The 262317-nt window shown below is 34.4% G+C and overlaps 2 protein-coding genes across 2 annotated transcripts; one reads left to right on the top strand and one right to left on the bottom strand.

Moving 5' to 3' along the window:
* Positions 1-4494: 4494 nt before the first annotated feature.
* LOC129232125 (glutaminyl-peptide cyclotransferase-like) lies at positions 4495-28334 on the top strand (the record flags this gene model as incomplete). The annotated part of the gene is given in 5 exon segments (XM_054866364.1): positions 4495-4757; positions 11032-11223; positions 17310-17409; positions 22761-22883; positions 27189-28334. Coding segments are annotated over 5 exon segments (843 nt in total). The 3' UTR covers positions 27362-28334.
* Positions 28335-30305: 1971 nt separating this feature from the next.
* LOC129232194 (spectrin beta chain, non-erythrocytic 5-like) lies at positions 30306-168847 on the bottom strand. The gene is made up of 78 exons (XM_054866435.1): positions 168709-168847; positions 166674-166841; positions 166119-166235; positions 165937-166013; positions 164342-164538; positions 163041-163153; positions 162071-162258; positions 160113-160338; positions 158299-158430; positions 158141-158223; positions 155789-155927; positions 154829-155037; positions 153347-153524; positions 151558-151758; positions 150334-150429; positions 149153-149269; positions 148871-149062; positions 147149-147368; positions 146248-146348; positions 140002-140088; positions 138918-138980; positions 137641-137771; positions 135320-135379; positions 134951-135077; positions 130714-130778; positions 129198-129279; positions 128999-129076; positions 128026-128153; positions 126588-126825; positions 125052-125191; positions 124166-124289; positions 121092-121238; positions 118071-118334; positions 112659-112789; positions 112343-112529; positions 110944-111144; positions 109711-109827; positions 108499-108612; positions 108200-108382; positions 105940-106085; positions 102930-103155; positions 100519-100698; positions 97744-97947; positions 97467-97616; positions 96513-96617; positions 95967-96061; positions 94002-94092; positions 91380-91538; positions 90699-90890; positions 89702-89785; positions 88204-88322; positions 84928-85042; positions 82421-82534; positions 81093-81214; positions 78733-78793; positions 76908-77009; positions 75908-76096; positions 74553-74630; positions 73287-73550; positions 69562-69846; positions 62151-62276; positions 61943-62073; positions 61450-61636; positions 60309-60509; positions 56769-56864; positions 55559-55693; positions 54614-54796; positions 53600-53791; positions 52746-52901; positions 49873-50090; positions 45031-45319; positions 41673-41855; positions 40078-40200; positions 37828-38980; positions 35824-35934; positions 34159-34296; positions 33307-33365; positions 30306-32229 (listed from the first exon to the last, which is right to left on the bottom strand). Exons 1-78 carry the CDS (start codon positions 168826-168828, stop codon positions 32017-32019), a joined length of 12516 nt encoding a protein of 4171 aa, XP_054722410.1. The 5' UTR covers positions 168829-168847; the 3' UTR covers positions 30306-32016.
* Between the last annotated feature and the right edge of the window lie 93470 nt (positions 168848-262317).

Raw genomic sequence — 262317 nt, forward strand, 5'->3', positions numbered from 1 at the left:
AAACCATGTGACTGGTGGATATCCTAGTAACAGCGGGCGTTGATCGTGGCAGACGATCAACGCCCGCAAGAAATAAAAAAAATAGAATTGATGGAACATGGAAGAATAATCATTTATGGAGTCCGATATGTAAATTTGTTATTCTAAGTTGTAAATATTTTGTTAATAGAGTGAGTTTTTCATTTAGATATTATTGAGCATTTTCTTTAGTCAATTTCAATAACTCTCGAAGCAATTAAAGATGCAAGCGCCCAAAAAAATTGGCAAACGGAAAGATTTTTACCTACAATTTCAATTTAAGATACCGATATGTATAATGTGACCAGATTTTTCAAGCTAAAAATCAGGACACATGACAGGGGGGGGGGTAGAGTAGTTTTTTCCCACAGGCTTAATATTTTACGTAACGGAAAAATGCCAAGAAATAACTCAAATGTACCAATTAAGAACTCAAGTTAAAAATAATTTACTAGTATTGATGTAAAGAATATTGCATCACACAACAAATTTATTAATCAAAATAATTATTTTCAGTTGTACTTGCTGTTAGAAGCAATTTTAAGAAGCAAATTCTTGTTGCCTTTCAGAAAATCAAGGAATTCCTTGCATGAATAAGAAAAGTTAATTTTAGTTAAAAGAAGACTTTTTAAAGTGGCAACTGATAATTGCGTTTTTTCAGAAGTCCAAATTTTATTCACTAAGGAAAACGTTCTTTCAACAACTGCTAATGTGCCTGGCAAACTGAAACCAAACTCAACAATCTTTGTCAAGCAGTTGACTTCAATCGCCTGAGTGCGAAAATAAGTAAATATCATTACATGGCGTTCTTACGTTTACTGACAGGAAAAAATCGAAAAAGCATTTAAAAAATCTAGATTGTATGTTATATTTCTTGTGTGATGGAATTTAAACAAAAAAAAGAGGGACTTTTTCGACAAAGCGGGACACTTTGGCGGGACATTCCCGCAGAGGGACAGTGAAACAAAAAGCGGGACTGTCCTGCCAAAAGCGGGACGTCTGGTCACTTTAGATATGTACATTTTTGTGTTAACGCAAAACGTTTACGCTAACGCTGACGTAGCAGTTCCGAATGAAATAAAAGTTACTGAAAACTGTGATCAAAAACTAATTACTAATGTCAAAATAATGCATAACTAAAAGAAAAACAGTTCAATCTCTGCACCTGGAAAAAAATTATAATGAAAACACATTACGTCTTAAAATGCATGTCGAGTGCCATACTATAGATAATGTTGCCATCTAGCAACCATGCTGCCAAAGTTTTCGCCAAGCCTTCCACTAGTCACATGATGTATCCATGAACCAGTTTTTCCATCACCAAGTCTGGGAAAGCTCGGTCTACTCTTATTATTAGTCTATGCCTTTAACCATCTTCTCCCTGAAAGGGAAGGGCCATAGTTATCCTGTTCAGTAATTGAGTGTCTTCTTAAAACTGTTCACCCTTAAATGGCAGATTGGATTCAGGTATCCATTGCAGTCAGGGTTGCTATTTTGTCCACTTTTTTGTAAAAAGTCCGGGACGCCGGAAGAAACTGAACAAAATGGACGAAATGAAAAATAAACTGATTATATATACATAAATTTATTGTTATGGTCTAATAATATTAGTATATTATTCTAATACATTTTTTCTATTATGAATTAATCATTTAATTAAAATAGAATTATTGGCTTTAGAATTTCATAAATCTAAAAAAAAAATTAATTACACATTAGTACAGTAAATTTTAGATCATAATTTGCTTAAAAGTAATAAAATATAACAATGAATAAAAGCTATTGGGCATGATTAGACTATTATATTCTATCAGTTATTTTATTTATGTGTGAATATTTTTCATTTAAGTAGAAACTTTTTCAGTGGCATCATCCCTTGTCGAGGTTACAAGACCATGAGCTCCGAGGGCTGACTACATTTTCAGATTACAATGATTTCAATCATACTTTGGACAACATATTGATCCCCAGAGTCCCGGGAACGGAAGGACACGAAAAAGTTCGAAAGGTAACCACTTTCATCAGCTAAACTCTGTTTTGCTCTTTGTAGAGGAATAATCCTTTTATTATTGCTGGTTTTTCAAGGATGTCTTATTTCTTTTTTGAAAGTCTTAATTCTTGGAGGGATAGGCTCCTCCAACCATTAAGTAAAGCAATCTGAATTAGTAGATTGTCATGCAGTTTACTATTAAAAACAATATTTTTTCTAAATATTTCAAAAATTTTAAGTTTTAGAAATACGAGGCATGTTTTTAAAGTAAGTACCGTTTTGATATAAAAAAAGAACGAGTACAGATAGAGCAAAGAAATTAATTGCACAAAAATCTACCATCCTTACGCTATTTTTTGACATTGCTCCCGTGATTTTCCAAGCATTTGTCATAGCGTGGTACAGGTTTTTGTATACCTATTCATAGAAAATTGCCGCCTGTGTAGTCAGCCATGGGATAACATGTTCTCTGAGCTCATTATTGCTGTTGTGCCACAGACCACCTACGAAAGACTTTAGATGCCGAAACAAATGAAAGATGCTGCGAGCGAGGTGAGGGCAGACCAGAGGATGTTCTAAAAACGCCCCAGCCAAAGCCCTGTAAGAGTCCTCATGGTTGACTAAACGGGCGGTAACTTTTTACGAATAGGTATACAAAAACCTGCACCACGCTATGACAAATGTTTGGAAAATCACGGGAGCAATGTCGAAAAATAGCGTAAGGGTGGTAGATTTTTGTGCACTAAATTACTTAACTCTATCTACTCGTTCTTTTTTTATATAAAAACGGAACTTACTTTAAAAACACGCCTCGTATCTTATAAATTGTGGTCTGTTACATGTAGCAGTTTTGTTTTAAATATTCTGTTTTAAAAATTAAAATTTCACTTTCTTGACAAAAAGTATCATGTATGTTTTCAACAGTGAATCTTATGTTGATATTATAATTTTTTATTTGCCATATTGGTGAGTTAAAAACTGCAATTTTTACTTTGCTCTTCATTCCATTTCTGAAGGATTAACAGTAATACTGTCAGATTCTAAAAAAAAACTGATTAGTTTTAAAGTGTTAAAGTCACACAGACAGAGGGTCAGTGAGAGACCTATAGCTAATTGCAGAAACTGCAATTGAAAACAACATATTTTGTAGTTAGAATAACAGGTTCTGAAACTGCAAAGTTATTTTTAAAAAATATTTCAATTATTGAAATAAAAAAAGAAAAAGAAATCACTTGATTTAAAGCAACAAACCCTGTTTCCAAGCCAGCCTATAATCTCATGCTGGTTTACTGAATGAATTCAGATATAGCAGATGGTTGTGATTTAAAAAGGTAATGACATTCCAGCAGAAAGTAAAAATCAACTTTGCTAGCAAAATGGAAGATAAAAATGGTCTAAATGTTTTGACACAGAATTAAGCAGAACCTCAGACTACCGAGACTCGGATTTTCAGGACCCTAAGCATGTATAAAAAATATTATAAACCAAAGTCAAGTGGTTGTGCCCCTGATCAAGAACATAAAGCAAAAGTACAATTAATAAGCCTTAAAAATGACTCTGAAACAAAATAAATAAAACTAGACCAAATGTCGATCCAGACACAAATCAGGACCATTGGCTTTTCCTCAAAGTTCTGTGAAATGTCCCCTTCATAACATTTTGCTTCTTAAATCAGAAAATTGTTTTTCGTAAACCTATCTTTCATAACTTTTCACTCTCAGCTAGCCTCCAAGTTATTCCGGGATGTCTTTTGGGTCAAAGAGATTTCAGCTTAAAATTATGATAGCTAAAAATTCTCTTTATGATTTCTTCCAATAAAAAATGAATGTTTTAAGGGGGGAAAAAAAAAGAGGTGAACGTACCCTTTTTTTCCCTACCAAAATAGTCCAAAAAAATTTTTTTTTATTCGAAATTTCGGGCCACGAAGTTAATAATAATGTAGATTGACCTTTGCAGATGCTATGATGATGTCCGAAATAAGTTTTCTTGGTATTAATGCAATTTCTAAAATGTCTGTAAATCACTTTTTTTTCAAAAAAATAATGGACCGTAAAATGGAATTAGTACTGCATATGTAGGATAATCCTGGGTAGTATTCATATATGTTTTATGTAGAAAAAGAAAGGATAAGACTTAAGAAATGTGTTTATGTATGAAATACTCTTGTTCTTAATACTCAGCACAGTTAATACTTCTCTTGCACTGGGGATGTGTTGTGACGTCCATTGTTGGTTAGAGGGGCATGTTTGCCTTCAAGTAAATTAAGTTGCTTTGTAGCTGGGAAAAAATGGATTTTTTTTTTTTTAAACTTGATAAAATATATTTCATTTAATTTTTTTTCTCAAAATTCAACTAAAAGTAGTTGGGGGTACAGTGCACCCCCTGTCACCCCTTTAAATCCACCTTTGGATGATACATAAGTATTAATGCTCTCCATTCAAGAAAATCAAGCCGTTGATAATGAAAGAACATTTTTCAGTACATTTCGACTTCAATGAAAGCTCTGGATTGGACTGTCGAAGAGGATTCTTTCACGGACCGCACCCCCTACGGGAAGAAGCCTTTCAGCAACATCGTTGCCACGCTCAATCCCCACGCTTGCCGATTCCTGACTGTCGCCTGCCACTATGACTCCTTGCACAATCGGGAGTTCACTTTCCTGGGTGCCATCGATTCCGCCGTCCCTTGCGCCATGATGATCAACATGGCCAGAGTGCTGGACACTGCTCTTAAAGAGCAAAAGAACAAAGTAAATGACTATTCCATTTCTTCCTTTTCATCCTAGATCATTCCAAGTTTTCCTGTGAAGGGTCTAACCTGCCTGTATGGAAGACCTGTATCTCTTATTTATCAACAGTGATCAACGAATTTTGAGTGCCAAGTTGCAATGGCGTCGTGATTTTCAGTCTTGGCACGTAAAATCTTGTAAATGAAATATTTTGTATGTGGCAGTAGCCTCAACTTAGAATAGATGTGAAGCATATTTTCATGCTCCTGTTATTTTCAATACTGTAGACCCTAGTTTTATGCAGGTTTATTTTACACGGTTTAAGATTTGACACCTTTATTTTATTTTACGCGGATGAGTTTTGGTTTTACGCGGATACGGCTCTGCAAACAGATAACATTTTCCCCTCTTTCAAAATCCAAACTCCTAAAGATTGTAGATTACACTTAATAAACTGCATTTTGTCCTGCTAATAATCAAGCCTGGGACATTTGAGACATTTAATGTGATTGGTTCCAGAGCTCTTTCCTGAAGTAAAGTTATTAAACTCACACAGTTCAGAATTTACTGGAAGAAGAGCTTTTAAAAGTGACGAAGGATGAGAAAACCAACGAGGATACTGACATCGGTGACACACAACCAAAAACATTCACATTGAAAAATTTGAGCCATTCCTAGACAATAGAATTGATCTTTCTGATATGTTAGTGAAGGAAGATTCTATCATGGAAATGACGCAAGTGATCATGGATGCCAAGTGATCATGGATGCGTTAATACTCTGCAAAGAACTAAGAGAAAAATTCTTAATGACTGCCGAAGGCTATCATAGCCAGCTCCTTTTTTATAAACAGGACACGGAATTAATTTGTTTTCTTTATGCATGTTGTGCATAGAAATCGATATAAGTACACATTAAACTTATTATGTAATTAGTCATCATTAAAATGAAGTATTTTTTTTTTATCTACCGAACCTAATTCCTATTTTAACACTAATATTAGGTCTCAGTTTATGCGGTTTTGATTTACGCGGCATTTTCGTGGAACGTAACCCTCACGTAAAACGAGGGTCTACTGTATTAGTTTTCAATAAAATGTTATAATTTTTCATCATGTCCTTCAATAATTGTACTTATTATTCAATGTTATTATTTAATTGTTGCCTGAACAGTTACTTTCAATTTTTTAGTTGTCTGAAAAAAATTACTTTGAAATTTAATAGCGTTTTGAAAAATGATGTCTAGAAATTAGTGAATAATATTGAAGTTAAAAATCATAATTGGCACCTTACATTTTTTGATTGACTCCTGGATTTTAAGAGAAGTTGGCAACAATTGTTTATCTATAATTGAGTAGAAAAATGTTTTTATATTTTCTTATTGTGCAAAATACAATTTCATTCCCTTTTGTTGCTTTTTGCAATGTTTGAGGTTTATGCATATTAGGCACATTTTTGTGTATTTTCCACATCCATTAATCATCTCAAGCAGTAATTTAAACAATTTGCAGACATTCAACTGTATAATAAAGCAAATTTGTCTGTTTTTGTTTCATGCAATGAGGGTTTGTAGACCCTCAAATCTGCTGAAAATCCTGAAAAAATCTTGGGAATTCCGTTGTTTCTTCAACCAGCCCTTTAAAAACTTTAACTAATTCATTTCAACTAAAAAATCATTATATCATCTTTGTTATCAGCATCGTAACAGAGGGACAATAGAACCCGCAAATCAAGCGATGGTGAAGTTAAAAGCTTTGAAGGACTAAGAAAAAAGTCCTGGTATTTTATGAAAGTCTGAAAAAAAATCTGGAGTTTTTTTAAAAATATTTTTTGATTTTTCATGCTTTTCTTCCAAATATTCAATGTTAATTTTGCTGAAATAACTATTGAATTAAAAGGGATGCTGAGTTTTAGTTTAAACTAAATAAAAGTTTTTATACTATTTTTTTTCTTCCACATTTTGTCACCATTTTCAAAATTCATTTTTTTTTGAACCCTTCCAAAAATCCTGGCAAATAGATTGCTTGTGTTAGTGTACTTTACTTCCTATCTACTCGTAAAACCCTTATACCATTTTACTTGTCAGAGTACTAAACCTGACGGGTTTAACAAAAAGAAATAGAAACATTATGTCATAATATAAAGAATTCTTTTACAGTAGAGCGCCGATTATCCGAACACGTCGGGACCGACCCTAGTTCGGATAAGCAAAAGTTCGGATAATTGGACAGACAATTTAAAGGATATCCCTATCTATACAAAAACCTTCACACTTTATCCAGGCTTAGGACTGGCAACACTGTTAGTGCTGGCGTGTTTAAAAATGTTTTTTTTTTTGTCTTTTTTTCATTTTTTAAACTTTTTTTTGTCTTTTTTTCATTTTTTAAACTTTTTTTGTCTTTTTTTTAAAAAGATTATAATTTAAGTAAAAAAGCTTTTGATTTTTTCTTGCTTCAAAGAAGACATTCTTTTCAATGCTGCCATATCTCTAATGCTTCTTAAATGCATTGCTTGAATAGGATCAGCGTCTTTCTGCCTTTCGAGCCATTTCATAGCTTTTTCAAAGCATTCAAAGGCTTCGCTATGTGATGGACCTGGGTCATTTTCAGAGCATTCATTTTCAATTTCATTTTTATTTTCTTCATTTTCGCCTTCAATCTCAGACACAATCTCATTGTCATTTAAAATCTGATATCCAGGGTCTTGCATGTCACAATTTAGCCACTCATTAATTTCTTTTTCCTCATAATTTAGGATTCTTCCCATCTCGTTTATAGTTTTACACTCCTCATTTTCCTTATCAGATGCTTCTGCTCCAGTATCAATTTTTTCCCTGTTTAAAATTTTATTCCAGGCATTTTTTAACGTTGATGATTTTACAAGCTTCCAGGAATCGGCAGCCATAATGCAACAATCTTTTAAATTAATGTTTTTGGCATTCTGGGAATCAGGCTCTTCAGTGTCTTCTGATAGAAGCATCTTTCTCAACATTTGCTTTCTATAAAAGCGCTTAAATGTCTCTATTACACTCTGATCCATGGGTTGTATCAGTGATGTAACATTAGGTGGCAAAAACTTTACTCGGAACTTCCCATTTTCCCGTTCAAGGGTATCTGCACACGGATGTGAAGGTGCATTATCAAGAAGTAGGAGTACTCTGCCCTCTTTCTTCATATCTTCTTGATGTGTCTTAACTTTAGGAATGAATGTGTGATCATACCAATCAATGAAACCTTCTGATGTCATCCAAGCCTTCCTTTGAGAAGTGTAAATTACTGGCAGATTTTTCCAATTATTAAAACATCGAGGCTTCTTTGAATGTCCTATCATGAACAATGGTATTCGATGGTTACCGGTTGCATTTGCGCAATTAAGAACTGTGATTCTTTCTTTGTTTAATTTAGTTCCAGAAGCACTTTTTTCGAACCCAGATGCTAATGTTTTTCGGGGTAAAGATCTCCAAAACAGGCCGGTCTCATCTGCATTGTAAATAAATTCTTCTTCGTATTTTTCTGATTTTACAAATTCAATAAATTCTTTTACGAATTTCGTAGCAGACTCTGTAGCTGCAGATAATTTTTCACCATGCAATCCGATTTCGCGTATACCATGCCGTAGCTTAAAATTTCTAAGCCACCCAGAGCTTGCTTGAAATGTATTAGTATTTTCTCCATTCAACTTTTCGTTGAAAAATAGTGCCTTCTCACATAATAAGGGTCCAGAAATGGGATGACCAGATGAGCGTTTCTGCAAAAACCAAATGTGCAAAGCTTTATCTACTTTATCATCAAAGGATTTTTTCATCGATTTTCTATCTAAGCTTCCTTGCTCACTTTCAAGTCCCGTTAAATACTTCATAATTGATTCTTCATTCTTTTTTATATCTGATATTGTAGACTTTCCTACACCAAACTCCGCTGCTAATTTTGAAGCGGCTTCATTATTTTTCAGCCTCTTCAATATCTTTCCTTTGTCTCCTAGCGAAAGAACAACTCTTTTTCGCTTTCCAGACATCTTTTCACCTTCGTTGCAGAAAAAGAAATGAGCTAGATCGCTGGTGCAATCAACAACCGCTATCAAGAAACCTTTAGTAACAACCACTAACAACTCTATTAACAACAAGAATTAACAGCGGCTAGCAACTGATATCGACGATAACAAACTCTAAAAAAAGCAGAGCACATGATTCTGAGCAACTCACTTTGTCAACGTAGATACGTCACACAAACCAGTTTTTCCCCACGTGTCCACAGCGAGGGTGGGGGGAGAAGAATGCAAACAGGAATTTTGTGCTTTGACCTTGGTTTCTCAACCCCTTTCTTCAAACCTTTTGTGTTCTCTCTTCCCACTAACAAAACTCCCCAAAAATACCTTGCAGTTTCCGGATTAAAATTTGTATGCCAAGAAAGAAAAGAAAAAAGATAGATAACAGGGTGAAAAAAAAGAGTACGAAAGCTTGGTTGGAAGGGACAGAAAAAAAAAATTAGGAGGTTTTGGATGAAAAATATGCCGTTCGCATAAAGTTCGGAAAAAAATTTTGAAAGGCGAAATACACGGTTCGGATAATTGGAAGTTCGGTTAAAAAATTTTAAAAGGCGAAAAACACGGTGCGGATAATTGGAAGTTCGGTTAATTGGAGTTCGGATAATCGGCGCTCTACTGTATTTGAGTTTGGCATTTTAGTTTTATTTCCTCCAATTTTTTGAAATTCTTCTTTTTTTTCAGTTATTTATGTTTTAACTAATATTTTTGGGTGTATTTTTCTTAAGAAAACTAGAAAATCGCCCGTCAAGGTATGACGGGCGAAAATTGCTTCTACCCTTGAATGAAGCCATTGCCTGTTTGGTGATATTTTGATAGTTGAAATGGTAACCCTAACTCCAGTGGATTAAACATGAGGATTAACTAAATTTGATTTAACTGAAATTAATGGAACTTCATTATTTAAAAAAGTCTTGATAAATTTCTATAAATTAAAATAAGAAAAATCTCTTTCTTGTTAGACTTCACAAAAATAAACTCTTTTGAGTTGTTCCTGTTGACGTTTTAACTCCTTAAAAAAGACGACATTGATTTTTGGGGAGGATGTGTTTTGATTTATAAAAATAATATATAACTATAAAAAATATTTAAAGAAAATGACAAAACGAGAGAAGTTGATCTTTAGTGCAAAATGTAAAATAAAAAGCTCCATTAAAAGCACAAAATAGCTTTTTCTTTTCAAGTAATTAATGTATGAGCTTATGGAATCAAAATACATCTGATTGCTTTTCATGTGTTTATATTTTATACGGTGGTTGTGCTTATATATGAATCACGTTTGTTCTCAGCAGTTTTGATTCCATTAAGTGACTGATTCAATAAAGCTTTATTTCGTTCTGTTTTTGACGATTTGATTCATTACTGTGGTTGATTCAGTTAACCAGCGTCCACTGTATCAAAAAAAGTTATAAGCTCATTTCTTCTATTTTTTGAACAATCACGATTGCTTATTGCTTTCATTTGACTGTTTTTGGCATCCTATCATTTTATTTTCCCGCCAGCACCCTCTGCAGCATCACCGTCGACCGGCTCCTCACGATGCTGCTCCTATAGCGAAAACCGTCTCCAGGTTGCATCCATGTTTTACACACACACGCATACATAGACAACTACACACACACACATACACAAACACACACACAGAAACATACACGCATACATACAGACACATACAAAAACATACACACAACTACCCACACATTCATGCCTGCACACAGACACAAACACATATGCCTACACACACATACTCATACCCCCGCCCCCACATTCATACACACAACTACCCACACACTCATGTCAGCACACAGACACAAACACACGTGCCTACATACACATACCCCCTACACACAAACACACATACCCCCCCACACACAAACACACAGTGGCGTAGCTAGTCCCGACTTTCGGGGGGGGGGGGTTACTTCTTATATATATATATATATATATATGTATAATCGCTTGGAATTTTTCCCTTTTCTTCTTTTTTTTTCTTTTTCTTCTCTCTTCTTTTTCTCTCTTTTTTTTTGAGACTAACTTTTCGGGGGGGGGGGGGGGGGTTGTCCCCAAAACCCCCCCCTTAGCTACGCCCCTGCAAACACACACGCCTACATACACACACTCGTGATTGCGAAAAACGTAATTTGAATTCACGATGTTAAAATTCAAATCAATTTTTTACAATTTTTTAAAAATTAAGTTAGTCAGTTTGAACGGAGGGCTGTTTCCTTGGTGCTGAATGCGTTCTTCCATTTCAGAACAATGAACTGAGCTTGCAGTTTATCTTCTTCGACGGAGAGGAGGCTTTCAAGAGGTGGGGTCCCAACGACTCCCTCTACGGTTCCAGGCACCTTGCCGCCAAGTGGGACAGGATGAAACCCTTTCCCAGTGGCCTGAGCGACGGACGCCACTGTACTTCCAGGGAGTATGCATCGTACTTGGACAGAATGGTGAGTGGTGCAGAATTAATTCTATTAACCCCTTCACGCTCACTCTCGTGTCTATGCCATGCTGGGGTTTCGACCTCCATTTCTCGCTCCCATGATAGCGCCGTGCTGGGGTGTGCAATATTAAAGCGACGAAACTATTAAAATCGATTCATTTATTTTGCCCGGAATACATTTTATTTCTCTCTTTATACACTAGATGGCAGCACCAGTCCATTTTAAAAGTAATTGCAGATTTTGAATGTAATTGCAGAGATAAAGAAAGGAAATTTGGTTCTAACTTACCAGATTGTGACGTTGGCCTCTGTATCTCAAGCTTTGAAATTTACCACACAAGAAAAATTTACTTATATTACACAAAATATTAATAAGATTCTTTTTTAATGTGTAAAAGACATATTTATTAAATTTTCGCTGCTTGCTTGGGCTTGCTTGTTGACTTTTCATAAAATTTTAAATTTTTTTAAAATTTCAATCTAAAAGATATTGAAAATGAAAAAATGAATACACATGTTGTTCATACACTTATTTTTATATCATTTTCTTAAATAAAAAAGACACTTTTATGACCGTTTTCTTGAAAATTATCCGATTGTTAAGGGGTTAAAGGGGTATTCTAGTCTAGAGACTCGATTTTGAAGCAATTTTGCGGGTGTAGTAAAAAATTTTAACCATTTTTTGTATAATTTTTTATCAGTTTTTTTATTGATACTTTAGAAGTATAAAAATGCGTAATAGTGGGGGAAAAAATTCAAAATTGAAATCAGTAGAGGCCAGCAAAGTAGGATCTCAGAAAAAAAAAAAAAGGTGTCTACTGGTTGACAAGATTCCAACCCTCCTGGTGATCTGAAACATGAAATTAAGGTTGATTCTTATTAAACAGGGATGTAGAATTGTCTAGATGTAGCCGATTTGGGGGAAAAAATATTACCATAAAATGGCTTCTTTTTGCAAAAAAAAGGGCCATTTTTGCCTCATTTTTTCAACTTTAGTAATTCTTTAAAAATAGTAAAAAAACAAAATACAGAAAACCCTTCTGGGAGACAAAATTGATAGTATTCAGGGGTCATTCCGTGTCAAATCAACACACTTTTAATTAAAATTTTACCTCACCCCCCTCAGATTTTGATAAAATTTGGCACACATATAGTGGGCACTAGGAATAACAAAAATACAAAATTTCAAATTTTTATCTTGAATAGTTTTTTGTGTACGGCCTTGTAAAGTTTTCAAAAAATCGTGAAAAAACTACAAACAAGCAATTTTCAAATTGCTCTAAAAGCTGTCGAAATTGAGTTAGAGAGGTGGGACTCGTGTTATTTTGTAGCTTTTTTAATGCTCTTTTAAGAGATATGCAACATGTCCTATGTAGTAGTAAAAAAAGTTTTTTTTGGTGCAAATCAAATTTTTGATTTTGATTTTCTTCAAAAAGTACCACTTTTAAAATTTTCAAAAAAATTCTATAAATAGACAGTACTTTCATAAACTGCCATGCAAAGTTTTATGATGGGATGGTAATGGGAACTATGTCAAAAAAAATTACTACTGACTCCTATTTTTCATAAATATCAGATTTTGACATATTAATTATTTTATTGTAGCAAAATATTTTGTAGTAAATGCTTTCATGACAAATATGAATGCATTGTACTTTAAATTCTTCTTATAAAAATATTTGTAAAAATTAAGGCAAATAAAACACCAAAATTTAAATAAAATTATATCAATTTATGCTGTATGAAAAGTTGATAAATTTACAATAAATATTGTTGTGGCTAAATAGTTTGATAAGCAAGTATTATTTAAAAAAAAACTTTTCCCTTCCATTCACTTGATCCAGTATCTGCAGATCTAGCAAGTTGGTACCTTTCTGTGCAAGTTAAAACAAACACCAGTCTGCCACGTGGCCCCCCATGTGGCAGTCTGGTATTTCTTCTAACTTGCTCAAGCCAGACTCTCCACAAGCATTCATTCAGTGACTAGAGACCTTGCTAACAAGTAGTGTTTTAAATTTTATTACTGTTTTAAGTTATCCATTCCATAATGTAAAATAGTTGTGATACCTCACATAAAAGAATTATTACTTTGAACTTCAGTATTTCTCATGTGTTAGCGAATTTAATCTATGATTAAAACTTGTAGTTAAAAGGCAAGTTTTAAGAATTTTTTAGAAAATATGGAAACTAGTGAAAAATGCAGTACTGTGGTAAGAGTTCAGTGTTGTAATCCATTGAAGAAAACAAATCGTGTTCGAGATAGAAAAAAAACTGAGAAATGTCACATCTTGGATGACAGTTTCATTTCCACAAATACTTGATGGCTCCATGATTTGTGATCAGTGTAGAAAAGACCTAACTAAGTTAAAAAGTACAGTGCCCATTAGTGAAAAAAATTCTGAAAATGAAGATTCTCCTGAGTTGGAGGTGAATGTTCCAGACGAAGATCCAGACTTTGCAACAAGTTCAGTGATTGTTCAGACACTAAATACTTCACTTCAAGAATTAGGTGTGTCCGCGATTGATAAGAAGAAAATAACTTCTAAGCAGTATGCTTCGACTAAAGTAAAAAAAATCTCCTCATCTATGAAATGTAAACTCTTTGTTGCTGCTGAAAATTCTTCATCAGATAATGATATTGAAATTGACCAATCGGTTCTTCAAAATCTGAAAACCAACTTTTTGAATTGTACAAATAGATCAAAAAAAAATTATGATTCTCGCATGTTTACCCGAGAAATGGAGTGTTAGGAAGATAATGCGTGAGTTTAATGCTCCAAACTACTTAGTTCGACAGTCAAAACAAATTTTGAAAGAAAAAGGGTTTATGGAAGGTCCTAATCCAAAGCCAGGGAAGTGTTTATCAACAGAAACAGTCGAAACTGTGCATTCTTTTTACGAAAACGATGAAATTAGCCGGGCGATGCCAGGAATGAAAGATTGTGTAAGTTACTCTGCCAGATGGAGGCAAGAAAAAATGTCAAAAAGACTTATTTTGTGTAATCTAAAAGAAGCTTATCATTTCAAAGATAAGCACCCAAATATAAAAATTGGTTTTTCTAAATTCGCGGAATTAAAACCAAAACACTGTATATTAGCTGGGCAGAGCGGCACACACTCTGTATGTGTGTGCACAACTCATCAAAACATTAAGTTGATGATGGAAAATGCTAAGCTAAATTCACTTACAGATGGTAACTTGAAAACCTACAAGGATTGTATTGCAAAGATGCTTTGTAACCCATCAACAATAGATTGCAACATGGGGAACTGTGAGTATATATAGGGTATATATAGTTTTATGTCAAACCTCTCTTATGGTGTGTCAAACGTCCCTCAAGTGGGGAGGTTTGACCCAGTTTGAACACTCTTGAAAAATCTTTAACAAAGAAAATAATTTTTAACTTAAATAAATAACAGCAATGTAAAAAAGTTGCTTGCATGTATTTCCTTTCGAAAAAAGTCAACCAAGAATTTTTTTTATTCAAACTTTTTAAAAAAAAATATACCTTAGTAAAAAGTGGGTCAAACCTCCCAGTTTCCCCTACTCTAGTGATTTTTCATAAAATCTTATATCACTACATTAAAATTATTATTATTTGGTCAAAACTGTTTTTATGAAAATTTTATTGTAAATATTTATTGTATTTGTATTTCATACAGCATAAATTGATATAATTTTAAATTTTGGTATTTTATTTGCCTTAATTTTTACTAATATTTTTATAAGAAGAATTTAAAGTACAATACATTCATATCTGTCATGAAAGCATTTACTACAATATATTTTACTGTAATAAAATAATTATTATTTGGTCAAAATCTGGTATTTAAGAAAAATAGGGGTCAGTAATATTTTTTTTTGGCATAGATCCCATTACCATCCCATCATAAAACTTTGCATGGCAGTTTATGAAAGTACTGTCTATTTATAGAATTTTTTTGAAATTTTTAAAAGTGGTACTTTTTGAAAAAAATCAAAATCAAAAATTTGATTTGCACCAAAAAAAACTTTTTTTACTACTACATAGGACATGTTGCATATCTCTTAAAAGAGCATTAAAAAAGCTACAAAATAACACCGGTCCCACCTCTCTAACTCAATTTTGACAGCTTTTAGAGTAATTTGAAAATTGCTTGTTTGTAGTTTTTTCACGATTTTTTGAAAACTTTACAAAGCCGTACACAAAAAACTATTCAAGATAAAAATTTGAAATTTTGTATTTTTGTTATTCTTAGTGCCCACTATATGTGTGCCAAATTTTATCAAAATCTGAGGGGGTGAGGTAAAATGGGTGTGTTGAGTTGACATGGAATGACCCTCAGAAAGTCTGTACCAAATTTCAAATAAACCGGTGTATTAGAACTTGAGATTTCTCGTCAACCGTATTGAAAAAAGTAGTTTCGAAAAAACTCGTTTTAAGTTTGCAGTCACATTTTGGGCAGTCTGAGTGGTTTAATGGTATGCTATACTTATATTTTTTTAAACAACCATCCCTACCTTGTACATTTTTTCTTTCTAAACCTCAAAAGCTATATTTTTGGAAGATCTTTTAGCCATAAGAGCAGTTCTGCCTTCTTTTGGAGCTTCAGAAGCTCGTGCCTCGAAGCGTTAGTCACTCTATTGATCTCGTTTGCTGGCTTTTTCTGAGGCGATGGAAAAAAGTTCCTTTTCATTTTTTTTCCTGAAAAAATTGATTTTTTCACACATTAATGCAGTTTTTTAACCACTTTGCAGTTCTTGACGAGATATCTCATCCATTTAACATGCCATTTCGGGGCTGTCGAACCGCAAGGTGGTTAATAGCTATATTACTTAGAAAATGAAACGTTAAAAATTTAAGAATATATGCATTCTCATATTATTTTTTTCTTCATCAGAAATATATCTATAACTTTTAATATTCAAAAAAAAGAAAGGAAAAAATGATCATTGCATTTCATGCAGTAAGTTAAAATTTTTACCCCATCAAAAGATTGCTACCAAATCTCAATCATTATCAATGGAAAAGGAAGTGTGTAAGACCTCCTGTAGCATTTCTAAAAAATTATCTTTAGTGAAGTGGCATATTATTTTTCAGTTCATACAAAATGAAAAAAAAAGTTGTCATTTTTCTTGTTATTAAGTTTAAACAGTTCAAAAGTTTTAAGCAGCAAGTTATGGCCTGTAAGTCATTGCTAAGGCCATGCAAATTATTGACAGCCCTGCTGTTATATCCAGAGGTTTCAGTGAGTCCTTGTTATAGACTCATTAATCTGGGATAGTCCAGTGCTGAAACTTCAGATTTTTCACAGCTGCGGCAAAAATTTTAAAACGTCACCCTTACTTATCTTTCTCCATGTTTTTGTATTGATATTCAGCAAAAAAGACACAGAAATAAGGTGAATTTTCCACCCTTAAAAGTTGCCGCTTGGGACAAGGGCTCCAACTTGTTCCTCCCCAAATCTAACTTGGTTAGTGACTATTTCAAACTGATGAGTTCACAACAAAGATGAAACTGCTGTCTCTAGATGTCATAATTGTGCTGTTTTGGTATTTTGCATGTAGTTAAAAGGTCTGTTAAAAGAATAACATCTACTAATTTTAAAGGTTCTTCAATAGTGGATCCAAACATTTTTCAGTAATCATTTTTATGCCTTCAACCATTTAATCATTCAAACAAATAAAGACTTAAGTCCTTGATAATACAAAAAGAGTAAAGTTTTTATTTTCATTATGAAAGAACCATTAATATGCAACTGAAGATTGGGTGAAATTTAAACTTTCTTTATAGAGGTGATTTTGTAAGTACAGTACAACTTAGAGTTAACGATTTCCTCAATTTAATGATCAATTTCACTGGTACGGATTTGACTGCATTAAGTGTCTAATCTCCTTGATTTAACAATAACTTTTCCCAGTCCCTTGGCAACCGTTAAATCGAGGTTATACTATAATTTATGTCAAATAAACGTAACTGTGAATTCCAAATGATATAAAACAGATAAAATCGTAGGATATGATATAGTGTTATATAATTTTTTGAAAAATAACTACATTTCCCAGCACAGAAAACAGTCTTGAGAGTGACTTCTTTCTTTGTTTTGATGTAGGATGTGATGATGCTGCTGGACTTGATCGGAACTGCCAATCCAAAGTTTTATAGCTATTTCCCTGACACATTCGGGCTCTATTCTCATTTGGTAGATGTGGGTGAGTTTCATCATCATCACTTGAATTACGTTTATTAATTTTTTTTTGCTGTACTCACTTTTTAGTATATTTTTTTATTAATTTATTGTTTTAAATGTGTATTATCTGTTTGAAACTGGATAGTAAAAATCTGCATTGGGCAGATAAAGGGCATTAATTGCACATTTTTCAATTTTTTTTTTTTGCATTTTTGTCATGTATTGTGTGTTAGCTGTATTGTTCGAGTTTGCTTATTTGGTGCTAGGCCAAATAACACATTTATTAATTAACATATACAGTCGGATCCCGCTACAACGCGATCCGACTTATGCAAAATGGCTATAACGCGAGTTTTTCATGAGTAATGAATTTTTTAGTGCGGACACAAATTACTCGCCTGCAACATGAAATTTTTCAGAAAAGAGCAGCGTAGAGTTAGAATGAGCTTCGTTGACACTAAATATTGGTTTGTGAATGGACTTTCATCCCTTTAGCATCACTGAAAGCGGACATTCACCCACTGTATTAGTCTAAACAACGCTTTGCTTTAGTTTATACAAATAACCGCTCTGATTCTTAACTCTTTTTTTTTTCATTTTACATATAAACGTTAATAAAGTACATTCTGATAACGTTCTGATCACGCTGCATAAACCTTCTTCATTTTTTAAATTATAAATATATTTACTATATCTATACTGTTAAGTGCTATAATAATGCTGTAGTGTACATACTGTAAGTACCATACTGCTTTATTTTAAGTTTCTCTCCCCCATTAATCATTGATTTTGTGCTAAATTACAGAATTTTATGTCAAATAATAACACTTTTTCTAAAATACAGAAAAAGTCGGTTCTTTGTAAAAGATACTGCAGTGTATAGTTAATAAATGGTTTGAAACAATATGAGGGGTGTTTACAAACGTCTGAAACAATTGGGTATGCTTATAAAATATTACTAAGCATACCTTGTTCCACAACGCGAAATTCCGACTTACGCGAGGTGTCTTGAAACGCATCTCTCGCATAAGTCGGGACTCGACTGTATATATATTTTTTTTTGCATTTTTGTCATCTATTGTGTGTTAGCTGTACTGTACGAGTTTGGTGCTAGAATAAACTTTTATTCTCTTCTCTTAAAGATCCTATTCACCCTCTTAATTGTTGTGGAATTTATAGAATTAATTGTAGTTGTAAACTTGCCTATATTGGACAGACTCGGCGTGCTTTAAAAATTCGCTTGAAAGAGCATCAAAATTATGTGAAAAAACAACAATTAAATAAGTCTAGTATTGCTCAACATTGTTGGGATTCGAATCACTCTTTTGATTTTAACTCTTATCAGATTATCCAAAAATGCCCCCAATTCATCAGATCTTGACTTTAGGGAATCTTTTCATATTTTGAGGAACATTTCTAACTTAGTTAATGATCTTAAAGCAGTTCCATATTTTTCCAACATTTGGCTCCCATATCTTTAATACTGTCCTTTCTCCATCCCCCCTTTTTCCCATTCATTTTTTTCTATCTTCCTTTGTTTATTTTTACCTTTTTTGTCTTGTTGACATCCCCTCCCCCATTTTCTTCTATTTATCTCTATTTTTTCCTTTTTTCGAATATTTTGTTTTTTATTTCGTGGTGTCTTTTTACAAATACAAAAGTGACGACCAGCAACAGGCTCTGGGCCCAGCTAGACTGGTCCTAGTCAATTTACAATCCCCAGTGAAGATCAATGGCCCTCTTAAAACTGTCTACTCCTTTGCTCGTTACCACCTCTTCCGGTAAGCTGTTCCAAGGTTCCACTACCCTGCTAAAATAATAATTTTTCCTAATATCCATGTTAGCCTGAGATTTAAATAGCTTAAAACAATGACCCCTTGTCCTGTTTTCAGTGCTAAACTTCAGCCCTGTAACATCTTTCGTTTTAATAAATTTAAACAGCTGAATCATGTCCCCTCGGTCTCTTCTTTGCTCAAGACTGTACGTTTTAAGCCTTCTAAGCCTGGAATCATAATCTAAGTGGGAAAGTCCACTTATTAGCCTTGTAGCCCGCCTTTGAACCCTTTCCAATACATTAATGTCTTTCTTAAGATAAGGAGACCAAAACTGAACAGCATACTCCAAATGGGGGTCTTACCAAACTTCTATATAAGGGCAGAAGAACTTCTTTAGATTTATTTGAAATAGATCTATTGATAAACCCAAGCATCTTATTGGCTTTGTTGCTAGCAATGCTGCACTGTTGGCTAAACTTTAAATCCTGACTTATTAGGACCCCCAGATCAGTAACTTTGTCTGCCTGACTAATGACTGAACCTTGCAAATAATAACTTGTACACTTATTTCCATGCCCTAAATGTAGCACTTGACATTTCCCAACATTAACAGCCATACCCCATTTATCAGCCCACTCCGTAATATGATCTAGATCCTCTTGCAGCTGATTTGCTTGTTCTTCATTTTCTACAGTCCCCATAACTTTGACATCATCAGCAAAACAATTCATGTTCCCAGAAATATTTTTGTGAATATCGTTCATAAAGACAATGAACAAAACAGGCCCTAACACTGATCCTTGAGGAACCCCGCTTAAGACCTCACTCCAATTAGAATAATTTCCCCTTACAACTACTCTTTGTTTCCTTCCGGTCAGCCAATTTTTTACCCCAATGAAAGTTTTCCCTCCTATTCCTATATCAGCTAATTTGCTAAGTAGAGCAACATGCGGTACCTTATCGAAAGCTTTTTGAAAATCAATGTAAACAACATCTACAGGCTTCTTATTGTCCAAAGCCATGGTAACTTTGTCATAGAAATGTAATAAATTAGTTGCACAAGATTTACCTTTCCTAAAACCGTACTGAAAACTAGTCAATAGATTATTAGTCTCTAGAAAATTTACTATCTTAATTTTCATCAATGTTTCAAAAATTTTGCAAACCACCGAAGTTAGACTCACAGGTCTATAATTTCCCGCACTCCCTTTAGACCCTTTCTTGAAGAGCGGTGTAATGTTAGCCAGCTTCCAGTCCTCTGGCACTGTCCCCGAATTATAAGAAGCATTGAAAATGTTTGCGATTACATCTGCTAATTCCTCTGCACATTCAACTAACATTTTCGGATAAATATTATCTGGCCCCGGAGCCTTAGTCTCTTTAATTTTTTTCAAATGAAGTAAAACGTCATCCCTGGAAAATACTAAGTCCTCAAGCTGTACTATAGCTTGTGTCTTGTTGGTGTCAACTGTTGAGATACAGTTATCGTTAAAAACACTCGAAAAAAAGTTATTAAGAACATTAGCAATATCACTATCGTCCCGAATTAAAATTCCGTGCTCATCAACCAGTGGCCCAATATGACTATTTCGAACTTTCCCCGAATTAGCGTATGCAAAAAACCTCTTGGGATTCCTGTTTATGTTATGTGCCAGCCTTTGCTCCAACTCTCTTTTCTGAATCCGTACCAAATACTTAAATTTACGCCTTGCCTTACAATATTGGAGCCTATCTGCACTGTGACCTGTTTCTCTAAACCTATGAAAAGCAGCTTGCTTGTAATTTAGAGCGTCTTTAGTTTCCCTGGAGAACCACATTGGCCAAATTTTAGTGTTGACACCCTTTCTCCTAAAAGGAACATGATCCCCAACCGTATTCGCTAGATTTTCCTTAAACTCTGCTCACTGAAGATTCACATCGCTATTGTCCAATCCAGAAGAAAAAACTGCTTTCAAACTCTGCCTAAGTGCCCACAAAGTCAGTATTTCTGAAATTGGGCACAAACCTAAAATTCTCTACTTTGTGCGTATCAAATTTAATCCCAAACCTAATACTGTTGTGGTCACTATCTCCAATGTGTTCCCCTACACATAACCCCTGAACAGAGCCTTCCATGTCGCAGAAAACTAGATCCAAAATCGCGTCCTGTCGAGTACCCTGAGTTACAATTTGATCTAAGAACCAGTCACCAGTTACTTTCAAAAATTCCTCTTCTCTGCTGTTACTATGGTAAAAATTATTCCAATCAATTCCTGGAAAATTAAAATCTCCCATTATGATGACTGACCCCTTGCTAGAAATGTCACTAATAATACTAAACATCTGTTCGTCTTGACCCTGGCTTAAGTTGGATGGCCTATAAATATTCCCCAAACGTAGTTTATTGCCCTCATTACAGCACTCATCAGCCCGGCATAGGAAAGTGACTGAGCTGGACATGGAAAACCTCTTAAGGAAGCCAAGAATGCGAAACAAACTGGTAGCGAAGGTTGGTGGTTTCTTCCATTCAGCTTTTCCTTTCTTGCGGTGGTTCACGGTTATCGGTGGTTCACGGTTATCGACATTTTCTTTTTCTTTTAGCTTCGGCTTAATCTTTGGTCCAATTGAATTCTTTCTTTCTGGGTTTCTGTACCTAAGAGAAAGCTCCTGGCCTTTGCTTGCATTCCTATTGGTTCCTGATCGGTTTATAATTTTCTCATTGGTGTTTGGCTAACCCGCTATTTTTATCTTTTAAAGCTGCATGCTTATCTGCTCTTGGCTTTTCTCGGATGTCTTTTCATCCATAAGCTCATTGCTTTTTGCATTGAAAAAGGCGTTCCCTGTAACGCCGAAACACGTGTCTGCTGTAATTGGCAAATTTGTGCTATTTTTAACGTTGTTTTTCTTACTTCAATATGTAAATTTCCTAGGTGGCGTAGTTGTTTTTCTACGGATATAAGCATGAACTCTAGAGTTGGAAAGGTGCTCAATTGATTTAATGGTTTGTTAGTCTAATTGACGCAAGGCCGGGTCAAATGTATAATTTAGCTTTATTTATCAGCTCAGTGAGCATTTTTTATTTTTGAATGTAACATAAACCAATAAATGGTTTTTAACTTAATGTCTCTTGCTTTGCTACTCTGAACCACGTATCTTGACCTTGAGGAAAAAAGATGCACAAATATGCGGCACAGTATAATCGAACCTCATTAATTTTACTTTTTTAAAACAAATAATTGGCGGAAAATTCGTAGGGAATCTAAGTACTTCATTTTGAAGGGGAAAAAAATAAATTTTTTTTTCTTTATTTAATCTTATTTTCCCTGAATTTTTGTTATTTTTTCAAAATTCCCTGATTTTTCCCTGAGTGATAAAGTTCCCTGATCTTTCGCCACCCTGTTCCTATGCCGGACTGATGAGTGCTAATAAGCACGAAACTGCAGTCCTTGGCTGGAATTGACGGAGCTGGCGGTGTATTTCATGTAGGACCAACTTAGCTTATACTAAAATATAAAATGCTATATCCCATTTCTTTAAAACATAGAAATTTCTGTAGATACATTAAATGTTGATAGCCTTAAATGAACAATATTTTAATGATTACAAAATTTGTTTCCAGAACAACGTCTGAACAGCTTGAAACTTGTGGAAGCTGCCCCACCGGAAAGTATGACATATTACTTTGACAGAAGGTCCACATTAGCATTTGTAGAAGATGATCACGTTCCATTTATGAAAAGAGGTAACCAAGTCTTTTTTTTTTTTTCGGGGGGGGGGGGGGGACATCCCTAATTGTATTGTGTTATTTATTTATTTTTTGTTTGCTGCTCTTCAAAACTATATTTCAATTATTCTAATTGGCTGAATGTTCTGAATTTGCTTTTTCAATTTTTTTTATGATGAGAATTAATACATTCAAAAATATTTAGTCAAGTGAGCTTGAAGTCATTTCCAAATGTAGATCAAGTTAGCAAGCACAAGAGATTCTTCAAAAACAACCACCTTCAACTTAATTTGTTTTAATAGCTTTTAGATCTTTGAACTAATCTTGCAAATGTTAAGTTAAAATAATTTTTAAAATCAAGCATTACATAAATCACGACAAACTTCCTGTCAATAATTCATTGTAGTATTCTATTCCATTTAAGTATTCTATATTTAATTTCAAAAACCTTTCAATCATTTTAAGCTTATAATTTTAACCTGTTACTGAACTTAATTTACAAGGAAAATAAAATGCTTAGAATATTCTTTGCAAACTTTAACAGAACATGATCTAATACCAACACTAGCAATTCTGAAAAGCGGATGTCATACTTGCAACCTCTTTCCAAAAATGCAGAAAAAAAAGGAAGATCTTGTGTGACATTATTTTGTATTAATTCTATAAAATCAGTCCTTGAACCTCTAAAGTTAATTGAAAGGTTACTTTTCCCTGAATTTGCCACCACAGTGGAGGCTCATGCCATGAAAAAGTGAGGGGGCCAGATCATGTGTGCACTCCCAGCCCCCCACAGTTTTAAAAAATAAAAAAATATTCTTTTTAATATTTGATCTTCCTTAAAGTAATTATTTGTGTATAAATAAAATTAAATTCATTTTAAACATAGGACAAGTTACAAAATACTTTTAACTACTAAATAAATCACGAAAGATATTAATCTCATGTTTATGCTGGCAGGGTAGTGCACTCCCCCCCCCCCTCCATCCCCCTGACTTTCAAAAATAAAATTTAATTAATCAGATAGGGAAAAGCTAGAAAATGTATCACGAAGATTATTAATCTTGGGTTTATATCCAGTACGCTTTCTAGCGCTGCAGTACGCTTTCCTTGCAGGTTAGGGCTGCAAGGGGGGGTACTTTCGCCACACCTCATCAATTTTACTTTTCTAATGGATAAACCGCAGATTATATGCAGGAAATACGGTACAATCCATTTTTTATTTCAAGCACGTATGCACAAAAAATAAAACGTTATAAATTATTATCTGAAAAAAAGTGAGCCGCCATTAGGTTAGGGAAGAGCTCACTATGTCACAGAGAGGCTTTCTTTTGACATGATGTCAAGTCTTCAAAACAAACATAAACTGGCATGGCTTTTCAAACCATCGAAATTACGTGATACAGTTGTTTTAAAGTGTGAGGGAGAAATGCGTAAGATTTGGTCATTCATATGGGAGATGGTTAAAATGCATAGTGTCTGCTGTATAACATGCTCTTATCAGGGGCGCCCCAAACATATTTTTTTGGGAGGGCGGAAAATTTCAATTTTTTGAATTAAACTCCAAATTTCACTGAATGATGGTAATTTTGCCAAATAGAACTCCCAATTTTACCGAATGATTATAATTTTCTGCCAAATCATCGGACAAAATTTGCCAAATAAGGGAATTTTTGGATGACCACGGTTACCTCCCATCAGGGTGCCCTTGGTTCTTATAACAGTAGTCTGCATGCTTTGCATTTGTGTGATCAACTGACTTGAGTAAGCTATATTCAATGCATGTGTACGGTGTCAATAGCTTCTTGAACAAACGAAAAATCTAGAATCTCAGTCATGCTACCTATAGGCGAAACTGGTTAACAAATCATTGCAGATGTTAACACAAACCATGAGGTCTGGATTCAGTTGTGTAAGAAATCAAAAGTAAGTTACTAATAAGGTGAGTAACTTAATTTAAATAAAGTACATTCAATTTGAATTGTTCACTATAGGTTAATAAAAATTTTTTCTTTTAATATTATCATGCTAGGATTGTGCAGCATTTGTAACGAATGTTTCCGTGAAAGACTGAAATCTGGTACATGTCAACATTAGCCAGTGAGTATTAAGATTCACATACTAAAGACATTTTCAAAGGACTGGATATTTCGAGTAAAAATTGACATACTCCAATTTCAAACTTTCATGGTAACATTGAAGCATCGTTTTTGAAAGGACTGTATGAAGAAATGGTATAAATGAAAAAATATACAGGGTGTTCCGTTTTAAACTGCAAGACCTTTATTTTCGCAACCGTTAGTCCTAGATGTATACTTCCAATTGCAAAAATGTTCAAAATCAGATGCAGAGTTAAGATGTTGAAAGTTTGAAGCAAAAATAAAAATGAGTCAAAAAATACGAAATTTAACTTTTTATACAGGCCCTAGGTCCCCTAACTAATATTCAGAGAAATAATCTCCATTGAAAATTATTATTAACACAAAAAACTTGACACTTGCACGACCAAAACTCAAGGAGATATTCCAGTTTTAAGGGGCCATACAGAAGATGAGATTGGAACTTATTGCTCTTTTTGAAGAATGACAGGTAATCAAAGAAAGGAAAACAAGGGTTTATATTTTTGATTGCTCAAAAATAAATGCAAATGTTATGCCGTGATCAGGGTTGGCTTTCTGCCGGCAGAAACTAGTTTTTGCCGTGTCAGTGGCAGAAACTGGTTATAACCGGTAAAAACCGGCAGAAACTGGCAAAAACTTAAAAGTGTCTTTAATCACTTTAACGTTACTTAACTTTTAAAGTAATTACTAAATGATATTCGTTTAAATAAACTGATATATCAAACTTCATTTTATCATTGTAAAAAATAAAATCCTATGCTAATTCCCTTGATTTAGTTTAGAAAAGGAACTTTTCAATTGCAGATGCTCATAATATTTGCATTAGTCTAACAAAGGACAAAAATCATATGGGTTCTTAGGCAAGAGGAGTGACATACAGAACTAAACAGGCATTACTGATTGTAATTTGCTCGCTTTATATGCTTCATCTAAATTGCTTGTGATTGAAATTATCATGTGCTTCAAGAAGAAAGTGTCAGAATTTTACTTGCCAATATTAACCTAGATTTTGTATGTACCTAATGTCACAGCTTTGCAAAACAAATTGGCCCCATTTCTCGAAACTTATTTTTCCAGTCAAATTTTTACCACTTTCCCTGTTACTAGATGGTGGATCAGTTTGAAAAAATATACAACAGATGAAAGTTTCACGAATATTGCTTGTTCTTTGATGCATAGCCTGCTAGCTCTTATGTTGCAAGAATATTCTTAAGTTCCTCATTTGTGCACATTATATTGAAAAAACTGTTTGGATTTTTGAAACCACCTTTTCTAAGAGGCAACCGCAGGGTCCAAACAATGTAAGATTTGTTGCAATGCAAGAATTGATTGTGCTTTAGTTAACAATTATTTTTTTCATGTATTTTCAACTGTGTGTCAATAATTATTTTTTGTCATTTTGTGAGTTTTTGCCAGTTTCTGCCGCAAATGTGGCAGAAACTGCTTTTTGCCATGCCGGTTTTAACCGGTTTCTACCAGTGGTTTTAACCGCCTTGGCAGAAACTTGCCAACCCTGGCTGTGATACACAAAAGCACATTACAAAACCTTGAATAATTTGAAAAATGACACTCTATGCACATTTGTCAACCACTATATTTTTCCCCTAAAGGTGTTCTTGATGGTTAGTGAAAAGCGGTGTAAGTCACAAAACGCTGCATATCATATCTCTATGAATATTGGTCATTCTGATTTCAAACTTTTTGTGTTGGAATTATTTTTTAATGGAGATTATTTCCCTAAATATAACTTAGGGGACCTGGTGGCCGTATAAAAAGTTAAATTTTGTATTTTTTGACTCGTATTTATTTTTGCTTTAAACTTTCAATATCTTAACTCTGCATCTGATTTTGAACATTTTTGCAACTGGAAGTATACATCTGGGACTAACGGTTGCAAAAATACAGGTTTTTGCAGGTTAAAACGGAACACCCTGTATAACAGGTAATGTTAATATCTATTAGACTCTGCAGGGAACAACTTAAAAGACGCAGAAAAGAGAAACGCATAAAGGGTGCTTCACTGCGTACACAAAAAACCTACTTTCATTCACAATTACACAATGAGTTTTGTAAAATTGGAAGAATGAAATAAAGGCAAAAAACTTGCCTATTTTAGCAACACCAGCCGTGAAAACAACTGTTGGTCGTAGATTGCATAGGCTATTGTTTGTGTCGTACCTTATTTCAAAGACAAACTTATTTGCAGGTGTTCCAATCCTTCATCTGATTCCGACCCCTTTCCCGCACGTGTGGCACAGAGAAAGTGACAATTGGCAGAGCCTGCACCAACCCACCATCGACAATCTGAACAAAATTTTGCGTGTTTTCGTCGCTCAGTATCTGCACCTGGACAACCCTAACCTCGACATCATGAAATAAAACATTTTTATTGTCTTTCAATCAAAGCAGATCTTGTTAAAATTTTTTAATACTCTTGGTGTGTCTGGGGTACAAACTTGATTGGAACATTTAATATTTTACCGAGAAAACTATATTTTTTTGTTGATTAAATTTTTAAAAAAGTGTACTACTTTTATGTATGAAAGTCTTCCAAAATTTAAATTCATAGGTTATAATTGTATAGAATGTAATTTAGTTTTTTTTACAATTGTTATGTTTAAATAATTTTTATAATACTCGAACAATTTTGAACGTATCAAAGTCTACATGTATGACTCTTATCGATTTCAAGTAGCTCTGTGAGTGTATGTGATAAAAAGGTATTTACAGGAATAGCATTGATATCTTGAAAAAGGTGGTCTAAGATTGCATTCATGGTAGATGTAGTTGAATGGATTATAGTTTTAAACTTTTCACGATTGCTGAAATATGTAATACATATTGAGCTGGCAAAATTAGGTATTGAATTCTTCAATGTCCATAAAGTCTTAAATTCTTCATGCTGAAATGTAGAAAAAGAATTTTTCGTCGATTTTGATTTATTCAACATTTTAAAGTTGCTTGTATAACCATCTAGAACAATCAATACCCAAAGCTATCAGTTATTATTAGGTATGAAATATCTGCTCTGAAAATAGGCGCCATCTCAAGTTTCCACATTGCTGTGAAATACTTGATGTGCTAATCAAAAGGCAAAATGGTCAATTCTTGACCAAATATTTATTTATTTTTTCTCAAGAAAACACTAGTGGTGCCAACTTTTTATTGTTAAAAATCGCATTTTTTAAAAACTTTTGAAAATTCTATGCATTTTTTTAAAAAAAACTTTAGTACTTTTATGATATATAATTTTTTTAAAATGAAGTATAATTGAATGAAAATTATTCTAAAGCTTTCAAAATTTATTATTTTGTATTTTACAATAACTATTGCTAAAAGAAATTAAATTGTATTTAAGTTCAGGGTTCGTACGGGTCATGGAAATCCTGGAAAGTCATGGAAAAAAAATAACAAAATTTCAGACCTGGAAAAGTCATGGAAAATTGAAATTTTCATTGAAAGTCATGGAAATTTATTTCAAGTCATGGAAAAATTTCCTGGACAAAGAGAAAGGAACAGTAGCTAAAGGAGCATTAGAAATTTTGAGTGATTTAACAGTATAGCACAAAAAAGCTATTAAAAGTGGAAAATCAGGGGTCAATCCAGGATTTTTTTCTCGCTACCTATAGTTGTGAAAGTATTGCATCATTCTATTTTTGGGAATTTTTTTTTTATCAGCATTGTTTTTTTTTTTTTTTGGAAATTTTAGAGGCATCCTAATTTTTGTAAAAGAGAAGTAGAACAAGTGAAATTTTAGTTTGAAAAGTAAATGTCATCTAGTATTATTTTAAACAGATTTCGTTTTTTAGGGAAGGGGGGGGGGAGGAGCTAAAAACCTAAGAAGTACGAAAAATATCAGCGTAATTTCAGCTTAATGGGCTATGCACTGTGTACAAAATAGGAAATTATGAGAAAAACGGTTTCCCAAAGCAGATGTTGAAAGATTGCAATAATATTGCATAAAAATTAGTTAAAATACTACAAAAAGTTTTCTATTTAAGCGATTGTTCATATAAACCTGCTTAGAATTTTATTTTATGAGTAAATTTTGTTTTAAACAGAGAAACAAATTTTATATTTTAAAATGCGAATTTTTGTGAAGCCACTGATTTTATAATTTGATTTTTGTGAAAGTACCGATTTCAAAACAAGATTTTTGTGAAGGTACCGAAAAACGGTAGCAAAATCAGCTTGTATTGGGCCCTGAAAATTGAACGATCCAAAAATCAAATCTGAATTTTGAAATCTCATTGCATCTACTTCTGTCGCAGCCCCTTGCCATTTTTTGCGATGTGATTTTCCTGCCTGGACATCACTTATTTTGAATTTTCTGTTATTTTCAACACTTCTTATGTTTCATATTCTGTAGTAGCAAAATTTCATGTTCTTATTTTGCCACGCCCACTCAAAAAAAAGCAGTTCAATTGTATGCAAGTTCGATTCCATCACTCGTAAGGACTTTATTATTATATTTATTAGAGTTTATCTTAATTTGTTAAATGTTTTAGAAAATAAAGATCTTACGTCAGGCGATAGAATACAGAAAAAGAGGCATTCTAATGCTCAAAACCAGTAGTGCTCAATATACGGCACGCAAAACTAATCCATGCAACCCACTGCTATGTTCAATGTCGGGAATTAAACGTGTTCCTGAATTTCTGAACCTATTAATTTATATAGATTTGAAAGTATGCAAATTTGAAAACAAAACAAATATACTTTTGAATCAGAAGATTGATTCATTACTGAATGGTTTTTTTTAAAAAGATCTGGTTTAGAAACATAAAGAACTAAACTATGTGGCTTTACTTCAAAGAACCAAAATACTGTCAAGTTACGTGGATGATTTAAGGCACTGTTGATACCAAAAGGTAACTTTTGAAGGAAATTTATTGAAACTTAGTGATGACTCAGTCAACCTTGTCCCATTCAATATCATTCTGTCTGTTTAAAAAAAATATCAGACATTTTAGCATCATCATATTCGCTTCACTGCATTTTTGATTTACTTAAATTTATATGATGAAGATAAATAAGAATAGTTTAGTTTTTTAAGTGTGCACTTATATTTTTTAAATTACGAGTAAGTGCTTCAATGAGGCTGTGGCATTCATATAGATGTTTTGCTAATGCTCATTTCCAAATATTGCCAAGTTTGAGATTAAATAGCGCTCATCCTGTTCGTGTAACAAGGTCATAAAAATTTTCATTGAAGTCATGAAAAAGTCTTGGAAAAGTCATGGAATTTTTTCATCCAAATAGAGTATGAACCCTGAAGTTCCATGCTAATAATATCTAAAATGAAGTATATATATATAAAAAAAGCAGATTTACAGATTAACTTATAACGTTTGGCCATCATATTTGGCCTATAAACTTATCCACTAAAAATAAATTAATGTATAATTTTTAATATAAAACCTTACTTATATTAATTTATTTTTTGTTTGAATGTCAAAATTTAAACAATTATGAAATAACGTTTAGTATTGCAAATTGTACTCCTGTAAAAATTAACATAGGTATTAAAATTAAAGTTGTAAATATATATACATTTTTTTGCTTAATTTATATGGTACTTTAATTAAAAATGTTAAATAGCACTATGAAAATATTTTAATAAACTATGGGATTGAAAGTTTGAAAAGAACTGATGAAGACTGCTAATTCTTCAACTCTAATAATCGTTGCTGAATTACAAATAAATTTCTCTGAATGCAATTTCGATATAAATTTTATAATCTTTTGAACTGACGTTCTTATGCACATTATGATTTATATGCGTCGACACTGTTGAAGATAACTGCACAAATATTGTGTACAAAATAATTTTGCATACTTAATTTTTGTTTTACTTCTGTTTTTGAAGTTTTCCAGGTTTGTATATCTTACCTACGAAAAATGCAGGACATTTTTTAAAAGTTGGTCTTTTACAAGAATATATATTTCTATGTTGTTTTACTTGAAAAAGCATTCCATATAAATGTGATGTTTCATTGTATTCGGGTGATAAATTTGTGTGTACAAATAAATATTTTTAATTGACTGCATGTGTATGAGGCTGACTTGTTTCACTATAAATAAACAACTCTTTCAAAACATGCTTAATTTTAATAGCGGATGTGACTTTACATACATTTATTGCACACATATTAAGAAAAATAGTTGCATGAAGAACAGCTTTGGAAAAAATATAAAACATTTCACAATAGTTTTTTAAATTTTATATAACAACTTTATTTTACAAAACAATATAAAAATGCAACAAAGCATACTGCTCCTTTTTTCAAGTTATTTAATATAAAAGCTTTAAAAAATGCATTGGTCGATCCAAACACAAATTGGGTCCGTTTTACGATTGCTTCACAAAATCGTATTCCTTAAAATTCGTCCTTTCGCATTTCATTTGTAAGGACAGCTCTTTCTAACTTGTAAGCTCGATGAGCTAACCTGAAAACGGGACATATTTAAAAAAAAAAAAAAAAAAAACCTTTCAAGTCATTTTCTAGCACAGTATTTAAGGTCAAAGCGGTTTCTCATTAGAACTGTGATTGCTAAAAATTCCTTTTATGATATGAAATTTTACAATAATTTTTTTTAATCCGAAAATGCAGACCTAAAAAAAAAAAATCCTGGATCGACCCCTAAAACAATTCAAAAAGCGGCAAGAAATTGCATTCAACGAAACGCAGGATATGTTTGTGAGAGTGTCACACTCTACTGTTTATGAAAACCCAAGCACAGTTTCGATCGACAATGTTCAAATGATTCAGTCGTCCCGTGCCGAGATCGGGAAATGATGATTTAAGATGACCTGCAATTCTATTCGATAATCCATTTTGAAATAAAATTCGACACAAATTTAAAACTTTGAAACCCTTCTAAAAAAAATCTAACAAATTCATATTTTATATACAAATACTCAAATATCTCTCCAGGTAAGACAAAACCAGCTGTCGTGTCCGTCTATATACAAAATATATAATCTCTTTAGAAATTTACAACAATTTGAAATATATATATATATGAATACGTCATTTCTTTTTGAGGAAACCGAACATTCCTCCCTTTTTCTTCTCTTTGATTTTCCGGTCGTTGCTGACGATCTCTCCTTCGGAGGACCCCTCGGAAGAGGTGGTTCGGGATCTTATGTCGAGGGTGGAGAAGGGCCTATTGCCGGGGAGGGGCTGCACTTTGTGGGGGAGGGACATGTGCCTGGCGTGAGAAGAATCCATGGAGTCGTAAGACTGGAATAAAAAGGAAATGAATTAATATTATGTCTCAAAAATGAAGTTTTAACTTTTCCTAACTCCTAATTGGGTTGTTTCCTTCAGTCAAAAGTAGTACACTTTTTGCCACTGAAATTGATAGAATAAGCAAAAAAAAAAAAAAACATGGACCCAGAAAATATTTTCATTTTTTCAACAATTATTTTTTAATGAATTTTTTTAAATGTCCGGGCCAATTTGGCAAAACCCGAAACTTTAGCTGGTAACAGGGTTGCCAGGCGTAGTATTTTTGATACTACGGTAGTATTTTTTCGCCCCAAATTAGGGGCGTAGTATTTTTTGTAGTATTTCGCTAAAAAAAGGTTTATATGTGATTTTTTTTATTTCGAAAAAAAAAGAGAGACAAAACAAATTACAAAGTTGAAATTTTTAAAAACAAAGCAGAAATGTTGCCAATTTGAAGAAAAAAAGCGGTAAATCAGGTAAAAATGAAGTGGAACAAGAAAAATGAAACAAATAAATATATATATCTATCAGTGTTAAGATTCATATACATATATGTATTTGGTAATATTGTAGTTTTATAAAATGTAATGTAGATGGCTCCAAATGTAGTATTTTGTAGTATTTTTTCAGAGGAGGTGTAGTATTTTTCTGTTTCTAAAATCTGGCAACCCTGGCTGGTAATGCTAGCTTTGCAACAATGAAAAATCTGATCAAAAATGGCTAAACTTAAGCTGATGCGTCGGCCTGTATATATAGTGGCTCAAGTCCTAACTACAGCCATGCTAGTGGCAAAAACTGGTTCAGTTTAAACTGGCAACAAGTAGCATGTTTTGAAAAAGAATTAAAAATCAGTTGTTGATAAACACAATTCAGAGTGATTTTTTAGGGGCACAGCCCTCCTACCTCCCTCCCAGTTTTAAAGCAACTTAATACATTTTAGAAGAAATGTTTTGTGTGCACTTCCCTATCCCTTGCACAAAAATAGCTTTGAATGTAGAAAAGTAAACTCTTGTCCCCCAGTTATTACAAAATTTCACACGAATAAACAAGCAATGATATTCTTGTGCTGACAGGCAAAATTAATCTTACCTGCCTATACTGCATAAACTCCGAATTCTGCGGTTTCAGTTCCGGTCTTCGGTACATCGCTAAAAGTAATGATTCAATATTTTACATTTGTATCTCATAACAGATGAAAGACAATAATGATGCATTACAGAAAAAAAAAGTTTAAATCCAGTAGGATAGTTAAAAAAATAGTACATCACAAAAGTTTAAAGCAAAATTTAAATTGATGAGAGACTCGACTTTCAACAACTCAAAGTTCAAATAACTAAGTTCTGTGGAAGAAGAATTTTAAAAGAAGTATGAGTTACAGTTAAGTAAAGCTATTTATAATATTAAATATTTTCGTAAGAACTCCGTTTTTTGGCGCAGAAATGACTTTCTAAGATTTTTCACATCAAAACTTAAAGGACGTCACACAAATGAAGTAAATCAAACCAAATTAAGTTTTCTTGTAAATTGAATGCTTTCAGAGCCCTCATAGCTCCTATTTGATTTTGGAGAAAATTATTTTTTTGCATCTATCGTGGAGTAGAAAATATCAACTCTTCATTGGTTCTCTAGAACAAAAAAAAAAAAAAAAAAAAACACAGCTTTGGTAGTATAGAAAAGAGCGCCATCTATTGAGAAGAAAGTGAAACTTTATTATGATTGACTGAAAAAACTGCAAAAACAGGAGAAAATCATAAAAAATGGGAAATCGGAAGATGGAAGCAAAAAACGGGAGTCTCTCGTTAAAAACAGTCGAGTTGGCAAGTATGTAAACGCATAACTGATAAATCAAGCCAATAATGCGTGCCAAGTCTCTAATAGAAAAGTATTCAAAAACATCTAACAGTAAGGCAAAAAGATGGTGTTAACATCGATGATACTTACCATGTTTATCCATTTCACTGTCTGACATGGGATGCCAGTCATCATCCGAGTCGGGGATGACTGCGTTACGCAGAGCGGTAGGTGGGGGTTTCTGGGGGAGGGGAGGGGGTGCAGTGCTTATGGGTAAACTAGAGTGATCTAAGAAAGGAAAACATACATCAGTACTAAAAAAAAAAGCATAAACAAAAGCTATGAAAACATTTAGATAGGCTGGGGTGATTGTGACCCAAGTTCAAAAGATCTGGAAGTAGCCGCGGTACAATATTAACATTGTTACCCACATAATTAATGTAATATCTTTCCTAGCACCCGATTAAAAAGAAACTCGCTATTACTGGCTCACCTACACTCTTCCTAAAAACCATTTGATAAGCAAACTAAATTGCACTAAACATACTATATACATGAAAAGAAAAAAAATTATCAAACATGCTTTTAAAACAAAGAAATATGAACACCCATCATGCTTCATTATATTTATTGTACAAAAAACTTTGCTAGTTTAATTAGTATTTCTTATCAACATATTTTCCCCTAAGAAAAGATGAATTTCAAACATGAGTGGTCAGACCGATTTGCAAAGGATCATGGATATTCTGAATCCACAGATGGCGACTGCACAAAATTCCAGATTTTCCCCTAAGCACAATCACCTCAACCTTTTTTAAACTAAAAAATGGGGGGAAATTAAAGCCGTGCATGAATGACAATATTTTAGCATGCTTTCCAAAACAAAATGAAATAGATCAAACATGCTTTTAAAACAAAGGAATATATACATCTATCATGCTACATAATATTTATTACACAAAATACTTAGCTAGTTTAATAAGCATTTCTTGCCTACTAAGTTTTCTTTTGAGAGAAGGCCAAGATAAGATATGTAAACTTAATACTGAAGACAAATTCTGAATGAGCATGAATTAAAAGATAAATGCATTAATTGATATTTATAATTTTTTATAAAGAGCAGTGTTTGCAGAAATGAGTTTGAGATAATTGAAGAAACGCGTTGTGAGTGCAATATTGACAATAGAGAAATATTGCAATTTTTTTTCGCACTTTTTTTACAGAAACTTAATAAACGAGCTTCTACAATACTGTCATGGACAGATGGCAGTAACTGCATTTTTTTTTTTTTTTTTTTTTTTGCATTTTTGTCATTTATTGTACGTTAGCTTTCTTGTACAAGCTTTCTTATTTGGTTTCCACTGAAAAAAAGAGCGAGAATAGCGTCTAATTCGAACATTTGACTATCGCTAGTATTGAATCTAAGACACATTTCTTCAAATATCTCGAAAACTCATTTCTACAGATACCTGCCCACAGCAGAATAGAGCTAACATATAATGGATGACAAAAATGAAAAAGTTGGAGTTACTGTCCTAAACCGGCCTATAGCAGTGCATACTAATGATTAACAACAACATCCCGTTAAAACGAATTCCCCATAGTTGCCCAGATATTGAACAGACCACCAGCTATTCTAATATTTTGCTTACAAGTTGGATAAGATAAATATACACTAAAAAATTACTACTTTTATCAAGTAAATGTAGAAGATTAACTTTTCTCGGGAATAGAAATGATAAAGCTGTCATAGAAGTAACAATAGGAAAAAGTCTACAAGTGACTAAAAATATTTCACATTAGATCTCAACTTACCATTTTCATTATAAGAACCAGAATTCATATCCATGCTGTGATGGAAATCTCGCACGGAGTGGACAGAATTTCGATTATTGATGATGGCTGTACCATTGTGATGGTTTTGAACTGGAAACAAAATTGATACTTATGAAACTTATAGTATGCAAACATTCATAATTAATAATTTTGTTCTTTTTGAACTAAAAATGTCAATAATTAAGTACATGTCCCTACACATTAATAAGGATCAACCCAATACATAAAGAAGGAAGAAAACTCAAATTGACATTGTAAATAAACTGTCTAGGCAAAGTCTTAAAATATTGAAAGTATATATTAATTACTTGGTAAAAAGTTATCAACAAGAATTAATACTTATTGCAAAAATACTTTTCTCTGCTGAAAATTGCTCAAAATTACGAGTGTCACTTGCTGATTTAGAACTAACATTAACTTGTAAAAAGAGTTTTTTCTTGGCATGAAATATAATTTCTAAAACATACTCACAAATATTATTCTTAATTACTTAATATTTAAAAATGAAGTGACATCATAGTGGACATCGATTTAGAAGAAAGCAATTAGTAACATTTTTTGAGAATGACCTGTATGTATGGATTTAAACATTTGTGTGTTCAATCCATTCAAACAAATCTAAGGTTCTTCTGCATTTATATAGGAGTTTAGTAAGACCCCATTTGGAGTATGCTGTGCAGTTTTAGTCACCTTATCTGAGGAAAGATATTTGTGTATTGGAAAGGGTTCAAAGAAGGGTAACTAGATTAGTAAGGGAACTTTCAAATTTAGATTATGATACCAGACTTAATATGTATAGCCTGGAGCAAAGGAGGATCAGAGGGGACATGATTCAGTTGTTTAAATTTATCAAAATGAAAGATGTTAATGGGTTAAATTTTTGCACCAAAAGCAGGAAGATTGGTCATTGTTTTAAGCTATTTAAATCTCAGGCTGACTTGGAAATAAGGAAAAACTACTACTTTAGTAGGGTCGTGGGCACTTGGAACAGCTTCCCGGAAGAGATGGTAATGAGGGTGGATAGCTTTAAGAGGGCCATTGATCTTTATTTGGAACTAATAAATTAACTAGGATCACCCTAGCTGGGCCAAGAGCCTGTTGCTGGTCGTCACATTTGTATTTGTATGTGTGTGTTTTGTTGTTGTTTTTAATGCTTCTTGGACTAGCTCTAGGCTAAGCCAGGTCTATGAGACCAGAAGCCCTCAGAATATCAAACACAAGAAGAGTTAAAAGTCCTTCTTATCAAGATCCAAAACAAGCCAGTATATGACTATGGGAAATCTGCTCAATGTTACATTTAGTGCAAATGCAAAACACTTTGCCACCCAGTTCATTTCTGTCCCAGTTCATTTCAGGTGGCCAGTGACAAGACTGGAGAAGATGGTAGTCCTCCTTTTCAAAGGTAAGAGCACCACAAAGGTGGTCTCTGCTTCACCAATCATGTACAGAAGAACAGTCCTGAACCTCGAAGTCAGACAAACTTGAAGTCATATTATCACTATTTTACAGGAGAGGGTGAAAATGTTAGTCTGATGCATACAAGGGTTGGGATTTGCACAAGACTGGTAAAAAATTACAAAGGATTTTTTTTTTTATAACTACGTTCTTACGACTTAATATGGAAAAGGATTCTACAGTAATAACCTGAAAAATCATCATTTTGGATTTGCATTAGTCCTGCACTAAGATACATATATTAGAATATTTAATACATTAAAGGGCTTTATTGTCATTCAACAAACATCCAGTATTCTTCAGCTTGCCAAATACAAACTGCTTAAAGGTTCCTGCTCTTTAATGGGATGAAGGTTGCGCCATCTACATCAATTTGGAGTATTTAATTTTCCATTTGCGGTAAAAATGGAGAATAATAGGCGCATATTTGGTGACTTGTTTGCTTTCTTTCTTTGCAAACACATTATTGTTCACGTTGCTACATTAAGATAAGAAAATGATCTGAATGCAACAAACTTAGGAACTTACCAGCTGGGTAAGCCATCCTGGGAGCAACTGGGGGAGGACTGGAATTTTGCTGGTTCTGGAACATCTCTATGCGGCTCTTCACCGATATCGAAGATTCTTGCTTTGCCAATCTGCTGGATGGATCTGACAGGGGTCTGGAAGGGACATTTCTGGGGGGAACAGGGGGCTTGGGCTTCTCACGTAGCAGGGCTTCGTCGTAGGGGGGAGGGTGTGGCCTCCTCTCGGACTGTGCAGCCGTGTGAGTGGCTATGGCTCTCCGAAGTTCAGGAGTGGACGCCTGGCTGGATGTCGCCGACGTGGTGTCGTGGTGATCGCCGACGTTATTACCGATCATGCCATCTCCGGAGGCCTTGACGCTGGAACCGACACTGTCGGAACTGTTGCTCTTCTGGGTTTCGTACCGCATGAGCTGCATGCTGGGGGGCAGGGCAGCATGGAAGGAGATTTTATTCATCCAATCATGCATGATCTTCTCGCTGTGGGCCATGAACAGGAACTCTGCGCCATCCGCCAGCTGCAACCTGAAAACATGTTTCTTTTTGGTATAGTCAGAAGCTTTTGAGCACTTTGCCTGGAGCAGGCTCACCGGGGGAGCTGCAGCACTGTTGTCCACGAATGCCTCTTTGTCTTTGAAAAAGCACAACAACTGACCGCATACGACCGTGTAGTATGTCTTCCACGACCTGATGGTCGCCCTCTTTCCTCCACTCTGCAGTTCCTGTTTCCTGTCCAGGAATCCTTCGATCTCGACCGGAGGAAGATCTGCAGGCGTCCTCTGCCTACGGAAGCTCTGGGTGCGCCTACGGGTGGTGAAGCTTGGTGTACGCTTGGGCTTCTTCTGCCTCTCGTCCAGCCTCATGCTCTCGGATCTCTTCATGTGTGCCGGAGACTCTGCGGCCTTCCAGGGACTCAAGCCTTCCACCCTCATGCTCTCCCCTCGCTTGACGGACAACTTGTCGCCATCCAGACTCTTCTGACTGGAGGCCCGCAAAAGGCCCGGAGGATGGCGGATTTCAGGAACATTTTTAGGAGAGGAGGGCAAGGGCGATGTCTCGCCCTTGCCGTCGATTTCGTATTCGATCGGTCTCTCGTCGCCTGGCTTTTTGAGGACGATTTCTTGGGTACGCCTTCTTTCGTCTTCCCTTCGTCTCTCCTGATAGAAAAAAATAAATAAAATTTTCATTTGAACTGCCAAACCTTTCAATCAAAAATAGTTTTGTTGTAACAAGATGCCAATCAAAGATCAAAATTAAGAAATTATGACAAGAATTAAAATACAGTAGAACCTTGATTATCTGAGCTAATTGGGACTGCTAGTGAGTGCCTCAGATGTCAGAAATCTTGGTTTATAGAAACATTGTGTAAAAACTTGTCGGGATCGAAAATTTTTAAGGTCTTTTAAGATCTATTAATTAAAAATACAACAGAATTTCTTTTAAAGAAAAAAAAATATATAAACTAATATTTTGCAGTTAAAAGGCTGAAATAGAAAAATAACTTGTAGTAAGTTTTAAAAAGTCAATTGAATCTTTTTACAATGCCAAGTTAAATATTGAAAGATGCATTTAAAAACACAAATATCCGGAGAATATTTTTATTTTGAAATTAAAAACTCATTTTATTAAATTTCATTATTTTTTTAAACGTCTTACCTTTCTTTGTACCTACAAATAAATAAAAATAAAAAATATTTTATTATCGGCTTGGTTAACAGAAACCTTGATTAATTGAAGCTTGGTTAATCAAGGGTCTACTGTGATAGTTATAAATATAAGTCAAGGTGTAAGAACCTAATATTTGGGCATATAATTCAATTTCATTGACAGTATTTCTTACATTTAACTCACAGTTCTAGAGCTTGAATATGCTACCTTGTGGTGATTTAAGAAAGGAGCCAAAGAGGTAAAGCATTCCATTCCTCCTTTGGGGCAAAACTTTGGCATCGAACACACACAGTTTAAATATAATTTCAAAAGAATACGACGAAAAAACCCATAAACACAAAGCCATAAACTCATTCAGCTTAAAAAGCAGGTTATAAATAACTGGATTTGCTTGTTTTACCTCTTTCAGAAGCCATCAGAAAGAGACTACAGCACTTCTTTTTTTTTTTTAAATTGAGAATGGAAATAAATCACCATGCAAAAATAATTAAGAATTTTATTTTGAAATTTAATGCTTTAAAAGGCCCTTTGGTGATATTATGCACTTTGAAGGACCCATGATGAAGCTATGTTTTGTAACACCTACCTCCAGAATTCTTTTCTGTTCTTTGCGTTTGATGGCATCCAATCTTTCTTGTTCCTTGCGTTGAATTTCTGCTTTTCGGTTGCGCTCCTCTTCTTCTTTTTGTTTGGAAAATGCTTCCTCCAGCTGCAATATTTACAGATAAATTTGAGAACATTTGTCCTCTAAAATATAAAATTCATTACATTACAAGGGCGCCCATATAGGGGAGGGGTCTCGAGCCCTCCCCCTCCTTTGAAATTAAAACATCCTTGCTTTTGGTACTTTTTTCTTTGCAAAAATGTAAAAACATTTATTCTCCAGCCATAGTTATTAAAAATGAAATGTTTTAATGACTCTAATCTGTACTGAAATCGGTTTCCATGGAGAAAATACCCTCCTAACCCATGGGGAAAATATCTGAGCCCTCCCTTACAATTTTGCATATGGGCGCCCTTGTTACATTATTAAATATATGCCTGTTGAGTTTATTGATGGAACTTACATACATTCTTCGATCAGATAAAAAATACTCATCAATAGTTAATGCTAAGAAATTTAAATTAAGGTTTAAAACAGAAAATTTTCAGTTTATGAGAAGGGGATGTAAAGGATTTTAGATACTTTTCTGCAAAAGTGTTGTTGGTGGGTGATTTGGGGACCAAGATTGGTTTTTTAGTCATAAAAATTTTGCAATTAAAGACAATTGACAGTACAAAACAGGTACATTTTCAAAACTTTAAACCTATTTGATGTTTTTACATCAGGAGATTAAAAACTGAAAATAACCAATTGAATTAAATTCAGAAAGTAGAACTTCCCTGTTACATAGATAGCAAATGATGATGATTCTTTGGATTTTAAAAACGATACATATGACATTTGGAGCTGTTTTTGTGGTGGTTTATTTATTCAGTGTCAGAGCCTTCGTTGGTTTGCTTTGGCTCTTTAGAGGAGATAATTTTCTTTATAACCTTTGGCTTGGGCTACAACCTTTCTCTATCGGAAAAATGTGTTCAAGATATTTAAAAATAAATTAACATGTTGTCAAAGGTAAAGCTGAAGAAAGAACACAAATTTGCCAATATGAGGGGAATAAATGTGGTATAATTTTAATGGGAAAGCTCCAGATTTTTCAACAAACAGTTTTGTTCAGAAGATTGGGTGAACGTTTATTTAAAAACAATTTCTGTAATCCAAGAAATAAAGTTCACAACATTCATTGCTTAAACTTATTAATAGCTTCAACTTTTCTTGAATCATACAAGTTTTAACCACATACAAAAAAATTTACGTAAATATATCGCAGGCAAATTATAAGTGGCTTTGTCCACTTATATTCACTTTTAACAGATATTTATGAAATTTTAAAATTTTATTTTAAACAGGCAGACCTGAAATGCATTGTTTCTAAACTGTGAACATATTTTTCAGATTTCCATTATGAATGTTTAATTGAAAACTCAGACATCATTTATTGTTTTCTACGAAGGATTTCTGTAGATGTTTTAACTATTAGGGTGCCAAACATTTTAGACATAGGAGAGAATTACACCACTCATTTGATTTAGATTCAACCACAGTGTAAAACTCTTGAAAAGATAAAAGAAAAAACTGACCTTAGTTATTCTCTTGAGAGAAAAGAATTTTTCTTCCTGTGCCTCAATCGTCTTCTCAAAGTCCTCATGCTTCTTGATGAGTTCTTCAACAGCCAGAATCGAGTCCCCACACTGCTTGTCGAACAGGATCGGCTCTCGACTCTGCAGCCAAGCTTCCAACAGTTCAGCGTCCCTCTTGAAAATCTAGAATAGAATACCAAAAATTATTCCTATGTTTAAATACAGATGACTCTCGATATCTCGAAGTACAAGGGACCAAGAAAAATATTCGACATAGCCGAAAATCGAGACACCGAAAACTAACTTTTACTTCCCTTTTGAGACAATTGTAACAGTAATTAAACAAAAACACACACAAATACTCAGATAAGAGAGAAAACTTGTATTATCATATCAAAAAAAATTAAAAAAAAAAAAAATACAAAAGGGATATTAGTTGTAAAACTTAAAGTACATAAGCAAAGCTAGTATTACTAATGAAAAATTATGTTTCTTACTTCACTTTTACTAAATATTGCTCTATGCTTGCTTGTGTTTTTTTTTTTTTTTTGAATGAATATTTCTTTTATGTATGAAATCATTAGTTTTAGACATGGCATTGAATATATCCTTCGGAACATTTCCCCAACTTTCAATGGAACAATGAATAATTGATAGCTCGTTACTAACATCTGCATTTGTTGGCAAATTATTGTGCTCAGAAATTTCAATTCAGGCCGAGTCCTTTTTCTTAACAGTAGGGTTATTCTCTACATCTATAATTAAATCGACTTTTTCTTCAATAGTTAAAATTCTTTGCTTTCTCTTACTCATTTTTCAAAAAGTTGAGCATGCAAGCATTCACTAAATGCTGGGAGTGCTAAAAATCAGAGATCAGCAGAGCTTCTTCAAGTGAGGAGTTCAACTAAGGACCCTAAGAGAAGAGGTCCTGGTCCTGAGTTCCAACTGATGGGTCACTAACTGGTTTAACCCTCTCCGAGGGGGTATTTTACAGTCAAGTTGGTTTCGCTACTAAAAATCAAGGCAATAAGCATGGTAAGAGATGGCTGTCTGGAAATTCGAAATAAGCGGAGTGGACTTTGAGTTAAAGAAAAAAAATCAATTGTAGAACATTTACACAAGTTTGGAACCATTCAAAAACTTTGACACAAGCAGAAATTCGAGTTAAGCAAAGTCGAGATATCGAGAGTCAACTGTACGTACTTTGCAAACTTTTTGCCTTAGGGTAAACTTTTGACAAAGGCAAAGTTCCACAGTATTGATATATTTTCACACATCATATTGATATTTTATTTTTAGAATATTTTTTTTGAAAATCAATATATTTATTGGGCGACTTATTTCTGACTGCAGTAAAGGGCCGAAAAATTGTGCAATCAAAAATCCGCTCATCTATCTTTTTTTTTAGCATTAGGAGATAAACATTTAGCATTTTAAAAGAATAAAAAATGTGTTACTGAGTGTAACTTAACAATTGTGTATAATAATAATAACAATGAAACTTAAGAAAAAAACTTAAATTAGATTTTCAAACTTAAGTTTTCAAAATGATTACAAATTGATCAGAAAAATTGAAAATTTCAGAAATAATTTCTTAGTTTTTACTGGACAAACTTTCCACATTCAGTATTTTTTGCCATAAAGAAAATGGTTGTTCATTTTGCTTGCATTAGTATTCTGCTGTAATAAATCAAAACAATGATCATTATTTTTTGGCCCCAAAATCTGCCAAAGCCTGTATCCACACAAATTCTAGTCCCAAGCTGTATTGAATTTTGACACTTTGCTGCACTTATTTCAAATCAAATAAAATTACATAAATTAAATGTGTAATTAATAAACAAAAAGTAAATTTAACACACAAAGTTATTCAAAATAGCCACTCTAAAGACACATTCCAGCCCCTGAAAATTTTATATTTTTACAACTAGCTGCTTAAAATGTTCTACTCATTACCAAGGCATCTAAATTCTGGACATAAATACAAACACTGGATGTCAGTGTTAGCTATTTATAATTGCATCTCATTACCTAAGCACCCAAATTCTGATCGTAAAATAAGTACACAAGATTTCAGTGCTCAACTATTTAAAATGTTGACTCATTCACTACCTGTGCATCTAAATTCTGATCATAAAATAAGTACACCAGATTTCAGTGCTCAACTATTTAAAATTAATTTAAATGTTGACTCATTCATTAACAGTGCATCTAAATTCTTATCATAAAATAAGTACACCAGATTTCAGTGCTCAACTATTTAAAATGTGGACTCATTCACTACCTGTGCATCTAAATTCTGATCATAAAAATAAGTACACCAGATTTCAGTGCTCAACTAGCTATTTAAAATGCTGACTCATTCATTTGTGAGAGGAAATCATTCTAATTGGAGTGATGTTTTGAGTGGGGTTCCTCAGGGATCAGTGTTAGGGCCTCTTTTGTTTATTATATTTATGAATGACATCAATGAAAATATTTCTGGAAGCATGAATTGTTTTGCTGACGATGTAAAAGTTATGGGGATTGTCGAGAATGAAGAACAAGTAAAACAGCTGCAAGAGGATTTAGATCATATTACTAAGTGGGCAGATAAATGGGGGATGGCAGTTAATGTACGGAAATGTCAAGTGCTACACTTAGGTCATGGAAATAAACGTATGAGATATCGTTTACAGGGTTCAGTCATAAATCAGGCAGAAAATGTTATGGATCTGGGTATCTTTATTAATCAGGACTTCAAGTTTAGTCAACAGTGCAGTATTGCTAGTAACAAAGCCAACAAAATGCTTGGGTTCATCAATAGATCTATTTCAAACAAATCTAAGAAAGTTCTTCTGCCTTTATATAGGAGTTTAGTAAGACCTCATTTGGAGTATGCTGTTCAGTTTTGGTCCCCTTATCTGAAGAAAGATATTTTCGTATTGGAAAGGGTTCAAAGAAGGGTAACTAAATTAGTAAGGGGACTCTCAGATTCAGATTATGATACCAGACTTAATAGGCTTAGCATGTATAGCCTGGAGCAAAGGAGAGTCAGAGGGGACATGATTCAGTTATTTAAATTTATCAAAATGAAAGATGCAAATGGATTAAATTTTTGCGGGGAAAGCAGGACAAGGGGTCATTGTTTTAAGCTATTTAAATCTCAGGCTAACTTGGAAATCAGGAAAAACTACTACTTTAGCAGGGTCGTGGGCACTTGGAATAGCTTACCGGAAGAGGCGGTAATGAGCAAGGGAGTGGATAGCTTTAAGAGGGCCATTGATCTTCATTGGGGACTAATTAATTGACTAGGACCAGCCTAGCTGGGCCCAGAGCCTGTTGCTGGTCGTCACATTTGTATTTGTATTTGTATTACCTGTGCATCCAAATTCTGATCATAAATAACATTCCTCTTCTCCCAGGTGGTCTGGAGCTGGCCATAAGCTCCCTTCAGCCTGAGGATCTTGTCTTTGATCTCGTCAGCCATGAAGTGGCCCGAATCTATGATGTGCTCGCCAGTCTCATAGAACTTGTTGAAATTTTCCGCTCTGGTGTCCACTTCCGATTTGTACTCCTTGTGGCGAATCAGCAGAGCTTCTGCACCGGTCACGTCTTTGGGCAATTCGTGGGAGGTTATCAGGGCCATCATTTCGCTCAGCCACGCCCTGAGAAAAGCAAATAAATTAGTCGTCTCATATAAGAGAAAATTGTTCATGAAGGAGTTTTCTTCAAAACTTTACAAGTCAAATATCAGTTTAGGAAGGAGGATAAACGCAAATCAACATGGAACTGACACTCAGGGGAACTAGCTTTCTTTTGTGCTAAAAAGATTGTGTCACACAGAGCATGTAGGGAAGGGGGGGGGGATACCTTGCCTCTTGAAGTATTAAAATTTTGCTTGATTTCGTGATTAAAAGTATATTTCTGGGTACAAACCATGAAAGTCGAAATACTTTCTTTAGCATGGGTATTTGTTAAACTAATATTGTCTTTTCAAAAGAATGCATAAACCAGGGGGTGCCCATCGAGGGAAGGGGGGGGGGGTATTGCACAGACTGCACCATTGACATATTTAGCAGGGGGTGTTTTGAGGGGTAGTTCTCTTTTCAGGGGGCGGGGCTCTCACTTTTGGAGGGCAGACCCCGAAGAGTTCCTATTTTTCCTACTTTTTAGAGCTCTCTCCTTATTTTCCTACTTTTTCCTTTTTTTTCCTACTTTTTCTTTCTTTAGTATAGCACTTCTAATTGTGCAGTGATTCTTATTTTTACAATGCCGCACCGATAATTTTCTGCATGTTTTGATTTTGAAAAGTAAAAGGAACAAAAGGATCTTTAGCTTTTCATTGAATGACTACAGTAATTTCTGGAAGGAACGCCGCGGCGTTTGTGTGTTTAAAAGTTAAATTTTTGTAAGTGACTTTTTTTGCCGTGGCGGCGTTTATGATCGCGACTTTTCAATTTATCGCCCTGACTTCAGTCCTACTGTATTAACGAAACTAAAAAAAAAATAGATACTGGCACATTCTGATGCAATCATATATTATTTACCCATCAATTAGAAGCTTTAAGTAAAGTAAACCGCCGACTGTTCAAAAAATGCAGGAAAAACCGAATTTCCTATTCGCCAATTTTTTGTACGATTACAAGTGAAATGGATCTCAATTTAAACAAAAAGGCAATGTAAAACCTTAAAAGGAGCATAAGGAAGCAAAAAATGAAAAACTTGTACACTATACATATTTTATACAACATAAAAGCGACAGATAACAGAAATTCGCAAAAACCGACTACTTCAAAAATAATCGCGGAAACTTTTTGCGTACATAAGTATGATTATTGTTCATTCTAAATCGTGAACATGATTATAAAATTTATAAAATTTTATTTTCTTTCCTTGCAAAGAGTGTATTTGCAAAAAAAAAAAAAAAAGAAAAAAAAAAAAAAAACGTAGCAAAACCTGGATGGGCAAAACGTTCCCGATTTTTGGAGAAAAATCGGAAATCAATTTAAATGCAATGTTTTGTTTTTATTTCTTCATATTTTTAAAAGTTGGGGGATAGAGCTACTAACTAATATGTTTTTTTTTCTTTTTAATGGGTATTTTCTACTCTGATATATCATCTATCGAAGAGTTGCACATCATTTTTATGTGCTGTGTTTATGGCAACTTCTTTTGCAACATTTCTGAGCATTTGAAATTTTTTTGGCAGACTCTTACCCTTTTCGGGTTGTGGCAATTATACCGATGCGGCGTATCTACTGTAAGTTAATTTTACTTAGTGCGCCTGATCGAAGGGATGGAGTGAGAAAGTGATATATGCAGGCATTTGATGTCAGGTGCTCCCCCCTCACTCTTAATTTCGAGAACAATTTCCGAATGAATATTTTTATTGTATGGTTGAGGATTGAGATAAACTACATGCCTTCCCTTTTTTGCACAGAGAAACGTTAGTAACTGATCTTTGTCTTTGATAAAAATGTTATGTTTACCATGCATGGATGTTTCCTTTTATTTTCGTGACAAAAATTTTGGAACAAGAAGGAAGTAAAAATCAGCAAACCATTAAAACAATATTCGTTTTTATTGCTTGATTAAAATTAGAACTGACTCCATCACTTTTGATCCCCCCCCCCCTGGAGGTGGCTAGCGAAGGATGTATACTGAATGCAAATTTTATCTGCAAACAACAAAAACCGCACAAGCATTAATTTTCCAAAGCCAGGGAGGGGAGAAATTGACCCCCATAAATGACGTGCCTGAAACAAAAATGTATGTTGAATGCTAAAAATACATAACATAGTACAAACTATTTAGTTGACTTATTTCGTTATTTATTTAGTTTAATTATCTATATATGTAAAAATGAATGTTTGTCTGTATGTCATCCATAAACTCAAACTACCTGGCAGATTTGGCTGAAACTTTCACCGTTTGTTATTTTTGGTACTGGGAATGTTTATAGACCAGTTCGAAAAAAATCCGATCGATAGTTCCTTTTTTATTCCAATTTAAGTCACAATCCATTGGATAAATACGAATAAAATTATCGGCTGCAGAAATTAATTCGCGTGAAAGATCTCATTGATAAGAAGTTAGCTGTTGCCATTTTTCTTGAGTTTGAACAAATAAATTCTTTCTTTATTGTTTTATGGCTTTTCATGCAACGGGGGGATTTAAAACTTTTTCTATTTGATATTTCTAGCGATTGATTGATCTTGCAAACTGCGTGAGTACAAAATTTGAGTATAGTCACGGCTTCACTTGATACCTGGACCGATTATTATGAAAATTGCTATATATATGTATTTTTCCACGGAGAAGGTGCATAATATGCTCATTGAAGCCACTCGCCACCAGGTGGCACTGCAGAGTAGCAACTTCTGCCCCGCTCAATCGATTGTCATGAAAATCAGTATAATGATGTATTTTTTTGTTGGCGTAGCAAGGCACGTCGGGTACAGCTAGTTTTATTATAAATTTTATGTCCCATATTTAAGAACACATTTTATTTTAGTTCTGCATTTTCAGTCGTTTTCCTTTTTTTTGAGCAATCACGATTGCTTATTGTTCTCACTTGACTGTTTTGATGTCCTTTGATTTTATTTTCCCGCCAGCACCCTCCGCGCCATCACCGTCGACCGGCTCCTCACGATGCTGCTCCTATAGCGAAAGCCGTCTCCAGGTTGCATCCATGTCCTACACACATGCTCATACATACACAACAACACAAACACCTACACATACACCTACACACTTACACACAACTACCCACACATTCATGCCTGCACACAGACACAAACACATATGCCTGCACACACATACCCCCGCACACACATTCTTACACACAACTACCCACACACTTATGCCAGCACACAGACACAAACACACATGCCTACACACATACACATACCCCCTACACACAAACACACATACCACCCCCACACACAAATACACTCGTGATTGCGAAAAGTATAATTTGAATTCAAGGTGTCAAAATTCAAATTAATTTTTTTTTTCAAATTCAAACATCTGCCTCTGTTAATGCAAGAATGCATGTCAGCTGCTGATTATTTTTAACTAAAACTAATTTAATATTTGCTTTGCTTTTGTATCATAGTTTATGAGGTGAAATTGATAGTATTTTTAAATGATAAATGGATGCTCTCGAAGGAATGTTTTCGTTTTTGACAAAACAAATCTCTAACAAAAATGGTTTTATTGAACCAAAATAGGAGTTTTATTATTATTATTTTGCGATTGCTATATTGCATTTTATTCTTTCACACTTAAAAATTTTATTACTGTATTGGTGAAAGGTGTTTCTTTGTTTAGATTTCATTTTCATATTTTTGTAATTAGTATCTTTGTTTCCACCAGTTTATTTTTCATCCTAATGATTGTCAGTCATCTTAACGTGTGTGTAGTCCTATCTCTTCCTATTTTTTTAAGTGATTTTTTTCCTACTTTTTTAAGTGATTTTTTTCCTACTTTTCCTACTTTTTTAATTTTTGATTCCTTATTTCCTACTTTTTCCCCTCAAAAAACCACTTCGGGGTCTGAGAGGGGGGAAACCCCTGCACGAACAATTGTATAAGATTTCTGTAGTGAAATTTGCATTGCAAAAATGAAATAATAGAAGAGTTCTAGTTTAATTTTTACCCTCAATCTCATGCATGAAAGCTAGAATAGCGTTACATCTACGTAACTTAGAAAAAAAAAAAAAAAAACAATAATAATAATGCCTTACAATCAATAAACAAATTTCAAACACAAAAATAATAAAAATGCATAAAAGCATGCTTTTTTTTACAGTGTAGTAAACAAACTATTATATGCATGTAAAAATCATAAACACAACAAAATTGCAAATAATAATAAGTAATATAGATATGTGTTTAGGGGTTTAAAAGGAATCTTTTTTACTGCAAAATATTTTTTTTAAAAAAAAGGGTCATAAATGAAAAAATGCATTTGAGTTTTTTTTTTTGGCAGATGTCTGCAGTTATTATTGCTATTTGAGCAATTTTAATATTTTTTTAACGATATTTTACATATCACATAAAGGTAAGCTCTCTTCAATAATATGTAAGTTATTGAAAAAAACTTGATAATCACAAAAATTGGGGTTATTATAGGGTGGAAGATGCAACAACTTTTTTTTAAGGTAGGAAACAACTGCACTAGTACCTAAACGAAAACTATTGATAAGTAGTCTTACATTAATTCCCTGTAATCATCAAAATAAGCTTGAAGTTGTTCAGCCTGCTGAAGCTTATCTTTCCGTTCTGCCGATTTTTCCAGCAGCTGATTCCACGCTTCGGCGACATCCTCGTGCTTCACGTCTATGTGGTCTTTGGCGTCGGGGAACTGAGAGGCCAGTCGACGAGCCTCTTCCACTAGCGCCACCACTTGCTCTTTCACAGCCGCCAGATCCCTCTGAAAATTAACACGCATATTAATAGGGAATCTCTTAAGGGGTCTAAGGACCTTTAAACTTCAAAATTTTCGATTTTCTGGAAAAAATACATGTTATGCACAGTTTAATTCTGAACAATTTGGTACCTTATTTATTACTATACGCCAAAAACTTTTCGAGTTATTGTAAAAATGCCTAAACTTTCCCCATAGAGATTTTTGTTAACAGTAGCTGTTTAAGCCTCTTTTTCTCAGGTGCCGGTTTCTTCGGTTTTCTCGCTTTCCGCGATTGATATCTCGGAAAGTTTCCTATATATGTCCGTAAAACTTTTAATATATGTTTATCTGGTTTATATTTATGACCTGAACCTAAATTTATTTCTTTTTTTTTTAATTATTTATTTATTTTTTTGAAATTTGGTAAGTTAATATCGAAATTTTCCAAAATTTTGAGTAAAAAAATATTTATTTTTAAATATTAACTTTAATTTTTTAGTTGAAATTTAGGTTCAGATCGTTAGGATGTATCAGACAAACATGCATTAAAAGTTTGACGGAAATATATAAAAAACTTTCTGAAATATCATGCACGCAAAACGAGAAAACCGAAGAAATCGGCACCTGAGAAAAAGAGGCTTAAACAACTGCTGTTAACATAAATCTCTACGGGGATAGTTTACGCATTTTTACAATAACTCGAGAAGTTTTTGGCATATGGTAATAAATAAGGTACCAAATTGTTCAGAATAAAATTATGCATAACATATATTTTTTCCAGGAAATCGAAAATTCTGCAGATTCAAGGTCCTTAGACCCCTTAATGTATCCCTCCAAATATTCATCTAAAAATTAGTACTATTCATCAACAAGGGGAAAAAGAAAATTCCTTCAGTTTTTATTTCTTTAAATTGGCTAAAAAATATTGTGATTTACTTTTTGATTACCTGGTTGAAAAACAGCTTGTAGATTTACGTAATACACATTACACATTGTCCGTTGTTGCACGACCATCCTATTTTATATCATATTGTCAAATGTTCATTGTTTTCCCAAAGTATTGAGATTTTCATCTTTACAGCAGGATATTCAAGAGCAAGAACCACATTATATTGCATAGAAATTTTGAAATTATAAATTGCAAAAATAAAAATAACATAATAAAAAAGGAGAGGAACAAAAAGTAATAAAGGGTAAAACTGATCTAGGTCGCACTGAAAGTGTTACAGGCATGTAAATAAGGAAAACAAAGGTGCATACCAAAAAAATAAGTTTAAAAAAAAACAGCATCCAATCCTTGGCATTTATTTGATTTCAATGTCTTGAAGAAATGCCATATTTATGAACACAATTTGCAAATTTAGAAGCATATTACAGGGTTCATACACTTGTGGTTAAAAAAAAAATTCCCTGACTTTTCCAGGTTTTCCAGGTTGTTTTTTAGAAAATTCTAGGTTACTCGCTTCATTCAAAATTTAAGTTTAAATAGCAATATTTTTAAAATTATCAAAATTGTTTACAGTAGCAGGGCCGGATTTGCAAGTGTGGAGGCCCCGGGGCAATGAAGGAGTGGAGACCCCTAATCAGGGTTCGAAAAAAATCATATTTTTCGAAAATATCCGATACTTTGATATAATATCCAAATATTTTGATATTTTTTGACCCGTGAAAGTTAGGATATTTTGTAAAAATTTTATTGTGGGGGCCCCTTTATTGTGGAGGCCCCGGGGCAGTAGCCCCGCCTGCCCTCCCCTAAATCCGGCCCTGTAAAGTAGCAATGCAGAAGAACTGAAACTTTGGCATGAAGACAATTAAAAAATGAATCTTTATGAAACCACAATTCAGTTGAAAAGTTTTTATCACATTTGCGTCCAAGGCAATGAGGATAAATAAGTTTTAAGAACAAAATTTTTCATTTCTCAAGAAAATTATTTATAATAATAATAATAATAAAACAATTTGCAGACCATTTTATGTTATTTTCATTAGTTTGCAATTAAAGAAAACGTCCAACTCTGCTTTGTTTTTGGAAACTTAGCCCCCCCCCCCCCCCCCAGTGGATTGTTTCTACTTCCATCTTGTGAATGACCAAAAATGACGACTATGGTTCACACGTAGCTGAAATGACTTTCCGATCAAAAAAACGACTTCCCCCATCGACCCTCCCATCTTCAGGTTGTGCTTCCGAAGCAGTAAATTGTCTTCTTCCCTGTTGAGTCGGTGCATAATTCCTGTTCACCCGAGGAATTTTTTCCTTGGGAACTATTGAGGGTCAAAAATGGCGGCTGCGGAAGTTTTTTTGGATTGTCACTTTTTTTTATAGCCAGCGTCATTTTGCCTCAAAATTTTTACAATTTTTGTAAAGAAACATCGATGAAAATGAAGATTAGATCTCATAGAACAAAATTCCATGTGAAACAATTGAGGAAAAAAAAAAAAATTTGGGGCACATTTGGAAAATTCCCCAACTTTTTCCTGACATTTTTGACAATGTCATTTTGCCTGACAATTCCAGGTTTTCCCGGAGTGTACGAACCCTTACATTATCAAAAAAAAAAAGATAAGAGCACCCTGTCTCCCTGCTAGATCAAGTTATTTCAATATCAATATACATGTACTGTGTGCAATAAACAGTACTTTTTTGAAATGGTTACAGAGGTAACTTTTATCCCTTCTAACCTCAAATCCTTCATGACGCCTGATGAGAGTTTGAATAGTCTCCAGATCGTGTCCAAAATCTTCACTCGACAGCACAGTATCCTTTTCGTGAATCCAACTGATGGTCTCATCCGCACTTCTGTCAAAAGTGTGAACTTGTTTAGCTCCAGCTAAAGCCTGAAAATACAAAAAGGTTCTAATAAATATGCTTGAACAAAAAAAAAAAAAAAATAATAATTTGGAGCAGTTTTCGTACAAGTAGTCAAATTTTTAGTTAAAAATATCTAAATATATTTTTTTTATTATGCTTAAAATTTTTCTTTCCTACTGTTTGGGGGCTGATGTTATTTTTGAATGAATTAAATTCAAGCTCTTTGGCAAAAGTAAGAAATCATAACAAATGCACAGTATGTTGTGAGAGGCTACTAAAAACTTCAATGTTATAATGGACAAAACATGGTTGTTTCTTTCTTTGAAACACTGTGATATTTGTTATCATTGCCTCATGACCTCAACCGATAAATTAGCATGTTAAAAACAATATGGAACTTCATGGACTGTTAATGGTCAAAATACAATCAAATTTGGAATACAGGTAACTTCGAATTCATTTTAGGGTTTCAAAAATAGGGCATTGCAGTTAGAATTTTGAACAGAGTTTCTATTTTAAACTGAATATGGCTCTTTACCGAAATTTTATTTCAACAACTTCAAAGAATACTTTAAACAACGTCAACTGATATCTTACTTGTATCCCCAGCGAGCATTATGGTTTAGTAATTAGGGATCATTTATTTTTTCTCCCGAAACCCATAATCTGCAACAATTTTAAAAGGTGATCAAAATCGAAACCACAGTATATAAGAAAAAAATACCTCTTGTCGGGATTGAGCACATTCCTTCAGTTCTTCCCACATGTGGGCAATTTCAGCACTTTTGGCAGCAATTTTGGTGGACTCCGGATGGTTTTCTTTCAGCAGGGTGGCCGTGGCATTTTCCAAATTCGATACACGGTCATCATTGGAGTGAATGATGGTGAGAAATCCTTCAAACTTTTGAATCAAGATCTGAACAAAAAAAAAAGCAAAATAATTAAAACCAGAGCAGTGACAGGTTTGAAATACCTCGTTTGTAACCCAAATAACATAATTATTTCAGACATAAATTATTTAAACAGACACATAACATTTCCCTTCCTTGACTTAGTATGGATTTTTGAGGGTAAATTGTAGCTCATAAATTGCAAACAATGTTATATAGAGTTAGTTAAATGCACATAAAACAAAATTAGGCATAAAAATTACTGATTGAGGCGAACAGGTGTTTATGCCTAAAGAATCTCTTTCTAAGTACTGAATCAAAGCAGCAGGTACAAAACCACGACTCGATGATCTGATGAAACAGGTCAAAATTCAAATCCTGAATGCCACCAACACTTTTTCTAAAAAGTAGGTTCTGAAGTTTGGGGTGGGGGTCTTATTCATAACGGCAGACTTATGTAATATATTATCATATTGTACATATTATTCAAACTTCTCATCGGTTAGGCAACAGTGATGCCATCACTCGGTTTCGACAAGTTCTGTATCTCCCCAACTCTACTGAATTGCTGAATGGGGAGAAGGGGCTTTCCCTAAAAAAATAATGGTGAACAGGATTTTGAGTGAAATGGCAGGTGGTGTACTGTGTGAAAGATGAAGTGATGAATATTGGTCGCCAATAATGATGATTAATTGGAATTAGAATGAGTGTTGTGGGTCATTAGAAGATATTTCTCAAGCATTATTCAAGCAAGGAACAAGCAACAACCAGGATAAAACATTTTTACAAACAAAAACACAGGAATGGAGATCAACTACTTTTAATGATTCTTTTATCATGAAACCCACCTCTACATGCTCGACATCTTTGCCGTAATCCTCCGAACTGGCGATGAGCATCTGGTCCTGAATCCAGGCTGCCACTTCGTCTGCATCTCTCATGAAGCCGAAGAACCTCCTGCTCTCCTGCAGCCTGTAGCCTCTCTCCTCTGCCAACTGCTTCAGCTCAGAGTAACTGGACTCCACTTGATGCTAGGGGAAAAGAATGTGTTGAGTACAGGCGTCCCTCCTATAACACAGTACTTGTGCAATACGGTTTCGATACCACACAATGCAAAATTTGCTCTCGTTATAACATGGGTTCAACACAGTATAAAAATAGAATGAAATATTACACGGTTTTGATATAACGCAATTTTTAAAAATTGAATTTCATTTTTGCTTCAACTCACTGTCGAAAAACACATAGAAAATAACAGTAAGCAAAATTTGGCAAAAGATAAATAGAAAACTAGCAATATAAATATTCAATTAATTTGATTTTATACATATTCAGAGCAAAAGTAAAATATCTTACTGTTGCTTTGACGTGATGATAGAGAGCCCCCCCCCCCCCACACTCTCCTGCACTGAGCTTTTATAACAGCAGTCTGCAACAGGTGGACTGCAGTTTGGGTTCGAATTGCAGAAGATCAAAAACTGGACTGCCCAAAATGTTTTAAAATTCTAAATTACACAATTAAATTATTTAAAAATAATTTATGCAGGCTAGAATATCTTTAGGTGTCATTTTTGTTATTTTTTCTCCTATTTTTGAAGTAATCACTGCACTGATTTAAGTTTTTAACGGTCAGTGTAGAATATGAGAGTTTTGTCTGCATCTCAATAACAAATTTTCACAAGTTTTTCCCCCAACTAAAATTACTTGTTGGCCCCTGGTTTAGAGCTTGAGACAAGTTACATTCAAGAAGACTTTTAGAACACAATTTTTTACTTAAAAAAAATGCAACTCACTTGCTTTTCTGTAATATTCTCGCTGTCAAAATGTCCTCTCTCGACGAGCCCTTGACTTAACTTTGCTAACTTGATAACATTATTGTTGAAATTGTGAATGTCTCTTTCCAATCCATCAAGTTTTTTCATCAAGGACTAAATAAAAAATATCATTTCAGTTTTTTATGACCAACTTTTCACCACACGAAACAATTTCAGTTCCAACAAATATTTCTGATAATATGTCTTAAATTGAAATGTAGCATAAGGAGCAATGATAAGCAATTAAAAATGATTCGAAACAGTAAATAAAAAAAGTGATACAGGCAGTTATGAACAACACAATGATAAGAAAATCTATCGAATATTATAAATATTAATGATGACATTCCAAGCTTGATGTGTAACAAAATTCTAAGAAGTTTATTCAGAGACTGTCACTTGACACTTGACACCCTCAGAGACCACCCACACCTACCAATTACTTGGTTTATCGGTTTTAAATGCTCAGATAAATCTGAGCAAGTGGGTCTCTGAGGAACTTTATTTAAATACATAAAAATACAGAAAAAATACATTGTTATCTGTAACAATCTTGATTTGCTTTTGACAAAAATTTTGGTAATTTGACATTAATATATGTAATAAAGTAGCCAAAACCAATGCATAAAGGCTTTACAATCATACAATTAAACATAAACGACATTAGAGAGTTGTTGCTTTATAGAAGATAACGTGTTAAAGTGTAGAAAAAACCCCAAATTTAAACGGTATTAACTATTGAAGAAAGAAAAATTGTGTGTATTGGTCAACGCCTTGAAACATAAAGCCTTCATTAGCCAATAGACTGAAAATTGAGTTAAGTCTGATGCAGGTATGATGTTGTGAAAAGGCAATTAATATGTTTTTGTTGAGTGAAAGACTATGATTATTCAGAGACTGTCATATGAATGCTGCAAACTGTTGATGGGCTCTGTTCCAATTTTGTGGAACAAAAATCAAAGCTCAAATCAGTCACAGCAAAGTAAATGCATTTGAACAAAACAGAATAGTTTACATTTTTTGAATTAAAAAAATATGTATACTTCACAAAAACTTTTATGATAGATTCTGCACTTTGTTCACTTGAATTTTGCAAGTAATGAAATTCAAAATGAATGGTAGACTTTCAGATTTTTTTGAGCAACAAAGAACATTCTCATGCACAAGAAATAAATACACAAAACAATACCTGGACAGAATCTTCATCCTTTCCTAGGTCTGGGCTAAGCAAAAGGGGCTTCCTTTCTCGGATCCAAGATTCTGCTTCAGTAGCTTCAGAATAAAACTAAACAAATGAAGTATAATACAAAATAAACATTGAGTGAAAACATGTGTATGAGACAGCAAAATGAAGAACAAGTAAAACAGCTGCAAGAGGATTTAGATCATATTACTAAGTGGGCAGATAAATGGGGTATGGCAGTTAATGTAGGGAAATGTCAAGTGCTACACTTAGGTCATGGAAATAAGCGTATGAGATATCGTTTGCAGGGTTCAGTCATAAATCAGGCAGAAAATGTTATGGATCTGGGTGTCTTTATAAACCAGGACTTCAAGTTTAGTCAACAGTGCAGTATTGCTAGTAACAAAGCCAACAAAATGCTTGGGTTCATCAATAGATCTATTTCAAACAAATCTAAGAAAGTTCTTCTGCCTTTATATAGGAGTTTAGTAAGACCTCATTTGGAGTATGCTGTTCAGTTTTGGTCGCCTTACCTGAAGAAAGATATTTTTGTATTGGAAAGGGTTCAAAGAAGGGTAACTAAATTAGTAAGGGGACTCTCAGAGTTAGATTATGATACCAGACTTAATAGGCTTAACATGTATAGCCTGGAGCAAAGGAGAGTCAGAGGGGACATGATTCAGTTATTTAAATTTATCAAAATGAAAGATGTAAATGGATTAAATTTTTGCGGGGAAAGCAGGACAAGGGGTCATTGTTTTAAGCTATTTAAATCTCAGGCTAACTTGGAAATCAGGAAAAACTACTACTTTAGCAGGGTCGTGGGCACTTGGAATAGCTTACCGGAAGAGGCGGTAATGAGCAAGGGAGTGGCTAGCTTTAAGAGGGCCATTGATCTTCATTGGGGACTAATTAATTGACTAGGACCAGCCTAGCTGGGCCCAGAGCCTGTTGCTGGTCGTCACATTTGTAGTTGTATTTGTAAAAGAAACAAGCTGTTTTCATGGCTTTAATTATTACTTTTTTTAAAAATCAAAATGAAATAATACATAAATGAATGATCATATAAGATAATCTCAGCAGTGCTTTTTACATCTTTTTAAATAATAATAAAAATATTTATCCTAAAAATGAAATGAGACTCTTTAGAATTATTTTCATTTGACAATTGAATGGTTTATGAATGAAAATACAGTGAAACCTCCCTTAACGGACACTCCCGAATAACGGACACCTCTAATTAACGGACATTTTTGCAAGTCCCAGTCCCTCAATATAGGCCATTCCATGTAATTCACTCTGAATAACGGACACTCCGAATAACGGACAGTTATTTCACAAAAAATTTTCCTTGCAATCGTACCGTTTTTTTTTTCTTTTCACAGAATATCTTAGTAACTGATTGCCTTACAAAGCTTTTCATCCTCCACAACTGATATCCCCCCCCCCCCCCCCCCGTCATTTCCTTATCACTGTTTCTTGGAATTAAAAGGGTGGTAACGGGCAGAGGCAGCGATTGGGGCTTAAAAGTTGGTTGCAGAAAAAAAAAAGAACTAAAAGGCATGGTACTTTTTGTGGGCAGCAAAAAATGAAAAAGAAAAAAAGTCATAATTTTGTAACGGCTAGTTTTGAGAGTATTGAAGCAGATAAGTGAAAACTGATGTCAGTCTAACAATTAACATATGTTTTTCTTAAGATTTTAATGAATTTTGTACACTAACTATTCAAAAGTAAAGATAAAAAAGAGGAAACTGGGCGCTTTTTCTAACTGGGGCTCTCGGGAGATGCAATTGAGCAGACCGGCGCCGGTGGTAGTCGGCTTTATGGCGCCATGGTTTCGTTGGGTTGTTTAATTTTTAGATATGAAAAAGATTTGCCCATATTCAAGGTCATATTGCCAACTGTCAATCATGCAATACTGATACTCGATATAAAATAAATAAATTAACCATAAAAAGTGTGTGGGGGGGGGGAGGTGGGTTGCTTCGCCGAATCGCCGCCGTTGGTAATGCAAAAAAGAGATGTCAAACTGTTTTAACTGATTACTTTAATTGATTAAATGCTTTTTAAGACGAGTGTGTGCGGTCAGTATACCTTTATTAAGAAAAAACAGATTAATTACACTTGACGTAAAATGTAGAAAACCTTTCGCAATTGTTTCGATTATGTTCTACAAAGGGAACAACAGTCCATTTTGAAAAAGGTAAATTAAGTAGTTCCTCCTAATAGCGGACACCTCCCAATAACGGACAAAACTTCTAGTCCCTTGACTGTCCGCTACTCGGAGGTTTCACTGTAATCAGTGATCAAAAATGTTGAATGAAATCAATTTCAAAAAATCATACTTTTGAAACTACTGTACATGTTACAATAAGTGATACATGAATTTAAAAAGAAATGTACTAAGTTTTGTTTTTCCAATAAAGTTCAATCATGCAAATGTGCTATGTGTAAGCACGTCGTGCAAAATGTTCAATTTCAAATGCCCAATGTTGAAGCACTAGTTACATGACAACATCCAGTTCGTTTCACACATTTTGGAATGTCACACTATCAGTTGTTCTGAAGTAGAGAATGCGTTTTTGAAGTTTTTGCACTGTGTTTGGCATTGATAGTTGATAAACGGTGTCTTTGATGCAACTTTAATAAAAGAAATCATGCGTGTGGAACTGAATTACAGGTCAGACGTTTGCCATGTAACAAGAGGCTCACGTACTGAACCCCATTTGTGATTGAAACATAAAACTTAGTACATTTCTTCTGGAAGCCATTAATGAAAAGTAAACAAAGTCTCACAACCGCTTCAATTACCATACAAATTTGAAACATGAATAGTAAGCCTGGACTTAGGAACAATTCTGAGCACCCTTAAACTTCGGAATCACAAATAAAATTACAAAAAGCCCGAAAATCTGGATTTCCTTCTGAGATTAGATCCATCAAATTTAAGAGATACAGAAATACAGTTAAAATGAACGCGCGCGCGCCAAAACTATACGATTGATAAAATGCTCAAAAAGAAAAGAAGGAACTTTTGTATTTGAATTATTCAATCAAACAATTTAAAAGAATTTTTACCTTCAGGGAGAGAAAAAATAAAAAGGTAAGTACTTTCTGTACAGCAAAATTCCTAGCAGCTTCCATTGTAAAACTAGCAGGTGGAAATTAAAGAATCAAGTAAATAAATACAATTATTTTCCAAAAAATGACAAAAGAGTTTTGAGTATAACAACTCTAATAATTATCATAATGCAATTTACAGCTTACAGCATAATACCCTCCTTCTCCACAAGAAAAAGGGTGCCTCCCCAAGATTGAGAGCGCCATCCCACGGAAAAAAGAGCAAAATACCCCTAAAAACACCCCTCCGCTAAAAAATTTCAATAGCGTAGTCTGCGCCATGACCCCCTTCTAGGTGAGGCACCCAACAATGCATCCAAACAAATAAGTAAGAATCAAACATCATGCATCTCAAATATTAATAACAATGCTTATGACAATAATACAAATATTTAAATAGGTTTGGTTATAAAAAAAAAAACTCACCATCTGAGACTCCACGGCATCGAGCAGCCGCAATTTCCGAATGCTCGACAGATCCTTCAGCTGCTGAAGAGAGGACTGAAGTTGGTTCAGTTTCTCTTCCACGCTGACAGCAGCAAAATGCCCGATCCTGATCATCTGCTTCCCCTTGCTGATGACTACGGCAATGAGGGGCTCGTGGGCATGAATCTCAGCTTCAAGAGCCTGGAGGGGGACAAATTCATCTTTGAAAATGCGATGGAAACTATTTATTTAATTAATGGCTAAGGAGTTTCAAAATTTACTGCTAAGCTTTAAAAAAAAATGCAATTAAGCACCATACTATCCATAGTATACTAAAATGGATTCGCACAGGAAAAAGCGATTTCGTCACACACCTTCCAACATTGCAAGAAAAAATCCAGTAGATGATAAGCATACACTATAATATGGAATTGTTTATTGTCATTTAGGGAAAAATAGGAATATTTTTGGTATCCCTCAAAGTACTGTCAACCTTGTTAACGTGAACTTGATGGGGACATCAAAAATGCTCGCGTTAAACTAATTTCACATTAACCAATTTCCACATTTACTAGATAAGAAGATATACACACACGTTTGTTTCTATCACACAGAAAATATACGAGCCAAAGTACACTTATTCAGAATTGCACACACAAGCACTGATATGTATCACAGTTCACGTTGACAGGATTCGACTGTATCCTCAAATGTACTAAATTCCACATACGTAAAATGATTGATTTAAACCAAAGAATAAAAGTTAAATCAATACTAAATACATAATTAAATCTTATTTTAGGAAAAATAAGAATTGTAGATAAAATGAGGGACAATCTTTTCAAACATGGATTTTCAAGGACTCTTATTTCTTTTTTCAAAAACCCCCAGTTAAAGGAATTTTTTCCAAGTTCTATAAAAATGGAAAAATTGGGAGAAATGTTCAAAATTGAGGAAATGCTTTAAACTTTTTAAAATTTCATATACTCTCCTATGTGAATCCCTGGCATCAAAGTACCTCTCTGCCAAATTTGACAACGGTCTGACGTAAACTGGGTTTGTTCCAGGAACATACCTAAACATAGTCTTTTACCTAAACAAATAGTTCTTAGCAGTTTGAAGATTGCAAGTTAAAACTAACCTGGTGCTTCTTTTGAAGATTTTGCACCGTCACCAAATTGTTGCCCAAATCCGTTGAAGCTGCTAAAGGCTCTTTCTCACTCATCCAGGACAACTCATCTTCTACATCCCTGTTGAACTGATGCAGAAGGAGAGAGTCTTCTAAGTTTTCTCTCCTGATTTGCACTGGATCATGCAGAGATTGATATCTAGAGAAAAAGTATCATTGAATTCTGAACAGGTTTAGTAAAGAAAGCAATTTACAACACCTGTCTATTACAAACAACTTTGCAACCCTACTTCATAAGAGGCGATAGGGGAAGAAAACCTAAGAAATTGCTGTCATATCCTCGAGGCAATTTATGCTTTCTATTACAATTAAATTCACACTAAATAACCATAAGTATCTCCAGATGCTATTTGTGCAATTTTAACCTTGTTATTATAACCTATCACAAAGGTACACATTCAATTTGCAAATGAAGCACCATTTTAAATATTCAAGAGAATTTTACCTGTTGACCGTAGCTAAGGCTTTTTCTTCAATTTCCTCTTTCAAAAAGTGGTTGCTGTTCTGAAAGCTCGTATTAAGGTCTTTGATTTGTTCTATGTTCTCCGCATGGTTGTTGATGTCTGTCTCCAGATGCTGTGAGAAAGGTTGCAATTAAGAAAGAGCACGCATACGACATTATTTTCAACTTTTCGAAAAGAAAGAGTGCTTACCTGATGCTTTTTCAGCAAGTTTTGTACAGAGGTGAGATCTTTGCCATGATCTTCCGATTGCAACTGAACTTCTATTTCATCCATCCACATATCCAAATCATCCAGCATGCGGTTGAATTGAAGAGCCTGTTGTATGCAGGTTTTGGTAAACATTAAAAATATCAATAAATATTGATAAACACTATATAATACTACACATATTTAATAATAAATACAATCATTTTTATCAGTGTAAGATGATACTAATGGAAAGAATGTTTTAAAGTTTTTAAAATGTAGCTAAATTCATGGTTCACAGATTTAAAGATGTACTACAAACTTAAAATATGAAAGTTATTATTATACCAAACATGTTATGAACACAAAGTTCAACACATAGAGCACTTTTAACACTTACAGCCAAATTTGCATTTATAAATCCATGCAATGAATCTAATAGCACAAAGTAAATAATAAGATAGCGTGCTAATGCATATCACATTTTTTACCCATTTATATTTTTCCCATGTTTTCGGTCATTTTAATCGTTTTCTTCCCCCATTTTGTTGTTTTTTTATTTTCTTGTGCATTCCACGTTTTCCCCGCGTTCCCCGTTAAATTTCGCGCACTTTACGATGTCAAATATGCGACTTATTCACTTTTCCTAGTGTTCCCGCTAGGCCGTTTTCGAAGGGCGCAGCGCCCTGTCCTTTTGCATATCAGCAGAATGCGCCCTGCCCTTTTTTTAGATCGCGAAATGCGCCCCCGCCCTTTTCAAAAATAAGAAATTGCACTTTGTATTTTTAAAAAGATGCCTCAACCATCGTTTCGACCTGCCGCGATATCGGGGCAATTTTATTTGTCCAGCGATCGTCTGCAAAAACGCCTATGTCTTATCCTTGTTCCCAGAATTTCACCTTGAAAACGGCCCCATAAACAAAAGGGGAAGCAAATACCTAGCAAAGACCAAGAGGAGATGAGATTCTCAGAATTCAAACACGCTTATCAGTAGGAAAGAAAGGCATGTTCTTCCTTCTACTGAGGGTGGGTTTTTGAAAATTTGTGGGAAGGAGTAGGGTCCTCTGGAAAGGGAGAGATCTTTGTTTCATTCCTTCTCATCCTTGATCTTCTGAGAATCAACAATGAGAGAGGGAATAGGACATTTTCCTAACATTTCAGCCCTTTGTGTCCGTTTTTCGTTTGCACGTGGAAATTAGGCTTAGCTAATTTTAGCGCATTGCTAGTGATTGTGTAGCAATCTTTTTACATCTGTTTCTGGAAAGTTAACTTTCTGATAGTTTCCTAAGAAGAACATAGTACAAAGCTTACTGGGCTAAAATGCAAGGGTATTTTTTTAATATCTTGGATTTTTAACCCCCATCCCCAGCCCCCCCCCTAAAAAACCATTTAAAATGGAAACATATCGCATTGACAGGGCATTCATTCAATTCTTTCCTTTTTGCTAAGTATTTTTATTATCTTTGTATATGTGTGTTGTGTGATTCATATAACAGTTTATTTAAAACACTTATTGACATAATAAAAAGCATACTTTTGACATACTCGTGCTTTTTTCTAGCTAAAATGATCTTGCACTGTTTCTTTTTCTTCTATAAATATTATACAATTGATTTTTAAAAAAATCACAAAATTAAAATGCTGATACATTAAATTTTCACAAAAATTGTCCGAGATAAAAATCTTAGCTTGGTCCAAGCTGCTTATGCATTGCATTTAGGAGCGCATACATCTGCCAACACATTTGTGTTATGAATTTGAACAACTCCAAGACTAGGAAATAGAGCTCAAATGAAGTCTTTTTAGTTTTGCAACTTGCTACCACTGCATTTTTGAAGCACTGCATACAGTATTTTAAGTTAATTATTCTATTTGAAGTGTAATATATTTAAAAAAGGAAAATTTACACTCATCACAATTTTGATGTCTACTAAAATACTTAATGGCACAATGCACATTACTAGGCAGTTTCTTTGGTAGGAAAGGGAGATCAGTAATTAAATACTCTTCTTCTTAAATTAAAATTGAAAGGGTTTTGAAATGCCTAGAATTTTTTTTTACTCTTATAGGTAGTTAAAATTATGGCCTGAAAAGTGTTGAAAAATACCCAAAGTCAAGTTTCAGCATTAGCTAAATGTTCCTTTAAAGTGGAAAATGTGCTTACCTTAGTGGTCATTTGTGTGTGTGGGGGGGGGGGGGTGAGTTAACACCTATTCTGAAGACAAGTGCGTTTTCTGGATGAAATCATATTTAATACTAAAGTCAGTGGTGAGGGCAATCGAAGGGGGGGAGGTCATGGTGTAGAATAGACTGAATTTTTGCAAGGTGTTTTAAGTGTTATTTCTCCTCTTAATGCATCATTGGTCTTGGGTGGGGGGGGGGGGGACACTGCGTTGGAAATAGTGCCCTTTTTTAAAAAAGTGCCCCTTTCAAAGGCCAGCACCCTGCCCTTTTTTTTCCTAGAGTGAACACTACTTTTCCCATTGTTTGGCTTTTTGACAATTTTTCAAGCGTCGATCCGATTTTTTGCATCTTCTTGTTGGCCATTAAAATGGTGTAGCGTCCCCTTCCCTTCGTTGTTTGGGCGCCAAACGCACTCATTGGTTCCCGCGCATCGCCGCGTACCCGGATCCGATCGCTCATTTGCCGATTCTTTTTTCCACCCCACTACACTCTGCTTGCTGCTTCCAGTGCAACCGGACGTGCTTCTCGAGGCTCCGTTTTCTCTCCGATGATGGCGAAAGAGATGGGATTGTGCACGGTGTCATGGGACGGCGCGATATGATTAAGACCTCAAAATGAGGTGAAATTTTTTTTATATTTGTGTTACGTAATCATGATAATCAAGATCGTTATACTTCGTCGCAGCCGAAGATGAGAGCATAGGAAATCTGTTAGGCATAAATGCCTGTTAATAACAACAGTAAATAATCCTATCTCATCACCTCACAACACCAATAGTAAAAGAATGTTTTTCCTTACTTATAATGTATTACCAATCATTCTGCATGACTGGGGTAAAAGAATCTTATCAGCACTCATTCACATTGGTCGAATCGACCGAATGTTTGTTTCACTTTCGTTCACCCTTGGCGGGAACTCCGTTGTGGATGACGTCATAGAAAGCTTCTAGAAGAAATCTGAAGGCACGTGTGCTTAACGATAGCAGTGATGTGTCCGTTCACGTGACTCGGATATGCTAATGACCCGGGGGGATATTTAAACTGCTCGCGGCTTTAGTTCGCTCTCTCTTTGATCATCTCTTGTCGTGGTAGGCGGTCGCTCGTTCGGCATTCGAACTTGCTTGTTCGTGCTGTTCGCACTTTATTAGAAATGATTAGCTGGACTTAGCTTATTTCTCAATGGGTCTACTTCATCAAAGTTTTTAGTCAATAGTCATGCAGTTTGCGTTGCACTGTTAGTTATATCATGCAGAAGTAGCATGTAAAGAGATTATGTTGTTAGTATTTTATTTTTATCATTTACAGCGTGTTTTTATCTATTTACATTATCGTTTAAATAAACTTCATGAAAGTTAGAAATAGTTTGTCAAGTCTTATTTCCGAACTCACTCTGCTAGTATCAAAGAAACATTGGGGATATATTATTAGATTAGAAATTCTCCCCAACAAAATCCATCACCTGTGTGTGTGATGGCGTCCGATGGCGGCACGCCGAATGCACCGGAATCGAGCCCTTAATTAACTACCCTTTTGATGATCAACATGGCATGAGGTGACGACATGGATCCGCAATTACCCTGAATCATTTTTAATCGTGTGATGATCTCAACATTGTCACCATGGAGATTACCAGCCAGCGCCATTTTTTTTTTTTTTTCAACGTACACTACCTGCAACTGACATCTTTGATCATGATCCATCCCTGAATTACGCCCCACCATCTTCATAGTGAACTATCCGTCCTCCGTCCATTTTAAATTGAATATTTCACCACCATCCGAATGAACTCCCCGTTTTTTTGATCTTTAACGAACTTTGCAAACCCCAGCTCCACTTTTTTTGAACTCTTAAGTCTGTATTCCTCGCATTTGTTTTTTTTTACTAAGTGAGAAATGTTCTGGTGATCACCATGCAAAATCCCTGTCTTCGTGTCTGCTCTGAAGTTTAACATAAAATAAAGAATGTATGGTAATGAATTTTGTGCTTACTATCGTCTACAAACACACAACCCCCGGGTAAGTCTCTTTTAAATTTTGTTCTTTGGCATTCAAGGCAGTCGTTGGTCTGAGGTTATGCGCGGCTGCGATGCTTCCACTTCCACGGCCTAAAATCGTTATCTTTTTGGTTTTCGAATAACTTTGCAAAATTAATCGCGCGCATCACGACAGATAGCATAAACAGAAAAAATGCAAATTTAATAGCATTCTGGAAAGAATTGTTATCGAAAATAAATCCAAATGGCTAAATGAGAGACTCTCCAAGAACAAAGGACAAAATTGGTCTAACAAGGAGGGAAAGTATAAAGACAACTTGAAAACATAATGCGTAAGTAACAACATATTTCTGAAGAAAGCACAATAGAATGATGAAAACAACCGTCTGTCATCTTCAGCCAAAAGTAGTTTGTAACTAAATGAAGGAGTGGGTTTTGTGAGGTGATATTCACATAAAATATGGGACTACACACTACTAAACAGTTCGAGTCTTGATTTTTAGTTATCGCTTATTCAAAAGAACAGAAAAACTACAAACTTTGAAAAATATGAAATGTTGTGTGGCTTAAAACTTGCAATTAAAATTGCATTGCATGTGCTTCAGAATTACAATGAAGCTTAATGAACTGTTAAAAAAATGAAAATGACGGCTGAATGTAGGCTGGAAAGAATAAGTCAACTTTTATTACTTTCTCATTCAAGCTTGGCATTCACTTTAGAAGTTCATACATTTCATTCTGTGTTTTATAGGATTTACTTTGTCACCGCACAACATTTTCATACTGTTTTGAAGAACATTATTTTACACATCTAAAAGCTCCATTTTCTAGAAAAGAATGTTTCCTTGCAACTCAGAAAAATATCGATGGAGGTTACAAATTAATGTATAGTGCAAGTCTGAAGAACCGAAAAATGTACTGATAAACTAATCCTTAATTTTTTTTAAAAAAGCAAATAAATATCTACAAGAAGAAGTTTTTCAAGAAGCAATACAAAAAAAAAAAAAAAAAAAAATTAATCATTGTACAGTAGAACCTCCTTAATCAGGTCTAATAGGGGATCAAGGAAAGTAGTGATTAAACATTACAACATATAAATTGAGTTGAGGTATATAAACTACTGTACAAAGTTAAAATAGTATTTGGAATTCAGGAGAATAAAATATAAAACTACACAAAAGAAAACTACAGACATGCAAACTCACAGCCTGCTAAAATACTGTTACAATTTCTGTAAATAGTAATTATTATTGTGATGAATTTATTGTAATCTGGCTAAATTTGGCGTTTATTCCATTATTTTTCATCTAAAATTATCTTAGTAACGTAACCTGTAAATAGTTTCTTGTAATGTACATACAACCCTGAACATTCGACTGAAGTATACGGTCCCCTATTTCTGATAAGATTCGCGAATGAATAAAAAGAAAATATGAGAAATTGGTAGAAAGTTGCAGAATTTTGTCGAAACTTCTCTAGATTTATAAATAGCCGGGTGTCTTGTGAATGAGGAAGAGAGTCAGTTTTGCTTTCTAACTGTGGAGTCTCGTTTTCAGCCATTGGGCTGTAAAATGTATTAGCGTTTGTGCTGTGTTTTTGCGTATTTTGATGTAAATACAAGTGTTACCGTTGAGTCTACAGAGTTAATTGATATTTGCCTAATTGCTATGGTTAATTTAGCAGCTGTTAACGATGTTTCTTGAACGTAGTTGTAAATAAACCTCCTGCGTTTTCTCAAGAAATGTGTCGCCATTTAAAGAAAGTTTGAAGTTGCATCGAATACGTAACAATACATATTTGAGCTAACTCACCTTTTTTTAATACAGTATGTACATATATGAATGTCTGTCTGAAAAAAGCAAAGTCCAGTTCAATAATAAGCTGGTCCAGATTAATAAGAGTTCAATTGTCAAGTAGCAAAGTAACAGAAAAGATAGCACATTAACTGAAATTGGTTCTTGTTTGTTTTTTCTATGGCACTACTACCGTAATTTCGGGTAGATAAGCCGCGGCTTATACGTGTTTTGAAGTTGAAATTTAACATCTGCGGCCTATCTGCCAGGGCGGCGTATCTGAAGAAATTTCCCCCCCACCATTCTTTCTTAGTGCTTTTCATGTTCGCCCAATCGAGTGGCAATGTTAAAATTCATTAAAAAACGCTAGTAGAACTCTCAAATTGCACCATGAAACAGGTTTTTCATTAAATTTAATTTCTCACACCCTTAAACCTGCGTTAGTTTGCGCCGATTTTACCGCTGTTCGCTGTTGTTGTTCTTTCCAGTGTTGCCAGATTCGTGATGATAATATACGTTTCACTGGGCTGAAAAATGGAGGAATCGCTAGCTTGTGTGAGTTAGAGTCCCTATAGTCTGAGTAATGTTTTTTTTTTAAATGTCTCGATGATAAATTTAAAAAAAAAAAGAATCAATTGATAAAGGGTAAACATTTTTTTGATGAACTGCTAAGTATAACAATGATTTGAAAACTTTTCATCCAACCAATTGTAGATGTCATCTGGCAACACTGGTTTTTTTTTTTGTGTAACCGTAGCATTTTCTGATTTTTTTTTTTACACGAAGTTTATTCCATTTTTATCTGTTAACAAATGCAGGTTGGGCCGTGGTAGCCTGATCGGTAGGGCATTGGACTCGGGGCCGGAGGGACTCGGGTTCGATCCCCGCTGGTCGAAGACCCACCGTCGTCATTAAAGGGGACTGGGCGACGTTAAATATGCTCGTGGTCTCAATGTCCTCCAAGTGAAACGATACCTCTGGGGGTGCTAGTACCAGGTAGCTATTAGCTCTTGGACTAGTTCTAAATTCTCATTAACTGTTCGATCCGGTGATGGTGCTGCCATCTATCGGTATATAAAATAATGGAGGCAAGGCACTAGTATGCAGTCCTCGACATAAATACAGTTGAAGTCAGTTGTGACTCTTGAATAGAATAGAATAGAAATAACAAATGCAGTTGCTTGTTACAGTTTTGTTCTAACTAAAATAAATAATCGCATCCGTACATATGTATATATAGAGGGGGTTGGGGCGTCATGTTTTGATACGCTCTTCTGCGGCGTATACGATAGGGCGGCTTATCCGATGAACTTTTGTTTTTAGTTAGTAAATTATTGCATGTGCGGCGTATACGATATGGCGGCTTATCTACCCGAAATTACGGTACATAAATTTCTTAAAATGATGAAATTTAACTGGTACTTCACATCAATCTCATCACCTACCTGATATGCATCTTGAAGTCGTTCTTTCTTCAGCGCAGTTTGGTCCAGCAATTGCCTCCAATGCATTTCCAGCTCTTGGAGGAGATTCTGTATCTCGTACGAAGCGTAGTGTCCGCTGCTCATGAGCTTCTCTCCCTCGCTCATCACCGCATCCACACGACCTTTGTTGGCCGCAAGTTCGGCCTCGAAGGCGGCCTGCTTCTGAATTTTGCTGAGGAGGTTGGTGGGGTCCCTGTAAGATTCGTCCGATGCAACTTGCAGTTTTTCGTTTATCCAGCCGACAACCTGGAAGCACAGAGCACTATTAATTTCTAAAACACAGAAGAGTAGAAGACGACATTGCATCGTATTTATCTTCAATAAAAGACAGAAATGTTAGGAGGAACATAGAACTTGCATTAAAAGTACTAAAAAACTAGAGACGTACCGAGTAGCACTTTGGCCGAGTAGCCGAGTTACCGAGTACTCGGCCTTTCACGACTCGGCCGAGTTACCAAGTACCAATTATGTTTTAACAAGAACCACCGACACACATGTGATGAATTTTGAACTTATTGGAATAGTAGTATAGACCTCCTTGTCCATATAATAGTTTTTAAAACTAAATTCCTGCGGAAATTTAATTACGCATTATATAAACAATTTTGTTTGTCAAAAATTTTACCAAAAAATGATTTTTAAAATTAAAAATAAATAAATAAAAGGTATGATTAATCAAGTTGGAATTAAAACAAATTACAGTAAAATCCCTCTAATGCGGACACTAACAGGACAATTTTTTTTTGTCCGCAATAGAGAGGTGTTCGCAGGACAGGGGTTTAATAATGTTATTTGCATTGGAACTGGGGAATTAAAAATTGTCCGCAAAAGAGGGGTGTCCGTTAGGAGGGGTTTCACTGTATATCAATCAATTATAGTTCTAGTCTGCCAAACATAAATATTTTTTTGAAGCAGATAAAACAAATGTGCAAGAACACTGCATACACATGTTTCCACCCCCTCCCCCTTACAAGGAATGTCTTTTTCAGTGCATAACATGTGAGCTAGAGAAGGTAAAGACATTCAACAAAAAAATCCAACTTTTGTCGGATGCCTTTAAATCCACGAGTTCCCATTTTGTGCATAGAAAAAGGAATTCCTTGTAACTTCCAAAACACGTATCTGCAGTGTTCCTACACTGTGCTTTTAACATTGTTTTATTTCCTTTAATTTTTTAAGCAAAGGTATTTTTATATTTTTTATAACTAATTTTTGTTTGTATCAAATATCCATTTTTAATATAAAAATTCCATATTTTCTATACTCGCCTTTTTTTGCATAATTTTTAATAAACAAGTTTAATAAACTTTGGGGACATTAAAAGAAAGATTTATACCATTGAAGCATAACAAACTTCATTATTCTCAAAATTTAAATTTGACTTATAAATTTTAATTGTAAATTATTGCAGAATATAATGCTTGCTTTTTTTTAAATAAAAATTTTGGTATCTGTCTTGGACAATATTCAATTTTTTGCAACTACTCGGTATTGGCCGAGTATCTGATCAGAATTTGGCCGAGTACCGAGTACTCGGCAAATTGGCCGAGTATGCCGAGTACCGAGTAATTACCGAGTACTCGGTACGTCTCTATAAAAAACAATAAGTGAACAACATAAGTTTATAAAATGAATTTTAAAATACAGTGCGTGTTGAGAGCTAATGCAATATAATCTATAAGTTTGGTGTAACGAAATCAAATGTAAACTAAAAAGAAACAATTTATAAAATAAATAAATAAATAAAAATAATGAAATAAATAAATAAAAATGAAATAAATAAATAAAAATAATAAACTAAATAAATAAAAATGACAAGATAAATAAGCAAAATAAATGGCAGTACAGGAAATAAAAAGCATGAACACTTTAAATACACATGCTGATGGTGCTGTAGGCTATGGGCTTGGTAAAGCTAAAGAATTAACAGATGCCATTGCAAAAGGGGTAGCAGCAGGCAAGCGTAATCTCATCGAAGTTCCTATTTTACGTGAGACTATTCCGCACGATGCGGTTGGTAAATATGGTGGGGGAAATGAGTTGCTTAAAGTTTTGATCTCCTTACCTCAGGAAAGATATTTCTGCATTGGAAAGGGTTTCAAAGAAGGGTTACTAGGCTAGTAAGAGGACTTTCCGATTTAGACTATGATAACAGACTTGATATGTATAGCCTGGAGCAAAGGAGGATCTGAAGGAACAATGATTCAGTTGTTTAAATCAGGGTGTCTACTCAAAAAAAAAAAAAAAAAAAAAAAAAAAAAAAAAAAAAAAAAAAAATCAGCTTCCCTGACTTTTCCAGGTTTTCCATACCCCAAACAAATTTTTTCCAGGTGCTTTTTTAAAGGTTAGTTTAGCTACTTTTGCTATTTTTTTAATGGCTGGTAGTGCTTATGTGACATTTTATAAACGTTATGTTTATATCACTGTTTAATGTAAATTCCAAACTAATACATCCATCCATCCATCCATCTGTAAAACAGACTTTGTTTTTTGGGAAACTTTTAAGTTTATTTTTAGGGGAACTTTGAGAACTTTTAAGAAATTGCTTCATTAAATTGTTAAGCATCAAGTATATCCAGGGCCCGACTAACTAAAAGTGAGGCCCTAGGCCCACAATAATTTGGAGGCCCCCTGAAGACCCTATAGCGGGATACGGTGGTTACAGGTTTGGTCCCCGTCTGAATTCATTTTTGGGGCCTCTGTTTATCCCAGAATTATATAAATCATTAACCATGTGCATTTATGAATCCCTTCAGGGCTCCTCATAGCTGTGACATGGTAAATTCGCTAATAGCAGAATGAATAAAAATTCTTTTTTAAGGAAGCTTTTTGCGATTAATAAGTTATTATTATTATTTTAATTATTATGCATAATTCTTTAGGAAATTTGAGGCCCCTTAGGAAGATGGGGCCGCAGGCCCAGGCCTAGTTGGCCTGTGCTATAATCAGGCCCTGAGTATATATATCTCTTTGCACAGGAAAGGGGCCATTGGTTTACTAGCCTGGAATCTTATTAAAAAAAAATTGCCAAAATAATGAAACCCAACTTTGCTCATCCAAAAGTCTACTGTACTTTAACATAGATTTCACTGTGCTGTCATAGGTATTTGTATTCGGTTCAACTGGTTTAAGGAAAGAAATATTTTTTTTTTTAGTAATTTCAAGTTGCATCAATTTCTGACCCGATTTATTTTACTAAACTGCAAAAAAAGAAAACAAATATTTTGAAACCGGTTATAATAATAATAATAACAAAAAAAAATCCAGGTTTTCTGCATACAAAAGTCAATTTCCCTGACATTTCCAGTACAAAAAATTTCCCCGACATTTCCAGGTTTTAAATGTTTTCCAGGTGGGTAGACACTCTGTTTAAATTTATCAAAATGTAAGACGTCAATGGATTAAATTTTTGCACCGAAAGCAGGAAGAGGGGTCATTGTTTTAAGTGATTCAAATCTCAGGCTAACCTGGAAATGAGGAAAAACTACTACTTTAGTAGGGTTGTGGGCACTTGGAACACCTTACCCGAAGAGGTGGTAACGAACAAGGGGGTGGATAGCTTTAAGAGGGGACTTATAAACTGACTAGCTGGGCCCAGAGCCTGTTGCTTGTCGCCACATTTATATTTGTTGTATAATATTGTTTTACTCCCAATACAGTTTCAGAGTAAAATATGCAGTAAATACCTCATAGATATTGCGTAGAAATTTCTGCAGCTCTCTGGACTCCTGGAGCTTTTTCCTCCTAACAAGAGCACATTCTTTCAATTTATCCCTCCTGCTACAGACTGCCTGGCACTTACTCTGGATTGCCGAATTGTCGTAGTGCTTCGCCGCAACCAGTTCTGTGGCAAACGTTTCCAGTTCATCAATTTTGTTGCTCTGAGCACTCATAGTCTTTTCAAAATTGTCATGCTTTCGAATCAAAGCTTCTACACTTGACATTGAATCCTGTTGGAAAATAAGCATTATAATTCCTGAGGAGTAAAAAATGATAAAATGATGCATCAAGATATGTTTATCAAAAGAATTAGTCACCCAAAAAATTGCTATAAGTTTTTTTCTAAACAATTGTAAAAGAGCTAAAGCATAACTACATGCAATATACTGAAAGTCCAGTCACAACATACAGAGAATGCAGTTTTATCCTTGTTGAGGACTCAATCTGTTGTAGTCTGGAGGCAGATGTCATCTCATTGAAGCTGAGAGTGCCAATAAACTGGTAGCTAAAGTAAATTTAGCTCACCAGCGAGAGTTAGCAGTCATGGTGTAGATCAACACGTAAAGAGAAGTATGATTAACAAGCATGAGAATGTGTTTAGCCCCTAATTAAAGTTTAGTTGATATGAAAGCGTAGAAAAAAAAATATGCCTCTATACATTTAAAATATATTGGATGCAGCTTTTTATAAATCCCATTGAAAAATGATAGTATTAATATACTTCAAACATGATTGAAAATGCAAAATATTTTCAAATTTTGAGCATTTTACCTTATTAGGGCTATTCCACGGAAAACTTTCATTTTGTCCCGCAAGTGATGCTACATATATGTCATTAAAAATAAGATTTTAAAACATTGCTGAACAAAATTTTTTCTGTTAAACAAATTGCAAACTTTGATATTTTAAGCAAAAAATTTCGTCATAACCCTCTAAGATTATTAATTTTTAATGAAATACAGTCAACTCTCGATAACTCAAAGTCCCAGGGGACCGGCTAAAAAGTTCAAGCTGTTGGTAGTTCGAATTATGGGAAGTTTTCACAATAGTTTCAAGAGTTTGGTACCCAATAAAACCTTCGAGATAATGGTACAATTGAGTCATAAACTTTGAGTTATCGAGATCCGACTGCATATAAACTGTCACGTGTGGGACAAGCGGTTAATTTTTTCGTGGAATTTCCCATTACAAGGTTTGGGGGAGGTATAAAGAATACATAATCCATTACTTACACCTAAATCTTCATTATTAAGGAAAGCTTCTTTGGCAGAAAGCCATGATTCGGCAGCTTCAATTTGTTCTTTGAATACCTGCAAATGAAAATGTAAGCCTCATAAATTATGACAAAATCTACAGTTCATTTCCAGAGGACAAAAATATTAAGGCATTGAACTAAATAAGTCTCATTTTGAAAATGAGTATTACAAAGTTCTCAGATTGAGAGATTAATTAAGCAACTAACAAATCATACAAAACACATTCATAACTCAAATTTGCAACTGATGGTTCTAATGATTTAGAGCTCTTTCTTTTCTCCAGTCAAAAAAGAAAAAAAAAGTGTTGACAGAGGCTGTAAATGAGCTAACAGTGATTCTGCAAAATTAAAACAAAGACAACTAATTTCAATCATTCAATTAACAATTCATACAAAAAATACTTTTAATGAGTTTTGTTCCAAAACATTAACTCAAATTATGCAGACATATTTTAAGATTTCTTCAATATTAAGAGCTTACAGACTTCTGAACTAAGTTAGAAGGGCAAACAAGTAATAAAATTAGATCATTAAGAATGAGCAGTAGTGTAAAAATCATGATATATAATATTTAGAAATCAAATGTCACAGAATTGTGAGAAATGCTGCATAATATTTTCATTACAGGAATGACACATAGGTAGGGGACTTTAGATAATTTGAGACGTCTATTATTTGAAACGGTAGTACAAAATTGAAGGTTTTAGATAATTAACTAAAAATAAAAATTTAAAAAAAAAAAAAAAAAAAAAAACGACTGGGTTGCAAATGCAGAATCAAGAGGGAATATTGAAAATCCTTTTAAAAGCCTTGTACTATTAAAAATCAATTACAAGTATTTTATTTGTAAACAAATAGAAACTGGCAGTAGAAATTTTCAATTATTGCTTCTGATTTGATTGTCGGCTAATGAATTCGGTCACCCATTGCATGAAAAAAAGGCTTAGCCTTATTTAAAATCTGCTTTAAAACACCATTATAATTCAAATTCTATATAACATGGAAGTTCTAAACTCATTCTATCAGACGCAGAAAAAATGATCCTTTATTTTGGTATTAAATTTTAAAAAAATTAAATATATTTTCACTGCAGAAATCGTGAAAAACCTTTTAGAGGTTTTTAATTAATATCTTCGTTAATTAATGTCATCCGAAGACGCAACCTAGCTAAGAACACTCTCGATTAACTCTCTTTTAAAAAAAGGTTTTTTTTTTTCAAAATCGGTGCATCCGTTTAGGCTCTAGAGTGCTGCAGATACACCGACAGGTCAAACTTATAACCCCCTTCCTTCGTGTGTCGGGGGTTAAAAATGCATCAAGTAGAAACCTTACCTGCAGATCTCTACACTGAGTCAGCATGTGTCTCCTTTCTTCCCAGACCTGAGTCAGATTCCTCCTCAGTTCCTCCAAACGCTGTAGTTTGGATTCAATAACATCCTTGGCAGAATGTTTCTGTTGCAGCAAGCGATGACCAAACTCCTTCAAGCCCTTGAAGGCTTCTTGCCGGCCATTTATTTCCGCCTGTCGGAGAGGAAAATCAAGAATAAGTGTCATTAAGCAATCAAGTGTAATTCACCGTTTTCAGGTTTTTATTTAGTTAAATTGAAATGTATATGCACTATGGGACCCCAATTTTGGAATCCCAAAAGCTGGAAAACCAGAAGCCTCGGAACCTTTTCAGTGGAATTGAAAAAAAAAAAAAAAAAACCTTAGTTTTTTTTTGTTGTTGTTTATGTTTGTTATGTTTCTTTGATGTCACATGTCATGCTCAATTTTCGTTTTGCAGTCATCATGCAGCAATCTGTTCGCATCCGCTTTCTGTTCATGATGCTTCTGTTTATTTTCTCATTAGTACACAACACAAAACATATTGAGCAAAAATACAAAGCTATTTTTCATTATAAATATGATTTATTCATTGTATTGATTGGCAGATTGAGAAATGCACAATAACAAAAGAACAACATTTGCCTATGTCAATTATCTGCGACTTTTTTTCTAAGCCTACCAAAAGATGCTTTTATTGAGATTCATAAAGGAAAAAGAAAATTTGGCGCTTACATTACCGAAATTTAGAAAAACTTCCCAAATATCACCCAATACGATAGTTTTTGCTATTTTTTGAGTCAGAAAAAAATCGAAATCTGGAAAGGTAGCAGTCTCAAGTGTTTTAGACTTGAGGTTCCATACAGTACAGTAAAAACTCGATATAACAATATTTAGGGCACTCAAATGTCAAAACATTAGCACAATTAAACAACAAGCATGAAATGTAAATCACCTAAGAAAAATATTTTAGTGACTAAAATTTTAATCTAAATCCATTTCTTACTTTTCGTTCTTGATGGAGCTGTAGCATATTCTGGGCTTCAGAATTATTTGTAGCCAATTCATCAGATGTCATCCTGTTGGTAATATCATTCACCCATGATTCCTAGAAAATATTATTATTATAAATGTTTTAAAAACTATTCCATTCCATGTGATGAAGAAAAAAAAGTATTAAAAATATATCAAGGTTGAATTCAAACAATGAAATAAAATATGAATTATAGCTCAAGCAAGTTTAAATTTCCTTTTTAAAATTCAATGAATATATTAGACAGGTAACATTTAGGGTAAAAAACAAATTTCATTTAATTCCTTCAAGTTCAGATCATTTTTAAAAATAAATTTATATAATAGTTTTGATTTTATTTGAAAATTTTTAAGGTTAATACATACATTAATAATAATGATTATTTATAAATGCTTGATTCATCTTTTTAAAGAGAGAATTTAAAAAATTGAAACTCTTCTACATAAACTATGTAAAATAAAAAAGGAGGGGATGGAGGGAAATATTTCTTTTTTTCCCACAATTGCAATTTCAAGTTGTTGCAATTGGAAAAAAATATAAATCCATTAAAGCGATAAATTACAATAAGTAATGCATCGATCTTACAGTTTTCAAAACCAGAATTATTCTTTTGCAGAAATTACATGTATATTTGAAAACACTTGAAAACTTTCAACAAGTTCAAAATAAATGAAATAATAATTTACCAAGGAACGTGAAGTTATTACTTACAATTGACGATTTGTAAAATTATCCCTTTTTATAAAATTGTTTTAAAAATCCTACCATGGCAAAAATAATGTGACCAGATTTTTTAAGCTAAAAATCAGGACACATGACGGGGGGGGGAGAGTAGTTTTTTTCCCCACAGGCTTAATATTTTACGTAACAGAAAAATGCCAAGAAATAACTCAAATGTACCAATAAAGAACAGCTCCTCCTCTTCAATCCAAATCACGGTGGAGGTAGTTCAGCGTATTAAACATCAAAGAATAACATTTTACATGGCGTTCTTACGTTTACCGACAGCAAAAAATCGAAAAAGCGTTTTAAAAAAATCTAGATTGTATGTTATATTTCTTGTGTGACGGAATTTAAACAAAAAAAGCGGGACTTTTTCGACGAAGCGGGACACTTTGGCGGGACAGTAAGACAAAAAGCGGGATGTCTGGTCACATTAGGTAAAAACTGAATGAACATATTTATTTTTGCTTTCGAAAATAAGCACAAATTGTACAAAAAATTCTAAGCCCTATCAAGCGAAATAGAGATTCAGAGTTTAACGATACTGTTCTGTGATCAATTCTTAGGCACATTTTAAAATCAGGTACTAAAAGCAAAGGGATTTAAGCAACGACTCTGTTATGGTTTTGAGTAACACAAGTTCAAAGCACAAATCCATAGGCAGGATTTCATTAAATCATGCTATTTATCATGATTAGCATCTACCAGGGCTATTATCATTACCACCTTGTCACAAAACAGATAAACGTTTCTATGTACTAGTGATCTCTAAATTTTAATTTTTGTCTCACTTACACCAGTTTACTTCTACAGGCTTCAAACCAACTTCAGAATTGCCAGTCTTCATAAAATGACAAATTAATAAAAATTACAACTGTCCTCAAAGACTTAAAAAAAAAAAATTGCATTAAATTAATTCTTTTAGTTCTCATTTACTTTTCTTATAAATGCTTCTTTGCACATAATCCTCACTAATTGTCGGCAATTGTGAGAAAACACATATTAGTCTTTTCCAAAAATTCAAGATTTGTATAAATCTATATTAAGTCAAGAGATTTGTAGAAATATTACTTACCAGCTCAGAGAAATCAGAAATAAACTTATGGAGAGTATATGCTGATGAAAGTGTCTGCTTCCTGATGAAATAAATTGTCATTCAAAAGTATGCTCAACAATTAAAATCATACCAATTGTAAAATTACGATTATGTTTTTAAACAAAGCATTTTTTGTCACTTTCAATGCAATATTTCCAGTTCAGAAACCATACTGCTGTGGGAAGATAAAGTGCAGTAAATGCAAATTTTTTCATTCCCTCCCCCCTTTTATTTTATAATCCATTGTACTTTAGCTTTATTGTGTACCCAAAACTGCTTATAAGGTGGATAGGGACCGCATTAAAAAAAGAATCGTTCGAAACTTCACTAGTAGCTATAAAAAGTTGTTTTCGCAACACAGTTTTAAAAAATTTTATGCAGAAAAATAAACCGCATAAAAAAAGTCTAATGTTGAAAATATCTCAAAAATTTACGAAATAACTAGGAATTGCTTCTTTAAACATAATCAAAATTAATCAAGCGATGATAATTTTGCCGAATAGTCAGATAAAATTTCCTGAATAAGGAAATTTTTAGGAGGTCACAGTGACCTCCCATCGGGGAAGCCTCTGTTGTCACTTGAAGATAGTACCTCACACTCGTTTTAGAAATAGTCTCTTCAATTGAGTCCCAATCTGAATGAAATTTTCAAATGCCACATTTTCGCACAAAAATAGACAGCACAAAAACAGGTTTGAGTGTATAAGCTTGCTTATTTCATTTCTGCTTAAGATAAAGCACGAAAAAATGTCAAACTTCAACATTTCTTTATTTTCAGTATGGAATTCTAAATGTGTTTTGTCAAATATCTGAAAAAATCATTTCTGCAGGTATTGCGCTTTACTTTTCCACAGTAGCATGGGAAACAGGAAATTCAGAATATTTCCTTCCATTTCAACAAAAAAAATTTTAGACAAAAATAGGAAGCATGCAATTGAATTTAAGGACCATTGATATGCCATAAAATTCCTATAGTTAAAATTATAGATATGTGTAGCAGAACTGGATTCTTTATTGAGCAGTTCTAGAACTTGAATGGTACAAAATAGGCAGATGCAAGATTTTCAAAAAATATCAAAAACGTCTCAATGAAAATTTTAAAACCAGCAAGATGTTTTAAAGTTTAATTTATATTACCATTATTTTTTATTGTTTAATCACTGTTGCAATAGAAACACAAAACTACATTAATCCACAAGCTAGTCATTTCAAAATATTTCAGATGAAGACAGAAGGCATAATCAGAAGACAGGAGGCAAGGAATAGATGCTCAGTAAAAATAAATATAAAATATGTAGAATATAAAAAAAAAACGCTCATAAAAATTGATAAAGCATTCTGAGAGAGACGGGTGTTTGTCTGGGGCGTGACCCACCCTAAATAACAGACCTACACACGCATAGTAGAGAGTATTTTATGTATTGTGACATCAAAGTTTTATGCATGTGTTTTTCCAGTACTCCTGCAGTTAGTCATCCCATACTCAGCAATGGTACTCATAAAACCTTCAAGATTATGCTTAAATTTTTTCAGAATAAAACTGGATTATTGTTCAAAAAAAAAAAAAAAATCTTATTTTCACAAATTTAATAAAATCTTACAAAAAAGAGGGTAAACTTAACATTCTAGGAAATTAGATACAAAATACAAATGTATGACCAGCAACAGGCTCTGGGCCCAGCTAGGCTGGTCCTAGTTAATTAATTAGTCCCCAATGAAGATCAATGGCTCTCTTAAAGCTATCCACTCCCTTGCTCATTACCGCCTCTTCCGGTAAGCTATTCCAAGTGCCCACGACCCTACTAAAGTAGTAGTTTTTCCTGATTTCCAGGTTAGCCTGAGATTTAAATAGCTTAAAACAATGACCCCTCGTCCTGCTTTCCCTGCAAAAATTTAACCCGCTAATATCCTACATTTTGATATATTTAAGCAACTGAATCATGTCCCCTCTGACTCTCCTCTGCTCCAGACTATACATGTTAAGCCTATTAAGTCTGTTATACTCTAAATCTGAAAGTTCCCTTACTAGTCTAATAACCCTCTTTTGAACCCTTTCCAATACAAAAATATCTTTCCTGAGATAAAGAAACCAAAACGGAACAGTATACTCCAAATGAGGTCTTACTAAACTAATATATAAAGGCAGAAGAACCTTCTTAGATTTGTTTGAAATAGATCTACTGATAAACCTAAGCATTCCGTTGAGTTAAGATAATAGTTTTAAAAAGATAAAAAATCAAAGATTTACAATTTGGTTTTTCTGTATTAAGAATTACCATCTACTCTAAATATTTCCTCTAAAATATTTCATTGAATAACAAAGAAAATTTCAATATTACCTAGCAAGAGCAAAATTCATCAATTTTCGCCAATTGTCTTGAACTTCGGATAATTTTTGTCTGGTCTGGTTAGAAACCTCTGGATTCTTTTGTATTAAACGACGAGCATCAACATCATGTTCCTGTTGTAAACAAAGAAGTAGTGAAAACGCGTGATACTAAAAGCACAAGTTACTCTCAGAAGTAGTGAAAACGCGTGATACTAAAAGCACAAGTTAATCTCAGAAGTAGTGAAAACGCGTGATACTAAAAGCACAAGTTAATCTCAAAACAGCAAAAATAGATCTACTTATAATAATAATAATAATAAAAAAAAAACATGATTTATTGATATATAGTGGACGCATGTTATTGGAACACCAAGGTTCTCAGAAAAAAGATCGAACTCTTCGATACTGCATAATTTTACCGGCATAGCATGGAAGAAAAACATCCTATTAATTATAATCTCAGAAAATAAATTACACTATGCAACCAAATATTAAACAAAATAAAAAACAATAAAGATGCACCATAATCATAAAATGAATCAGAAGATATACAGTAAAAAGTAAATTTTAAGTAAAAATTTCATGAATTACATTTTTTAGAAAAACTGCAAAACTGAAATTTTGCTTTGTTTATTATGATGACGAAGTATTTCAGCCAACTTCTTTATTGCAACCAAAAATTTTCAATTCGTTTTCAAAGGAAAGTACCATTTATGTTTAACAAGTCCATTATGGCTTGATCATTACAACTCTAAATAGTCTCTGCATTCTTTTTTGAATCTGATAAGGTCTCTTCTTTTCATCTTATCCTTTTCGGTGAGCATTTTTTGGTAGATTTTGACAAGCAAAATAATAAATGAAATGTTGTTTTTCTCTGTTAAAAAAGGATGGAAAAATTTGTTTGGTGAAATTTTTAATTAGAATGAACCAAAATGATAAAAATTTAGTTCGAATTGATGCGATATTTTTATCATTAATTTCAATGCAAGTTCTTTTGGGGCTATTGGATTACTTTGAATTAACCGAAAGTTCAAATTAACCAAATTCAAATTAACACACATTCATTGTATAACACTTCTTCCTATGATTTCTGGTCATCATTTTATTGTTTTTTTTTATTTTAAATGTTTATGGAAAAGATGCAGGGTGAAATCCATGTTAACCATCATAACTAGTGAAAAAAGTAACAATTACTAGTGATGATGTGCTATCACACCCACTGACACTAGCGGTTACAATACATATGGTAACATTTTCGGAAGAAAAGCGTAAAAACTATTCTAAGAAACCTTCTACAATTACGTAAAATGACTGCATTCTACAAAAAGAGAAGCATACTTTGAGCTTTGCTTCTATGGCCGTCATGTCTCTTTCCGTCGTCTCCAGTTTCCTCTGAGACGCCTCGACAGATTGTAAGTCTTTCGTCTCTTCCTCTACCGACAGGGCGAGGGACTGAAGAAAAGGATAAACAAACATTCACTAAGCTTCAACAATATTCAAGCAAACATTTCAAATTCATCTAAAAATTTAAATATCCAAGACTATAGTTGGGGCAAACTTAACCTGGCAGCGTTGTGAGGGCTTCGCAGATCCTAATCACAGCATTACGACACTGCCAGACTAGGTTTGCCCTACCTACAGGGGTAGAAGTGATCGACTTGTCGCCTATAGGACATTTTCCACAAGAAATATAGGACAAATATAGGACACATTATATGAATAGTTTCACTGTGAAAAAAGAAATAATATATATATATATATATATATATATATATATATATGTGTGTGTGTGTTATTTAGTTATTCTCCTCAATGATTTTGTTAAAAAAAAAAAACCCTCAAACAAAATTATAACTTACACCTGAAACGACTTTCCTGTAGTTGGAAGAATAATTTTTTGAAAAAACTGCGTACTTTTTAGACAAAAAAAAATTTGAACAAAGTGAAATCTATTGATAATTAATGCAGCAACTCACAAGTTTTGCAGGGATAGAAGTGTCACAAATATAGTTTATATTAATAAATAAATAAAAACCGTCTTTGTGTTGAGAACTAACCGGAAATAATCAATGCTTTGTAGCACAAATATACAGATATTTGGTGCTATAAAATTCCACAAAAAGAAAAGATTACAAAAAGAATATTAGAACATTTCGATCAGAAAATGCACAGAACACAAAAATATACCAGCAAAAACAAAAACCACGCTGGAAAACAAAACAAACGGCTGTTGCCAAACACAAAATTCTAAAACCAACTTCAGACTTCGTTCTCGAAACTCCACCCACTACAGTGACATCATATTGCTGTAGCCAATGAGAGAAGATGCTTGTTGCAGGATTTAGTCAGTTGCGTTTTTTAATTTGAAATTCGTTCGCACACGTACTTTCGACGAAAAATCCGAAGCCAGATAGTTTATTTACTGTTATTTTAAAGAAATAAATTGGATTAAAAAAAACAGGAATATAGGAAATATAGGACATTTTCCAAAAATATAGGAAATATAGGACGATTTTGATGCTTTTTTTGAAAATATAGGAAATATAGGATATATAGGACCACTTCGACCCCTGTACCTATAGTATGTGCTGTTTGAACTCTCAAATAGTTTTTGAAAAAAATATACAAAGAATTATCATAGCTGTCAACCTCCAGTTCATTTATTACAATTTATGTTTTAACCCGTTTGAGACGAACCACGCGTCTTTGCGTCAGCGCTAGGTGGTTCTTCAGAGACTAAAAACGCATCCGTGCCTTACGGTAAGTAGTACGCAGCCAGCCTAACGACGCTATTCTACGTTTTGCATTTGGAACGAAATGCTTACTATTAGATGGCGTTACTTATCCATGTTCCGTTCAAATGATTGCTCTCCTGCATTAGTATTTCTCTGTCTGACGGTCGGAATGGGGTCTGTCAAGTGTCAGTGATTTATTGGATTTCGTGAAAGAAAATATAAACATGTGCTCGCAAGTGAGAAGGGAAACGTATACCCATTTTGAAGTGGCTCTTTCTAGTTTCGGTTCCGTTTATAATGGGACTGGAGGGGAGATATTCTAGCAAAGGGGTTTTACTTTTATGTTCATTTGTTAGCCAGGGTGAACACGTTATCTTTCCGAGGAGGAAATATCTTAATTTATGACTGATCCATCTATGGATCTTTTGGGTCACATTGAAACAACTATAAATTATTTTTGTTGGAGTTCTTCATACAAGTAGTTACTTTCGAAAATCATATGCTGAAAAAGAAGGCAAAGAATTTAGACGTAGATGTGTCATTTGCTCAAAGCAGAATAAAAGACGTAACACTACGTATGAGTGTAAAATGCTCGATGCGCACTTATCTGTGCTTTGAAATTTTTCATGCGGCATTAAAATATTAATTGTTACAATATTCGTCAAGTATTTCATAATATTAAGCGCAAATATTTTTCCTGTTTTGTAGAAAACATATTGTTTAATTTTGGTACTTTTAGTTATTGTAAAAAACTATATTTTGCATTCTTAGTGTTAAATATCAATTACTTTCATCCAATTTTTTGTTATGATTGAAATTTTGATATATTTCATCATATATTAAAAAATGGTTTCATTTCTGCTTAAAGTATACATTTTATCCATTATTATGTATGCGTACTTTCCGAAATTGCGCATTAGGCTTAGCGGGAGAAATTGCCCCGGCCTGTGCACACAGTCCGCATGTAACAGCTGCCATCCTGAGGGAGCGCTATCTTCTGCGGACTGCAGTCCCGAACGGGTTAAGTATAAAAATTAAATTCTTCTTCATCAAAAAAAAAACTTGACATGTCTTTTTGAAATTATAACCAACAGCTTTCAGATAGCTTACCTTTTCATTTATACGATCGTTGGTATCGTCAACATCTCTATTAAATGCATGAACGTCGGAAGCATTTGCAAGTTTTTCTCGGTACAGTTCCAACGCACCCTGCAAGGCTTTCCATCTGAAATGAGATCATTTCAAAATTATATTTCAATAGGTGTGTTGATTGTTTAGCAGGCCTGTCAATTCAAATTTTTCTGGAGGAGGGGGCGGGCAGAGGGTGCATAATAAATGCAAATTTAATTAGAAAACTACGGAAACCATGTCCACTTATGTGTAAAAAAAATAGTGAAATCCCGTTACAACGAACTTCTGAGAACCGCATGTTTTGTTCGTTGTAAAGGGAATTTTGTTGTAATGGAATTCAAGCGATGTAAGTTAAATCAAGCAAGAGCAGTTAAATTGGAACTGCACATTTATTTCATTGGAAAAAATAGTTCTTTGTATTGATATTCGTTGTTATGGGATTTCACTGTACTACTTTTTCAAAGCTGGAGGGGTAAAGAGCAATTGACCCCCTAAATGATGGGTCTGTTGCTTAGTACACTATACATTCATTTAATGCCTTTCGTGAATGAATAATGCTCAGCTTTATATTTTTAGAGATAAGAAAACATTTTGTAAATACAATGAAGCACCATTTATATGTTTCTCTTTTATGTTTTTATTAATTATATGTTTTTTTAAATTGATCCCTGCAGAGTCTAATACATAAAAACGCATACCTATTACACGCTTTTTTCATACAGTCCCTTCAAAAACGTATAAATGGTGCTTCACTGTAAATAAGCATATAATACAAAAAAAAAAAAAAATCAAAATTGATTTGCACCCCATACATCATTGAAAACTTTAAAGCATCTCAATCATATTCATACAGAAAATGAAATGTTTAACAGGATAACCAATAAGATGCTCTCTTTAGATTTCCATAATCTGGTTATCCTAATCGATTTTTTAGCTGCAAATGCACCAAACACATACATTATACAGTAATATCTCTCTAATGCGGACACTAACGGGACAAATTTTTTTGTTCGCAATAGAGAGGTGTCCGCAGGACAGGGGTTTAATAATGATATTTGCATTGGAACTGGGTAATTAAAAATTGTCCGCATAAGAGGGGTGTCCGTTATTAGGGGTTTAATGTAATAATTCAACATTTAAATTTTCAATGCACAATTATATTAATTAAAATGGCTCTATTAAAACTTTTTTTTGGTTTATTATCAGAACAGCTAAATAAACAAAAACATTTTTTCCTTAATATTACTAAATCATTCACAGCACACATCTCTACATAGTATAAAATGAAGTCTCCAGAAAGCGTCTGTGTGTTTGAACTCGCAAAACTCGGGAACTACATTGCCGATTGCGCTGAAATTTTCAGTTTGTTCCTTTAAGTTCTGAAAAGGTTTAAAGAAGCAGTTAGAATAAAATTCGATGAATAGTTTTTTTATTCCAATTTAGGCCCAATTTTCACATAAATTCCGAATATGGGGGTGAAAAATTACTCACAATTAGTAATATTATATATTGTTGGAAAGGGATGAATTTTCCGCATTCCACGCAATTTGTTCCAATGCTCTAACTTAATTGCGGCGGGAGTTTTTTACGTTTTTAACCTTGAATTTTTTTAGGCTTAGCTGGAATTTAGGCACTACTTTCTTCATTAAATCCATCAATAAAAAGTGAAGGAATTGTCCCACAGTTTTCTTTTTGACAGCATTGGAAAGAGCCGATTTTTTTACTCCAGATCTAACTCGACCTAAGGTCGAAAATTTAACCCTCTATCTCCATTAGAAAAAAAGTTACAAGCAAATTAAATGAAGTTCAAAAATCTGTTCTCTATTCAAGTTTTTAACCATTTTATTTTGTATTTCCACCGTAACGCTTTTTGAATCCATTGTTTATTTCCATCTTTCTCATTTTCAATTCTTAAACTTATTTTATTTTGTGTTTCCATGGTAACGCCTTTTAAATCCATCTTTCTCATTTTATTTTAATTTCTAAAAGTATTTTACTATCTGTCGTCATTGTTTGGCGAGAAAATTTGGCATGATGGTTTTTTTTCTTTTATTTAATCCTGGTTATTGAAGATACTTCACTTGACGCAATGGTTTTTTTCAAGGTAGACCGGGCAAAGCCGGCAACGCTGCTAGTACATAATCGATAGCAAAACTCCCAGATAAAATGAAAGTAATTTCATTGATGAATTGGCAGCTAACTTTCTTCCATGCATTTTAAAAAAGGAAGTAAGGAAAGATAAAGCATTTCTGTATGAAACCAATTTTTAAAAAGTAAAGGGGAAAAAATTAGATTACAAAGCAACAAAAGAAAAAGAGGAATAAGAAGTTGGGTAAAAAAAAGGACAAGTGTAAAACCAAAGTCAGAACTTTGGTTTAAAACAAAAATCCCACAAGTTCATTGACTACAAAATCTGTATCTTCAGTAGTTAAACACGTTCATGTACATTGTTGAACTACTTTTCATCACCTTCCCTCCCCCCAACTAAAAAAAAAATAAAGCATATAAAAGAAAGGGAAAAGCTATAAAACATTATTATTGCTATTATTTGACAGTTACCGTATCTTCCTGCGTATTATCCTCGGGCGGTCTATAATCCACAGGTCCTAAAATCGGCCTGAAGAAAAAAAGCTTCGTATAATCCGCGGCGGCGTATAATCCGCAGATAATACAATGTAAAAAAAATAGTTTGAATTTAACATACCATTTGAGCAACTAAACTAAAAACGTGAAAAGGTAATTACTTTAAAGCATAATCAAAATTAATCTGAAATATAATTTAAAATATAAAGATTTCTTCTTGAAATCTTGATTATAGTACGCTAATTACTTGAAAAACAAAGAGTCATGCAATGGAGCAAACGGTTTAATCTTGTGCAAATGACTTCCTATTTCACTGTATTCTTGCTTATTTTACATGGCCTGAATCGCGTAAGAGGAACATTCAAGCAACGTAAAATAACCAACATACAGGCAGGCAACGAGAAAGAACATGCAAGCATTGTAAAATAAACAACATTCAGTCGGCGTACGGTCTCTATCGATGAATCCTATAGAGGTTCAATGCATTGGTGTTGAGAAAAAAAAATCACAGATTATCCGCGGCAGCGTATAATCCGTGCCTCATAAATTTTGCCTTTTTTAACAGATAATCCGCAGCTTATATGCAGGAAAATACAGTACTGTCAAATGCAGTTCTGTCGGAAAATACTGCTTAAATACAGAAAACAAATGAACTGAATAAAACTTAGTTACTTTTTATTCAACTCTTCTTGTCGCTGCTGCACGGACTGAATGTCGGACCTGCCTTGGCGGATGAGCTTGTTGGCAAGAGAATTGATGTTTTTCATTCTCATTTCATCTACCCTCATGTCCTACAAAGAGAGTACAAAAGACACAATTTAAGTTAAATTTAAAGACACAATGGCGTTCTTGGGTAAAATTTCGAATGAGATACCGTTAACCATTCGTGCATGAGAATGTCGAATTATGTGAATATTGGGTCAGTTAAGCAGTCAAAATAGTATTTGTGTCAGTACCTATATTCATGTCGGAATCGAGAGTTTTCGGTGGCTATGTTTTAAAGTAGTCTAATTTAGACTATGGTTTAGGGTTATCATATTAAAAAATGTACAAAATGCCTATGTTTTCATTAAGGCCGGATTTGGAAGTGTGGAGGCCCCGGGGCAAACAATGGCATGAAAGGTAATGGTGGGAGAAAAAGTGGAAGTGCTTCAAATCTGATCAGGGGAGGGTGTAACATATAAAAATTGTGATTATTTAGATTGATTAAGCCATTTATTATATGCAATTTACCAATGGTTCTACTTAATATTCAGCAAAGGCATTTACTTTTAAAATGCCTTTGCTAAATACTACACCCGAGTTTTACTACACTTGACACATTTCTTGCCACTTTGCATGATTTTCAGCTGATAATGATAATCTGATCGACTAACACTGGTTCGCTGAAAAACTTGACAAGTTCTCAGAGACATAATTGTCAGCACGTAAAATATTCCTTATTAAAAAAAAATAACATTTCATACAATATCTTTTACATTGATCAGGTGATTATTTTTAATCATTTGCTGAGATTTCACAAAGATATACTCACTTGCACAGAATAGTTACTATAGTTTTGTGTTTATTTAAAAATGTTATTGAAATAAAATTATGATAAAAGTCTTACAACTAACTTGGGTAACAGTTCTTTAATACCTAGTTTTTTTTTTCTTTTGGTAAAAATGGAAAAACCAAACACGCTGCCGGTCTAGAGAAATGTTTCAAATTTTTACTGGTCAAAAGATTTGAGAAACGTCAATTACAGTATAACCTCCATTTGACGATTTTCAAGGGACTGGAAAAAGTTATCATTAAATCAAGCAGAATAGACACTTAATACAGTCAAATCTAGACCAGTGAACTGTATCATTAAATTGAGGAAATCGTTAAATCAAAGTTATACTGTATTTTAACTTTTGTTTCTCACATTGTGACTGTTACTTAAAGAACTCAATGAGCTGTCAGCACATACTTAAGTTATTTAACTTTGGTCAATAATTTTTTTTTCGTGAAACAAAATCTCTGTGTGCATGGTCATTGCATTAGCTGAAAAAAAATTATTTTTTAATCCCACTTATATTTATCATTGTAACAAAAAGAGAAAATTTGCTGTAACCCCCTCCCCCAAGCAGAAGTCATGCTGATGCCAAACGGTAGGGAGCGGTGGAGAAAACCTTAGTTCACTTACCGAATCAACATCATCAAGTTTTCTCTGTAAAGCTTGACAATGTTCAAAATCCTTGCCAGTGTCTCCAGCTTGTACCATCATTTCCTGCAGACAAAAAAAAAAAAAAAAAAGAGAGAACGTTAGCAGATTATTTTGGTTTTGTACATATTTTGTCATGGGAAGAAGTGTGCCACATAGTACAGAACATACAGTTGGCAATAGCTGTTAGCTATTAGTCGTTATTGCCAACACATTGTAATTCATGTTGCTTGTATGCACATGTAAGAGGCTTTGGCCATTTTTGCTGCAATTAAATACAAAAAGAGACTTTGCATATTTGTCAAGTCCTATTCAATCTACTAGAAACTTTTATAAAATTTACGGCATTCATACATTTAACAATAGGGTGAGTCAACCATAGAATGAATACACTGCAGTTGATGAAGTTAGCCTTTTTTTTTTTTAAATTTCATAAGTTCAATTTCATTGATGAATTGGCAACTAACTTCCTTTCATGCATTTTAAAAGATAAAGTAAGAAAAGATAAAGCATCTAAGAATGAAACCAATTTTCAAAAAAGTAAAAAGGAAAATAAATAAACACAAAGCAACAAAAAAAGAGGAATAAGAAGTTGAGTAAAAAAAGAAGGGCAAGTGTAAAACAAGTCAGAACTTTGGTTTAAAACAAAAAACCCACAAGTTCATTGAATAAAATTTTTTGTGTCTCCACTAATTAGAAACATTCATGAATGTTATTGAACTACACTTCATCACCTTCCCGCCCTCCAACTAAGGGGGAAAAAAAACATTTTTTTCATAATAATTACATCAGCAACTGTCATGTTCCAAACTGCATTACTGTCATGTACAAAATTCTAAACGTTTTAACAATGTTATGAATTTCTGAAGAGAGGAAATTGTGTTTCAGCAGTCATTTACTGGCCAATCATTTACAAAATGAGGACCACAGTATTTAATCTTATTCATTAAATTTACAATTGTCACAAAAAAATACCAACCTTATCCCTGATCCATGCTTCAATTTTTTCTGCTTGATTATTGAATTCTAAAATATCTTGAGCTTCTTCGAGACCACGGCCCAAGCTCGTTGAAGAGGACAGCAGTTCATTCCACTGCTTTAATAATTTTTCCAACTGTTGTCGAATCTTCAGCGAGTTTTCATGGTTCTTAGATAGAAGTAACTCTCCTTTCTGTGGGGAAAAAAAACATTATTAAAATCATTGAACACTTAATATTTTCATATTAAAATTTTTCAATATATCTCACTGAAGAATAGCAATGCTCAGAATCTCATTTGATGGAACTTAAATATGATTCTGAAAATTGTTAATCTTAAATCAAGGTTTCAGATCGCAATTGAAATGGATGTTAAGCATTTTATTTCAATCTTTCCAAGAAAAACATCTTTACACTATATGCAAAAAAAAAAAAAAAAAATAATAAAATAAATAAATAAATAAAAAAAAATAAAAAAATAATAAATAAATAAATAAATAAATAAATAAATGATGACATAACTTTTTGTCTTCAATATTTTGGTGGCTTAGTGTGATAAGCGTCTCCTAGATCCACCATGGTTTTGTTTTATCACAATACTATTTATTTAAACATTTCCTAACTAAAAAATAAATTTTATGAACTAAAACGTATTATTTTAATGGCAAAACACAGAAATATACCTGCTTAATATGGTTGATATTGCTCTCATGGGCTGAGAGTTCAGCTTGGAAAGCCTGGTGCTTCTGTAGTTTGCGCATTTTGTCTTCCAAACTGGCAATTTGACTCATGTCCTGCTCAGCCTCCAAATACTTCTTTTTATCATCAATCCAAGCTTCAGCCTATAATAAATCACAAGTAACGTCACTCTATAGGGAATTAAAATTTCAGTAACAAGAAATGTTGTCTGAGCTTTCATGACCAAGACAATATAAACTTTCAATCTTAAAAAAGAAAAGCAAAAAAAAAAAAAAAAAAAAAACTTTAAAGTTCAGACGAATGAAGATCAAGTTATTGAAAAAAAAAAAGAACTTCCATGAGAAAGGCCAACACAACGTTATGTTGAATGCTTTAATCAGGTGCAAGTGGACTCAAGTAAAATTTTCTAAAGACAATTTTAAATTTGCAGGAGTTTGACCTACCCCCCCCCTTCCCCCTTCTTCCATAAAAACTCTTCAAATATGTATACAAAAATCATTGGAAAAAAAACATTTTAAAAGTTTTTTTAACATAATTTTGCAGTTTTAAAATTTGCCAGACGAAAATTTTTGAAAACTGCAACCCAAAATTTTCAGAAATGTCGGATTGTACAGATCCCTGGCTATTTTCATTTATTAGGCAAGACCTAGAATTTCTGGAGGAGGCGAGGGGGGTGATGTCTTTATCTGTACAAAAATTTTAAGAAAGTTTTTTCCTAATTTTTAAAAATTAGGAGCACTAAAATGCCATTTATGTAAGGATAAGTATATTACATAGTCAATCAAAATGCAACCTCCTCTATTAAAATTAAATAAATTAAAGTTTATTTCTAAATTTTCAGTACAACTATCAGAAATACTAATGCAAGGAAATAAGTGAAGGTAAACCCTATTCAGTCTCAGTAAAATATAAAAATCTCTATTACTTGCCGATGAAAATTCTTAGAGAAAAGATAAACTCAATATTAAAACCTAAGTTTTAGCAGCATGAAATTGTTGAAATTTGTTTCCAGTGCTTGATTTTACTGCGTTTATACATCAAAATTAATTGCACAAAAATTAGTTGCTTTTGTACTTGATTTTCTCAATAGTGTTCTATTTAATACAAATACAAAAGTGACGACCAGCAACAGGCTCTGGGCCCAGCTAGGATGGTCCTAGTCAATTTACAATCCCCAGTGAAGATCAATGGCCCTCTTAAAACTATCTACTCCCTTGCTCATTACCACCTCTTCCGGTAAGCTGTTCCAAGGTTCCACTACCCTGCTAAAATAATAATTTTTCCTAATATCCATGTTAGCCCGAGATTTGAATAGCTTAAAACAATGACCCCTTGTCCTGTTTTCAGTGCTAAACTTCAGCCCTGTAACATCTTTGGTTTTAATAAATTTAAACAGCTGAATCATGTCCCCTCGGTCTCATCTCTACATAGTATAAAATGAAGTCTCCAAAAAGCGTCTGTTTGTTTGAACTCTCAAAACTCGAGAACTACCCGGCCGATTTCGCTGAAATTTTCACAGTTTGTTCCTTTTAAGTCCTGAAAAGGTTTGCAGACCAGTTCGAAAACAATTCGACGAATCGTTCTTTTTTTTATTCCACTTTAGGCCCAATTTTCACATAGATTCCTGAATATGGGGATGAATAATTACTTGCATATATTAATATTATATATCGTTGGAAAGAGCAGAATTTTCCGCGTTCTACGCAATTTGTTTCAATGATCTAACTTAATTACGGCGGGAGTTATTTACGTTTTTAGCTCGAATTTGTTTAGGCTTAGCTGAACTTTAGGTGGTACTTTCTTCATTAAATTTATCAATAAAAAGTGAAGGAATCGTCCCACAGTTTTCTTTTTGACACCATTGGAAATAGCGACATTTTTTACTAAAGATGTAACTCGACCTAAGGTCGAAAGTTTAACCCTCTATCTCCATTAGAAAAAACGTTACAAGCGAATTAAATGAAATTCAAAAATCTGTTCTCTATTCAAGTTTTTAAACCATTTTATTTTGTGTTTCCACGGTAACGCTTTTTGAATCCACCGTTTATTTCCATCTTTCTCATTTTCAATTCTTAAATTTATTTTATTTTGTGTTTTCACGGTTACGCTTTATAAATCCATCTTGCTCATTTTATTTTAATTTCTTAAAAGTATTTTAATATCTGTCGTCATTGTTTGGAGGGGACATTTTGCATGATGGTTTTTTTTCCTTTTATTTATGCCTAATTGTTGAATATACGTCACTTGACACAATTTTTGTTTTCAAAGTAGACTGACCGGGCAAAGCCAGACAACGCAGCTAGTTAATAATAATAATAATAAATTTAAAAAACGATAAAAAAAATAAGTACATTAAACTCAAGAAAACTAAATTAACTTTAAACTGTTTATGTATATATATATATATATATAACTAAAAAAAACAGAACCAGCAAAATAGTTATTCAGAAATCATGTAATTTAACAGCTCTCATTTAAAACTTGTTTTCATTTAACATTTATCAATGTTAGAATTTTTTAATCAATGTTAGAAATATTTTCCAAAAGATATTTTTCAATTCAAATGCTTAGAGTGTCAGTTGAGCATAAATATGATAGAAACTTACCTCTGTAGCATCTCGTTTGAACTGAGCATGTAAGAAGCTATCTGCTAACTTTTGTTTCCTAATATTGCTAAGATCACGAACCTTGGATCTCCTGAAAGATACAGACAAAAACAACTTTTAACATCTTACTTTAGTTTAAATATCCTAAACGAAAAGTAACAGTTTGAATGAATTTAAGAAATAATAACTTGTGATGTAAGGTGATCGACTCGATTGCAAGTCTTATTATCAGCGGCGTAGCCAAGATATTTATTTCCAATTATATACGAAGTTAAAAAAACATATCATATTCCAATAACAGATGTCCTCAGATTTAATTTTTCTTAAAAGAGTCAAACAAACTAGCAAGATCTGGTTTTTAAAACATTTTTACCTCGAACACTCAGGGGTAAAAGTGATCGACTTGTCACATATAGGACATTTTCCACAAAAAATATAGGACAAATATAGGACACATTATACGAATAATTTTGCTTCAAACAAAATTACAACTTACATCTGAAATGACTTTCCTGTAGTTGAAAGAATATTTTTTGAAAAAACAGTGTACTTTATAGACTAAATAACTAAACAAAATTTGAACAAAGATAATTTTATTATTTTTTCCTCACTCATGACCCAAGAACTAATTCCACTGTTCTTTGATTTTATATCTAAACTGAACCCTTTACCACTTGTATTAAGAACAAACAGAGCTTAAGGATCCTTATGACGTTTTTCAGAGTTTTCTTTATGCTTGAATGTTTCAGCATGCTACCTCAATTGCGAAAATCCACTATCGCTCATGAGCACTGAACAGTTGCAAAAATGGCAAAATGCAGAAAAAATAATCTTTTCCTTTAGTGCACCATGCACCAAAATTTGTACTATTAATGTCCTCCTGGTCCAACCACTCCATACCAAATTTTGTTAAGCGATGCGATTTCGCCATTATAATTCCACATATTACAACAAACTATGTTTTAACATCATAAAGAACTAACATTCTACGATCCCAAAATGCACTGAACACAAAAGTATACGAACGGAAACCATGATGGAAAACAAAACAAATGGCTGTTGCCCAAACGCAAAATTTTAAAACCAACTTCAGATTTAGTTCTCGAAACTCCACCTCACTATAATGACGTCACATTGCTGTAGCCAATGAGCGAAGATGCCTGTTGCAGGATTTAATCAGTTTTGTTTTTTAATTTGAAATTCGTTTGGGGACGTACTTTCAGCTATATTTCAGCGAAAAATCCGATGTCACAAAGTTGATTTACTGTTCTTTTTAAAAGATAGATAGGGTGAAAAACAGAAATATAGGAAATATAGGACATTTTCAAAAAATATAGGAAATATAGGACGGTTTTGATGCTTTTTTGAAAATATAGGAAATATAGGATATATAGGACTACTTCGACCCCTGAACACTCTTTTAACAAAAGGACTCAAACCATGCATTGATTTTGAAGTTGTTTCTTTCTAATAACTACACTATAAGTGTGTTTTAAAGTAACTTTTTTTTTTTTTTTTTTTTGCAAAATAGCTATGCTTTTTTTAAAGAAAACATAGTATGTTTTCAAATTAAATTTTGCTTATAGTATTATACAAGGAGTATGAAGTATGTTTTATCGCATGTACTCAAATTTGAGTCTTTTTGCAATATATGAGCAGTAAAATTATGTGTGAAAAATAATTATTTTCATTCTTTTTACTCATTTTGGAGAGAGGAAAGACCCCTCTCCCCCCACACCCGCTATACCACTGCTTATTATGTAAAATCACACAACAAATAAATTTGATTTCATTCTTAAAAAAAGAAAAATTATTAAACATGAAGAGAACAAAAATGTCACATGCTATTAGAGAACTCATGCACTCTTTTTCTTAAAACTTTTTTCAGTCTATATTTTTCAGAATGAACTTAAAATGTTCTAAACAGTATAAGGAAAACACAGCAATAAGAAACCCCATGTTTACCTATTAGTAACTTCAAGCATTCTTGTTCTAATTGTCTCACAGTCAAAATGATTCTGCTGTAAAAGTTTGGTTCCATGTTCTTGCAAGGAAATTAACTGAAAATTAAATTATAAAAATAAATTAATTTGCACATGTGATGGAACTATACAGGTTTTCAAAATAATATGCACTGGTTCATTATGAATTTCATAGGACATAGCATTTGTTTGTTAAAATATATTTTTTCTAATTTTATTAAGATTTTAGAACTTATGAATAACACTACTTAAATTTGCACTAAAATTTTACCTTGTAATTTTTTACATCTGGAAATAAAGGATTCTTATTCATATATACTTTTCATATTTTATTGCACTGCTCCATTCCTTATAAGAGTAGTGCAATAGTGTTATAAAGATAGCAACTTTCTTTATAACATTACTTCCAGAGAAATCGATTATAAATGTAGAAATAAAAATGATGTACAATTTCTTGAGTATTTTAAATTCTAAATTAATTACAGTTACTGACAATTGTTTAAAACTTATTCAAGACACCAACACATACTTTTTCATTCTGAGTCACTAAAAGCTTTTCAAAGGCTTCGTGCTTTTTAACTAGCACATCCACTTCTTCCACTGTATTACCCATATCAGATCCAGACAAATAAACCTAGACAAATACCAAATGCAAAGATATTATTATAATCAGACAATATTATTAAGAGTATAATTCCTGAAAAAAAGTAGCATAGCATAATTTCATAAACATTAGGCTCTTTTAAAATTTTCTATAAAAATGCGTATTAATCTCCGTGAAAAATCGACAAAAGCTTTTTTTTTCTTCTGCAAAGTTCTGGGGGAAACAGTGGTTATAAAGTAGAAATAATTTTCCTTTCAAAAATTAAGTTTACTTTTCATAATAAATAAGAACTTGTTAAAAATAATTTCTTTATTTCATTTTCTCATTTGCATACCTGCCAACCTTCTAAATCCAATATATTTTTAACAATCACTTTACATATAATCATATGGAAGTTCTTTAATTCATATACGTGTAAAATAATTGAAACATACAATGGAAGAATAAAAGTTAATGCTTAATATACAGTTAAAACTTATTTCTGATCAAACTTAATAAGCATTGATAATGGTACTAAATTTTGATGAACTAAAGTTTGAATTTTCACAGAAAATTTTCAAACTATGGAGTTAATATGTCTGGACAATTTTTACAAATAATTTTACAGAGGTTTTTTTTTACAAAATTATCTAATTTTTTTTATAAAAGTCAGGAAACTGGGAAAAATGTTTAAAACCCTGGAAATTACGGGAAAAACCATTAGAGTTGGCAGGTATGCATTTGAGAACATTGACACTGAAAAGGTTAAAATGTAGACTACTTAGTTGACCAATTTCTTTTCATCAAATGGTGAATTGGAATTTATTTTAACTACAACACAAATCTAATTAAGATCTGTTAAATTCAAAAGAAGGGGGAGAAAATAACGTAAACACTAACTTCCTGTTGACTGCTCAAGGTGTCGAGTTGTTTAGCATCTCTCAAGAAGCATTGTAAATCGCACAGTTGGTCCAAGTATATTTTTTTCTTGTGCCACACGGTGTGTAGTTCCCCTCTGACAGCAAGAAGTTGATCCAAGCGCTCACGAATCTAAACATAGTTCAAGTAATTAGCATAAATTAAAATGAAAATCATGTTTTCAAACTACAATAATCAAATCTCCAACTCTTGTGAAGGGTGCGCAAATGAAATTTTTTTTAATTGAAAGTTTTCTCACCTCTTCATGGGCATAGTGTCCACCGTCAATCATTTCCTCCCCCACATTGACGATGGTTCCGAAGGTACCTTCCCTCGCTTCGATTTCAGCCTTCAGTTGCTCGTGCTCAGCCTTCAGCATTTGGGCACTGGCCACGTCACGAACCTTTTCTTCTGTTTTCAGTGACGAACACAAGCCCAGTGCCCAATTTTCGACATCACGGACCTGCAATGGATTACCCATTTATTCTAAACTAGTGGTTCCCGCACGGCTTTGCCCGTAGTAGAAAATTAAAAGGTCTTTTGGTTTTCCTGTATGTTTACAAATAATGTATGGTAAATTTCTCGCCAATTGGCTTACCCATGTTACGGCTCCACGTCATGATAATTTGGTAATTTACTCGCCCACGTTGTGATAATTTGCTCGGTGAAAAGTTCTTAACATTGGAATAGAAAAAGAACAAAATCAAATTTTCAAAAAATCGCTTCGAGGTGCACATCCTCATGCTACAAACTAACTTTGTTCCAAATTTCATGAAAATCGGCCGAACGGTCTAGGCGCTATGCGCGTCACAGACATCCAGTCAGACTTTGAGCTATATTATTAGTAAAGAACATTATTTTAATTGCTCCTTCCTGCCACGTAAAATTAACTAAAAAAATGTGGTTTGACACCTAGGTTCTAATTTTTATAAAATTTTGTATCTTTGCTTCTTTTATGCATTTTAAAAAGCATACAAACTATTTTTGGAGAATCTCAATCGGTTTAGGTTTGACACCTTGTTAATGTTTTTTTGAGATTTTATACTTTTCACTAGTGATACCCGCACGGCTTCGCCTGCAATAGAAAAATCAAAAGGTCTTTTGGTTCGCCTGTATATTTACAAATAATGTATGGTGAATTTTCTCGCCAGTTGGCTTGTACCGACATTACGGTTCCACGTTATGATAATTTCGTATCTCGCCAATTGGCTTCTGCCCATGTTACGGTTCCACGTTATGATAATTTCGTAATTTATGATACTTTTTTTTTTCTTAAAATTTGAATAAAAAAAGAACCACATCGAATTTTCGAAAAATCGCTTCGAGGTGCACACCCCCATGCTACATACTAACTTTGTGCCAAATTTCATGAAAATCGGCCGAACGGTTTAAGCGCTATGCGCGTCACAGACATCCTACGGACATCCTACAGACATCCTACAGACATCCTCCGGACAGAGAGACTTTCTGCTTTATTATTAGTAAAGACTAGTGGTACACGCTCGGCTTCGCCCGTAATAGAAAAATCAAAAGGTCTTTTGGTTCGCCTGTATATTTACAAATAATGTATAGTGAATTTTCTCGCCAGTTGGCTTGTACCGACGTTACGGTTCCACGTTATGATAATTTCGTATCTCGCCAATTGGCTTCTGCCCATGTTACGGTTCCACGTTATGATAATTTCGTAATTTATGATACTTTTTTTCTTAAAATTGGAATAAAAAAAGAACCACATCGAATTTTCGAAAAATCGCTTTGAGGTGCACACCCCCATGCTACATACTAACTTTGTGCCAAATTTCATGAAAATCGGCCAAACGGTTTAGGCGCTATGCGCGTCACAGACATCCTACGGACATCCTACAGACATCCTCCGGACAGAGAGACTTTCTGCTTTATTATTAGTAAAGATGGTGATACATAAAACATTTTTCCTACATGTCACACTATTTCATTTTCACAGCTCCAGAGATAAGCCACCAAATTAAGTTTAAATGAAAGTCATAAGTATCCAAACAAAAAGCAACCACAAACATTTTTCCTTTCAATTTCTATTTACCAAATTTGATAGACTCCGTGAATAGTACTAAATTGGGGATGAAGACACATTGATAGCAGGAGCAATGCAAATCAAATAGTACATACAAATATTTCACTTTAATGTGCTAGAGTATATTCTTGAAAACTAATAAAAACCAGTGCCAATTTTGTTTTAAAATGTTGTAAATTGGTTATTATAAATAAATAAAAAATTAAAATGTAAAAAAAAAACATAAGGTTTGTTTTTAACAGATTAAAAGTTTTGCAACCAACAGCTGCTTTGTAATAAATACACATGTTGAACAGCTTTATACTAGAACCGAAACATGTAAAGCTTATCCAGTATTCCAGTAACAACATTAACATGTGTAAACCAGTTCTCTATTCATAAAAGGGAAAATCTGCAATTGCTTTCAGTTGTAAGTGGGGTCATGGTTCATTGGTATGTCTTTAAAACTAATGAGTAAGGCAAGTGTTTTAAAAATCAGCAAATATAAAGTGATTTACCATGCCGAAGTCAAACAAAAATAATGAATAATAACAATAATTTTACAAAAAGAAAAAGACTAGACATTCTGTTTCACTTAAACATTTTAAAATGATAAAAGTTTTTCTTTTTTTTTTTCTTCCTTTTTTTTCCTGAGTATTCAAGGCCTTTTTTAACTTAAAAAAACTACTGTACTTAAAAACACAGCAAGTACAGTAAAACCAGCAAATTAAAAACTTTTAAATCAGCCATAGTCCGTAAAAAACTAGGGAATCTTTAATTTCTTGAAATAAATAAAAATATAATGAGTTAAAATGAATAACTCATTTACAATTGAAAAATTAAGTTCACTTGTATTTTATACATTTTTTCTTCCTTTTTTTCCAAACTGGAGGGTTTTCTTAAAAATTAATAACAAGCATCATGGAAAAAAACTGAATATACAATACAAAACAAGCATCGCAATGAAAAAAAAAAAAAGAATAATATTTAGACTGCTATACTTACAGAAGCCAAAAACCTCTGCAACTGGTATGATGCCTGCAACTCGATTTTTCTTTGAGCTGCCCTTTCCTGAAGGGTGTTCCAGTTTTCTATCACAATGTTTTGTTGTTCTAGAATGTGATCAGCATTTCCACCAGGATAGGAACCCTGCAGCCTTGCACTGTCATCCACTAAAATTTGTAACTGCAAAAAGAAATGTTTTGCTATTATTAAAGTAATAGCAACAAAAAATGCAAAATAAATTCATGAACTACTACACTTCAAAAATATGATTATGACAAAACAATACTTGTCTCGCTCATTTTTGTAGGTTTTTAAAAAATATATAAGCTTTGATTCTTTTTACCTCTTTGATCAAGGTATTTGTGTCTCTGTGTGGGAATTTTAAGTTATTTTACGTAAAAGTGGATATAATTTTGTAATTCTACTTCTATTTTTTCATGAAGGAAATGAGAAAAGAACTCTCATGAAAATTTAAAATGTAAAGTAAATAAGATCTCAGCATCCAGTGTAAACGAGAACATAATAAAGAAATTTAAGCATTTCAGAAGATTGTTTTTTATCTGAAGAATATCAATATTTATTTTATGAGAGCATTTTAGCAGCTTTTTTTTTTGGAAGGTCTATTTTGAGACCCAAAACATTGACCTTTGTAGTTGAAACATTCAACATTAACTTGCATTAAATTTTTTACCAGCAATTCATTTAATTAATTAGAGCATAGAGCATTAAAAAAAAAGATCTTAAATCAAATTATTAGAGCTCATTAATAAGATAGTTCATTCACTCTGTGCATCATATTAAAAAATATTACATAGTATTTTCATCCATGCATTTTTTTATTAGACGTCAACTGAGAGGTAAATGCTGCTCTGTTAAATATGAAAGTGTTTTACAGACTAAACCTACTAAAGTTTCAAAATATTCAAAATTGATGTTAATAATGCAATTCAAATACGCTTGCGTTTCAAGAATAATGCTTTCAAACAGTTTCATCAAAGGGTCTGCTTTTAGACCTGTGCACATCACCAAGTGTGGCTCAAACCCCATTTTCAGCAAAACCATCTCTTAAACCAAATTCCTCAATTCTCTAGGAACTTGTTACATGGCGCCTCAAATAACGTAACTGTAAAATGATTATGGTGATATTATGATGAAAATTTGTGTATACAACAACATGACGAAAGGTGTATTAAAAATTAGCCAATTAAATTGAATGTATAGTGGATAGTCATAGCGTTGTGACACATCAATTATTTTTGGAATCTAAATTCCCATCAAAATATTAAATCATTAACCATCATATTTGAAACTCTGAGGCAAATAACTTACCATTTTACAACAATTTATTAAATTTTAACTTGGATATATAATTGACATGATCTTCACATTTAGCACATAATAGGCACTCATTAATAACAGATTCGAATCATTAATATCAATGCATTCCTAAATCGCGAAGTTGAGATGCGACGATCACAACTTTTTTCACTCAATAATTTCACCGTCACAAATTATGCATATTTACTCTTCTGCGTGGCGGAGTAGAAGTAATCAGTAGTTTTATCACGAAAACAGTCTGTAGATAAAAAAATGGTGAATATTTCTTTTAGTTCCTATGAACTACGAAGCACACACTTCCTGATGATTCGGCTGAATGCGTTGGGATTTTTGTTGAACAAGCCGCGAGATATTTTTCATTTTATCTTCATTTGGTTGAGTTCAACAAAAACGAAATAGGTGTTTCCTTTCCTATTACACAATGCAGTTCAGTTGCAATTTTTCTTCCAAATGAGCCGGAATGCAGAACAAATGAGCATGGAGTCCATGTTGAAGCCGGTAAATTTCAGGATGAGGAGGAATGCAATTGGAGGTGAAAATATATTACATAATGCAGTTCTAGGTTACGACATAATTCTTGGGTAAATTTCATTTGTGATTAAACACTGTTACCGTAATATTTTATAGTATCACAGTATATTTTTTTCTTTTCCTCCTACGTCGGCTCCAGCCATTTTTGCACAATTTTTGGGGAAGGACGCCTTTTTGAGAGCATCTTGAATGTAAAAAGTTCAACCGCCAACTGAACAGATAAATCAGCTCAGCAAACAAAATGGCAAGGTGACGCTACAGCTCAAATTATCCAATCGGATATCACGCATTCAATTCTGACCGTTTTCCACACCCTATTCCTGACGTCATTTTAGATCATCATCTTTCCGTTATGTAATACACAACACACGCAAGCTGGTGCTGCCATCTAGTTACATTTATGGAGTGTTAAAGATCAAAAAATATAATATAAAAATGAGATCTTTAACAGTAACTCTATTTATATGGCTAAAAGAAATTACTGATAATAATAAAGCTAATATGACAACTGAACAAAAATCAAAAAGATGAATCTCACTTACTTGAGCTTCCAAAGCGACCAAATCATTTTCGAACCCTTCATGCTTCCTGATGAGGTTTTGAACGCTGTTCAGATCCCTACCCAAGTCCTCTGGGATGCTGGCATATTTTTCCTGGATGCGAGACAGGGCGTCGGCCACGTCTCGATTGAAGCGATGAATTTCGCCCGCCGCTCGCAATTTCTGATCCCGGGCTTCGATGTTGTCCAGCAACACGGACCAAGCTTGCCTGAAACCCCGATGGAATGATCAAAATGGTCTCTTAATCTATCTACTATAATATTAAAATCTGTTCGCGTCTGTCTGTCTGTCTGTCTGAAGATCGATCTTCTCGAGAACCGCTGCGAATCGGGAGTCAAACGAGATACCGATCAATTCGAAATTTTCCAAAGAAAACAATAGGACCAATCTCGTAATTGTGCGACTTTAATTAACGGATATATTAATTAAAACGTTAATTAACATAACGTTATTCAGGAATTTTTATTTCTTTCCTGTTGCCATTTTGCATATGGCTGAGCAAGTAAAATTCTAATAATTGTTTTAAAAGAGATTTTTTGGCTGCTGTCCAATTCTTAAAACAACGTTTCCATCTAGAATTTCATTTTTAATTAGTTTAAAATTGGTTGCTCTATTCGGAAATAGCCTTTATTTTATCGTCTGTTTTTTTTTTTTTTTTTTTTTTTTTAACTTTCCACGTTCTTAACTCCTTTCAACATATGAAAGTTGTTTCTTTAGCTATGTTTATTGATTGTAGTGTAAGTTTATCATTCACCGGCCTCATATTTTGGTACATTTAGGATGTGCGACTAATTATGTTTATTTTGTTGGACTTTTTCCCGTCACATCTGTGAGTTTTCGAATTGTAATAACTCTCTTTTTCCTTCCTGTTTCTATTTTTGAAATATAGTTTGTATTGTTAAAAGAACATGTTAAATTAAGATTGTTTGGATTTCTTTAAGTGAAACAGAGTTGAACAAAAATATTGTTTTTAAGGATTTTAACTAAAGCTTAATTCGAATCTGATGACTTGGTATTAAATTAATGCTGATTGGTATTTATTAAGTCTTGGTGCTTTAGTTTCACGTAAGCAACCAAAAAGTATGTGTCATTTTATGTAAAAAGCTGATCGTAATTGTACATACAAATGTTTCAGGTATAGTCTATCAGATTTAATTCAGTTTAAAGTGAGCACAGATTATAATTGATAATGCATATATTTTCATCTTTTGTGCTAATTGAAAATACTCATAACTTGCATTATTGATAACTATGATTAACTTTAAAGAGATTTTTGCCAAAAATATGCTCTACTGGTGTTTGCAAACCTTGCATTACGCGTATTTATTTACTCCTTAGTACTTTGGAAACTGATGTCAGAGTAATACAAAAACAGCAACTGGACATCTCTTTCATTTTTTAAGTAGCCCGTGCAACGCCGGGCACGCAGCTAGTACTTTGTAATAATATTTGTTTATTGGAAAGGGTTCAAAGAAGGGCTGCTAAGGTAGTAAGGGGACTTACAGATTTAGATTATGATGCCAGACTCAAAACGCTTAATATGTGTAGCCTGGAGCAAAGGAGAGTCAGAGAGGACATGATTCACTTGTTTAAGTTGAACAAAATGAAAGATGTTAATGGATTAAAATTTTTGCACCGGAAAGCAGGACGAGGGGTCATTGTTTTAAGCTATTCAAATCTCAGGCTAACCTGGAAATGAGGAAAAATGATAACTTTAGTGGGGTCATGAGCACTTGGAACAGCTTGCTGGAAGAGGTTGTAGTGAGCAATAGGTAGATAGCTTGAAGAAAGCCAGTGATCTTAATACAAATACAAAAGTGACGACCAGCAACAGGCTCTGGGCCCAGCTAGACTGGTCCTAGTCAATTTACAATCCCCAGTGAAGGTCAATGGCCCTCTTAAAACTGTCTACTCCCTTGCTCATTACCACCTCTTCCTGTAAACTGTTCCAAGGTTCCACTACCCTGCTAAAATAATAATTTTTCCTAACATCCATGTTAGCCTGAGATTTAAATAGCTTAAAACAATGACCCCTTGTCCTGTTTTCAGTGCTAAACTTCAGCCCCGTAACATCTTTCGTTTTAATAAATTTAAACAGCTGAATCATGTCCCCTCGGTCTCTTCTTTGCTCAAGACTGTACATTTTTAGCCTTCTAAGCCTGGAATCATAATCTAAGTGGGAAAGTCCACTTATTAGCCTTGTAGCCCGCCTTTGAACCCTTTCCAATACATTAATGTCTTTCTTAAGATAAGGAGACCAAAACTGAACAGCATACTCCAAATGGGGATCTTCATTGAGGCTAATAAACTGATTAAGACCAGCCTAGCTGAGTCCAATCAGCCTGCTGTTGGTCATTGTATTTGTAGTAAAAAAAGCAGGTACAAAACACCAATAAACATGATTTGTAAAAAAAAAATATTTTTCTATATAATTAAATTTACATGGCACCTTTTAAAATTGATTAAAAATATTTTTCTAAAGATAAATTTTTTATGTAAATACAATTTTTAGTTACAATTGTTCTTGAATTAAAATTTTATAATTGATTTAAAAAAGGGGGAGAAACAAGCAAACATGATTTTTACCACAGTTACAATTAATTAGCCACCTGGAGGTAGTTGACGAGATATCTCCAGCATTTACCATGCAACTCTAGGACAACTTAACCACAGGGTGGTTAAATGAGATTAATTTATTAAAAAATTAAGCCTGGCAGTATTTATTTTAATCAAAATCAAGATGAAATACAATTTTTGAACTGAAGAGAGGTAATAATTTAACATTACAGAATTTATACACGATAGGATTTTTACTGCATATAATTTGAATTAATATGCATTATATCTGCTGAATATTATATGCTGTCACATTGAAACTGTCAAACTAAATTGACAAAACAATTTTCAATAGATAGGAAATATAAAAAGCTTACACCTTGCAATCAGGATATTAAGGCAAGAAAAGAGAAGTATAATTAAAGAACATAATAACCTTAAATGTTGTTGTCTTTGTTCTATTTTCCCTGAATAAGAGCTATCACTGGCAATCAACTTTTTAGCAAGTTCTTCACACTGGTTAAACCTTTCAGAACCAGATTCTACACGCAGCTTGAAGTCATCAAATTTGCTTTGAAGAAGCTACAAAAAGAAAAATGTCAGATTAATTTAATCTTATATTTATTGTTTTGAATGATGAATTTGCACATATAATCTTTGAAAAGTTTTATGAAGTTTAACTTTAAAACATGCAAAATGTATGAAACCAATCTCATTCCATGTATTTCTCGATCTGGTTCGTTCATTGAGCAATCACGAATTGCTTACTGTTTTCACTTGACTGTTGAATGACATCCGAGTCCTTTGATTTTTATTTTCCTATGCTTATAATGCAGACGTCCATGTGCTTCGGAATCGAATTATTTATGAACGACCTTCTCGACTTTACACAATTTTTACCCGAAAACAGCAAACAGCACATAACATCCCGCCTCTGGCATTCATTTGAATTTTGACGTCTTGAATTCAAATTATGGTTGCGATAAATGCCACTAGTAGAAACAAGAAACCCAACGAGTAGGATGCTATAACAATTCCTAATAGAAAAAAACATAATTTGAATTCTCAAGATAACAAATTTCAAACTACGTTTTTTATTTTAGTTGCATTTATTGCATTAAGAAGCTTAACAAGACATTACTCATATCATGTAAAATTTATTGAGCAATAAAAAAGATTGCTTATTGATCTCGCTTCAATCTTAGACCGCCTAAGGTGTATCAATGACTAAGAGTAAAATAATATTTTAGCCACATGACTCTTTTCACTTAAATTGAATATCTTATGCACAAATAATCACACAATTTTAGTTCTTTTTTTTGAGTTAAAATTCATCAGAAATTTAGACCTATTTTTTGGGCACAACAAATTTGAAATTCTGACAAGAACTTCAAGGATAAAAAAAAATATATTAATAATCTTTCAAACTTTAACGCAAGAAAAATTTGCTATTTCTTCTACACTATTATAGCAAAGAGAAACTTTCATCTATAACATCTTTTCACCATAAAATCATCCAAGAGTACAAGATCATTCTAACATTTCCTTATTGTTAGTATTCAGTGGCACACACAAGGGAGGGGTCCAGGGGGTTCGAACCCCTCCCATAGGTCTTGAATTTATTTTCCACTCATTGATTACGATTCTATGATGATTTTTTACGTAAAATAACTTCAAACAAAAGTAACAATAATTTCAGTTCTAAAAAAAAAGTGAAAAAATAAAATTCTCATGTTAAAAGATTTTCAAGAACATTGTGCACTTTTCCATAACGAAATTGCCTATAAGAAGTGAATGTTGATTTTTAATGAATATACTGTAATAACCATGTTTTTCGTTTTGTAGATGAACAGATTAAAATGAGATTCTATGAACTTAAATAGCCATATTGTACTTCTCTAACGATCAATTCGCTTCGTTGTTTCCATTTTTGAATTGTGAGGAAAGTAAATGCATCAACTTTTTGCTTTTTGGTAATTTAATTAAGTACATGTTATTAATATTTTTTCATTAAATAATACTAATTATTTATTCAATAGTTTATTTTTTTGTTCTTGAAAATCTATAAAATCAAGTCAATATGTTTGATGGCGTATTGGGGTATGACATGAGAATGGGACTTTCAAACTTGAACCCTCTCCTTGCAAAATTCCTGTGTGCGCCACTGTTAGTATTGAATCCAAAACGCTTTTCTTCAAATATCTGGCAAACTTATTTCTACAGATTATGCCATTAACCTGCCCAAGGCACTCTTAAACTCTTGATTGATTTTAAAATATTTTAATTTTAAAGCTATAAGGTTAGCTTCACTTTAATTTAATTTTTTATACTCTTCAGCTTTTTCTTTTCAGAATAATAAAACTAGCATTATTAATATTTTAATGACATTAAACCGTCAACTAAATAACATATAGAACTCATATTATTTTGAGTTAAACATGTGTTTTTTTTAAATTAAATTAAACATATTTTCTAACCTCGTTTTTCTGGCATGCTGAAAAGCACCACATAAGGGCTATTGAAAACCTGATGAGCCCCGAATTTTGTGGCATGCCGGGTAATGCACTGTAATACAGTATGCAACATTACAATTTATGCATTATTATGCACTTTTTATGTTTCATTAGTTTCTTTTTTCATCAATTGACTTTCATCTTACAGACTGTATTGTAAAAACTGGTTGAAAATCAACTTACTAATAAATGTTCATAATCTTGACCATAATCTTCTGAATTTGCCATTAACATCTGCTCATTGATCCAATTCTCCAAATCATCACTTTCCCTGTAGTATTCATGCAAATGTTTCGACTCCATCAGTTTCTGTCTCCTGGTGTTAGCTAACTTCTGGATGTTCTTCATTTGTTGGTTCACAACTTGCTACAAAATAAATAAATAAATAAATAAATAAATAAATAAAAAAAATAAAATGTCAAACGTACTTTTTAAAGTCAAGAAGAAAAGTAAACAGAGTCGGGGGAGAAAGGACTACATACCAATCTGTTTCCTATCATCTTTGAATCTGGATGGTTTGAATCAATTAGGATTTGTGCTTGATGGCCCATCTCGGTACATAAGCTTGAATAAGTATCAATTTCCAATTCTAGGGCCTGGAGAAATGGAGATTTTCAGAGCAAAGAATAACCACTACATTAAATGAACTTGCATGTAAACAGATAAATACGTGCATAATTAATATTAACAAATTAAATAAAAACCGATAACAACAGAATAAGAGATTTTAGATCAAAATTCACCTTGGAGGCCGCTTTAAAAGTTATTCATTTTGAAAAGGGTTGCATTAATTTAAAAATCTGTGTTAGAAGTTTGGTGTTTCCATAGATTATTTTGCACCTACTATAATTTTTGTTAGTTTGAATAAATTGATATATTTACACATTTTAGAAATAAAAATGGTTTTAATGTACAAACTATACAATTCACTATTTATAATCCTTAAAAAAAAAAAAAAAAAAAAACTTGTATAGCAGGTTTACTTAAAGTGCTTTTAATTGCTCTCCTGATGTTTCAATGGCATTTGCAAAAGTATCTTCTTGTGCTTCAAAACATCTTTTACCATGAACGACAAGTTTTATCATTTAAAAGCTTTGAATAAAGAAAGAAAAGTTAAAATACTGAGCTCAACTTAATTCACTAGAAATGTTGAATTTTTAACTGCATATGGGGAATTTTTCGCTGATAAATTTACAACTGAGGAATTGTGTGTTTTATGAAGAACTTCTTTTCATATATCTTCTACTGAGTCAGTAATCAAAGGAAAAAGCAAAAGTAACCCACTGAGGTACCTTAAAGGACCATTCTCTGTTTTGTCAATTAGATGTTTCAGTTGTAAAACAATCTTGTTTATAATATTTCCAATAAAGGGGGAAAAGAAACACTTGGCTTAGAGTGTTCAGAAATTATTGACTGGTACAAGCAGAGACATTAAAGAAGTTAAACTTGTTTCTTTTTTTTTTCTAGAAAAAGTCAAGATTCATAAAATAAAGAAAATAAAAAGCTTTAGTTGCATTAAAATTAACAATTGCTGTTTTGTAGCATTTTTACAGAAGCAACTTTACAGTGACTTCATTCCTTCAAGCTTTTCATTTATAGAATCAAAAAAAAAAAAAAAAAAAAAAAACATTGAATAGGTATGAAGTAATATGCTAAAAGAGTTATGCTATTTCATTTTCAATACTGGTAATTACTTTGTGTTTTGTCAACAACTTCACAGCAGCATCTTCATCTTTTCCATAATCAGTACTTTCTAAAATGTCAGTTTTCTCAGTCATCCAAAATTCTACTTCATTCGCCTCAGAAAAGAACTAGAGAAAAGAATACACATAAGACAACTACTGATTAAATATAAATTAATAACATAAATAGATTGCCCATTCTCATCTACAGATGCATCTCTAAAAAATTTAAAATTTAATATATAATTATATTTTTATCTTCATCAAAGATTTGAATATAAGTACACACATTTACACCAAAATCAAAATTAATTACATTTAGTGAGTTTTCTACCCATTACTATTTCAAAAAAAAAAAAAACAACAGGTATTCACAATTACTAACATGCAGGGGATACTGGAACAAGTTTATCACACAAAGGTGCTCCTATATAAGGATTTTTTAAAATACATTTTAAAAGTTTATTTTATCAACAACAGATTTTAATGAGCATAGCTGCATGCAACAACTACTACAAATTGTATTTTTGTTTTGAAATAGTGCAGTATGTACTTCAAGAAAACTGAACAAAGCACGAAATTTTTTCTGGTGAAAGTGTGAGACTATATTTTACTTAACTCAATAAAGATTATTGTTATGTGTTCCAGGGACATTAACTTTGGGACAATACTTTTAACAGTAACTGACTTGCACAAGAAGAAAATATAACTGTAAACTAATTACTATTTTTCTCAATTTTAAACATAAAAAGGAAATTTTGTGTTTCCCTACTTGTTACCATTAGTCGCATACTTGCATGAGGTAGGCTACTTGGCTATTCAGTTAGTTTCTAATTTATAAACAAATAACATAATTTGCAACTTAGACTGCATAATTAGCAAAAAAAAAAAAAAAAAAATCTCAACCCTCTTTCTCTTTTTATTTTTATTTTTTAGCTCTCTCTCTCTTTATTTTACTTATTTTTTCAAAATATTTTTTATTTATTTAGTTATTTTATTGGAAAAGTTTTGAGCTACACCAATACATACAAACACACACACACACACAAACTAAATAAATAAATGAAATAAAATCTAAACAGAAAAAAAAAATTTAAATTAACAATAAATCAATAAATAAATTTAAATAAACAAAAAAATTCAAAAAATCCCCCCTCCCCAAAAAATTTTGATGGTGCAATTTGTGCTATAATACCCCTCTGTGGGCATCCCTGCACTCGATGAGACATTTGAAAAACTACTCACAGATTGAGATTTCAGAGACAGTTCCAACTTCTTTTTCCTTTCAGCAGCACAATCCAAGAGCTCTTTCCAAGAATCCTGAAGTTCTTCACATTTGTTTTTCACAGAAGGGGATGCATAATGTTTCTGATCAATTAAATGCTGGCCAGCATTCAGTGTCTTGTCAATCATTGGTTGATGGCCATGAATTTCCCGCTCCAATTTCTGATGGAGAGGGTGGGAAAACAACGTTTAATTGCCAGTTAAGAATACATGGAAGAAAAAAAATTTATGTCAATATTTTAGAAAGTTTATGAGTAAAGCATTCATAGCATGATTTTGAGTTAAAAAAATCACTTCTTTTAAATGCTTAAAAAGGAGAGAAATTATTAGGAATGAAAGTACCTCTAAATTTATTTCAGGTTTGATTTTACTCAAAAATACAATACAAAATTCTCAACAGTGGATAAAATAACTAGTCAAATTTTTTGTACACTTATATGAATATCAATTAGAATTATCAATTTCTTAAGATTAATTAAAATTTTAAAACCTCCAATTCTTGGAGATTCCTTTGACTGACAATCTAAGCTGCACAGATTAATAATTTCATTCATTTTATGTTAAATTAAAATTTTTGAGGAGCGAGAAAAAATGTATATTCAATCACAGCAATTCTGCTCTAAAAAAAATGATACAAAAATATGAATTAAAATTCCTAATAGAACTTTGTTACAATAACAACTAACAACTTTTTAAAACTTCCTTTTCACCAGAATCAGTGGCGCACACAAGGGAGGGGTCCAGGGGGTCCGGACCCCTCCCATAAGTCTTGTTGTTTTCCCCCGATTGATTACGATTCTATGTATTTTGTACGTAAAATATTTCCAAACAAAGCGAACAATAATTTCAGTTTTAATAAATGGAAAAAATAAAATCCTTATGCTAAAAGATTTTTAAAAATATTATGCACTTTTTGTATAACAAATGACCTAAAAGAAGCAGAATGGTGATTATAAATGAACACACTATAATAACAATGTTTTTTAGTTTTGTATTTATAGATTAAAAGGAGATTCTATGAACTTCTGGTGCTTCTACAACGATGAATTTGCTTTGCTGCATCCATTTCTTAACTATAAGAAAAGTAAAAGCGTAAAATTATTTTACTTTCTGGTAATTTGTTTAAGTATATTTCATTACAAAATGCTTAATTGTTTATTCAATAGTTTATTTTTTACAGTTTTCCGTTCACGCGAATCGACAAAATCAAGTCAATATGTTTGACGACGTGTTGGGGTATAATGTGAAAATGAGGCTTTTGATCTCGGACCCTCCCCTTGCAAAATTCCTGTGTGCGCCACTGACCAGAATAAATAAATTATTTCGTTTTTAGCATCTACTGCATGCTTCTGAATATTACCTGGTGTTTCTTGTATATGTTTTGAGCATCAATTAGATTTTGGCCCAAAACTTGGGATGTTGCAGCGGGAAGATGTTCTTTGATCCATTGTATCTCTGTGTCTACCTCAAAATTAAATTCATGAAGTTTCAAAGACTCTTCCAAGGTGTGACGGCGTTCGGCTGCCGGAGTCTTCATCTTTGCAAACCTGAAGACACCAGGAACTTAACAGTGAGTATTCAAACTACATCTTACAAAAGTCCATGTTGAAAAAATTATGAATAAGGCATTAAACTTGTATTTGAGCACTGAACAGATTTAAAACAGAACATGTTACCTTTCAGTAACAGACTTTGTGCCCTTTAAGATATTCTGTGCATCAAAATGACCTTGGCTTGCCATTTCTTCACCAAGGAACACAAGTTCTGTCACTTTGGTTTCCCATGTACAAAGCTCATTTTCAAGCATCTGGAAAAGGAAGGGGGGAAAGATGGTATCAGTCAACACTGAAGGCATTTTGATACACTAGAGCTGTAAAATGATATACAGAGATAGTACAGAAAAAAGTAGAGGTACAACCAATACTGAGTAATACAATACATTTCTACTTTTTAACACGAAAAGGTTTAGCACAAACTGAGCATGAAGCACTTGTTTGGTGTACGGTTCGGTGCATTGGCTTAAACACCTCTGAATTTTTGAAATAAAAGGTTTGCAAAAAAGAATATCCCAGTTTTAAACATTTATATTTCATACACTGTTACACTTACCACTATAAATGATACATGGAAATAAAGACAAACATTCCGAGTTTTTTGAATGCATGTGATTACTTAAACATGCATGTTCCGCAACGCTGGATTGTCTGTGCAGTTGATGATGATTTACCCTTTATGTGTTAGCCAGTCAGATCCCCAGACCTAACCCCATGTGATTTTTTTTCTAAGGTTTTGTCAGACAGTGTTTACACACCACCATTGCTTACAACATTGCAAGAGCTGAAAGATTGCATGTGGGTAGCATTACAAACTAGTATGTTGTGGCCATCACGAAACTTTCTTCTATATTTTTCTTTTTTTTTTTTGATCCCTCCCCATTCTTGACAATATGCAATATTCCCAACAAAAACAAAATTACACATGCAAAAACTAGACGACCATTCCAATGTCTGAATTATTGCAAAAGCAAAGCAAAGAGCGAAAATTGAAAGTTATTTTAAAAGCCTTGCTTGAATTAATTATAAATATTTTATTTGTTAACAAACATAAGATGGCAACAGTTCAAAATTTTAAATCATTGAGATAATATTTCCGATCATTTCCATACAATTAAAATCACGAGAAATACGCAGACGACAATCTATTACGATTTATCTTTCTTATTGTTGCATTAATAAAGCTATTTTTATTCAAAAAAAAAATCAACACCTCTTGGAGCGATTGGCGTCAAAATTAAACCAAAGCCTGTTTACATATGGATTAACATATATTCCAAATTTCAACCAGAACGTAGTATTACTTCTTGAGATAGGGTGCTCACAATGGAAAAAAAGAACGGGCGATTGCGCTACCCCCCCCTTTTTAGCTGTTGACACCAAAATAAAATCAGCTCTTATACCCACTAAGGACTACTTGCCGATAAATTTTTCTTTCATTCTGTTCATTATTTCTTGAGATACAACAGTCACAATTGACGAGAAAAAACGTTCTATAGCTCAACCCCCGTTTGAGTTATTGACACCAAAACTGAATCAGCACCTGTTCCTGTTACTGGCAACATATGGACCAAATTTTGTTTGATTCCGCCAGTTACTTCCTGAGGAATAGCAAGCACGCGTAACTCAAAAAACGTCCTATTGCTCCACCCCCCTTGGAGGAATTCGCGCCAAAAACCAATGGGCACAAGTTCACATAGGGGCACATATGCGTACCAAATTTTGTTCGATTTCATGCGGTAGTTTTTGCTGTAGAGCGGCCACAAAAAACTGGTCACACACAGACGTGATACACACACATACATACACACACACATACACACAGACAGACAGACATTTTTCAAAAATAGTCGAAATGGACTCAGCACACCTCAAAACGTTCGAATCCGTCAAAATTCGAAATTCGAAAATTTGCACGAATCCAATACTTTCTTCTATATATTAGACATAGAAGAAAGTAAAAATTGACAGTGAAACACTCCAACATGTATGGAAAGAACTAGAATGCAAGTTAGATGTGGGTTTCATTACGAAAGGCTCACACATCGAACATTTGTGAGTGAAAAGAAACTTGGAATGTTTATCTTTATTTCCATGTATCGTTTAAAAAGCTATCTCTACATAATATAAAATGAAGCCTCCAAAAATAGTCTGTTTGTTTGAATGTGCGAAACACGAGAACTACCCGGCCGATTTCACTGAAATTTTCACAGTATCATTCTTTTAGCACCAGAAAGGTTTGCAGGCCGGTTTGAAAAAAAAAAAAGATAAATACAGTAAAATCCCTGCAATGCGGACACTAACGGGACAAATTTTTTTGTCCGCAATAGAGAGGTCCGCAGAAAAGGGTTTAATAATGTTACTTCCATTGGAACTGGGGAATTAAAAATTATCCGCATAAGAGGGGTATCCGTTAGGAGTAGTGGCGTATATATGTTTTTATTTTGGAGGGGGCCCATATAATCAAGTTTAGCTCCCCCCCCACCTTTTTTTGTAACTTCAATTTTTTGAGGGGGGGGGAGCAACAATGCCTTGATCTTTTCCTTTTTTTCGAGGTGGGGCAAGGACTTCATACTGTCACACCAGTGGCGCAACCAAAAACTAGTGTTAGGCGGGCACTCTTAAAAAATTCTCACTTCTATTGGGTAGGGGGTCCGGGGAATTGTAGTCCTAAGAATACAGTTTTAGACGATCTTTGGTAATGAATGCTTCGGGGAGGAAAAATTAGGCGCTTTCTGCGGAAATTTTTAGAAATTTTCTAAAAACGCAGTTTTAGACTAACTTCATTGATGTTACGGGCAGGGTGGTTCTGGGACAGTCCCCAAAAACTATTTTGAAATTTAATCCTAAAAACGAAGTTTTCAAGAGATATTCAGTGATACTAGGTGGAGGGATTTAAAAGCTCTCCACCACGAATTTTTCGAAACTGTAGTTTTTTTCATTTTCAAGTTTCATGCGGCAGCAGTCGGACCCTAGTCCGAATTTTTTTCGCAAATGAAGTCTTAAAAGCGCGACTGTGGACCATATTTGGTAACGTTAGGGGTTCGGCCATTTTTTAAAATTGAAGCTCCATAAAAGCAATCTCAAATAATTTTCGATGCTTTCAGTGGGCAATACGTTAGACATTGTCCCCTGAAAAATTTTCGACACTGAAGCCCTGAAAACGAGGTTTGAGAAGCTCTTGAATGGTTTTAAAGTTTTAATGGGTGGCGGGGGTTTGCAAAGTGTAGTATTTTGAAGACTTTCTTATTTTTAGACCGACTATGAAAAAGAAAAAAAAAATGGGGTCCGGAAGGCGAAGGGGAGGTAAAAGAAACATGAGGTGTTGGACGAAATAACCTGATCAATAGTCGGTAACTTTTGAAATTTTTTATTTTAAGGTTCTTTCAAAAAGAAATTCAGATTTTTTCCTAACATTTTCCTAACAGGCAATCTATGGAAAGGAAGGGTTCGAGAATCCTGCTCTGAAAGATTAAACGCAATTTCAGGTCATCTTTGGAGACATTTAGAGGTAAGAAGAGGTTTTAGGGATCTTCCTCCGAAACTTTTCAAAATTGAAATCTTAAAGGCACAATTTCAGACTATAATTTGTAGTAACCTTAGTGAAGGGGTGTTGGTTCGGGGACCCTCCTCCAGAAATGTTTTGAAGTTGATGTCAGAAAAACGGCTAAATAAATGCGTCTTTAGGACATCAATTTCCATCATTACTCCAACCGAACAACAAAAACTTATTTTAAATTTCTTGCAGGGGACGAGAGTTAAAGAGAGAAACATTTTGAAGACCCTTCTTTTCAGACAGACTAGGAAAGGAAAAAAAGGGGGGGGGGGGGTGAAAGAAAGAGAGGAGAACTTAATTTGCTAAAAGCAATGAGCTTCATCTGTTACAAAAAAAAAAAAAAAAAAAAAAAAAAAAAAAAAAAAAAAAGAGAACATTTTAATTTAAAGATTTCTTTTTGAAATAATTTTTTCCCAACATTATTTGCTTTTCTTTTTGTTGAAATAACTTCGCTTTCCCAAGAATTCTTCGTTGGACGACGTTCTTTTCTTCAGTAAGGGGTACGGATCCCCCGACTCCTTCTGAACACCATTGCCTAGTACCATCTAACGCAGGGTTCTTAAACTTTAATGATTCACGGCACCTTTTGATGAATTAGAATTTTCTCACAGCATCCTAGTCTGGTTTTATACATATAAAACCTATAACAAAAAAATCGACGCACCAAGAAGGAGTTGTCCGATCTTGGTGCATCGATTTTTTTTTTTTTTTTTTGTTATAGAGTGTATTATTGTTACCATGGTCACTTTGCGGCACCCCTCACCTCTTCCTGTGGCACCCAGTTCGGAAATCTCTGATCTAACGTGTTATAATTATTGTTATCACTATCATATTTGTTTATTCTTTTTTTTTGTAGCTAAAAGTTTGGAAATTATTTGTGAGCAACTGAACCAAAAATAACTACCTTTAATAAAAAAATTTCCCAGATTTTGGACGGGGCCCGGGCCCCCTCAGCCCCTCCCTTATATACGCCCTTGGTTAGGAGGGGTTTTACTGTAGTTCTTTTTTTATTCCAATTTGGGCCTAATTTTTGCATAAATTCCCAAATATAAGGGTGAAAAATTGCTTGCACATATTAATGTTATATATCGTTGGAAAGAGTAGAATTTCTCACATTCTACGGAATTTGTTTCAATGCTCTAACTTAACTACGGAGGGAGTTATTTACGTTTATAGCTCGAATTATTTTAGGCTTAGCTGAAATTTAGGCACTACTTTCTTCATTAAATCTATCAATAAAAAATGAAGGAATTGTCCCACAGTTTTCTTTTTGACACCATTGGAAAAAATGACATTTTTTACTCTGGATCTATCTTGACCTATGGTCGAAAAATTAAGCTTCTATCTCAAAAGGAAAAAAAGTTACAAGCCTTTTTAAATCAGTTTCAAAAAATCTCATGTAAATTCAAATTGTTAACCATTTTCTTTCTCATTTTCATTTCTTAAACTTATTTTATTTTGTGTCTCCATGGTTACGCTTTTTAAATCCATCTTTCTCGATTTAATTTCTTAAAAGTATTTTACTATCTGTCGTCATTGTTTGGAAAGGAAATTTTGCATGATGTTTTTTTTTATAATTTTTAAAAATTTATTTAAGCCTGATTGTTGAATATACGTCACTTGACTCAATTTCTATTTTGAAGGTGGACCGGGCAAAGCCGGGCAACGCAGCTAGTGAAATATAAATGCTTAAACTGGGATATCCTTTTATGTTAACCCTGTACTTGGAACAGAATCATCCCTGGATACCCCCCCCCCCCTCCCCCACTCCAAGTAAAAAGTTTACATTTAACAAGGAACAATTATGGACCAAAAGGATCAGTAAATAAAATAAAATTTAAATGTGTCTTTGGATATTATTTTACATAATGCAGTGTTACAAAAGAATTTAAAAAAAAAAAGAAAGAAAAGAAACGGACTACACTAATTTAAGATATATCAATTTTACACAAAACCAATTTGATCAAAATTAAATTTACCTGATGGCGCTTAAGGAGTTTCTTCACACTTCTCAAATCATGGCCGAGATCATCAGAGGCTAGAGAGTTTTCAAGCTCATCTAATTTAGTTCGTGCATCTTCTAAAGTTCTGTTGTAGGTGTGCTGAGCATTTGCTTCCCTCAGTTTCTGCCCTTTTTCCAGGGTCTTGGCACACAATTCCTCCCACTGCTCATTCAGTTGTTTGAGTAAAACCTCGATTTTATCAGCAGCATAATGCCCTCCAGTGAGCAAGGATTCTCCATTCTGAAATTAAAAAACTTTACATTAAATGCTATTCAAAGTAGTTTTAACAAGAACTCTTTAATAAGTAAAACATCACATTTCTGTTGAATGTGAACAGAAAGTGCCTGTTACAAGGTAGAATATATGGGTGTAGAATGAAACTGGCAGAGTGCATCAGCATAACTCTAATTTTTGAGTGTGTCCTGTGAGCACACAATAATTAAAATTTTGTTTGTCCAAACCATGAAGTAAAAATTTTGTTCAGAAAGACTGACGCTCTTATTACATCGCTTACAAGTACATATGTGACAACCAGCAACAGGATCTGGGCCCAGCTAGGCTGTTTCTAGTCAGTTTATTAGCCCCTAATAAAGATCAATGACCTTCTTAAAGCTATCCACCCTCATTACCATCTCTTCCTGCAAGCTCTTCCAAGTGCACATGACCCTGCTAAAGTAGTAGATTTTCCTAATTTCCAAGTTAGCCTGAGATTTGAATAGCTTAAAACAATGACCCCTCGTCCTGCTTTCAGTGCAAAAATTTAACCCGTTAACATCTTTCATTTTGATAAACTTAAACAACTGAATCATTTCCCCTCTGACTCTTCTTTGCTCCAGGCTATACTGCCGTGTGCAGGTAAAAGGCAGTAACTGCAGATTTTTCATTTTATTGCATTTTTGTCATCTATTTTACGTTATCTTTATTGTACAAGCTCGTTTATTTGGTTTCCGCTGAAAAAAAGGCGCGAAACAGACGTCCAATTCCAACTTTTCCCCATAGTTAGTATTGAATCCAAAACGCCTTTCTTCAAATATCTCGAAAACTCATTTCTGCAGATACTGCCGTTTACCTGCACACGGCAGTATACATATTGTTACAAATCCTGTAAATAGTAATTATTGTAGTAACGTAACCTGTAAATAATTTCCCGTAATGAATATACAACCCCTTAACATATGGCTAAAGTATACAACCCCCTATTCTTTTTATTTTCATTGATAAAATTTGATAACGGTCTACGCATTTCTCGAAGCAGAAAGAATGTTGTGGAAAATTCTTGGATGTTTATAAAAGCCGTTAGCGATGGATAAACGGAGAGTTTCGATTGAGGATTTCGAACTGAGAGCATTTTGCTCTGTTTATAGCGAGGCATTTCGCTGTGTTGTTTTCGTATTTGGAAGTAAATACGTTGAGTTTACGGTGTTGTGTGATAATTGCTTAATTGCTGATGAATAATTTAGCAGTTGTTGACGCTCTTTCCTGTACATAGTGTAAATAAATCTCCTGTGTTTTTAATCAAGAACTGTGTCTTCATTTCAAGAAAGTGAAAGTCTCACCGAATCCGTTACAATTTGGCGCCCAACGTGGGACCTCTTCTGGACTTTGTTGGAGTAAGTGCGACTTTGGACATTTTTTTCATAAAGACTGTTTGAATTTATAGACTTTGTTTTTATGGTGATTACTCGCGCAATGGACGACCAATTAAAACAACTTCTGGAAGCAATTAATGCTGTGAAAAGTGACTTGACCGAAAGTTTGGCGGCTAATCAAGAACAATTAAAAAATGATATGGCAGCTAATCAAGAACAATTAAAAAATGATATGGCGGCTAATCAAAACCAATTGAAAAGTGATTTAACGGTGCTGAAAAATGACCTAGTTTCTAACCAAGAGGAAATTAAAAACGATCTTACTTCGGTAAAGACTGTGATGGAAAATAAATTTAATGAGATAGAGCATCGAGTTGATGCTATTGAAGGAAAGTTTGAGGCAGTTGAAGGCCGATTCATCGCAGTGGAAAATAAAATCGAAGAGAAATTTGAAGAAAAATTAAGTTCCGTTGAAGAAAGTGGAAGTCGCAATGTGGAAATTTCAAGAAAGTGGAAGTCGCACCGAATCCGTTACAATATTAATCCTATTAAGTTATCATAGCCTAAATCTGAAAGTCCCTTTACTAGTCTAGTAGCTCTTCTTTGAATCCTTTCCACTGAAGGAAACTCAACAGTCGCTTACATTGATGGGTGTAGTAAATAAATAAACCTGTACCATGCTTTTTAATTACACATACTTTTAAAAGAAAGCATAAAAAGCACAAAAGATACATAACTCAAAATTCTAATATCTGATAGCACGTGCTAGCTAAATTTAAATTCACACTTTACGAATCACTAATTTTAACAACGTTTCCTTACATCTCTGATAAAAAGGAAAATATTTTTGAACAATGACGTTCTTTTAAAAGTCCCCCCCCTCCCCCCATGTGTACTAAAAATTAAAATGGGTGAAAAATGAGAACTCAAAAAGATGCATTGAAAAAAAAAATGTGTGTGTGTTTTTCAATGGAACAGAAATTCACTCCTTCACCGAAAAAGAAGAATTAAAAAAAAAAAAAAATGTATAACAGAACCAAATACATACTGTAAACTGAGCTGATATGATCAGAATGCAAATAAAATGTAATGAAAATCAGGTAAAAGTTGTATTTTTAAATTTTACTTCTACAATTAAAGTTTCATAATAAGTTTTCTGAAAAATTCATAAAGTGATATTGTAATCACTGTTCATATTATTTGATTTTATCATTGAAAATATTTTTTAGTTACTATGAAACAGCAGCACGATAGATAAGCACCATCATGACAAATACCAAAATCACATAATCAGCTTTTAAAATAACCAAAGTTTAAATACAATAGAGAATATAGGTTTTCATAATGCAGTAATGTTTTCTATAGTTTAATGAGAGAATATATGAAACAAGAAGGCGAAAATGCTTACTTTATTTATAGCGTCAAGTCGTTCAGCGTTAGCTTTTAACTCTGCTTCAAATGCTTCATGTTTCTGCAACTTCCTTTCCAAATTTGTCAAATCTCTATATGACTCATCAGAAGCAGTTTTAAGCTTTTCTTGGATCCAAGCTGAGAGCTAAACAAAATAAAACAGATAAATAAGCAATGCTGTTCTGATGACTTTAAAAGAAATGAATGAAAAACAGTAGAAATAAAAGCAGGCAAGGCCAGTTAATCACAGATTGATCTCTATGCCAAAATAGCGAAATTTCATGAAATGCGAAAATTTAAACTGCATACAATATTTCGAAAATCGGAAAAGGTCACTGAAGTGTTTATGCAAAAAACTACCTCTTCAACAGTTTTTAATCTATTGTAAGGTCATTTTTACCTGATAACTTGCATAACATGTACAAAATATTTTCAAACTTTGTAGGACATAGAAAGCTGATTAGCAACACAGGATTTGGATGACTAGATTTTTTTTTTGCCAGAAACAAAAATGGTACAAATATTACAATTACATGCTCGGTGTACATCCACGTTCCAACTTGCACCCAATACGAAATACAGTTGAATCTCTGTTTATCGACGCTCTATTTAACGACTTTCTCTATTTAAAGACGACTTTCCACCGTCACTGATGCTCCATTGTAGTGTTAGAAGCATTCTATTTAAGGTCAAATTCTATTTAAGAACGATTTTTTCTGGTCCCTTGAAAGTTGTTAAATAGAGAGCCAAATGTAACTTGGAATTGCTTCCTTAACCCCTTGAGGACCAGCGCTCGGAAAACGAAGCGCAGCTACGGGACCGAACGTTCGGAAATGGAACGCCGCCATCTGCCCGAGCATTTACAGCAGTTAAGCCTAACTGAACAAAAATATTCATATAAAATCAGCATCTCAAAATAATGACTTGATATTTACAATTTGCTTAAACAATGTACTACTGATTACTAATTATTAATATAAAGACTATTACATTATTAGAAGGAACGAAATAAGTAGAATACTAAAACTTTAACCATGTGCACAAAATTAAATGATATGTGCACAAAAACAAAGTTAGAGTTTGACATCGTGAGTGTGGAATCAAAGAAAAAGAAATGTAGCAAAAAAATATGTTCCTTATGTAATTTTGATTAAAACAACTTAGGTCAACGAATTTAAACTAGTTATATTTCCCACGCGACAAGTCGCAAAACTGCTTCATAATTCTCTCGAAAACATTCCCTTTCACTCACTTCGCTAATCATTTTTATTGCAGTTTTCCATCCCCAAATGAAAAAAGAATAAATAAAGAAGAACAATATCAGAAAGGATTCAAAAATAATCATAAACTTCAGGCCTCTTGAACTCATTCCTGTACTCTCATCGAACGGGGAATCCCAAAAGTCTGGAACACATACGCAAAAATATTTTAACCTTCCTTCCCTCCCCCATAATTTATTCAGCTAGATGTATATCTCTTTCAATTACTCGTAAAAAAAGAGAAGCAAAGATATAAGCAAGAGCAATTGAGACCTCATAAATCATATGCGCAGAGCAGTGATTCACTGTTGTTTACATTAAAAAAAAAAATCTATCCCATTGAGAGGCCCAAATAAGAAACTAAAGCGTGTACATGAAGGTCAAATACCATGTGACTCGAATCTGATCAAAGTTATAGCCATTTAGCGCCATCTAGTATCATTTAAATATTCAATTCAATCGTTCCATTTCGAGAAAGCATATACGTGACGCTGGGACTACAGCGTCGATCAGAGTGCGTAGCGGATAAGTGACGCTGGGCTGATAGGAGAGGAATCGTTGCGTAGCGTCCGCGTGACGCTGGGTGCGAACGGGTTAAACAAAATAAAAATAAACCAAGTAATTATAATTTTGCCGAATTGTCAGACTAAATTTCCAGAATAAAGAAATTTTTGGGAGGTCACAGTGGCTTCCCATCATAATGCCCCTGTCGTCACTTGATGATGCTACCTCGCACTCGTTTAATAAATGATTTTGTCAATTGAGTCCTAATCCGATTGAAATCTTCATATACTGCACAGAAACAGGTTTGAGTGTATTTATTGTTTACTTCGAAGTTTTGACAGAAAAATTATTTTTCCTTTATTCCACTACTGAAGCACTACTGCAGTATCTGCAAAGCTTTTGTTATTTTTGCATTTTTGTCAGCCATTGTACTTTAGCTTCATTGTACAAGCTTGCTTATTTGATTTCCGCTGAAAATAAAGCACAGAAAAAACGTCAAGTTCCAACATTTCCTAATTGTTAGTACCGAATCCAAAACATGTTTCTTCAAATATCTCAAAACTAATTTTTGCAGATACTGCGCTTTACTTTCCCATGGCAGCAAAACATCTGATCGTTTGTAAACTTACAGTCATGACCTCAATTTATGGTTATAAATTCACAGTCTGATTTTCTGATCCCTTGTCCGCACCTATTTGATATTCCCTCTATTTAAGAAGCAATAAGAAAAAAAGAAGAAAGTGCAATTAAAAATGACTTTAAAAAAAAAAAAATATTAAGTAGCTTTAACCAAACACAGAAAATAAAAATGTATTGAATGCAATCAATATTCCATTAATTTTTTGTATTTAATAAAAAGAACTTTGGGAAATAAATCAACACCTTTGAGCTAAGAAGTAAAAGTAAATTAAACGACTTTATAAAACTTGGGGGTAAAAAAATGTAGACATGTGTTTCAGGACAAGAAATCTCATTTTCTATGCAAAAGATGTGAGCTTTGGCTTTTCTCATATGTCTTTCTGTCCATTTGGTCACATTTTTTGCATTGAAAAAGGGGTTTCTTGTAGGCCTGAAACATGTGTCTACAATTGTTTTTGCACATTTGTGCATTCATAACTTTTTTTAATTTGCTTCTAAAAAGAAATTTGGTTTGCAGCGGAGGGAAATAGACAAAATAATTAGCATTAATTATCTACATAATGAAAGACAGAACAATGAAAGATAAAAAAAAAAAAAAAACTTTTACAAAGTTCTGAAACACTGGGAGTCATAAATTAAAATAACTTCTAGATACAACAAACTTCCTTACTTCATTAACATCTGTTCTAAATTCTTGAAATGCATGAGATGATAAAAGCAAAGTTTTCCTTTGTTCGGCTTTCTGCTTGACAGTCTGGCGTTGAGCCAGTACAGTCTTTCTCCTCTGGTCAATGCTACATTAGGAAAACAAATGACACATCAATAAAACCTTCCCTTGTTTGCCATGAGTATTAAAATGTAAAATAATATGCATATATTAACCATAATTTCCTATGGATCATTTAGATTATCTGCTAAAAAGCAATATCAAAGAGGGGTTGATTGTAGGATGCTGCAGATTGGCTGTGCTTTTATTTTTTGCAACACCAAAGTAGCCAACAGAATGATTCATGAATACAGGCTTCTCAGTTTGGTTACCTGTAGGGTTTTTTTTTTTATGTAGCCAGAATTTTTTCGTGTACTCGATTAAGGCTACATTAAATAAACAACCCTACAGGCAAAGAAGCAGTCCCCCCTTCACTTTTTGTCTTGACGTAATTAGCATACTATAATCCCAATTTCAAGAAGAAATCTTTATTTTTTAGATCAATTTGATGATAGCTCAAAAATTATTACTTCTTCCTTGTTTTTGGTTTAGCTGCTAAAATTGTACGTTTAATCAAATGAACTTCATTTTTCCCCATTGTATTATCTGTGGATTATGCAACAATTTTTCTCTTTGGGCCCACTTTAGGACCAATGGATCATGCGATACAGAGGATAATTTGCAGAAAGTTGGGTTGCATTTGCGCAATTATAACATTTTATTTTATTTATTTTTTTTAAAGATTTAAACTCAAGATCAGGTTTTGACAACTGAAAACTAATTTTATCGTATTCAATGTTTGTTAAATTTTTTGAATGAAAAAAAAATCAAAGAGAATTTTCCAACTTACTATTTGCTTTCATAATGTCTAGCAGCAATTAGTTTGTCTGCCATTTCACTAAACGTTCTTAGCCGCTCATCTTGTGCAAGAAGAGTGTTGAGGAAATTTTCATGCCTTTTCAACAATGTTTCAACATCATCCAATGTTGTCTAAAAGTCAAAATAATAAAATGACACTAAATATATTTGAAGAAAAAACTTGATGTTATGTTATTTAGAAATTGCATATCTTCTTTACTAATAATAAAGCTCAAAGTCTCTCTGTCTGGATCTCTGTGACGCGCCTAGACCGTTTGGCCGATTTTCATGAAATTTGGCACAAAGTTAGTTTGTAACATGGGGGTGTGCACCTCGAAGCAATTTTTCGAAAATTCGATTTTGTTCTCTTTCTATTTATATTTTAAGAACACTTTCCGGAGCAAAATTATCGTAAGATGAACAAGTAAATTACGAAAGTATCATGACGTGGAATGGGAGAGCGAATGAACATAGCCAATGGGCGAGAAATTCGTCATCCATTATTTGTAAATATACAGGCGAACCGAAGGACCTTCTGATTTTCAACTACGGGCAAAGCAGTGCAGGTACCACTAGTAGAAAAATAAAATAACAAAATAACAAAGACGGAAAATTCAAATTTTCTATAAATCAAACTTTCCTCAGTATTCATCATAATTTTTTCTTATGATTAAATTAGATTAGTGCAGCGTTGGAGAATATTTGCAAATGTTCCATTAACTGCTTAGAAAACCACTAATTATCCCATTAATTAAACAGTGCTAGATCTAGGGGAGCAAGGCAGGGCCCTTGTCACGGGAGGCAACTTCTAGGGCCGACAAGAGCACCTTATTTTTATGGGGGTTTTTTCATTGTAGCTGTATAGAAAAACGTGAAAAAAGTCGGGTAAGGGCAGTAGTTTTACATTTTTCTCCTGGCTCTGAAAAAACGTAGATCCAACATGTAATTAAAGACAGCTATCCATAAATCATTTCATGATGCACTTGTAGCACACAACTTGTAGCCTAATTGAAAAATTTTATCAATAATAGCCCCATTTCACTTGGTTCGTCTACCCCGGATAAAACCAGTTTTAAACCGCATTCCGGTTATTTCTCGGTAAATATGGATCTTTCTTCCTCCTGCTTTTGACTGGAGAAAATGCAGGGTTTTTACCCAGAATGTATTATAGCAAAACAAGTTTGCTTGCTCGCTGGGTATAGCAGCTAAAGATGCTGAGTAAAACCGCTTTCTTGGGTATAACCGTACAATCTCTTTTCACATGTGAACAGTGAATTTTCCAACCAGATATTTTCGGAGCTAGAGCAATAAAATATGCGGTACAAAATTCATGTGAAAGAAACTAATGTGAATCATCAGTAATGCATGACAGTTACATGATAGGCGTCAATAAAATTCAAGAGTTCGAGAAAAATAATTAAATTATTGTAAACATTAATCCTAGAAAATATGCTTGGAAAAAGAATGAAGAGTGTTAGTCTTCTCATTGTTACTAAGCAGATAGAGAGATGAATAATTTAAAACTTACTCCAAGATCTTCAAATTCTAAGAAGGCATTATGGCTGTTTGTGATGCTGTCGATTTGGTCGGCTTCCCGGTTAAACACCTGCAGATCCATGCACTGCCTGAGCCAATCTCCTTTCTCCTGCCACCCACGATGAATGGCATCTTGCTCTTCCTGTAACTGAACCAGAGCCTCTCGTATCTCTGCGGATTCTGGATTTTTCTGCAACAAATTTACTCCCAAGCCTTGGATGTCCGTAAACCTATTGGTTGAAGAAGTCAAATAGTAAATATTGGAATTAAGACTTTTATTACAGTGAAATATGTTCAACACGAAAACACTTAACATGAAAAAACGGTTAGCACGAAAGGATATAGCGGTTCAAGCAGTATACTGTGCAATTTTATACAACTTCTTTAACACGAAAAAGTCTTTTAGCATTAACAAATAATGCGATCCCCTCAGTTTCATGTTAAGCGTTTTCCACTGTATTTACTTTTTGTTTTAGGAATATAATAATCAACATACAAAAGGGCAAAATATTTTTGTGAATATGAATAAAATATAAAGTAAACGCCAACAAAATGATGCACAGAGACAGAGCTGCCAACTGCTACGAAAAAATCGTAGTTTCTACAAATTACAGCTTTATACTACGACCCTATGAAAGCGGGTTCAAAAATTATTATTTTCTGTTTTTTTCATTTATAATCCCAAGAATGCAAAAAAAAAAAAAAAAATCATAAACTGCTTGAAAATTAACCGGTAAATTCAGAAAATCAAACTTTCTACACATGTGCTGCCGGTTCAGTTTTCATGCAGTTTATCGGCTCTTCGGCAAAAAAGCGGAAAAACTGCTAAAAATATCGTGAAGAATGTAAAAGCACTCGGCCATTCCTTACATCACCTTTAAAGACGGTTTATGTAAGATGTACAATTTGCAATAGCGATTTTTCAGTTGAAAATGGTAGTTGTGTGATGATTGCCGCAAGCATTTTACTTCAAAAAGACATTCCGACCGGGTGTCAACTGTGGGCTGTACAGCAAATAATCAAGAATTTATCATCTTAAAATATTCAGTCTAAAATCTTTTATTCCGTATCAATATTTCCCTCTATCATATTTGAAATTCATTAAGTATCATTATTTTGTTCATGATACTGTTGACAATTGATTCATCACTGTTTGATTCTGAAACAGCGCCCCCCCCCCCCCCCCCCCCTCGCCGCAAAATGCAGCTACGACTTTGGATTTTCAAAGGTTGGCAGGTCTGCACAGAGATACAAATTTGTATGCTATGAAAAAACTGTTTCAAGCATTTATGCTTTCTTCTGTACTCTCACATATAAAAATAAAGACTGTTTACGGCGCAAGAAAGACGACTTGGGGTAGAACTTAGTTCAAAATTTAATCGTACATTATCTACATTGGTTTTTACTTCGTAGTTGATAAAAGTACATACTCATCTTGATGAGCAGCGATGTCATCCCCAAGATCTTGATGCTTCTTCAAAAGATTCTCGGCAGTCGCAACATCCCTGGCTGGCTCATCACTGTTCAACGATTGTTTCACATCACTCACCCAGGCCAGCTGAATCAAAAATTGTTTCTTGATGAGTAAAAAAAAATTATTCAAAAAAATATTGCATTACTAAGACCTAGATGTACTAACTTGACAGCCTATATGTTTGAGTCTAAATTGTGGAGTTTATGTAAAAAAAATATAAAAAAGGAATATGAGTTTAACGAAATGCATTAATTCTTAACCAGCACATGTATTAAAAGAAAGTGCTCAGAAAACCAGCATGCAAATCCAGACAAATCCTAGGCCTGGCTCGTTTTCCTGGTTTTAAGGCTCAATGGCTATTAAAGGAAAATTGGCAACCTATAGCAACTCTGTGCTCTCACTCACAGATAGAAGTTCAAAAGAAAAAAAAATGCTTTTTTGACATTGTTACATTTTCCACTAAAAAGTTTTTCGTATTTCTTTTGTTTTAAATAATTCCTGGATTAAAAAGATTCAAATTATACATGTTTACTCAATCTTACATGTCTCAGAAATATTACGGTTTTAAAAAAAATATATATTGGTTTACTATCATTTTAACGACATACAAGTTTAAAGAAGGTATGGAAGTATCAAAATTATGCTCCTCATGACCGAGAAATTTTGCTTTCATTAGCGATGGAATGGTTGAAGATTGAATTTAAAATTATAAGTGATTTGAAAGAAATTTATTGCAGTTAATTGATTTTAATCAAAATGTGATGGAATAGGTAAACTAGTATTTTGGTTAATTAGGAAAATAAAGTAAGAAATTTTAAATAATTCAAATAAAATATAAACACAAATTTAACGAATTCTGACCGGCTACTCGTCTCTGGAATGGTACAACTAGAATTATTTAATTCCAATAAAAAATGAAAATGACGTACCAAACTCTTTGCACTGTTCCTAAAAATCTGCAAACCGAGGGATTCATCCAAGCGAGCCCGCCGCTGGGATGCCTTTTCCTGGAAGATTATTATTGACGTTTCAGACTTAAATATCATACACAACGCAGTTGTTTTTACAATATGATGAAGATAAAAGACAAGCAGAAACATAATGAATATGTTGATGAAGAAAACTTACCTTCACTCTCTCCCACATATCATTCAGTTCCTGCTGCCGAGAAGTAACATTGGCCCTTTCAGTCGGATAAGAAACTTTAACCCTGACAGAAAAAAAAAAAGTATAATAATAAAATAAAACCTTATTGAATAGATAAATACCCTTAAATGAAAAAATAAATGAACATCAACAGCCTAAATGTACATTAATAATTTCTATAAAATAAGAGATAGGGGAAAAAATAGATACATTAAAGATCGAATTTTTTTACAATAACTTGATCGATAGATAAGCATGTTACATCAAATACTTATTTAAAATTAAATCAACCGAATATTACTGTAATCTCTCACAAGTATGCATGAATTTTGATGTTTTGTGAAAGTGAAAAGATGTTCTTTAAAGCTTGTGTAGTAATAAAAAACTTAAACAAAACAAAACAAAACAAAAAAAAAAGAGAAAAGAAAAACCTAAATGTTTCAAACTATTAAGCAGAAATACACTTTTAAGTAAAAGCATAGTGGGGAAAAGAAGAAATTAACTTTTTTTATTGCTATTTTAATTTATTATTATTATTATTTTTATTTATTTATTTATTTGACTAAAGATTGTACATTTGAGGCAATGAGAAGTAAAGGGATGTAAGTGAACATTTTCAAGTTTTGAGTAAAACTCTGTTAAAGTTTCGGTCCTAGAAAGGATCTCATTGAATTTTTTTTTATAAATCATGCTGTATAGCAGCAACTACCAGGGCTACTAGTACTATCTCTTGCCCTAAGACAGAGGAGGGGTTCATCTACCATGTGTACTGGTTATCTCCGAATTTTTAATTTTGCCACTTGCATCCCTTTGCTTCTCACTATTTCATTTGTATATTATTAAATCATGTAACATAGTTCAAAAAAACAAAGTTATAATACTTTAAAAAATACTTCAAGTTGCTTTGCTTTGATATGACAAATTGCCTTAAAATGAAAACTTCATTTGTTTCAGCAAAAGTCACATGAGGCAGTGAGAAGCAAAGGGATGCAAGTGGACATTTTCAAGTTTTGGGTAAAACGCGTTGAAATAGATTCTGGGTAGGCTTACATTGAATTTTTTTCTCTAATTCAAGCTGTATACCGTGACCTACCAGGGCTACTAGTACTACATCTTGCCCCAAGATAGAGGAGGGGTTCACCTACCATTTGTACTGGTTATCTCCAAATTTTTAATTTTGCCACTTGCATCCCTTTGCTTCTCACTGCCTCATATGTACATTGTAATACAGATTTTACAATTTTAGACCTTACACACTCATCTTAGTCTTTAAGAATTGCTTGCTTTTCTTTCAAAAGAATACTTAAAAAATATAATATGCTTTAAAATAACAAAAATATATGCATTAAAATGGCATTTCAAGCATAGTGCATTAATGTCAAAAGCATTTTTGCTCAGTAAAAAAGAAAAGTATCACCAGAAATAAGAGGAAAAGAAAAATCTTCAAACATAATAAATAAATTAAAATAAAAAAGAATATTCATTAGGATGTACATACGAATCTGCAAGCAAATTCACACGATTAAACTTCTCCTCTAAAGGTGCTAATTCTCTTTCCAAGTTCTGCAAAGAAAAAGCGACATTATATGTAACTTTAAGTAATCTTACAATTAATATTTTAGCTGAATAATCCAACACGTTTATCTAAATGAAAATGCATTAAAAAAAGGAAAAGAAAAAAACATAATTTAACCCTTTATGAGGCTGTTTCTATTCATTAGTGCTGCACAGTTAGTGATTTATTTTGTTTAATAAATGAAAGTCATTCAGATTATCAAAAAATTATTATTTTTTAAAAAACTAACACCCTTTTTTATGAGGGGGAGTATGTTTTTAGCATTTAAAAACATGTGGTACTGAACATCCTTCCCTCTGGTATCAGCTAAACAAAAGTGGTAAAGCAGATTACTACAAGTATTTAAACTGCAGGAATTTAGGGAGAAGCTATTTCTCACTACCTAGTAAAGAGCTAATCTACTACGAAGCTTTGTGTTATGATCAATATCCATTGACGGATCCAGAAATTATTCAAGGAGAAGGCGATTGATTTTTTAGTTTACCTCTACTATGCGTTTAATTAATCCATGCTGGGGGGGCGGGGGGCACATCAATTTTATCTGACACATCTTAAATACAAGGGCGCCCATATGCAAAATTTTAAGAGGGGGGGGGGCTCAAAAATTTTCCTCATGGTTTAGCAGAATATTTTATCTATGGAAACCGATTTCAGTACAGATTAGAGATATTAAAGTTTGAAATTTTTAATACCTTATTCATTAATGGCTGGAAAAGAAATTTTTATTCATTTCGCAAAGAAAAAAAAGCACTAAAAGCAAAGAAGTTCTTATTTCTAGGGGGGCTTGAGCCCCCCCTATATGGGCGCCTTTGCAAAAAATATAGAGATCTATCCTAGGAGGTCCCCGAACCTATTCCTTTCCTTTTCCATTGAAACAGTTACTCTAAAATTGAGTTTTGGAAATTCAATTTCATAGCAATTCAGGGGCAATGTTTAAACCCTTCCCCCTTTCCCTAATATGATTAAAAATCGTCTAAAATTGCTTCTTTTGGAACTTCAATTTCCAGGGCCGGATTTAGGGGAGGGCAGGCAGGGCTACTGCCCTGGGGCCTCCACAACAAAGGGGCCCCCATAATAAAATTTTTACAAAATATCCTAACTTTCACGGGTCGAAAATATCCGATATATACATATATATCAAAATATTCGGATATAAAGCAAAGGATCGGATATTTTCGAAAATATGATGATCTTTTCGAGCCCTGATTAGGGGCCTCCACACTTCCAAATCCGACCCTGTCAATTTCGAAAAATTACAGGAGGAAAGTCACTGAACCCATTTCTCCCCTTAATGTTGTCAAAGCTGACCTGCACTTTTTTTTTAGAACTTCAATTCAGAAAAATTTGTCAATGATGTGTCCCTCAAGGGAGGGGCGATCGCCCCCATTGCCTCTCCCTTTTATCCACCCTTGTTAATATCTGGAATACAGTTCCATCAAATTTAATGGTTTAATTGACATATACAGTTAAAATACAAATACAAAAGTGACGACCAGCAACAGGCTCTGGGCCCAGCTAGACTGGTTCCTAGTCAATTTACAATCCCCAGTGAAGATCAATGGCCCTCTTAAAACTGTCTACTCCTCTGCTCATTACCACCTCTTCCGGTAAGCTATTCCAAGTGCCCACGACCCTGCTAAAGTAGTAGTTTTTCCTGATTTCCAAGTTAGCCTGAGATTTAAATAGCTTAAAACAATGACCCCTTGTCCTGTTTTCAGTGCTAAACTTCAGCCCCGTAACGTCTTTCATTTTAATAAATTTAAACAGCTGAATCATGTCCCCTCGGTCTCTTCTTTGCTCAAGACTGTACATTTTTAGCCTTCTAAGCCTGGAATCATAATCTAAGTGGGCAAGTCCACTTATTAGCCTTGTAGCCCGCCTTTGAACCCTTTCCAATACATTAATGTCTTTCTTAAGATAAGGAGACCAAAACTGAACAGCATACTCCAAATGAGGTCTTACCAAACTTCTATATAAGGGTAGAAGAACTTCTAGTTGACACTAACAAGACAAGCAATTATACAGCTTGAAGATTTTGTATTTTCCAGGGAGGAGGTTTTATTTCATTTGAAAAAGATTAAAGCAACTAAAGCTCCGGGACCAGATAATATTTATCCAAAAATTTTAGTTGAATGTGCAGAGGAATTGGTGGATGTTATTTTGAATATTTTCAATGCTTCTTATAACTCGGGGACGGTGCCAGAGGACTGGAAGCTGGCTAACATAACTCCACTCTTCAAGAAGGGGTCTAAAGGTATTGCTGGGAATTATAGACCTGTAAGTTTGACTTCGGTGATTTGTAAGATTTTCGAAACTTTGATCAAAATTAAGATCATGATGTTCTTAGAGACTAATAGTCTGTTGACTAGTTTGCAGTATGGTTTCAGGAAAGGTAAATCCTGTACTACTAATTTATTGCATTTATACGACAAGGTTACCTCAGCTTTAGATAACAAAAAATGTGTGGATGTTGTTTATATTGATTTTCAAAAAGCTTTTGACAAGGTACCGCATGTTGCTCTTCTCAGCAAGTTAGCTGACATTGGAATAGGAGGAAAAACTTTACTTTGGGTTAGAAATTGGCTTACTGGTAGGAAGCAAAGAGTAGTTGTGAGAGGAAATCATTCTAATTGGAGTGATGTTTTAAGTGGGGTTCCTCAGGGATCAGTTTTAGGGCCTCTTTTGTTTATTATATTTATGAATGACATCAATGAAAATATTTCTGGAAGCATGAATTGTTTTGCTGACGATGTAAAAGTTATGGGGATTGTCGAAAATGAAGAACAAGTAAAACAGCTGCAAGAGGATTTAGATCATATTACTAAGTGGGCAGATAAATGGGGTATGGCAGTTAATGTAGGGAAATGTCAAGTGCTACACTTAGGTTATGGAAATAAGCGTATGAGATATCATTTACAGGGTTCAGTCATAAATCAGGCAGAAAATATTATGGATCTGGGTGTCTTTATAAATCAGGACTTCAAGTTTAGTCAACAGTGCAGTATTGCTAGTAACAAAGCCAACAAAATGCTTGGGTTCATCAAGAGATCTATTTCAAACAAATCTAAGAAAGTTCTTCTGCCTTTATATAGGAGTTTAGTAAGACCTCATTTGGAGTATGCTGTTCAGTTTTGGTCGCCTTATCTGAAGAAAGATATTTTCGTATTGGAAAGGGTTCAAAGAAGGGTAACTAAATTAGTAAGGGGACTCTCAGATTTAGATTATGATACCAGACTTAATAGGCTTAACATGTATAGCCTGGAGCAAAGGAGAGTCAGAGGGGACATGATTCAGTTATTTAAATTTATCAAAATGAAAGATGTAAATGGATTAAATTTTTGCGGGGAAAGCAGGACAAGGGGTCATTGTTTTAAGCTATTTAAATCTCAGGCTAACTTGGAAATCAGGAAAAACTACTACTTTAGCAGGGTCGTGGGCACTTGGAATAGCTTACCGGAAGAGGCGGTAATGAGCAAGGGAGTGGATAGCTTTAAGAAGGCCATTGATCTTTATTGGGGACTAATTAATTGACTAGGACCAGCCTAGCTGGGCCCAGAGCCTGTTGCTGGTCGTCACATTTGTATTTGTATTTGTATGAAATAGATCTATTGATAAACCCAAGCATCTTATTGGCCTTGTTATTAGCAATGCTGCACTGTTGGCTAAACTTTAAATCCTGACTTATTAAGACCCCCAGATCAGTAACTTTGTCTGCCTGACTAATGACTGAACCTTGCAAATAATAACTTGTACACTTATTTCCATGCCCTAAATGTAGCACTTGACATTTCCCAACATTAACAGCCATACCCCATTTATCAGCCCACTCCGTAATATGATCTAGATCCTCTTGCAGCTGATTTGCTTATTCTTCAAAATGATTTCATGTGAAAATTTTCTAATCAATCAGCCTTGTCTCAAAACGCAATCTGATAATTGTTTACATAATGCTGTCCAGCAAGTTAGCTGAAGTTTCAATTAACTCGATTTCAGTTAATAAAATAAAATTTCTCTAATCTTAAAAACTTTACTCATAGCATGTAATTGCAGAGTTTACAGATTTACCATCATTAACAAAAGTTTTAAAGTGAGCATTTGGGTACAAATTGAATTGTTCAATCACACTTAGAACATTTAAATTGAGGCACAAGTTAATTACCTGATGTTTTCGTTGTAAGGCTTGCACAGTCTTCATATCCCTTCCAATGTCGTCTGTTTCTATTTTCTCTAACTTTTCCAACATCCATTCATAAGCATCATCACAAGTTCTTTCGAATAACTCAACACTGTGAAAAGAAAAATAGATTTCATTTATAACAGTTAAAACATTTAATAAATTTTAATATGATAGAAAAAAAAATTCATCCTTTATAGCAAGGTATTAATTATAACTTTGTTCATGAGCAAATTTTAATTATAAAAACAACTCAAACTAAGATTTCCTTACAATATTAATTTAGTTTTCTCTCTCTTAAAATTGAAGAACTGAGAAAGAATAATTACAAGCTAATAATAAAGTGTATTTTACCTGGTGGCGCCTTCTAAACTTTTCTCTATTTCAGTTTTTAGATGATTCAGACCATTCCACCTGAAACAGAAAAATTTCAATAAAAATACAAAAATTACAAATGTAACAACCAGAGACTAGCCTAGCTAGGCTAGTCCTTATCAATTTATCAATCTCGAGTGAAGGTCAAGAGCCCTCTTAAAACTATTCACCCTATTGAAGTAACAGCTGCTTCTGGTAAATGTCTGCAACCTTGTTGAAATAGCAATTTTTCCTGATTTCAAGATTAGTTTGTGATTCAAAAACTTAACAATGGACCCTGGTATTGCCATCTGTGTAGAAATTTAGCCCATAAAAAAAATACAGAAAAACTGACAAAATATAAAAACATAAAAAAAATTTTAAAAAACTTTTTAACTTTTTTCGTAATTCTTTTAAATAAGTCAAATTTTGAACAAGTAAAAATGAACATGGTGTCAAAAAAAAAGAAAGAAAAAAGTCAAAAGTTTTAATTAGAATGCAAGCAAGAATGCCAAAAACTAAGACTTGGCAATGGGTAGAAAATATTTAAATACATAAGATAAACATTTAGGACGCTAATTGCTGTTGTAGTAGGGAAGTCAAGAGGCACTATCAAAAACTAGTATAGAACATAGTTAAAAAAAAAAAAGTGCAGAAGAATTATAAATACTAGATTTTTAATACTCTTAAAAGTAACACATGTATCTACAAAAGATGTTACACCTATGCATGAAATAGTACTGCTCCATTTAAAAGTTTTACATTAACTTTAAAAAAATTTTAAACCTAACTTTTAAAAAACCCAAGAGTTTGCATTTTTTACTTTAGAGAATTTAAAAAAAAAAAAAGAAAGAAAGAAAGAAAGAAAAAAAAATGTAGACAACAAAAAGTTACAAAAAATATATAATTCAAAGCAGGGGCGCCGACTTGCAAAAATTATTGGAGGGGCCGGACATCACCGGGGGTTTAGGGTGTTATGTAATCCCTCTGAGGTCCCCCACCCCAAATAAAGGTCAGATTTTTGTACCTTGAAAATGCCATATTTTCTGGTGTGTATAATTTTAACAAATAAACAGTATGTGACACGGCGTTTTCGAAGTAAAAGAATCTAAAAATTGGTTTACAAATTTTCTGGTTCAACTGTTAAATCCTATCACTTGTCTTAGTAAGAGATTTTTTTGTTCTATTTTATGGGGAGCCGTGCAGTGCCGTAGTTAAGCATTGATATTATAACGTAGGAAGGACACTTGACTTGAATGGAAAGGCACTCCCAGAGACGCAGACTTTTAAAAAAATAGGGGGGGGGGCGACCGGGGGAAATTTTTTAAATTTGAGATGAAAATAGTGAGTTTTAAAGTTTTTTTAAAGCATTTTAAAGTCATATAATCAACATTAGAACCCCAAAAACTCGACAAGCCTGACACATATTTTTTGGCTTTGAAAAAAGGAATTATAAATACAAACACGCCCAGTATTTTCGTAAAAAGATAATTTAATTTACGCATGTTTTTTTTTTTAAGACCAGTTTTTTCATTAGTTATACCGGCTAACATATTAAAGTGTAAACGCAGTCTCTCAATGTCTAGGTTATTTTTAAAAACTCAATTGATTTTTCAAAATTTGTTTCACCTCTGTTTAATAAAAGCAAGCACTCTTGTTCAACTGCAATGTTCTGTGCGAGTTCAGTTGATGTAAAGCGCCCAATAATGCAAGATTGCACCATTGCACAAACCTCAATGTAAAGTGCCTTTGGGATTTTGAAAGCATGCGGGGAACTGGCTTCGTTGTTTTCATACTTTGGTATACGTCGATTCCGAGGAAGCGAAGGATCATCATTTTGTGAAGATTTTTCTTTTAAACACAATTCCCAAAAGTACTCAAAACAATCACGCCTCCCATTTAATATACAAATCAAACCCTCATATATTTTTTCCAGATCAGCAACACTTAGAAGAGTGCGCCGCAGCGCTGCCCACCGGCAACAGATTTGACCCGTAAGTTCGAGCACTGGGACAATTTTTAAGTGTGCTTGCAGCATTATAACACCATCATTATTCACACTACTCCTTTTCAGTTAACCTGCTTACTACCGTAATAATTATTTGTTTTAACTAATTACTGAATGTATTTTACAAGGTAAACTATCTTCGAACAAGGAAAATATAAGATAAATTTATGAGTTTAGAAAACATAATATAACTAATAGTTTTCTTGATTTATTGGGGGGGCTCTGCCCCCTCAAAAATATTTTTGAGGGGGCTTGGGCCCCCTCAGGCCCCATGGAGTCGGCGCCACTGATTCAAAGTAAGAATTCACCATACCTGTCATGAATTTGCTTTTGACGAGCTTTGACTGCACCCAACTGACTATGTTTGGCACGGACAAATTCTTCCACACAACTATCGACCTCTTCTATGCGCCGACTACTGGCAGACAAATCAGTCAGAAAGTTCTACAAAACAAAAATACTAAGTTATTCTTGCAAATGTGCATTTTTGCTGAAACATTTTTAGCAACATGAACTGAACAATAAACATTAAGGAAAAAAACCAAGTGGCCCTTGAATGTCACACAAAATTAGTTGTCAAGGAGGGGCAGAAACAAACTTGCAATTTAGGGCAGGGGGGAGACATGCTGAAAAACAGTTTTGGGTACAAAAAATTTCTGGAACTGTTAGGGTGTTAATAAAAAGCAACAAATCGGCGTGGAATAAGGCGCCTGGTAGGGAAAGAACTTTATTAATTAATTTTAGAAGAAATAAAAAGAAGTATCTCTTCAAATACTTGCTGTAACAATTAATTAATGAATTAAAAAGATTATGGCAAACACTTACATTTCATTCTAATGTAATTGAACACAATGTATAATAATATATTTGCATGATACTCTTCATCCATTCATCTTGTATATGTAACTATTATACTACAATCGCACACAATAAGGATGGCTGAATAAGTGTATGAAGGGGACCGTCTAATCTCATGTCCTCCCCTAGTACCTGCCCCTGCTGTCAAGAACAAGACCATTAAAAAGTCTAAGGAAATTCTTATTACCATTATACTCATTGCTTTCATTGCACTGTGAGTGACATTCTGCTTCCTTTTCAAAACCAGAGATTTTTATCATGACAGTTAAATTATTGAGGAAAAGTATTTCCCGTACATGAAAATAAAAATTATCATCAGCATTTTTCAAATACAAGAGACATATTTAACTTCATTAGCGAATCTTTCCAATTTGATTTTCTTTGTACCTATTTCTTTTCCTTAAATGTCTGGAACATCATTTAACTTTAAAAGCTTAGATACGATAATTATGAATGTAATTCATCTCGAAATTACATCTTATTTAAGAACTTTTAAAAAGAAAGTGAATTTAATGAATTCCTTCAGAACATTTTTTCACTTTTATTTTGTCTGGTTTTAAAGTTATTAGTTCTTCTTTAACATTACAATATTTTGCCAAAGATTAAACAAACGATCTTATTTATTCTTTTGTTTATTCAGTAATTCCAGGCAAATATGAAAGTGCTTCATCTTAGTCTTAAAAAGCAGTTTTAAACTAAAAAAGAAAAAATACATAACAAAACTGTTCATACTTCAAATTTTTTCTTCATCACTTCAACCCCTTCCTTTGGATCCCTAGTTGTGAGGACTCTATCCTATTGATTATTAAAAACCCAAATTTACAAATTGAAAACACATAAATCAATTCAAATACATACTTAAAATACAAAAGGAAAAATACACAATTATTTACATAAACAATTTCGGTGTAAAATATCCAGTAACCTCCTTACATCAAAAGCAAATTCATATTAAAAAAAACAACAGCAGCACAGTGGGAGCTGCTTATAAGAATTATGTTTGTTTAAAACAGTTTTGATTCCATAAAGCGGCTGATCCAATAAAGCGGCTAATTCTAAACTGGATTGTGTTCTGTTTCTGACAGTTTGATTCATTAAAGTGGTTGATTCAATTAACCACTGATTCAATTAACCGGCATCCACTGTATCAAGCAGAATCTTGTTCGGTCTACTATCCTGGCAAAGCAAAACATCTCTCCCCCCCCTACAATGCTATTTGCAAGGGTGAAAAAACTAGGCTTTTAATTTGGTGCATGTGAACTGAAATTCGATTAATTCAGCTACAAATTTTTAAGTGTATGACAATCTATCCTTATAAATTGTTTGAGCGTTTGCTTTGTCGCACCATTTTACATTGCTGGTCCTGACATGCAACATATCATTGCGCTTGTAGATACGATGAATGGACTTGAATGAAATTCAAATCCATTTATCATTTGTTTTGTCGTATGTTTTCAAAGAAATGAATGGGTGGATGACAAATTTCAATTTATAGACCTGTCTTTATTTAAGAGCCTGAATAAATCAAACAATTTTGCATTCCCTAATCAATAAAGAAATATCACACGCCATCTTCTGATTGAAGTTTTGAAGATGAATAAATTATTGCAAATTAAAAAATAAGAAGCTGCCAGGTATGCACCCATTCTATCCTAATGCAAAACATTAAGGATTCATATAATTTTTAACCTATAAGCATGGTTCAGTCAAACAGAACTAATAAAATCGAAATCATACAAGGATGTACTTCATGTACAATTAAAGGCTAAATAGAAATCAATGTACAAAAGGCAACGAAGTAAATAAGTGAGAATACCTTTTCCTTCATCCAGGCTTCGAAATCATCACATTCTCGGTAAAAGCTATACAACTGGATGGAGTCTTCCAGGTAATGTCTGCGAGCCTATTGGAACAATGTACATAATCAACTTTAATAGAAAATATTCATGTTACATACATGCAATATACCAACAGCACGATAATCACACCACCCAAAGACTGCAGTTTCGTCCTTGTTATGGACTCGTAAGTCTGGAATAGTGATTAACCGATCTGGAGGCAGATATCGTCTCATTGAAGCTGAGAGTGCCAAGAAGCTGGTAGCTAAAGTTAGTTTTGCTCACCAGAGAGAGTTCACAGTCATGGTGCGGTTCAACTCGTAAATTGAAGGCAAAGCTTGGTATTAAGCAGTGAGTTACAGCCCTTAAGCCAGGGTTTAAGTATATTGCATGTTATTCTCTTAGCCCTGGCTTAAGGGTGGTAATTTACTGTTTAATTCATGTACATGTTAATATATATTAAAAACAGCTACGGGCTTCTACTGTAATCAGCAACACAGACAAACCTCTCAAATCTGATGTTTTGGAGCACATAATCATTTAAAATCCACGAAAGATTTAAAAGAAACTTATAGTTAAGTGTTGAGTAGAAGTTTAAGATTGCAATAATGTTATGGATGGTTAAGGCTAAAAAATAAAGAACTTAATATGAAATAATTTCTTTTCAAAGTAGGTTTAACTGAATAAATTTATTCTCAGAGTTTAATTTTTCTTGTGCATAAGGATTTTCTGAAAAAAATGCTGATAATTTTTCAATGCAACATTATGAAATTTAAATAAACTTGTAACCTGAAATCAATAGTTTTTTTCTTTTTAAAAATTTGTTCCTCTAGGTTGCAAGCTACAGACTTGAGAGAGGTCATTGTGCATCCATACTTATGCACAGTTCAGTATTTTATGATTTATTAGTTTTGTAGATGGCATTATTTATTTATTATTTTTTTTTTTTTGATGCCATATTTATAGATAATATAGAGACAAATGTTTAGTGAAAAATTTTAGTAGAAATAATAATCATGCATAAAATATGCAAATTTTCTTGTAGCTACATACTCTGGGGGGAAAATCAATAAAAAATATCAGTGCATTAACAAAACAACAATATTAAAGATAAAATTGCAAACCAACATGAATTTCCAAAAAGGATGATTAAAGGGTTTGCTGCAAGGAAAAAAAAGGTTGCTCTGAATTTCAATTTTCAAAAGGTCTGCATTAAAGCTTAAAATAATCAAATCACATCCTAATTTTGAAAACAATTGAATGACTTCTCATGTATAACTGTACTGAGAAGCATACAAGAGTAATTAAAATAAAAAAAGAAAGCAGTGTGGATTGGTATTTTGAGCTCTAATGCAGACCTTTGGAAACATTGAAATTGGAGGTACAAACTTTTTGCAGCCCCTTCAATTTATCAATCATAAAAATTCAAAAATTACATTTGAGTAACAGGAACTTCATGTTAAAAATTCTAAGGTTAAACATACTATTTTTTTTTTTTTGGAAAACATAAAATTATGGTTAAAAAGTTCAATTAATTTTTTTTTCTTATTAGTTCAACTCTCGAAAATTACTAGTAATACTTATACTACAATACTGACATACTTGTTAAAATTACAGAATCTTTTAAAAGGAGGAGAATGGAAAAATAGAGGCGAACATTTAAAGGACAAATTTATGAAACAAGCAATTACAACAATCTAAAAAAAAAAAAAAAATCTGAACCTGTATAAACACAATGTTAAAAAAACCAAGAAACAACAGGAAACAAACGTGGAAATAATGAATAAAAACTACAAAATTAAATGATTTTTCATCAAAAATATTACAAACACCAATAAAAAGAACCATTGACCATGCACAATAATAATACAATCAAATCACAGTAAAGAACTTAAAACGGTCAAAAATCCCTGTCTAAGTCTTATACAGACCTTCAAAATTTTTCACAGCTGGTACTGACTTTAAAATAATTAAGCCAATTTATTGGATTCATTTATTTCCGGATTAGTTATGCACAACCATGCAAATGTAAATAGCTTATGTTTAAAACGTCATTTCCAAAGATTTTACTGATATAAATCTTAACTTATTTATATTGTAGTGAAATTATCAGCAATAGTTCCATGCCATATTCCTCTCAAAACACACTAAGTATGAAGCTCTCCAAATCCATGCTTATTTCTCAATTTGCAGATAAATCCATGCAGTATACTCACCTCAGCATGAAGTAACAACAGTTCATTGAAAATATCAGTTTGTCCTTTAAAAATATAACATTTTGTAAGCAACAGAGATGGCAGAAATTATATCTTGAGATAAAAGAGCTTTTGTCATGTTTGTTAACTTTTTGGCAAGTCTGAACAATGAAAGTTAATTTCTTTCATGAGCGCAAAATCTTTAAGTTTGAGAGTGTGTTTTAAAGCATCCTAGTCTATTAATATATTGGTTAATTTGTGGATGTACTCTGCGTATTTGTGATTATACAGAAATAAATATTCAGACTGTTTTAATAGCTAAGACTTTTTACGTCTTATAAACTTGACAAATACTTGCTATTAAATTTATAAACAAGAAATGGTTCTACCTCTTTGATAGTGATGTATTGGTATAAAACTTCTAATGATCAAATTTTAGAGAAAAAGTCTCAAAGTTTAAAATGATGGGAAAAACTAAACTTAATTGCAAAATTTGAAGTTTATGTATTACCATTAAGCCAGGGGTGCAAGTGTACTCAAAAATTTTATTTGAAGACGGTGAAATTTTTGGAAACTATGAGGAAACTCGACCCCCACTCTCCCCCATAAAAACTTTTCAAATATGCATACAGAAACCATTCAAATCATGGGGGGAAAACAATTTCAAAAGTTTTTTTTTTTTAATGTTTTCACTTTTAAAATGTGCTGTCAGCCCAAAATTTTCGGAAACAGCAACTCAAAATTTTCTGAAATTTTAGATGACAAACACCCCTGCATTAAGCATGGTAAAAATATAATTATTTGTAATGCCTAACCAGCTATATATAAATAGCAGTAGAGGGGGCAATAGTCATCGTAATGGATTAAGATATTTTATATATAGGGTGAATTTGATCTAATCAGCAAAACAAAAGGGGGAGGTAGAAAAGCAAAAGTGGGGCAGAGAATTACTCATTATTATGTCCAATCCAAAACTGTAACTGAGTTAAGGGACATAGAAGAAAAATGAGCAAAAAAAAAATCTTTGAAAAAGACATTTATGAAATTTTTAGAAATCCTACACACTAAACAAGTACATATTTGGAAAGAGCGGACAAAATCTTATAAAATAACACTTTTTTTCATCAAGATAGTTAAATTTTTCAGCAAACTACAAGCTTCAAAACATTTGAAGCATTCAAATTTGAATTGGCGCCAAAATCTGCAAACGGTATTTTCTAAAACAATCGTTTCAGCTACACCAGTCAAATCTACGAAAAACTAGTCCACTCCACTAGCTTTCAAATGATATTACAGCAAGTCATATTGGGGTTCAAGTTTGGGCAGAAATGAAGCTTTTTGTTTGAAACATTAAAATTGGCGTTTGTTAAAAAAGGGGACTATAGTGAATTCAGCGAGAACTGTGGAAGTAACCAAAGCAACGTGACACTTGGCAATACTGTTGTCCGATTGGTGATGGAATGGCGAAAAAGTGCCAATCAGATAAGCGAAATGTTCCCAAGAAGAATCGCCAATCCTTTGAGTAATTCATGACAGGTGCAAATGTTGGCGCCAAACAGCAACCCTCTTTGTTTACTTCTGCCATCAATTCTCCCTAAATGAACTATAGTAAATGGGTCACAGTCCTTTAAATACAAGATACCCCCTGCAAATTTCTACCTCCATCAGTCTTTTGAACACATTTAAAAATATATACAGTGGCTCCCAAAAGTCTTCGTACACCTTCGACTTTCAACAAAATAGGCCCCAATCCATTGGTTAGAAATAATGTTTCGGAATAGGTATTTAATTATAAGATCTATGCTCTATTTTTAACAAAACTACATGAAAAGTTTTTAAAAAATATTAAAACTTAATTTTTTAAAAATAAAAAACCAAAAAGTGCCGGAAATTTTATCTCACAAAAGTCTTCGTACACTTTATAAAATGTGTATATATTATTGAATAATCTAACTTTTGATTAAGTTATTAATTAGTAGAATATCATACAGCATTCATAACACCTTTTAAACGTCTGGGAATAAATTTCATTCTTTTTCTTTCTTTTTTTTTGCGTAATTTCCGAGTAAGTGTTCAACCACACTACGAGTCTTACTATTTCTAGCTCTATTTTCGTTTCAAAGTCGTATTTTCGTAATCTAGCCACCAGATATCTCTAAATATGTTGCATTGAGTTCAAATCTGGAGATTGAGGGGGTATTTTCTAAACTTTAGGACAATTTTCGAGGCACTAGACGCAAACGTTGAAAACCGTGTGCTTCTTATCGTTATCTTGATAGAAAACAAAGTTGTTTCCAATAACCAAATTTTTGCCTAAGAGTTCAAAATTGGTTTTTAAAATATTTATAGGAACAGCAGGATTCATTATTTCATCAAAAAATTCCAAACTACCAAGTCCTGATGCTGATATGCACCCTCACACTAAAATACCTCCATCGTCCTCTTTAACTGATCCAACTAAGTTCTTAAGATTAAGTTCATAATTTTTTCTTCTACTTACAATTATGCAACAATTTAAAAACAAATTTTGAATTAACTTTTATCTGTAAGTAAGACGTAATTCTAAAACGTTTTGAGCTTATTTATCATTGATTTTGCGACGAAAAGCGCAAGCTTTCTGTTTTTCGCACGATTAAGAAAATTTCTGCGGGAAGAGGTCCCATTTAATCCAGCTAATCAGAGAACTTGGCGAACAATTTTAGGTGAAAATTAAATGTAAAATGTTTCATTTAACTCTGCAGAAACTTTTACAACCCTCAAACGTGTATTTTTCATAATTTTTTTAACTTTAAATTTCCGATTACGTTTTGTCAACTTTGCCGGTTAACCTTTTCTTACCTTGTTTTCGGTCCGATTTCTTTCTTTAAAGCATTTTATCAAGCACTTTCATATACAAACAAATAAATTAACTATATTAGAGACATTTCAAACCAATTTACCCCTTCTGTGGTAAAAAAATTCAAATTTTGAATGGTGTTTGCGGTTTTTTACGAATACCAACCATTTTACAGTAATAAGCACAATATTAAGGAATAAATAAAGAAAAAATTGAAGCCAAATGACTTATATGGGTCAACACAATGAAAAAATATTAATAAAACGGCATATGATAATTTTAATCATGAATTTATTCGAAAATATTTGAGTGTACGATGACTTTTGTGGCGTGTTATTTCTCTGCCTCTTCGTTTTCTGACCCATTTCAAAAAGAAGATCCGTCAATATTTTGAAAAAAACCAATGGGTTGTATTAAGAATGACTTAGGAATGATGTGAAAAAATATTGGACTTCATATTCGAATTCAGTTTTGAGTTATTTTGGTTTTGCTAAAAAATTTCAAAGTGTACGAACACTTTTGGGAGCCACTGTATATCATAATTATGATAAGTTGAATATGTTTTTGCTGTGTTGTTGCCACAATATAACTCGCTCCGCCATCAAGGATTCCAGGTGTGATTTTTTTACCTTTTGTTTCTTATCGCAAAAACCCTTGAGGGTAAAACTATTCCCTGATGAATTAAGGAGCATAAAATTATCTTAAAAAAAGGTATTTTTGTTTTCATTGTAGCTATAGGAGGTGCGGTTATAGTTAATTTCTAAGTTCGTGAATTTTTGAAAAAATGTCTACTTTCCCTGGTTTTCTTTTTATTTTCTGGTCTCTGCAAAAGTCCTACACATCACTCTCTGCTTTAGCTCAGACTGTGGACCAACATTCACGGACTTTGAAGTTAAATATCTCCACAACTCTAAAAGCTACAGTAAAAATACGTTTTTAAAGGTAATTTTATGCTCTAATTTGTCAATGAATAGTTTTACCCGCAAGTAAATATTTTTTGCAAAGTGAAACAAAACCGAGGACATGCTATTTTAGTGTTTTATAAAGGAAATTTTTCATTTAATCATTGATTAAGCATTTGTGAGAAATATGACAAAAGAAAATACTGCTTTGTTACTGAAACATAATTTGCAAACAAATGATAGAATTTCAATGGAAACTATAAAATAAAAAACATCATAATGGTATAATACCTTCGATAATTCAATCAGTTCAGTATATGATTCATTAATATTTTTTTGCTTTTTCTGGATGAATTCTTGAGATTTGCTTGGAGAACGAGAGAGGACTTTTTCTGAAATTAAATTCATCAAATAAAAACCAGTTTCTCAAACTTTTGCTCACATACGCTTTCAAAAAAAAAAAAAAAAAATGCTGAGTTAATGAAATTAACATTATACAGTAGAACCCAACTAGGACAAGAGGGAGGACCTATGGAGTAGTAAACTTGCTTTAAATAAAAGTAAATTCATAGTAGAAGCACAGAGAGTACAAATAAGAAATGAATTTAAAAACTTTATTAAAACATTCCAATATATTTTTTTTCTTACACCAGGGTTTAATCTGCATGGGAGCTTAGTCCCCTAGATTATTTTCAATTTAAGCACATTTTCACACCATAGATGGAATTCAGACTATTTTACATCAGAAAATGAGATTTGAAGATTACATCGTTGCCTCAGAGCAACAGTAAGACATCTAGTCCCAGGAATAACACTAAGATGTCCTACTGTTGCTCTGAGGCGACAACATGGTAGTGCATCTTTTGTTAAAATAAAGCTTTAATGAACTTCAGAATATATTTTGGCACAATACAAATATTTGTAAGACCCCAAAAAAAAAATTTTTTTTAATAGTCCTCAGAACAAACTGATTACTTTATAGGAAAATTTTACTAATTATTAACTGTTCAAATCAAAGAAACAGATTGCACTTTAAATCATATAAACTTCAGCAAGCAACACCTAACAGAATTCCATTATTTAAATACTCTGTCTATCAAAATTAAAACATTATTTATTTTATCAAAGGTGCACAGAATGAACACATTTTAATGCATTTGTAAAACATTAATGAAGTAAAAAAGTTTCTTACTATATGGCAACTGTTGCTTCTTCTTTTTGACAATTTGTTTTTTCATAACTGTCTTCTTAACTTTTCGTTTTTCAGGTACTTTGACCACTTTTTGATTTCTCTTCCGTACAATCTTTGGCTCAATTTCTGTAACATAATTTGCAGGGACAAAACCATCGTGGCCATTTGTTTTACGTACATTCCACCAATCAGCATTTGTCTTTTGCAATAAAATCATCACCTAACAAGAAAGTTATGAATATGTAACCATATTATGAGAACACAACACATGCACACATAATGTATGCAATTCAAACATGATACCAAGTAGTCAAAGTGAAAAATGTCGAAGCACAGAACATTTCTTGAAAAACAGTATTTTTCACAGTTTTCAAATGCATGGCACCAACATTTTAAGTTGTAAACATTTCTAATCATATACAGTGGCTACTGCATATATGAATCACATTTGTTCTAAATAGTTTTGATTAAATAAAGCAGCTGATTTAATAAAGCTGGATTTTGTTCTGTTTTTGACGATTTGATTTATTAAAGAGGTTGATTCAATCGACCACTGATTGAATTAACCAGCGTCCACTGTATAACTTCCTTTTTTTGGTGTGAAGGTTATTCTTTAACTTTTTGGGTAGAAAAAAGTTGGTTTGCACTCTTTTCTCTAATGATGATGGCAAAAACACGGGCAAAGTATTTTGTTTTTTCTGTCACAGCATAATACATTTTCTTAAAGTATCGCTGGTAATTTAGTTAGGAGTATTAAACACTACTTTTTTGAGACTATTGCTCTTTATTTGAAACAGTTTTGCACAAAATTAATTTTGAGCTTTTTATTTTTAACAATATATTAGAGTATGATTGCTGCTCATGCATAACCAGTCTAGTATCTTGATTGAAAACAAAAACAACTGCGGTAAGGTATACATCAGGGTTGCCAGGTTTGTCTAATACTAGGCTATTCTTGATGACATTTGGCAAGAAAAAATTCAAAAGGAATAGCCAAACTTTTGATTTGACGTTTTCAGCAATAGTAATTCTTTCCAAATAGCTTTATGTCATTTTTAAAGCATGCGCATACATTTCAATTAATATTCATCATACATAGGAAAAATAATGTCCCAATACAAAGTTAAAAAAAAATCATATTACAGTCTAAAATTTTCGGTTTCTTATTTTAAGGGTAACCCAACAAAACTGGTACATTTGGCTGTTTAAGTTACCAGAGTTAATTGCTTATTGCCACATTTCAGGCAAGATTCTGAATATTGGGAAAATGTTTTACACATCTGAAATTGAAAGTCTCCCACAAGTAGAAGTATAAAATGTCGCAGATTTCGCTTTTTGTTCCTCTTTTTCATGATTTTGTTCCTTTATGCTCTATTGAGTTTTTATTTAGCTTAGTAATATAGAAAAACGAATCTCTTTCTAAAGATTGTCAAAACACCTAAAAACGGAGGGCAGTTTTTCTACAGGTTGGCTATTTTGGCTAATTTCAAAGGTGGTAGGCTATTTTACAGAATTTTCACCTGGCAACCCTGTTGGCTATCTTTGGCAAATTTCATGAAGGCGATTGACTATTTTCCTGAATTTTCATCTGGCAACCCTGGTTTACATAGCTATTCCAAAACTGGAAAAATGGGAATTTTCAGCGCATTTATGACTGCACTAGAAAACAATTATAGCCAATAAAATGCATTAAAACTGGCAACAAAAAAACTAATAACTTACTTCACCCTTATCAATTTCTATATCTTGTCCAGAAAATTTGTACATAGCACGAACTTGAGGAATTTTTCGGTCTTCCATAACTTCTTTCACAACCTCTTTGTCATAAATTTCTTCAACCCATTCGTCGACAGGGGCAATTACAACTTCCTCCACCCATTCCTCTGCATCCGGTTCCTGGACTGTTTCGGATAACTAAATGAAACGAAGATATTAAATAATTCAGTCATCTAATTCAAACGTGCTAATGAAAACCCCCATTCTGCACATGAAGCGAACACTTACAAAATATGTGGCCATTCCAGACTTAATCATCAGTTCAGCTTGTTCATTTAATCTCTCGATGTCCGAGCTGTAAGCTTTGATCTCGCTTTCCAGTCGAGCATGTCGTTGTAGTAGAGCCTAGATTGAATTGAATTACATTGTAGCAGGAAAGAAATAAATTTGCATATGTAAATCATGAATTTATTTCTTTCCTGAATGCTCAATCACATATGCAAAATCTTAAACAATTCACCATACATAAATATTCAGTTTATCAACTTTATATTTGGGAACTTATTAATCAGCATTATTCTGAATCTCATGTAAAGGTCAAAATGGCAAACTGAAGTTAAATATTTTGTGAGAGTCAGCGAAAAATGTATTAATATTAATAAAAATAATTTTTGAAGCAAAAACTAGAATATTTTATTATATCTAGAATATTTTTTAAAATTACTTAAAAGTTGAATGTAAAACATTAAAATTGTACTTAATATTTTCTAAACCAGAGAAAGTTATATCCTTTTTGGTGCTTTTTTTTCTCTTTGAACAATGGAAACACTATAATTATTTATGTTTTGAGCAACAGTAAGATATTTAATCCCAGAAATAACACTAAGATATCTTAATGTTGCTCTGAGGCGAAAATATGCCTCTGTCATTTTTGGATCAATATGTATTTCTAATAGCTATTTTTATTTTACTCGCAACTAATTTTCCCAAAATGAAAGCTAATTTTCGCATTTTCTGTCAGCATTAGAAATGCAAAGTTAAAACTATAAAAGTGGCAATGTTAACGCGACATATTACACCTTATTCCACACTCTCGCCTATTTGAAATTTCCGTGTTCTTTAAGGCTAAAAATATTAAATGCATTAGATAGATAGAAAGTTTTATATTTGTAACCTTAACCTGGGAAAGGAAAAAGACAGCTGAACAGGAGAAAAATTTGGTAAAGGGAAAAAAAGAACAAAGAAAAAAAAAAGTGAAGAAAATTGAAAAAATAATGCAGGCACATGTGCCTTTATGAAAGTTACTGAATGATGGACAAGTCAGTCTTATTAAGTGAAGGGTTTGAAGGAAGGCTACTAGGTCAGTAAAGGGACTCTCAGATTAAGATTATGACCCCAGGCTTTACAAGATGATTTTATGAACTACATATGTTTCCATACTTTTGTTTTTCACATTGCATCTCAATTACCTGAGCGCTTGGTTCATCTTTGCCATAATCAGTGCTGGACATTAGTTGCCTCTTTTCCTTCATCCAAGACTCGGCTTCATTCGCGTCTGCTTGATACTGAAACAGAATTAAAACCAGTTAGCAGAACTTATCAAACTCAACTTTAATCAATACCGTTTAAAAAAAAGACTCTGAGACTTTTTCTCGCAAGAGAAAAACTCTGCAAGAAAGAAAAAAAAAACTAGCATTTTGCACATGGTATAAGTACAATTGAACTCAGCTAATAGGATACGTCACATGGGCGCCCATATGCAAAATTTTAAGGGGGGGGGGGGCGCTCAGATATTTTTCCCATGCTTTAGCAGGATATTTTCTCCATAGAAATTGATTTCAGTACAGATTAGAGTTATTAAAGTTTGACATTTTTAATTAATTATTCCTTAATGGTTGGAGAAGAAATGTTTTTACTTTTTTGCAAACAAAAAAGTACAAAAAGCAAGGAAATTCTAATTTCTGGGGGGGGGGGCTTGAGCCCCTCTTTCCTCCCCCCTTATGGGCGCCCCTGATTCGTCAAAAATCTGTGAATCTGTTCTTATTAGTCATTATTCATAACAATCGTGAATAAATAATGCTGTGAATAAATAAACACTAAAGAATATTAAAAAAATTATATCTACTATTTATTATTGCCAATTTACACATTGTAATCTACTTATAAGTTCATTCAGGAAAACTTAACTTACTTCATAGAATTTAATATTTATGGGGGGAAATTGAAAACAGAAGATGCTAGCCAGCAACTGCGGGACTATCTGATGTTGTCATTTTAGTTACAGGCTATGTTAATAGCTAAATAGATCTATACTTTTCTCAGCAAAAAATTGTACACTTCCATAGTTGAAGCAAGCTACCACAGTTATTCAAAAAATAAGGTTTTAGATGTTCAAAAATTAATTTAAAAAAAAAAAAACTTCTTTTTCAACAATCAAAGTTTTTTATGCAGTATATTATGTACAATACCGTACTCTTCAATTAGATGTTTTAATACGAAATATTTTAGGTATTTTAAAGGAATGCCTCAAAAAGAAAAATATTTTAAAAGCTTCTAAGGCTTCTAAGGCTACATCCACATAAAGTTTTAATTATTTTCTAAAAACTATGCACTTTAAAAGAGAGCATAAAAATATATTTTAAAAAAATTATAATTTTAGGTGTATTTAATTATACGGTAAAAATACAGCTTACTTGGTAGGCAGAAGAGGCATCTTCCAGTTGCTTTGCTTTTGCTGTCCAAAGCTCATGGAGTTTGTCCCAATTTTTCTTCAAGCTATCGATTCTCAGCGAAATATCGGCACTTTCTGGATGCTTTTCGGTCTTTAGTTTGTTTCCCGATTCCATAACCTTTTTTATTTGTGGCCACCGAGCATTGATTTCTACATCCAATGCCTGAAAGGAGTAAATTTTAATTTTCAAAATGAGTTTTTTTTTCATCAAAAAGTAAAAATACGTCAATATTTACTCAACATTAATGCTTTAGCATGACTTATAGAAGAAAATTAGAAGAGATATACATAGTTCAGTACTTTATGTATTTAGAATAAAGTGATCCCATGGTCTGAAATCAAATGAGAAAAAAAAATAAAATGGACAAAAGACTAGTGCTAACCATAGCTAGATAATATACACGCGCACATACATTTGCTGTAGATTATGTATATCACCTGATAATTGTTAATTATTATCAGTATTAAACATTGATTATCTTCAAAATGTTTTGCAATCAAATGTTAAATATGTAGATAAATTAAGAAAAAAAACTTCACCTTTTGCTCTCATGGATACATGATTGAAATCAAAAGGCATTGTACCAATAGAAATTTAGCCTATTTACTGTGTAATTTTTTCATACCTGCAGATAGTTTTGAGTTTTGTGTGCAGATACTTAAAATTTTTATCTTACTATGGTTCTAACTATTTATGCCTCTCTTTGTTTCTAATGTGGGAGCAAAGTAGGCTCTTGCCATTTGCAGATCTAACACATTCCCCATGGATTGGCGAATATTTTGTAATTTCCCACCACTCTCAGTGAAAAGCCATTACCATTCCAGAATTTTTACACTCAGTTTGAAACCAGACGCATACATGCTTTTACAATGCAAAAAGCACTAAGACTTCAATTTAACTGAAAGAGCTGGTTGGTTAAACTACAATTACATTTTGATAAATTTCAAGAGCAAACAAGCTAAAATCTGGAGTGAAGAGTGTGTCAGCACAAAAAATATCCTTGGCTCTAACTAAAAAACATGTTTTTAAAAATGAGTATTAATGTTGTTGCATGGAAATATATTTTACTATAAGCATCTCTAGTTACTACAACTTAGTACAACAGGAAAAAATACAGAAAAAAAAATTCACTTTTATCATAGCACAAATTCAGAATTTTTTTATTTTTTTGTTCCACTTCATGTAGTTTATATATTTTGAATTGCTCCTCGTATAAATTTCCATGAAAAAATACACTCAAAACAGTTGAATGAATAAATTTAATCAACATCAAATTATGAAAATATGCATGCAATTATTTGTAGCTAAAATTTTTAAGAAGCTCAATTTGTAGCGCGATTGAAGAACTACCATTTTAGTAGAAAGAAAAAACATGTACAAATTTCTCCCCCCCCCCCCTCCCCCCTCTCTTTTTGCTCTCTTCTCCTCAATCTTTTTAAAACACAATATTTTGGGGTGACTACTACCAGCTAAATCAGACATAAGTGAAGCAATTCTTGCCACTAAAACTGTTTTCTGAAATATGTAATCAGAATGAAATAATAGTACAAAAAATTTTAAACAGATAATAATTTCGCAAAATTTAGGATTTTGCGAATGTTAAGAAACAAAATTAAAATACGCACATGTGAAAAAATATAAATCACAGTATTTTAAACTCAAACAAAAATGTACAAATTGCAAAAAAGAAGATTATAACAAGGAAAATTAAAGCAAGGATTGCAGAGCATATTTAAATAAAAATATTTACTTTGTGCTTTTGCTGTAAAGACAGAGCTCCCTGTAAGTCCTTCCCTGGTACCACAGCTTTGCAAATGTACTGTTTCTCAACAACCCAGGCATCTTCCTCCTCTTGGTCCTGTACAAACTGGTAATAGGTGCGAGATTCTTCCAGTTTAGTACGCCGACCGGCAGACAGACTCACGAGGCTGAAAAAGTTTTGTCACTCAACTACACCATTCAAAAATAAACAGGGGAGCGTACATTTGCAGAAGCAACTATTTTCTTAGAAAACATAGTAACACTTTGACAGAGTATGCCTATTAATTTCAAAGCCCAGTGTCTCAGCGATAGAGCTTCGTGTTTCCACGCTGCAAACCCAGGTTCGCTTCCCTACAGTGGGTCAATAAAATGAGTACAGAGTATGCTCGGAAACTAAACCAACGGGGTTCCGCATTCCGTTGACCACCAAACTGGAACATTTGTTTTGCATCTCATAGCCTTCGATCTTGAAAACTGAGATGGCAAAGTAGGTCTTGGCCTCCATGGGCTATTGCACCACTCAGTCTATTAATTTTGGTTAAAATATAGTGCAAAAACTAGTCCGCTGATACACTGAATCTTCGGTCCTTTCTTCATAGATATCAGAACCAAAAAAAAGGGATTAATTTTTTACATGGTTATCATTAGAAAAAAAAAAAGAAAACCACCAAATGTTTCCATTAAAAAAATTTTTTTTTTTAAATCAAATGAGTTTTCACTTAGTATTTTTAATGGAGAAGTACCCTTGATCTAGTAATCTGAATTTTCATTTGTTTTTCTCGTACATTTTCTATCAATTTACTTTTACTGAAAATCTTAATTTTATACAAATGCATTCTTTCTTTTTTTTCGAAAATCTTTTTCCACTAACTTCATCAATTTCGAAGAATGTTTGGAATTTCAGTTAAAATAACAGCTTTCACAATATGTTTGTCGCTGATTGACCAATTCATTATTCAAACACCTGTGCCATTCATTCAAAATATATAAATCTAATAATCACTGCATATTGTGTAATGATTCTTCTATCTTGAAAAATTTCTTAAACACCTTTTTTTAAAACAAAATCTTATAACAATAAGCAACATATTGACTGCCAACTTTGCTATGATTTGTAGAAAATGAAATTGGCCAAGAGAGTCAACTACAAATTACCTACAAAGTTGTTGATCTTGTTGTTTGGATTCAGTTTCAAATTGTCGTACTACGATACTTTAAAGTTAACAGAAAACTAAAGCTATTCAACAAATACAGATAAATTTATTTTTTGACTTTGATAATTCTTTTATCATATTTTACTCTTTTACATTATTACTTTTTTTTATAATTAAATTTTGATGTATGTTGATTTTTAGACAATAAGAGTTTCAAGCAATAGGATGCATTTAAATTGGATATTACACGCACAAAAACTGGAAACAGGGATGGCAGGCAACATGTCAAAAAGGTTCAATAAAACCTTATAACTTACTTATCATATTCAGAATTCAACTTATTCAATCTTTTCTGCAAAATCGGAGCTTCTTTGTGGCCATCATCGATGTAGCTTTGCGCTTGATTGTTGAGCTTGCGTATGGTATCTCCTTGAGAAGCAATGTGTGCTTCTACAAGACTATGCTTCTGAAGTAAATCTTCCACAGACAGAAGATGCCTGCCCAAATCTTCGGTATAAAAACTACCCTGAAAAATGAGCGAACAAAACATTTAACAACATAAAATGGGTCAAAACCATTGCACGAACATTCATTTCAAATAAGCTTAATTTCCCTTCTTAAGCTTGCAAATTTAGAAATATATATATTATTAAACAAAATAAGAAAAAGATGCGTTAAAAATTGCATTAAATACTAAGACTACTAGGATTTAAAAAATTGGGTATTTTAGAAAACAAAAACAATAGGAAAAATTGATATAAATTGAAACCTATGCACAAACCAACTAAAATTTTCAAAGAGCAAATTTTACTTTCTGATTCTATAATTAAACATCTTGGCTGCAAATTGAAACTACAGTGAAGCACCGTTTATACGTTTCTCTTTTATACGTTTTTATCAATTACACGTTTTTAAATTTGGTCCCAGCAGAGTCTAATACACATTAACGTATACCTATTATAGGTTTTTAATTTATACGCTTTTTCATGCGGTCCCTTCAAAAACCTATAAACGGTGCTTCACTGTATTACTTTTTCCCCCCTAAACTAAATAATGAGTATTAATTTCTGAACACGAAATTACTGTGAGATAGTTAACTAATTCTTCCTTGTTTTCCCAAATTTCAATTCGTTAGTTTCACAATTTAACTGTGTAGCTGGTATAATAATTGTTATACCAGGAAAAATTCTCCTTTTGCTCTTACTCTAACTGTGCAAATAGGGCAGTTAAAAGCAATTATGCCCTGGGCCGGAAAAGGGCAGAACTGAAAATCTTACCTCCATATCTTTTATTTCAGCTGTGATGGTGTCTATTTCTCTGAGCATGGTCATTAAATTACTTAGATTAGTCAATGTTGAACGATGCTTCTTTAGAAGTTCTAAGAGATAATGCCACCTTTGCATAACTTCTTGCTCTCTATACGCAAAAAAATCAGATGATATAATTTACGTTACAATTTTTAAAAAGTTTACAAATATTTGTAAGGAATATTATGAGCAAAACCGCCTTAAGAAGTTTATGATAACAAAGAGGGATTCTAGAAACTACAAAAACAAAAATAGTTAAAAAAATTTTTAAATGTTGTAATTACATGATTCCAACAAAAGACAGAATTTTAAAAATTCCAGATATGGGGCGGAAAATCTTAAATCAGAAATCAATTGCTATAATTTTCATTTTTTTCCAAAAAAGATGAAAGATTATTACTTTAAAGCATACCTTATATAACTAATTTGAAATACAAGAATTCAGTTGCACACTTAAGCAAAATATATTGTTAAACAACTATATCATAAATATGTTACACTGCACAAAAAACAAATTTATTTTCCCCCTTAATCAAGTTGTGTAAAAGAAGAGAAATTATTTTTCTTTCCTCCTATTTAATTTTTAAAAACATGGCATCTTTCATTGATTAGCAATATCAAATATGGATTAAAAAGTTTTTAAAAAATTTATTATATACTAGCAAAAATACCCGGCGTTGCCTGGGTCAGTAATAATTATTAGAAAAAATCGTTACTTGCTTTTGTTTTCTGTTTTAAGTGAAAGAATTTAAAACACATCTTTTTGACGTGATTAAAAATCGAGTTTCTTCCTTACCCATAAAACTAAAATAGCAATAAGTATAAAGAACAAAGTAGTATTGATTTAGAAACGAAAGCACTATATTTAAGCATACACAAATTAAAAAAGAACATGAAATTAATCTTCTCATGTTTAAAAAGATTAATCTGTTGATACTTTTTTTTTTAACATGGAGTCTAAAACCTTCTCTGTATGGCTAATGAAGTACGAAGTGATTAAAAAAAAAGTAGCTGCGCTCGTAATCCCCTTATACTTGCTTTAGTTATTTCGGGAAATTTCAATCATTGTGGCTCTTGGTGCGATTTTACCGAATTTGCGAAAGTCGTTTCGGGGTACCTTCGATGATGCTCCCCCATTCTTTCCTTACTTTGTAAAACGATATGATATTAATTTTCATTACAGAGATATCGTCTCCAGATGCTGAGATATTTTTGGTCACCATAAAATGGCGCTAAACAGTTTCATCCGAAATGTTACCAAAATAAGTAATACAATTTGGTGATTTTTTGAAATAGTGCAAAAAGGAAAATTAATGGAAGTTTTTGTGCTGTTTATGGATTTGCCTAATTTAATTGCTGGATTATTTAACACAGTATAAAAAGTCTTTTGAAAATTCTTTGATTGGCGATATTTTGTTTACATGGTGAAAGCTGAGAAACATTATGACGTAGTCTTCGCCTTCAAAAACAGCAACGTTGAAAAAACTGCCAAATGCATCAGCTACGGAAATCTTTCTGCAAAAATTTTGGCGATCTGCTGGTTGTTTGGATAATGAGTAAGTGTTCAATCAGCATAAATAATAATAAAAACCATTAATTACATTAAAGTTCCGTTTAAATGGAAAATCATCAGCCAAATCATGTATTATTTGCCAATCTTGTGCAAAAATCTTACTTCAAGATTTGACTTCAGAAAAGCCTTGAACAATCACGAAAAGCAAAGAAAGTCAACAATACAACAATTGTCGCTATCGACAGGGAGTTGAGATGATACACTAAATACTGTATTGAGTTGAGGAAAGCCTTCGAACATGGATCTAAACAGCTCATAACTCGTTTTTTATTCTACTTAGAAATTTCGAACAGGTGCCATCTTCAGCATAAAAATCAGAGCTTTCGATGGACATATAATGTAAATATGAGCAAGTATTTTTTCATCCCAATATTAGAGAATTTATACAAAAATTGTGTTTTATTGCCCCTTAAGGGGGTTTTGCCCCCCATAACGGGACGAAAACTACCCTATGTGTTATTCTGATGCATAAGCTATATTATTGTAAAGTTTCATCAAAATCCGTTCAGTAGTTTTTGCGTGAAAGAGTAACAAACATCCATACATCCATCCATACATCCATACAGACAAACTTTCGCATATATAATATTAGTAAGATTTTGAAATGGTTTTCCATAAAATTGGACCCAGTTTCAAAGTTTCAAATACTCCATAAAGTGTGAGAAAAGTAACATATAAATTGAGAAAATATTTTAAACAGCAGAACTCAATTAGAAAATTAACAAAAAAAAAAAAAAAAAAAAACTCACCTTAATTTAATTCGTTCTTTACTGTGATAATTTTCCGTTACAAGCTCATCAGCCATTGTAGTTAAATTTTTAAACCTCTCTTCCTAAAAATGAAAATCCAATTTTAAACAGAACAAAATAATTAACAAAACTGAAGAAAATTTAGAAAGTATGCATACCCTAGCAAGGATATCTGCACTGATTGCTTCATGTTTCTTAACAGTAGCTTCTACTTGTGACAAATTACTACCATACCTTGGGTCGGAAAGCACCTGGATCATTTCTTTTAGATAGCCCTCTCTAACAACACTCTGTGCAAAAACAAACAGACCAAATTAATATTAATATAAGAAACTAATGGTAAGGCAACAGGGCAAAATATATGTGCAGAATTTAGAGAACGTTAAGAATTGTCAACTCATTCAACTCAAGAACTACATTTATAAAGCAAAACCCTTCATGATTATTTCCACATGTAAAACAATTATAAAGACAATGTACAAAACTGGCTCGGGCAGTCGGACTAGAGAAACTATGTTTACTCAAAGACACATGAAAACTACTTATTTAGTGAATACAGTATGAGACCCCAATTTCGGAATCGCAAAATCTGGAAGACCCGAAATGCGGGACTTTTTCACTTCAATGATTTAAAAAAAAAAAAGTAAGATTTTTTTCCCCCCCCAAAAAACCATTTTTTTCTTTTTCCCCCAGTTTAAAAAGTTTAAAATTGTTAACAATTGGCAATTTCAGTTCAGCCCTTTTTTATTTAGAAGTTTTCTCGATGCCACATGTTTTGCATAAATATATGTTTTGCTGCAATTGTGCAGCAATCTTTTAACATCCACCTTTCGGTTTAACGATAATTCTTTTTTTCTTTTCATAAGTATGCTATACAAAGCTTACTTACTGAACAAAAGTACTAAATTATTTTTTTGTAAAAGTATGATTTATTCACTGTATTGATTGGTGCCTTGCATAATAATAAAATGCAATATACATGGACTTGACGCCGTTGCAAATTATCTCCAACTTTTCTTTTAGCATTATGAAGTATACTTTCAATCAGATTGATCAAAAATAAAAGAAATTTAGAGTGAACATTAGAGAAACCAGGATTTAGAGCTTGACAGATGGTGCACAACAGGAGAGGTTCATAATGTTTTGCCAGTAAACAAGATTTAAAGTTAGATTAAAATCAAAAGATTTAAAGTTAGATTAAAATCAAAATAACCATCCAAATAAAAAATTAAGCCACTAAAAAGCAAAATAATCTACCAAAAGAGTAAAACAAGACATTCAATAACATTAACTTTTAAGCTACTAAACTCATATGCTAATCTGGGAATAAGGAAAAAATATTACTTAAGCAGGGTCAAGAGCACTTGGAACAGCTTACTGGAAGAGGCTGTAATAAGCAAGGGGGTAGATCGCTTTAGAAGCCACTGATCTTTGTTGTGGAGTTATAAACTGACTAGGACCAGCCTAGCTGGGCCCAGAGCCTGTTGCTGATTGCCACTTTTGAATTTGTATTAAAAGCGGAATTAAGACGAAAAATATTATGCCAACTAATTTAAACATTAGAAGCTCTGTTAAAATGTAAAATGATCCGTCAAGTGGACCATTAACAGTTGAATGAAAACGTAAAATTGATGCATGAGGAGCAAAAATGCAGCTCACATAAACAATATTTTTCTGTTTTCAGTAAAGTGGAAATAGAAAAAGTCATCAAGTGCGAATGTACCCCTTTAGCCTACAATTTCACCCAAAATGCTATTACATCATTTCAGTGGTACAGCCACAGGGGGGAGTTTGGCCAAAACTGAACTAGGTTTTAACACATATTGACAATCCTAATATGGTAGTTTATGTGCATGAAGACGGTTTTGATCAAAAACCCCAACCGGAAGGTGGGTAGTTTCTGGCTTTGCTACTGCATCATTTTTTCATCAAATGTGTGCTCACATAACAGCCCACTTATGAATTAAATTACCTTTCGTTCGAATCGGTAGGCGAGATTTTCCAGCTTTTCTTGCCTCAGCAGCTCTTCCCTCAGTACCACTTCTCTCCTATGCTCTGCTTTTTCAAGTTCATCCCAGGCTTTTTCAATGTCATGAACCAACTGACCTTCGGGAGGGACATAGAGAGGTTGCCCAAGGGCCTTCATTTTCGTTTGAATGGAGAACAGTAGAGCTTCTATTTCACTCCTTTCTTTGTATCTAAATGATCATACAATATCATTAAACTCATACAGTAAAATATCAAAATCAACACAAGGAAATCTTTGTTTCAATAAAAGGCAGTCAGAAGACAAGAGATGTGAGTGGCAAAAATAAAAATTTGGATATAATCAGTACAAACGGTAGGAGAATCTCTCGTCTGTCTTGGGGCAAGAGATGGTGAGATGGTATTAGTAGCTCTGGTGGGTGCTGCTATACAGCATGATTTAGAAAAAAAAATCAACGAAAGTCTACCTAAAATCTGAACTTTAGACGTGTTTAGCTTGAAACTTTGAAAAGTCCACTTACATCCCTTTGCTTCTCACTGCCTCATATAATAAATGTTCAGACCCATTTATTTGCTATAACAATGCTTGAATTCCAAAAGGGGTTGTTCACAAATAATGTCACTTTTTGAGGGGGGTTCATGAAATTGCGAGTGTGTAACAAGGGAGAGGGAAGGGTTAAAAAGAAGTAGAAATCATGCTTTTTTTTTGGGGGGGGGGGGTAAGAATATGCTTCAGAAAATTATCTTGGCATGTGACATTTGTGGGGGGGTGGGAGACTAAGTGTGGCACTTTGTGACAAAGGGGGAGGAGGTCAAAATGTAGAGAGAAAAAAAAAAAAGAGTGAAATAATTTATGGACAGGCTCTTACAACAAAATTCCTGTAACAATGAATAAATTTTCAGTCCCTTGAAGTTTGTTGTTACCAAATTTTACCGAAACAATTTCTTCATTTCTGTCCTTTTACTATGTAGTTCAGCAATACTCCTGTCCGTAAAGAAAAAGATATTTTGGTTTCATGATTATAGGGCAGGCTATGTATGTTTTTCAAGTTCAGCAGGGGCACACCCAAATTTAAAACAAAATTTTGTCCTGTCTGAATTTGTTTTTTAAACAGTCAAGAATAATTTTATGCATGTAGAATGGGGAACATAAATTTAACTTGTTTTTGTACAAATGAGTACACGATCAATTGACTAGAGCCGGTTTGGTTTCGGGAGTTCAACTGTTCCCCATCCTGTTTGTGCAAAAAATATGAAAGAAATGAAATTTGAAAAAACAATTAATATTTGTCAATCTAATATTTTTTGTACATGATTAATATTTTATTGACTATTTCACTAAAGCAGAACAACAGTTCCCAAACAGTAATTTGCTTGAATTTAATGTCAAAAAAAAAAAAAAAAATTCTGGTCCCCCTAAGGGTTGAAAATAAATTTCATGCTATCAATTCTTCAAACCAGAAAACCATACAATAGTGCAATAATGAAAATAAATACAAATAAGTTGCAAAGCAAAGAGCATTGTGATCATGTGTTTTTTAGACACAAAAAATATTTTTGCCCTCATCACCACATTATTTAAATATGAGGCCTCAAAAACTGCTGAAATTTTATGAAGAGTTACCAAATTCGATAAGTTTGGGTAAGAAATAGAAGATATCTTTCACACTTGCAGATGGATGTCCTAAACGTAGATATTGAAGTTGCTTGGCACCTTCCACTCCCAGCCAAGTCTATAAATTTGGCGAATTTTCTTAAAATTTCGGCAGGGGGAAAATAATGCTCTTAAAAAAATGCTTCACTATCTTTTTCGATTGCTACCATTTTTTTTTTTTTTTTTTTTTGTCACTGTCCCACAATTCATGTCACTCCCACTAAGGCTTAGAAGCAAATTGAAACAAAAACACATTAACCTAGTCAATAATAAAATTAATCAGTACTCACTTTGGTGGTTTTTCGACAGTTCTGTATTCTTTGAACCTTAAAAGCTCTTTCTGAATACCTTCCAAGGAATTGGGAAAGTTTCTGTCATCTAGCTGTTTGGTTTTGACTTCTATCCACTCCAAAAGCTTGGTCGTGAAACGTTCGTAGTTGCTTTTGAGCCTGTCGGCTTCCATCAGCTGGCCGACAATCTGAAGGCAAAAAATATATAATCATTCATTTAAAAACCAGTATCGATGAGATTTTTCTGAAATGCTAGCAATTTTTATCCTTTGAAATAAACATACATGCGATTTCTCAAAAACAAAGAAGTTTTTAGCAGAATTCGGCAAATTTAAAGATTGAAAATTAGGGAAACCCGTTAACTGGAGAAAAAGGCTTTTAGTTCATTAATTTTACAACTCTAGGGAAACAAAAGTGTTTTCAAAGAGTACAAGTTTATCACTAAATTACGTATCAAGAACTGCTTCCCCTTGGTTTATTTTTATTACTCGTTGTTTGGACCATTCACTAAATTTTTATGGGACACACAGAGCAGCTATTTTTCAACTAAAAGATTCATAATAATAAAAAGAAATGATATTTATTTACTTCATACCAAAACTTTGAAACAATAATAAATAAATAAATAAAATCAGATTCTTGAGCAGGGTGCAGAAAGATTGAAAACAATGTATGTATTCTTTCACTTGAGCATGGAAAAGTAAGCTTACATTACTTTACAGCATATTTGAAATTAAGTAGCAATCTTTTAAACAGTGAACAATATATAGCATACTGAGCAAAACAAACAGGGCTTTTTGTTAAATCCTGTATTATTATCTTTTTTTGCATAGAAAACTTAAAAATGGAATGACCATAGATGGGGAAATTTACTATACTCAAAACTGAAATTCATCTAATCAGCGGAAAAACACATGTATGAATAATATTAAAATCTCATCTTGATTACAGGTTACAAACAAGAAATTACGTTTGCTATTCTTTTTCCTCCCTTCATTTCACTCTTCATTCTGGCAAATGTATGATAGTATGAGGCAACATATGTGATCACAGATTTTTCATCAGGTTTCGAGGTATCCACATCTGAAAGAAAAAATAAATTTCAATAAGAGTTCAAAAAAAATTTAAAAATCAATAAATAACACTGGAGAACAACAATTTGACTGTCTTAAATCTGACTTGTTTTTGACTAGGTTATAGCCTCTGACCCAAGAAATGGTCACTCTCAATTTAAGTTTATTCATCAAGTTTTTAAGGTACATGGGGTCTCAAGACTCCACTAATAGGGCAAAATATAGCACATTTAAAAAATATATATAGGTCAAGAGAGTTTTTTTCTTATTGGTTTTAAATTGATAGAGATAAAAACAGAAACCAAAACAAAAGCTATCACAATTAAATTCTGATACTATTTCAAAAAGCCTCAAAATCATGCAAGTACAACAATTGTATTGTATTGTACTTCTTATTGTATTTTGTAACCTTCAAAATGTTGAATAAATCTCTCCTCAGAGACTCGTCAAGCTGTTTAAGTCCAAAATGTGACAGGTAATGGGAGTTGCTGGGGTGTAAACTGCTCAAAGTAATAAGGGGAGCAATCACACAAAAGTGAAGACACCGATGTGAGGTAGCCTTGCAAAGGCATAAAATGGAGTATAGACGTGTAATAAAATGCAATACAGCAAAAAAGAAGCGGAAAACATTTGTGTGGGAACTTTACTCCTCTAGAACAGTGAAACAAACATGAAAATATGCCTTTCCAACATCGTCTGTTACAGTTCTTTGTGTTTGCCCTGATTCCAGTTCCCCGATAAAATGTCAAGCCATGGAATCTGGTAAATTAGTGTTGTGTCATTTTCCAATCCAAAAAAAAAAATATGAATGGTTGAATTTTATCGCTCAGACAGTGAAAAAATGGGCTTCTGTTAAATCGTGATTTCAGCACTTGTATCCGTTTTCTGCTTTTCGACTACAGAAACGTTGATTTGCTTCCGAAACTTAAGTTTTATTCTCATGTTTTCTGAAAACATGGAGGCTTTATTGGAAATTAGTTTCTGGAATAATATTTTTCTTAATTTTGTTGAAATCATGTGCTTACCTAATTTTTTTTGAGCAGTGTATATATGCATGTATGCCACTTTTTGAGAAACACCACACAATTTTAGGAACTCAAAACTACTTTTCAAACAAACATTAGTTTTTGATACACATGAAGCAAATAAAAGTATCTGAAAAAAAAAATTAAATAATTAAAAACATTTCATAAAATACCTTCTGCATCCAGCAGACGTGGGATCCCCAGCTCCTTCTGGGCAATATCGAAGGCGTTATTGAGATTCTGTATGTGGCTGTTGCTCTGGAGAGCGGAGAAGTTGATGAGGTCGGGACGGTGATTGTGGATGAGTGCATTGAATCCCAAACCACTCCGCCAGCTCACATGGAAGTCCTGGATGTTCACACCAGCATAGCTGGAGAAATAAAAAAGCAACATACTATGTAGGATGAACATAGCAATAAATTTGCAAAACAAGCCTAATATTTCAAGAAACCAGCTGCGCAGCCAGAAAAAAATTCTGGGAGGGGTTTTTGAAATTGAAAAGTGTAGCTTTATTTTTCAGTCATTTTAAATGGGAAAATATTATCTCACATTTATCGCATATTTTTATATAATAAGGTGCTGATGTCTCAGTAACTATTCTTTTATACCACTTGTTTAAAATACGTAATAATTTGTATTGATATTTCAATGACTTTAAAATAAAAAAAAGAGAGGAAGAGATTTTGAAAAAAATCACAATTACTTTTATTTTAACCTTATATCCATTTTTCGTGATTTTTTCAGGAGATCATTAAAACCCCCCTTTTCTTCAGATACATAAATGTATCTATGACTGCACGAAAGGGCTAGGTTGTGGGGTGAAGAATATGTTGTTCTGGAAAGGGTTTTAATCCTAAACACACCTCTCGCACCACTGCAAGAAACAGCATTCCCCTGTACTACCTCCCCCCCCCCTCTCCCAACCAACTACAGAACTCATTGCTAGTAATATAACTATCATTTTAAAAGAGAACAGCATGTTTGAATTAATGTAACAGGTTATGTAAAAAAAAAAGCAAAAGTGGATGTCTCATAAGAACAATCCTTTTTCTGTAAGGTTAATCCGTTAACATACCAACAATATCAATGAAATACAAATAAAGAGGAGGTTTACAATCAAATCAAAATTGCTTTGCAAAATTTATTGCCTAAACCTGCGTTGGTGTTTCAAGCAATGTCAGATTTCTATCAAAGCAGAGTAGGATGTGGTCAAGCGTGAGAAATGTTTTTTTTTTTTTTTTTTTTTTTTTTTTTTTTAACAAGCTTTACTATTTTTGAAAGCAAAATGCCAAAAAATGTTTACTTTGTGCTCCTAAATGTGTAGTTTTTTTTTTGTTTTTTTTCAACATACATATTTTCATATATCAGGTTAAAATGAATGATTTTCTAAGTGTAAAATATAAATAACTTCAAATATCTTTTAAAAAGGTGTCCTAAAGATGCCAAGCGATCTTAAGTAAGTTTTTAAAGTAAGATAGGTATGCTTGTCCTTTTTAGGGAAGAGAGCAACAGAGATTTCTTTGCTCACATGCTAAAGTGGATAAAAAATCTGTTAAGTTTGTACAGTTATGCAATTCATCAAAAAGTGGATTATTTAAGGATGTTTTTCATCCATAAACTCAATCCATTTGCACAAAGAAATTTTACAACTCTAAAAAATTTATCTGCAATTTATTGTTACTTTTTGGTTCGGTTAACTTTGATTTGAGGCCAAAAAAAGTGCACTATTCATTTCTTCTACACTTCATAACTGTATTCAAATACATACCCAGCAGTTTTTCTTTGGCACCATAACAATAAAGCATCCTTAGCTGACTTTTTCTCACTGCTTTCATCATCCTCATTCTATAGAAAAAGAAAATAATTGGAATCGATTAAATCCATAATAAATTTGGTGCAACTTTTCACTCAGATTAAAAGAGTAAAATGAATTTTTTTTCAAGTACTCACAACATCAATTTCAATTTCTTGAATCTGGAATCTTAAAATGATAGTCCATATTAAACCTAATATTAGCCTGGGGTTACCATCAACAATATCTTCTGCACCAATACTCTCCAGCCGCACCTGAGGAAGAGAGATAAAAAAAAAGATACGTTTTGGTAAATAATTTGAGTCACCTCAAAAATGGCACCCCCTCCCCATTTTTAATTTACCAAAAAAAAAAAGGAAAACTGACTTTTTGGATAATTTAAAAAAACATTTTGGGCTGAATTTTAATTTTCCTAACAATTTTTGTCTTTCCCTGAGCTTGTAGACTTATGTTAGGACCTGTTAGTATAAGCATCTTATCAAAAACAAAGTTCCTCCCCCCCCCCTTTTGAAATAGCTATATTAGTACACATTTTTGTTCTACAAGAACAATTCAAAAATCTGTATATTAACTGAAGAAAACATATAGAGAATATATAAATATTATAAAGCAAGTCTGTCAAAAGGTAATAACGATCATTATACATTCTATTATATGACGGACATTTTATCGACAATTTAAAAACATCTTACCTTTGTGTGCAAGAATGCGAGACTTTTATTTACATTTTCTATCTTGTGTACCCTCATTTTTCCATGATTGGGCTTGCCTAGTTTTTCCCCAGAAATTATTTCTAGCAGTTTCAGCAGCTTTTTCCCGTCCGCAAGGTCTGTGAAGAGGTCCTCCACTTCCATGCGGGCCTGAAATTATGAGGTCATGAGGTTAAGAACACCACTTGATACAAAAAGCAATATGCAAAATTAAATTGGCTTATAAACTACAAGAATAGTGGCCAAAATGAAATGTGATGAGCCATAATAAGTATAATCTTGACAGTTTATAGCAATCAGGGCCCGACTAACTAAAAGTGAGGTCCTAGGCCCACAATAATTTGGAGGCCCCCTGAAGACTCTATAGCGGGATACGGTGGATACAGGTTTGGTCCCCGTCGGAATTCATTTTTGGGGCCTCTGTTTATACAAGAATTATATAAATCATTAACCATGTGCATTTATGAATCCTTTCAGGGCCCCTCATAGCTGTGACATGGTAAATTCGCTAATAGCAGAATGAATAAAAATTCTTTTTTAAGGAAGCTTTTTGCGATTAATAAGTTATTATTATTATTTTAATTATTATGCATAATTCTTTAGGAAATTTGAGGCCCCTTAGGAAGATGGGGCCGCAGGTCCAGGCCTAGTTGGCCTGTGCTATAATCAGGCCCTGACAGCAATGCAATCTAGCTAATTTACTGTTATGATGGAACTTTCAATCCCCTTTATTTTTTGGCAAAGTTTTTTTCATAAAATAACTGGCCAGTTAAAAAAAAAAAAAAAAAACCTTCAGTTAAAAACATTTTTATTTGCAGCTAATAACAAAAACTCTAAGGGGAAAAAAAAAGATTACAAAGTTTTAGAGATATTTTTAAGAATGCAATTTTGATTCCCCAAATATCAATAAAATTTCAAAATTTATAGTTTGGTCACAGTCAGGGATAAAAATAAAAAAGTTTTTTTTTTTTTTTTTTACAGCGAAAACCGAAGACGTATGCTTGTACAGTAAAGCTGATGTAAAATAGGTGACAAAAAGGGAGGGGGTTGGGGGGAGAGAAAGAACAAGTCTGTAGGTTTCCCCACCCAATGCAGATTAGTACATGATAAAGGATCCTAAATTCAAAATGTTCCATAGTTCAGATGTTTTTTCAATCTCAAGCTTTGTTTGATTTTTTTTTTAAATTATTACATAGTTTCTAAAAAAATTGTCACATAAAACTACATCATTTTAACAAAAATTATAAAATTTGCCATAATCTATAATGGAATCTGTAACTCTACATATTTTCATGTGTAACACAAAAGTAACGTATCTAAAGGAATTATTTTTATTTCAATGAAAGACACTGGTGAGTGGGAGGATAGGAACCGTCAAATTGTACGGAAGGGTATCAAAATAAAAAAGACCCCAAGGGAATCAAGAGATTTTTACTTTGTTAACCTTTTTAACTGATGAAATAAAATGAAAATAAAAATATAGAGAATATTAGTACAGTACAAATGTAAGACATAAAATAATGTAATAACAAAACATATGTATCTAGATTTCTTTTATTTTTATGAAATCTAATAAGTTAAATAGGGAATTCATATTCTGGTTGCAAATTTTGTGAAGGGTACCAAAAACCACAAGGAGACTAAGAGATTTTGCAATTTTTTTTAAATTTATTTATTTATTTATTATTGATGAAGTAAAATAAAATCCAAAATATGAAGAACACTATAAATACTTAGGTAAGTACATAAAAATAATGCAAAGAAGATCATGCATTAAAGAGGACTATTTTTGCTAGATTGAAAGTAAATAGTTTTGTAAAGCAATCGTTTTTGAGATGGCAAATTTTATGAAGGGTGAGCCCTGCTACCCAAAAGAGCTCTTAAGGGAGATCCTGAATTAATGAATGAAAATAAAAAAATATAAATCAATAAATCAGAAGAAATAAAAAAAGGAAGATTGCAAAACACCAAAAGTTAACAGGAGTTTGAAAAAAAAAAAAAAAAAATGAGAGTTCACCTTTTGTAGGAAGGAGTTCATCCATTTGGTAAAAGTCTTCTTTTGAATGTGAAGGCGCTCTTCCTGTAGAGCTTTAATACGCCCTGTCTCGAATTTGATGGCATCCTCCCTTTGTGACATGTCTTCTGCCTAAGCTCTGCACCTTCACATCACTCTGAAATTAGAAGGAAAGTGCATTAGCATCAACTTAGGGCATCGCCCACCAGGGGAAGACCAAAATAATTCGTCAACTAAATAAAATATAAATGGTTGCATTATAATGTAAAATGATCTGTCAAATTAATATATCCAGACATTTAAAATAAAAATCACATTAAAATATAAAATTGCAAGCATGAGAAGAAAACATGAGGGGAACCTAAATGACATTTTACTCTTTTCGCCAGTTAAGAAAGCAAACAAGTCACCAAATACCATTAAAACAATTGTAGTGCTTATATTAAACCTAAAAGTACTCGACACGGAAGAAACTTAACTTTTAACACTAAAACAGCATTTTTCAAAAGATTTTGTTAGCACAAACTCCTTGTTTTTTTAACCTTTTTTAAACACCGTCACACACTTTAGCCACAGTTCTAATCTTAACTGTCTAAACTGTCCCCACTTTCCAAACATAAGGAATAAAAATCGTACCCCAAAGAATATAATTTAAGCAGACTGTGTAAAATTGATTTAAACATTTTTTTTTTTTTTTTTGAAAGTAAACTGAAATATAAAACTTCTTTTAATATAAATTTCAATCAATTTCCCTTCAAATATTTTCAAACAAAAATTTTGTAATTTCTTTGTGTATAGCCCCAGGGCTGCAATCATACTTTTGTTTTGGGGAGGGTTTTACAAAATCATTTCTCATGATCAATCTATATGATAGATAAAACTTAGATTTCTACTGAATTTTGTTACAATAGGTTATTCAAATGAGGAAAGGCTACTTTAAGGGCATTAACATGAGCAAATGTAAAAGGTGTCGTGTCTATTAAATGAAGAAAAAAAATCTGATGTGCATTGTGTACACTACATAAACTCAACCCTATTAAATTTTCGATGTCATTTTAATTCCTCAAAAAGAAAAAAAAAAAGAAACGTGTACTCATATATCAATATTCAGAGTAATATTTCTAACACTTATATTTTTTGACACTTTCAAAAAGTGTTCAAGTTTGGCACTTACAAATTTAAAGATTTTTTTTTTTGCCTCAGGTATTCAAAACCTGAACGAAAACGCTTTATTGTTCTGTAAGAAACTATTTTTGCAAATAACCATGGGCGCCCATATGCAAAATTCTAAGGGGAGGCTCAGAAATTTTCCCAATGGTTTAGCAGAACATTTTCAACATGGAAACCAATTTCAGTACAAATAAGAGATGGTAAAATTTGACATTTTTAATAACTTATTCATTGATGGATAGAAAAGAATTTTTTTTTACATTTTTGCAAAGAAAAAAAGCACTAAAAGCAAGGAAGTTCTCATCTCAAAGGGGCAGCTTGAGCCCCCCTTGCCCCCCTATATGAGCGCCCTTGCAAATAACAAAAATAAGCACTCTAGTTGAAGCATTGTACAACTAGTCAATAATAAAAGCTTTATTTTTGAATGAAATTAAAAATAATAATAATAAATTAAACATAAATGTTCAGCAAAAGAAAGTATTTTAAAAATATATTTTGGAACAGTTTTGAAAATGTTCGGAGGGGGTTTAAACCTTCAACTCTTAAACAGAACCATTTATTGCCCAGTAGTTAAGAATTTTCTGCAACGTGTGGGCGTTGTGAGAAAAATCCGCCGCTCTCCTTTACGCAGGGTGCTAACGTGTGATCTCCTCAATGAATCAAATAGCCAAAAACTCATCCATCATTCTCATCCGTTTGCAACAACATCCGTTTCTCGCCTTCCAAAGAGCGTCAATCAAAACAGAGCGCACACAAAAGATGTTTTCTCCTTTGCGAAACCGACGACCCTGTTTCTCCGCATCACACAACAAATCGGGAAGAAGCGAAATCGCAAAGCGGATGACACTGCTCGGATGCACATGGGTTGTTGGGATGTTCCGACACTCGAAAGACAGCGTAAAAGCATCGGACTGCCAATGAGAGAAAGCTCTTCCATTGGGAGAAAAGAAAAGATTCAAGTTACAGGGGAAAACATTTTCTCTTTCACTTACCTCACTAACCTCAGATCGAAGTTTCAGCAACTGTTCTACGAGCAATTTTCGGCGAAATAGACTTGCATTGTATTTTTGAACTATTTTAAGCGTAGTATTTAACTTTACACAGCTATTAATTTTAGAAACAGTGAACACTATGCTTCTTTTCTGCAAGCAAAAACTATCCGCCGAAACATTTACACGGCAGCATTAGTTTTCCAAACATGAAGCTCCCGAAGCGGATCCATTTGGGGGAATGGGGGGGGGGGGGCAGTCCCTTCCGACTTGTCATTTTAAGGAGTGGGGGCAATAGGTGTATACTCAAGGCGAATTTCATCGGAAAACAAAGACCACGACCAGTTAAAAGGTAAAAACATTAATTTTTCAAAGACAGGGAGGGGGGAGGGGCAATTGACCCCTTCCCTTCATTCCCATAAGTAACAGGCCTGCCCCCCTACTTTAAGCGATCAAATATAGCATTATGGGGACTCATGTTACGAAAAATTACCGCAAATCCACTATTTGATCCTAAAAATTGCACTTTCACTCCCCCCCCCCCCTTCCAGCCTTATTTTTGACGTAAGTGAGACGCCATTGTATATTAAGAAGTTAGGGACATTTGCTGCTAGTAACACTCTATTCGAGGAAAACGAATATGGTACAAATTCGCATAGAATTTTTTTCGATTTTTATAAAATTTAAATTTAAGCACTAAAGAGTTAAACTTATGAAAGGCTAATGAAGATGAAAAGCTTGGAATTCATCGTTGAAAGAGAAGCTCCATCTAGCATGGTTGTATTGAAGAAACGACGACTTTATACCATGATACTCCTCCCGTTAGTCATATAGTACAGTGCCAGCTCGTAACCATCAAGTCATTTGAGTCCATAAAGCTGCTGCAAATCGAAAAGCGAACAAAACTCCTTAAAAAGATACAAAACAATTACAATTCATTGCAATCTCATATCTTAAACTTTAAACGGTTATTGATTCTAGCCAAAAATGGCATCCTGTCCTTGAGCAAGTAAAAAATGACCGAAAGAGAAAAACTAGCTCAGAACATTTCAACTGCATGAAAAAGTATATCATATAACTTATTTACGTTTCAACGGAGCCCAAAACGAAAATCTTGATGATCACTGTTAAAAATTCAAGAAAATGTTAAGGAAAATATTACTGTAAAATGAAGGGTTTACATCACAATATAGAGAATATTTCACAGTGAATTGTACCGAAAAAAAAAAAAAAAAAACGATTACAGCGCCAATTGGTACATCACGCGAGTTACAGTGCGGAGCATTTATTTGAGTCCTTTTTTCATTCTCCCTTGAGCCCACTCAGTACAGAGGAGCAGGCCCGTGTCCAGATTTTCATAAAGGGAGGGGTTTTAATCTTACCTGTGGGGGGGAGGGGATTCAACCCCCCACAACCTTTAGTTTTACGACAAATTGTCGATCCCAGTATGGCGTTAATGCACCTGTAAGTACTGCTGAACCCCACCCTCCCCACTTCCCCTAGAAGGATAATTCTGTCTAGTGACCAAAGTATTCCTTCATTTTACAGGTTTGCTTTAATTGAACCTTGTTTGTTTATTTTTAATTAAATCTGTTTACTATGCAGTTAATTGCAACAAGTATTAAAAACTCCACGAATTCTTTTATTATGTAGGATTTTATGTTCTGAAATAATGCTTAATACGTAATTACTCGTAAACTAAACAAGAACGAGCTTATTGTAGTTGCAAATTATATTACTAAACACAGTCACTAAGACATCTTCATAGCTGCAACATATGTCAAATTCATCATTACCTCTTGATAATAAGCAATATTAATGCTTTGTATTGGTAGATCATTCAGCGGTTCTACCAAGGAAATCGCTGGTTCTACCACCATAGTTTCCAAAATATTATTTCAGTCGGTAAAGCTTTAACAACTGTAAATTACATAACATTTGAATGTTTTGTAAAACTTTTCAAGTTAAAAAAAAAAAAAAAAAAAAAAAAAAGAAAGAAATGCAAGCGTTTAGGTCCAACTGAGTTGAATTAGAGAAAAAAATTACAGAATTACTGAGTTAAATCACAGAAACATTTCAGAGAGAAATAAAACAAAAAAACACTTAATGTAGACTTTCACATCAAAGTTAATTTAAGTCAATCGTTTTCTTCACTTGACATATATTTTTTTTTTCCCAATGGGAGGGGTTTAACCCCTAAAACCCTCCCCTTGGATACGGCTCTGCAGAGGAGTTAGTGTAACGTTCTTTGAGCAATGAAAAGGCAGGTCCAAATCCCGCTGTTGATATGTCGCTCTTATTCAGCTTAATTAGCCACAGTTTTTTTTTCCGTATTTGCAATAGAATCAGGTTTTACGGAAAAACAGTATGCAACAATGGATGCCGGGACTAAATTTTCAGGATTTTTTTTTACAGAAAAGGCAAATACCTTAACCACAAACAAAGTCATTCTCAAGTGTTACTGAAGCTGCGGCTATGTACACTGCTGGAAAATCCGATGGCGAACGAACACCCACAAAACTTACATAAATACATTTCGGTGCAACCCCAGATCTTAAACGGGTTGTTGATCTCACCCAAAAACGGACATCCAGCACTTGAGCCAGTAAAAAACAACAAAAGAGAGAGAAAGGAAAAAAAAAAAAAAACTTCATTCAGAACATTTCACCTTGTAAAAAACAAACTGACGAACGAGCAAGAAAGCGCGGAACTCAAAACGGTTTCCGTTTTTGGTAGTGAACCACGATAAGAAGTAGACACAAATCACGTGCATCTTAATCTTAAATGGAGGCACAACCTCTTAAATCCAGCCGGTCCGAGTTGCTGATATCGTCAAGTGGAGCTGAAAGAAATGCTTTATATCTGAGCTCATAACCCGAGGCGATAAGAAACGGTTTACATGGCGCAGCAAAGAGATTTATGACACTTCTTGGCCATAAAATCGCAGCACTCAAACGGAATTGGTTTCAATGAGTTAATAGTAACGATCCGTTTTTCATCTTTCAACAACTGTTTGCCTCGTTGATACTTTTGATGTCCATGTTTGGCAGTGAAAAGGCATTTCAAAAAAAAAAAAAAAAAGTTTAACCAGCGAGAAAAAGGGACATTTAGATATTATTTTGTGTGTGTGTGTTAGTCTGTAACCCTATCTCTTTCGGCCCGTCAATACAGTAGGTGCCGCTTAATGTGATCACTTTGGGACAAATATAATTAGGTAACAATAACCGACTGATAACAATAATCGAAAAGAATCCAGGAGACACAAAATGATTTATTTTCAATTAAGGTGCATTTATTTTGGCAACCTCAAATTAAAATCACAATAACTCAACTGAACGCAGTTTTAAATTGTTAAATTCACAGAATGGAAATATCCGAATTGTAAAACGTTAAAGCTAAATATGCAATTTTTAATCACATAGTAATAGGTGAAGTAAAATATGACAGTTTTCCCTGACATTCGTAAACCAGTTTCAAAGCACATTCAGCTTTTCTATCTTTTCCAGCACGGTTTTGCTTGTTGTTTAAATTTTAATTTAACTTCGCTTTGTTTTCGACACAATTTTTTTTACAGCTTACAAAATAATGGCAACAATGAAGGTCCTACATCAATGTCTGCAACATGTCCAGCGACTGAATTTTTTTAGTTGCAAAAGAAAGTTATCAAAGAGGGAGTCTGTGGCCACTAGGGGCGAACTTTCTGTAGCTTTATTCCTAGAAAAATTTTGAACTGCTCTTGAAAACCCCAAAATGCTACACAGAAAGTTAGTCTCGTCAGGGTTTGCCTATGTATTTCTGTTAATTGAGGAAAAAAACGGGGGAAAAAATGAAAGTTTATGAAAAAGTGATAACAATAATCGAAGACACTGGTTACAATATCCGACTTTTTTAACGCGTGTTAACATATAAGTGTTCCGGGACTTCGTGATTCTGATAACATTAAGCGAATGATAACATTAACCGTGATCACATTAAGCGGCGCCTACTGTATCTACCAGGTCAATACTAGTAGGGGAAGCCCTTCTGTTCAGTGTCACTCGTCTAAAGTTAAAGTGGTCGGAGATATGAATTGATAAAAATAACAATAAAATGGCAGTGAGACTCAAAGGATGTAGTACAAATGATAGGCAGTGGCGACGAATCTGGGGGCAGGAGGTGGAGGGGGGGGGCGACTGCCCCCGCATTTTTTTGCATCATCAAAGATTGCCTCAACGTTAAGATTTCAATTTCAAAACATTCTGGGTGAGGTTACCCGAACATTAACGGCACTAAATACCGTTTAAAATTTTAGTTTTAAAACTTCAATTTTGAAATTTTTCCAGGAGAAAATTCCCGATCGCACTCCCTCCTTTCTTTAAATTCAAAGATGACCTAAATTTGAGTTATAAAGACTCCAGTTAGAGGGAAAAAAATCAGGAAGAGAACCCCCCTAGACAACGTAAAACTGCGTTTTTAAGACGATTAAAGAGATTAAATTATTAGAGATTAAATATTTTAAGATTTAGAAAAAAAAATCCGGAGATCTTTTCTGAAGCCACAAAAGGAAGTTCAAGACTGAGTTCTTAGGATTTCATCACTTAAAAAATTAAAAAAAAAAATACTGGGAGAACATCCGAATCCTATCGCTCTTCCTTCTGAAATAACGTTTTAAATGACGTTAAAAAAATGTTTTAAACTCCGCAAAATTTCTGAGAGAGAACCTCAAACTCCTTGCTCTAAGTTTACTAAAGGTGGCTTTAATTTGCGTCTTTAAGACATCAATTTAAGATTTTTTTTTCCGGGAAGAGCCTTCCTTACCCTTACATTACCAAAGACAGTCCAAACTTCTTCGCTTTTATTATTATTACTAGCAAAAATACCCGGCGTTGCCTGGGTCAGTAATAATTGTGAGAAACAATCGCTACTTTCATTCGTTTTCTGTCTTAACTGAAAGAACTCAAAACACACCGGTTTGACGTGATTAAAACTCGAGCATCTTCCTTACCCATTAAAGTAAAATAGCAATAAGTATAAAGAACGAAATAATGTTCCGTTAGAAACGAAAGCAGGACATTTAAGCATATAAAAATTTGAAGAATTTCCAAAATATGAACTAACAAAAACAAAGATCACTAAAAAAAACGGTGCGCTTTATTTATTTAGTTAAATAGAACACACGCACACACAAAAGCTCTCTACTGTTTCTCTAAGTGGGCAAAAAGGGAAGTTTCCAAATATTTAAATGACTTGAAATTCATGTTTACTCCGGAGAAACCTTGATTCAAGATTTTCATTATGATAACTATTAATATTGCTGTTATTCGCAACTCCAACGAACTGTAGGGGGCACTGAAGTCACTGTCTAATGGCGGAATTGAAAACTAAAACAAACGCACATGGTAACGAAGAAAATGCTAAAAGTGTTGTGATTTTTGTTCGTACGTATAATTTTTTCGCTTTATTCTTTTTAAATTAATTTTCAAAGTCTTGTGGATATTCTGGCCCACGTAGAAAGAAATGAGAATTCAAGAAGCATTACTAAACGTCAAAGATTAATGCAAACTACGTAGTTCGTAGTTCTAAGCAGCTATTTCCATGATGTTGAATTCGATATTTATCAATTCTTGATAAAACTAAATAATAATTGTGGCCTGACAAGAACAACAATTAATGCTAGAAAATTCAATATGACATTACAAATTATTATCGAAAGAAGATGATACTTCTTTGCCTTGCTTGGCTAGCGCTTATTTTTTTTTCCATTTGTAGCTGAGTTATTTCTCTCGAATTCCCGAATCGGTTCATTTAAAAATTTTCTGTTTCGATTTTTCTAATTTCTGAGTTACGATTTAATTGTGTCATGTTATGCAAATCATCAACAAAATTCTCACGGATATATGGTGGTAGTTTTCTTTTCAGTTGATTGACCATTATTTCTTTTCACTTATCGAATTCTGTAATCTTACTACCATTTTATTCCACTCATGATAAAAATTAAAAATGGTTTAACTAAAAACGCGAAATCTCGCCAAGGCTACTTTGCTCGCACAATACCAAAATTATAACCCTAAACAAATTTGGCGAAACCTTTCAGCTGAGAATAAAAGGAATAAAGTAAATTCTTTCTCGGTTAAAAATTTTTCATTTTGTTCTACGATAATAAATCCAAGAAAATACTTTGCATACTGTCCATTCCAACTAGATGCTGCTGTAAAATATGATTAGTTAAATTAATTTAAGATTAAAAAAAACTCATATTCTTACAAATTCATACAATAAAAAATTTTACCTGGTATAACGTTATCCAATTTTGTTAATCCAGAGTTTTCTTGTTTACGCGTCCACCATTTAATACTTTTTTGAAAGAAATAAGGAAAACTAACATTATTTTGAGAAGCTCGAGAATACTCTTAGGGGACGAATTAATTTCTGTAGCTGAAAGCAAACTAAGACACATCGATTGCGTTAATAAATACTCAGAAAAAACTGCCTGTGTTTACGTCAACAGACACACATGGAACTAAAACGTGGCAATGTTTTAGTTCCATCGGCAGTTTTGTAAATCACCGCAAGGTAGCGTATTCGAGCGCTGGAGTTCCGAATAAGGCAACGAATTTTTGTAACAATGGGCTTTATATTTAATCATTTAATGGGGATATTACATGAAATTTACTGTTTTCCATCATAACTTTTTTTAACTAAGTTTTTTAAAAATAAATTATAGCCTATGTTGCTTCCTGATAATGTTGCTATCTGTGGTGAAAAAATGGTTAGAATCGGACTAGTAGTTTTGAAGTTTACCCCGGACATACATACAAAAGTAGCCGTTTATGTATATAGATTATTAATTACTTTATTTTTAAAAAAACATTACGGGAACCACCCAGGAAACTCCTCCCTAATCCACAAACGTTGACAAAAACTGACATTAATAAAACGGCGTTTTTAAAACTACAATTCCAAAACATTCCACGCGAGAGATCCCCCCCCCCCCCCAGTCACTCAAGATAGCCTAAAATAGTCCTTAACTTCCTAAAGAAATTTGCCCTCGTACTTATAAGTCCCACTCGCCGCCTCTGATGGTAGGTAAACCACTCCTTTGTCTTGGGGCACTTATGCGTTAACCCAAAATCTTAACAAGAAAGAATGTATCTACTTCATGCGAAAACGAGAGTAAAAAGCAATACAATTGGCAAAAGCAAGGACTTTATATATATATACAGTAAACTCCCGATTATCGGCGGTCGGATTATCCACGGGTATTTATTGAGCAATCACGATTGCTCATTGCTTTTATTTGACTGTTTTTGGCGTCCTATCATTTTATTTTCCCACCGCCACCCTCCGCACCATCACAGTCGACGGGCTCCTCACGATGCTGCTCCTATAGCGAAAGCCGTCCCCAGGTTGCATCCATGTCCTACACACACGCGCATACATACACACCTACACACACACACACACACGCATACACATACATACAGACACCTACACATACACACACATGTACACACAACTACCCACACATTCATGCCTGCACACAGACACAAACACATATGCCTACACACACATACACCCCACACACACAACTACCCACACACTTATGCCAGCACACAGACATAAACACACTTGCCTACATACACATACACATACCCCCAACACACAAACACACATACCCCCACACACAAACACACACGCCTACATACACACACTCGTGATTGCGGAAAACATAACTTGAATTCAAGATGTCAAAATTCAAATTAATTTTTATTATTATTATTATTTTAACTTATGATTGTATTGTTGTTCGCTTTTAGATTTTACATATATTTTTTATATTCAATGTTAGTATATGCAATGTAACTATGTTTTTAGTTATAATTTAAATGAACGTGTGAGTGTCATTAATATTTTTTATGTATTGCATATCCGCGGTTACCATGCCACCCTATTCCGCGGATAATCGGGAGTTTACTGTATGTTTGTGTGTGTGTATTATATATATATATATATATATATATATATATATATATATATATATATATATATATATATATATATATATATATATATATATATACGAGCCGACGCATCATCTTAAGATCAGTCATTTTGGATCGGAGCGTGTGTTTGAGTGGTTGTCTTTTCTGGCAAGTAATCGCCTTTGGTGTTCTCACTGCAAGCAATTAAATCTGGCACGTGAGTTGTTTTTGCTTATTAAATAAAATGTCATTTTAGGCCAATTAGGCAAAAGCCGAAACTTTGCTCTGGTAACCCTAGCTCTTAACAATGAAAAATTCGATCCAAAATGGCTCATTTTAAGCTGATGCGACGGCCAATTAAAACAGCGGCTCTAGGCAAAATCTAGCAATAATATTCATGTGTAATAGGAAATCATTTCTTTCTGTTGTACATTCTATATGACAGCAATTTATTCAGCGAACAAAACTGCAAAGTACAAGCTATGCATCAACACCTAAAATGTCAGGAATGACCCGAGACCTGCCTTTATGAATAGGCAAAAATTGTAAAGTACACATGAATGAAGGTATTAACCATTAAAACCATGGATTTATTGAAACATTCTGTGGCTGAGGGAAAATCTTAATAGCTAAAAGAAGATTCTTTAACATCAAAGAAAGTACCTCAATCACAAAGGAGAAAACAACAATTAAGCTACGTTAATATTTAAAGCAAATATATTTTTGGTTTATGCGAAAAAAATCTTTTTTTTTTCTTTTAAACTAAGGTAAAAATTATTAATTGAAAATTTTGGACCGAAATTTAACTCTAATTAGAACACCTCTATGTTTCATGAAAATTCGTAGAACACAAATTATTTTTCAAGAGCTTTGGAAAAAATGAAGAAGCACAATTTAAAAGTTTCATGAGTTTACATACCCAGCTGAACGTTTTACCTTGGGGACGGCAAAAACAAGATTTGTTTTACAGGTCCCCCCCCCCCCCAGTTATTATATTTTTCCAAAAAGTAAAATTGTTATTATTTTCCAAGGGCAAAAAAGTTGTAATAAGAAATTTCGCTCATATTTGAATGCTACATTTTTTCCAATACGAAGAAAACAAACTTGCCTGAAATCAAATTATTCAAAAATTATAACAGAACTTGACAAAAAATGCACGTCTTTTTCATTTTGGGTTGATATTCAAACGTAGAATCTGGAAATCTAAACAAAAACTAAAGAATTCTAAGATTTCGCATAATCAGGAAATGGCATACAGAGAAAAGTTCTAAAAAACTGAAGCTAATCACCAAAGGAACGTAAGATAAGAGTCCACTCATGTTTGCCTTTCAATCGGAACTACTCAAGTGCTGCCACTTCAAATTATCTAAATGTCATCAAGATGAAAAACGAAAATAGAGTGAGCAAAGGGAACTGATTCTCTTTGCCGCGGTTGGTTATCAATGATTAGACATGAACCATACTCAAATCAAGTGGGAATTCTCCAGGGATTTAATTGAAAACTAAAAACATAAATCAGTGTAATTGCTTCAGATATTCAACAAAGCTTTTGGGCTACAATTTAGGTTGTGGTTTTGAGTGAAATATAATCCAGTCCAGCCTACGTACATGAAACGAGATTAAAAAGGGAGCATGGTGCCAATAGGTGGTATCGAGAGAGGGGACATCGTAAAAAATCGACAGTGTCGAATCAAAATTGATGCGATACTATCAATACTTGAGAGCACATAAAACTATCGTCTGGATCGATAGTACTACAGTTGAACTCACTTATAACGAACACGATATTTGCTTGCTACAACCGAGTGCTCAAAAAGAATAAAAGTCACAAAAATATTGCTCACTTTAAGCGGGGTTTAAAAGTTAATGCTTGTGATTCCACTAAAATGAGGTCATAACTGCGATCAGGAAAGAAGAAAAAAATGATGACGGCAACTTTCTTCCTATCAAACTAAAAAATGGAAGTACTGCAAACAGTACCGGAGATGAGAGGACAAAGCACCTTGTTTTAAAAAACCAGGAAGCAGTTTGAAAGTATTGCTAACAGTACCGAAAGATGAGAGGGCAAAGGCAGGAAGCAACTAAATTCTAATCTGAATGGAAACTGGAAGTACAGCCAAACAGTATCGGATGATGAGCGGACAAAAGAAAAAAATAATTTCCTTCTTGTGAGACTGGAAGCCGGAAGAACAGCAAACAACATCAAAAGATGAGAGGACAAAAGCAGGAAGTAACTTCATTCTAATCTGAATGGAAACTGGAAGAATGCCAAACAGTACCAGTTGATGAGAGGACAAAAGCAAAAAGTAATTTCCTTCTTGTAAGACTGGAAACTACATACAGCAAACAGCATAGGATACTGAGAGGACAAAAAGCAGGAAGCAACTAAATTCTAATCTGAATGGAAACGGGAAGTACAGCCAAACAGTATCGGATGATGAGCGGACAAAAGAAAGAAATAATTTCCTTCTTGCGAGACTGGAAGCCGGAAGAACAGCAAACAGCATCAAAAGATGAGAGGACAAAAGCAGGAAGTAACTTCATTCTAATCTGAACGGAAACTGGAAGAATGCCAAACAGTACCGGTTGATGAGAGGACAAAAGTAAGAAGTAATTTCCTTCTTGTGAGACTGGAAACTGGAAGCGCAGCAAACAGCATAGGATGATGAGAGGACAAAAGCAGGAAGCAACTATGTTCTAATCTGAATGAAAACTGGAAGTACTGCCAAACAGTACCGGACGATGAGAGGACAAAAGCAAGAAGGACTTTCCTTCCTGTGAGACTGCAAACTGGAAGCACAGCAAAATAGCATCGGAAGATGAGAGGGCAAAAGCAAGAAGCAACTTTCTTCCTATCAGATCGAAAACTGGAAGTACTGCAAACATATTCCGAAGATGAGGAGACAAAACCAGGAAGCACCTTCTTTCCATCTTGTCTTGCAACCTGTTCGGGGAGACCCAATTTTCAAGGTGAATGGAACAATGGAAACAAAACAAGAAGCAGACAGATCTGGAACTCACATTCCCAACTGCTCCTTCGTTATTTTTACAACTTCAAAACAAATGACGTAAGATTTCTCGACTTTAGTAGGAATAACCAGTTTTAATTAAGAAAAGAAAACTCGGAATGCGATAACTGCACGGAGGAATAACATTCCGAATCATAAATTATGTCACCAAAGAGCGGGTTAAGTGCTGTTGGTTTAAAATCTTCAAACAATGCGGCATGTCTCTCGCAGCATAAATAAGCAACTTAAGTAGCTTGATTTTTTCCCCCCATTCTTCCACCAGCAAAGGATAAACATCGCAGGTAAGAAGCAATAAATTTCACATTTAGAACTATTAACTTTTAAATCCTTTCTGATTAACGTCACTGTCCCTGAAAGGTCATTCATCGTTCACGGCTTTTGCGAGACCGAAAATTTGTGATATTTTTTTTTAAATAAAAGCAACTTTTCGAAATATTCGCCGGACTGGAATTTTTAAATATCTTTCTACCTCTCTCTCTTTATAGAAAGTTGTCAATTTGTTTTCACTTTTTCAATAACTAATTTAATTGTTTTATGTGTTAATTTTTGTAAACTTATAGAATTTAGTTTTTATGACTAGTTCTTATGGTAATTACCTCAAATGCATGGTACATCGCAAAATCAATGACTGAAGAGTGCAAGAATTTTGAAAGTCGAAATACTACGTTAAAAACTACAGTACTCGTACCTATATACTTTTTCTTGATTTCTACAATCACTGTGTGTTACCTTCAAATTAATTCATCAAAAGATAAGGTTGAAACTGAAAAACAGGGAGAAGAAAATTCTGAGTCAGAGAAAAGTAGTGGACACCAAGGGCGCCCATTTGCAAAATTGTAAAGGGGGCTCAGATATTTTCCTCATGGTTTAACAGGATATTTTCCCCATGAAAATTGATTTTAGTGCACATAGAGTTATTAAAATTCGACGTTTTTCACAACTTATTCATTAACGGCTGGAGAAGAAATGTTTTTACATTTTTGCAAAGAAAAAAGTACTAAAAGCAAGGAAGTTCTAATTTGTGGGGGGGGGGTAGAGCCCCCCCCCCCGATACGGGCGCCCTTGGTGGACACCATATTTTCTTGTGTCAAAGTTAATTGGCTACTTTTTTTAAATTATCTCTTGGCAGAGTTTAGATTTTTTTTATACAATGAAATAAATAAATTTAAATTAAAAAAAAATAGAACCGACTTCAAAAACTGCAGCTGGAAATTGCTCTGAAAAGTAGAAATAATTTCATTCTTTGAACAGCATCTATGGGTCATTCTTCAAAAAGTGTAACTTTTCTGTCACACGCCTTTTACAGTTAAAAACTTTAAGGAACAATTCATTCAACAATGATCTGTAATTTCATCAAAAATATATCTATTTAAACCTGCCAAAAAGTTATTAATAATCATTTTTATTTTAGTAAACTTTTGGTTCACAATACGTGAATTCTCACCTCTGTGGTATGTCACACACCTTGTGTGACTGTTTATGTTGCTTATTAACCTGTTTAATTAAAATTATGTACTTATTTATTTATTATTCCTTTCACAAGAGTCTCAAATACTAATTGTTTGAGTATATTTAATTTTCTAATATTGTGTTTTAGTTCGTTTTAGTAGGACAAGAAGTCATGTCCCATAATAAATTCTCACCTCCGTTACCTAAACACAAAATGCCCTTCCTCATTAACACGTGGCAGTAATGACAGCAAATTTTATTTTCCATGATACAAAGGTTACCCCTTATTTATTTTCAGCCATAGTTGAAGTTGTGAGATTTTTTTCGAAAAACAAGAAGATAGATTTTGCTATAAAAACTTAGTGTTGTTATTCTGACTTCTCACCTCCGCGAACTTGAATTTCAGGGATGTAAATTAATGTAAAAAAAGAAGTGAACATGTTTTCATATGCTTAACATGTGTAGATTGTAGCAACGAAGAAAAAAGTTTCTTCCCCGAAAAATGTAATTATTAAGCCTAAATTAATGGAAAATTCCTCAGCTCCGTGAGAGAGCTTATCAATGTCATTATTTCTGAGGTGAAAATAAGTGATGAAGGGGAAGTACATCAATAATAGGCTTTCTACAAAAATTATAAATTGCCAGTATATATCCTCAAATTTACTAAATACTATTTTTTAACATACATTTGAAACTACTAATTAAGCTGTAGTTTAATTAAGAGAGTTTAACATTATGTTCCCACTAATCATTAAAATAGCCGATTGTTTGCAGAATTAACAAAACTACTACTTTGATATTAAATTGGCCTCGATTTTTAAATATTAAAAGTTTTTTTCTTTACTTCCGTGAACAAGGTATTTATTTATTTATTTATTTATGAGTAAAATGATTGGAACTTAGCTGGGCCATTGTTTATGGTTACTTCTAGTAGGTAACACTTTCATGTAAGAATGAAAAAAAAAAAAAAAAAATTCAAAATTGAAAAACATTTGCGTTCAAAAAAGTTACGTTTTCTGAAGAATGACCCCTATACTACTTTTTGAATATAAATTTTGAAGTCGGCGTAAAAATGAGAGGGAAAAAGATGTGTAACCCACAAATATGTTGTAAAAAATGTTGTATGCGAATTCTATTGAAGAGCCAGTGTCCATTAAAATTTACATTTGTAATTGAATTATGTTAAAGTTTGATTTTATCTACTGTTATTGCGCCGACTTCAAAAATTATATTCAAAAAGTAGTATAGATGCAGTTTACAGAGAATGAAACCATTTTTACTTTTCAGAGCAATTTCCAGCAGCAGTTTTTGAAGTCGGTTCTATTTTTTTATTTAAAATTTTTTATTTCATTCTTTTTAGTGTAAATGTATTCAAAAGTAGTATGTCACCAACAGCAAACTTCACCCTATTTTTCAAACAAATCCTGAATATAAAAAGGTTTAAACGACTGGCACTAAAAACTAATCCTAAATCATAAATAACATAGATTGAGAGGTCTATACTGCCTTGGGCAGGTACTAGGTACAAAAAGAGCAGTAACTGCATTTTTTTTTTCATTTTCCGTTTTTGATTCCTTTTACAAAAAAGAAAGTATTGTATTCGCGAAAAAATTTTCACTCAAAAATCGACCTTAATTTCCATTTTACTCACCCCCCAAACGAATGTTGAGTTTTTTTTTCGACTCGACCACACGTGGATAAGTGCCTAAGAACGTATAGACACGCGAAATATCCATAATGATGATTCCCCGAGTTAATTACAACGAATTTTCTCGTGACGTCTGTATGTACGTATGTATGTGCGTATGTATGTCGCATAACTCAAGAACGGTAAGTCCTAGAACGTTGAAATTTGGTACGTAGACTCCTAGTGGGGTCTAGTTGTGCACCTCCCCTTTTGGTTGCATTTTGTCATCTACTGTACTTTAGCTTTGTTGTACAAGCTTGCTTATTTGGTTTCCGCTGAAGAAAACGTCCAATTCCAACATTTTCTTATTGTTTTTGTTAGTATTGAATCCGACACACATTTCTTCAAATATCTCGAAAACTCATTTCTGCAGATACTGTCATTTATCTGCCCACGGCAGTACACACGAGAGACATATACAGGTCTGAAGATCAAAAAATCTGTGATTGAACATTAAATCACCCCCCTTTTCCCACCTTAGGGTCCCTTTCCAATAAAAAAAGAATAATCAAAATCGGACTATTCTGTAAAAAGTTATACGTGGTCATACATTTTATATATATATATATATATATATATATATATATATATATATATATATATATATATATATATATATATATATATATATATACGGGTCGATTTGAGAACCTCCTCCGTTTTTTCGTCGGTTAAAAAATAGGGCATAATTTCCAATAGATTATAGATTAAAAATCAAGGTTGTGCGATTATTTTTGGATCTGATATTCAACGAAATTAAAATGGGACATGAGGCTAGTCTGACCAATCACAAAGACAAGGAAAATCGGCATGAAACTTCAACGTCAGGTTAGTTCAAAGACAGATCGATAAGCTCTGTTCTAACAATTGAAAACATATCGGTAATTTCTAAGTTTTTGAAGTTTACTTATCTTTTTCAAACAAAATATACCTGAAATAGCCGTTGAATATTCCACTCCATCAAATCCTCATTCACTGCAATTTAAAATTCCTGAGGACTAACGTCCAAGCACGCCGAACAGCTGAAATTACGTGATCTCATATACAACCTGCTAAGGCCACCTACGATGTTAGAGGTAATCCATGCATAATTCATGAGCGTCCAAATCTTGTCGAACATTTAATGCAAGCCTAATTTTAGATCTCTCCTCAAAGGTCAATATAGGTTAACCACCCCCGACTATGCAGAATGGTCCATTACGACCTCTCCCGATTTTTCCTCAATCCAAAACGATGAGGCTTTCCGAGGTCATCCGGCAGGCTCAGGTCTAAACGAGACGAGGTTTTAATGGTCTTTATAAAAAAAGTTTTTTTTTTCCCCCTCTATCGCCAGGTTTGCAAAAATGTAAAACAAATGAAACTTTCGAAGATTTTCTAGTCTCAAAGGGAAAAAAATTACAGGGACTTCCAAATTATTGTCATTTTTTCAGTGCAAGCGGAGAGAAGTTTGAAGAATTCTATATATCCATTAAATGCTTATATACGTGACGGCAAAGTGGTCAATTTATCTTTTACCGATTTGTTCGTCTTCAAGAACAAAACCGCTGAACTTCTGTTTAGCATTTCGTACGGCTCTAAAACAAGACAGTTGGCCGTGGACGAGTTCTCTTAATTTTAGGTTGAAAGAGGCGAGAAACTCAGATTGTAACGCCATTTTCTGGCAAAGCAAAACGACTTTTCTCACCCATGTGTTTACAAATGAAGTCGCACAATAAACAATTTACCTCCTCGTTCTACCAGCGGTACCTCCCACCAACCCTTAAGACCCATGGCGCCCCACCCCCAAATACCCCGAAGACCCATGAAAATTTCCAATGGCTCAGTCTGCGCCATGATTCACCTAGTTGGGCATCCCTTATTTTACTCGTACAAGTTAAAAATAGTTATGGCGGGAGATTTAGCGGAAGATTCGAAACACTGTCATGAAAATGAGGAACTTCAGCTTTTTTGTATTATTTCACTTCTGTGTTCTGTCTTAAAAGTACAATATGTCACCATGACAGTCGGAAATCTGTTTAATGTGGACAGTAGCAGGTGAAATATCACCGTTCGCATACTTAACACATCCGGCGAAAACCGAATATTTCCGGTGAATCGCCGGTCAACGTCGACATTCTCCAACACGGTAACAGACACAAGGATCCAGCTTCTTGTTTTTGGAGAGGGTTATTTCTAGAAAGGGGCCGTAAGTTTTAGTTTAGGGCATAGAAAAGCAGATCTGGGGCGTTATTTTTTAATAACACAAGTCCCCAAATGCAGTGTTTGGCTAACTTTAGTCACTAAAAAGGGGGAGATGAGGAGTCATAACCCCCATGACTCTCATCTGGATCTGCGCCAGAACAAATTATATATCCCTCGTCACTGTCTCTTCTTGAAATGATCGGCCTGCTTCAGATCCAAACAGAGGATGACTGATAGCTGTAACTATATGATGCAACAAGTAGATATAAAAAGAGGAGCGGAAAGGCCGCACTGTCGGTTCAACTGTGCTGACACTTTGATGAGCAACACATAAAGAGAGCAATTCAAAAGACTAACAACCTATTTCAACAAAGAAAATATAAAGATAAAACACACTCGGAGATAACATCTCCACAGAGAAGAGTTATGTGGTTGATCTTGCGTTCCTACCATCCATTTATTTTCTGTCCGCGTTCAAGTTACAAAATGCTCGTCGAGTATTTTTCAATGACGGGATCGTCAATGTCTATAGCAGCCACCACTAAACGTTAAACGAGCAAATATTCCAAACGTTGGATCAGAAATAAAGGAGCCTTTTTTTCCCCATATAACAACAAAACTTTTCCATCATTGGTTATTTCTTGGCTTCGGTTGTAAATTATTTCAAAACCAGAAAATCACGGAAAGAAAAGCTCCTTTATTAGAAAGATTTCCCATCAATGTTTGACGTGTTCAAACAGCTATATGAGAGACTTAAATTAAGTGTACAGGTGCAAGTAGGCCCTAATAACCATAACTTTATCACCACACCCTAATTAGCTTTTTTTTTTTTTTTTTGAATTGACGGAGGCAAAATTTTTTCTTCATTCATACAAAATGGCATGACTGCACTTATTTGGTAAATCCCAGTTCAGATCAGTTAGCTTATATTATGTAATTATTAAATAATGGATTGGCAATGTGTGGACACCCTAATCCTAGTATGAGCTCGCGAGTCCTCAGGAGCACGCGGCTGCGGACCACACTTTGAGAAATTCTAGTTTAGAAGACCATATCAGAACACGGCCCCAGGTTTCTATGAAAGAATAAATCTAATTATACTTACTTCTGAAACTAAAACTAAAGACTTTCTTTTCGTTTCTTCAAATTGTTTTCTGTTCATCCACAAACCGAAACTTTCTGCATTTAAAAACAAATTTTGAAAGTAAACTTCAGTGAAACTGCTCTTTCAAAACAATCGATTCACGACTCACCGCCAATAGTAGATGGCGTGCGACCCCCAGTCTGAAAATCAGTGCTAGACTATGTATTAAATGTCCCTAACAGCCTAATTTCAAACAACCAGCTTCCACTCTGTCACGAATCTTCAATTTCGAAGAACCCTTATAAAAACTGCACTCTGTGCAGATGACGCAAAGAGTGCACTGCACATCCGGCACCCATCTGTTCGTCGTCCCCTCATGGTGCGTATCCGGGGGGTTGTCTACTTTATGAGGGTTCTCGTTTGAGAAGTGACTTTTTTCTTTCCCCTTTACAGCTCCCGCCACATGACGCACTTTTGGAGGCTTCCTATATCACCACGACGACACATATCGAGTGAGAAGTTCTATTCGAAGAGGGGATGGAAGACAGGTTAGAGAGGATGTTCCTCTCAGGATGATGAAGAGGAAATAGGGGTGCAGGAAGGAGATTGAAGGATTAGTTCCTCTCTGCGGATAAGATAACTAATTCACCATACTTTACGAAAAGTTTTTTTTCCCCCTTCAAATCATCTAATTCGCAGTATCAAAAGAACAGTAATTTTTTTCAGGAAAAATTATGTCACGATTCAACAGTTTTTATTCTCGAGTTCTTGGGATGATTTTTTTTACAAGCGACTGCACAAAATGGGCAGTCTAAAGTGAAGATGATTTTTTTTCTCTACGAAAAATTTCAACGTGTTTTTCTCACCATCACACTACCGTGGGAAGATAAAGCGCAGTATCTGCAGAAATGGGTATTTGAGGTATCTGAAGAAACGTGTTGAATTCCATTACTAAATACTAACAATAAAAAAATGTTGCAATTTGAACCTTTTCTCGTGCATTATTTTCAGCGTAAACCAAATAGGCAAGCTTATTTTCTTTGTCTTTATCGTTACCAATAATAAAGCTGAAAGTCTGGATATCTAGATGTCTGGATCTCTATGACGCGCATAGCGCCTAGACCGTTCGACCGATTTTCATGAAATTTGGCACAAAATTAGTTTGTAGCATGGGGGTGTGCACTTCGAAAATATTTCTCGAAAATTCGATTTTGTCCTTTTTCTATTCCAATTTTAAGAACATTTCACAGAGCAAATTATCATAACATGGAGGAGCAAATTACCATGACGAGGACGAGCAAACTACCATAACATGGGCGAGCAAATGAACATAGCAAATTGGCGAGAAATTCATCATCCATTATTTGTAGACAGGTGAACCAAATGACCTTTTAATTTTCTACTACGGGCAAAGTCGTGCGGGTACCGCTAGTGTACAATTAAGTGAAATTGCAACAGATGAGAAAAATGCAAAAAAAAAAAAAAAAAAAAAAGCACCCGAAAAATTTGCAGTTACTGCGTTTTACCGTCATGACCCCCACGATCATCCCCATGTATCCACCCTGTACACATGAGGGACGTAGAGAGAGGAGCTTAAATTCCTCCAGAACCCTCAGAGCCATATTGTAGGCACATATTGGCACAGTACTCACAACTAGAGAGCTTTCTTCACTATATTTATCTGCCAAGGTCTGAAAGAATCATCTTCCAGTTCCACTCCCCAACCGGCTCGTCTGCCGGATGGCTTATTTCCGCATTATCCGAACCGACCAACTGTGTCGAAGTAATACCAATATCCGAGCAGTCAATGACTGAGACGCGTGGAAACCACGCGACAGCCACGCTCCTGCCTGCCACGTGAAACGACCGTTTGGGATCAGAAAACGGCTGGAACGCTGAAATGCGAGCAAAAATGTCACACTTCCCACAACACCCTCCTAGTCACATGTCATGCTACTTTTCATAAACATATACTTAAAAAAAAGGTGATATAAAACTCCTTGATACCCCCTTCTTACCCCTTGTCACAAATGGGGTCGTTTCCTTCAGTCAAAAGTACTACTTTTAGTCACTGAAATTGATAGAATAAGAAAAAATAATAACATGAGCCTAGAAAATACTTTCATTTTCCCCAACAGTTATTTCTTAATTGATTTTTTAAAATGTCCGATTTTTCGAACAAAGCGTGGTCTTGGCGACGTCACAAATGATGCAATTTGGCACATCTTTCTACAGTGTTTCCACGTTGTGATAATCAAGAAGCGAATTAAACATTGCGCTCTACGCTTGCTGTCAACCCTATCGTTGCCAATGCACGTCAGTAAAGATGCGAATTAAATATTTTGCTCTGTGAATGGCAACACTGAACGGCGTTTCATCATTTGTGATGTCATCGGCAGAAATATAAACAATGAAAACGTACCGATTTAAGTATTTTTTTTTTTTTTAATATTAAACTTAAGCAAATTGCTTAAAAAATGGTCAGATCCTACGTTTTTAAACATGCTCTTTCAGAAAAAAATACTTTTAAATTTTTGGAAACTACCCCATTATCAGTTTCACGTAACCCCCTCCTCCCTCAAAGCGTCACATCACTTGTGGACAGTCCCTAAATATCGATTTAAAATCAAAATTAAATGCTCTTTATTACCACAAAACACACAGTTTACATAACTGGTGCATGGTGGCAACAAAACGATATAACCAATGTAACGCATCATTAAAATTTCATCATTTTGATGAATTTTTTTCGATTTTTAAACAATACACTATTAATTACACTATTAAACCAACCAGTAAGTACAACATCATACATATTTTGCTCGTGTTGTGGCAAAGAACAACTTAGTTGAAGCGTAATTATTCGTAAAACTTGAAAACTTGAATTTTATCCAATTCTGCCCGCTCCCCCCCTTTCGTAGTGTGATATCAATCACGTCTCAGTAGTCAAGTGTTGTGACTAAAAAATATTGAGTTGAATCAAATCTAGGTTCAAATAATTTTTCACCATGCTTTTACTTTGATCAGCCCAAACTAACAAAGCTACGATTAAAGAACAAATTTATATGTTTCTAATGCTGTTCAGCAGGCAGAAGTAAAAACGAAAGCAGGAAAGAAAGTTAAATGAATTATACATAGTTTAATCGAGACTAATGCAGTTTTTACTTTCTTCTATATCTAATACATAGAAAAAAGTATTGGATTCGTGCAAATTTTCGAATTTCGAATTTTGACGGATTCGAACGTTTTGAGGTGTGCTGAGTCCATTTCGACTATTTTTGGAAAATGTCTGTCTGTCTGTGTGTAAGTATGTATGTGTGTGTGTATGTGTGTGTGTCACGTCTGTGTATGACAAGTTTTTTGTGGCCTCTCTACAGCAAAAACTACCGCATGAAATCGAACGAAATTTGGTACACATATGTGCCCCTATGTGAACTTGTGCCCATTGGTTTTTGGCGCGAATTCATCCAAGGGGGGTGGAGCAATGGGACGTTTTTTGAGTTACGCGTGCTTGCTATTCCTCAGGAAGTAACTGGCGGAATCAGACAAAATTTGGTCCATATGTTGCCATTAACAGGAACAGGTGCTGATTCAATTTTGGTGTCAATAACTCAAACGGCGGTTGAGCTATAGAACGTTTTTTGTCGTCAATTGTGACGGCTGTATCTCAAGAAATAATGAACAGAATGAAAGAAAAATTTATCGGCAAGTAGTCCTTAGTGGGTATAAGAGCTGATTTTATTTTGGTGTCAACAGCTAAAAAGAGGGTAGCGCAATCGCCCGGTCTTTTTTTCCATTGTGAGTGCCCTATCTCAAGAAGTAATGCTACGTTCTGGTTGAAATTTGGAATATATGTGAATCCATATGTAAACAGGCTTTGGTTCAATTTTGACGCCAATCGCTCCAAGAGGTGTTGATTTTTTTTTTGAATAAAAATAGCTTTATTAATGCAACAATAAGAAAGATAAATCGTAATAGATTGTCGTCTGCGTATTTCTCGTGATTTTAATTGTATGGAAATGATTGGAAATATTATCTCAATGATTTAAAAATTTTAACTGTTGCCATCTTATGTTTGTTAACAAATAAAATATTTATAATTAATTCAAGCAAGGCTTTTAAAATAACTTTCAATTTTCGCTCTTTGCTTTGCTTTTGCAATAATTCAGACATTGGGATGGTCGTCAAGTTTTTGCATGTGTAATTTTTTTTTTGTTGGGAATATTGCTTCCTCGTCAAGCATGGGGAGGGATCAGAAAAAAAAAAGAAAAATATAGAAGAAAGTTTCGTGATGGCCACAACATACTAGTTTTTAGTTTGCTTACCGCTAAGAATAACAACAAATAGAAGTAATCACATCTCAATGCATCATTAAAAAGAGAAAAAAAAAAAACAGTAGATAACGATTTAAAATACGAACCTGAGAGAGAGGACCAAAGGAAGCACCTAGAAAAGATAAAGGAAATTCAATTGCTATTTCAAAAGGAAAAATTTAAAATGCACATAAAAAAAACCGTATAACTAAAGATGAAACACAAAGTACACTAAAAACCCTGTTTCTTTCCACCTTTTGTTAGCGCAATCACGATTGCTCGTTGTACAATGGAAGCCGTTAATTGAATCAGCCGCTTTAATGAATCAAATGTTCAAAAACAGAACAAGATCCATCTTTATTAAATTAGCCGCTTTGTTGAATCAGCCGCTTTAAAGAATCAAAACTATTTAGAACACACGTGATTCATATAAGCGGCAGTCACTATGTTTTTACTTACTTCTATATCTAATATATAGAAGAAAGTATTGGATTCGTGCAAATTTTCGAATTTTGACGGATTCGAACGTTTTGAGGTGTGCTGAGTCCATTTCGACCATTTTTGGAAAATGTCTGTCCGTGTGTGTGTGTGTTCCTATGTGTGTGACCAGTTTTTTGTGGCCGATCAACAGTAAAAACTACCGCATGAAATCGAACGAAATTCGGTACAAATATGTGCCCCTATGTGAACTTGTACCCATTACTTTTTGCGCGAATTCCTCCAAGGGGCGTGGAACAATGGGACGTTTCTTGAGTTATGCGTGCTTGCTATTCTCCAAGAAGTAACTGGCGGAATCAAACAAAATGTCGCCCTTAACAGGTACAGATCCTGATTCAATTTTGGTATCAATAGCTCAAGCGGGAGTTGAGCTATAGAACGTTTTTTGTCGTCAATTGTGACTGCTGTATCTCAAGAAATAATGAACGGAATCAAACAAAAATTTATCGACAAGTAGCCCTTAGAGGATATAAGAGCTGATTCTATTTTGGCGTCAATAGCTGAAAAGGGGGTGGCGCAATCGAACCTTCTTTTTTTCTATTGTGAGTGCCATATTTCAAGAAGTAATGCTACGTTCTGGATGAAATTTGGAATAAACGTGAATCCATATGTAAACAGGCGTTGGTTCAACTTTGGCTCCAAGAGGGGCTGATTTTTTTTTTCTTTTTGTGTGAATAAAAATAGCTTTATAAATGCAACAATAAGAAAGATAGATCGTAATAGACTGTCGTCTCCGTATTTCGCGTGATTTTAATTGTTGGAAAATGACCAGAAAATCGCGATGATTTAAACTTTTAACTGTTGCTATCTTGTGTTTGTTAACAAATAAATGCTTGTAATTATTTTAAGCAAGGCTTTTAAAGCTTGAGGGGATATCGGGAATTGGGATGGTCGTCAGTTTTTGGCGTGTGTGATTTTGTTTTTGTTGGGAATATTGCTTCCTCGTCATTCATGGGGAGTGATCAGAATTATAAGAAAGATATAGAAGAAAGTTTCGTAATGGCCACAACATACTAGTTTTGACTGTAGTTGATATTCCATTTTATTTTTCTATGCTTATAATGCAAACTTCTCTAACTCTCTGGCCTCGGCGAGCATGTCTCCCATCCTGGGCGGTGGCATCCATGACCCCCGGAATCGACTTTATTTATACCCGACCCCTCTCGATTTCACATGACCCCTCTTAGACAAAAACTGCATCCACCACACAACACCCAGCCCCTGGCATGCATTTGAAGTTTGACTTCAATATTTTTCGCAATTATGATTGCGATAGGAGCCCCATTTGTAGAAACAAAAAAACCCAACGAGTTGGGTTGTACTGCAATCCTTGATTGCGAAAAACATTATTTGAATTCAAGACGTCAAAATTCAAATGAATGCCAGGGACTGGATGATGGATTATTTCATTTATTTATTAATTTCTAATTAAACAAAAGTGTAGGGTTTACATTCAGGGCAAACGGAAATGCAACGAAAATTTGCAAATAGTACACTAGTAGCTCCTAAATAATTATACGCTCGAAGAAATCAAAGACTGAACACATGAACAAAAAATATAAAATACTCTTAGCATCCAGTTTTCAAGTACAGTCGTCCCTCGCTACATCGCGCTTCGATTTTCGCGGTTTCACTACATCGCGTTTTTTTTTTTTTTTTTTTAAATTATAGCAATGAGCCTTTTTTATGTTCTCGTGTAAACCTTTTCTTACAAGAGAACTTCAAATTATGTCTTTTAAGTAAGGTAAGATCTTCTTAGGGACTGTAGTTGTACTAGTTGAGGGAGTGGAGGTTTAAAATTGCCGAAGAAAGTTAATCTCAATTTAACCTTAAACGCTAACTGCAAAGTATAAATCACTGTATTATTACTACTTACTAGGGGATAAATACATCTCTAATGGTGTGTAACAACGTACTTGCTTTTTAAGCTGTATGGGTAATACCTTTGATGAGGATAGAGGAAGAAAGAGGGCACATACGGTCACTAACTGGAAATTAATTCATCATTGAACAAGTTGAAGTTAAGCTATTTTCACAGGTTATTAGTAGTGTGTAAGAACTGCATGTGTGTGTGTGTACTTTATTACCCAATATATAATTAATATGATATCGATTCCGTCTAATATATCTCGTTCTCATATTTTGTGCAATATATTAAGTAATACAAATATAATCTTGGATAAGGGTGCTGTTTCATGTCTAGGGGGCTCTATGTTAAAAACCTATTAAAATTGTCTTCAGTAAGTTTTATGCCCTCTAATTAGGAAAATATTCAGTTTATAAATACAGAATCCTACTTCGCGGAAATTCAGTTATCGCGGTGGAGTCTGGAACGAATTAAACGCGATTAACGAGGGTTAACTGTATTACAGTTTCCTATTGTAAATTTAACCGGCATGCGAGCCAAGTTTTAGATCACAATTATTAAATCGGCCTTGCATATGAAACACATTTTACAAGATTCTCGAAACTATTCCTTCACTAGGAAAGAGAATATCCTCATGCACATACAGTCAATCTATTTTTTCCCTCAAATAAACGGCTTTACCCTCAAGTTTATTTTACATTTCCAGGAGTGTCCATCTGGGGGGTGGGGGGGGGGAATCATGGCGCAGATTGCGCTATTGAAATTTTTAGGGGGGTCCACTTGCTGTTGGGGGGTCTTCGCGGTGTTTAGGGGGTGTTCCCTCGCAATTAGGTGGGGGGGGGGCATCTCTGACATTGCAAATGCAAAAAGCAGTTTTACTAACAACAATAACCCAAAAGAAAAAAACGACAGTTCAGAAGAGAACGAAATACATTCGTTCTTATTTGGCATGATAGATAACGCTTCTTCTTCCAAACATTAATCTTCAATAACTTGTTGAATGTTCGAAACGCGTACTCATCGATCTAATTTGACATCCACGTGATTTCCGCTTGCGTATGACTTTTTTTTTTTTTACATATATACAAGCAAACGTAACCTTGATGCTGTGATGAGAGAAGAAAAGCGTCAAAGTGAAGAAATGAAAAATATGGACTACTATAGGGTGAAATGTGTGATAGTTCTTGACTGGGGAGGGGGACTCGAGATTGCCTTTATGTCCCTACCATTATTTTTTCTCGCTCATATCAAGACTAAAGATGACAAGGGGCAGGTATAGTTTGGATTTGATAAGTTGATAGGCGAAGAATTAAACGATTCCATTTGTTAAAATAGAGTTCAGAAAAGCCTTTTTGCTTTGTCGATAATGTTCTGTTGTTGCAAATGGCTTTGTGCGAAAACAAGAATTCCTCCACTTTCTTTCTCCACCAGTAGAAATGAACTATATCTCGGTCAAGCGTCTTGTTATCAGTCATACTGTTTTGCTCTTCATTTTTACTTCCTTTTACAAAAAAAGGAAGTATTGTATTCGCGAAAAAATTTTCACTCAAAAATCGACCTTAATTTCCATTTTACTGAATGAATATCGAGTTTTTTTTTTTTTTCGACTCGACCACACGTGGATAAGTGCCTAAGAACGTATAGACACGCGAAATATCCATTTTGACGATTCCCGAGTTAGTTACAACGAGTTTTCTTGTGACGTCTGTATGTATGTGCGTATGTATGTCGCATAACTCAAGAACGGTATGTCCTAAAAAGTTGAAATTTGGTACGTAGACTCTTAGTGGGGTCTAGTTGTGCACCTCCCCTTTTGGTTGCATTCGGGTTTTTTAAGGGGGTCTTTTACACCTTTTTTGGGGGAAATCAATGTTAATTTCAATGCAAACTCAAGTGGTGTTATAATTTATGCAAACACTTGGCAATATATCACAAAGCTTTTGGTCGCCAAGTTTTGTCGCCAACTTGGCGACAAATTTGGCGGATTTTTTTTTTTTTTAATCAGTTTCAATTTGGACACTGTTGGTGATATTTAGAGAGTAAACTATTGAATCACATTAAAATTGCCAGTAATGGGGAAATGACATTAAATTGGAGTAAAAGGAAGTCATGTGATGCACACATCAGCTCGTTTTTAAGGAACTGACCATAAATGTGATTTTTTTAAACATATCTGATATGTTTAAAAAATCTCCCCTTTGTCACAATTCACTTTGCTCCCTCCCCTCATCACATGTCCCGATATATTACACAAACAAATTGCTGAAAATTTTTTTCTCAATTAAAATGTGTGACATAAAACGTTTAGTTACTCCCTACCTCCCCTTTGTCAAAATTTCATGAACTTTCTCTCTCCCTCAAATGGCATCTGATGTGTGTTGACCATGCGAGAAACTAACTTGAGGTCACCAAACTCGCATACCGATCAGCTTCGTGGGCCGCAAGTGGCCCAAGGTTGGGCACCATTGCATAAGAGAGTAGAGATTAAAACAAATTTAAGTTCACACTGCAGTGTCCTCACAGACTGCAAATGCTAATATGCTGCTCATAACAAAATGTTATTTATGCAGATAAAAAAGAAATAAAAAAAAACCCTCGAGTAACGAAATGATTTCAAGTTTCGATAAAAGCATGTTTCTTAAGACAGTAAAAGCACTCATTTTTGCGAAAATGAATACACCCAAACCTCTTTTTATGAGGTCTTTTTGTATGTTTTTTTTTTTTTTTTTTTTTTTTTTGTGTGTGTGCTATTTTTTTTTTCGGTATATTAAAATTTTAATCAGATTGGGATTTAATTGACGAAATTATTTTTAAAATGAGTGCGAGGACGTATCTTCAAGTGACGACATAGGCACCCCGATGGGATTGATGGGAAGTCACTGTGACCTCCCAAAATTTTCTTTATTCAGGAAATTTTGTCCGAGTACACGGCAAAAATTATCCACTAGGTTTGTTTTGATTTCGTATAAATATAACAATTTTGTAAGTTTTTGAGTTATTTTCTATGGGAGTCCACCTGCATTAAAAAAAAAATTTTAAACTGAGTTGTGAAAATAACGTCATAAAGCTACTGGTGAAATTTTGAACGATTTTTTGTATGCAGTCTCTATTCACCGCATAAAAAGAGGTTTGGGTGCGCATGGGTGATTTCGCGAATTTTATTTGAACAGAACCGAAAGTTGAAGAAAAAAAAATATTCCGCGAGGCTTTACATTTTCTCGATAAAAATGGGTAATAATGACTGCCTCGCGAAAGTAAGTGCTTTTACAGTAAAAGAAAATGAAATTAACATCACGATCTAATCGTATTCTGTTGGTTCAGCATGCCCTTGGACAGGGCTTCGCAACCGGTGTGCCGCGGCACACTGGTGCGCCGTGACAAGGAACCCGGTGTGCCGCTGTATTTTTGTAGTCATACAAAAAGAAAAAGTCTTGACGTATTTTATTTTAAAGTTACGACCGGATAGCGTTTGTATCGTTCTGTAACTTCTCAATTCACCCTGTCGATCGATCATGTGCAATAAGACATACCCGACAAGGGGAGAGGCGGAATTTGCTGCTCCACCTCTTTTAAACTTCTTGTAGTCCTATTACTTTCAGTTTTTGAAAACGGATTTTAATTTCCACGAAATCAACTAATTATACAGAATTTTTTCAAAATCTTAAGCAAACAGGAGTATCGTCCTCTCCCCCAGGAATTTTAGCCCCAGCTTTAGCTCTTTTCCAGTTCCGATACTAATTTCCTTTTATTGTAGTTTCTCAAAGCTCGACTCTGATACTTAGTAAAATAGAAATTAAAACCATACACTGTTTTCTCCATCGTGAAATTCTCATGGCAGGACTTACCAGATGAGCTGAAGTCAGTTTTGGCTGAAATCGTGAAAATAGTGAATTTCATAAAATCAAGGCTGCGTAATTCTCGCCTTTTCTCCGTACTTTGTGAAGAAATAAGGGCAGGTCACCAGTCCCTACTTCTTCATATATAGAGATTCGCTGGCTTTCGCGTGGTGAGGTACGATCAAAAATTTTTGAATTGAAGGACGAGGTACGACAGTTTTTGATTTTAAAAAACAAAATGCAGTACGCCAGTTTGTTGCAAGACAAATATTGGCTGGCAAAACTAGCGTGCATGGCTGATATTTTTGAAAACCTTAAAGAATTTAATCGGAAAATGCAAGGACAAAGAGATAATTCGGGTTACATATATGGACAAGCCAAACGGGTTCAAATCAAAAATTCAGCTGTGGAGAGAAGAAGTAGTTCGCTGTTCCTTGGACATGTTCAAACGGACCGTCAACATGGTATGTGAAGAAAATGTCATTGAAGAAAAGCTGCTGAATGTGGTGGCAGAACATTTAGTCATATTTCAGGACAAGTTTAAGCACTATTCGAAGAATAGTAATATGGAACAGTATGATTGGATTCGCGATTCATTCTCTTCATCTGCGGATGCATCAGTTAAAGACCTTTCTTCAAGGCGTGAGAAGAATTTATGAACTTCAAGAGCGACCGTACTCTTAAACTTAAATTGAGCGAAGAGCCTCAGGACGAATTTTGGTTGCTGGTTAAAAATGAGTTTCCCACTATCTCTTGTCTTGCTATTGATGTGCTGCTACTATTTTCAACTACATACCTTTGCGAATTCAGCCTCTCAGCTTTTGCACTTATCAAAAACAGTAAGAGATCATCTGTAAAGAGCCTGGATCAAGAACTTCATGTAGCTCTTTCCAGCATAGAGCCGAACATCAAACGTCTTTGCAAAAATTAGTGTCAAACGGAAGTTAGGTGCTTGGTTTTAATTTCTTGCTTGTTTCTTTCTTGAAACATTATTTGGTGAATTGTTTAACTGCAGTGTAACTTTAATGACATGTTTGACAGAAATGCTTTGAAACATATGCAGCATAATTTTCTGTAAATAGCTATAGTTCTGTTGTTCATTATCAACCTCAATGCATTCGAAATATTTCTTCGTTCTAAATACATTTAAATATACTACGTTTGTTATAATTGTTTTATTCATATGAAAAAAGTCCCCCCCCCACGTCTTTTTACCAATGAATGATAAAAACATTTCTATATTACCATTGTGAAATTAAGTTCAGTGTGCCCCGTTGATCTAGAAATTTCTTAAGTGTGCCGCAAAGTAAAAAAGGTTGAGAAGCACTGCCCTTGGAGACACGCAGCTTTTCGAGTGAATACACTGTCAGCAGTCCAAAGCATACCTATTAAGAGATAATATGTGAAAGGGCACGATTTTTCGCCTGTCGATTCGCCAGCTAACCTCTTTTTTTCCCCATCTCTCTCAAGTGAATGTATATCCTAATTTATTAGGCCCAGCCTACTATATTATTTAACTCAGTGGCGGACCTAGCCGATTATTTTGGGAGGGGCCATTCGAAATTTTTTAACAAACTTTCTTTGGATGTTCGTCCTAATGGTCATCTCTCAAACAGTGCCGGATCATCGATTTTCCGGAAAATCACAGCCTCTACCTATCTTCCAAGTTTTTATACTAAGTTCGAATGCTAAAATAACAACAGAAATAGGATGAATTTATAAAGATTAAGAAAAGGTTAATACCGAAAAATTCTTTGTGGAATTCATTGCTCTGAAGAAAAATATATCAATGTTTAATTACCTTTTCGTGGCATTTGTGAAGGAGCAAGGGAATAAGGGACTATCCTCCTGAAAAATTTCGAAATTAAAGCCATAAAACGCAAATTTAAGTTTTCTTTAATCTCGTGAGCAATACCTGTACTTAGAGGACAACAACATTTAGAGATCCTTCAAGTGTCTAAAGTCAAGAAATGATGTACACAAAATTTTAGAGATCAAGTTTTGTTTCGAGGAGAGAGATGTAATTTTTCTTCCAATCAAAACCTAAATTTCTTTTAAAGTAAAACTCATGAGTTAAATTTTGTTATTTTCTCATTCTATTTTCTTTAAAAAAATCCCTACACTCACAATGGTTTGGGAGGGGCCATGGCCCCTAAGGCCCCCCTCTAGATCCGCCACTCATTTAACTTTTTCCTAATTGAGGCTGATCAAAAGGGCCATTCAGCTCTACCATCAATGACGCTCACCTGCGGCGGGAGCGCCATCCGAATGAAGTCTCAAGTGAATGTTGAGTAATTTACTGAATATTGTATGTTTGGTTTAAACCCAGTTTCATCGACATTTAAAATTTCTTCCCGCTGATGAGTGAAACCTTAGATTATTAACGCATGGAACGGCAAGTGGGTGTGGTTGTTGACGCAGAAATCTTCGCGGGGGAAAGTGAGGGGAGACCACGTGACTCCGTTCTCCTGCGGAGGAGCGTTTCGCCAGAGTTGCACTAAATCTCGTAGGGATTTGAATAGTATTCGACTTTTTTTACCTTCTGCCTGAAATGTTTTGGCACATTTTCTTCTGTCACCCCGCAAGCGCATAGTTTGCTGATTCATGGATAAGTTTTTTTTTTTTTTTTCAATTTCTACAGTAAGATGTTGAGTTATGCCGATTTGAAAAGGACATCCGGGGAGAAAGCCAAAGGACCGAACCACGTGGCACACAGCGGCGAAATTATTTGATCGTCTCCCCGTATAATAAAACTTGCCGCCTTTACTCCTGCTTCAGCGCATACAATAGCGACTGAATGGAATGGCTTGTCTATCTCTCAATGGTCTAAGAGTGAAACTGAAAAACTGGGGGGGGGGGGGAATTTCGTGTCGGCGAAACTGGAGGACACCGCATATTTAAGGGGGAAGGGAGAGAGGGAGGGAGACGTTTTCTCGAAAAATTCTGGAGAAGTATACCAATAGATTTATTGCTTCTTTTTGTAGCGCGAGAAAAGCTACGTGAAGATCTGTCGCTGTCTTCATTGTCACATGACAGACCTTAGCGTTTCCCTTCACGCGATAATCATTTGGGCGGTCATTGGCTAAATTAACTTCGGTAATACAAAACACTTCAAGCTAAAAATGAGCAAAATAGTAGCCTAACGCCGTTGAAATTCGCCGGTGTGAAGGTTTGTCATTGGACAATCACACAAAATTGTGTGCTATGTCGGAGGTTGAATAGCAACCACGTGCTCCATATATCAGGTAAAGATTCACAGCAGAGTGATGGCGGATAAACTGAAAGCAGAAACATAACACTTCATTTTGTAATAGGTAGGATCAGCGAGAACGCGCAAGCGGTCAGGATTTTACTACTTATGCACGCGATTTCGTTGATCTTATCGATTACAAAATGGCGTGGTCCGTTTCCGCTTCCAGTTCTCATGCCACCTCTCCATGGTCAAGCTTTATCCGCTCTCTTTAAAACGAGCCTTAGCACTCATCGAGTTGTCCGATAGGAGTTTTCCAAGATTTTTCTCACGCAAATATGGGGCAGCCACTTTTAAAAATACCATCAGGTAGACAGCTTCTGCCACGGTCAATGCTTGGAAGAAGAAAAAAATCACAAAAGAAATTTCGTCTGGTTTTCCACAGGCAACTAAGGCTTTTCAACCATTAAATTTGCGTTAAATGCAACGAACCAACAATGAAACCCAATAAATTAAAGAACCAAACAAACAAACCTCTCAATCAACTGAATTTTCAACACCGACTTACTGAGTTTTTTTCCTCTCATTTCGATCACGTTTTATGCCACAAACCGGCCTACCTTGAAATGGTTTCCTTCGTTTTCCCAGTCTTTCATGGGTGGAAGGAGGAGGGAGGAGAACTAAAAGCAGCCGTCAGAACTATTTAAAACACATTCCAGTTCGTTAAATACCCCGAGAAATTATCATAAACGAAATTAATGAAGGAAATTAAAAGTCGTTCGCGATGTCACTCACACGCAAGGCCGAGGAAAAGGACAACTTTGAGAAAAAGCGGGCCACATTCCTGTTCGAAATCGTTCTCCAGCTGTGGAATACATAAACGACCACCTGCTGAATCACCCCAGAGTTCGACTGAAAAGCTCATTGCTCCTTTCCCATTAGCACACTTGGAAAAAGCGTTCGCAACAAAATTATAAGATGACGGTTTTCATCAGGGTTGCGGAGTCGGAGGAAAGATGACCGACTACGGGAATTTTACAGCCTTAGACTCCGACTCATTTTTCCTAAAATCAGTCAGACTCCGACTCTGTAAGCGATGGCAAAGTTGCAGACTTTGGGGGAAAAGAACAGACTCCGTCTCTCAGATCTATAAACCTTCGACTACCGACTCCGACTCTTTTACCACAAAATCCGTCCGACTCCGACCTTAGAGCAGGAATCAGTAAATGAAGGGAGCTAGTCCAATCATTGGCTAAGCAAAAGCTTGGGCAAAGAGCTCAAGTCACGTGACTCAACAACGACGAAAGATTGACGCGTTTTGCGTGAAACTAGCGAAAGAAACCCGATTTCTTCCAATGCTTTTCTTTAAAATCTATCACGTGACTTGAGGTATTTTCTTCATGAATGAAAGTCTTCACTCCCTCCATTTCATCTCTTCTCAATGACTCCGATTCCACAGCACTGGTTTTAACCCGTCATATTCCTTCATCAGTTTATAACCTTCTTGGCCAAGACCAAGCCCACTCAAAGTTAAAACCCATCGACCAGACCGAGTACGTTCAGGCTTGCCGACAAGATGATTAATTGCCAACTTTGAAGTATTGCTGAAATTATACACGTTCATTTTAGCCACTTTCGAAAAAGAAAGTCTCCTCCACACGAAGAAACTTTATTGTCCGATCATCGCGAGAAAAGCCACCGCCGAAATGTCTGCGCCTGTCTACTGCTACAGCAACGAGGTGCGTCTCATTTTTCCAAGGGGAGCTTAATGTTGGAAAAATTCGTACGTCTGCACAAAGGCGAGCAGATTGAGTGGCGAAATGGTGCCAAAAAGGATTCCTACAAACCCTTGCAGAAAATGAACGAAGTCCGTTTCTATGGCAGTAGATGGGCTCAGACTTGACTGCGGAAGTTTTTTTCGTGAAAGCCAGACAGCAGTTAAAACAACTTTCAAACGGGCGATTACCAGGATGTGTAACCAGGTAGAAAAGTGAAGGAATCGTCCGTCGGGCATCCTTCACACAGCAATCAGCTCATCAGGCACATGACAGCTACCATTCTCATCCCGATGAGGTGAATCAATTTTTTTAGTTAATTACACTCATCGGGACACTGCCAAGCGTTCGTTCTACAACGAGTAAACTAGTTGAGTCAACTAGAATCAGCTTTAACACCGTTGGTGGAGAAGCAGTTCGAACAAATTCCGCTTATTAGTTCAAGTTGATTCAAGTCAGTTGCCTCGTGTGAACACAACGAGAAACGCCAGTCAACTAGTAGAAAGGCAACTTTTTTCGAGAAGATGATTCACCTAACCGCCTCGTGTGTAGGAGGCCCAAATAAGTGAAAATCCATCCGAACTGACAAGATTTTCAAAGCAAAGCAAAAGAAGGATCCCGCTCTTTCTCAACTGAAACGAAATGTAAACCTCTCAATTAATTTCATTCATTAAGGGTGAACTTAACTTTTCAAACAAAGATGAATAGGAGCAAACTATCGTCATTTTTTCTTTGTCATATTTGTAACGGCAACACTCTTAAATTCCATTGAAATTAGTGAATTTCCACATCTACATAGCGAAAAATAGTTCTACGTAAAGTTCAGGAACAATTTCTAGATGTAGTTGTTCTCTGAGACGTCGTTATAGAGTTGCTGTGTGTGCCATCTTTTGTACGCGTTATCGGGTGGAAGAAATAATTGAATTATAAACCAAACATTTTCATCTCATCCAGGGTTGCCCCCCTAAGAGCAAGGACACCCCCCCCCTAAATATCAAGATGACCCCCTCCGAAAGCAAGAGCCCTCCCCAAAATTGGAAAAATACACCTCAAACACACGCCCTAAAAATTTCAATAGCGCAGCCTGCGCCATGACCCCCCCCCCCCCTAGTAGGCACCCCAGTCTCATCTACAACACAGCGCCGATAATCTGATACGATTCAGATAATAATCGATTTTTCGGCCAATCGATCCCTTCCCAAAAAAAAATGTACAAGTGTGAATGTGTGAATGTTATAGGAGCAATGCAACTCAAAGAAACATGTATTAAATGTATTTTTGGTGTCCCACGTCTGACAAATAATTAAGAAAACTGACAAGCTCAATTTGGCTTCAAAATGGATGGCAGTTCTTCAGTTTATAAAAATGTCTCCAAAATTTTATTTTGCTGCAAAAATAGGGAAATTAAAAGCTCCACAGTTGAACTTGCTGAATAAAAAGTTTTCGAATTAACCGATGTCTCGGTTTATCAGTATCCAGGTAATCAATGCTTTTTTGAATTTCTAAAATTATGAAATTACACAGAAAAATTAGCTTTCAATGAACTGGTGACACAAAAGCGAGGAAGGACGCGTGAGTCTTCTACTGACGAGAGGCAGAACAAGTTGAACATCTAAGGTCCGGAATGACTCTCGGCCAATTCTTATTCTTGTCCAAATTTGAATTTCAAGTAGGTAACAAGTTCAAAGTCAGGTTTTCCATGCTTCCTATTTCGAGAAAGAACGAAATTGACAGTTTTTCTACAAACTCCACAACAACTAGAGAGGGTCACGAGGTCAAAATGAATGAAGAGTTTCAAGAAGGCAAAATCAAGGTAAACCTGGTTCTTACTTGCTTTTGTTTTAGTTAACAGCAGTAATTTCCATACATACCTTACACTTATCTACTCCCCCCCCCAGCCCCCGATATATACGGCCTTCCCAGGCACAAGGTGTTGAAGAGATTTACAATTTTCTTTTTTTTTTGCAGTTCCTGGATATGTACTTGGGGCAAACCTAACCTTGTAACCTGGCAGCATTGTGAAGGCTCGCAGATCTTAATCACAGTATTTCAACGCAGGTTAGGTTTGCCCCAACTATAGTCTTGACGATTCTGTCCATTTTTCATTACAACTCAAGCAAATGCCAGCTATACACAGGTTTCTTTTAATCAAAACAAAGATATTCGAAAGGAAATCAAAGTCAATGTTATAGCTGAAATGCGTGAACCGGTTTTGGCAGCATTGATGCGATTGCCTCTCTGAGCTCAAACAAACAGATCAAGATTCCGAAGTTGCTTGAATAAAAGAGAGATTTTTATGGAGGCCATCGGGATGTAGTTCAATGAGCATCAGGTACTAATGAAAGCAACTTTTTAATGCAACAGTTTATTACTCGTCCACAAATACGAACTAACAACTGAATAAAAGTGCCTGAATTGAAAAAAGTATGATACAGAAACATCTTTTGCTATCAGACTCTGAAACTTCGTGAAAACTGAGGGAATAGCTTCATCCAACCTACAGTAAGGCAAGAAGGTCTTTTCCTAACTTTTCTCGTGCGAGGAAAAAGCTAGGCAAGCTAGAATAAATGCAGCTTCTTGTAATTACAAAAAAAAAAAAAAAAAAAAAAATCGAACTTCAATAACAGTTTTAAATTCTGTTATTTCTTTTTCTTTCTCATTCGTTCCCTGTAATACAACAGTCGCCTTCCAGACAATAAGGATCGCCTACTGTTTGCACTTAATAGCCAAGGTAAGCACTAATCGAGGGCACCAAAGACTCGGTAACAACTTAGCTATGTGTAATTAAAAAAAATTTCTGATCGCTGTCCTAGTTATTGTAACAGTCCGGCGATGGAGCGAATAGTTATGGACTTGAAATTACGCAGCCATAACTCTGGTTTTAGAAACAGTAACAAACAAAATAATCTCTCACATTCTTCTCTTCTCTCCTTGCCGTGCTCGGACACAGCAAGGCTAAGAACGATTGTTCTTATACAGTTGTTGACAGTCGCCGACGTTCTAAAATAATGACACACGGCAGGCGATAAAGGTACGTATGACAGAAGTTAGACGATACGCAACAATGGGTGTCGGAAATCCAATTAAAGTAGGAGGGTTTCATAAATTTATTTTTTCAATGAAAAAAATATTACAAATTTTACAAATGAGGCAGTGAGAAAGAAGCAAAGGGATGTAGGTGGCAAAATTAAACTTTTGGATATAACCAGTATACATGGTAGGTGAAGCTCTCCTCTGTCTTAGGGCAAGAAATATAGTAGTCCTGGTAGGTCTGTTATACAGCATTAGAAAAAAAAAATTCAATGAAAGCCTATCTGGGCCTTATCTTTAAACGTGTTTTACTTAAAACAACTTGAAAATGTCCACTTACATCCCTTTGCTGTTCAATGCTCCAAATGAACGGATTTTAAAAACTCGAAGATATACAACATTCAGTGAATGAAAAAAATCCATTTTCAAAACAGAGACAGCCGAAAAGTTGTTTTCTGAATAGAAAATCAAAAGCTTTTCACTGTTTTTAAGTTTCAGGAGGCATTTTCCACAACTCTGTAATCTGAAAACAGGCGTTGCACCTCGAAGTTAAATTTTGAGGAAGGTGGAAACTCTCATTTTACCGAAAGGACCACCAAATTTTGTCGAATGATGAGTTTTGCCGAATGACGATAATTTTGACAGACAACATTAGGAAATTTTTGGATGCACATAGGCTCACAGTGACTTCCAATCAGCATCCCCCTATCTGACTATAATCTACACACACTTTTAACATTACCCAAGACTAAGTTTTCAGGATGCTAAAACTCTTGTTTTTTCTCACTATCATGGAATTATTCAAACAAAATTTTAACGAAGAGGCATCAAAATAGCCAGTTCGAGTTCCTCAAAAATTGTTAAAATACAACCGCAGAATAAAAAATCAAAATCCGTCAATAGTTCAATCGCTGATAGAAAATTTACCTGAATGACATGCGAAACATTCAATAAGCTTCCGCCATGCATTCGAACATTCCCAAAGAGAAAAATGACTGAAAAAGCTACGTTGTTCCAGCAATCCCTTCACGCTCCAGAACAAGTGGATTCGTTATGGGACGTTTACACAAAATCACCTTCCGACACTTCCGTCGTTATTTTACAAACACAACATAGAAAACTTCATTCGCGGAACATGGTGATCGGGGGTCGAAAGGAAACGGACAACTAGGAAAACAGTACAAGTAACGAAAGGAAGGGGAATCACTGGTGTAGGACATGCATAAGCACAATACCGCTCTTCCGAAACTAAAATTGTGAACTTTCACTGTAAATATCACACAAAAATATTCAGCACGCAAGAGAATGAATTTAAATCTTTCCATAAAACAATTTATAGAAAGAAAAAATGCTATTATAGTTGTATTTTATTTTGATTCAAAGACTGAATTTTTATCTCTATTTATCAAAAAATAACAGAATTAAAAAAAAAAATACTAAGCACTTTTTATAATGCACTCAAAAGAACAATATAACTTATAAGTATTCCTGTAGTTTTCAATTTTTCCAAGAAAATGACCCCGCAAACGAAGAAAAGTACAGCTTTCAATCATAAATTTGAGTGTTGAAACGCGCATATTTTTCTGAGAAAGTTTGGTTTGAAATGACTTTAGTCGCACTTTTTTCTCCGTTTGCGGCGTCGTTTTCTTGGAATAATTGAAAACTATAGGAATACGTAAATTGTCCTTTCTGACCCAGAAAAGTTGTTTTGTCCTTTTGAGTGCATTATGAAAAGTGCTTGGTATTCTTTTTTAAATTCTGTTATTTTATTCCTTTCAGTGTAAATGTATTTCAGAAATAATAACGTTACAATCACGAAACTTCTCCTTATTTTTAGCCACCACGTGAATGGCTAACCGAATTTCAGTCTTTGTTATTAAGTTACAGGCCTGATCTTCAATCTGCGCCAACTTGTTGAAAACAAAATTTTGAGCACATTATCGAATTTTAATGTTCTATGATTACATACATTGTGCTCATAGGAACTGAATAATCCCACAACCGTGCACATTCTAAAAAATGCAATGATAATACTTCAATATTAATATCTAATGAAAGCAGTTAAAAACTAAAGCTTTTCTTCCATAAATAAAATAAAAAAATTGTCTTAGCACTTATTCAGCTTTATTAATGTTCCAACTCGAAAAATCAATTTCCACCAGAAGCATCCTGCTTCTACCATTCCCAGCTACGATATCAATCTTCACATTGACAACAGCTATTGCAGGGCCCATCAGAGAGGTCAAGTGGCCTTTCCGATTGGTTACATATTGTCTACCATCAGCAATCCGTCGACAACTCAACATCGAAAGAATTCCTCCCCAAACGTCCACTGTCCAATGTCACATCAGGTGATGTTGCCTAAGCCCGATCACCGGAAGCGGGAAGACTGTAACGGCGCAAAATCCCCGTGATCACCATTTCAAATGAGGCTACGAATCAAATAGACAGTGAGCTTTGCATGAAATATGCGTCCGAGGGCCGATCATTTGGCAGCAAGTCACGAGACTCTCAACAATAGATGTCAAAATGCCATCGATCAGCTGATGCGAAGGTTTTCTGTTCAAGGTCCTCGGCTTGCGCAATTAGGAGTGATGCTTGAAGAAAAATGTTTTAATGTCATTCTTCGGTTGGAAACAATTAATCACTTTAAAGGCAAACTGAATAGGATGATAATTAATGGGGAATAACGAATCCACCCTACATTTGACAAGGAAATATCTTGATGCACATCGATAGTTGAATTCATCTACGTATTTCAAAACAATTACTTAAGAAGACTGAATGCTGAATGGATGCAAATTAATGTACTACAGAATAATTATCTACCAGTCTTAAAGGACTTTTCCTTTTTCGAAAGGAAGACTGTGAACCTTTTTTCATCGCTAGTTAAATCTATTAACGTTTATTATTTTGTGTGAAAGCCTGTACGTCCACACGTGACTTTTGGCAAAGGTCTTTCTGCTGCTTTCTCGCGAGTCCACGAACATACACTTGTGGTCAAAAAAAATTCCCCGACTTTTCCAGGTTTTCCAGGTTGTTTTTTAGAAAATTCCAGGCTACTCGCTTCATTCAAAATTAAGTTTAAATAGCAATTTTTTCAAAATAATTAAAATTGTTTAGAGTAGCAATGTAAAAGAACTGAAACTTTTTTAAAAAATCACGGATTTTTTTCTTTCTTTTCTCTCTCAAAATTTCAAGTTTTTTTAAACATTTTGTTCAAAATCGTTTTAATTTGTTTACTACTTGTTGAAAATAGAGTGCTTTCAACTTATTTTAGCGTTTCTTCGATGTCACGTGTCATGCAATCTTTTAGCATCCGCTGTTGGTTTACAATACTTCTTTTTATTTTCTTATTAGTATATAACACAAAACATATTGAGCAAATACAAAGCTAAATTTCAGTATAAATATGATTAACTTGTTGCATCGATCGGCATACCATATAATGCATAATAACAAAAATCAACATCCGCCAATCATAGGCCAATGCCAATAATCATTTTTATTTTTTCCTTCCGCATATTACAGGATACTTACATTAAAATTTCAATTTTTTCCTCCAGAGAGTAATAGTTCATTTTCAAAACTTAATAACTTTCTGCACATTTTTTTACTTTCAACAGTTTACATTGATATAAATATCCAATTCTGTTTTTGGAAGTTTACGTCTACTTCCATCATGCAAACGATCAAATATGGTGACTAAGTGAAAATTTTAATAAGTAGATTTTTGAATTTGTAGCATAAAAGTAGTTATAAATAATTAATAATACTTAAAAAACTACAATTAAGACAAAATAGTCAGTTTTTAGCACATAAGCGTCTAAATCAATTAGAATTAAAAAATGTTCTGAAGATCAAATTTTGTATTTTTGCAGAAAATAATTACGAATTATCCGGAAAAAAAGGCACATTTTGCGTTGTTTTCAATAGTTTGCATTGCAATTAACATCCATTGTCTTTTTCGGGAACTTGGGCACTTAAAAAGTGTTGTGTATTTCCATCTTGGGAATGACCAAATATGGCGGCAACGCCCAAAAAATAAGAAATAATTTTTTGAATTTTTCACATGAAAACAATTAAAAAATAATAAATATTCATGAAACTACAATTCAGTTGAAAAGTTTTTATCACATTCGGGTCCAAGGCAATGAGGATAAGATTGAGTTTTAAGAACAAGAGTTTTCATTTCTCAAGAAAATTATTTAAAATAATAATAATAAAACAATTTGCAGCCCATTTAGTGTTATTTTAATTAATTTGCAATTAAAGAAAACATTAAATTCTGCTTTGTTTTTGGAAACTTAGGCATTTAAGATCGTGTCTACTAACATCTTCTGAATGACCAAAAATGGCGACTACGTTTCACACGTAGCTAAAAAGAATTTCCGATTAAAAAAAAAAAAACGATTTTTCCTGACCGACCCTCCCATCTTCAGGTTGTGCTTCTGAAGCAGTAAATTGTATTTTTCCCTGTTGAGTTTGTGCATATTTCCTGTTCACCCGAGGAATTTTTTCCTTGGGAACTATTGAAGGTCAAAAATGGCGGCTGCGGAAATTTTTTTGGATCGCCACTTTTTTTTATTGCTAGCGTCATTTTGCCTCAAAGTTTTTAAGTTTTTTTAAAGAAACATCGATAAAAATGAAGATTAGATCGCATACAACAAAATTCCCTAGGAAAAAAATTTTTGGGGGGCACATTAGGAAAATTCCCTGACTTTCCCCTGACAATTCCAGGTTTTCCCGGAGCGTACGAACCCTGTCAAGGCTAAATATTTCACTCCGCAAACCTTTTCAGCAAGTTTTGGTAGGATCAGTGGCCTACGTAGCATGTGTGACACCTAAGTACAGCAATTTGAGGTCTCCTCCCCCCATACAAACGCGCAAAAAACATTCTACGTAAACATGAAATTCGTGCAATTTTCAGAAAAAACTACATTTGTATTATTTCAAAAATTTAAAGTATGACAATATACAAAAGCCAAAAAAAAATATAAATGCTACTCTTGTTACTCATGTTGTAGGGTTGTGGAGTCGGAGAGAAAATGACCGACTCCAACTGAAGAATTTTAGAACCTTCGACTAAGACTCCTTAACACCAAAATAGTTCTGGCGACGATTCTTGGAATTTTAGCCCTTCGACTACAGACTCTGACTCCCCTTACTCCAAAACCAGCGCGACAGCGGCCCCGCTGTCTATAGGTAATAGGTTCCCCCCCTGGTAAAATCAATAATGCTAAAATTTGGAAAAATGTAAAATTTTTAAATAAAATAAAGCGTTTAACAAGACTAAAACATACATAAAAAAGAAAAATACTCGGTCAAAATGATCAAATTAAGCAATCAAAATATAAAGTTTTCAGTCAAATTATTTTAAAAAATTTAAAAAAAAACTTTCGAATTTTCAAATTAATTTGAATTCTGAAATTTTGAATTCAAATTATGTTTCGCAATCACGAGTTGCGACAGGACCCTACTCATTGGTTACTACCCCACTCGCTTGTTTCTAGAAACGGCTCCTGTCCCTCCTCTTATGCGGTTACGTGTGTATAGGCTTTTGTGTGTGTGTAAACCTGTGTGTATGCACGTTGGCGTGTGTGTATTGTGTATGTGCGTAAAGGCGCGTGTGTGTATGTGTGTGAATGAGCGTGCGTGTGTGTGTGTAGGACATGGACGCCACCGACCAGGAGCAGCGGCTGCCGGGGGACATTGCTCAGAACCAGACGAGTCGCGCCGGTGCCGCACCAGCAGAGGGCGGTGGGGTTGAAAAAAGGAACCGGACATCAAGGACGGTCAAGTGAAAACAATCAGCAATAGTGATTGCTCAAAAAAGAAACGAAAAACATTAACTTACATTGAAAAATCCTATTAAAATGTTAAAATTAAAACATAAGAAGCAAAACTGGCAGCAGCTATTTCAGCAGCGGGAAAATGCTTCGCCAATTTGGCAAATTCTATGGAACGATATTTCCACTAAAATCATTTTTTTAAATGAATAAAAGCCAAAATCAAACATGTATACCAACACTAGTGATACCCGCACGACTTTGCCCGTAATAGAAAAATCAAAAAGGTCTTTTGGTTCGCCTGTATATTTACAAATAATGTATGGTGAATTTTCTCGCCAGTTGGCTTGTACCCACGTTACGGTTCCACGTTAAGATAATTTCGTATCTCGCCAATTGGCTTGTTGCCCATGTTACGGTTCCACGTTATGATAATTTCGTAATTTACTCGTCCATCTTATGATATTTTTTTTCTTAAAATTGGAATAGAAAAAGAACCACATCGAATTTTCGAAAAATCGCTTCGAGGTGCACAACCCCCATGCTACATACTAACTTTGTGCCAAATTTCATGAAAATTCCGCCGAACGGTTTAGGAGCTATGCGCGTCACAGACATCCTACAGACATCCAGACATCCTCCGGACAGAGAGACTTTCAGCTTTATTATTAGTAAAGAAGACATGTTGACTGTTTTACCTCACTTTATTCCCCTAGTTCGTATGATGGCCGAGTAATCACAAGTGTTCCATATTTTTCTTTATTAACAAGAGAGCACACAAAACGTCTATCATTTTTGATGAGTTAGAAAAAAAACACACATTTTCAATAATAATAGTTGAAAGTTACAGTCAAATACAGACATAAAATTGAAACTTGTTTCATTAATAAATAATAATCATATTATAGGGCGGAGTTACAATTTCACACCGAATTAATAACCACCGAGGCGAAACGTAAGTAATAAACCAGCTTTAACATACAATAAATAATAGCAACATGGCAGAGGCAACAAACTACAATCACGAGCAAAGTGCCTTTGTTTTTAAAATTGAAAAGAATTAGTTTCATTCAGTTTTTAATCAAATTCAGAATTAAATTTAGATAAACAGATTTCATTGTACTTTTTCTAAGAATAAATTACAATTTAGCATTTCATTAAAACATGTCGGTTCAGAAAAATCAGATTTCGAATTAAAAGTAGATGTTAGTGGATTCGCCCCAGAAGAGATTACCGTCACAACAGATGAAAGGTGAGAACTTTACCAACTTTTTTTACTCTGGGGCTAACCGATAGTGGGGAATGGGATATTTCGATAATTGGGAATCTGGTGCGGTCGTCTTATTTTTGGCGTAAATAATTTTATTTTGGTAACCCTACTGATTAATAGTAACCTTTGTGAATACTCGACGATAAATCCCGTTATCACAAGTTTGCCATTTCAACTGCGCTTGCGCGCGGTCTTTGCCGATTTCAAAAATCTTGTTCAAACTAATTAAAAACATTTTAAATTTGTTAATAAATATGAGATAACAACAGATAAAAATTAGAAATTACAAAGTTTTCTTTGATTAATTTTTTAGGGCCTCGGTAAAGATTGAGTTTTGCGTCTTAATTATGAATGGATTCGGAGTCTGATTTTTCTATCAAACAAATGCCCTTTTCAGGGCCAAATTTTTAACCTCAGAAGAGCGTACTCGAATTGCAGCATCACTTCTAATACAAAGCCGAACCCTCAACCTAAATACAAATGTATAATACTAAGTTATTTTACGCCTAACGTAAAATATCCGCAAAAGACGGATATCTGCACTCATATTCCAATCATTTTTGAAGTACATAACATGTTTTACGTTTACGTGAAATAAGTATTTCCAAACCAATAAATATTGAAGTGTCATTTTTCTCTTTTCATTATAAAGATTATCAGTTATTCATATCCGTAGTTACATATAATGTATCCGGAAATCGCTCTGAAAATATTCTAATCGCATTCATTAATTTGTTGGGACTCTAGCTCAATCTAAATATAAACAACACGAAATCTTAAAACAGAAAGTTCAAAAAGCTAAGTCCGTGCGCAAGCGCAGTTGAAATGGCAAATTTGTGATAACCGGGATTTAACGTCTAGTTTTGTGAATAGATGTTTCCGTTTTCTTAGTAGTCGATTTGCAATGAAAAAATACCTCTCGCGCAGGCGTAGAGCAAAAAATTGGCGCCAATGAAGAAAGATCGCCAGATTCTCAATTATCGAAATATCCCCCTATAGGAGATCACACGATCTCTCAAAAAATGTTCCTTTTCGGAAAGTTTTACCTGACGATTCGGTAATTTTGGCAATATAATTGCAGTTTTTAAATGACCGAATATCATTTTTCATTAGATTATTTATGTACAGATACCGGTATTTTATCATTCGGCAAAATTTGGCAATTGAGAATTTGGCAAATTGAGTATTTCGCCTTCACAAAAATTTTAACTCGGGTCGCCCCTGTATTTATTAATCGTTTTGCTGGGTATAGCTTCAATACAATCCCGGGGTTAGTGCGGAGTCGCAGCGAATGTCTCTCCCTGTGGCGTCGCGGCGACCCCGGTCGATACCTTTTTATTTCTTGGCGATAACTCGCCAGTCGCCAAGTGCGTTTGCTGTTTTGTGTTCTGGTTGTCTTTTTAGTTTCTGTTGCCAATCTGCTCTGTGTTAGTATTATTTTTTGCTATCGAAAAATTGTCGCCAAACCAAATAGTTGCCGATCCGGGTATAATATTATACTCCTCTCTTTTTGAATATCGGGAGAGACTTGCGGTCATAAGCGTTTTTGGAACGATTACCAAGAGTTTGACAAATAGGGGGGGGGGGGGGGGGCAAAACGTGGAACATGTGGAATTGGCGAAAATTTCATGTACACACTTAATTTTCTCAGATGTAATTCTGCGTTTCACTCTCTTTAATTCAAAATACTATTTTCACTGTATACATTAGTTTGTTTGTGTACCTCGGCTCAATTTATAGGTTACTCCGGATTAATGCTGTTCTACTGTAAGAGATCAGAAGTCAAATCAAACGCAGCAGATCACATGAGTCAACTACTGCGTATGACTAAATATACATTTAAAATTTTCTTTTCACACACATAATTTCCAGTGATGTATTTCGAAGACCACCACGGCTTCGTGGCAGGGACGCCCCGAAAGGAGATTCCTCTTCTTTTTTTTTTAAATTTTAAATTACTTTTTAACATAACCATACTTGCCAACCTTCGAAGAAAAAAAAAACAGGAGATTCCACTAGAGATATATAGGTAATTCACCAATGACATATCTTCACAACGGAATTATCAATTGTGCTTTTAAATAACATGAATACTAAATTTTAAAGTCAAATGGGGATTTTTCGCAGATGTAAGTTAATTGGAAGCAGCAAGAAAAACATACTGCAAAGGAAAAAACCTAATAATAAGTAGTGAACTTGCTTAAAGTTCTGAACATATCCCCAGTCTCTTCCAGAAAAGTAGCTACCTAAATTTAATTCCTAAAATCCGAAAAAAAAATCAATATATAATGAAAATAATATATATAATAAGTAGGTATAGTGTAGCACATGTTGAAATAACTTCAAACTTTCAAAATAATTGAAATATTTTCAAGATGCAAAAAGATTCAAATCTGTTGCGATTTTCGGCAGAGCACGTGCTTCGTTGAACATGCAATGTGGAAAGCTTCCAAAAATTAAGTTTTACTAACAAAGGTATTAATTCTTATTCCCTGACATTGGTATACTATAAAGGGGCGCCATCTATTGAGAAGAAAGTGAAACTTTTTGATGATTGACTGAAAAAAGGGGAGAAAATCGTAAAAAAACGGGAAATCGGGAGATGGAAACAAAAAACGGGAGTCTCCCGTTAAAAACAGTAGAGTTGGCAAGTATGCATAACTGATGTTCCTTATGAATGGATGATATGTATTCGGATTTTATCATTTTGTAAAATTGGAATTTCATTCGACAAATTGAGCATTCCATGGAACATACAAATACAAAATACAAATGTGACGACCAGCAACAGGCTCTTGGCCCAGCTAGGCTGGTCCTAGTCAATTTATTAGTCCCCAATGAAGACCAATGGCCCTCTTAAAGCTATCCACCCCCTTGCTCATTACCACCTCTTCCGGTAAGCCATTCCGAGTGCCCATAACCCAACTGAAGTAGTAATTTTTTCCAAATTTCCAGGTTAGACTGAGATTTGAATAGCTAAAAAACAATGACCCCTTCTCCTGCTCTCGGTGCAAAAATGTAATCCATTAACATTATTCATTTTGATAAATTTAAACAACTGGATCATGTAACTATATATACTATGAAGACCCGCTGCTATGGTTAAAAAAAAGGGCAATAAATGCTCGTATTAATTACTTGAAAGACACGAGTTGCGGAAAAAGAACGCGGGAAAGCGAAACCAGCAGATCATTCTCGTTGTCTTCGAACACGTTTCCTGTGTAGTGGAGTCTTTAGCACACAAAGGAGACAACGGGACGCGGGTGAACAATTACAACATTTAACACTTGCGGACATGGCGAGGAGAGTTTTTCTTTTGCCACTCATGTCCCACCACCAACAGCCATTCATTCATCCGGGCCGTGTCGTCGTCGACTAGAAAGATAAATTTATCACTATCACGAAGATCGTGACGCTGCGTTTCTCGGCTACTCGAACTCGGGAGCTCACTTGCTTACTTCAAAATCGTTCGATCTTCCCATTATCGGAAGAATCTGAGTTAGAAAATCAAATCACCGAATTATGCTTGCCCACACTATAAGACAAATTTCCACTTGGAAAAATGAAAATGCATTTGCAAACAGGGGCGCCCCGACCTGGAATTTTTGGGAGGGAAGAAATTATCAATTTGCCGAATGGAACTCTAAATTTCGCCGAACAATGATATTTTTGCCGAATAGATCTTCAAATTTTGCCGAACAGTCAGACAAAATTTTCCGAATAAGGAAATTTTTTGGAGGTCACAATGACCTCCGGTCAGTACTTCTTGATTAACTACTTGCATGTCTGTCCGAACTGTGCGGATCGGGCTTGTAGTTGGGGCCACTGAGAAGAGATAAAATGGAGGGAGTGAAGACTTTCATTCATGAAGCCAAGACCCCAAATTACGTAATGGGTTTTAAAGTAAAGCATTGGAACAAATCATGTGTCTTTCGCTTGTTTCACGAAAAACGTGCCAACCATTCATCGTTGTCGCTTCACGTGACTTGGGGTCTTAGGGTCAGCTTTCGCTAAGTCAATAATTGGACTTGCTCCCTCCATTTTTTTTTTTTTTTTTTTTTTTCCTGCTCTCAGGTTGGGGCTGTCGAAAGCCTGGCGGACCGTTTGTCAGTTTTGTCGCTGGGCCCCTTCCTCCCATGAAACCTTCAAAGCTTAGGAGTAAGTTACCACTTCTAAGCCAGAGCTAAAGCAGAATTACATGCAATATCCCATATCACATTCGGAGACTTCCTGACTGAGGAGTTCTAATAAGAAGGAAACTACAATCTCACGATGTGATAACCGGGCTATCTGGCATATAACATGTAGCTTCAAAAAAAAAAAAAACTTAGATTATTGTCCGTTTTCCACGCGAGAAGGCATTTTGCGCCGCCTTCTCGAACGCAGAGTTCAATTTTACGCGGGGTTGGTGACACATCCCCGCGCTTGAAAATGAGACAACCAGACAACGTCAACTTTGGCATGCCTTTTGATGTGCATAAAAGGTCAGTGTCCTTAACATCACTTGCTTTACTTGTCTGTTGCCACTTTAGCTATTCTTACACTTTAAAAACTGCTGTTTTTACGACAAAATGCTATGATTCGAATATGCCTTCTGCCGAAAACAGCGAAATAAAATCATCGGATACCACGTGACGAAGACGGAGTCAAGTGCCTACTCGCGAAAAACGGACAATACTTCATTTCGAGTCGCCCCCCCCCCTCAAGGGTCGGGCCCTTAGTTTCCAACTAGGCTGACATGATCTTTCATCGCCCTGCATGTAGGTGGGATACATGCCCGATTTGAATTTTTACGTCGCAGACATAACTGGTAGTTTAATTTTCAATCCCTAGTTCAAATAATACAGTTATCCACAAACTTGTAGTTAACAGGGGAGCCACGAACTAAAATTTTTCGGAGAGGAAAAATCCTTAGTTTTTCGAATGAAATTTCAATTTTACCCCGAATGATAAAATACGTACATGCACACATATCATACAATACATAACATTTAATAAGAAGAAACAAAAGGCATCATTGAAAAATAATTTAAAATATTTAAAAAAGGAAATCAATGTTGCAATAATGTCAGCAAAATTTGGTGAACAATGAATTTTTTAGGAGATCACAGTGACTTGCCGTGACCTCCTATCGGTGTGCCCCTGGTTGTAAAATAGTAATCCCAGACAGCTGTTTAACGATTTGATTGATTTTGAAAGGAAAGCAATCAGTGTATAGTTATAGCTAATTATATTTTGGACAAGGCAAGTAATAAACGAGACCAGATATGGTTTCGCAAACACTATATTGTTTTTTTTTTTTTTTTTCTAATTTAAAGTAGAATAGAAAAAAAATAATAACGATACCCAATTTAAGTTTTACACATTACATTCAATAGTCTCTCCCTCTCTATTGCGGTAAAACTACATATTGTTTTTACAAAAATTAAAAAAAAGACTGTAAACAAGGTGCTCTATTTTCAGTTACGTGGTTATAACGGGTCAACACGAGGAAAAAATCAACGATCAGAGTTACCAGGCCAGACACTTCATCCGGCGGTTTTTGCTCCCGGACTACGTCCAGGCGGAGGGCCTGAGCTCCAACCTCACCAAGGACGGCTTCCTGGTAATAAAAGCGCCCGCGATCGAAGGACCCGGATCCAGGGAAGCCATTCAAGACGGCCAACAACAGGATGAAAGAGACGAAAGCAGGCGACATTCACAGAATGAATCTCAGGAATGAGCGACACTTGGCATTCATAAGAATAAAATTTAATTGAGATTCTTTGTTGTGTGTGTGCGCAATAATTAGAAGCAGAACATTGGGTTAAGAATGATTTTCCACTCTTAACCCAATTAATTACTTACTACTTTTCCTTAATATGTGTCGTAGTATTTCATTACAATTTATGCAATCAGCTGACGACATAAGGGAATAGGACACTGAATGGGTGACATAAAATCGAACAATTAGCACAAGGAAATATAAGAAGTACATAACAATTGCAAACAACCTTTTGTATTTAGCCGTTTCGAAATATTTCAGGCAAAAGAACACTCCAACACATTACAGTAGTAAGGTAAACACACCAGTAGTGGCCAGTGCCTCATTAGAGTGGCCACTTCAAGGTTTACATTTGAAAACTAACGGTACCCGCATGGCATTGCCTGCAGTAGAAAATTAAAAGGTCATTTGGTTCGCCTGTATATGTACAAATAATGGATGATGAATTTCTCGCCAATTTGCAATGTTCATTTGCTCGCCCATGTTACGGTTCTACGTTATGATAATTTGCTTGGTAAAATTTTCTTAAAATTGGAATAGAAAAAGAACAAAATCGAATTTTCGAAAAATCGCTTCGAGGTGCACACACCTATGCTACGAACTCATTTTGCGAAAAATTTCACGAAAATTGGCAGAACGGTCAAAGCGCTATGAGCGTACAAGACAGAGATCCAGACTTTCAGCGTTATTATTAGTAAAGAAAACATGATTCCAGGTCTCCCTGTGGATTCAAAAGTGCAGAAGGTATTACCGCCTGCACGTATGAATCCATTGGGAAACCTGGAATCCTATTTTTTCAAATTTAAACCTTGAAGTGGCCACTACTGGAGCACTCTGAAGCACTGGCCACGACCGGTGTGCCGACTCTACAGAGTGGTTCGAAAGTGGGTGTACCCCCCCCCCCCCTCCCTCGTGGACGCTTGTTATATATAGTTACTTTGAAGTCTTCAGAGTCCATGTCGTAACAGAGGTGAATTCTACGCCATGATCTCCGAGAACACATATCAATTTAGAGCCGCTATATAGATAGGCCGACGCATCAGCTTTAGTTTAGCCATTTTGGATCGGATTTTTCATTGTTGCACTATTAGGGTTACTACAGCAAAGTTTCGGATTTCGCCAAATTTGCCGAAAATAATATTGTATTTAATAAATATTTCACGTGTCGCTAATAATTGCTCACAGTGAACAATTCGCAACTCCAACGAACTATAGGGGGCACTGAAGTCACTGTCTAATGGCAGACTTGAAAACTAAAACAAACGCACATGGTAACGAAGAAAATGCTAAAAGTGTTGTGATTTTTGTTCGTACGTATCATTTTTTCGCTTTATTCTTTTTAAATTAATTTTCGAAATCTTGTGGATATTCTGGCCCACGTAGAAAGAAATGAGAATTCAAGAAGCATTACTAAACGTCAAAGATTAATGCAAACTACGTAGTCCGTAGTTCTAAGCAGCTATTTCCACGATGTTGAATTCGATATTTATCAATTCTTGATAAAACTAAATGATAATTGTGGCCTGACAAGAATAACAATTAATGCTAGAAAATTCAATATGACATTACAAATTGTTATCGAAAGAAGATGATACTTTTTTGCCTTGCTTGGCTAGCGCTTATTGTTTTCCATTTGTAGCCGAGTTATTTCTCTCGAATTCCCGAATCGGTTCATTTAAAAATTTTCTGTTTCGATTTTTCTAATTTCTGAACTACAATTTAATTGTGTCATGTTATGCAAATCATCAACAAAATTCTCACGGATATATGGTGGTAGTTTTCTTTTCAGTTGATTGACCATTATTTCCTTTCACTTATCGAATTCTGTAATCTTACTACCATTTTATTCCACTCGTGATAAAAATTAAAAATGGTTTAACTAAAAACGCGAAATCTCGCCAAGACTACTTTGCTCGCACAATACCAAAACTATAACCCTAAACAAAATTGGCGAAATCTTTCAGCTGAGAATAAAAGGAATAAAGTAAATTCTTTCTCGGTTATTCATTTTGTTCTACGATAATATATTCAAGAAAATATTTTGCATACTGTCCATTCCAACTAAATGCTGCTGTAAAATATGGTAAGTTTAATTAATTTAAGATTAAAAAAACTCCCATATTCTTACAAATTCATACAAAACAATAAAATTTTTTACCTTGTATAACGTTATCCAAGTTTGTTAATCCAGAATTTTCGCTTTCACCTATTATTAAGGAAATAATGAAAACTAACATTATTTTGAGGAGCTCGAGAATACTACTAAGGGACGAATTAATTTCTGTAGCTGAAAGCAAACTAAGACACATCGATTGCGTTAATAAATACTCAGAACAAACTGCCTGTGTTTACGTCAACAGACACACATGGAACGCAACGTGGCAAAGTTTTAGTTTCATTTGCAGTTTTGTAAATCACCGCAAGGTAGCGTATTCGAGTGCTGGAGTTCCGAATCACCAAATGCGATATCTCGCCAGAAAGACAACCACTTACGCGCTCCGATCCAAAATGGCTAATCTAAAGCTGATGCGTCGGCTCGTAGATATAGGGGCCCTATATCAATTCACCTCTGTTGTTGTGACGTAGATGGTCAGACACGATTTCACGAGAGTGACAGATTAAGCAGACCTAAAGTAATGCTAGACACATTTTGAGAAATGCCAAAAGAATCATTCTCTTAGGAACAATACCCCACTAGCAAACAGAATGCTTTATCATTTCAGACTAGTGACGCCCCTCTGAAAACTAATTTACATAAAAAAGGCGCACCCACTATCTCAGTGAACATAAAAACCTCTTAGATTCCCCAGAAATCAAACACCGTTAACACATTAATCTTTAACACGTATGCTTTTTATAAAAACCAGAGTTCAAGGCTTATATATCAGACACTAGTTTTCAGGAGTTACGGATCTCAGCGACAATGGGCCATAAAAAAATGAAAAAATACTTTCCTCTTGTCCGTCGTGAAGGAGGAAAAAAAAGTCGCAATTCCTTTGTCCCAAGTCTAGAAGATGTATATGTTTCACTGTCGCCGTGTTTTCTTGTCTTCACGACCTTTGTTCCAAGCAGGAATGTCGCTTTCAAAATGACTCTCGCGTCCTGCTATATTGCCAATTAAAGGTGCTTTCTTCTGTTGAAACTTTCAGCCTCATGTGAAATGACTCATCATTAAATTAAACTGACCACCACTTCTCAATTTCAATCGAAAGTTTTTTTTTTTTTTTTTTTTTGAGCAATCCTGAATTGCTTATTTTCCCCACGTAACACTATAGTTGGGGCAAACCTAACCTGGCAGCATCGTAACGCTGCGATGACGATCTGCGCAGACTTCCACAACGCTGCCAGGTTAGTTTTGCCCAAACTATAGTTGATGTTTCTTTGATTATTCAGATTACCATGAGGACGAGAATAAGTGCAGCTCCTCGTGTACAATCATAGCCCCACTAAAGTTCGTTTACGCTTATAAGCCGTGACAATCGCTGAAACTCATGGCAACAAAGAGAGCGCTACAGGGAACCCCTGTTTTTTCCATTACGTTGCCATTGTTTGGTGGATGCAGGGTTACGTTCAACAGCTCTGGTGGTCAAAATAGGCAATGTCCAATAAAAAATAAACTTTGAAATGTTGACATTGATTGGCGGATGCATAGCAGATCATAGTTGCATCGTTTTAACACAGAAAAGTCATAAGTTGTCAAGGCCCGAAAGCAGCAGCGCCATCTAGTGGGGCCATAGTATAATATTTAATTGGAGGGGCAATTTTCGTTGATATGGTTGCAAATTGTCTAGCTTTCACCCCCCCCCCCCACAGGCTATGCAAATTTTATATTAACAGCGGTTTTTTTTTTTTTTTTTTTTTTGGTGCAGAATCACGTTTTTATTTAGGAAAAATACCCTAAAAGACTATAGGCTTGCCAGATTTCTGAAATGTTCATCCGGGACGTTACAAAAGTAACTTTGTAAGTTACTTTAGTAAGAAAAAACATTTTGAAGGAGGAATAAAAATTTGAACAAAATTTACATATTCATTACATTGAATATTACTTTTTAAGAAAGTCTTTTTTTAGTTTTCACCTAGTTGTAAAAATGCCCACAAGCTAATCAGATATTAATTTTGAAAGTCAATGTTACAAATGATAAAGTAATTATCCTAAATAATCCTTCAAAATTAATTATTTTTAGACTTTTTTGGTCATCTGTAATCAAATTTATCTTTCACCTAACTCCAGTAGATAGCGTTCATTGTTGACCACTTTTTCGTTTCTTCATTCCGCTGAAATGACACAGTCTTACCAGTAAAACAGTTAAGTTACCGGACCGAGTTCAGCCTTGTCGAAATAAATCCTTTCCCCGCATGTTAAACTCTACCAAATCATATTATCAAATAATCATGCCGTGGCGCGAGTTGCATTGTTGAAATTCGTGGGTTATTCAATCATTGGCTGTTATTAATATGAGGATGAACTTCAATATACACTGTTAAAAATTCAGGAAGATTTTCTGGTAATTTTTACTGTAAAATTGCTGACTTAACGCATCGCTGATTTTTACGGTAATTTATACCGGAAAAATAAGCGATCCCAGCTCCAATTAGTTGTTGTGGCCTACCGAGGAAACCGTAAAATTTTACAGTAACATTTGAATTTTACGGTAATAGTTACTGGCAACATGGATGCCAGTAACAATTACCGTAAATTTTCCGGAAAATTTTTAACAGTGTAGCTAAACTTAATTTTTATTAAACATTTCCAGATCAGTATTAATTCACATCATTTATAAGATTGATAACAAATAAAAATACCATTACGGTATACGCTGTTAATATACAGTGAAATTTCAATAAGTCGAAGTTCGATTAGTCGAAACTTCGACAAGCCGAAGTGAACCTGAATGGAGTACTATTTATTTTCGATAAACCAAGTTTCGTTGAGCCGAAATATCCGATAAGTCGAAATTTATTTTTTGACCGTAGACTAATTTTCTTGGCTAACGTAACTTCATCAGTCCTAATCGACATTTTTTTCTCCGCCCCCCCCCCCCGAAATAAAAAGAACAAAAAGAAAGAATATAAAATACACCGCCAGCAATGACTGAGCTGGTGGTGTATTTTATGTACAGTCGAGTCCCGACTTACGCGAAGGATGCGTTCCAAGACTCCTCGCGTAAGTTGAAATTTCGCGTTGTGGAAAAATATATGCATATATTTTTTTTAAAGCATACCAAATTCTTTTTTTACACTTATAAACACTCCTCAAACTGCCCAAAAGCATTCCTTAACCACACACCACAGTTTCTTGCACAAAGAACTGAACTTTTACTATATTTAAAAAATAAAAAATAAAAAAAACTGTTATTCAACATGAAATACTTTAAGATGCACAAAATGAATAACGAATGGGAAAGAAAGACATAAAATAAAACAACACGGTATGCACAGCATGTACTAAAATTAAAATGATGCACTACAATAGTACTGTACAGTAGATACAGTAACAATATTTAAGAGATAAAAAATGCAGATAGTGATGATTTATGCTCCATGATCAGATCGTTATTTTTATCTGATACATTTTTAAACACGGTTGCTTCGACTTCTCTTTAATAACGTTTCAATTTGTGGCAACATCTCCTCTTACTGATCTCTTTATTAATCCACAATACAAGAGCAGCTTCCATTTTCATAATATTTACTTTACTTAGTAGATTTTGCAAGCTTCAATATTGAAACTAAGTTCGGAACTTTTACGGATACCTTTTTTGTTTTAACTTTTAACTGTACGAATGGAAGATTCACTCATACTTATTGTCGCGCTACCGTCGACGTTTTGTAGTTCTTCAAGCATATCGAGAATCTTAGCCTTTTTTTAAATTTTTTGATCAGAAACTTTCTTTTTATTCCCCTCTTTACAAACTTAAGATGAAAGTGACACTAAAGTGCCATTATATTTCATCAACTTTTATATTTAGAATGAAAAAAATGAAAGATGCTGAGTGGTTATTTGATGCACTAGACTAGCTTGGTGTTTGAACTTTGGCTGTCAGTGATGCTTAAAGAGATGTAATAACCATTCACGAAATCAATATTTAGTAGCCAATAACGAAGCTGATACTTCCTTCCGAAAATATTCGTGCTGTGGACGAAGAATTCGCGTTAGCTCTAAAATTCGTTACTCGTGAAAAATTCGCGTTATAGCCATTTCGCGTAAGTCGAATCGCGTTGTAGCGGGAGTCGACTGTATTTCTGCCTTAGCCCTGGGTTAGGGCGGTGACTTACTGCAAAAAAGAAAGCAGCTATTGCATTGTATCGAAATGTGTCTTGAGATCAAATAAATTTCTGAAACCCATGATTTGCACAAAATGGGATTGCTTCCTTCAGTCAAAAGTAGTACTTTTTGTCACTGAAATTGGTAGAATAAGCAAAAAAAATAAAAAAAATAACATGGACCGAGAAAATATTTTCATTTTTCCCAACAGTTATTTTTTAATTAATTTTTTTAAATGTCCGATTTTTCAAACAAGGTTGGTCTTTATGACGTCACAAATGATGCTCTTTGGCGCATCCTTCTACCACGTTTCCACGTATGATAATCAAGAAGCGAATTAAAATTACGCTCTACGCTTGCTATCAACCCTATCGTTGACAATACACGTGAGTAAAGATGCGAATTAAACATTTTGTTCCGTGAAAGGCAACACTGAATGGCATTTCATCATTTGCTATGTCATCGGACAGAAGCGTCAACAATGAAAGCGCATCGATTTAAGTATTTTTTTAAAAATATTAAACTTAAACAATTAAAAACATTAAATTTAAAAAATGAAAAAATGGTCAGATTCTATGTTTTTAACATGCTCTTTCAGGATTTTTTTTTTTTTAATTTTGGAAACGACCCCATTCGGAATTGTTTTTTTTAAATTAAATTAAATTATTGTTTGCGTTGTTTATTTTCTCAGAAAACAAAAACCTGCACCTGGGGGTAATCAAAGCTATGATTCAGCGCCGCCCGAAAATGAAATGAAATTAGAGGCGGCGGCGACTTTGGGCGGAAAAGTTTGGAGGAGGGGAGTTTTCGCGATATTCTACAAAGCAGCCGGTCTTTCCGCAAAAACTTTTTTTTCTTTCGCTGTGGTAAAAAGGGAGTGTTTTGTGGTGCCGCTTCTTTCATTCTGAAAGTTTAGGATAATGTCTAAGAGGAAATTAAAAATTGCTTGCAAGAAAAAGTTCTATTCTATTCTGGCGTAGTAATGAAAGAAATTGCATTGAAGTTTGGTGTGCCTCGAAGTACTCTTTCAAAACATCGAAACGATTTGAGTAACGGTGCAAGGAGAGCAGATGTTATTGCACCTTTTCACAGAATCCCGTCTGAATGTTCCACTCACTCTTTGATACCTTAAAAGTATCCGAGGACCATTTAATGAAAGAAAAACTTGAGCCCAAAAGTAATGCTTGATTACAGATTTTTTATTTTATTTATTTACTAGCTGTGTTGTGCTGCTCGGCTTCACACGGTCTACCTCGAAAACAAAAGTTACGTCAAAACAAAAGCAAGAATTTTATTTGTTCACAGTCGAGAAAACACAAGTGGCAGAAGATCTTTCTTCTCAAGAATTTTATTCATACTAATTACAACTGAGCTCGAGGCAGACGATAAATTTCCGATTTAATATTGATATTCTTTGACAAAATTTTTAACTTTTTTCCTGGTGGTTTTACAGGCTTTTTTTTTTTTTTTGAATTCGAAGGAAGTAACTCTACTTCAGGGGCATTTTTCGCGGGCTTTCGAAATGAGACTGAAATCAAGACAATCGGATGATTATTTCCGGTAGAAAGAGACATTACAAACCCTGGTTTGTAAATTTTCTTTTGTTTTCCATATTTTTCTATCTTATTGATTTTTTTAATAGATTCCCGTCCCCCTAGTGTTCTGGCCCGCGAGATGCATTTTAACTTGAGTTGCGGCCCTCATGTCACAAAAAGGTAGGGCAACACTGACATTCGGCAAAGTGGTAAATAAAATGCGACGTTGTCATTAAAGCCGTAAGGAAGGAGGAAATTTTCGTTCATTTGTCAGCTACCCCTATCAATCCTTTTCCATATATTAATGGAGAAAGTGATTTCACGAGAAGGAAAAAAAGTAGAAACATCGACTTTTCCCCTTGACCAACCAAAAGAAACAAAACCAACACGAACACGCTAACAACATCCACATGTCAGATGGGGGAAACAAAATCTATCAAAGTAAAACAAGAAATAAAATCAGAAACATACAGATATAATGTCTCCCAAATTGAAACCTGAGCATCGGTATCTAATTCTCGACACATGACAGCCCTATAATCCTTGCATAAGTGACACCGGGAGTCACACGGCTCGGTCGCCTAGGCAACCGGGGATGACCGCTGGAGGAAAGAAAAAGAAAAGCGGATCAAAACTTCCTGCTGGCAAGGGCCGGTTTCGCCGGTTTCTTTTTTCTTGCTTCCATCCTTCATCATCACTGACTTCGTTTTCCCTGGAGCTGCGCACCTGCATTTTTTGCTCAGACCTCTCTTCATTCAGAGCAAACACAACTTCCCAGACGGACCGCGCCTGGCAAACATTTTTATTGTAAAACTAGCGATACCCGCACTGCTTTGCCCGTGGTAGTAAATTTAGAGGTCATTTGGTTCGTCTGTACATTTGCAAATAATGGATGATGAATTTCTCGCCAATATGCAATGTTAATTTGATCGTCTATGCTATGGTAATTTGCTCGTCCACGTTATGATAATTCGCGCGGTAAAATGCTCTTAAAATTGGAATAGAAAAGGAACAAAATCGAATTTTCGAAAAATCGCTTCGAGGTGCACATCCCCTGCTACAAACTAATTTTGTGCCAAATTTCATGAAAATCGATCAAACGGTTTAGGCGCTATGCGCGTCACAGAGATTCGGAAAGTTATTCCGACAGAGATCCAGATAAACTTAGAGCTTTATTATTAGTAAAGAAAAAGCAAACCGAAATGTTTTCCACTGAGCTGAAAGTTGAAATAGAACAGCGTTTCTTAAATTGTGTTCCGCGGAACCTTGGTTCCATCAGGGCGCCCCGAACTTAAATGTTAAATCTTTAGGAGGGCGGAAATTCTCAATTTGCCGACTGGAACTCAAAAATTCGCCAAATGGAACTCCTAATCTCGCCGAATGATAACACTTTTGCCAAAAATAGTACTCCAGATTTTGCCCAATAATGATAGTTTTGCCGAGTCGTCAGACAAAATTTGCCGAATAATGAATTTTTTTTGGAGGTCACAGTGACCTCCCAAGGGACTGCCAATTGTCTTACGGTGGGGGGGGGGTTAGAAATAAAGTGGGGGAGACTGGGTCTCTCCTCTCCTGTACACGCCGGCGCTAGTGTCGCGCTTCAGTGAGATCTCTTTATATACTAACTTCTATGGTTTCCTTCTACGTTGTTATTCGCTTCGAGAGTAGCGCCATGATTTAACCTGTACACACGCGTTTCATCTCATTAAAGTATCTTATGTTATTCCAATAATCGTGCTATCATTTCGCATAATGTCTTACACTCGTAAAATGGATAGAACAAAGCAGTTCTTGAACATTGCATTAAATGAAGATAAACAAGGGATTCCGTGAAGATAAAAGGGGTTCAACTCATCAAAAATAAATCAATAAATAAGAAACGCTGAATAAACACAGTACAATATCATTTATCTGGACTGAGACCAAAGGCAATCCAGATGATCGAAAAAAAAAACGGATAAGTATGTATACAAAACTAAACAAATCCTTAAATAAGCAGGGATGCAACAAAAAACTGCATTTTGTAACTAAATTACATAGAACTGTTTTCAAGATATTATTAAAAAGTTTCAAAACAGTTTTTCATATAACTTCTTAACAAAGAATTGGTCAACTGAGGCAGTGAGAAGCAAAGGGATGTAAGTGGCAAAATGAAAAATTTGGAGATAACCAGTACACATGGGAGGTGGACCCCTCCTCAGTCTTGGGGCAAGAGATGGTACTAGTAGCCCTGGTAGTTGCTGCTATACAGCATGATTTAGAAAAAAAAATTCAATGAAAGCCTACCTAGGATCTGATCTTTAAACGTGTTTTACTCAAAACTTGAAAACGTCCACTCGCATCCCTTTGCTTCTCACTGCATCAACTGTCTTCACAGAGTCATACACGTGTGTCCGTTCGAATAAAACATGGTCAATCTGATCGAAATACAATCCTGCACGTCACAAGACCCATCATTTAAGGGGGTCAATTGCTCCTCCCCTCCCCCTGGCTTTGCAAAATTATGTTTATATATATATATATACTAGAAAGTCGGCCGTCAAGGTATGACAGGTTAAAATTGCTTCTCTTCTTCTACATTTTAACGAAGCTATTGCCTGTTTGGTGATGGTGATATTTTGAAAGTTGAAATTTTAACCCTTACTCCAGTAGATAGCGTTCATTATTGACTAGCCTTTAGTTTCTTCATTCCCCTGAAATGACACAGTTTTACCAGTAAAACAGTTAAGTTACCGGATCGAGTTCAGCCTTGTCACAATAAAGCCTTTCCCTGCATGTCAAATATCAACAAAACAATATTATCAAATTATCATGCCGTGGCGCGAGTTACATTGTTGGAACAAGCGCGTTACTTGATCATCGGCTATTATATATATATATATATGAGGATAAGTGGGCGTGATTTTCGTTGCTTTCCAACAAAAATTTGCATCGCCTCCAATGGGAAAATTCAAAATGAAGGGCCGTTACGTCACTGACCACTGTTAGAAACCGACACATTTTGCGCGCCGCCATTTGCTTTTCTAGACGTGCGTGGGCGACTCCTCCTCCCAAGGCCAAGGACACCACTCCCTTCATCTCCGTGCTCCCCGTTTTTCGCGCGCATCCCCGACAACCTGTGTGCGAAGAGACACGCGGAAAAAGAAAAGAATGCGGTCGGCCACTGGGAGAGAGGAAAAAGAGTGCGCTGAGGAATGCCGAGCTGCGGCGGGAATCCGAGTCAAACGTGCCCTCGGCTCGGGTCAGCCGAGTTCGGGAGAGCCCCGACTGGAAAACTCGAACGTCGAGGAGCTGGAGAAAGGACGGGACTGTCGGGTTCGATTTGAATATTATTACACACAACGATTCTCGACAGGTGGTTTGCTGATTCAAAGGTTATTCACGGTTATTCGTCCTCGAGTTGTATTAAACGTAAGTGACCTCGCCCGTCATTCAGGGAAAAGGAGGAGGACCCCTTTTTCCCGGGCTCTTATGCCCCTTCCCCGAAAAATTATTCTTAATAGTTAAGTAATCTTTCTACGACTACAAATCCAAAGCGCTGTTACCGCAAAATTCGTGCATTTTGTATCGAGTACATTTTTTCAAATACATTTTATTGCAAACCAAAATGGTTTATCCCCACCTTAGCTGACATTTAAAATTCCCCCCTCCCTTAAGTATGTGGAAAAAGTATGATTGAAACTAAAAAACAGGGGGGGGGGGATTTTATGTCGGCGAAACTGGGGGGACACCAACGAACCGTCTACAAACACTGCTATTATACTAGAGGGGAGAAACTGTAGTTAGCGAACACGTTAAGACGGCTTCGAGGGAATACTGCAAATTCTTAGAAACTGCAAATTCTTAGCTAACAAAAACTAAACAAGGGCTAATCCAGCAATTTTTCAAGGGGGCTGCTATCAGTGGCGTAGCTAGACCCGACTTTCGGGGGGGGTTACTTCTTTTATATATATATATATATATATATATATATATATATATATATATATGTATAATATATATATATATATATATATATATATGTATAATATATATATATATATATATATATATATATATATATATGTATAATATATATATATATATATGTGTGTGTGTGTGTGTGTGTGTGTGTAATCGCTTGGAATTTTTTCCTTTCTCTTCTCTCTTCTTTTTCTCTTTTTTTTTCGAGACTAACTTTTCGGGGGGGTTTTGTCCCCAAAACCCCCCCCTTAGCTACGCCCCTGGCTGCTATAGACTTTTATTAGTACGAATTCTGGTTTACAAATGTTGATTACAAATGTTTCGGAATAGAAGTCCGAAGATATCCGTGAGAGAGCACCAAACGTCCTTGTAGTTGTTGCCGTATATGAATGCCTCAAATTTTTCGCTTCTTAAATTTGAGATATTCTGGAAGGTGAAGTTCTATTAAGACAAAAAAAAGAAAAAGAAAAAGGATCGGTATAAAGTTTGATTGATTTTGAGTTTCACACAACAATGTTATACTTGGTGCACAATATTATACTTGCACTACACTTGGTAAAATAACACTAATAACAATAAATAATAAGTGAAATAAAAACTTTCCGAAAATAAATTAAGAATTATTGTGTAAGTTTTGAAAATTCTGAAGCCATCTCAAGTCTTTTTTCAAAAAACTTCAAATATCACAGGACTCCCGGCAATTTCTGCTTGCTTCAATGAAGATTCGGCAATAATTTTCCCATCAATCTGCAGTGTCTAGAGACGCATAAAAAAGTGAAACAAAACGGAAAGTAAAGAACGCCACGCATCACCTACAACCACTTTACTGCCCAATTAATAAAGAGGTCAATGTTTTAGAGAAAGACGTCAAGAATGCTTTTACGAACGATATTTCTAATCTTCATCTGCGAGAAAAAAAAAAACTCAGAACCCAAATTACCGCCAAGGGGAGGTCATAATGACAATATGATATGGGAGTAATGGAGGGAGAAGGCATCAAATCGGAACGGAAAGATAGCAAAAAAAAAACAATAATGAAAAATAGCATTCGGCTACAACGATATGATTTTGTTCGACCCCGGTGTCTGCGTGGGAGTTGGACGACCAGCCTTGCTTCCATTGTTCGTTATAGGCATTATCCTTCCCTTTTTATGTTGGGGAACTGGTGTGGTTCGGTGACTGGCAGCGATTGAAAAGATTTGCATACCACAGCAATTAAAATGCGCGGAAAGAACGGGAGTGTTCCAAAATCGGAGGTCATTAAAAAAGTATCATTTTTTTCTACAACATTCGTTCGAATAGGTAAATAATCACCCTCTATCGATTAAAAAATATAAAACATAAATTTAAAAAATTACCCAATTCTGTTATCAGTTCAGTAGAAAGTTACTGGTAGACAAAAAAAAAACTGTTATTAGTTCAGTAAAAAGTTACTGGCGGACAAAAAAAAAAAAAAAAAAAACATACAAATTTTGCTTTTTAAAAAATCAATTTCCACAACATTCGTTCGAACAGGTCAATAATCATCCTCTAACGATTAAAAAAAAACAAAAAACAAAAAAAAAACAGTTGTTAGTTCAGTGGGAGTACAAGTTACTGGTGTGGATTAAAAAAAACGATACAGATTCAGTACCTCCTTCTTTTTAAAATCGAAGCCTTTGGGTCAAACCCAGAGTAGACCGTGGTTCAACTCAAAAATTATCGCTAGAAATCAAATTTTACGACGGTAACAGTTCAAAACGTACAATTCAATTTTTCTGTTAAAGAATGCTGTATAGTTACGGGAAAACAATGTCTTGATTTCATTTTGGATCATTTAAGGAAAAAAAAAAGCCCTTAAAATAAATAAGGGTACCGGGTAAGCTTCGTTTAAATCAGAGCTGCGGAGTCGGAATATGATTTTGGGGATAAGGAATAGGAGTCAGGTTAAAAACTCCAAGAGTCAGAGTCGTACATTTTCTAAGTCCACAACTCTCCTGTTCTTGCGGAATTGGGCTGATTTTGAGGAAAAGGAGTCGGACCTTTTTCCTCTAAGTTCGCAACTCTGCCAGTTCTTCTGGAGTCGAAGTCGAACTGATTTTAGGGAAACGAGTCGGAGTCAAAGGCTCTAAAATTCACAGAGTCAGAGTCGGTTATTTTCACTCCAACCCCGCACCCCTCGTTGCCAAATGCCACTGCTCCACCACAATCTTTCACCAAGAAAGATGTTCCAGCTTTTAAGGATCTTACTTTTTAAAACCGAAATGTACCAGCACAATAAACAAACGCGCTAGAATACGTCAAATCTGAAGAATACAGTTCAAGCTTATGAAAAATAATGGCTAACAATTGTGACTTCAAGCCTGGGCATCGAAAGTTCAACAGTTGAACAAGCATGAAGTAATATCATAGCATATCTGACGCAGAGAGTGAATCGACAAAATTTAAAGATCACTGCTCTAGATTAACCGTCAAAATGTATACGACGAGTTCAAGTTTAAAAGACATAAGTTCTAGGTTTTTTTTTTAACTCACTACTCTTAAAACCAATATGCACTAAATGGAAGAAACGTTTTGAAATGTGCGAGTGAAAAGTAATTTTTTTATGCTTAGAAAATAATCTATATCTCTTCTATTAAAACATGTGCGCGTCTGTCTGTAACCCTCTCTCCTCCGAACAGTTAATGTCCAACAGGTGAATACTGGTCCCGCCGGATACAGGATATCCAGGGGAAGCCATTCCGCCCTGTCTCGCGTCTCTAAGCCCTCAAGAGAGCCGGAGATAATAATTGACAAAAACACTGAGCCACCACAAGTGGCGAATTGGAGTTGGAGAGCGAAGCGAGCAGGGAGTGGAGCTCCCTAATAATAGTTAAATGTTCCGGTATCCTGACCGTCGAAAGTTTACAATCCTCCACGCTTTTTCAGACAATTGATATTATTTTCGGTTTCAAAAAAAGAAAAAAAAAACGAAGAAAGAAAGAAAACTGAAAACCATTTTGCACACAGAAACTCAGGTCTTTCCCCTGCTTCCACTCAGAGTCCGTTGTTCCAATTGAAACACCAAATGCAAATTATCAATGAACCAGACACACACAAAAAGTAATCGTGCTTTCGGTTTGCACACCGAGAAAACATCCCACCAAACACACGATTAACATCTTAAAAATCAAGCTGATATCAAAACATTTTCTCCATGGAAACGCACAAAAGTAAACATTCCATTTCCGGAAGAGAAGAAAAAAAAAGTCAGGTTTTTGAAATAAAATGTTCGACATCACAAAACGAATTCCAGAGATTTTTTTTACTTCCTGCATACTCCTCCCTTTTATTATGTTAGCAGACGAGAGGTGAAAAAAATGAAATAAAAATGTACTTCCACCGAATACAACAGAATGGCGTGCGGTGGAAGAAAACGAACAAGGCGAAAATGAAAAGCAGAAGCGGCTGGCTTTGGGGTGGAGCTGGATTTACAGGAGGTAGAGAGAGAAAAAAAAAGAAAACGAAGGCGGGCGACGGAATCGTTGCTTTCAAGGTCACTCACTTCGTTTCACTTCGGCAATCATGGCAGTCAGTGGCTCACCCAGTCGTCTGTGACTGCTTCGACTAAACTCACACCCACGGCAAGCACTCCTCTCGAATGCCCCCGAACTATGTAATATTTCATAATAAATAACACTGTCCGGAAGAATCAATTGAATATAGATTTTTTTTAAATTCATATTGTCACAAAACCAAAGTGGACGCAGTAGTCAAATGAAGGAAAAAAAAATTAATTTGAATTCTGAAATTTTGAATTCAAATTTTATTCTTTGCAATCACGAACTGCGACAGGACTCTACTTATTGGCATTATTGTTTCTAGAAACGGCTCCTGTCCCTCCTCTTTGGGCGGTTACGTGTGCATAGTTGTGTGTGTGTGTGTGTGTAGGCGTGTATGTGTGCGTAGACCTGTGTGTATTCACGTAGGCGTGAGTGTATATGTGTGAAGTCGCGCGCGCGTGTGTGTGTGTGAAACGGCTCCTGTCCCCCCAAGCCTGCCTCTCCTCCTGGGCCGTTACATGTGCATAGTTGTGTGTGTAAGTGTGTAGACTTGTGTGTGTGCGTAGATCTGTGTGTATGCACGTACGCATGTGTGAGTGTATGTGTATGAAGTCGTGTGTATGAGTGTGCGTGTGTGTAGGACATGGACGCCTCCGACCAGGAGAAGCGGATAGCTCAGGACCGGAGGAGCCGCGCCTACAGAGGACGGTGGGCGGTGGTGCTGCAGAGACCCTTGGTCCAAGCTGAAAAAGGCACGGACATCAAAGACAGTCAAGTGAGAACAATAAGCAATCGTGATTGCTCAAAAAACGAAACTGCAGAGAGAATATGCTGAATTCTTTGTTGCGTGTGGGTCATCCTTAATCCAGGAACGTTAAACTACTATTTTTAATTTTAGTTATGTTTGAAAACAAGTAATCATTATGTGTCAATATAAAATATCAAATTTCAAACACCTTGCAATTTTTTAATTACAAAAAACCCAAAGAAAGAAAGCTGAAATTTGATTTTAAGATACTTTATGATTACTTGCATTCAAATGTATTAAAATTAAAAGCCAAATGATTTAAAATTTTCACTTACTTAAAGTTTTCAATTTAAGTAGGCTTGCCAGACGTCCCGGTTTGACCGGGAGAGTCCCGGTTTTCAGACAAAATCCCGGTGTCCCGGCCGGTTTACTTCAGGTCCTCCCGGATAAAGATAAATTTGATTACAAATGACCAGAAAGGTCTAAAAAAATAATTAACTGTAAAGGATTATTTATGAAAATTACCTCATCATTAGTAGTATTTATTTGCAAAGTTAATATCGGATTAGCTTGTGAGGATTTTTACAACAAGGAGTCAAAAGAGACTATCTAAAAAAGTCCTATAAAATGAAAAGTATACCTAAATATTATTCATTTTTTTTTTATTCCTCATTCAAAGTGTTTTTTTAACTAAAATAAATTGTAATTATTTACAAAATGTCCAAATTTATTCTGCTCGTCTTTTTTTTTCTTTTTTTGCCCCTGTTTTTAGGTTTATAATTAGTAATCATTTATTCATAGCATTGATACTAAACTGCCCTATAAAACACTCCAAAAATCAGCCACAGTTGTGTAACCTTTTGATACTAGCGACGCTGAGAAGGGAAAGGGGGGGACATTCCGGTGTCCCGGTTGAACATTTCAAAAATCTGGCAAGCCTAATTTAAGTGCTTCGCGTTTTCGAACCTATACGGGGCTGAATGTCTTACAGGGTATTTTTTGCGGGCTTTTCAACCAAACCAAGCTTGAAGCACTGAAATGAATTCTTCTTGTTGAAAGAGCGATTCAAAAAATCAATTAAAACAATGTTTCAGGCTACTTCAGAGGTGTCTGTGATCCCGAAAATTTTGGAATGACGACACATTCTAAAACTTAAAAATTATTTCAAAAAAGATAAAAGAACTTTTAAAATGTCCCTCTCCCAGCAATTTTAAAGATTTTTCAAAGCATATTTGAAGAGTTATTACGGGGGAGGGGTGTCGAGCTTCCTCATAGTTTTCGAAAATTTAAGTCTTCAGAAAATTTTACCTGAGTCCACTATTCACCCCTGGGCTACTTCTAGCTTGCATAAACAATGAGAAGTTTCCATAAAGCCTACAGGAATTCTCGGTAGAATCTTTCCCTCATTCTCTTCAAATAATGAATGAGTCACAATTGACGCAGCAAAAAATCAATCAAACAATAACCGAAAATAAACTCTACAACCTTATAATCACAGGTTCTAAACACGTTTTCTTACATACAGTATTCTATAGCGAAATAAGACACGAACTGTTTAAACAAAAAAAAAAAATGCATAAACCCGGATTTACAAACTTAAATTGTTACGGAATTCAGAGCTTTCCAAGCAGAATGACAAAAATATAGCTATCTTTACGCTGAAGACTTGGTCTCTCGTTATTACGAAACAAGTGAAATTCGTGCATCATAATTTTTTGCACTGTTTTAGCAACATTTGATATAAAACTAAAGACCCAAAATTATGGTACCAAAAAGTAGCATGATTCCGAAAAATCACGATCGTGCATCCGAAAAGAATTTAGATTGTGGATTTTATTGCCCAACTATTAATCATAACACGATGACACAGCACGAAGATATTATAATGCAATAATCTATATACATAAATGGCTACTTCTGTACGTAAGTATGTCCGGAGTAATCTTCAAAACTACTTGACCGATTTTAACCATTTTTCCATCACAGATAGCTACATTATCAGGAAGCAACATAGGCTATAATTGATTTCTAAAAAACTTAGTTTAAAAAAGTTATGATGGAAAACAGTAAATTTCATGTAATTTACACATCAAATGATTAAATATAAAACCCATTGTTACAAAAATTCGTTGCCTTACAACAGCAATATTAATAGTAATCATAATGAAAATTTTGAATCAAGGCTTATAAGGAGCAAACATGAATTTAAAGTCATTTAAATATTTGGAAACTCTACTTTTTGCACACTTGGGGAAACATGACAAAGAACTTTTTTTTTTCTTTTTTTGTGTGTGTACTATTTAATTAAATAAAGTGCACGGTTTTTTTAGTGATCTTTGTTTTCGTTAGTTCATATTTTGGAAATTCTTCAAATTTTTATATGCTTAAATTCGTGCTTCCGTTTCTAAATGAATACTTGTTCGTTCTCTATACTAATTGCTATTTTACTTTTATGTGTAAGGAAGAAGCTCGATTTTTAATCACGTCAAAGCGGTGTGTTTTGAGTTCTTTCAGTTAAAACAGAAAACGAATGACTCTAGCGACTGTTTCTCACAATTATTACTGACCCAAGCAACTCTGGGTATTTTTGCTAGTTAAATATAAGGCAAATTATGAAAAACGCAGATTGTAAAACATGCACAGCGGCGGACAGCTTCAGCGCGCTACGGTTGCGCAGCATTTAGAATTCCAGGCACAGCCAAAGGAAAACGTGCTGAATTTACAAAATGGCTCTTTTGAAGGCATAAGAAAACATTATGAGAATAGAAATTTTTTTTAGTTTAATTTCAAACTTTTAACTATTGCGTACTGGTATGTTTTGGAAGTAGGCAACTGACGGATACTTAGAATGACATTAAACGCTTCTTAAACACTGTCAGCAGGAGCGTCCAGATAGGAGGTCACGAAAGGTCACTATGACTAAAATATTTCCTTACGCGGGACATTGTTTAGTGACAGCATTCTGATATTGCGGGATTTGTTTTTTCACACGATGCCTAATGTATCTTTCTTTAGATGTAGATGGGTATGTATTCTCGACTTATATCATTCTGTAAAATGTCGGCTTTCATTCGATGAACCAAGAATTTTCTCTTACCAAAAAAAAAAAAATAAAGCTCGGGGTGCCACAGTGCCAGATTCAGCTCGATAAAGGCAGAAGTCACGTTTTTTTTCTTACAGATTGCGAAAGACCTAATGGGGCAAAATGATGGGCTTGAACAAAATCGACACTCACAAAATTAACCCCTTCAGACCAGGTGTCCGGTATACCGGACATACACTTTAAACAGCTGCTAATCATTTAATAATTGATTTAATTAGTTTGATTTTGTTTTTGTAGTTGACTCTTTACATTCTACTTTGTATAATCTGTGAAAAAAATTTTCGTTTTAGGATTGACAACACTGACATATAAGGATTGAGAGATAGAGAGTGGCTCATTTTTCCATCCATGGATTTTCATCTGAAAAGCGGGGTTTTTTTCCTGATTTTTTTTTAAATATATAATTTTTAATTAATCGTTTCAAACGCTTATATTATGTTTTATAATTGTTTGTAGAACATTTTATAATGAAGTTTGTTCGGCATTTTATCGTTTTTGTATATAAAATATTGATTTCAAAAATATAAGTGCGGAATACTGGACGTGCCATAACTCTTTTAATTTTTCTCCTACAAACTTAAAATTTTGTCTATAAGATACCCTTTACCATAGTACACTGTGTACCAAATATCAACATTTTTGGTCCAATATTTCATAATTCCGACAGAAGGGGTTAATACGAGTGCAGATATTTATCCCAATTGGTGTTACTTTCCATTCCACATTCAATGGGTAAAAAACGGGCTAAAACCCAAAGCCTTGTTGCAAGTTTTACTTCACCAGCAATTCAGCAATTGTAGCCGTCCAGGTATTAGTCGTTTGTCAAAACCTGACTGAGCTGAAAAACACAACATTTTGATAACCGTGAGAAAACGTTTCTGCTGCAGAGCACAAAACTCGTCAAGAAACTTTATTTCGGTTGAGTCTATTGTTGTACAGTCATAAAAGAAAAGAGCAAATCACTGTGAGAGGAACAAAAACAATTTTGGGATTGGAGTCGTCCACTAACAAGTCCTGAGAGTGTTTTCTTAACTTTGAACTTTTATTTGCATCAAAACATTTTTTTTTTCTTAATGGAAAGGGGGAAAACTATTATATCATACAGCTGTTGTTGACAGTAAGTTATTGGCAATGAAATTCGCATTGTGCGAGAAGAATACAGCTCCAAGAATGAAACTAACATGTTTTCAGACTCGTAATTTGTGTTGACTTAATCTTAGAAACAAGTGAAAAAAAAATCACAGTTACATTACCTTCAGAAGACCAAAGATGCTTTCTGAGTGTTCAAGCCACTAAAAGAGAAAACAGAAAAAGAAAATATCAGGCATAAAGTTCAAGCATAAAATAATTCCAATGAATCAAAAGACATAAGACACATATCTGTACCACAGAGTCAGACTAACGTTAGTTTAAAAACTGCGATTTTCAGCTTATTAGTACATTGTATGTAGAATCTTATTCCGCATCGAGCCATGTGAATGAAAAAAAAAATCCTTTGTAATAATTTACCAGTGTTAAAAGAGCGCGTGTCCCATCCTTTGCATGCGGCAGACATATGTTTTTCCCTCTCCTGTAAAGTAGCGAGTATGTGACTTACGTCCGTCTGGTTCTGAGGTACAGATTCCAATTTTAGTTCAAAGCATTCGATTATTCTGGATTAAAATTTTTTACTTAAAATGATATGAATACAGATCGATCTCAAAACAAAGAGAAAAAAAATGTCTTAAAGAAAACTTTTTGCGGTGAGATTGTAAGATACGTTTGAACTTTTGACACACCAACGATAACGGGGAAAATTAGCGATCGCAACAAGAAAAAAAAACATTATCTGGCAATAGCCAATTCAAAAAGTAAATCAATGACCTTAAAGTGTACGAAAAGCAGTAAAAGCAATTGACAAAATCCTCTTCAAAATCAATATATATTAATGAACGAATTTGTTAAAATTATATTAATGGATTTAAGAATACTAAGTTAGGGGGGGGGAGTGGCTGTCTGTGTGTGTATAATATATATATAAATGGTGTCACTTTTTCAACATTTTTGAGACTCCTTCCTCCCTTCGTTACAATGTGTCACACTTCTTTATTACCTCCTCTCTTCCCCTTGTCTCATGTCACGCGGCTTTTCATAAGCATATTGTTGTGAAAAGCAGGCAAATTCATGAACCCCCCTTCTCCCTAAAAGTGTGACATCATTTGTGGATAACTTCTTAGTACTTTGAATGAAAAGTGGCCATTATTTCCAAAAAAAAAAAAAAAAATGGCTACTTGAGAAAGTGTTACCAGGACTACGAAGTCGGAGGGAAAATGACTCCGGCTGCAAGAATTTTAAAGTCTTCGACTCCGACTCTTTTGCCTCAAAATCAGTTCGACTCCGACAGCACTGGCAGAGCTGCAGACTTTGAAGGAAAATGACCGCTTCCGACTCTTAGAATTTTAAACCAATCGAAAACTTTTTCAAAATATTCCTACTCGAATTCCGCAGTTCTTTGGTTGGTAGGTAAAAGTGGGTGTGTACTTAGATGTAAGGGGTGCCCGCTTCTTCGTTACAGGTTTTAACTAGAGACGTATCGAGTACTCGGTAACTACTCGGTACACGGCCTACTCGGCCAATTTGCCGAGTACTCGGTACTCGGCCAAATTCTGATCAGATACTCGGCCAATTCCGAGTAGTTGCAAAAAATTGAATATTGTCCAAGGCATATACTAAAATTTATAGAAAAAAGAGCAAGCATTCTGCAAACATTTACAATTAAAATTTATGTCAAATTTTAAATTTTGAGAATAATGAAGTTTGTAATGCTTCAATGGAATAAATCTTTATTTTAATGTCCCCAAAGTTGATAAAAATTATTTATGTAAAATTATGCAAAAAAAAGTATAGAAAATATGGAATTTTTATGTTGAAAATGGATTTTTGTTACAAACAAAAATTAATTATAAAAAATTATGAAAATACCTTTGCTTAAAAAATAAAAGGAAATAAAACAATGTTAAAAGCACAGTGCAGGAACACTGCAGACATGTGTTTTGGCATTGCAAGGAATTCCTTTTTCAATGCACAACATGGGAGCTCGTGGATTTAAAGGCATCCGACAAAAGTCAGATTTTTTTTGTCGAATGTCTTAACATTCTTTAGCTCACATGTTATGCACTGAAAAAGACGTTCCTTGTAACGGGAGGGGGGGGGGGGCAGAAACACATGTCTGCAGTGTTCCTGCACATTTGTTGTATTAAAATTATTTATGTTTTGCGGACTAAAACTATAATTGATTGGTATAAATTTGTTTTAATTCCAACTTGATTAATCATACCTTTTATTTATTTATTTTTAATTTTAAAAATATTTTTTTGTAAAATTTTTGACACAAACAAAATTGTTTATATAATGCGTAAATTGAATTTCAGCAGGAATTTAGTGTTAAAAACTATTATACGGACAAGGAGGTCTATACTACTATTCCAATAAGTTCAAAATTCATCACATATGTGTCGGTGGTTCTTCATAAAACATAACTGGTACTTGGTAACTCGGCCGAGTAGTGAAAGGCTGAGTACTCGGTACTCGGCGAAAGTGCTACTCGGTACGTCTCTAGTTTTAACCACATTAATTGTTTAGTCTTGGAAGTTCCAGTCACTTTGTTTTAAATGGAAATATAACACTTATACAAAATAAGTACTTTTTTGCAACAATAAAAACCCCAAATTTCAGAAGGATATTACCTTATTACCACATCAAATGAGGCAGTGAAAAGCAAAGGGGTACTTCTAGAAAAAAAGTTTTGAAACTGCAGTTTTAAAGCTAAATTTGAGCCATCCTTAAGAAACTTTGGAGAAAGGTTTGGCGAATCATTTCACCCGAAAATGTTCTGAAGGTGAAGTATTAAAACACCATTGTAGCGTAACTTTCTAGTGAGGAGATACGAGAGAAATCGTCGTTTAATGTTTCAAAATCAAATTTTCAAAAGTATAGTTTTGAACTACTTTCAGTGGGGGGGGGGGGGGTCTTCTGGAAATTTTAAAATATGATGACTCAAAATTTTTCAGCTATATTTTGTGATGTAAAGGCAGTGGCAAAATTTAAAAAATGGAGATAACCAGTACAAATGAACCTCCCCTCTGTCTTGGGGCAAGAGATGGTACTAGTAGCCCTGGTAGGTGCTGTTTTGCAGCATGATTTAGTAAAACTTTTCAATGAAAGCCTACCTAGGACCTTATCTTTGAACGCGTTTTACTCAAAACTTGAAAATGTCCACTTACATCCCTTTGCTTCTCACTACCTCAAATAACGATTATTTGGTTTCTCTTTCACTGGCCGCCTGCCTATAGTCCACGCAAAACGTGGTCAGATAATAAATGCCATTTAAAAAAAAATATCCATCCAGCCAATGGTTCGAAATATTATGCGGGTAGAGTGTCCTCCCCAACATGGGCGCGTTTGTGAGCCTGCATCATTTCCATAACAGACCAAATATAGACGCACCGCAAACAAGCATTCCGAGTCGCCAATTCAAAGCCGGCGCAGGAATTTTCTGACATCACGGCAGGCAGGCCAACAAACCGACGCACCATTTTCGAACATTATTTCCAGCGCCGGCAAACAAGTTCAGAAAAATGACAGCATTAGTTAGAATAAAAGCACGGAGCAGAAAAGAATGGATGTTCCAAGCCACTCGAGCGAGAAAAGAGGAAAAAACGCGAACGGGAGAAAAAAAGAACCGAAAACAAAACGTGCAACTTTTCCTTTCTGCCCGGAACGACGAATGGGTTTATAATAGCCGGTGTCGTTCCGCAGAGTCGCATAAAACGGCAGACGAAACATTATATAATAATTATTTTCGAACTATCGCGCCGACGATGATTGCGAGAATAGTGCGTTGTTATTTTATCACGATTCCAACATTCGAAAGGGAGAAAAAAAATGAATCTATTAAAGTGGGTGGGTGAGTGTAATAAGAAGCAAATTGAGTTAATATCTGACTAACAAATCGCCATGCAGGTGGTCTGTGGCTCTTTTTCGTTCGGGTTATGGATACTGTCGGTCAAATCCCGGGTGGTAAGTCGCCAGTGTGACTAAAAAAAATCGACTAGTTCTTCCTGAACAAGAATCATCCAACAGCTATGTTTCACGTCAGCTGAAATGGCTGTTGATATCAAATAAAAAAAACATCAGCTTCAAAAAACTTTTTACTTTTGCTTTTTCAAAACATTTTACAAAAACTTCCATTGGCCTGACATTTTGCCCATCACTAAGATATCTCCGTGCAATTTCGTTTTCAACTTCCCTGCGAACTATTTTCTGCTTTTCGAACCTAATAATAATAACAATTATTATTATTACTAGAAAATCGCCCGTCAAGATATGAAATTAGTTAATATGATGATATGAAATTAGTTAATTAATCATCAAGAAATTACAAACAAATGAATATTTAACATTCATTAAAATTTAATTAATCAAGTCTTCAAGCCTTTCCCAAAATAAAATCGTTCTTCTTGCAAATAATGTTTAAACCAAATAAAACCAATTTAAACAAAAAAAGGGGGAGGGGGAGGGTGTCAAAAACCTGGGTTTTTTCCCCAACCCTGAGATGAATCCATTCAGCTTACTTTTAAAACTAAGATAAGATATCTTTCTATTCAATAAATTTTTAAGATTTAAAAATACGTTATAATACTAAAGATAAGAAGTGATTTTGTTTTATGCTTTGCTTAAAAATAAGGTTTCCATCATCAGGTATTTTTTGGTATAAAAGAATACGTTGAGCAATTACTTTTCTTAACTATATTAGTGCACTGTTAAAAATTCAGGAAGATTTTCTGGTAATTGTTACTGTAAAATTGCATCGCCGACGCATAGCTGATTTTTACGGTAATTTATACCGGAGAAATAAGCGATCCCAGCGCCAACTGGTTGCTGTGGCCTACCGAGGAAACCGTAAAATTTTACAGTAACATTTGATTTTTACGGTAATAGTTACTGGCAACATGGATGCCAGTAACAATTACCGCAAATTTTCCGGAAAATTTTTTAGCAGAAGAAAACTAAATTTTTACTTGGTTCTGTACTGAATTGAACTGCAATTTTGGAGTAATATTGCAAGAGTGAAAATCTGTTTCACACACTGAAAGAGGGATCTATGTAGTTTTGCCTGTTGAAGTTAAGATTGTATAATGCAGTGTAGTTAAATTTAGAGCAACACCTTCTAAAAATGCAAAATTAATTTATAAAAATAAAATTAACTGATTTCAATTAGTGATTTTGTTTAAAAACTCACTTGATTCAAATCAATTGATTTAAATCAATGATTTTTTTTAATCACTATGAACGAACCATGTTTTTTAGTGAGTAAAATAAACGAACAAACTTACGATGTAGCATTCATAGCAAACTGATGATAAGTTTCCCATCCAGCATATTTCATAACATTAAGCATACGTTGGCTTTGAATTATGCAACAATTTTCCATTGTTTACATTTTGGCAGTTGTAACCTTTTTCGTAAGTTTGTTGAAGTAGCAACGATTTTTTGTTTTTGTAAAACAGCAATGCACATTTTTTAATGCTAACATTGCAAAAAAAAAAAAAAATGTCAATATTATTACTATTACACTACATGTATTTAAAATTTTCTTCACTTTGGAGATTTCAAAAAAGAGTGTTACTGATCAAATGAAAGAAATCTTTTACCGATGCATTTATTTAACGTTGAAGGATTTTTTTGACAAAGTACGATTCGAATTTGCTGTGATAAAGAGTCAAGTGAATGGATTTTACTTTTTTTAAATTTAAATTGTTTGAAACTGAGCAAAAGTAACTCAAAAAATGAACAGGCGTAGAAATATTTCGACATTTTTCTCAAAAGGCATAGAAGGGGACTTCATATTACGGTAATGTTATTGACATGTTCCTGAATTAAAAGCCGAGTCATTTTTTTTCTCTCTCGGTAATACAGAAAAATGTCACAAATGTTTTTCAAAAAGTTCTTAAAAGGTAGAAATTTATTAATAAAATATTAGCAAAAATAATAAATTAATTAAACGAAATAAAAGTATTTTGTATCCACTAATGCTCTTTAAAAATGGGTAAATTAAAATTACTTAATAAATCAAATAGTAACAAAACCAATACATAAAACGAACTAAGAAAACTCTTCATTTTTCCTCCCCATAGCAATTCTACAAGTAAAGTTTTCAACTCTGTATTACTTAATTTACTTTTCATTTTTGTATTCGTGCAACGTGCAGTCTTAGAGTCACTCAAACAACAATTACAGAACTTTTTTAACGACAGAAGTTGAAAAATTTCATAACCGATTTGATAACTTAAGTACGCGACATTATTTTACAATCTCCCCTCCCCCTCTAAAATCAGTCGTGAAAATAATAATTTGGAATATGGTATTGTATAATATTTTCACTTATCAAACACATTAACACCAATAAGGAGATTTTATTTATTTATTTATTTATTTATTTTATTTATTTTTTTTTTTTTTTGATTATTCAATTTTAAATAATTGCCGCTGTACATATGTTTTCTCCTTCGTCACTTCAAGAGTGGGGGGAAAAGTGTTTTTCTTTCTTTTCCGCGCGTGCGTGTTTGAGTAACATGTTTTGGGTTAATCAGAAAAAAAGGTTGAGAGTATGTGAAGACAAAAAAAGAAAATGCCATTAAGCAGACTCGACATCATTTCATAATATATCGTCAAACAATGTAACTAAAAATAAATAACCGAAGGCTAGGGTCTGGTGGGGTAAAGTGGTCATAAAATGCAAGTTTTTAAACTTTGGTGAATAATAAATAAAGAAATTTTTTTATTTATTTATTTATTTATTTTTTATTTTTATTTTTTTACATTACATTAATAAAGAATGCGCTGCACTGAATTTTAGGATGAAAAAAAAATCGAGTTCAATAGTTTAATGGCATTTTCTTTTTTATGTTTGTTAATGACCGGGATGGGTAAAGTGGTCATAGTTAAAACAATTGATCTAAAACCATCATAAAAAACCGTAATTTTTTTCTATGCTCAGTATACCTAGTTATTTTGAAGAATTTAACTTTATTTAAATAGATTTTTGATGGTCAACTATGGTCAAAAGTTGGTTATCCAAGAATTTTAATCATATTTCACTACTGAATTTCATCAATATCATCAGAAAAAGTATGATAATTTGCAATGTTTTATTTCTTTGGGAATATAAACTTCCTGTGTCTCATCGATAACTCTATCGATAACTAGCGGCGATACTGACTTTTAAAAAAAAAGAAAGAAAAGGGAAGAAGAAAAAGAAAGGAAGAAAGAAAAAGAGAAAAACGTAAAGATTAAGTTTTACTCTTTCGGTAAGCCCCCTATTGTGGCACTTGAAATAGAGTTAATTGTTGTCTTGTAAGCAGTTTTGAATTCCCTCCCCTCTATTTTTGCTTCTCTCCCCCTTTTCTTTTTTTTTTCTTCTTTCTTTTTTTTGGGGGGGGGGGCGGGAGGGGAAGGCGACATAGCTGACAAGGGGCCCGCCTTGGCCCTCTGGCTACAAGCAAGTGTCTAGGAAGAGAAACGAAACAATCCGACGAGATGAACGTAAATGGAGACGGTAGAGCACGGGCAGCTGGTTCCAGTCTTGCAAAAAACAAGAGCAATTCGTTACAAGATGTCATGGCGGCACGTTTCGCAGCTGTTTCAACTCACGCGGATGCGTTTAATGGCCTCTCTCTCCTCCTCGCTAAAACAATGCGAGAGAGAGGCAGGCCTCTTGTGAAACAAAACGCATTCCGCTTTTACCGCTACGTCAAGCTGTTTTCACAACCAAATGAGAGCAGGGATGATGAGGAGAATTAAAAATTCTTTCTCAGCACGTCCGATGTCGGTATGTACACAAATGGAGGGAGCATTGTGGTCAACCCATTTGCAACGTTGCTGTAACGGTTTCTTAGTCGTGGGTCGCGACCTTCAATCGGGTCATAAAGTTCTTCCAAGAACTGACGTTTATAACACGATTGGCGCTCGATTTTACGAACACTTACGATTTTAAGAGTCCCGAAAATTTTTCAATTCAAACAGAGTAAGTTTTTACTCTTTTTTACGAACTAAAATCTCTTTTTTAATGGAACTCTGATGGAGGAAGACAATCCCTTTTATGACCAACCCCTTTACATCGTTGCTGTAAAAGGGTTTTATAGCCGAGGGTTGTAACCTTCAATCAGGTCATAAAGCTCTTACTTACAAACACAGTTGACGCTCGATTTTACGAACGGCTTACGATTTTACGAACTATGTACTCACTGATCCCGAAATTTTTTCTTTCCTTTTACGAACTAAAAACGGCAAAAATTTCTTTTTTACTGGTAATCTGATTGAGGAAGACACTCCCTTTTATGACCAACTCCTTTGCATCGTTTCTGTAAAACGGTTTCCCAGTCGACGATCAAGTCGAGTCATACTTCACTGAAAATCTGAGGGAGGAAGATAATCCTTTTCACTTGACCCATATTGAATTTTCGAACACATATACTTAAGAATTTCCTTTTCCCCCAAAAAAACACACAAAAATTAAATATTTATTAAATGGAAAAACATGACTTTCAACATGTTACATTGAAGGAAAGAATAGAATTCAAGAGTGCTTCAATGTGTGGTGCCTAAATACAGATGAGTGAAAGAGCATTATAATTGCATACTAAATTTATTACAACACATGCACCCCTTCAATTTACTTGACACAAAATCTGTGCTAGCAATACAGCTTACTATGGAAACATTCGTACGATAAAGAGTACATAGATTTTGGTGCTGATCGGTTTCACGAACCCTCGTTTTTGCGGGTCCCTGAAGAGTTAAAATTAAATTACAAAACTACAGACAAGCAACATTAGGTAACATAAAATTAGTTAAAGAGTAATTGGCACTTCTGAGCGAAAAATCAGGACATAATGTAGGAATCCCGCCTGTCTGTAGTGTGGAGAAAGAATAGGATATCTTCCGAGAAAAGAAATAGCACGTTAACGATTCGGATTAAGTTGTGGAAAAAAACAACACATCAAACACAAACTTTTACAATGTGGGAGGTGTTTAGGGTGTCTTTTAAAATGTGGCAATGCACAGAAAGCTGTATAATAGAAGAAAAACATGGTGCTTTTCTTCCTCCTAACTACTGTGATCCGCTCCAAACAGAAAGCTTGGAGGGAAATCAACCTTCACTTAAACAAGTACATACCCTGTACGCAACAACAACTTATTCATACTGTTAAAAAAATATTTTAGCAACAAAACCATTGTAGGAAATAATTACTTTCAGGAAAGAAAAAACTATTTTTACATGCAAAAAAACGCACACGACAATTTTAATTACCAGAAATTCGAAATTTTTCCCCTCAATAATTTAGCTTTCATGAAGTTCATTCGTCACACAAAGGCAGTGGGTCCTGTGACTGGCTAAATTAAAAAAAAAAAAAATAAAAATAAAAAAAAAAATAAATAAAAGGCGTGGACGCCAGTCAACACAGAAGTGAAAGGCAAGAAGCAATCTCGATTACTCAATAAATTAATTTTTCAGAACACCGATTTACATCCATGTCCAATAAAGGACAATACATCTCAATTGAACAGTACGAAATGATTCACGAGGATTATACCTCGAAACCTACTACCAGCGAAATTTTCATTTGCTCAACATGAATTAAGCCTGCAGCATAAAAGGCACGAAGCTTGTTCGACGTCCATTTAAAAGCAAGCGGGAAGACCACAACCTCTCCTCGACATCCCCTGCTCTTTCTTCACTTCATTGGGCCATCTTCTCTCTTCCCTACCACATGTTAGATCAGCTGTAGGACTGACTTCGGAGGAGCAGCAGCAGCTTCCGGTGCTCGGGTTCCGAGAACCGAGTAGCGAAAACGCTGAAGATTCTTTCTGCGCGGAGCTTTGATTGGAGTGGTATGGTGTAATAGGATGCACACATAACAAGATGCCTCGTCTCATGCTCTTTAGCATCTTTTATTAATATTCAACAGGCTGGCGGCGCATTTAATTATCGTTTTCCACAAGAAGTACCAGTAGCACAGGATTGCGGAAAGCAAAAGCCGATTGGTTGTGTAGATTCATTCCATACAGGACCGCCGAGAGCCTCTCGTTGGACCTGATTTTATGGTATGAATTAATTGCAATTGAGGCAGTGAGAAGCAAAGGGATGTAAGTGGACATTTTCAAGTTTTCAGTAAAACGACTATATAGATAATATCCTAGGTAGGCTTTCATTGAATTTTTTTTTTCTAAATCATGCTGTACCTACCAGGGCTACTAGTACCATCTCTTGCCCCAAGACAGAGGAGAGGTTCACTTACCATCTGTATGGGTTATCTCCAAATTTTTAATTTTGCCACTTACACCCCTTTGTTTCTCACTGCCTCAATTGATGCGGTGGAAAACAAAGAAATGTAAATGACAAAAGAAATGTTTTGAAAACATGAGTGGACAATTTAAATCATACGAGGCAGTGAGAAGTAAAGATGGTACTAATGGCCCTGGTAAGTGCTGTTATACAGCATGGTTCAGAAAAACTTTTCAATGAAAGCCTACCTAGGACGGGAACTTTAAACCATTTTTACTCAAAACTTGAAAATGTCCACTTAACCCCTTTGCTTCTCACTGCCTCATATGAGAACCTTAACTTCTTTTTTTTTTCTAAAATCCGCTGCATAGCCGCACCTGTGAGAAGTACAACCCTTGCCCTAAAACAGATTGGTGCTTCTCACTTATTTGCGCTAGTCAACTCAAAATTTTCATTATTGTCACTTTTATTTCTAGTTACCTCAATGGGATCAAGTGCTACGTACTTGACGAAACGACGAGCATTTAAAAACTATTAGTCGGGTCGCTGTTTAATAGAGATTATGAAAAATGAACTTTAATACAGAAAAAACCTTAGCTTCCGCTTCCAATATCGATGGGCCATTCCGCCACACTTTGTCTTATAGATTGGACATGCGGATCAAGCAGGGTTGGCCGAATTGGACCCAATTGGGTTGGACCCAATGGGTTTTTTTGAAAAAACCCATTTAAAAAACCCCATTATTTAGCCCACTTTTGGGTTTTTTTTAAATTTTCTGAGAGGATTTTTAAAAAATTAATTAATTTAAATACTTTCACAATTAAAACTTCTTTTTTATTTGTTCTTCACCACAGACAATGAACACAAAAAAATGAATTTTGAACTTTAATAGTATTTCTTAACTCTTAACAGCATTAAAAAAATACTTCAAAGATTTTAAATAAATGTATTTAACTTTTTTCTTTAACTGGTCAATAAATAACTCAAATTATCTTGACCAAATCCTGTCACGTCTGATTTTCTCAATATTTGTAGATTGTACAGAGGAAATTAATCTAGTTAAAAGGCTTTCATGTGAATTATTTTCTGCTAACCAACGCGTCACAAATCTCGAATAAACACAAGACATATTTTTTTAGAAATAAACAGATTTTTCAAATGGTCGACAGAAAACAGAACAGGTACAGTATTTTCATTATCTTACGAAAAAGTTTAATATTTCTTACTCTATAGACAGAAATAGAAAAACAGGCAACATAAAATTCAAAGAAATTTCTTGATTAAGCTGGAATTCAGCAAAAAGGAATTTAAACTACTTGAGGTTCTACAGTAGTTTTGCATAACAAAATGAAATACAATAAAGTAAAATGCAAAAAAAATGTAGTAATTAAAAACGAACAATACATTTTATCACTCGAGAAGTGACTTTGCCTAAACTGTTGGTAATAATGAAAATTAAAAAATCTGAAACTTCACCATTTTTGGGTTTTTTCGTCTTTTATACTTTTCTTCAGAAAACGCTGAATTTTAACTAGTTTTCCAGCTTTTTTTACCCGAAGACAATTTTTGCACTTTGTCCCTATATTTACGCTACAATATGCTACAAGTACCCCACATTTTCTCTAAAAAAGACAAAAAAAACCACATTTATTTTAAAAAACCCAACTTTAGTTGGTTTTTTTTTGGGTTTTATTTAAAAAAACCCAAAAAACCCTGGGTCCATGGGCTTTTTAAAAAAAACCCGGGTTTTTGCCAACCCTGGGATCAAGTACTACATACATTACAGCGTGCATAGAACAAAAACTTATTCCGCTAAGTTTCAGCTGTACTTTTTTGTTATATTTTGCCCTGCACTACTCTCCCAAAACTTTCACCAAATCTTGCAAATGCACGATTCCTTTCAAAATGGCAGCACGGAAAATCCGCATCCATTCGTACGGTCAATCCACGAAAACTGGACAATCCGCATACGGATGATCGGGAGTTAGTTAAAATAAACAATTATAGCAATAAAGATTGGTTTGAATTTTACCCTCACAAGACGAAGCTAATGAGGAAACCATGCTAAAGACCATCCCTTCAACTGACCTAAGCAAAAAAGGAGTGACGCACGAGGAAAACAAGACACACCGCAAGCATTTCCCCCCCCCCCCCCCAAGAAGGAGACATCATCCGATCATCTCGACCGCACGTCAGGATCGTCCCCGCACCTACCTCTTTCAACCCTTTGACCGTTTGATTAGCGAGCATTCTATTGTTGTGTGGGCGAGCGGAAGTAGTTCACCACGGAAGGAAGCGTCTTCTTCACTGATCTGGTAAACAGCGACAGTCGGAAATGAATTGTTGCCGATGGAGTATCGTCTAAAATTCCAGGGTTGGACAAGAATCGTCTGCTACCCATCGTCCTCGTTTATCCGAAAAACTGGGACCAAAAGCAATTCGAATAGTCGAAACAGGGGCGCCCCGAACTTAGCGCTCGAGTCGAAAATCCGAGTCCTATAGGTTATTAACATAACAAATTGAATAAGCAAAACTACTGTTAATTGCGACAAAAATGTTTGGTAACAAAATAACATAGAACTGGAAGCACTGCTTGCAATTTTGCTCTCCGGTTATGGGGCGTTTATTTATAGCTTTATACGTAGAATAGTCTATACAAGGCGTCAAAAAAAAAAAAAAAAAAAAAATCTAAAAAACTAAAACCCGACTACGCCGAAAAAAAAAAAACACTTAAGAAACAAGATACGTACTGTTTGATATTATCATCTTATTGAGTAAAACAGGTCATTTGATACGTTGGACATTCCTGGCTGTAGGTGCTATGGGGTCTCCTAGACGCAGAACCCAGGCCCCAACGAACAGCATTTCGCAATTTCTTTCACGTTGCTTTTTTTTTTTTTTAAATATATAAGGATTACTTGTCCCTCCCCCCCCCCCCCGTACTTGGCGGAAGTTCATTCCGAAACAATTTAAGATTTAAAAATATGTCGTACATACACGTGTCTTTGACTTTAATTAAGGATAATTTAATTAAGCATAATTTTTAAATTTGATTTACTTCAATTCTTGTTTATATGAAAAAGGAAAACTAAACAGTTGACGACATTAGCAGAAAATTTAAAGTATTGCTGTTTATTGATTTTGTCGATATCAAGTATCATTTAAAAAAAAAATTCATTTTAACTCGTCAACACCAACAACTTAAAATGAGTCGATTTACTTTTTCTGCTGCTGGTGTACTTATCTGAAAGTGGTTATCAAAATTGCAATTGTGGCAACAATTTTTATGACTTTGGTGGTAGCCAGTGGCTACTATCTAGAGCTTGACTCTTGCTGGAACCGGTACATAGGGTCAGTAATATGCGGTTAGGTTATGGGCTACATTCATGTTGCGTAATTCGAGGCACCTACTGACAAAGAAATGAGAAAAACTAAGAAGTGAGATAGTTTTTGTCGTGCCACATTTGTTTAATTTGTTCCGAGTTTATTGATGGGAGTTCCCTTGGTTTTTCTCGTTCAATAAGCAAATTCAGGCGCTCAATTCTTGTACGGTACTCTGTATGGGAAAATACATGATGGGTATGGGACAGATTATTAAAACTCCCTTCTTTGACTCTGGTAACCCGCGTTTTTCCCCCCGGTATGAGAAAATAAGATGGATTCAGATAATCTTTTCCCGTTCCTGGAATCCTAAGCCCTTTTCCCACGCCATGCGACAAAGCACGGTAATCCTTTCAACCTAATTACGCGGTAAGTCTCGTTAAAGACAAAAACTTTTTGGGAGCCCACTTAGCTATTGTTTCTTAGTCTGATTGATTCTCCTGTCTGTCAACTAAAACGGCGTCAATTTAAATTTAGTGTGGCTTCGATTGTCTCTTCCATTGAACCGTCAGTGGTCAATACTATGACCTTCTGACGATTTTTAGTCATTTTAAATACAAAAACAAACAAACCAGGTCTTTTTAGGAGACATTCGTTTCAACGAGTCCGACTGAATCCAAAATCTAGCGACAAAAATAGCGCTAATTTAAATATTGTGTAGTTCCGTCCAATGAACTGCCAGCACAAAAACTGGACGTCTTTTTTTCTTTTCAAGTCCTCAAAACACTATTGCGACGACTCTCGCCGATGGAATCTCCCACGAAGGAGCTGGAACCAGGAACTATGCGGGTCACGTCAAGTGGTTACGGGTCCATGCGACATGCATTTTGTAAATCAATTCGTGCCTAAAAGAGGCTTTCCGAGTGGGCGTGCGAGTGCGACACTCCCGCGTGGACAGCAGAAACAATGAAGAGCTGATTCAACAAGTGGCGAGATTTAAATAGCAACACCGAAAGAATCAGATCCTTGACCCCGGAAAATCGGATTACCGTTTTTAAGTCTTCTCCTCTGCAAACACTCACTTGGAAGTAATTGTACTGAAATCCTCTCGCCCGTAATCCTATTTCATTAGCAGACAAAAGTGACTTCATTCTTTCAAGCAGGGACATGAAGGGCTGTTTAACAAGGCGAAATATTTTGTAATATTAAAACAATCGCCGGCTCAGAAAGTAGAAGAAACTAAGTCTTAAATTGCTGGAGAAAAGGTAAGAATACTAAAGCAACTAAAATCACAACACGAATTTTCTTGTATCAATGCAACTGTATTTTGGAAAAAAAAAATAACTCAGTTTCTACAAAGGGCGGAGCCAGCGTGGAATCTTTGGTTCGAGTTTCAACTGAAAAAAAAAACACAAAAACAGGGTGAATTTGCTGCCAACGGACGTTGCCACCCGGGGGAGGGGGGGGGGTAAAGGCACCGAATTATTCCCCCTAAATACGGCAATGGGTGCAGCCATATTCAACCTATCACACACCGAGCGAGGATTTTCGATTGGCCCGGTCATACCCAAGCAAAAGAGTAAAGACCGTGGTATTGGCTCATTTGTGTGTAGGTACACATCCTCATATAAATAATAGCCGATGATCGAGTAACCCGCGTGTTTCAACAATGAAACTCGAGTCACGACATGAAAGTTTGATAATATGGTTTGGTAATGTTTAACATGCCAGGGAAACGTTTTATTGTGACAAAGCTGAACTCGATCCGGTCACTTAACTGTTTTACTGGTGAGACTGTGCCATTTCAGGGGAATGAAGAAACGAAAAAGTTGTCAACAATGAACGCTATCTAATGAGTTTAGGGTTCATTCACTGAAGTTAGGGTTAAAATTTCAACTATTATCACCAAGCAATTGCTTCGATGAAATGTAGAAGAAGAGAAGCATTATCACCCGTCATTCCTTGACGGGCGACTTTCCAGTTTTAAAATATGTTTCTTCCTCTCCACAAAATTGGCTGAAAAGGGCCGTTAGCCAAAGCATCGTAGCTGTTAAGTAATTCTTAGATTAAGGTCCGTGCGAAAGACTTGTCGTGTGTAAATGCCAAAAGAGAAAGAAAACGTCAAATTCACGACAGTTATTTAATTCGAAAAAAAAAAACCCCAAGTTTTTCTTCTGCTTCAGGAAGGGTGGCAAACACTTTCGTACGTCGTGCAACTAATTTAAATTAGCTGATGGGAAAGATTTCAGAAAAACGATGTTTTGGTAGATCGTAATTCAAAAACCAAGGCTGTACTAAATTTAATAATTTATACTGTGTAGAAATTTAGGCCTTTTTAGCAAATGTTTCCACATTGAAAAAGACAATTTTTCATGAAATCTCACTTGTGATCACGAATTTCGTGACGGGTTCATTTTTAGTGAACGACTTTTGTACAAATTCAATTTAATCGATCAAGGTTTTTGCCAAGGCACTTCACGAACCAAAATAACGCGACAAAGCAGCCTCTAAACCCTCCCGCTAGTGTGTATCAATAAAACATAAGTATTGACTGTTTCTATTTTCCCCGAATCAAGGAATTCAGAAGATAGATTCAACCAACAGTTACGTATGGAATAATGGAAGTTGGAAAAACAAAGCATAGATTCCCGAAGGCTGTCCTCGAGAGTTTAAGAAAACATCTTTCTGAAACATCTTTGCCTAAGTTTCCTTCCACCAAACCAGACATTCAGTGAAACAGATCAACCCACGAAAACAAAAGACGCTGTGCAAAGACCTCCACTACACAATTCCACTTCCTAAAACGTAGAATGGGCTCGGCACTGAACCCCACGCTTAAAACCCCGCGCGGTGATATGTCAAGGTTGCACATTCTCTTACATCGTATGGATACTCTTCCTACAACCGATAAACAGTAGTAAAAGTTGGAGTGAATGTTTACTTAAGGACGGAACTCTGATGCGAAGGAGGTAATAAACTTACAATTCAGATAGATAACTTACAGTTTGAAGCCAAACAGTGATTGATACATGCAATACATATATATAACACACTAGCTGTACTGCACTTTCTACCTCGAAAATTAAAGTTGTTTTAATTGACACCATGTTGAACAATTAAACTTAAGAGGAAAAAAAATAGATTTTTGAAAAAGAGCCCAAAGAATCATTTTACTCTCACTAGAAGGCAAAATCATCCTAATATAATAAAATAAATTAAATTGTATGTGTGTAAAGGTGTGTAAAAAAATAAAATAAATAAAAACATTCTTTATTGGGCACACTAAGCAGGGTCTAAGTCTTATTTCTGAACATAAAATGCTGTTTGTCAAAAATAAATAGGAAAATTAGTTATTTCCTTATAGCAGATGTCAAATATTTCTGTTAACATGCGTAATACAGCGATCACTTGAGTACCACCATTTCTTCTTCTCTAGTCACTACTTATTTATGAGTTACATGTGGTTACGTGGTGGATATGGCTCTCTGTTTAAGAGGAAACATAGCTGATCGTTTTGCCCGCTTCGAAAGAGGGGGGGGGGGCATACTGCATTTGTTTCGTTATTAATATAGCCTTGTGGGGGGGGGGTCCGCACCAAAGTAAACCAAAATAAAATAATTTAGAACCTTTTCTTTCCTTTGTCCCTTTTAGCGCACCAATAACAGGAGTATATAGGATCCACTGCTTTCATATTCTTTTTGAAAAATTATCGGATTAGGGTTTTAAATCGAGTTGATTCACACTAAAACTCAACACACCGTGAACCCAGCTGAGCTATGAGCGCAATATGAATCCGAGCCTTCTGAAAGCCATTAAAAGGATGAAAACTTCGGCCAAAACGGACTCGGATCCTTTCGCAGACGACCTATTTTTCTCTCTCGACTCCCGGGTCCGACGACCCCCTCATCCGAGACGAAAATGACCGGGAATGATTTGCGAGCTTTCACACAATGTTACGCACTGCGAATACAAAAGAGAATAAAAACGTTTTGTTTGACTGGCTCTGATGATTTTTTAATGGCTTTTAAAAGGGGCAAAACAACAATGAAGATCCGACCCCAGCTAGAAATATTGATTTCCAATAATTGAGATGAGAGGAAAAAAATGGACAAAATAGAAACCCAATTACTACGTCAAAGAGTTTGGATTTTAATGAACTACTATAACACATTACGTGTACTAGTTATAAGAGATCCGATTACCGATCCTACTGAGTACGGGGCCAAGCATAGCCCAATATGGAGGTGCTAGAGGGTGCAACAGCAATGAGGTCTGGATAGAAAAGGGGTCCGAACGAAAAAAAAAATACATAAATACTGGTTTTATGTAGCTTTTTTGCCAAGTGTGTCAAGAAATGGGAGGGAATTCGCGGAACACGATTTGGTAAGAGAAGATTTAATTTGCATAGGAGCTCACGGTAGCTGAACTTCTGCACAATCAATTTTATGCAAATTTTAACATGTGAGGCGAAATTCAGGCTATTTATGAGTAAAAATAAGTTATGAGGGCCGACGAACTCCTGCACTTTTTTTTGGTAGAAATTAAGCCTGGGTAAGAGGGCCACAAAGCAATGGGACCACGACACAATGTGCAAAAGAGTAGAAAGCTTCATTAAACCCTTAACACAGAATGGCGTCTCTGTGACGTCGAAAAGACCCTATAACGGCACAGAAAATGAGTGACGTCCCTTGAAACGAGTGGAATCTCCCAACGACGACGCCACTCTATACCAAGAGGAGGGTTCAAGTTCGTCATTCTATGCCAAGAAGAGGGTTCAAGTGTTCAAGTTCGTTATTCTATGCCAAGAGAAGGGTTCAAGTTCAACATTCTATGCCGAGAGAATTAGAAATGATTTTATTAGTATGTTAAAGGGAAGTCCCATGTGATCTAATGGTTTGGTTAGGACCGCTGTCTTTCACCCCGCCTGTTGGAAAACAAAATTTACCGAGTTCAACAGAAGCTTTATTGATCTCTACAAACAATTCATCGGTCTGGACATCCATCAGCGAGAGGTGATCCATGGTAGCAATCATTGCATAATTTCTTTAACAAAAATGTCAAAAATCCTGAGAAACAAGGCAAATAGAATTTGCCCAGCATAGAAAGGAAACCGTTTCAGTAAAATTTATGTTCGCGTTAAAAGAAAAAAAAAAGTATGAAATCAGATTTACAAGTAGGGCACACTGAAACAGCAGCATGATTTTGTGTCGATCAATTCCTCTAGTTAAGTTTATTAACAATGAGGGGAAGAGTTAACAGGATGGATTTTCCACTTCAACCAACCGCTTTTAATGTTCAATTGTTTCTGAATATATGCTCGTGTAAAGATTGTTCGACGTTTGTTAACATCATTCGGCATTCAAAGACACCATCAGAAATTTTAAAATATTATGTATGGTTCAAAAACATCGCCACAACCATTTCAAATACTTTTTTGAGATTCAAAGATATCTTGCACCAAAATTATTACTTAAGATTTAAAAACACACACACACACACACATCATACGGATGCTTCAATTGCCAAATCGATTAACTCCACTTTTTAAAGAAATCCTCACTTCTGCTTTAATAGTTTTATCAATGCTTAGCATGAGAATTTATATTAAAGTTTTGGTCTAGTATATTTTTGACCATCTGATGGCAAAAAATGCAACAAGAGGGCCTATATATTTCTATGGATAACACCATCTTCTTCATCACTTTTCTCTACTTTTTGTTTTATGGAGTTAGTCGATTTGGCAAGTGAAGCATCCATATCATGATTGAAAATGCATCTTAGGAGAAACTCTACCAGTATTCATCGTCAGGGCCGAATTACCGCACAGGCCTACTAGGCCTGGGCCTGGGGCCCCTCTTCCTAAGGGACCCCAAATTACTTAAAGAATTATACATAGCCATTACAACTATACAAAAAATACACATTTTAAAAATAATAGCCTTTCAGGGGGCCTCCAAATTATTGTGGGCCATGGGCCTCACTTTTAGTTAGTCGGGCCCTGTTCATCGTCCATTCTGTCCGAAAAGAAAGGCTCTCTTCAATAACCAGTTTGCATTTATGGTTCTCATTTAACAAGGAGAAATGCCAATTCACGGTTATTACTAATTGCTTTTGCACTTGATATGCAAAGCGCTGGTTTACATTTCCCATTGGCCACTGACAAGATGTTTTTAAAAAAATCTCGTAAAAATATTTCTTCAAGCATACACGAAATAATAACTATTTCCACCTCGTTAAGTCTGTACCTCATTATGCGAAAAAATAGTCGAGGAAATATTGTATCGAGAAAACGCAAACTATATCCATTGAAAGCATTCCTAAAAATTATTTTGTTAGAACGATAGCAAAAAACAGCGCCTGAAAGCCTTTTTAAAATCCAGTGATCAACAGGTACACAGCGAAACAAAGACAAGTGACAAAGCCCAGCGAACAAAGATTTCTGGCATTCTTCTAGATCCATAGTTCTCACTTTAAAGCAAAGCCAATTTCCATTTCAAAAGAGAACACGAGTTCTGTGTTCTTCAGGAGCCTCAAATGAAGATCGAGCTTTATAAAAGAAAAGGAAGGGGAGAGATTCAAAAAGGAAAGGACGCACTCATCCAAGCGTGTGAAAGGGATTAAGAAAATCGAAAGTTCAGATGAACAAATAGTATCCATGAAGTAGGGAAGGAAATGAAGATCTGAAATAAGAGCTTCATCTGTACGTTCAAAAGCTAAAGGTTCCCAGGATATGCTTTCTAGCTTTGATTGTCATTTTAGATTGAGAAACATGTGAGTTAACTTTGTACCAAGGCTACGGAGTCGAAGGGAAAATGCCCGACTTTGGCTTAGTCACTTAGTGGACCAATTTTAGTTTGAATCCGTTCATTACTTCTTGAGATTTAGCAGTCACGCATAACAGAGAATACACATACATTACAGCGACAGACAAGACATTTTTTTAATGATCAAAATGAACTCAGCACACCTCAAAACTTGCAAATCTTTCGAAATTAGAAAATTTTTACGAATCCAATACTTTCTTCCATGTACTAAAAATTGGGAGTGTCTGAACACTTGGAAATGCTAATTTTCTGTCTCAGAGTTACACTACTATTATAAAAATAATTTATTTTCATTCCACTTCTCAAATGGTTCAAAGCGACACTGAGTAGCACTTTGAACTAGGAAAATAATTCATTTTAAATTGTTTTGTATAATGGGGTCGTTTTTGAAACTTTTAAAGATTTTTTTTTTCCTGAAAGAACATGCATAAAAACATAGGATCTTACCATTTTTTAAATAATTTGACGAAGTTTAATATTTTTAAAAAAAATATTTTAATCGGTGCTCTTTTATTGTTTACGCTTCTGCCGATGACATCACAATTGGTGAAATGCCATTCACTGATGGCATTCGCAGCCCACAATATTTAATTCACTTCTTTACTCACACGTGTTGGCAACGATATAGTTGATAGCAAGCGTAGAGGGCAATATTTAATTCGCTTCCTCATTATCATAACGTGGAAACGCGATAAACAGACGCACCGAAGTGCATCATTTGTGACGTCATGAAGACCACGCCTTATTTTCATAATCGCACATTAAAAAAAAATAAGTTAAAATTTAAACGTTGGGAAAAGATATTTCTGGTTCCATGTTATTATTATTGTTATTTTATTTTATTATTATTATTTTGCTTATTCTATCAAATTCAGTGACTAAAAGCAGAACTTTTGACTAAAAGAAACACCATTATTATAAGCAAATATGCGTTTTGCAACATGAATTGCCATACAAGCGATACGCAAATAAATAAAGTAAAAGTTAAATTGAAAACTAAGGCAAAATCAAATTTTTACGATTTTTATATGAAAGGAGACTATTTCCCAGGAACGAGACATCAGAATGGCATCGGCAGAATACCTTCGAAGGAAAGTCGCCAACATCCGGTTATCGTAGAACCCTCGTAACTGAAAGACGCCTTAATTGGAACAATAGGACGCTTCAGATAGAATTACATGAAAACAAATAAAAGGAATGCTTGAACAGCCGCATTCTTAAGTTTGTTACGTTCTCATCTTATGCTTCTCAATTACTATGAGATAATTATAATTAGGAGCTGTCGGCACAGTAGCGGTGAGTGGGCGTCATTCGATTTTGCATTAATTATCTGATTTCACTGAATCACAGTTCGTCGACCTCGAGCGACGTTTTCCTAGCTTGAAAGTACGCAAATTGTTAATTTAACAGCAAAACTGTGCAACTAAAATTTGAGAGCCTGATGTGGACAGGACATCATATGACTTCCTTGTATACGATATATGTTTTTTTAGAAGCGAAAAATAAATGAACGCGTTTCGTGAACTCATGCACGCGTAATAAAAGTTATGCCTTTTTTTTTAATGTAGTCTAATTTTACATTTCTGAAAAACATAACAATCTGGGAGTTAAGAAAAGTAAAGTTTGACCCTGGTACAAGAATGTTTGACCTTTGACGAGCTAATTTATGTTTTTGTTGAAAAAACTTTTGAGATTGGCACAATGCCAACCATCGTTATCGAAATCGCATATAATTTCCTCACAAATATTTTAACAAATGAAATCTTATAGCTCAGCTGATAGGAAGTCAACTTATCCGACTCGAATTATAACTTTCCTATTTCGAGTTGAGTTTTATCAATGCAAAAAAAAAATGCTGTCTTTGAACAAATGAATGTTTTATTTAGAGCGTAATATCCGCATATATATAACAGCCAATGATCGAGTAACGCTCCTGACGTCATCAATAATGAAACTCGCACCATAGTATGATAATTTGATAATATGTTTTGGTAATGTTCAACATGCAGGGAATGGCTTGATTGTGACAAGGCTGAACTCGATCCGGTCATTTAACTGTTTTATTAGTAAGACTGTCATTTAAGGGGAATGAAGAAACGAAAAGGTGGTAAACAATGAACGCTA

Source organism: Uloborus diversus, unplaced genomic scaffold (genome assembly GCF_026930045.1).
Source record: "Uloborus diversus isolate 005 unplaced genomic scaffold, Udiv.v.3.1 scaffold_11, whole genome shotgun sequence".
Classification (NCBI taxonomy): domain Eukaryota; kingdom Metazoa; phylum Arthropoda; class Arachnida; order Araneae; family Uloboridae; genus Uloborus; species Uloborus diversus.

Bases quoted from the DNA above. Each gene is read 5' to 3' on its own strand.
- LOC129232194 (XM_054866435.1), bottom strand. From the start codon at position 168,828: ATGTCACAAAGGGAGGATGCCATCAAATTCGAGACAGGGCGTATTAAA. The intron at 163,154-164,341 runs GTATTTTATGAA...TTTTTCTTTCAG, and splicing joins ACGTCTGCTGGATGCAGAAG to ATGTGGATACCTCGAAACCT. The intron at 112,530-112,658 runs GTAACATGTTCT...TGGTGTCTTCAG, and splicing joins ACAAAGTCTGTTACTGAAAG to GTTTGCAAAGATGAAGACTC.